The following is a 288,358-nucleotide window of genomic DNA, read 5'->3' as shown; positions in this document are numbered from 1 at the left end:
ACCTTGACCTCGGCGTCACCCTGATTCCAGAAATATCCATATTGATGGGTATTTGACGTATTTCCCTATTTTTCTAAAACTGGAAGTAGCCATATTTGATTTCAAAATGACGTCGGATATCAATTTCCTCTAGACATCACCCCGATTTAAAAAATACCCATTTTGATAGATATTTGACAGTATTTCCCTATTTTCTGAAACCGGAAGCGACCATCTTCGATTTCAAAATGGCTCAGGAACCTTTTTACGTCACCCCGATTCCAAAAATACCCATATTGTTGGTATTTGTCTATTTGGATGTGGCCAAAGTGGTTCTAGGAACTAAATTTGAGTTCCATTGAAACAGAAATTAAATTCTCATGTAATTTGATGTGTCGCATGATGGGTTTGACCTTAATCAGATGATGGCTTCTTCCACCGGGGCACCCGGAATGTGTCCGGATTAGGCCAAAGTGGTTCCTGGAACTAAATTTGAGTTCCTTTGAACTAGTCTATGAATTCTCATGTAATTTGATGTGTCGCATGATGGGTTTGACCCTAATCAGATGTTGGCCTCTTCCCCCGGGACACCCGGAATATGTCGGAATGTTGCCAAAGTGGTTCTTGGAACTAGATTTGAGTTCTATTAAACCAGAAATTGAATTCTCATGTATTTTGATGTGTCGCATGATGGGTTTGACCCTAATCAGATGTTGGCCTCTTCTCCCGGGACACCCGGAATATGTCCGGATGTGGCCAAAGTGGTTCTAGGAACTAAATTTGAGTTCCATTGAACTAGTCTTTGAATTCTCATGTAATTCGATGTGTCGCATGGTGGGTTTGACCCTAATCAGATGTTGGCCTCTTCCCCCGGGACACCCGGAATATGTCGGGATGTGGCCAAAGTGGTTCTTGGAACTGGATTTGAGTTCTATTAAACCAGAAATTGAATTCTTATGTATTTTTATGTGTCGCATGATGGGTTTGACCCTAATCAGATGTTGGCCTCTTCCCCCGGGACACCCGGAATATGTCCGGATGTGGCCAAAGTGGTTCTTGGAACTAGATTTGAGTTCCATTGAACCAGAAATTGAATTCTCATGTATTTTGATGTGTCGCATGATTTGTTTGACCCTAATCAGATGTTGGCCTCTACCCCCGGGACACCCGGAATGTATCCGGACGTGGCCAAAGTGGTTCTTGGAACTAGATTTGAGTTCCATTGAACTAGTCTTTGAATTCCTGTGTATTTTGATGTGTTATATGATGGGGTTAGTTTGTAAGATATTATTGTTAGGTTAAGATCTATTTCATAAAAAAAACATATGTTAGTTATAAGAATAAGATAAATAAAGATTATTGATGAAGTCATGTTCATGCTTCAACAGTTTTTATTTTTATTAATTTAAAATCCATTGAAAAAAAAAATGGTAGTGAACAACCGGAAGCGCGCTGGGGCGCCTGGGGGCGGACAAAATGGCCGAAACGATCAGTTTTTTGACAGGTATCGTTTCGCCTCAGGCGCCCAAATGTTGCAAATATGGTCGCCCCCGGCGCGCTCCCGATTGTTCACCACCATTTTCTTTTTCAATGGGTTTTAAATTAATAAAAATGAAAACAGTTGAAGCATAAACATGACTTCATCAATAAATTTTATTTTTCATTTTCTTATAACTAACATATGTTTTTTTATTAAATAGACCTTAACCTAACAATAATATCTTACAAGCTAAGTCAACCGCATCATGCGACACATCAAATTACATGAGAATTCAGTTTCTGGTTCAATGGAACTCATATCTAGTTCCAAGAACCACTTTGGCCACATCCGGACATATTCCGGGTGTCCCGGGGGATGCAGCCAGCATCTGATTAGGGTCAAACCCACCATGCGACACATCAAATTACATGAGAATTCAAAGACTAGTTCAATGGAACTCAAATCTAGTTCCAAGAACCACTTTGGCCACATCCGGACATATTCCGGGTGTCCCGGGGGAAGAGGCCAACATCTGATTAGGATCAAACCCATCATGCGACACATCAAAATACATGAGAATTCAATTTCTGGTTCAATGGAACTCAAATCTAGTTCCAAGAACCACTTTGGCCACATCCGGACACATTCCGGGTGTCCCGGGGGAAGAGGTAAACATCTGATTAGGGTCAAACAAATCATGCGACACATCAAAATACATGAGAATTCAATTTCTGGTTCAAAGGAACTCAAATCTAGTTCCAAGAACCACTTTGGCCACATCCGGACATATTCCGGGTGTCCCGGGGGATGAGGCCAACATCTGATTAGGGTCAAACAAATCATGCGACGCATCAAAATACATGAGAATTCAATTTCTGGTTCAAAGGAACTCATATCTAGTTCCAAGAACCACTTTGGCCACATCCGGACACATTCCAGGTGTCCCGGGGGAAGAGGCCAACATCTGATTAGGGTGAAGCCCATCATGCGACACATCAAAATCCATGAGAATTCAATTTCTGGTTCAATGAAACTCAAATCTAGTTCCAAGAACCACTTTGGCCACATCCGGACATATTCCGGGTGTCCCGGGGGATGAGGCCAACATCTGATTAGGGTCAAACAAATCATGCGACACATCAAAATACATGAGAATTCAATTTCTGGTTCAAAGAAACTCAAATCTATTCCAAGAACCACTTTGGCCACATCCGGACATATTCCGGGTGTCCCGGGGGATGAAGCCAACATCTGATTAGGGTCAAACAAATCATGCGACACATCAAAATACATGAGAATTCAATTTCTGGTTCAATGGAACTAAAATTTAGTTCCTAGAACCACTTTGGCCACATCTGGACATATTCCGGGTGTCCCGGGGGAAGAGGCCAACATCTGATTAGGGCCAAACCCATCATGCGACACATCAAATTACATGAGAATTCAACGACTGGTTTAATGGAACTCAAATCTAGTTCCTAGAATCACTTTGGCCACATCCGGACACATTCCGGGTGTCCCGGGGGAAGAGGCCAACATCTGATTATGGCCAAACCCATCATGCGACTCATCAAAATACATCAGAATTCAATTTCTGGTTCAATGGAACTCAAACCACTACAAGAACCAGAACAAGAACCACTTTGGCCACATCCGGACATATTCCGGGTGTCCCGGGGGAACCCGAATAAAAATTTACGTTTGCCTAACGTTTGATGTCTACATCAGCATCGAAATAAAATATATTCCTGGCATCAAACATTAGAAAACATTGCTATTTAGATGTAACGTGAAATAAAATTTTGCTATTCAAATGTTGTTCTGACGTCGAGAATTTTAATCGAATTTTTATTTTTTAGATGATTTTAGACGTACAAAACGTTAAAATTTAACGTTCTTCGGGTGTTTTCAAATGTAGATGCTCCCTGATGTTGTCAAATGTACAAGACATTAAAACAAAATGATTTTCGGGTGTTTTCAATTGTACTAAGAACTTATTGTTTTCGGATGTTTTCAAATGTGCAAAACATTAAAATCTAACCTTTTCAAATGCTTTCAACCATACAACACATTAGAATTACAAACATGATTTTGTAAACAGTACACACCATTGTTGTTAGATAACGTTATAGAAATGCATACATAATAGTCATAGCTAAAGCTCCCGTTCCCCACCAGTCAGTTAACTGACCTTAGATAACCTAATATCATTGTAGCAACTCTCTATGCGGCATTGGAACCATGCCATCAGCGCGCTAAGAGTTATTAGACTACTGACATAGGCGCCAATTCGTGGATGACGAGGCACTAGGTGACGTTACAGCGAACTTGACGATTGTTGTATCATTTTTTAACGTACTACCAGACAATGATGCGTAGTGTTTACATGATCAAGTTTCCAACTCTACTACAATCTACAATCTACAATCAACTGGAAATCGATATCCGACGCCATTTTTAAATCAAATATGGGATATATTGTAATATACCGTTGATACCATTGACATCGATATGGGTATTTTTGGAATCGGGGTGACGTGTAGATATAGGAAATCGATATCCGACGCTACTTTGAAATCCAAGGTGGAGGATTCCTGTTGCAGAAAAAGTGCCAAATATCCATAAATATGGGTATTTTTAGAATCGGGGTAATGACTGAAGGCCGCTAATCAATATCCGATAAGATTTTGAAATTAAAGATGGCGGCTTCTGGTTTAAGAAAAATTGGGAATGCTGTCAATTATCTATAAAATGGGTATTTTTGGGATCGGGTGACGTCTATAGATTGGAAATAGGCATACGACGCCATTTTGAATTCCGAGATCCAAGAAGAGATTGGGAATTACTATCCAATATCAATCAATATGGGATTTTTTTTAAGGTTTTTGGAGGTTGTCGTCTAGAGAAAATCGATATCCAATGCCATTTTGAAATCAAATGTGGCGGCTTCCAGTTTCATGAAAAGTGAAAAATAATTTCAAAAGTCCATAAATATGGGTATTTTTGGAATTTGGTTCACGAATAGAGGCCAAAAATCAATTTTAACATAACTTTAACCTAACATTTACTTCCCAACAAACAATTGCCTATTGAAGAAACGACTTCTTGACGATTTTATATCACTTCATGCTTAATAATACTTGTACTATTTTAAATATTAACTTCTGTTCAGGCTTTGTTCACACAAATATGGAGAATTTATTCAACTACAACATCGAAGTATTTGGTGTTGAATAAGGTATGTCGAGAAGCTTTTCTTCGACTTACAAAAATTGTAACAGAGCTTATTCGATCAAATTTTTGATTATTCAGCGTTAATTAGACATCATTACTTCCTTAAACAGCGATGATATAAAGGTGTATATAGACGCTTGATTATTATGTGAAATAATGTTTCATTAGACACTATTCTACATTTATTAAACGATTATTAAATTACGGGATAATTTAACTTAAACTTAACTTAAACTTAAGTTAAACTTAACTTAACTTCAACTAAATTTTAACTTAACTTTAAATAAACTTTAACATAACCTTTACTTAATTTTAACATAACTTAAATTTTAACATAACTTTAACCTAACTTTAACTTAACTTTAACTTAACTTTAAATTTTAACTTAAATTAAACATAACTTTAACATTAACATAACTTTAACTTAAACCGAACATTAACTTAACATATCTTTAACTTAATGTAATTAAATTAACATAACTATCCTAAAATTAACTGAACTTTAACTTAACTTAAGCATTAACTTTAACTTTAACATAACTTTAACTTTAACATAACGTTAACTTAAATTAAACTTAACTTTAACTTAACTTTAACTTAACTTTAACTTAAATTTTAACATAATTTTAACTTTATTTAACTCAACTTTAACTCAACTTTAACTTAACTTTAACTTAACTTTAACTTAACTTTAACATAACTTTAACTTAACTTTAACTTAATTTTAACTTATTTTAACTCAACTTTAACTCAACTTTAACTTAACTTTAATTTAACTATAACTTAATTTTAACTTAACTTTAACTTAACTTTAACTTAACTTTAACTTAACTTAAATTTAACTTAACTTTAACTTAACTTTAACTTAACTTTAACTTAACTTTAACTTAATTTTAACTTAATTTAACTCAACTTTAACTCAACTTTAACTTAACTTTAACTTAACTTTAACATAACTTTAACTTAACTTTAACTTAATTTTAACTTAATTTAACTCAACTTTAACTTAACTTTAACTTAAATTTTAACTTAATTTTAACTTAATTTAACTCAACTTTAACTAAACTTTAACTTAACTTTAACTTAACTTTAACTTAACTTTAACTTAACTTTAACTTAATTTTAACTTAATTTAACTCAACTTTAACTTAATTTAAACTTAACCTTAACTTAACTTTAACTTAACTTTAACTTAAATTTAACTTACCTTTAACTTAACTTTAACTTAATTTTAACTTAACTTATACTTAACTTTAACTTAACTTTAACTAAACTTTAACTTAACTTTAACTTAACTTTAACTTAAATTTTAACTTAATTTTAACTTAATTTAACTCAACTTTAACTCAACTTTAACTTAATTTAACTCAACTTTAACTCAACTTTAACTTAACCTTAACTTAACTTTAACTTAACTTTAACTTAACTTTAACTTAAATTTTAACTTAAATTTTAACTTAATTTTAACTTAATTTAACTCAACTTTAACTCAACTTTAACTTAACTTTAACTAAACTTTAACTTAACTTTAACTTAACTTTAACTTAATTTTAACTTAATTTAACTCAACTTTAACTCAACTTTAACTTAACTTTAATTTAACTTTAACTTAATTTAAACTTAACTTTAACTTAACTTTAACTTAACTTTAACTTAATTTTAACTTAACTTTAACTTAACTTTAACTTAACTTTAACTTAACTTTAACTGAACTTTAACTGAACTTTAACTTAACTTTAACTTAACTTTAACTTAATTTTAACTTAACTTTAACTTAACTCTAACTTAACTTAACTTTAACCTAACTTTTACTTAACTTTAACTTAACTTTAACTTATCTTTAACTTAACTTTAACTTAACTTTAACTTAACTTTAACTTAACTTTAACTTAACTTTAACTTAATTTTAACTTAATTTAACTCAACTTTAACTCAACTTTAACTTAACTTTAACTTAACTTTAACTTAACTTTAACTTAATTTTAACTTAATTTAACTCAACTTTAACTCAACTTTAACATAACTTTAATTTAATTTTAACTTAATTTAACTCAACTTTAACTCAACTTTAACTTAACTTTAACTTAACTTTAACTTAACTTTAACTTAACTTTAACTTAACTTTAACTTAATTTTAACTTAATTTAACTCAACTTTAACTTAATTTAAACTTAACTTTAACTTAACTTTAACTTAACTTTAACTTAAATTTAACTTACCTTTAACTTAACTTTAACTTAATTTTAACTTAACTTATACTTAACTTTAACTTAACTTTAACTAAACTTTAACTTAACTTTAACTTAACTTTAACTTAACTTTAACTTAAATTTTAACTTAATTTTAACTTAATTTAACTCAACTTTAACTCAACTTTAACTTAATTTAACTCAACTTTAACTCAACTTTAACTTAACCTTAACTTAACTTTAACTTAACTTTAACTTAACTTTAACTTAAATTTTAACTTAAATTTAACTTAACTTTAACTTAACTTTAACTTAACTTTAACTTATCTTTAACTTAACTTTAACCTAACTTTAACTTAACTTTAACTTATCTTTAACTTAAATTTAACTTAACTTTAACTGAACTTTAACTTAACTTTAACTTAACTTTAACTTAACTTTAACTGAACTTTAACTTAACTTTAACTTAACTTTAACTTAATTTTAACTTAACTTTAACTTAACTTTAACTTAACTTAACTTTAACCTAACTTTTACTTAACTTTAACTTAACTTTAACTTATCTTTAACTTAACTTTAACTTAACTTTAACTTAACTTTAACTTAACTTTAACTTAACTTTAACTTAATTTTAACTTAATTTAACTCAACTTTAACTCAACTTTAACTTAACTTTAATTTAACTTTAACTTAAATTTAACTTAACTTTAACTTAACTTTAACTTAACTTTAACTTAAATTTAACTTAACTTTAACTTAACTTTAACTTAACTTTAACTTAACTTTAACTTAACTTTAACTTAACTTTAACCTAACTTTAACTTAACTTTAACTTATCTTTAACTTAACTTTAACTTAACTTTAACTGAACTTTAACTTAACTTTAACTTAACTTTAACTTAATTTTAACTTAACTTTAACTTAACTTTAACTTAACTTAACTTTAACCTAACTTTTACTTAACTTTAACTTAACTTTAACTTATCTTTAACTTAACTTTAACTTAACTTTAACTTAACTTTAACTTAACTTTAACTTAACTTTAACTTAACTTAACTTTAGCTTAACTTAACTTAAACTTAACTTTAACTTAACTTTAACTTAATTTTAACTTAACTTTAACTTAACTTTAACCTAACTTTAACTTAAATTTAACTTCACTTTAACTTAACTTTAACTTAAATTTTAACTTAATTTTAACTTAATTTAACTCAACTTTAACTCAACTTTAACTTAACTTTAACTTAACTTTAACTTAACTTTAACTTTAACTTAACTTTAACTTAACTTTAACTTAATTTTAACTTAACTTTAACTCAACTTCAACTTAACTTTAACTTAATTTTAACTTAACTTTAACTTAACATATAATTAACTTTAACTGAACTTTAACTTAACTTTAACTTAAATTTAACTTAACTTAACTTTAACCTAACTTTAACTTAACTTTAACTTAACTTTAACTTAACTTTAACTTAACTTTAACTTAACTTTAACTTAACTTTAACTTAACTTTAACTTAACTTAACTTTAACTTTACTTAACTTTAACTAAACTTTAACTTAACTTTAACATTAACATAATTTTAACTTAACTTTAGTTTTTACATACTTAATTTTAACGTAACTTAAAAATAACCTTAACTTTAACATTTACTTAATTTTAATAAAACTTTTCCTTAACTTTGTAACACAAACTTTACCTTAACCTTTAACATAAACATCGGGATCCGGCATGCGTTGCATCAGTAAGGATGCTTAACTCAGCCGGGTTCCTCCAGCGGATCAATTTTGGAAAATAATTACATCAAAATTGATCCGCTGGAGGAATCCGGATGAGTTGATGCGTTGCAGTTGAGTTAACTTTAATATAATTTTAACATAGCTGTATTATAAGTTTAATTTACCTACACATAACTTTAACTTAATTTTACATTAACTTTAACTTACTTCTCAATCGGGTTCCGGCATCGGATTCTTATCGGAATCCGGCATCGCATTCTCTATTCGAATCCAGCATCTGATGTCCTAATGTTGTAATCCAGCAGGATGTCCTTGAAAAGAAAACAAAATAAAAATTATTGTACATACTGTGCATCACTTACGAAAATCACAAACAGTTCATTTACCACCAAAGGAATTCCTTCGGATGCCGTATTGGGATCCCGCTTCGGATTCCCAATGTCCACGTATGTCCGGATGTCCTGAAAAACAAAATTTTTGAAACATTATTTCACTGTGAATCACAAACACATTACAGTTCACATTTCCATCATTTAAAAAAAATCACATTTTCAACGCGTATCAGGAATGCTGGAATCCAGATTTCTATGAAAATTTATCTTACCTCTTGACACGATTGACGTCTATCCAGCAAAATGTTCAGCTGCACCAACCGATTCTCACTCCCGGAACTGGCCATCGGAGGCAAAATAAAATGTTTCCCGACACGACCCGACCGAACTGACGTGCGAGATTTGTAAAATGGCTGTCAGCGTAATCAGCCGACGCAAAACAAAAACGCAAAAAAATTGCTAAGTTCCATCCGCCATTTGGTCGCCCGGCGGATGAAATTACTCTAACGGGGCGAGTCGCCCTTCGTCTGCATCCCGGAGCGCCATTTGGTCGCCCGGCGGATGAAATTACTCTAGCAGGGCGAGTCGCCCTTCGTCCGCATCCCGGAGCGCCATTTGGTCGCCCGGCGGATGAAATTACTCTAGCGGGGCGAGTCGCCCTTCGTCCGCATCCCGGACAAAGGGCGAACGATCAGTCTTCAAGTCGCTCAATGTCAAATGACGTCACTTTTTCGCCGGCAATTCGTGTGGGCAGGTCAATCCATCGGTTGTGTAATATAACGTTGTACGATGTACATCCATTGGGGCTTCCCTTAGCTCAGTCGGTAAAGGCGCAGCCTCGGGTGCAGCTACAAAGCAAGACCATGTTGGAGGCGGCTGGGTTCGATTCCCGGTCCGGTCTAGGAATTGTTCGGTTTGGAAAATTTCTCGACTTCCCTGGGCATAGAAGTATGATTGGAATTGCCACACAATCATATCAATGCAAAAATGGTACAGGCATCGAAAGCTCTCAATTAATAACTGTGGAAGTGCATCTAGAGCACTAAGTTTGAGAGCACGCCATAAGCTAATATGCGATATGCAATAAGATTAAAATGCGAAGAAGAAGAAGAAGATGATGTAATATTGTCGGTGTATAATAAGCATAATAAGTCACGCCAAGAGTGAAGCCAAGTCTACCTATTGAACTGTCAAACCGGCTACCTATCGTGCAAAGTAAACAAACATTACGGTGCTATGAAAGGTCGACGAAAGGTATTGCAATAAAATATAAAATATAATTGAAGAAATAATCATAAACACGCAGTGAACATTAAATTGTCATGGCATACGTTTGATAATGATCAGTAATGAAAATTTCTACTATTTTTTGATAATATAATTTGACAAAATCACTGATATAATGATTCACTACATCCGCTATTTCTCGCTAGAAGTCATTTGAAGTTGATGTAGAAGTTCTCTGTTGCCAAGCGAAAAGAAAGGGAATCTTTCGAAGACCGTGATGCGAGTTCATCTGTTTTTCTCTTGGCGTGACTCATTACACCGACTCTAGATTTTCCTATGTTTCGAGGGGTGAATCGATTAGCTTGGGACCGAAGATAGTACCAGAGCTGAGCCAAAAAGTTGAGCACGTTTCTTCGGGACATACTAGTCTTAGAGTTACCTCTATGGAACTACACTTGCGGAGTCCGTAAATACGGCTATCGGCTTGTTTGAGGGAGTGGTAGCAGCAATAAAAGCGGAGACCGCTTCTACCGAGGATATAGTGTACTTGTCTGGAAGTCGATGAAGTACGGACAATTGGGGGCCCGTGATACCGATGCCAACCCCGTCACGGGAAACAGATCCATGGGAGTAACGGATAGTGTGGTTCTCTGGAGTTCCGCGACGGATCTCATAAGTGCCGTAGAGTTAGATCCTGCCTTGAACTTCTTCTTTATCGCCAAGTCGATAATGCACCCGGACAGGTTCCAATCTCTGGCTCCACACCAATGTATGCTAGATACCGGGGGAGTGGAGCGGCTAGAAAACTTTGGTGACGAACCTACTATCGCAATTTTTCAGGGTACCTACTACATGCTAATACTAACGGTAGCAGAGAAGTCTATTATTAATTGATTGTTTCCTATCGTAGTGTAACAATTAAATCAATAGTATTTTTAAAATATTTTTATTCGGGCGGTCGATTAATCGAATCTTGCAAAATAAAATATTCAAATGAATAGATTATAAAATATCTTACCGATTAAGCCTAGTATACAGATCGAAGCGAAACGAAAATTGAAGCACGCGAAAAATCATTAAATTTCGCTAGCGAAAAAGGTTGTGAAAAAATGTGTGTGGATCATTTTCCAGTTTCCTTTTTTCGCAGTTTACAGTTCATGTGAAACGAAATCGATCAGTTTACACCTCCGGTGAAGTGAAAATCTGACAGATACGCTCTCCCGAAACGTCAACTTTTCGCTTAGCTGCTGCTCTTCGCGAGCGCTGCATGCGCGAAAAAAAACTAAACGTAAGCGAAAAAGATGCGATCCACAACATTAGATTTCGCTGGATCGTATCTGTTTACAGTTCAAAGCGAAGCGAAATATTTGCCAATTGCATTTTTCGCGCAGGTGAAAAATGTACACGCTATTTCAAAACTACCCAAATTTGGGTAGAATCCACCCAGATCCGTCAAAACTGAACCTACCCAAAAATGGGTAAACTGTGTTGGGAGTGACAAGTTGACAAATGGACAACGTCGATCGGATTGATGTCAATGTTGTTCATTTGTCAACTTGTCACTCCCAACACAGTTTGCCCATTTTTGGGTAGGTTCAGTTTTGACGGATCTGGGTGGATTCTACCCAAATTTGGGTAGTTTTGAAATAGCGTGTATAGTATTTTGTATATGAGATTTTCGCTTCGCTTCGATCTCTATACAGGCCTTTAATCGTTTATTGATTACAATAAAATTTTACGACATCCCTAGGTGTCGGTTTGTCGCCGAAGCGGCGAAAATTTTAGTTCATCAAACCTTTGCATTTGAAAAACCTTGCTCACCCGGGAAACAGGCGGAGCAAAACAAAATCGAAAACAATTACAAAAAATTTAAAATTGACACCATCAACAATCCGAAAAATTGTGAATAATTTTTTGTTGTACAGGTTGCAATCAATCTCACCCTGCGTAAAAGGCAAAGGTGAAAATGCTGCAGCAAGAACAGCTACTGAAAGTGGACCGGCCTTGTCCGGATCCGGATCCGAAGGTGGCGACCGAAGCGACACCGCCACCGCCCAACACGTACCAAATACGGCCGACCTTGGAGCAAACGTTCATGTCGGAAAAAATCAAGCAGATTATCAATACGGTCCTCAGCGATACGCTCACTGGTAAGATAAATTATTGAGCTAAATTAGTTAAATACAATCTGAAGCTTTCGACGAAATCGTATATTATAGGACAATCCTATACCGCCGTGGATGCTGCTCGCTGGACCAAAACGCTGGCAGATGAAATCAGCCTGAAGGTGAAGGATCTAGAAATGAAACGATACAAGCACGTGGTCCAGGTTGTGCTCGGTCAGCAACTCGGTGCCGGCTGCAAGTACATCGCCCGATGTCGGTGGGATGCCGAATGTGATAATCAAATGTCTGGAGAGTTCAAGAATGCCACCATATTCTGTATTGTTACCGTTTTCGGACTGTATCTGTATTGAGCTCAATTGAATCAATGAAGTGCGTTTAATGTGTGTGATCTTATCTTTAAATAAGTAGCTTTTCTAAGCTTGCATGTAGAATAAGTTAGCTTTTGAGAACCGAAATCGATTGTATTAGTGTAGGCACCAGCTTCGAATAAAGCACCAATTAAGAAGCACTGGAATTCAATAAGTCATTAACCGATCATGAACATTTCGGGTACATTGGTTGGCGACGGGCATCCAGTCTTTATCATAGCAGAGATCGGACAAAACCATCAAGGATCATTGGAAATCGCCAAGCAGATGATCCTGAAGGCAAAGGTACCATCAATATACCTACTTCCACTTTTATGCTTCCTAAATGTGAAAACATCTTTACCATCAGGAGCTGGGCGTTGATTGTGTCAAGTTTCAGAAATCTTGCCTCCAAGCCAAGTTTACTGTAAAAGCCTTGGAAAGGCAATACACTGGGCCCCATTCCTGGGGAACAACCTACGGCGAACACAAATCGTATCTGGAATTCTCGATCGACGACTACCGTTCTTTGCAGCAATTTTGCTCTGAAATCGGAATCCTCTTCACTGCCTCGGCCATGGATCCGATATCTTTTCAACAACTCATCCAATTGAAAGTACCGTTCGTGAAAATCGGTTCCGGCGATGCCGACAATCTGCCCATGCTGAGACAAGCCGCCCTTGCCGACAACATTCCGCTAATCGTTTCAACCGGGATGCAATCGTGGAACCAAGTGCAACAGATTCATCAAATCCTCCGTGAAAATTCGACTGCTCTGCTCCATTGTATTTCCGCTTATCCAACGCCACCGGAAGAAGCATGTCTGAATCTGATTCCGCTGTACAAAGAACATTTTCCGGAACTCCTTATCGGCTACTCTGGGCACGAGTTGGGTCTGCAAATCACGGTGGCTTCCATACTGCTGGGAGCACGAATAGTCGAACGTCATTTCACGCTGGATAAAGGCTGGAAGGGAACGGATCACAAAGCGTCCCTCAATCCAGCAGAATTCGGTAGATTGGTTAAGTACATTCGTATGGTTGAGAATGTCAAATGTGCTCGTGCCGACGTGCCAAAAATGCTGTCCGAAGTGTTGCAAGACGATGATTTTAACCGGGAAGAACTCGCACGTGCCTTGAAACCCGTTACCGTGGATGATCGGAAGCTGATGACATCGGAGATTGCTTGTCATAGCAAGTTGGGGAAATCACTCGTTTTCGGTAGCAACGTAGAAGCGGGACATGCACTGGAATGGACTGACGTGGCCGTGAAGGTCAGTGAACCACGCGGTCTATCGCCGACCTGGTTCGATAGGATTGTGGGAAGGACGGTTGTCCATCCCCATAGGATGGATGAGCCGATTGTGGCGGAAGATCTGGTTCCTGTATAGTGGAACGTTGTAGTGTTTTCAACCGCAAATTTAATTAAATAAATTAGAGCAATGCGCATACTCAACATTCAACGGAACCATAAATGTGTGGTGAGACTCTTAGACTACCCGCCCAATTCGTTAGTTTTGGGACAATAACTATTCTAACATATAAAAATATAAGAATCAACTTCTTCTTTTAAGAGTCAGTACTAAGCGAATATGCCGATAATTCGAATGCCATGGTTCACCTTCTTTTGTTTGTAGCATAACTGACTGAATAGAATATTGGAGGTTTGCAATGTTCTGCAGAGTTATTCATCCTAAAAATGCTTCATAAAGATAAACAAGCATATTCAGACAATCGGTTTTCAAGGGGAAATTCACATGAAATCCAAAAATGAAAATATCTTGTGAAACCTTTCATTTTCTCCATTAACGGGTGGAAACATAATTTATTGATAATAACAGTCACAGGGACACAGTGAGAGCAATCCCTAATCTATCTTCATTTCTAAACTAGTTTAAATGCATCTGTTCAAGAAATGCTGCTATTATCCTGTGAGGAATCGTTCGGATACTCAACATAACACGAGAAGGCTAGCTGCGGCTGATATTTGCTGTTTGTCTATTGAAACAAAGTACAATAAAATTAGGTCCTTAATCTTTGTAACACTTGTTTGACAGAAACAGTAAAACTAACCTGAGGGTTAGCAGGACAAAAAAAAACTTGCTTTCTACTATTATAGTTACGATGCCTTGTCCACTCTACAGCCACTCAAAAAAGTGTAGGTACCTCAAATATAGAATAAATGTGTGTTCTTCTCCGTTCCAATCAACTGTGGCTCGAAATGCATTCTTTTTTGTTTCTTAGCGATCTGCTAGAAATGTTTCTCGCTCACACGCTCATACAAATCAGAATCATTAACGGGAAACAAGACCTTCGAAAAACAAAAACGAAGGGCCAGCACGCACACGCACACGGACAAAAATACTTACTCGTTTCTCTATCTCTCACAACTAACTTATCACATTGCGGCATAGTCGAGCTGGATATTGATTTGCCGTACACCGATCGCCTCGAAGATCATGCGCGTGTGCTGTACCACATAGCGAGGGTCGACGTTCTTGGAGACCTCCAGTTTGATAACTCCTACATAGACATCACTACACAGAGTCCAAAAGTGAGGTTCCTGAACGCTGTAGACGCCTGCCAGTCCCGTAACCTTCTGGTAGCATTGTGACAGTAAGCGATCCAAGCCCACCGGCTGGCGCTGCATCAGAACCATTACCGATTCTTTGATCAAGGAAAGGGTACTCAGGCCAATCATCAGTGCAATGAAGATACTACAGATTGGATCCGCCCGCATCCAACCAAACAGCTGCATCAGAACTGCCGAAATGATAACACCAACCGAACCCAGCGTATCGGCCAAAATGTGCAGGAAGACTCCACGCATAATTTGCGAATTGTTTGATGCGATCTGTTGCTCCATGTTGATCGATGCAGTGCCATGACTGTGTCCATGGTTGTCCTCGCCGTGGCTGTGTCCATGATTATTATGATTTGCCAACAGATGATTTGTATCGCTGTGACCACCATGCGAATGCCCATGTCCACCTCCGCCGTGACTGTGACCTCCATGACTGTGACCATGCCCTCCATGCTGGAATGCATAAATACCGACCAGATTGACTAACAATCCCAGTACTGACACCACAAACAAACGCTCATGTTTGACCTCTGGCGGTTCAATCGCACGTTCCACTGCCTCGGACATGATGAAAAATGCAATGAACAACAGGAACAAACTGTTGACGAAACCGGCCAGCACTTCCGCTCGGACATAACCGTACGAGTATTTGTCGTTGGCTTTCCATTTGGTAATGATCGATGCGGCCAACCCGGCTAGTAATCCGGTACAATCAAAGAACATATGGAATGAGTCGGAAATCAGACCTGAAAACAAAAGGAGCACGATAAAACTTGAATCAACCGGTTTCCTTCGCATTCCACCCACCTAAACTGTTGGTCCATATTCCATACATCAACTCAACGAAAGCGAAGCTCAAGTTGAGCAGCAAAAACAGCAACAGATTCCTCGAGTTCCGATCGGAAAAGATCAATCTCGTTAGGCTGTTCAGCTTCTCCCGCACCTTGTACGTGAAGCCACGGGAGTCTTTGTGTGTCAGCGGAAGCATCTTCAATTAGCTTATTTAAAGTCGTCTCTTGTGTCTAACTCGAACCTAAAATCTTTTTCAATCTCGCTTTCCAATCCTTTATTTGCGGGAAAGAAGAAAACTCGGTTCAATCACACGTTTCTCGTTCCGGACCTGTAACGATAAGACACATCCATCATCATCGCGTTATCAACCAACTATAAATTCAATGCGGAACTCTGGCGAAAGATAAACAAATTAAACATGTTTTTAGGTCGTCGCCGATTCTTGCATACGTGTTCCATCAGACGAAGATCTATACCGCATCAAGAGAATCTACGTTTTGCGGAAAAAAAAAACTGAAAATCAGTGTTCTAAATTACCTGAAAGTCGCACAGTGCGTAGTAGCGCAAACTTTAACAACTATTTGGACTCCATTTAACCGGTATTTTTTTAGTTAAACCAAAAACAGCTCCATTATTCGCAAAGGAAAATGGAAATTTCCAAAAACTTTTCGGCAGTCTGATGTTGATGATTCGTTCGTCGTCACCTTTTCGCGAACGCCGCGATGACAGATGATTCTGGCAGATGTGCTGTCAAAAGTTGCGTTTTTTAATTTTTTTTTTCCTCTGCACGGACTCGAATGCGTTTTTAGACTGCCCTGTGGTTTTGCACCACAGTGAGATCCCACACTGAAACAAAAGGTCGTATATGAATAAAAGCGTTTACTTTACTTTTCCCGTAAGAAAAGCGCGGGAGAGTAAAGTCAACCCGCATAAACAATAACCATAAGGTGCGCCTACCCTAATAAACGGATACCATACACTAACGATATCATGGATGGTGCGACCATACCACATAAAGTTGGGATGATAACCCGAATTGGTGGTTAGGCGCTTCTTATGGTTATTGTTTATGCGGGTAACCACCAATTCGGGATATAATTCTAACTTTATGTGGTACGGTCGTACCATCTATGGTATCGTTAGTGTATGGTACACGTTTATTAGGGAACTCTTTTTATTCATACGGCCCAAGGACCATAGTTATGAATACTATTTTGTAGAAAACACTTATATTCAATATAATCGTGATACAACCCAACTCTTCAAACATTTGACAGAGCTCTTAAGCAGGGGCAGTTAATAATGCCCCGGACAGACTATGGCTTATATCATGTAATATAGGCTGGCTTGCAATGAGCACTCATACATAGGATTTCCAGTGAAAACTAGATGTATGAGTGCTCATTGCAAGACAGCCTATATTACATGATATAAGCCATACACGGATAGAAATCTCCTTATACCTTTTGGCAAATTTCTATTGCTGATTATTCATAAAATGTATAAGTCAACTAATAAGCAGACGCCTTGCAAAAAGTTAATGAAGCTCATGTGTCAAATGAAATGTATAAGCGGTTACACATACCTTTTATGCATTCTTGTAGGACCTATGTGGTTTTTCTTATAGAATGTATAAGGCTGATGCTTTGGCAAAAATGTATAAGTGAAACACATGAATAAAATAATTGATTTTCGTTTCGTGTAGTCTGTACGGGGTATAAGATTATAGTTAAATCAAGTGTTAAATGGAATCTGTACTTCATCCGAGTGTGCACAAGTTGTCATTGCCTCTCGTGAAATGGTGAAATATACCCAGCTTATCCGTTATATACGAATGTCCTAGGGGCATCCCACTCTAAACTTTGTATTTCCCGAGGTATTTCCCTCATATACAAATAAAGTTCTTAGTGATATCTAAGATACTTGAAAATACCTAAAAATACTTAAGAAATATCTAGCGTTAGTTTATTTGTTTGGTTGCTATACCGATTTAATTTGTTTATTTATCCAAGTCAGAAGGCTTGTGTGGATATTGGTGAATTTGTTATGGAATTAGCATTAATTTTATTGAGAGAGTGAGCAGAGCAGCTGTATGTCACGAACCGTTTCCGGTGTAATCTGTTCGATCGGAACCAGAAAGAATTCATTCTGATCTGAAAGACATGAGAACCTTTTGTTGGTTACTCGTTCGGTTTGATTTCTATCATTTGTATTCCTTATCTCCATGTAAGTATTGTGTTATAATCGGGAATATATTTTTACTTTTCATCCGCTAGGCTTTTGCCCGTCAAACGATAACTACGGGTATATAGCCTAAGCAAAATCGGAAGTGGTAAAACCTTTCACACCATACTATGATGCGGACCCGGATCTCGTAGCTTCTCACCTTCTAAATGTAGAATATGTTAATTACAGAAGATAAAAAATCATCAAGGCTGTTTACCTGGATACCATCGAAGCAAGATATCTTCTTTGAACCAAAGGTGGAGCGTGTTTGAAACTAATTTTAATCATTTTTAGTTTTCAGCACAGCTCTCTTTATAACTTTCCAGGAGGATATGGTTTATATCCTATATCGATTTTGAGCTCCATACTCTCGTTGCATGATCTGGTGATTAACTAATTAAAGAGCCATTCAAAGCAATAGTTGGAGTATAATGGTCCAACGATAAAATTAAACAATTATGGGACTGATTAAAATAGTCGTATTTAACTTTTAGGATTTCCTACGTAGAATAGAAACAAGCAATACAATGTATAAATGTAATAGATATTAGAATTTTAATAGAAAATTTTCGTTAATTGAGAAACTCGATAGATTGATAAACTTTATTTTTGCTTTCGATCAGACGTTTTGACCCTCCTGACCCAATCCTCCAGTACCCATTCGCTTGGTCATCTTGGTTTCCTTAGGAATATTCTGTGACACGATTTTCTCGGCATCTTGAGCTTACTTTTAGTTCCTCATCTGTACTGAGAAAAAAACTACTTAGTCAGATGATTCGCTGCTAGGAAGGTAGGGGTAGTATCGATTTGTGGAAATATATATTCATCAGTAGGATCTTTGTCCATCGAAGGGGTTTATGTGAGCCAATGAACAATCTGTATTCTCTCGATCATTAGACACATCATAATTTACACTCGGGTGCATCTCATGCCAACAATAGCAAAACATCGTTTTTTGTAGCTAAGTCGATCTTGACCTTTGCATTTGAATGGCTTAAAAAAATGAGTTTTCATATGAATTTGAATAAAATGTAATACACGGCGAACGACTCGATATAAAAAAAGACAACAACAAACCTCTACACTAGCAATACGTCATAAAAACAAGTGTTACTTCGATGAAAATATAATCTTAGTTAAAAATACTTAAAAATACTTACGATACTTACGAGGAATTTAAAAATATTTAATTGATATTAGGTCTAAAGTTTGATGTGAGATGCCCCTAGCGAATGTCCAACGTTGCCAAAGGACCACGAGCCTATAATGTACCCGGATGCAACCATTGCAGTAAGCGAGGCAGTAAGTGTTAATACCTCCAAATCGAAATGAAAGTAAAAAACGCAGCACCAACCATACAAATATGCTGTCTGCTTCTAGGTCTGCACCGTGAGGATGACGATGCGAAGATGAGGAAACCCAAAGGATGAGCTCAGTTTTCACATCACCCGAGAATAGACGAGTGCACGGGTGAACTTTTGTTCATCTACTGAAAAAAAATTGACACAACAGCGGGGCCCTGTTTACTAAAAATGAACACATGAATAATGCTCCAGTAACTTTTGAAAAGGGCCTATCAACTTTTGTAAACAACTTCCTAGGTCCTTTTCACGAGAACCGAAGTACGCCCATACAAACCAAGAGCACTATTGGGAAGGGGGGAATTTCCCCTACCCGCACACTAATCAAGCATTTAGTTGCTCGGTATTTTTTTGTACTGGGCTTGCACGGTAAAACCACAGACAAACAGACATAACACTCGCAAGTTGTTGATCGAACAAGCATTTAACCACAGACAAACAGACGTAACTCTTCATTGTGTATCTTCGTTCATGCATTTAACGGTTGATTTGAATATTATCAGTTCCGCGAACTACTCGCCGCAGCGCTGGCATCGGATCACTTTGACGTTTCTATACATTCTATAAAACTTTTATGCAATATTGTTTACGAGCTAGCGAGCAAGCTTGTTTTCCGCGAGAAGCCAGATAGATGTCGTTACTGAGGTTATTTGTTTTGAGATACTATGTTTTCAAGAACAAGTTTTTCAAAGAGTTACGTCTGTTTGTCTGTGATTTAACGAACAATTTAAAAGTATTGTAGTTGGTAGTACCGCCACCTGTGGCGCGCATACTCAATTCCCTTGCGTTTGATGTTTACACACTACCGTTATCTGTTCAGCGTAGTGCCCACCACAATGTACTCTACAGATGGCGGTAATGTTTTAGCGACGATGTTTTACAGTGAGAAATATTCAATGCGTTATGTCTGTTTGTCTGTGGTAAAACGAAAGATTTGCTGAAAATTCAGTTTAAATCTGGTGAATAACCGACGTTCTGTAAAACACAAACTGAACTTCGGTATCGTTTGATGCAAAATACTGTACACAGAATATATATTTACTGAGAAAGTCGTTAATTCCCAAATTTTTGAGATTTCACGAAAAGTCAGTAAAAATAATGACTGTGCACAAAGAAGTCTTATTTTTTTACCGACTGGTCAGAAAAATAGCCACTGTTTTACTGACCACGAATTGTAAAACTCTAACCTGTCAATTTTATTCCCACCGCCATTTAGCTTCAGTAAAATCCGGGAGCAAGTGTTTTATCGCGCAGTTTTGTGAAAATTTGCAATTAAACATGAACGACGGAAAGTATTGATGGGGGTTGGAAATAAATGCAATAAATGGTTTTCCTCCCGGGTATCTTATTATTATTAAAATTAAATAGTTTTTTTTCTCCTGACAAAACTTTTAATATAACTGGGTAACACGGTACAAGAATGAACAAAATAACTGCCTTGTCAGTTAAATTGCAGCAAAATAAACGAAAAAAAATACTGGGTTTTTCAGTATACGCAGCTCGAACCAATTACTGAATGAACAGTTACTTTTGACAGATTGACTTTACGGACAGTTCGGTGATGCAAATTTTTGCTGTGATGATTACTGGGCGATCCGCAATTCAAAAACCCAGTAAAATTTTACTGACTCCAGTAATCTAAAGTTAGTGTGCGATGGTGTTGTTAGTTTGCGTGAGCGTATTCGGTTCGCACGAAAAGGGCTTAACAAGTTTTGTGTACAAAAGTTGATAGGCCCGTTTCAAATGTTACGCGAGTATTATTCATGTGTTCATTTTTAGTAAACAGGGCCCCGCTGTTGTGTCACTTTTTGTCGAGTGAGTGAACTCAAATCCATCCGTGCACTCGTCTATGCTAATGAACATATACCGTTTCCATACACACAGCAAAACAAAACTACCCACCGCTTGGGTTTTTTAAACTCAAATTTGAGTTATTTGACCTCTGCCCGTTTCATTTCCTCTCGCTATTGTTGTCAAAAATAGAACGAAAGATTCGACTCAACCGTCTAGTTCCGTACGAGAAGCCAAAATTGAGTAATATGCGATATACCCAAATATGAGTTAATTGAACTTAATTTTGGGTAGAAAAAATTGAAAATAACTTAGCGATGGGTAATTTTTTTTGCCGTGCTTAAATGCAAACTACTTTGAGCCGGTTTACCCAAATTTGGCTTATCGTACGGAACATGGGAGATGAGTGAAAAGAACTTAATTTTGGGTTGTTTTGAATTTCTGTGCACTGATAAAATTTCAAAGATTATTTTTATGTGTCCCACACATGAATTTTTGCAATGTGATCAACAAATGATATCTGTGTTGGACACATAAATACTTAATATGTGTATACATAAAAGCCATGTGTAACACATACTATTCATTTAACTCATAAATTTCATGTGTGCCTCTGGGTGGATTCTGTTTATGTGTGGTCACATGAAAATCATGTGGAATTTCACATGGAAATTCTTCAATAAAAATGTGTGGAATTTTATTAGTTTAGTTTATTCCTAGTTGATGTCAAGGAACACAGCAAAAAAAAAATGTAATATCGATCAATGTAATTCAAGCTGATGTATGAAATAATGATGTTATAGCAAAAAGCAGATACAATATTACATCAATGGATGTAATTTTGTTCGCAAAATCGATGTACATCGTACAACGTTATATTACACAACCGATGGATTGACCTGGTTGCAGCAGTTTGGATGTAATATTCAACAACTTTTTTTTTCTGTGTAGGTTTCTGTACTAAAATACTAAATTCACTATAATTATTCACTACCAGGTACGACGAATATCAGTCTGGGGGCAAGACAACTTTTGATTGTGAGTAATATTTGAGTTAATTTTGAGCAACTCTGAGTAACTCGAGTTGCTCAACATGCGATGCATGGTAGCACAGCAACCTTTTTGTGTTTATTACCGAACTGTCAAACAAAGGCGTTCAACGGTGATAAATATTTCTAAATTCTGCTGCTTCGCATTATCGAATGGTGAATCCTGATAAATGTGGGCGTCTTACACAGCAAAAAAAGTTGTTGAATATTACATCGAAACTGCTGCAACCAGGTCAATCCATCGGTTGTGTAATATCACATTGTACGATGTACATCGATTTTGCGAACAAAATTACATCCATTGATGTAATATTGTATCTGCTTTTTGCTATTACATCATTATTTCATACATCAGCTTGAATTACGTTGATCGATATTACATTTTTTTTTGCTGTGTAGTGGAATACCTGTATAAATAAAGAGATCAAAAGGTGGTTTACACTGGTAAGCCGTTTTCATCCGAATCTAGTGCAGCCTGTTATCGGTCGACGTTGTCCATAGCATTTGCAGATTCAAAAAATGAGCAATTTACTGAAGTACATTTTTGGTTAAATTGACTGCAGTTTGAATCTTTGAGAGGTATCAAAGTTACGACTACTGCTTTGTAATAGTATTCTCTAACTTTTGTCTGAATGTCCATTCTGGAACAATAATCCTTGTATTAATTTGGTTGATGGTTGCCATTCAGAAAAATTAACTATAAGCAATTCTATTTGCCACTAAGTTCGAGCCGAGATTAATAGAAAAGCAAAACATTGTCATCGTATAGTCATATTTAAATTGTATGTTTCGATCACACCAAATTTAGCTCCCATCCATCTTGAATTATCAACTGACTCATGTTTATTTGAAATGCTGAAATTTGTAATGTGTAGACATGCAGAACCTCTGCTTTTTCAAGCACATAAAGCCTCTTGCCGGGTGATACAGATAAATTTTTCACGTTAGGCCATCTTCGGATATGGCATGTTTTACCTTGTTTGCCTTTACATAAAGCAAAGTTCTTAGATTCCGCTTATCAGTGTGATTCATGCTGTTAATTAAATAACGATTTATAACAAGAATGTAATAAAATAATTCTGATTCTCCTCCTCCTTTGACACATAAGGGGCTGTTCATAAACTACGTAGACAGTTTAGGGGGGGGGGGGGGGTTTGAGAATTATCCAAGGCCCATACAAATTTTAAATTTTTTGTATGGACAATTGTCTACGCAGGGGGAGGGGGGGGTCAAGAATCCCAAAAAAACTGTCCACGTAGTTTATGAACAGACCCTAATGTTGATTTACACTGTAGTTTGTATTTGTTGATGGATATAAGGCAAGACTACTTTGATCATTTTTGAGTAATTATGAGTTACTCAAATTTACTCTGAGCAAAAATATTAACTTTGAGTACAGCTGGCTTGCCCCTAGATATCAGTATATTCCAAAAAATAATATCATCGCACTGGCACTACGTATACGCTTGGAATATTCTAGTTTGAAGGTGCATGTCGTGACCGGACCGAGGTTTCCAGCCTCGGTCACGGCTACACGAATCTCGGTTGCTACGCCTTCACTGCTGCTGCCGCTGCTACTACTGCTGCTGCTACTGCTGCTTTTGCTGCTGCTGCTGCTTGTCCGTCACCTTCAACGTTCGTCACAAGAATACCTTCTGCAAGCTTAGGTAGCCCATATTTATACCGAAGGAATATCGCATATTTTACCGATTTTACCTCGTCTTTTACACAGCGCTGCTAGCTGTTTTGGGATTTATCCTCACAAAGCAACGATAGTGAGATTTTGTTCACATGAACGATAAATTGGTTTTCCTCAATTTAAGCGTTTCGTTACATGACTCAACTTATATGTTTTAATCATTATCATCCTTACCAACTCTATCTTCCACATTCTTCCCCTTCTCTACTCGTTTGAGTACAGATGCTATTGAATTATTTTCTTATTAGCATTTTTTTTATTTTGCTAGTCTACATAACTAAGCAGTTTCATTCAAGCACATTTTTTCAATATTGCTGTATTCATTTATTAACTTTGTCAAAACCTTCACAAACCCTACCATCTATCGACGCATCAACTATGCCTCAGCAAAAACTTCACCATGAAAATTAACTTGAAATAAAGTTCAAAATTAAATTCACTTCAAGCTTGCAACAAGTTTAAATGTAATTATTATCTTCAACATTACCTGTAAGCCCAACCATTTTCTTACCATCAACTTTAGTATTACAATCAGTTTAAGCAATAACTTAGCTTTTCATTAACTTTAACAACCATGCTGACACCTGCAACATTAGCATCATGCTAAATTCATCGATGGACTTCAACATTAACGTTATTAAAAACTTTAATTTTACTAAAACACATCAGAATCTTGAAATACACATCATTATTTAAATCCAGATCATAATTTACATCAGCTTCATCATTGTTCTGTCCATTAACTACAACATAATTATTAACTATCATTATTTGATTTCCAAATTACTTGAAACTTCATCAACTAGCTTCTACAACCAATCATCATCAACAGTGACCGACAATAGTTTGACTTTTGTGATTATGATATCCTCATAAAAAAAATCTACGCATTTCACCTCATCATCGAATTTAAGAACCGTACCGACAACTGAATCCTCATGCAATTTTGGCTTCATCCGGGACTTTACTTTTACCACCGCTGATCTAATCATCATTAATAACTGCTTTAAGATAGTTATCAACTATTTCCAAAATACTACATCAGCTGTTAATTTTCAGAACTATTGGCATCAATTCCAATATTATCAAACTTCAACATTACTATCACTTTCAACAATAGGACCATCTTGAACATTACCATTAATTCCATAACTATTTATCAACGTCGTCAAAACATCAACATTAGCACCATTTTTGATAAATCTATCTACTTCAACATGAACCTCAATTTACACGTCCTCATCAACTTCAAATAAAAATCAGCTTACATAACGCCACCAATTTTAACGTAAAATTTAAATCATTCTAATCATCTTCATATATACATTTTTTAAATAGCTGGAATCTTTTTTTTCTCTTTTCTATAAGGACTATTAATAGCTTCAACAAATTAAATCTCTTAAATTTTTAAATAACTTCAACTTTGCCGTCAACATCATAATTTCCGTCACACTTGAGACTCATTAATAAAGCTGTTGCCTCAACACCACCATGCACTTTGACATTGTCATATACTTCTTCATCACTCTCATTTTCAATATTACTGACAAATCCATCATAATCATTAACTTTGATATTGTACTAATTTTCAACATTACTACCAAGTTAACGTAACAATCAATTTCGATAATATCATATACGTCATCAGTCATCTATTTTATTGTTGCTGTGAACTAATAGCATTTTAATTAATATCAGTTCCATATTTGCATCAACTTCAACTCAGTAAATAATTCAACGTTATCTTCAACATCAATATAACCATACACTTTAACATCATCATCAACTTCAAATGAACCATTATCTTCCACATCATCATCAACGCTAATACGCCTTTTTAATGCACCACCAATGTAGAGTGCGCCACGCGAGTTCGAGAAGAAACGTCAACCAAACCGTTTGTTTAGATCAGAATAAGTATTTTCTCCAACGCAAATAACAGCATTTTCCATTCAAAATCTTGCCAATTTCCATCGGTAATTGTCTTATTGTACGATTTTTTCAACAAATCTGAACTGATTTGCACCTTAATTATTCACACACAAGAAATCCGGAAGATCATAACCACTAAGGCACTTTTCTAATTTTCCATTTTTTTTCAACTAAAATATTCCTGAACACCAGCAGGATCTTTTCAAAAACGTTACAGAATTAAATTTTTCAACTGCAGATTAAGTTTTGCAGCATCTCAGATGAATCAATTTATCAGGAAAAGTAAAAAAGTGTTCCGCTTCTATGTCTCAAGGCAAAAATTTACGTTCACAACACTCTTTTTGACGTTCTCCTATTCACCACCAGAGGTTGAATCGATCGTTTAGTTTCTATTAAAAAGGCCTATATTGAAATTGACGTTGACTTCGTCGATTCATTACAAGCGACCACAATAATGTCAACAATTTCAACACAAAATCATCAATCCAAGCATCAACCTTACCGCTGACATCGCCAAAACATCGCCAGTAAATTCAACAAAACCATCATCCTTAATGAGACAACATCAACAATATCAAACTCTAACATTCAGAATAATTGACGCAAAAATATTATGTTAGTCTCAAATTCAATTCTACCATAAATATCATCATAACCCAAAAAAAAACCATTCTGCAGAAGTTATCAACATCATCATAAATTTAAATATTAACATCGATTTCAATAATACCATGAACTTCACCCTTTGCATAAACTTTAACATTACGCCATCAACTTTACATCACTGTTAACTTGAACATTGCCGTTGAATCACATCCAATATTGCCGTCAGAAATATCATCTTTTAATGTCCATTGCAATCATTACTTTCAAAAAAATCAACAATTCTCGTCTACCAGCCTATTTTCTTCAAGCCTACCGGTGTCACGTTTTCTATACCTCCCGGCTTCCCATTGTTCTTCCAGCTAGGGAGCCCACGGGGAAATTTTCCGTTCTCCAGAGACATGTTCTCCTTCATGTTTCATATAAATAAAGAGCTACTCTTTTCCAGCCCTCGGCCTACTCCACTGCCCTTCCGTCAGGGAGCCTACCGAGGACATGTTCGTATTTTTCATTCTTTTGTTTTAGTCTACCGGCCTACCCCACTGCCCATGCCGTCAGGGAGCCTACCGGAGACATTTAATCTTTTATTTTTTTTTTTCTCTAATCCACCGCCCTTCCGTCGGGAATTGTTGTTGTTTTTTTTTTTTTGCATCCCGTCCAACCAGGGATCATTTTTAACAACTCCGCCCTTCCGACAGAGAGTTTTTTTTTCACTATACTTACTTTCACACATGATAATCTACCGTCTGCGCCATTATCATCCTTACCAACTCTATCTTCCACAGTGCAGATTGCTCCCTTTTGTACAACGTTGCGCCCGGGCATCGTCATGTCGACCACCTGCTAGGATTTCCTCGGCGGAAACCCATTCCATTTGCAAAAATAATCCGCCGACGTTGACTCTCTGACTCTTACTAGCAGACAACTCTGGAGTAGCATCATAGCATAGCTACGATATAAAATTTAAAATAACAACTATTGATGTTAATAAACATGTTTATGGACCTTTCAAACTGTTGTTAAAAACTTTCAAGTAATATAAAGTAAGTAATATAGGCATATAAAATCGAGTTTAATATGAAAATGGAAGCTTTAATATTAAACATACTTGTTTTTAAATTAAAATCGTTCAAGTATCACCTCGACAGTCCTACATTTTTAGTTTGACATTTCTACAATTGGGTTCTTTAATTTTGAAAAATATGTCGGTCATACATCATCTGAAAAGGCGTCGTAATCTGAACACAACGATATTTTTTTCGATCCCATTTATTTCCATCTCAATTTTTAAATCAAGATTTAAGGCAAAATAATCACTTCACTGTTTGACACAAAACTAACAAACTGACAGCTCGTTCCCATACGAAGTACGTACCATCGAGGGGTGCTAAGATGGTGATTTTAGCTTATGTAATCACACTTATTTAAAATAGTTCCAGTGCTCCAAAATTGATGAAATTTTGGATTTTGATTCCATTTGTAATGCAGATATCGAATATGCAATTACCTCAATACTTTTTAAAATATGAATAAGTGACGTTTTTGATTTAATAACGTGGAAGCTTTTACTTTGAAATGTTTCCGCTTTCTACCAAAAAGAACCAATGCAAACTTTAAATTTCGCCAATGACTTTTTTAATTTAGCTAATGAATTTTCTTTGTGTGTACGATTACATCTCGGATTAAATCAGGCATAACATTTGATAACGGCACAAAAGCATTTGTAAACAAACTTTCTAAGGCCCTTTACACGCGAACCAAAGTACGCCCACGCAAACCAACAACATCATCGGATAGAGGCAACTATCACCTTTCCAAAAGTGGTATTGATTTGCGTGAGCATACACAGAAAAAAAAGTTGTTGAATATTACATCCAAACTGCTGCAACCAGGTCAATCCATCGGTTGTGTAATATAACGTTGTACGATGTACATCGATTTTGCGAACAAAATTACATCCGTTGATATAATATTGTATCTGCTTTTTGCTATTACATCATTATTTCATACATCAGCTTGAATTACATTGATCGATATTACATTTTTTTTTGCTGTGTACTTTCCCTAATAAAAAATAACCATAAACGAACGATAACCCAAATCATTGAACTATTCCACAAATGGTTTGGATGATACCCAGAACACGTTGTTAAGCAAATTAACCATACAATTTTTATTAGGGTTGGTTTGCGTGTAAAGGGCCTTAGAAAGTTTGTTTACATATCCTTTTGTGCCGTTATCAAATGTTATGCCTGAAATTACATCTATGAGATCAAAAAAATATCGTTGTGCTCAGAAAACGAAACTCTTTCAGATAGATTCAGATGATGTATTGTACGGCTTATATTTTTTATATTGAAGATCCCAATTGTAAACAAACAATGAGAAAGTCACGAACGAGTTCGCTTTATTGCTAAAGACACCAATTTGTGAGCGGTGTTGAGAGGATGTAAACAAAGTAAATAATGTAATATTTTTCAAGCACCGCACCATTCTGGTTTCGACAAATTTATCTTTTTTTACCAAAGCAGATACGTCCTTTTGATAATTCATTCTTGGATTGGTATTTGCTTTGAATTTTATCACATTTTCCGGCAGCACTGCCTTCTAACATCCGCATCGACCGAAACGCACAGCTGTCAAAGTTTGCGTTTCGGTACTTCCTTCTATCATCGACTGTCGTCGGGCGGACGTTCTTTCCGAGTACATTTGCCAATATGGTAGGTTGTGTTCAGTGATATTTTGGTGAAATTTAGCTACTTTTAAGGTGTAAATGCGATAAATTTTGGTAGTAAATGGTTAAATGAATGATTTCCTGTTGGGGAAATGTTTGATTCTTAAGTGGTGTGTCGGAAAAACCTAGAAATTATAAAAATAACTTCACAGGAGCAAAGTGACGACCTGGATCTGTTTCCTCTGCTAAATTTGTTTATGGATTGTAGTTTGTGCATGTGGTAAAGAAATATACCAGAATTGTTAGTTTAGAAGTGAATCCCAGTTCTAGTTCGAATTAATAGTGTACAAAACGGAAATCTACGGTTTAATTGGTGGATTATCACAGTCGCATTTACACCACTCATCTGTGCCGATGATACGAAGAATGGTACTGACTGACGTTTCACTTTCCTTTTGTTTTAGCCTCCGAAGAAGGATACCAAGGGTTCGGCAAAACAGCCGCAGAAGACCCAGAAGAAGAAGGAGGGGTCCGGTGGCGGTAAGGCCAAGAAGAAGAAGTGGTCCAAGGGAAAGGTTCGCGATAAGCTGAACAACCAGGTCCTCTTCGATAAGGCCACATATGAGAAGCTCTACAAGGAAGTACCCGCCTACAAGCTGATCACCCCGTCGGTAGTGTCCGAACGTCTGAAGATCCGTGGTTCTCTGGCCAAGCGCGGTCTACGGGAGCTGTGCACTAAGGGTGAGTTGAAATGTTTGATAATCTTGCATCTTAGACCCGGTTCAGAGGCAGTTCACTTCGAGCAGCTTTGGAGTGTTTTAGATAATGTCATTAAGTACATTTATTTAAAGAATAAGCTATTGGTGTATAAATTGTAAATTATTAATCAACATTATTGCAAAAATTAATATTGATCAGAAGTTCAATCAAAGCAATATGTGCCTTAAAATACGAGGAAAGTAATCAGTTACTTTGCAATGTGGTCAATTTACATTCTATAACATTTTAACGACTTTAAGGACAGCTTATTTGTTTAATTAGAGTCATAAACTTCGAAAAAAAAAATGATTTAATCGCAAACATAAACTTAAACATACAAATCAACATTATCAATAATAATTGATAGGAGATTGTCTCCTCTATCCGATGGTGATGTTACTTTGCGTGGTTATAATTTAATGGTAGTGAAAAAATAAACAGTTACGACATATCGAGGAGTACATAGCTGTATTCAAATAAACGCATAATTTTGGGGCTAGGACTTCCAGCAACTATCAATAGGAGTGGTGATTGTGAATACACAAATAAAAAATGCCACCATTCTATTTCTAGGTCTGATCCGGATGGTTGTTCACCACCACGCTCAGGTCATCTACACCCGCACCACCAAGGGAGACGATCCAGTTGCGTAAATGCTGCTAGGTCAAGTATTGTTAACCGAGATCCTATGTTAGGTGGAGAAGTGCTGCGTGTGTACGAAAAACTGGCTCGATCGCCCATGTTTTGCGGTACTTTCTGACGGAAGGGGAAAAACTTTTTTGGGATTCGCCAGCAGGATGTAAAGAAGGTGAAAATGCGAAAGAGGAGATAATATACTTATTTCTAAGTACAAAAATATGGTGTGCGTTCGTTGTGTTGTGTAATTCGATGACATTCTTCTATTATATTTGAACTGAAATGCTGTAGTACTGTACATGTAATTATGATGTTAAGTATCAAGGTAGAATGGGCGTACAGTATAATATACATTATCTGATTAGGTATAATAATTATCTGAAGTGATTGCCCATGCAAAATATCATAATATATTTTGCATGGGCAATCATTTCAGGTTAATTGCTAGGCCTCGTATTTAGAATGCTGATTTACGCTTATGTTACAACGAATCTCGATGGTTATCTCAGAATAGGTTGGTTTCGATAATCAGAATCAGAGGGGATTTCACATGTTGCGATGCAGTCATTTAAAAGTTGCCATTTTCATTTTTGGCAAATCAAAGTGATAAAATTTTCATATTTTTTTTTATTTCGGCCCTTTTACAGTCTTTAATACATTTTTAAAATATATCACTTTTTGTTCTTATTATTGAGGATTTTCGTCATCAACTGATGCATTCACCTGTCGTTAATATAGTCGATATATTCATATAGTCCGGCGGATAGAATCTCGGGAATCAATTGAGCTGTCAAATAGCAGAACCAATCGAGCAAATCACGACCAACAACAGAAAAGAGCACATCAGCTATTGCGAACGAAACTTCGGAAACCCTTATCTCGTGACTCCAGGCTCGCCTACGCAAACTAACGCCATCTTTGGGTTGAAAGTTTCCCCTATCCGATGATGCCGGTAATTTGCGTTCGATTGGCGACGGAAGAATAATCAAAGTTTTGTTTATAAAAGTAGATAGTACCTTTTAAATTATTGGTCTAAAATATATTGAATTGGTTCCGCTTTTTGATAGATCAAAATTCTATCCGCCAGATTATGAATATAAACAACCCAATTGTGATGTAACGAACCAAAAGTTTGTTGGAATTTAACTAATAGCCCAAAAATAAAATAATTGTTTAGTTTAAAATTATGATTTTAACTATGAATTGAGTTAACTGTTCCCTGTCCAAGGATGAGGGGCTTGATGATGATTTGTTAAGTGTCGCTATGATTTTTTTTAATTTATTAAAATTCTAGTTTTTCTTCAGTTCATTGATTTGAACGGTTCAAGCGAGTTAATTTCACGGAGCCGTAAATTGTATTTTTATAATAATTTTAATATTAGCATAAAATAAAATAGTAATTTTAAATTCGCTTTTGTAATGCTAAGGTAAATAGTTTGCTTTGAGTGTAAAGTTAATTTATAAGAAAGTTCTAACAGTTTTTTTTGCACTTCGAAACTTGACGGGTCATACCTCTAACATAGTAGCAGTGACAGTGTCGCATGTCCTAACAACAACTGCCTGCGACTAGTGTTCAAGGGGCCGACAGGGCTGAATAAGGGTCAATACTAACAAAACTAGAACACTAACATGACCCCGAAACTAACGTTCATCCATTGCACTAATAGTTATAACACAGACAAACAGACATAACACTCGCAAGTTGTTCATCGAACAAGCATTTAACGGTCAATTTAAAAGTATCGTAGTTGGTAGTACCGCCACCTGTGGCGCGCATAGTCAATTCCCTTGCGTTTGACGTTTACACACTACCGCCATCTGTTCAGCGTACTACCCACCACAGTGTACTCAACAGATGGCGGTAATGTTTTTGCGACGATGTTTTACAGTGAGAAATATTCAATGTGTTATGTCTGTTTGTCTGTGGTTATAATGTAGTTGTACTTTCCTAATAACCCATCTATCACAGATAAACAGACATAACACTCGCAGGTTGTTCATCGAATACGCATTTGACGGTCAATTTTAGTGTTTTTGGTTGGCGGTGCCGCCACCTGTGGCGCGTACGGTCGGTTCCCTTGCGTTTGACGTCTGCACACTAGCGCCATCTGTTAAGCGTACTATCCATCTCGTGATACTCGACAGATGGCGGTAGTGTTTTGTGACTATGTTTTGTGAAGAGAAATATTGAATGTGTTATTTCTGTTTGTCTGTGCATCTATGTTTCTTTTTCGTTGTGTGTGTGTGTGTGTGTGGGGGGGGGGGGGGTTAATGTAACCAATACTAATACCTTTCTCTCTGTTCTTTTATTCGTTTTCTATATCCCTTCACCATCACCCCATATCCCATCATCTTGACGAGAGATGAGTTACTTGCATGATGCATGCCCAAGTCGTACTACAGGATAATATGCTGAGCGTGGTTCTATCACAATAACCACGCAGGAACGCAAATCGATACAGCTGAAGATTAATGAGGTAAATTCTACACAGTCAAAGTGTTTTTTATGTTACTTCATACGCGAAGTTAACGATTTTCAGAGTTGGTTGGAAATGCTAACATGAAGCTTTAGTGTAATGATTTATTAGCTAGAGAATGATCTTTAGAAGAGGGTAGGTGGATAGTTCCGTTAGAGTACGGCAGTATGAAAATTGAATAGAAGTTGAAAATGAGCGAAGGGCCATTAAAGCGACAGTTTTCAAGCAACACAATAGTTGGGTAAAGAAGAACTGCATTATAACACACCATCGACTGGAAATGCTCTCGCAACGTGGGGCTTTAGGTAGTGATGAAAACGTCGCTAGAACTATTCCACAGCCGCAGTCAGTTTATGAGCAACAAGAGGGACGCACATTTTTGCCTGTGGACTTGGAGACATACTTCAAGTCCCCGCGTACATCGTACGGGCTAGGCAAAAATGTGCGTCTATCTTGAAAACTGTCGCTTTAATGGCCCTTCGCTCATTTTCAACTTCTATTCAATTTTCATACTGCCGTACTCTAACGGAACTATCCACCTACCCTCTTCTAAAGATCATTCTCTAGCTAATAAATCATCACACTAAAGCTTCATGTTAGCATTTCCAACCAACTCTACACAGTATTTTAAAGGAGCCAACTCTAAGCAGGTAATAATAGCAATTAATAATCAAACAACCATAAAAAGGTAAGAATGAATTTATTTATTTTAAATACAGTAATGACGCGATTTTGTCAGCCCCTCCGCGCTTCAGACTTTTTTCTTTCAATAATTTCACATACCCATAAATCCAATTTTTTCTCATTCATCGTCAAGAGGGATATTTTTTAAAGTATACTTTGGTGTAATAGGTTCAAAAAGATTACTGAAAAAGGGCATGGGTTTTGTAGAACATTGGAATACATTTTCAAAAAAGGAGGCTGACAAAATCGGGACATTACTGTATTCCATTTACATTTACATGATTTATCACATATTTCCGGAGATCTTCGAGGTTGGAGCGTAGTTGCTTTTGTAGATGGGCTCGTCATTTGCCGGTTTCTCGCGAATTGGGGGCTCAGTTTGGAAAAACTAATAACACAAACAGGTAGAGGAATATTTCCTCTATGATTTGGTATAGTTTGTTTGCAGGATTGTTCTTTTGTTCGCGGGAGACCGGTGATTGGCCTGTTTGTTTGCAGGGGCGATTGCGCCCGGATCTCGGGGTTCTCCGGATTTATGGTCGTAATCTAATACACACAGTTGATCACAATACGAGCCTAAAAGCTGCTGTGACCTAGTGAGCACCATAGCTCGAGTCGTCTGAAAGTATTGTGTATCGCATGGAGAGCCCAACCGAGATGCTAGCCTATTAAGACTGCAGTTGGTCAACTCTCGAAAAAAAAGTTTTTTTTTTTTTTTTCCTTTGGTTTGTTTTTTCCGTCGATCTTGTTTTCCGTGCTGAGCACCAATGCTACCGACGTGCCAGGAAGGCAGCTCCCACACCTGGACCCTACCTATCGACCCATCAACTCATGAACCGGGGACCAACGGCTTTACTTCCCATCCGAAGGAAGGCGTGATCAGAGATGTTATGCCTCAGAACATCCCGGCGGCGCCGACTGGGATTGAACCCAGGCCTGCTGGGGTGAGAGGTAATCACGCTTACCACTACACCACCGGCGCCGTTTGAAAAAAAAAAAGTTGGAAGGGTTGTATACTAGATACGACCGCAGGGTTGGCGTTGGATAACGTCTGTTAGGTGTTGTACTTAATTGTGTATATTATATTTAAGGAATATTCCTTAATAACTCTTTTGCGAAAGTTTGGTGGCCCTAAAATGGGCCGTTTTGTTTGGCTGATGTTGTTGACAATGATGGAACGGGCGACCTTGTTGGACGCTTATATAGTAGAACAGATAATAAATATCAGAGGTGTCAGATACTCGCATACGTACGTTAAACTCTTTCTTGATAATGTTGTGGCCCTGAAAAGGGCCATTTTCCAACGCGCTCGGCGTAGTTGCCCTTGCGGAGCAGACGATGAATACGACCGACTGAGAACTGCAGCAGCTGGGCATTCCATGACGGCGGCCCAGTATACCGGAGCACTGGCACCAACGCACTCGGCGTAGTTGCCCTTTCGCCCCCAGGCTCTGCTGCCGCTGCTCTGCTGCCGCTGCTCTGCTGCCGCTGCTCTGCTGCCGCTGCTCTGCTGCCGTTGCTCTGCTTCCGCTGCTCTGGTACTGCTGCACTGCTGCTCTGCTGCTGGGTCGACGATCGGATAGACAATGATGGAACGGGCGACCTTGTTGGACGCTTATATAGTAGAACAGAAAATATCAGAGGTGTCAGATACTCGCATCTGATGTCTCGGTTGGAGAAAGTATAAGAATATTAAAAAAATCAATCGATTTTCACCATCTTTAGACAATGGTTTACTTTTAACCATTTTTCAATAGTTTACAGAATGAAATCAATAGTTTTGAAACATTCAGCAAATTGCTAGAAATATTTCCAATCGATTGATGCCATTATCTCGTCAATCTATCGAGAGACGGTTGAGTTATTATCGTTCAAAATCTTTTAATTTTTCGTAACGCATCCAAAATGACTGTTTTCAATTTTGTACCCCTGTATGTTGCCGAAAGACGTTATCCAACGCAAAAAAAAAAAAAAAAACTATGAATTGAGTTAACTGTTAGAAGGAAAGGGGTGTAAGTGATTTTGATCGATTCTCTTCATCGACTTTCTCTTTCGTTAATAATTCAGCTGCAATTCTTGCGTCACTTTTCAAATAGACCAATGTAACAAATGTAAACAAATCGAATTAAGCGATACAAACTATTGCTCTTCTATCATTGTATGTGATACAAAAACATCCATCCAAATTCGCTTTCATTTATTTAAAATAATCATTGATCAAAAATTGTCCAATGTACAGTTTGAAATGATGGGTATAGGATTGTTACTTCGGTCATTCGGAGGACTGCCTAACATGATTGGTGCTCATTTTCCAAAGGCGGGGCCAATCTAAAGTTAGGTATTCTACTCTGAAATCTGTGTAAGGGAATCTAGTATCATGTAGACAAAACATCCAATGTAACACTAATTGATTATGTCATTGAGAAAAATCGTCCAATGTAACATGTCCGATGTACAGCTCGACTAGTCTTATGTGGTTTTTCTATGTTGTAGCATGAAATTCAAAGTAAAATTGTTATTTTACCGTTTCTTCTGAATTTTCAACGTTATTATACACTGACTACATTAAAAATAGTATTGCAAAATGTATTGTTTTTAAACAGTTAAAATAATAATCTGTCGAACTTCATCTTCGATTTTCTCAAAATGGTGGATAATGTTACATTGGTCTATTTGAAAAGTGACGCGAGAATTCTTGATTCGTGTGTCATTCTGCATGCTAGATGAGAACCTCCTTTATATCAAACTATGGGGCAGGGCGATATGGCAACCTGGCAAGGTTGCAACACCTTGCATATGGGGGGTATTCATTGGATGAAAGGGATCGTGAAAGAGTACACTACAATAGAAAGTTTTTTCTTTCGAATGTTTGCCGATGGGTTTGGTCAGAATGTTTATATTTTTTTTATTATTATTATAGTCACTTTAACACTCTTGGGTCATTCGCGACTTGTCCGGGGGTGAGATTTGAACTCGTAACATTGGCGTGAGAGGTATGGATGTTAACCACTACGCCGGGGTCGCCCCCTAGAATGTTTATATGAAAAGAATAGAAATTTTTGCAGAAAATTTAGCCTTCATTAAATACGTTTGTCAATGTTTTTAGTTAACAAAAATGTAAAAAAATGGTGAAAAATCTAACAATTTACTTATATGTTTTCTGTTCATAATCATTTCAATCCACAACTGATTGAAACTTGCAGACGTCTCCATAATAAGCCTCGACTTGTAACTCTAAAGGGCCACCCACATTAGATCCGTTTGCGTTGCGTTGACGTAAATTCGACAGTTAGACAATAGATTTAGTTGTCACTTTGCCGCAACGCGTCCGACCCGGATATAATGTGCGTGGGCCTTAAGACCAGAAGGTCCCAAAAAACTCATGCTCACCCGCATAAGCGCGAACCATAAATTGACCTTACCTAAAATGGTTAAAATTGTTTATAATCCTTGCTAAACTTCAACTGAAATGGTTATGGAACTTTACATGAACGTTTAATGATAAAGTTTTAACCTTAAGTATTATAGTTTTTTGGAAGTGGACCTTACAAATAATGGGTTGTTAAGAACCATTACCATTCAAAATTCTTGTTTTCTCCATACATTTTCGGAAAGAAAACTATACTAAAACCTTTTAACTTATGGTTTGAGAACATTAATGGTAATGGTTATGGTAACCAGTAAGGTCCATAAATGGTTTTGTAACATCGATCAACTTTATGTGGAATATATCGCGAATTGGTTGCCTGTAAATTACTGATTACCAATTCACGATATATTTCACGTAAAGTTGAGCGATAATACAAAACCATTAATGGACCTTACTGACTACCATAACCATAACCATTAATGTTCTCAAACCATAAGTAAAAACGTTCTAATATAGTTCTCTTTCCGAAAATGTATGGAGAAAACAAGAATTTGGAATGGTAATGGTTCTTAACAACCCATTATTTGTAAGGTCCGCTTCCAAAAAACCATAATACATAAGGTTAAAACTTTATCACACAAACGTTCATGTAAAGTTCCATAACCATTTCAGTTGAAGTTTAGCAGGGATTATAAACAATTTATAACCATTATCGGTAAGGTCATGTGATGGTTCGCGTTTATGCGGGCAGCTCTGGTACTCTCTTCGGTCCCAAGCTTATCGATGCACCCCTCGAAACATAGGAAAATCCACGAACCCCTCATTTTATCTGTCAACTTTCATATAGCGAATCAAAACAAACATAGTGTAGTACTAGAATTTCGACTAGAATGGGGTGCGCTTATAGACGTACTTATGACCAATATGTAGTCAAGTAGTGAGCCAATTTTAAATCGTTAGGTTCCACCGGTTGGTATTACATTCATTTGTCTCATATCAATAACCTGCGTTTTTGTTATGTCGTTTTCGTTTTTGTGGTGTAGCTACACCGGTGCTACACTGCCGAACACCGAAAAAAATTAGGGTGTAGCTATCGGTTGCACCTTTGTTTACAAAGAAGTGATGATGAACTGTCAATGACTCGCACTTATTGCTGCTTACACTACACCGGTGTAGTGTAGTAAAAACGAAAACGACATTAATTTGAGTGAAAACCGATTCAATTTTGAGTGATCTCATCGACCGTGTTCTAAAAAAAGCGTTATTGCGTACCAAGTCTCTTCCAAGTCAAGCCATCGTTCTCTATCACTGAAAAAACTTTATTTTGACAACCTGAAAATTCTTTGTTTTCCATTCTACTTTTTCCTCTTCTTCTTAAGTGCACTCTTCAGCAATCGTGCACATGGCTCTGTTGTGAATCAGTCGCATTATTTATTCACTGAAATAATATTTTGGATTAGGTATCTTCCAAAATGCCGAAAGTACGAGCGGAAAAGAAATCCCGTGTCCATACGGATGTGGCCAAACAAGGTAAGCTGTTCTTAAATGTTCCGCCATTGGAAGCACTAATCAATGGTATCCACTCAGGCATCGTTTTCAACAAGGACTTCGGTCAGCACATCCTCAAGAATCCGCTCATTGTCACATCGATGCTGGATAAAGCCGGCTTACGTCCTACGGATGTGGTGCTGGAAATCGGTCCTGGTACCGGTAACATGACGGTAAAGCTGCTGGAAAAGGTCAAGAAAGTGGTTGCTTGCGAAATCGATCCTAGGTTGGTAGCGGAACTCCAGAAACGTGTACAGGGTACACCGATGCAATCGAAGCTTCAGATCTTGATCGGTGACGTGCTGAAAGCGGATTTACCTTTTTTCGATTGTTGCGTTGCTAACATGCCGTACCAGATCAGCTCGCCGTTTGTGTTCAAACTGTTGCTGCATCGGCCTTTCTTCCGGTGTGCGGTGTTGATGTTCCAGCTGGAATTTGCTCAGCGATTGGTTGCCAAACCCGGAGATAAGCTTTATTGTAGATTGAGCGTCAACACACAGCTGCTAGCCCGCGTGGACATGTTGATGAAGGTGGGGAAGAACAACTTCCGACCGCCGCCGAAAGTGGAGAGCAGCGTGGTAAGAATTGAACCGCGAAATCCTCCGCCTCCGATCAACTACACCGAATGGGATGGCCTAACGAGGATAGCTTTTTTGAGGAAGAATAAGACCCTGGCTGCGGCATTCAAGCACACCTCGGTTATGACAAATTTGGAGCAAAATTACAAGATGCAATGCTCGCTGAAGAATCAGGACGTTCCAGAAGGGTTCAACATTAAGGAGATGGTGGAAGGGATATTGCAGAAGATTGATGCCAGCAGCAAGCGAGCAAGAACGATGGACAGTGATGACTTTATGACGGTTCTACATGCATTCAATACGGAAGGAATTCACTTTAGTTAAAGTGGGTTGGTTTTGGTAGTATTTTGCTAAAGGAATAGTTTAATAGGTACATCTCATCGAAAATGTTATACACATACAAGAATAATAAACATTGTTTCATGTAAATAACCGATAAAACACCTTGATTGGATTTTTAAGAATAGAAACACTCGTAACTCTGATACTTCAAAGATTGACTATGCAGCGCCTATTTGTAAAATCGGGATGAATAACTGGAAAGCGTTCTGAACGTATGAAGTACTATTGGATCCCTGTAAGTTGAAAAATGTGGTTAGATAAATCCGGTGTGATGAATAATGGGGCATTGTGTTTACCTCTAAGAAAATATTCGTTATCAGCGCATTATCACTGTCTTCGCCAGTAGACCGGCGCATTTGGTTATCACCCTTCAGTTTGCTTAGCTCGCCGGAAAATCGTGCAGCCACTCCGCTCAGATGCCAGCAGAAAACCGTAGTCAACTGAACCAAGGCATCGGCTTCGTTCGCTGTACTGTGATGATCGAGTATCAGCAGAATTTCGGCTAGTTTGTGCATTCGTAGCACGCAGAGAGCCGTTGTCTGAGCGAGTGCATGCATGGCTTTTTCGAAAATTGTCTGCGATGTTCGCGGGGACGACTCATCTTCAACCCAGTCGAGATTATCTTGCCAACATTTGAGCAGATCTTCGAAATTTACCTTCACTTCGTCCAGATCTGTCACGGCTTCTTTGAGTTTTTGCTCTAATTCTATGACACTGTGCGTGCCATCCGGATCGTCGTTCTCCGAATCGGGCAGTTCGCATAGTTCCTTCACCTCATTCATGGTTTCCTGTAGGTCTTCCAGTGCTTTGCCGGTTAATGGAGTCAGTAAGGAGTCCAATTTTAAGGATGCCTGCTTTGAAAGCATCTCTAGCGCTTCCAAGTGAACCAATCCATGGTAATCATCGAAGAGGGTTTCGAAGTGTAACTTCTTCTTGTAGAGATGCTTTTGGACTTGCTTCAAATTCTTTTCCCTTTCCTCAGTTTTCTCCTTCGCTTCACGAAGAACCTGACTCAGTATGACTCCATCGTTCATTCGCTTGCTCAACAGACCGGGATCGTTCTCTTGTAGAATTGTCATCGTCTTTTTGCCAATTCCTTCAAGCGTATCTAATCCTCCGGTGATTACTTTGCTACTGATTTGCGTTACGCCCGAAACAATCTGGTCGAATCCAAAACGGTCCGTTGTAGCACTCGGTGCCACCCGTGGATGTTGGTCCTCTTCCGGAACGTAACCATCCTCTTTGAGTTTGGCTTTCTCCTCCGCTTGACGCTTGGCAAGCTCTTCCGGATTAGGGACACCGATTCCGGATTCAATCGCCTGCAAATATATATATGAATATGTATATGAAGTATATTTAAAATCTAAACCATACCTGAGAAATGTTGGTTGTAATCGAGGCGACACTTTTCGACGCTGATGACAGGAACGACACGGCAGCCCCTCCCCAGCTTGGTTTCCATCCACCCCATGATTGACCGGTCGCCGATTTATCCGCATCCTGATTGGACAATCGATCCAGCACTGAACTCACCGGCGGATCATCTTGACCTTTCATAAAATCCTTCAGCTTGTTCTCCACCTCATCAATGTCCACATCCTTGTAGCTGGTTTTCATTTGAGGCTTGTCATGGACAACCTCCTTCGGTTTTTCAACTCCCGAACCGGCTTCCACACTAAAATCGCCCCAATCGTTATCAAAATCCTCCCAACCATCACCAGATGTAGCTTCAGCTTTAACACTAGCTTCCTGTTTAGTTTGCTTCTTTTCCTCCACATTCCCTATCACCAGCTTTGTCTCCTTCAGCCTTTCTTTATCGGGTTTGATGATTTTCTTTACTCCACTCTTTTTCGGCTCATCTTTTGATTTACCCAGCGAGTCAACGCCACTGCCATCATCTTCAGTCAGCTTCCCGCTGGAGCTGTTGCTGATAGGTTCCACGTCAGACTTCGGCGCAGGAGGAAGGGCGTCAGCTTTCCTGCCGATCTGCTGTGGTTTCTTCGTATCTTCGAAATCTTCATCTGCACTCTCGAACTCCTCGTTATCGGAATCACACATTTTCGCTTAAATTGATGAAAATTCGTGCAAATAATTAACGCAAATTGCCGTATAAGAAAACTGAAAATCTGAAACTACGACTGTTCGCGAAGATTTTTTCGATTATTTCATCAGACAACAATTAACTGTCATGCGATACGATGTTGATATATTTGCGTCGTCAGAGACAGAGATCTGCACGCTATTTCAAAAGAAACCAAATTTGGGGAAAAAAAAAATCACCCAGATCGCTTAAAACTGCACATTTGTAAAAATGGGTAAACTATGTTGGGAGTGACAAGTTGACAAATGAACTCTCGCGTCACTTTTCAAATATACCAATGTAACATATCCACCATTTTGAGAAAATCGAAGTTGAAGTTCGACAGATTATTATTTCAACTGTTTAAAAACAATACATTTTGCAATACTATTTTTAATGTAGTCAGTGTATAATAACGTTGAAAATTCAGAAGAAACGGTAAAATCACAATTTTACTTTGAATTTCATGCTACAACATAGAAAAAACCACATAGGACGTTTTGACAAGTCGAGTTGTACATCGGACATGTTACATTGGACGATTTTTCTCAATGACATAATCAATGAGTGTTACATTGGACGTTTTGTCTACTTGATATTAGATTCCCTTTCACAGATTTCAGAGTATAGTACCTAACTTTAGATTGGCCCCGCCTTTGGAAAATGAGCACCAATCATGTTAGGCAGTCCGAATGACCGAAGTAACAATCATATACTCATCATTTCAAACTGTACATTGGACAATTTTTGATCGATGATTTTCTTAAATAAATGAAAGTAAATTTGGATGGGTGTTTTTGTATCACATACAATGATAGAAGAGCAATAGCTTGTATCGCTTAACTCGATTTGTTTACATTTGTTACATTGGTCTATTTGAAAAGTGACTGCGAGAACTGCATCGACCTGAATCCGAACGATGTTGTTCAGTTGTCAACCCGTCTCTCTCCAACTTGACTTACCCATTTTTAAGAATTAGTTTTGACCGAGCTGGATGGATTCTACTCAAATTTGGGAAGTTTTGATGCGATGCGTGACACATAAAATCGATTTTCGCATCAGCTTCAACCGGGAACGTGCTAACGCTACTCTTGAAATAATGACATTTCACTGTTGTTTTTGATGAATGGCGCAGCGCGGCATGTGTTTTTATTTACATGTGCTGCACATTATCCACCTAAAATTTCCCTAGCATATTTAAATTTGACTTTAATCATTATCAAACAATAGTAAAAACCAAAATGAAGCGTAAATCGGAAACCGGAAACAAGCCAGCGTTCGTGAAGCGAAAAGTTGAAATTGTGTTCGATCCAACCAAGCGACAGTGAGTATCGAAAGTTAATTCATTATCAAAATCCCTTCTTATAATGCACCTCGTTCCGCAGAGAATTTCTAACCGGATTCCACAAGCGCAAAGTGCACCGGAAGAAGATAGCCAACAGCCAAATCGAACGCAAGCTAAAAGAGGAAATACGCCGAATCCGCCATGCCGCCAAGGATAACGTTAAAAAACTGTACCATTCGTACAAACCGATTCCGGAGTTGACTGCCGAAGACCATGAGGAAGAGCAGGAGTATGATACCGAAAACGTAACGGTGAAGGTGGTGGAATTATCCACCACGGATCTGGCAAAGCAGAACAATTGGATCGGTGAGAACCGGGCAGTCGTGCGCGGCGAAGTTGACGAGGAAGAGGAAGAAGACGAATCGTCCAGCGAAGATGAAGAGACGGTCCTGGATACGGTTCCCGGTATGCAGCTTGCTGGCGAGAAGCCGAAAAAGAGAAAATTTTCCAGAAAAAACGACAGCGAAGAGGACGAACGTCAGGATCAGGAGGAAGAACCGACCTCTAGCACCGGAAAGCCGAAACCGCGCGGTCCGGTTTTGAACCTGGAAGGTATCAGTTCGAAGAAGGAACTGAACAAAAAGCTCAAACGGCATGCCCAAAAGTCGATGTTGAAGAGCAAGGCCTTCCAGCGGTCGGTCCGGGTGCAGCAGCAGAAGCAGTTGAAAAAATCTCGCCGAGTGCGACATTTCAAAACCAAACATCTGGAGCGGAAAGGAAAATTGACCGACGGTGAAAAGCAAGGAAAGGGGAAAAAGCGCGGTAAGGGAAGGGATTAGTTGGAAGGTTTGGTTGATGATAAAATAAAGTAATGTTAGTAATTTATGTTCATTGAATTTACTTTCAAAAAGTTACGAAATGACTTTGATTTCCAATTTATGTGTGTGTGTGTGTGTGTGTGTACAATCTAACCCCCACTGTCCGGCAGTGTTATTATGGAAGAAAACTGCTTTTTATTACCCTTAAATTAAAGCAGGTTTAGTCCGGGAGTTAGAAGGTGTTAGCTCTATTGCAGCTCCAGTGACCCATTTCAGAATGCCTGGTAATTCACGACCACTCCGAGGTCACTTTTACTTACAATAAGCCCCGCATGTTCACTCTACCTTTATCAAATGGATAATGGTATCATAAACACACTTCCAGATTCAAAAAATATTATTTCCAAATCTGGCACGTATATAGTTTTGAAATTTGTTCAACTGTATTAAATCGATTTGAATGGACATTTCTTACCAATTTTGTTTCGAATACCTCTTGATTCATCTGCTGGCAGCACTTACTGGCCCTTACCGGCGACCAACCCTTACTCAAATGCTTCAACTTCCCGGATGGCGGCCCGCTTGATTCACTCCATCTTGATGACCTTCTGTTTGCCTATCAGCCTCTTCCACTTTTCGTCCTTCAGATACAAATCCGGAATAAGATCTTTTTTTTTACACCATCAATTTTAGAGTTTTTTTTAATCGTTCAAATTGATAAAAACCATAAAAACACAGACTTTTTTTTAGCAAAATCAAAACACGTCATTTCCCGGCCTTCGTGTTCTTTTTATAGACTATAATTATTTTTAGGTTGCAACTCACGGTGAACTCGGACGGGGAAAATAAAAACTTGAAACGCCCGGACTTATTGACTGTTTACAGAGTACTCAATGACTTTGATTTCCAATTTATGGTTGAAAAATGCGTTTCGTACGTAAATGATGCCATGGGTGAGTTCGCAAGTCATAGGGACCTAATTGGAAGATTGCCGCAAAAGCTCAACGCAGATGTCGCCACTGCATGATGATGATAATGTTGACAGACTGCTTATAAAATTCGTGAAAATTAGCATTAAATTATAATTTTCATCAAGCCTACGTGAAATCCTTCCAATATAACATTCGAATTGAAGAAGAAAACGTTTTTACGATCAGACTGATGTGCATCTTTGACTTTTTCAGGTGAACTTTCAAAAGATATATTCATTTCATTTCACAGCTCCATCAATGCTGCATCGTAAATATGATGGTAAACAGAAGTAAATTGCTCAATTACTCAAAATAAAGATGATTTGTCATCCTGTTATCACTTTGAAGACCATCTAGCATCATTTTATAGCATGGTGCGTGTTAAGTAAATCAAGTTCCGGTTCGTTTTCCGTCGAAAATTGTGAGTATCAATATGTTTGCTTAAAAAAGGCCAAAATGAACATTTATTGAATATTGGCGTCCTATACAACCAATTCTCTATTACCACCAGCATGATACAACCTTTCCTAAGTAAATTCACTTAATTTCCACTTTCATCTTAGTGAAAATCGCACATATTTACCATTTTCTGAAAAATGCAGCTGCGCAGGAGGTAACCTCTCCCTGTGGGTGCAAACTTGTTATGCATAATTTTCCATGAAAACATCTCCGATCCATACCGAAATAATAACAAATAGTTTTCAAACACGTTTTCTTACACGATTCAAGCAAAAGTTTCCACGGGAAATTATTAGTTTTTCTTTATGGACCGATTTGCCCCAAAAAGCGTCTGTTTTACTTGGGAAATTTGGAAACTATCCTCCTTCTAGTAGTTCTCACTTCGAAATGTAGGTGGCGAAAGCTTGGAAAAGTTTCGCTGCAAGACGCCAATTGGGTATTACTCTTCTACCAAAATATACCAGTGACGCTTTTCTCGACATACATAATAGAGAGATTTTGACGATACACGGTCTACACTGATTGACGACAAATAAACAAATTGCTAAACAGATTTGGGGTCATCCCTAAAACGGTCTACGTAGTTTATTAACAGCCCCTACAGGAATTAAAAAAAATGCAAATTTCCAAGATTCTTAGCGAAATTTGTTATTTATAAAAACTTCATATTAGTCTTTTTAAATATAGGATTCAGAAAAATACAAATAATGTGGAATTTTGGAAAATTTATAAAATCCACCACTGGACTCGGCGTGTCAGCACCTTCAGCACTAGCTGATCATTGACGACCAAAATCGCTGATACGAAACATCAGCAGACAATATGCCGCCAGCACCGCAGCAACATGTTGGTGGTCCGAAACAAAGTGCAGCCAGTCATAGCAACACAAAACTTAAAGGAAACAGCACAATGTGGTCTTCCGGAGGCAACGAAATCATCGAGAATAATCTCTCTTCTCACGATATCGCGTCGTACTCCATCGACAGTGCGATTATCGTCTTGGTGTTGCTCTGCGTCTTGGCGTGGAAATGGCACAGCAATGCAATGCATCACAGCTGGAATCTAGAGGCAATGTGGGCGGAAGAGGAACGGAAATGGAAAGTTTGACAGTTGTCACAAATGACAATAAGATGCCTAACCTAAAGAGGCTGAATTCAGTCTCTTTAGCCAAACCGAAATCGATTTGGTTCTAACTAGTTTTCAATCCGACTAGTAGCCTTACTGAGATAGGGGCTTTTCATTACATTTTCATTACGTCGAAAGTAACAAAGGTAAACAAAGTCGAGCTATCAGTGTCAATCGATGCTCCTGCTATTACCTAAGAGGAAGAGGTGACAATTGGCTTCTTCCTCTTTTATTTCTATCTCTATCTCTATATTTATCTATCTCTATCTCTATCTTACGCACATGAAATCGGCCAATCAGGAGCTGGTTCACGTTTGACAGAAAAGCGGTTAATTTTCGCCCCCGTATTGTCACCTCTTCTCTTAGGCTATTACACCACCGACAAACCGACATGAATGACCATAGCAAAAAACAATAAAATTTCTGACCAAAGCACACTACTGACATCTGGCTGAGCTCCGTGTTCGCGGGAAATATTTAGCTAAGCCATGAAATCCCATGCAAAAGTTATGAATTGGTTCGTGTCTGATCTATTCTGGACAAATTATTTTTATCTAGATCAAATTTTTTTTATGGTTTTGACAGTTCGGATCACTGCACATTTAAATCAGCAGGTTAACGATTTTCGGGCATAAGTCAAAATTAAGTGTCATGTCGGTTTGTCGGTGCTCCAATCCCAAACGCTCCCTTCAAAATGATTCTATAACATTCCCCAGAAAACCATTCCCCAGAATGCACCATTCCCCAGAAAAGCATTCCCCAGAAAAGATGATGACATTAGTAATTTTCACTTTTATTTTTGTTTACTATTGATTATACACTACGTTTACTTGTATGGAACTATGTATTTATCAATTCCAAACCATTTTATAACTATTTAGGCCGTTCGCAATGCTGTTGTATTTTATAAGGACCGTTTCAATTTGAAACTAGAACAGAAACGCACCTCTCGCAATGCTGAGTTGCAGTTTCATTATTCGAGCACTATTTTGCACCAGATTTGCAACTGCTCGACTATTCTGTTTTATTTCTGAGCGATTTTGAAACACGAATGGAACTCTGTTTCAAATTTCTTTGGATGTGTTGAAGATGTTTCGAAGAGCTCCACAAATAAAAAACGGAGAACTTCATAGAGAACAGTAAAGTTTATGGAACTTGATGATAACAAACATGTTTTAGAACTGTGCGTTGCGCTGATCGTGTTGCAGTTTTATTTTTGACAGTTTCAAATTATAGAATTGACGAGTAGTTTAAAACAATTTTGAAACTCAGTGTGGTGTTTAGCTTTAGCGTGCACCTTCTATGCGTACGCACACATGTCAAACATCGGTCATCTTCGTGCGATGTTTTCCGTGAACATTGCTAACCAGCGATCAGAGAAATAAACGATCGAACAGTTTACGTTCAAACGCCCAACCTACTAGTTCAACATTTCTCCTAGTCCGAAAGTATATCTTTTAGTTAAGTCTGTTAACAGTAGGATACAAGAACATAAAAGTGGCGACGACGGTGAAAATCGCGAATAGTGATAAAGTGCGAATGTTTAGTGGTCGGTAAATTTATTCCCCGACGGACAAATTCTCCTGTCAGCCATCAGTTTCGACGCGCTTCACTGGTCGAGGTACAGCAGCACATCAAACAGAAGAGGATTTTCGCTTTCTGGTCGTTATTTTTTACATTAACATTACCAGCTGACCGAAGACAGTGGTGATAAATAATATTATAGTGTTTTTATCACTGGTTCACATTTTTGGAGTTCTCGAAGGTACTTCTGCAGGCTGTAAAGTCCCGGTAGTACCGGTCGAGAAGCAGTAAAAGCTGCTGGAGCGTTCCGCAAGAAATCAACCCAGGATCGGTTTTTGGATCGTTTCCGATATCTGCTGAAACCAAGGGCGACTGAAGGTCGGTACAGAGACAAATTAGCTAGGTGAGTTTTTGTTTCACTATTTTCTTTGTGTGAAAATATTCATAAAGCGATAATTGAATTTCCTTTTGTTAATTGGATTTTATTGTATTTTGGTCTTCTTTGTTTAAATACCGGTTGTTTTATTGAATTTAAATTGTGGTGTGTGCTGCTGCCATTTTGATTAGTTTTTTTGCCATTTTGCTCTGGATTATAAAATTTAACTTTCATTTACTAAGGATTGCCTTCTTGTCTTCTAATTAAAATCATTTGTTGGTGTCCATTTTCCTTGGAAATAGGATTTTAATATGAGCGCCAATATGGCTTTTTCTATGGAACCATACCGGAGAGGCAATTCATTTAATGATTGGTTCACCCGTCTAAAATATTTTTTCCGGGTGAATGGTGTGAAGGACGACGATAAAATGGCGTACTTCATAACCCTCAGTGGGCCAACAATTTTTGAAGAGATCAAATTGTTGTACCCTGCAGGGAATTTTGAAGAAGTTCCTTTTCAGGATTTGATTGCTAAGTTGAAAAATCGCTTAGATAAAACTGAACCAGACTTAGTTCAGCGATACAAATTCAGTACTAGGGTGCAGCAGCCGGATGAAACCACTGAGGACTTCATTCTATCATTAAAGTTACAAGCAGAATTCTGTGGTTTTGAGAATTTTAAGGAAGTCGCAGTGCTCGATCGTTTAATTGCGGGCCTGCGAGATAAACATTTGAGGCAAAGGCTACTTAGCGAAGAAAAATTGAAATTGACGACGGCTGAAAAAATTATTGCTACTTGGGAGGTCGCTAAGGCAAATGCTGACACTGCTGAGAACCCTAAAAGGGATTCTCCAAACATGATTGCTGCAGTAGGGAATCAGCCTAGAGCCGAATATGGTTCTGCTTTAGGGAAACTGAACAAGGTTTATAGTTTGGCGAACAGATATCAGGCGGATAACTATAATGAAGGTGCTGGAAACAGCAGAGCTCCGGTGAAGAGCCGTTTAGGGTTCAAACCATACGAAAAAACGTGGCAGGTAACCAGAGGTGGGCACCAACATCCCGGACCGAGGAAGAGCAACCCATACCAAGGAGGAAGACGAGAGGATACTTATGGACAAAGACAACGACCTGATTATTCGCAAATGGTTTGCAATTTTTGTGGTGTTAAAGGCCATATAAAAAAAAAAATGTTTTAAGCTAAAAAACTTACACCGTGATTCAATAAATTTGGTAGAATCGTATAGGCCTGGTCCATCATCAGACAGACATATCCACGAACTTCTCAGCAGGATGCGAACAACGGACTCGGATGATGAGGACAGTGACACAGGTGATTTGGAATGTATGTTGGTGTCGTCCATCAATAAGATTAGTAATCCTTGTATGATACAAGTTAACATTGAAGGCAAAGGCCTCGAAATGGAGGTGGATTGTGGTTCTTCCGTTTCTATTATAAGTAAAAAGCAATATTTATCTAAATTTGACAATCGTTTGAAGGTTTATAGCAAGCAACTTATTGTTGTTAATGGAGCTAAGTTAAAAATTGAAGGAGAGGCAACAGTCTCAGTGAAATTTAATGGCAAAACGGAAATGATGCAGCTTTTGGTGCTTGATTGCGAAAATGAGTTCTATCCTTTATTGGGCCGAACTTGGCTAGACGTTTTTTACCCAAATTGGAGGGAATTTTTCACAAATTCTCTGATGATTAATAATTTACAAAATGAGCCCAGTGATAATGCTGTTGATGAGTTGAAAAAGAGGTACAATAATGTTTTTAAAAAGGATTTCTCTGTGCCTATTAGTGGATTTAAAGCTGAATTGGTTATGAAAGACGAGACCCCTATTTTTAAGAAAACGTATGATGTCCCATACAGGTTAAGAGATAAAGTAGCTGATTATTTGGACAAGTTGGAAAATGAAAAAGTTATTACACCAATTGACACAAGTGAATGGGCATCGCCAATTATTATAGTAATGAAAAAAAATAATGATATTCGTTTAGTAATTGACTGTAAAGTGTCAATTAACAAATCATTAGTTCCCAATACTTATCCATTACCTACCGCACAAGACATTTTTGCAAATTTAGCGGACTGTAAGGTTTTCTGCGCCCTTGATTTGGAAGGTGCTTACACTCAGTTAGAACTGACAGAAAGGTCCAAGGAATTCGTGGTTATTAATACCATGAAAGGGTTGTACACTTACAACAGACTTCCGCAAGGAGCTTCCTCAAGTGCTGCTATTTTTCAGCAGGTAATGGACAAGGTATTGGAGGGAATCGCTAATGTTTCATGCTATTTAGATGACGTTTTAATTGCCGGAAAAACCCTCGAAGAGTGCAAAAATAAAATTTTATTGGTATTAGAGCGGTTAGCTAATGCTAACATAAAAGTTAATTTCGACAAATGCAAGTTTTTTGTAACAGAGCTGACTTATTTGGGGCACATAATTAGCGAAAAGGGGCTGATGCCTTGCCCAGATAAAATTTCAACCATTGAAAGAGCAAGTGCCCCGAAAAACGAGTCGGAATTGAAATCCTTTTTGGGGTTGATAAATTACTATCATAAATTTATACCGCGGCTATCCTCAAGTTTGTTTCAATTGTATAATTTGCTCAAGAACAATGTGAAGTATGTCTGGGACGAAAATTGCCAAAAGGCGTTTGAAGAGAGCAAAAGATTGCTAATCAACACAAATTTTTTAGAATTTTATGATCCCAAGAAGCCGATAGTTGTTATTTCGGACGCTTCAAGCTATGGCCTTGGCGGATTAATAGCACATGTGATAGATAATGTGGAGAAACCGATTAGCTTTACATCATTTTCATTAAATCCGGCACAGAGAAAGTATCCAATTCTGCATTTGGAAGCTCTAGCACTAGTGTGTACGATTAAAAAATTTCATAAATATCTTTATGGACAGCCATTCACAGTATATACAGATCACAAACCTTTAGTAGGAATTTTTGGAAAGGCGGGTAAGAACTCAATTTATGTTACGAGGCTTCAGCGATTCATTCTCGATCTGGCGATTTATGACTTTGAAATAATATACAGACCATCAAATAAATTGGGCAATGCGGATTTTTGCTCGAGATTTCCATTACAGCAGGAAGTTCCTGTAGAACTAGATACGGAGGTTATACAAAGCATACATTTTAGTAAAAATATTCCCCTTGACTCAATAATGATTGCGGAAGGAACTAAAGACGATGAATTTTAAAAAAAAATCATAGGGTTTTTGCACAACGGTTGGCCTGAAAGAGTGGACAGACGTTTTGTTGATGTTTTTGCGAACCAACAAGATTTAGAGCTGGTAGATGATTGTCTGCTCTATAAGGATAGAGTAATTATACCAAAAATACACCAAAAACAGGTGCTTAAAATTTTACATAACAACCACTTTGGTATCGTAAAGATGAAGCGTTTGGCAAGACGAATGGTTTATTGGTTTGGAATTAATACAGACATAGAAAAACACGTTGCAGATTGTGATGCTTGCAACAGTATGGCTACTTCCCTAAAATCTAAAGAGACATCCAATTGGATACCAACCGCAAAACCTTTTAGTAGAATTCATATAGACTTTTTCTTTTACGAACATCGAACTTACCTATTGATCGTTGATAGCTTCTCCAAATGGATTGAAGTCGAATGGATGAAACAAGGAACTAATTGTAACCTAGTGTTAAAAAAATTGGTGGCATTTTTTGCTCGGTTTGGGTTGCCAGACGTTTTAGTTTCGGACAATGGTCCTCCTTTTAACTCCAATGGTTTTGTAACTTTTCTTGAACGACAAGGTATCAAGGTGAAGAAAAGTCCACCTTACAATCCCTCAAGCAATGGACAAGCAGAAAGATTGGTCAGAACAGTTAAAGAGGTCTTGAAGAGGTTTCTATTAGAACCAGAAGTTGCGGAGTTAGATCTGGAAGACCAGATTAACCTGTTTCTATTTAATTTTAGAAACAACAATTTGACAATTGATGGCCATTTTCCGTCTGAAAGGATATTTTCCTATATGCCAAAGACAATTTTAGATTTAGTAAATCCGAAGAAACATTACAAAAAGCAACTATCTGTACCACAGCCAGAAGATGAAATAGTCCAACTAAAGCTGGGCGGGACAATCCCGAAGCATTCTAAGGATGCTATAGATAACCTGATGGCTGGTGAAGAAATATGGTACAAGAATAATAACCCACACCATTATGCAAGATGGATTAAGGCAACCTTCATTAAAAGGTATTCTCACAATATTTTCCAGATACGTGCTGGAAGCGTGAGCGTAATGGCGCATCGCAGCCAAATGAAGGTTAGCAAGGAGGCTTCAGGATGGCAACGGCCCAACATAGTAGTACAACAACGGAATACGAACCACGACTACGAACCAGATAGCACTACCACTATTAATGGAGCCGGGACGGACGAAGGTCATGAAACCGAAGGAGATACAGTGCCAAAACGAGTTTCCGAAGGGAGAAAAAGAAAACTAAGTAGCTCGGCGATCGAACAACCACGAAGGTCAAAACGAAGAAGAAAAATGAAGATAGATGAAGATTTTTGTTATAAATTCTGATGAATTACATTTTCGAATTCACTATGATGTAAATTTTTGGTTTTAAAGTTGAATGTTATTGCCCTTTCGAAATAATGTGAATATTATAGTTGGCGAAGGTCAAGCTCTGAAGTATTAGGATAAGTTCTCTAAAAGGGGAAGAATTGTGGTGTTTAGCTTTAGCGTGCACCTTCTATGCGTACGCACACATGTCAAACATCGGTCATCTTCGTGCGATGTTTTCCGTGAACATTGCTAACCAGCGATCAGAGAAATAAACGATCGAACAGTTTACGTTCAAACGCCCAACCTACTAGTTCAACATTTCTCCTAGTCCGAAAGTATATCTTTTAGTTAAGTCTGTTAACAGTAGGATACAAGAACATAAAACTCAGCATTGCGAACGGCCTTAGAAAATGACAACCTTCAAGTTTTCGAGCACTTCGTGCATCATTTAAAAAGTCAAAGGGTCTATTATGCAATCCAATTCAACCAGTCAGAAACTGTTAAACCTTATTGAAGAATTGTTCGACCTGAGTTGAAGAATTTCTCGTGATGGATTAAAAAATCGGTGCATGGAACGTTGAACTACCGATTACAAATTTATAACATTATTCCACACGTTATTATCCCGAATGGGCATTACCCCGAATCCCTTGCGAAAAACTATTGATTATATAATTTCCTTTTATATTAAAATAAGGGAATATTCCCTTCTTTATCATACATCCAAAGAATTAGTTATCTTCTCTTTTATATATATTCAAAGAAAGGAATATTCCCTTCTTTATCGTTTATCCAAAGAATTAATTATTTCCTTTTCTTATATTTTCAAAGAAGGGAAAACCCATTGATCCTAAAACCCCTTGACCCATTATGAAGTTTTCTTCTACTTTTTATATACACGAAAGAAGATTCCAGGAGTGACTATAATAAACAAAAATAGTAAGTCTAATACATGTCATACTTTTCTGAGGAATGGTACATTCTTGGGAATGGTTCATTCTGGGGAATGCTTTTCTGGGGAATGGTTTTCTGGGGAATGAGATTCTGGGGAATGGTTTTCTGGGGAATGTTATAGAACCCTTCAAAATAGCTCACATCGATATACTATTCCATGAAAATAACCATTTCCTAACCTACACAGAAATAAAAGTTGTTGAATATTACATACATCAAACACTTAAAAATTTGGCACCTTCTAGAAGATACAAACGTTGGAATAGTCTTGGAACCGGTTGGAAATTCATAGCAGGGAGTCCTGATGCAAATGACATGAAAATTATAAACTCCTCGATCAACGATCTCTCGACGACGTTTCGAAAGTAATTTTCTATGTTCGAAAATCCCCGTGCTGTCGATCGACCGGTTTTCGAGCCACGGTTGCCAAAATTTAACTTCTTGTCGATCAGAAATACCCATCCTCGGATAGCAGGGTTAATCGATAACTTTCTATCTGTCAAATTTTAACCAAAAGTTAAAAATTCGCCAAGTGGTTCAGAGCTGAACCATTTGGTGGATTTGGTTAAAATTTGGCTGATGGAAAGTTATCGATTAACCCTGTCATCCGACCGTGGTTATTTCTGACAGACAAGAAGTTAAATTTTGACAACCGTGGTTGAGTTCTGCTCGACAAACCGATCAATCGATAACACAGGGATTTTCGAACATAAGAAAATAACTTTTGAAATGTCACTTTTAACCACGACCACAAGTTAATCGCCGGCGCCTGTGGTGTAGTGGCAAGCGTGACTGCTTTCTCACCTCAATGGGTCTGGATTCAATCCCAACAAACAATTAACCACTTCATTCGAGCAGTTTAAATGACGCTTACTACTACTCGAACTTTGAAATAAAACATTATTTTGAGATTGTTTTTCTAAAACTTCGAGAAAAGTAGCTAACACTTGTGCGTTTCATAAAAAAAAATAGAAATTAGTTGGTCCAGTTTTTGACTATCCAGTCGAGTATTAGTACAAGACACTGAAGAAGTCTGCACATTGTAGACGAAATACGCGTATCTGTCAAGGATAAGCAAATAAAGTAGTGGAATTAAATGGAAAATACTAATCCTTCTCTCTCTCATTATAGTGCTGATAGGTTTTCAGATTCAAGCTTTTATTACTTATTTAGCTGTTCATTTCATGTATTCTAGGATAGCTTAGATGGCAAGGCAAGCGGCTGGGGATCCGGAAGGTCATGGTTCGAATCCCATCTAATGACATGTGTGTATGTATATATGTAATAAATTTTCTAGGGTCTATGTTGCGTGATGGGGTGCGTGCTTTGACAGAAGTAATGACACAACAATCACTAACGAGAACAACCCTGCTCTGTCCCGTTCTTATTTTCGGATTAATTATTCCGTAGTTGAACAATCGTTTAATAAATGTATAATAGTGTCAAATTTAAACATTATTTCACATGAGAATTAAGCGTCTATGTACACCTTTATACCATCGCTGTTTATGGAAGTAATGATGAGCTTGAGCTTGATTGACCGCCCACGGTTGCTACTCTGTTATTGCCAGATCAGCTGTAATTACACAGAGAAACAATAGACGATGCTTGGGACTAGCAATCATTCTCAATGTGTAAAAACTGGTGATCTTAAATTAGGCAGCGCCGGCCGCGCCCGAACACAGGTCAAGAAAGGAATGGGAAGGATTGTGTTGACATGACACTCGCTTTGATGGAAGCCGAGAACACCTCTGCACTTCCACGAGGAATCATTGGGATGTTGGATAAGAGCATAGAGGTAACTCTAAGACCACTGGGTCCCGAAGAAAATCATTATTATTTTTGGCTCACTCAGTACCAGAACAACGGTCCCAAGCAATCCCAAGCTATTTCACTCACCCCTGCATGTTCTGCATGAATCCACACACCCCTGATGTTATCTGTCAAACTTTCATAGCGAATCAAAACAAACATAGTGTAGTAATAGAATTTCAACTAGAATAGGGTACGTTAATCGTTTGCTTGGGACCAATAGGCTACTAAAGTGGTGAGCCAATTTAAAATCGTTAGTTTCGTATTGATTGTTGATAAGAGGGTTGGGTTTGCAGCAGGGTTCGTTTTGGTAAACGATAAGCTGAATTGATGTCCTAACGATCATATAACGCGAAAGAGCTTGGGACTAAGCCCACGGTCTTCTGCTCAGTAAGCAAAAACGTTTGCCACTAGGCAGACGAGCACCTTTTTAATCACCGAGTTGCTGTTATTACCATGTAGTCATATTAACAAATAAAACGATTGACGAATCTTGAATGTGGATGGGCCTGAGATTAGACTCATGATGTTCTGCTCAGTAAGCAAAAACGGTTGCTCTAAGGCCACCGAGCCCCTCATATCACATAATACCGTTGCTCAAATGTTTGTATCCATTCAAACCCGGAACCAACGACAACAACGAGTTTCGCAAAATACACGATACACAAGCGATTTTACTATAAATCTCTTTGATATGTAAGGACCTGGGACCGCGTTTTTCTGCTCGGTAAGCAGGCCACTGTAACCGACGATCTTTAAAATCCGAAAACTGAAAACTACGAAAAAGTACTTAGGCCTTCATTAAGTTCCACTTTCACGCGACGTACAATGTTTCGATTTGCTCTTTACGTATTGTTCAGGCTAGGCCCTTTTCAAAAGTTACGCGAGAAATACGCACAATCGTCGCCTACCTCGCAAAACTGGTTCCAAACGACAACAAAGGCATAAGCAATGATGGATTGTTGAACTTTGCTGGCTCCGGTGGTGTAGTGCACAGCAAAAAAAAATGTAATATCGATCAACGTAATTCAAGCTGATGTATGAAATAATGATGTAATTGTAATTTTGTAATTTATCAGCACACACCCTGGTCGACCACTGTAAACCAATCTGCCGTTCAGCGTTATCGGTTTTTGTTTCTGGATCTTTAGTTGCCTCTGTGATATACTTACTTGCGGCATACTATTTTGGGAGTGTATATGAGCGTGTACCATGTACGGTAGCTCATCTCTCATCGTGATGGTGGGACATAGTAGACAAATTAAAGAGAAAAAAAGGAGGTATTAGTTATATGAAAACAAACAAAACAAAAGAAGAGAAGAGGAAAGAAGAGCAGAAAAATAAAAAGGGGATATAGTAGATAATAAAGAGAAGAAACGTAGGCAGATTATTAGAAAAGGCATAATCCGAGACCTCAATCAAATGTCACTCCCGCCGAGATCTCAGCGAAACCCTCCCCGCCGAGACCCGCACAGCCGAGCTCGGTAGAAAAAACTAAGTGTGTAGATAGATTAGTAGGAAAATAAACTACTACTTTATGACTCAAAGTGCAATGAATGAGCGTTAGTTTCGGGATCATTTCAGTGTTAGAGTTATGTTAGTTTTGATCCGTAATCAGCCCTGCCGACCCCTCCATCATTAGTTGCAGGCAGTGGTTGTTAGATAATGCGGCACTGTAACTACTACTATTTTAGAGGTATGATTCGCCAAGTTTATACAACTCAATGTTTCAATTGAGGCAAACTATCTATCTTACAATTACAAAAGCAAACCTAAACTTACAATTATATGCAAATGCAAAATGAAACTTGACAAATCATCGTCAATCCCCTTATTCCAGGGCAGGGCCTGACGATTTGAATCTAATTTTGATCAGTGAACGGGCACCATATGGTACATTTTCTCACCATGAACCTATCATTTCCAGCCTATCTGAACTATTTAATAAATGGAAGCCATAACATGGGTTACGCTCCCCCTAAGCGGGCCCTCCGCATCCTGTCTCTGTCTTATCTCAAATACAAAATGCCAATGGTATGAATGTATCTATATATAACTTGGAAATGACGTACAATCAAATAAACCCGTAACCCACTCACTTGGTCAGGCTTCAGAATCGTCCAGTGGGCAGTGCGCTCTACTCCAAGTTCCCTTTTTTCAAATTTACCGCAAATTTGATATTTTACCCATTGAATGTTGATTAGTTGAGGTTACTAGTGTATTAAATACTCTAGGTCCTATTTAGGATTATATCTGAAAAATCCAAATCTGGCCAACGCCCACCCTAAACCTAAACCTGTTCTAATCCACCTGAAATGACTAACGAATGGAAGACTTTGACTACCCAGCCATGCAATAGTCTCATTTCGTGCCTTATGGCAACTTGATGATTCTATTGCGCTCATCTTCTGGCACCACCCAGGGGAGACTTGGTCCTGTACCCAATGCTTAACTTAACTCCATTCCACTCAGCTACTCGCAATTTCTTGTGATATAGTGGGCGGAATATTATTATATGAGACAATACAATGCAGACGTCTTTCCAAATTTGGCAGATCGACAGGTAATCGGTGAGTTACCACGATAGTTGCTATTGCGTCCCATCGTCAACGCCTGCTATGTGAATTTCCCATTGCAGACGCCAACGAAATGACGTCATCGAGCTATCGATCAACTACCCTGGTTATCGCCTGGTACCTTATAGCACGATGCTAGGAGGCGAACCGGAAGAATCGATGAGCTACCTCCCCCCGCTGTTTATGGAAGTAATGATGTATTATAAACTAAACGCTGAATAATAAAAAATTTGATCGAAAAAGCTCTGTTTACAACTTTTGTAAGTCAAATGAAAGCTTCTCGACATACCTTATTTTCAACACCAAATATTTCGATGTTGTGGTTGAATAAATTCTCCAGATTTGTGTGAACAAAGCCTGAACAGAAGTTATTATTAAAAATAGTACAAGTATTATTAAGCATGAAGTGGAAAACCCTGCGCTTTGGTCAGAGAGCGTATAGGGCGTCGTTGTGCCAATTTGGTCGTGGCACATTTCGAGTATGAGGAGTGATTGCAGTTTGCTCAAAAGTGCCTGAGTAAAATGCAGGTACTTTCGATGATTACCCGTAGTTGTTACAGTGAAGATATACACCCATATCAACAATCAATACGAAACTAACGATTTTAAATTGGCTCACCACTTTAGTAGCCTATTGGTCCCAAGCAAACGATTAACGTACCCTATTCTAGTTGAAATTCTATTACTACACTATGTTTGTTTTGATTCGCTATGAAAGTTTGACAGATAACATCAGGGGTGTGTGGATTCATGCAGAACATGCAGGGGTGAGTGAAATAGCTTGGGACTGCTTGGGACCGTTGTTCTGGTACTGAGTGAGCCAAAAATAATAATGATTTTCTTCGGGACCCAGTAGTCTTAGAGTTACCTCTATGCCCATATTCTCGTTTATGTTTGGACGTGTTTGCCATACAGAAACATTTTTATTTGATTTTGTGTGGTGGATGAGTTTCGGGCGTGGACGGGCATATGGGTGATAATATTATGTTTACGTTAGGATAACGTTGAAAAATTGAGAAATGAATCGCTTCAGTTTGAGAAGCACTTCACTTCGCAACCGATGAACCATTCTGACGGCCCACATTACCGTGCAGGCGCCGTGTGTTGGCAGGGTCCAATATTGGACAGTTTAATGTTTATAAAGTACCATTAGTTAAAATTGTAATTTTGAGCTTTATCTCTATACATTCTTAGGTGTTTCTTAGAAGATTATCATGTTGGTGTACGCTGATTCAAAGAGTAAATGGTATTAACATTGAGCTGTCCATAGTTGGGCGTTGTTGAACTTGTGGTACTTGCACAACATTTCATGTGAGTACCAAAGTAACCATATAATCACAAAATAACTTTAAATGTAGGTTCAGAGTGAGACAATGTCACTGAGATATGGTTAGTTAGGTATTCAGATGAAACTTTTACTATAAAAAAACTAATCCTTGTTGTATCTCTTTTTCGTTTGCATGTAACACTATTTGATATTACTAACCACACCGAACGTTCATTCCGGGTGGTGAGCGAACCTGAAGAAGAAGAAGATGACTATACAGGATGAGTGGTACCATGCATGACCCCCTTCTCGGAACGAGTGTATTGTTAATGGACCTGGTCTACGATTCAAAGTTGGATTCTGTGATTGAGTATCACATATAAGGTAAAATAGGTAGCATCATCTTTATCGAAATGTAAGTATTATTGACAATAACCATAACTAGATGATATGCAAATCTATACGATAGGTACCTGGATCAACGTTTTTTAAACATGCGCATTCAATCGTGACGGCATCTAATTCTTTATTATTTTTTTTTGGTGGTAATCACAGTGGCAGCAACTTGCTTAAACTCTACACTGGACCCCTTTTATTGATAAATTTTGCTTCTATGAGCCTCTATTTTAAATCAACACACAGACGTTCCTAGGCTATGGTTTCCGTTTGGTCACTGTTGTTTTTGTGTTGATCCAAATAGTTTTGATAATATAATTGCGCATTCTTGTTTTTTTAAAAGGTTGATTTTTGTCCCAGTCTTGTTTTCTGTCGTCACTTATTTGTCATTTTGTCTTGTGTATTAACCCCCACTTGTCTTGTTTATTGTGTCAACTTGTGTCTATTGTCCTTCCCCATCTGTTTTTAAACTCGTTCTGTTACTCTGTCATGACTAATTTCATTGATATATAAAAATAGTAATATCAATTACAGGATAATATGGTTATTTCTCGATTACTTTTTCAAAGGGAAGCACCAGCTCCTGCAAACAATGCATCCGATCGTCGATCCGGCGCAACCGGCAGCTCGCCCACGCTTATCAACACCACCAGCAGGTAGAGGAAAATTTCCCCTATCTGATGATAGCTGGGGGGGGGGGGATGTGCTGTCAAATCAACCTACTGATCATCTCGTATGAAGCTTGTTCCAAACGTAAACAAACGCTGTAGGTTTCTTATGGCTTGTTTACGTTTGGAACCAGTTATGCGAGGTAGGCGACGATTGTTCGTATTTGACAGCCACCTCCCCCCCCTTGGATGATAGTGCCAGCACGCGCGGTCGAGCCACCAGTTACGCCAAATCGACGACCAAACGCACCGCCTACAAAAGCCGATACGCTCCCTTGAAAAAGTTATCGAGATTTCTACTAATTAATGAATTATTGACAATTACCTCTCATGCTCCACTATGATTTTAACTTACCACTTTTTGATTATTTATCAAATACCTCTCCGAGTATATAACGCCCCGATGCCTTGTTGGTTTCTGGTCTCATTTGGATTGGTCCTGAATTTGTTTGATATCCTGTTCGAAGTAATTCTTTGAGTTCCAGCTTGTACGTGTCTCACGTCATATGATTCGCCATTCATAAAGATAATGGGTTAAAAGGGAGTAAAACATACATAAAGGTAGATTAGTATTTGCTTTACTCAACGGCGCCGGTGGTGTAGTGGTAAGTGTGATTACCTCTCACCCCAGCAGGCCTGGGTTCAATCCCAGTCGACGCCGCCGGGATGTTCTGAGGCATAACATCTCTGATCACGCCTTCCTTCGGATGGGAAGTAAAGCCGTTGGTCCCCGGTTCATGAGTTGATGGGTCGATAGGTAGGGTCCAGGTGTGGGAGCTGCCTTCCTGGCACGTCGGTAGCATTGGTGCTCAACACGGAAAACAAGATCGACGGAAAAAACAAACCAAAGGAAAAAAAATTTGTTTTACTTGATCCAAACAATAGAAAGATCATTTTAGTGTTAGTAGTTATTTTTTTTTCCGTCGATCTTGTTTTCCGTGCTGAGCACCAATGCTACCGACGTGCCAGGAAGGCAGCTTCCACACCTGGACCCTACCTATCGACCCATCAACTCATGAACCGGGGACCAACGGCTTTACTTCCCATCCGAAGGAAGGCGTGATCAGAGATGTTATGCCTCAGAACATCCCGGCGGCGTCGACTGGGATTGAACCCAGGCCTGCTGGGGTGAGAGGTAATCACGCTTACCACTACACCACCGGCGCCGTTAGTGTTAGTAGTTATGTTAGTTTTGATCCGTATTCAGCCCTGCCGGCCCCTCAAGCACTATTTGCAGCAATTGTGATAAGATTATGCGACACTGCTACTACTACCAACAATCAATACGAAACTAACGATTTTAAATTGGCTCACCACTTTAGTAGCCTATTGGTCCCAAGCAAACGATTAACGTACCCTATTCTAGTTGAAATTCTATTACTACACTATGTTTGTTTTGATTCGCTATGAAAGTTTGACAGATAACATCAGGGGTGTGTGGATTCATGCAGAACATGCAGGGGTGAGTGAAATAGCTTGGGACTGCTTGGGACCGTTGTTCTGGTACTGAGTGAGCCAAAAATAATAATGATTTTCTTCGGGACCCAGTGGTCTTAGAGTTACCTCTATGCTACTACTATGTTAGATGTATGACTTGTCAATTTTCGCAACGCAATGTCTTTCAATAAATCACTCATCAATTCGATGTCTGAAAATTTGCTCAAAAGGATTTTCTTGACACATCATACCTTACCGAAAACTAAAGCACAACAATCCTAATTCTTATTTCAAACCTATCAACATATTTAACACATCTTTCCTAAAACTTTACTTGTTCGTAAGCGTCTGGTTGAAGATATGACTTTCGCTATTAACATTGCCTGTAATTAACAAATACACTAAATAGGAAGATTTAGTATACAACTTCAAAGGCTAGCCGCCTCCCTAAGCGAACCCCCCGCGTCCTATCTCTTATGTTAATTAACTTTCTGAATTTTGACGTAGGACTACGTCTTTGATTTCTATATAGGGGTACACTTTGTGAAAACCGAAAAAGGAACATGTAACAAATTAAGAAAGATTTTGAACGTTAATAACTCAGCTGCCCCTGGTCCAATTTCAATAATTATATCACCAATCGATCAGAAATATAACTACGCATCGATATGACCGTGATATAATGCTTCATTTTCAACAAGAAACTATTGAAAAACTGGTAAATGTCCAGCATTGTCCAAAAGCGTCGAATTAACTAACAAATCCACCAATTACCTACTTGCATATGTTGCTTCTCCAGCACAGTCGTCAAAGAGTAGTAAGTAGACGAAACAAGTCGAAGTGGCATTCGCCTCCGATCCTCGAGTGCGTGCGAATAGGGAGGATTGAATTGCGTTATATTTTGCACACTCATCGCCATATTCAGAACCAAACGCAAATTTTTCGAGATAACCACTATCCGTCGTTTGGCTCGCCGTGGCGGTGTCTGACGTATCTCCGGTCTAATTTACGAGGTGTGCTGAAGGTGTTCCTGAAAAATGAGATCCGTGATGCTGTCACCTACACTAAACACGCCAAGCGTAAGCGGCCATGGATGTCATCTACGTTTTGAAGTGACAGAGACGCACTCTGTTTGGTTTCGGAGGTTAAATCATCACCAACTTTGGCAACAAAACGGCTCTTTTCAGGGTCTACCAAGCTTATTACAGTAAAGAGTAGGAATAGAATAGGAACAGTAAAGAGTATGAAGAGCAGGAGTACAAATTACTTTGATCAACCTTGATTAACTTTGAATCGCCACGGCCGGATATTTTCGATGGAAGAAGCAACAATCTAGCATCTAATTCGACGAAGACGGCAGGAAACATTTGTGAAGCCGAGTTATTTACGAAACAGAGTGTCGATGAAGAGAATCGATCAGTGTAGATAGGACCTATTGAAAAGTGACGCGAGATTTGTTTTCCGTACTTAGCTCCAATGCTACCGACGCCAGGGAGGCAGCTCCCACACCTGGACCCTATCAATCGACCCATCAACTCAACCGGGGACCAACGGCTTTACTTCGGTGGCGGCGACTGAGATTGGACCCAGGCCTGCTGGGGTGAGAGGTAATCACGCTAACCACCAGCGCCGATATCTTTCAAGGTGATATCACGGCGAATGAGAACGACCCAAATTTGAGTTTAGTTATCTCAGAAATAAGAAATAAAGTGCAGGAACTCAGCGATGAGTAAATTTGCCTCATGTTTTCCCAGGTTTTTCCATGATTTTCCAGGGAAAAATTCCCCAATTTGAGAAAAGTAAAGATTGGGTTCACTCAGTCTATTGGTACTACTCCGAGACTGAATAAAATTTTCGTCAATTTCTTAATTTTCTGGCAGATTTTTTAGGTCTTCCACAGGAAACCATGAGACAAATTTACTCATCGCTGAGTTCCTACACTTTTGGCGATTATGAGTGAACTAAACTCAAATTTGGGTCGTTCTCATTCGCCGTGTACGCAAAAGGAAAAGAGCCAATGTCGCTACTCGATAGCAAACTACTCATAATGGGAGGAGTCTTTGTAGCTTTTATACCACTTGGTTGCACATCATTCTGCTTTAACCTAAAAAGATATGAAGCAGCGCTGCTGTCTGGTATCAGCTTATTTTCACTTCGGACGGCGTGGTCAACAATAGCAGCAGTAGGAAGGTGGTGACTAGTCCACTCTTCTATAACCCAACAAGCAACAATTGACTGGTCGTGGCAAAGGAGGTGCCAATCGTCATCGCAAATTCTTCGAGATAACCACCATCCGTCGTCTGGCTCGCCGTGGTGGTGTCAAACGTATCTTCGGTCTGATCTACGAGGTGTGCTGAAGGTGTTCCTGGAAAATGAGGTCCGTGATGCTGTCATCTACACTAAACAAGCCAAGCGTAAGTGGCCATGGATGTCCTCTTCAATAAAACGGCCCTTTTCTGGGCCATCGAGCTTACAGCAGTAAAGAGTTGGAATAGAATTTATCTGTGCTTGTTTGTCCATATTCAGAACCACAAGCCCCCAACGACCACACAAAATGCTCTCCAGAGTTGTAATCTTGTAACCAAACTTGGAAGCAGGGGTGCAAGTGATTTTGATTGATTCTCTTAATCAATTTTCTCTTTGAAAAAAATTACTACAAATTTGGCACGCCTACAATTCAAAAACGGAAAGAGTTGAGATAATAGATAATTGATCAGTCAAAAGAACTAAATGCTCTTTACATTTATTCCGTCCACTAGCGGTCCTACGTCAAGCTTCCGTTCGTGCCCCTAGGCACAGACCCTTCTACTTTTTAATAAATAACTGAAATCTCTAATCTACCTACACAATCATAACCCATGCTTTTAAACTTAAATTTAACGTGTTTCAAGTACTTCTGGCTTTGACATATATTAATTATATCTTTGTTCATCCCAGGTGACACCTTCAAGTGACTAAAATGCTTCACTTTGAAGTAAGTTTCCAAGCTAATTTTAATTTGTATATTGTATAGGGTAAATGTTCCAATTACGCTCTTACGTTTCCACTATGTCGCACCATAAAAATACATATGGGTATGTCACAATAGAAGCACACCACAGTGGAAATCCCGAGTCATAGTTCAAACACTTATCCCAAATCAAAATGAAGCACATATAAGATTAGTTACAATACCATGTACAAAAATGGTGTTTAACATTGTTCCCTGAGTAATACCTCAATGAAAACAACAATGAAAGCTTGTCACGCAAATAGAAGGAGCACCAATGGGCACTTTCTGAAATATTTCAATAGTATAATTCCCTTGCAAACCCAAATAAATCTATCTGCGTAAAAATAAATAAATTAAGAGTGATTTGCGGCAAAACCCGCCAGTATCACACCCAACGTCAGTGCCTACCCTAATAAAAATAACCATAAAAGAGAGCTTAACGACGTGTTCGGGGTATCATCCAAACCATTTGTGGGATAGTTTACCCATCCGGGATACAGTTCGTTTATGGTATTTGTTTATTAGGGTATACGTAAGCGTACTACGACGCGGCTCTCAATCGAAGGAGTAACAAGTGTGATACTATCTTAGTAATCCCCATTGCTTGCCCATGGCGCTATTCTATCGCGGCATGAGCCAGCAACGCCGACCATAAACCACCGTCTCCAACACTCCACTCTAAAGCATGAAATTAAGCCCGCCCACCAACAGCAAGGTGCAAAAACTAGCCGAGGGGAGGGAATCGTGACGGCATCTAATTCTGCATTTTAAACCTACCCAACCCTCTTCCTTTCTACAATCCCTCAGCAGCTGGTTCACCATAAGTATACCTCGCAGACAGTGTTGGAAAAGTTCGCGAGTTATAGTGAGTTTTCGCGAACTTTTCCATCACTGCTCGGAGAACTTTTTTAACCCCCATGGGTAAATATGCTGTGTTGCTCACTCCTTTCCCCTTCCCTGGTGTATTATGGATGGTGTGAATATTCACATCGGTGACATGGCCCCTGACCCCCTTGTACATCATAAAATGAAAATGAAGATGAAAATGAAAGTATTATTAAGCATGAAGTGGAATAAAATCGTCAAGAAGTCGTTTCTTCAATAGGCAATTGTTTGTTGGGATCCCAGCCGAGGTCGGTGGGATTTTTCTGAGGCATAAAAATCTCTGGTCACGTCTTCCTTCGGAAGGGAAGTAAAGCCGTTGGTCCCGGCCCATGTGTGTTGTTGTGAATGGGTGCGATATCCTACGCAGGTGTGGAAGCTGCCTTCCTGCACATTCGATTGCCGTCAATGGATGGCAATCGATGTCCGTCGGTGATTGACACTAGATTGCGGAACAGAGACAGACGTTAAATAAAGGAATGCAACCACGAGTTAAATTTAACTCGGCAAATGGTTCACAGCTTAACTGGTCTATTGCATGTTGTGTGTTGTCCGTTGTCTATTGTTAAGTTATACCAGTTTTTGTAACCTCTGGTTGAAGACGGTGTCAATTGTCTTGTCAGTAGGGGAAAGTGGGGCAGTTCGGCCACCTTAAGAAAATCATTACTAAAATAAAATGGACAGTTCAAGTAGGCTTCAGGCATTAAGACTGCAACCACAGAACGGAAGGGGAAGTGCAAACAAATCGATGAATCAAAAAGTGGTTCGTTTTTCTGCTCAACCATCAATGTGTTGTGGTAGCGTTCCACACTACAGGACTACAACGCCTGTCATCTGCGAACAACTCGAGTGAAGCCAAATTTCTCTGGTGCTAATTTGACAGCTCCTCCTTTTCCTCTATGATTAAGCTTGATATATGTAACGCCGCGTCGCGGAAAATAAATAGAGTTTTCTAGATAACGTTATAGGAAAGCATGATTCACGCAAATTGTGCTCGTAACTAAACCATTTTTAAATTGTCAGAAAGTACGAATGGTGTTGAAGGCATTACATTTGTTGCCACCTTGCCGCATTTAATGTTACATAGTTGGAGCTTAAATATGTTATGGATCACCAGCGCTGCTGATGTTTTCGGCAGTTTCAAGAACTGGATTGCATTGCAGGGAGTTGTTCCACACGGGCTTTCTATGTGCAATCACACTATCATAGCATGCTGCCTATCATAACTGCAGGCAGAAGATGTCTTCCACCGCTAGGTGCGCTTGTGTTCGCAAATGACAAGTGGAGCCACTTTCTGATCCGAAGTTCCACTCCTGTGCTGCAACAGATTTTTTTGTAAAATATATTCAATAAGTAGATGCTTAAGCGGGTGGCCACGTTGCCCCACTATCCCATAGGTAGATATTTCAAGGAAAATTTCTTTCGCTATAAAACTCGCTGCGCCACCGATTCATGACTTCAAATACGTTTTATTATTTTATCGCATTAATTGTTCAATTCAACATAATACTTCAAATGAGAAAAAGAAACCTAAACTTAATAAACTGCAATTACATTCCTAAGTAGTAGTAGTAGTAGTATTTGTTGTTGTTGTTGTTGTAGTAGTAGTAATGTGTGGTAGTAATAATAGTATGCTTGATTGCAATTGGTTGATAAAGCCAAAATTTACACGATTTGAATGAACCGTCTCGATCGCCAACCATTTGTTCGGACGAGAGCGAGAGCCTTCTTTCTTACACACACGAATCACAAATATCGTTATAGACTCAGAGCTATAGAACCTTTTATATTCGGTTAAGTTTACGGTATTGAATTTCCTTTAAAAACTAGTTTGTATTTTGTGTTGTTGCTGTGTTGTTTGTGTCTAGTTTTGAAATAAGTGTGTTGTATGTGTATATGTGTGTGAGAGACAATTTATACTACGCATGCTAGTTTTACTATGTGTGTGTGTGTGTGTATTTATTATCATTTAGTAATATCCTTTTTTGTTTTGTATTTCGAAGATTTCTATTTTATCAGTTAAACGTTACTTTAGTAGCAATTAAGTTAAGATTTCAAATTACTTTTCCATTAGTATCACATTTGTTTTCACTTCACCATTTCTTTTTCGAATATAACGTAACCAAGAAGTGGTTACACATATTTAAAACTCATTCTACGCTTAGTTTTGATTCACTTCTGTTTTCCAATCCTATAATTAAGAGCGTTTGTGTGTGTGTACTTTAGCTACAAATTTACAAATATGACTACTGTATAGCACGAAAAACTGTTAGGCTGATCTATAATTTTATCATAAATAATGCTTAAAAGTACCGCAGCAGATCCCTCTGCTGTTGTTGCAGCAATGACTTAAATACAAACATTTAATGTTTTGCTCACGCGCGCAGACGACGTAGGACTATTATTTAAATAAAAACAAAAAAGGATAAAATGGCAAGATAACGTTCTGACGCTGATTAGTCAGTGTTCGCCAGGGAATTTACTTGCAGCAATTCCTGACCGTCTGAAATTCGAATTGAATTCTTACAACTAAACCTTACAATGTAAATAATAGCTTCGAACATGCCGCTAGGACCCGATTTCAAGTCCTATGCACAGGAAATTAAAGTAGGTAGGTAGAAGCGTTTGTAGAATTTAGGGTTGTGTTTTAAATAAAACTTAAGGTAAGTCGTTTATGTACAGCCTGCTGCCGCGTCGATAAATATTTCACATTTCTCATTACGATTTGACTGGCGAGATGGGGTAAAATGCTTATTTTTTTGAACAGTCAGTAATACTACAACCTTCTATTCACAATTACGGATATTTACGATTCGGTCATTACCTTTCTTGAAAGTCTTAAAATGTAGATATTCAAACCCTTTCTCTCGATTTGAGCGATATTACTGGTTTACACAGTTCTGATTTCTATAATGTAACACGATTTTGAAAGCGAAGTTTGCTATTAATGTAGTAAAATCAGTGTTGGATTTTTGTACATTTTCTCACTTCACAATTTACCGAACTTCTTGGAAAAGACAGCTAGTAAAACCTCTACAGATGTGTGTTTAAAATTCGAGTTAAACGATATTGTAAAATTTGCCTACACAAGAAGTTTAGTTTTGGAATCCGAGCTGAGACGCTGAGAGTGTCTGTTAGGTTTGATCTCTAGTGTTGCGGTGTAATTTCACTTATTAATTATTGTATACTGCTTTGTAGTAAGGTTCTTCACCGTGGACAGCTGATTCAAGAGCTCAGTTTTAAAAGTATCTGTTATTTAATGTCTAATGTATGTGTCGGTGCAACGTTAAAAGAGACGAACTGCATCCCAAATCGAACTGCGATTTACTTTGCCTAAATTGGTTAGTTTTGAAACAAACAAAATACATTTTGAACTTTTTGAATTCACGAAGAATTGATTTGAATACCTTTCTCAATGTTTGGTACCAGTTGAATGCATTTTTGAAAAAAAAATAGGTCTTTTCTGAAAAAAGAAAAACCGTTCCTACACAGATATTTTTTTTACTAGAAATCGTCTTAGGCCAGCGCTACCCAACATGCGGCCCGCGGGCCGGACATGTTCTCTAGATCTCAGCAATGAAATCATTCTAGTCCAATTTTATTCATCATTATGAATTTAAGCCCAGAATGAGTGAGAAATAAACAAAATGCAGCTGGAAACATCTACAGTCTTAGACCTTCAGGTTCTCAAAAGCGTGTTTTTTTAGGTTCTGCTGGAGATCTAGTTCCCTTCAGTAGGTACTTCATAAAACAAACTTTCAAAAATCATAATACCCTCTTGGAACATGACTCTTAGCGCGGACTGAAAAATCACTTTGTAAACATGACTTACAGTTTACTGATGCAAACAGTATTTTGAAATTTGTTAACGTTTTGACAGTTGGTGCACAGGTAGATTAAGGTTGTGTCGACACCAATGAGTCAACTTCCCTAGATGCATGTATTTAGTTTCATTTTCCAAACGCAGTCCAAAAAGTTTGAACGCAATTTTACCAAGCTCGGAAAATCGGTCTTCGATTTGGGATGGTCTCCGTCAAAATGTTCCTGCTAAAACGGTTTAACTTTATCACCACGTAGTAAAATGTGTGTATGTTTGTTTGTCTATTGCGAAATCTGCTACAGAGACAGAGAGGTTAAGCACACTCAGACATCTACCTATTTACAGTGCAAAGGATTCAATGTTTGACCTCGCGTACTGCAACCTACAATTACAAGCTTCATTTGCACAGCTAGCAGTTACTGGGCTGATACTCACTTAGCAATTATCTATAATACACATTCTGGAGATACTATATGATATTCCAATAAATCTACAAACACACAACAACTGTACGTTTCAGATTCGTTAAAAGGAAACATTTCACCTTGTATGGCCTTCTTTACGAACAACACAATCGACTGCGATTGCCCTTATGTGTGATGGATTCTAAATATCACGATGTCACGTCTATAATCCCATTTCTTAACAGCACCTTTGGTAGTTTCATGCAAAATTCCTTTTTATCTCCTGTATTGACGGTCACATATTGCTTTGATCGTGTCGTCACCCGATGTCCTTTTTTCTTCGACGCTCCCCCGCACATTTAGTTCAAATATTTGCGACACTTTTTCGATCCGCAAGAGCACGGGATTTTGACATCCTCGAAGGGAAACTTGTAGTCGTACGTTAACTCCTCCCCCTGGACGATGCGCCGGAGTGCAAAGATGATGATGTGCTTGTGGCCCAGTATGTCAACGACCTTCGAGTAGCAGTTCGGCTGTGGATGTATTAGATAAGAGATGTATAGAAAGAGAATAAAAAAAAACTTATTGAGAGTGCACAAGTTCAAGGTCGATTGTTCGTTGGCGTGGGATGGGACATCAAGGACGCGAGAGAGATGAGATGAAGGTCGTGTGTGGCATATCGGGAGTCAGTCTCAGTTCACTTACCTCGCACGAATGATTAATGAAACGTGCTGCATTGCCACGCATCGTCGCGTCTACGACGAAGTTTTCATCGATTTTGAACATGTAGCAACCGATGCCTCGGCCGTCGTAGTACCGTTCGCGTTTGTCTGTCAGAGTAGAACGGATCAACTCGCCGGCGTATTCGATTACCATTTCGCCTGAAATTTGCGTAAGTAGAAAACAAATTAGTAAAAGCACTCTGAGATTCGCATTAATTGGTTAGAAACGAGATGGATTTTACAACAACTCACCCGCTTCGATGTCACGGTTGCAGAACAATCCACGACCGTGAATATGCGACCGGTAGACTCCGACGGATTCCTTGGATGTTTCCTTTAGGGTTCTATAGCGCATTGCCATCGGGAGGTTGCTTCCACTGCCACGTCTGCAAAGATGAGGTTTGGATTAGATTGTATCACCGTTAGAAAATTTATAGAACAGTACTATTTATCACGTTAAGAAGATCACAGTTTTCTTAGTTACATAAACAGAAAACGAAAAGATCTGAATTTTAAAAGTACCAATCTGAAGGTTGACCCGTTGAAAAACATTACTTTATTTTTGTCCATAGCCGGTGCATATTGATTGTTGGATTACTCCAGAGCTGTACCAATGCACAATGGTCCCAAAGGCGTACTTAGGAAAACAAAAAAAACCGTTGATTTTAGGGATATGGTGTCTTCCGGAAAGTTTCTTCATATTTTTTGGCCAATTTTTTTATGTTAGTTAAATTAGGGTGGTCCATAAAATTGGTGAATTGAAAATGTGAACTTTTTTATTATGTGAGGTAGACCAGTGCAATATTCTAGAAAGTTGCAGAACAATCAATTTGCGGCACTTTTCCTGTAGCCACCAAACTTCCATCTTTTATGGTTCATGAGTTATGATGTTTTTAAACAAGCAAGTTAGGGTGGCCCCTGAAAAATTGGTTTTCTATGCATATCTTTTCATACGTTCATTTCTCGGAAAACAAATGTTCTAGACACTTCTGGAACTTTCAATTGTAAATATTTTTCAATTGTCAATATCTCTAAAAGAAGCAACCCGTTTTTCAAGTTTTTAATTTCATTTGAAAGATCATTATTTTGTTCATTTACGATGGGAAAACTGCGAGAGCGAATTTTGTTTAAAGCATTTAATTTAATTAAAAAAAAAATATATTTTTATGCGAAAAACTGCCATAATTCTTCAAACAAAAGAGATAGTATCTTAATTGCTTTGGCAAAATTGTGCACCATTAAAAGTTCTAAAAGTGTCTAGAACAAAGTTTTTGCGAGAAATCAGTGTATGAAAAGATAATTGTGAAAAAGTGATTTTTAGGTAAGGTTTTGACAGATTATTCCAAAGCATATCACAGTATATTTGAATCTTAGCGTCCACACAGACAAACAGACATAACACTCGCAAGTTGTTCATCGAACAAGCATTTAACGGTCAATTTAAAAGTATCGTAGTTGGTAGTACCGCCACCTGTGGCGCGCATAGTCAGTTCTCTTGCGTTTGACGTTTACACACTACCGCCATCTGTTCAGTGTACTACCCACCACAGTGTACTCAACAGATGGCGGTAATGTTTTAGCGAAGATGTTTTACAATGATGAATATTCAATGTGTTATGTCTGTTTGTCTGTGGCGTCCATATAAACCAGTGATAATAGCAAGCTATGGTATCTTTGAAACCGTCAAGCAAAGTTGATTCATTACACGTGCGCTACGCAACGGCAAAGCCTTCTTTGATTAGACACGTGCTCAAAACGAGTACTAGAAGGGAAACACAATACGCAGTCACTTTAGTTCGTCCTGCTGTATAAAAAGGGAAACATCGCACGTGTTTGTTACTTGAAAGAACGGGAACAAAAAAAATCCAAATTTTCTAAGTGATACTTGAAAGCACTATATGTGAATGAACCTTAGAAAGAAAATCACTATGGCTAGTGTTAAGTTACTGGAATTTCTTAATTACCTGTTATATTAAAAAAAAAAAAAACAAAAAAACAACAGGTTTGAAAATCTAATCGTGATCTGGCAGAACAGCTTACAAAGAATGGTTCCTCAGCAGCTCTATTCCAGTTTGTGGTTAGCAAGTTCCAAGACAGGAAAATCAATGCATCAGAATTAAAAAAGAAAATTCGCATGTTCACACTTAAATTTGCAAGATTGTGTACAAAGAGTTGTCGAAACAGAAAACGGTTCTTTGAGCATAACAAGGTTTGGCTGAGTAGGTTTGAAACTGTAAGCAAATTAGCAGAACCGAAAGCTGGAAAAGGATGACCAAACAAATCCTTCGAGACCTCAAGTACGAGATCAAAGCATAGAAAAGTGCACGATATCAGCATAGAAGGTCCTTATGCGGAGTTAATGTTTGTAGTGGCAACCAGGGCAACAAATTCTGGCCTACGAGACGCAGGAAAGATCATCAAAAATCTATCGGAGTTTCCGGAAAACGCAGATAGTGTAAAGAAGATCAGTGATGTGGAAGGTATGGTTAGTAAAACAGTCCCAGTAGGCCATGTTTGATATTTAATAATATTAGCTAGCGTAAACCATAGAATAAAGGTTATCTTTAATTATCTTTTCATACACTGATTTCTCGCAAAAACTTTGTTCTATACACTTTTAGAACTTTTAATGGTGCACAATTTTGCTGAAGCAATTAAGATACTATCTCCTTTGTTTAAAGAGTTATGGCAGTTTTTTGCATAAAAATATGATTTTTTTTAAATTAAATTAAATGCTTTAAACAAAAATCGCTCTCGCAGTTTTCCCATCGTAAATGAACAAAATAATGATCTTTCAAATGGATCGGTTTGCTCCTTTTAGAGATATTGACAATTGAAAAATGCCAGTTTTTCCAATCAAAAAAAGATAGCAACTTGGTTGCTTGAGCAAAAGTATTTGCCATTGAAAGTTCTAAAAGTGTCTATTTTCCGAGAAATGAACGTATGAAAAGATATTCATAGAAAACCAATTTTTCAGGGGCCACCCTAACTTGCTTGTTTAAAAAAATCATAACTCATGAGCCATAAGAAATGGAAGTTTGATGGCTTTAGCAAAGGTGCCGCTAATTGATTGTTCTGCAACTTTCTAGAACATTGCACTGATCTATCTCACATAATAAAAAAGTTCACATTTTCAATTCACCAATTTTATGGACCACCCTAATTTCACTAACATAAAAAAATTGGCCAAAAAATATGAAGAAACTTTCCGGAAGACAAAATCCAACGGTTAAAGCGCAAACATTTTTGTCTTCCTAAATACGGCTTTGGGACCATTGAGCAATGTGAGGGGGTGGTGAAAACGACCCCCGTGCAGGGCAACAAGCCAAAGGGGCGAATTCTAAGTTTCTACTTAGACATTTTTCCACAAAATTCATTCCATCGAATCCAATTAATCCATGACGGTATGCCTTCCCCCTAATTCATTAACATTCATTTTAGACTTTTTTTTTGTAAGATATAATAGTTCTGAGTCAGAACCAGAACAATTTGTGGTAGAAGTTTTAAGTTTGCATGGGAAAATATATTGGAAACGGAACGAAACTATTAATTTCCTTGTCAATAAAAATAAAATGCTCAATTTTTAATTTTACCAAGAGACTTTAGATTGAGAAACTATGTAGAACAACTTTGCCAAAAATTGCAAATTGATTCGACTTCTGAGCAAAAAGTTATCAACTCTTTACTTTTTAAGTTTCAAAATTTAAGTTAAAGTTGTGGTGGCACCCCTCATCATCCCTCTCCAACTGGGGAGTTTGGTAAAGAGAGATGATCAACCCGATTCGTACCTTCCTCAAAGTTGTCCTTGCTCGCTTTCTACTTTCTATATACAATTTCGTACTCTACTGGAACTATCAACTCTATACTTTCATCTCCTCATCTATCGTATAAAATGACCACTTTAAGTCTGTTATTTGACGCTTGGCATCTTCAACAGTTGAATAGTTACTATGGTGTTTTAGAAGCTTATTCTAGGCGCTCCGCTTCTCTGACCAGAGCGGCACAATAGCAGCTTCAATCGACAAAATCGATGCGACGAAGAGACTGCTAGCCACTGCTGAGATTTGTCCCTGACAGACTTTCGCGCTTTTTAGCAGGTAAACGGCTGGACAATGCACACCATTGATACTTCGCGTATCTGCAGGTATAAAATAGACCCCACTAACGGTCCTTAGCCTCTTGTCCAGTAACTCCTATCACTACCTCCCCGCAATGCCGGCTGGGGTACGAGTAACCATAGGAAAGATCGGGTAACCAACCCCGGTGGGACCTTGGTCGTATGCTGGCAGAGAAGGGGGGGACTTCTCCCTCCGGAGAGTGCAGTCTTCGAGCGTCTGTTCACCATAGAGGTGCGGCTCAAAACGGCGTCTGTTATCCATGTTAGGAGCGGCTGATCAACGTCCTGGTGCCAGTGTGGGACTCTAAACAGTGCTGTGCACGATGGTCCCCCGGCGAGACAATGGGGGTTGATGCAGACCCTACAAGCCAGCCGTAAAAAAAAAAACAAAAGTACAGGAAGCAAGCAATGTAAATACGGACCGGAACAATCGGCATAGACCCAAGCAACGGAAACGGACTAACAATTGGAAACTCGGAACATGGAACTCGGTTGTGGAGAGGGGGTCTTCCAACCCGTTCACTATGGCGAGTATCCTCTTGGTAATAGTAATGTTCGTTTGCTACCTTTTTTTCCTTGATTTGTTTTCCGTGCTGAGCACCAATGCTACCGACGCCAGCGAGGCAGCTCCCACACCTGGACCCTACCTATCGACCCATCAACTCATGAACCGGGGACCAACGGCTTTACTTCCCTTCCGAAGGAAGGCGTGATCAGAGATGTTATGCCTCAGAACATCCCGGCGGCGCCGACTGGGATTGAATCCAGGCCTGCCGGGGTGAGAGATAAACACGCTTACCACTACACCACCGGCGCCGCTCGTTTGCTACCTGTCGCCCCCGTGATTTCCAGGAACATCGCTCCGCGTAGCACGGATATACGCCGAAGAGAGGATATCACCATGTGCTACCAAAACATCGGTGTACCTGTTAGCTGTATCGGACCGTTGCTACGATGTAATAGTTTTAACCGAGACCTGGCTAGACTCTCGAACGCTTTCCAGCCAAGCGTTCGGATGTGAGTACGAGGTATTTCACTGCGATCGAAACCCGAACAATAGTCGAAAGTCCACTGGTGGCGGTGTCCTGATTGCTGTTCGGTCCGAGTTGAATGCTAGAGCCATAGAGCACGACATGTGGAACTGCGTTGAACAGGCATGGGTAGCTGTCAAGCTGAGCGATCACACACTGTACTTATGTGTGATATACATTGCAGCCGACCGAGTTCGCGACATTGAACTTATCGAAACTCATTGTCGATCCGTTTCCACCATATTAGATTGTGCGTCACCTATCGATGAGATTATGGTTCTGGGCGACTTTAATCTCGCTGGTGTTTCGTGGAAACCTTCCCACAGTGGCTTTCTCTTTCCGGAGCCCGCTGGTTCTGCTTTCAATCCTGGATCAGTTAGCCTTCTCGACAGCTATATCGAAGCGACGTTATCTCAAATCAATCCCGTGGTTAACGAGAACAATCGTAGCTTAGACCTCTGTTTCGTAAGCGCTCCGGATACGGCTTCATTCATCTCGTCGGCTCCTTCTCCACTCGTAAAGGATGCTCCTCATCATCCTCCTTTGGTTATTACTGTTGAAGACAATCACACTCAAGATCTCGAAGACATCTCCACTACGGTGTCTTACAATTTTCGGAAACCCGATCATCGTAGCATTGCCAATGTGCTGTCAAGCATTGATTATGTCATTAACAGACACGTACCTAAGAGCGTTCACCAGATTGCATCGTACCTCCCTTGGCAGACGAACGAATTGAAGAAGCTGAAATCGATCAAGATAGCCGCGTTGAGGAAATTCACTAAATATCGAACGATGTCACTGAAACGTCACTACGTTAAGCTCAATTATCAGTTCAAGCGAGTCAGCCGTCAATGCTACTTGCGTTATCTGCGAGGGATTCAAAGGAAATTCAAGTCGCACCCGAAGTCTTTCTGGAAGTACGTGAAGGAGCAGCGCAGAGAGTCCGGTCTACCATTATCCATGATATTGAACGGCGAAGTCGCTTCCACTCCACAGGAAGTCTGCCGCCTGTTCTCCAACAAGTTTGCAAGTGTCTTCTCTGACGAGAGCTTAACCAACGAATACGTGGCTCTAGCAGCTAGCAACGTTCCACTTGCCGGTCAAGCTCTGGGTGGAATTGTTGTCAACGCTGAAGTGATAACGACTGCCGCACTAAAACTAAAGCCTTCTATCAACACTGGACTGCATGGTGTCCCTTCAGACTTTCTGAAGAAGCATATCGCTAACTTACTGTCACCGCTAAAACATCTGTTCCGATTGTCCATATCGTGTGGCATTTTCGCATATGTTCCCTGTGTATAAAAAGGGTAGTAAACGGAACGTGGATAATTATCGTGGAATTACATCGTTGTGCGCAATTTCGAAGTTATTCGAGTTAATCATCATAGAGCCTCTGCTCTCCCATTGCAAGCAGTATCTAAGTGAAGATCAACATGGCTTCACCTCTGGTCGATCTACTACCACGAATCTACTGTGTCTGACATCGTACATCACGCAAAGTATGGTTGAAAGGTCACAAACAGACGTCATCTACACTGACTTGTCTGCTGCCTTCGATAAGATAAATCAGGCCATCGCGATCGCCAAATTTGATAGACTTGGGATTAGCGGAAATCTCTTGAGATGGTTTTGCTCATATCTCGCCGATCGTCAGTTGGTGGTAGCCCATGGTGACTGACAGTCCGACATTTTCGCAGCTACGTCAGGAATACCTCAAGGAAGTCATCTGGGACCGTTGATTTTCTTACTCTACTTCTATGGCGTGAATTTAGTTATCAAAGGTCCACGACTATCGTATGCAGACGATCTCAAAATCTACTTACGGATCTGCTCGATCGATGATTGTCGCGTTTGAAGCGTTTGCCAGCTGGTGCCATTTGAACCGAATGACAGTAAATCCTGCGAAGTGTTAAGTCATCACTTTTACCCGAAATAAAGAACCAGTTATTTTCCACTATGCTCTCCGGGACACCATTATTGAACGTGTGAGCCATGTAAAAGATCTAGGTGTCATCCTGGACTCTTAACTTACATATAAGCAACACATCTTGTACGTCGTCGACAAGTCGTCAAGGACATTGTGCTTCATCTTCAGAACAGCTAAGAATTTCTCCGACATCCATTGCCTCAAGTCACTGTATTGTTCCCTGGTACGTTCCATTCTAGAATATTGTTCTGTGGTTTGGAGTCCGAACTAAAACAATGGTACTGAGAGAGTCGAGTCCGTTCAACGCCGCTTTCTGCGATACGCGTTGAGAATGTTACCTTGGAGAGACCCGTTTCATTTGCCCAGCTATGAAAGTCGCTGCCAGCTGATCGACTTGGAGCCTCTTCGCACCAGAAGAGATACTTCAAAAGCCCTGCTTGTCGCGGACACGTTACATGGCAGAATTGATTGCATGGCAATCTTGGAGCAAGTAAACATTAACGTCCAACCCCGAATGCTTCGTAACAATGTTATGCTGAGAATGCCACTACGTAGGACAAACTAGGCGGACTGCAGCGAGTATTTAACCGAGTTTCATCAGTATTCGATTTTCACCTGCCACGACTAACACTTCGGACACGTTTCTCTTCATTCTTCTCCAGAAATGGAAACAGTCAATGATCATGTTTTAATGTTTTGTAGTTTTAACTTATGACTTTAATTTTAATTTTAAGTTAAACCATCATTGGGACCATATCGAGTCTGTTAATTCTGACAAAAAAATAAATAAAAGCTTGTTCACAAAGAGCACACAAGTGAAAAAAAAAATTCTTGGGAAGTACCCGCATTCTTTCCGATTTATTGAGGGTCCGCAAGTTTGACATCGTAGCGTTGCCGGAGGTTTGCTGGAAGGGATCGTCGGTACATACATATAGGGATGGTTATAACATCTACCAAAGCTGCGGAAATACACATGAGCTGGGTAGAGCTTTCATCGTGGTGGGCGAAATGCAGAAGCGCGTGATTGGGTGGTGGCCAATCGATAGCAGAATGTGCAAGTTGAGGATCAAAGGCCGTTTCTTCAATGTCAGCATAATCAACGTGCACAACCCTCACTTAGCAAGTGACGATGACGATAAAGACGCATTTTACGCGCAGCTGGAACGGGAATACGACAGCTGCCCAAGCCATGACGTCAAAATCGTCATCGGAGATCTTAACGCTCAGGTCGGCCAGGAGGAGGAATTCAGACCGGTTATAGGAAAGTTCAGCGCTCACCAGCTAACGAACGCCAACGACCTTAGACTCATCGATTTTGCCGCCTCTAAGAACATGGCCATACGTAGTACCTACTTCCAGCATAGCCTCCCATATCGGTACACCTGGAAATCACCGCAGCAGACAGAATCGCAAATCGACCACGTTTTGATCGACGGAAGGCACTTCTCGGACATTATCGACGTCAGGACCTATCGCGGCGCAAATATCGATTCGGACCACTACCTTCTAAAGGTCAAGGTGCGCCAAAAACTTTCCGTTGCCAACAAAATTCGGTACCGACGGTACAATCTGGAGCGACTGAAGCTGCCCAAAGTCGCAACTGAATACGTGCAATGCCTCGACGCAGCGTTGTCGGATGAGGGAGAGCTCACCGAAGCCCCTCCTGAGAACTGCTGGAGCAACGTGAAAGCAGCCATTAACAGCGCTGCTGAAGGCGCCGTTAGGTTCGTGGAGCGGAATCGACGGAACGGTTGGTTCGACGAAGAGTGTCAGACGGTTTTGGACGAGAAGAACGCAGCGCGGACGGTGATGCTGCAGCAAGGAACCCGTCATAATGTGGAGCGATATAAACAGAAGCGACGACAGCAAACCCATCTTTCCCGGGATAAAAAGCGCGAAGAAATGGAGCAGCTGTATCGTTCTCAAGGAACTCAACGCATCCCGCCAAGGCTTTGTGCTGTGAGCCGAAATGTGTCGGGATAAGGAAGGGGGTATTTTAACGGACGAACGTGAGGTGATTGAAAGGTGGAAGCAGCACTAAGATGAACATCTGAACGGCGCAGAGGCGGAGGACCAAGGCGGCAGGAGGAATGGCTTCGTCGGTACAGCGGATGAGGGGGACATGCCAGCTCCCACGATAGGTGAAGTTAAGGATGCTATCCGACAGCTTAAGAACAACAAAGCAGCTGGGAAAGATGGTATCGGAGCGGAACTTATCAAAATGGGCCCGGATAAGTTGACCCCTTGTCTGCACCGACTGATAGTCAGGATCTGGGATACAGAACAGATACCGGAGGAGTGGAAAGATGGAGTAATATGCCCAGTATATAAAAAAGGCGACAAACTAGAATGTGAGAACTATCGAGCGATCACTATTCTTAACGCGGCCTACAAAGTGCTTTCCCAGATCATCTTTCGCCGGTTATCGCCGCTAGCAAGCAGCGATGGGAAGTTATTAAGCCGATTTTGTGGACGGGCGATCGACAAGGGCCAAATCTTTACATTGCGGCGGATCCTCCAAAAGTGTCGTGAATATCAAGTCCCTACGCACCACCTATTCATCGATTTCAAGGCCGCTTATGATACTATTGACCGTGAAGAACTATGGAAGATTATTGACGAGAACGGTTTTCCCGGGAAGCTGACCAAACTGATCAGGGCTACGATGGATGGTGTACAGTGCTGCGTGAAGATATCGGGTGCGTTATCGGATTCGTTTGAAACTCGCAAAGGACTTCGACAAGGCGATGGTCTTTCCTGCCTCCTGTTCAACATTGCGCTAGAAGGTGTTATGAAACGTACGGGCTTTAACATGCGGGGCACGATCTTCAATAAGTCCAGCCAGTTCATCTGCTTCGCTGACGACGTAGACATTGTCGGAAGAACGTTTCAGACCTTGGCGGAGCAGTACACCAGGCTGAAATGTGAAGCAGAGAAGGTTGGATTAAAGGTGAATACGTCGAAGACAAAGTATCTGTTAGCTGGGGGAACCGTGCGGGATAGGGCTCGCATAGGCAGAAGCGTGACAATCGACGGAGATGAGTTCGAGGTGGTGGATGAATTTGTGTACCTCGGATCATTGGTGACGTCGGATAACAACGGCAGCAGAGAAATTCGTCGGCGTATTATTGCCGGAAGTCGTGCTTACTACGGACTCCACAAGACCCTGAGGTCGGGTAAACCTCCGTACTAAATCTACCATGTACAAGACGCTGATAAGACCGGTAGTTCTCTACGGGCACGAGACGTGGACGATGCTCGAGGAGGACCTGCAAGCATTGGGTGTTTTCGAACGACGAGTGCTTAGGGCCATCTTTGGCGGGGTATGTGAGAACGCTGTATGGAGGCAAAGGATGAACCACGACCTGGCGCAACTCTATGGTGAACACTGTATCCAGTAAGTTGCGAAAGCTGGACGGGGTACGATGGGCGGGACACGTTTTAAGAATGCCGGACAACAATCCCGCAAAAATGGTGTTTGCCTCGAATCCGGCCGGTACAAGACGAAGAGGAGCACAGCGAGCAAGGTGGTTAGACCAAGTGGAGCAGGATCTTAGAAGTGTGAGACGGTCAAGACATTGGAGACAAGCAGCCACGGACCGAGTGAATTGGCGTAACATTGTGATGCAGGTGCAATCCTGAGGGATGTCGGACCAGGATAAGTAAGTAAGTAGACTTTCGCGCTAAACTAACAAAATTGTTTTTCACATAGTCACTGTCTTGACGATGACTGCTAGTTCAAATAAGTCACCAAAGCAGGATTTTGGATATCGCCGTGTATTGTCGAGATTTTGCAGCACTGCTACTAGCTTTGATTTTCTGTGGAAGTTGAACAGCTTCGCAGCATTCTAGAACCTCAGTCGGCTTCTACAAACAAATTTTCAATCGCTTGTCTCTCTTTCTCATGTCGCTTCATTGGTCTTTCTTTCAAGCTTCGGTGAAGCGGAAGAGCGGTTGACTTTGATAGTGTCTTTTCCATGAAACACATCATGACGTATATGACGGAAAATGAAAATATACATTTAAAGCATTTTTCACATTTCTCAATATGTTTAATTTTGTTTAAAAAGTAACGAAAACGCATATTAAACAAATTGAAAGATCGGTGATAGAGAGTCGGTGAAAGGGATTGAAAGCTATAATGAGGCATCGCTTCAACTCGATAATCGACGTTACTTTCATTGAAAGTGACGAGCAAAGCAATGACGAGAAAATCCACAGCTTCGTGCGTGCTTTTTTTCATTTTCGATTCGTGCTGATGGTCTAGCTAGGCGTTATACAAATGATGCGTTGAACACATTGTATGAAAGAAACAAAACTCGAGTTCTTTTAGAGCTTCGAAATGTAGATCCCTGCCTCTGACTAAAAAAAACACACGACAGGACAGTAAATCTGAGTAGCTATGCATTTTCTCGATTCAACTACTAACATATCGGTCATGACATTCTGTCCTTCCCCTAGTGGGTAGCACAACAGCATAAGTAATCTACGCCTTTTTATATATTTTAGGCGAAAAAAAAACTAGAAAACCCAGACCAATATCTTAGCAACACTCTGGAGATATTGGTATTTAGTCTGTTACCCTTTAGGCGGAAGGGGTTAACGATTTTGGTGACAAGGTTGTCAATACTTACGGAACACTTACATTTATCCGTCTCGAATCCAGAAATAGATTTTTCCTTATCATAGGTTTTTGGTTTTTGAAATTTATAACAATACATTTTTTTTTGCATTCACTTCAGGCAAACTTCCATCGCTGTTTTTGAAATGCTCCGTTCTTTCGATTCAGGCAAATGAAGGTCTTTCAAAGTCGGACAAACGAAAAATATAGTAGGTATAGGCATCTTCTGTTCCCTTTTAACGCTAGCAGTCCCGATCCCAAATGAACTTACCTCGGAATCACCGTATCGTCGATGTTCTGGGCCACCACCGGCATCGGTTGCTTCCGATGTCGCGAAGCAAGCCAACTGAACATGTCATACTCCGACCGGGAACTGTACGGCTCGCACCGTGCCGCTCCAAACGGATTCTCCTTGATATCGTCAAAGTAATCCGCGTAGATCGACGCCACAGGCGCTCCTCCGTTCGGACATCCATCCGATGCTAGCTTCTTGTGATATTGTGGTTTGTATTGCGAGCACTTTTCAACACCCGGTAGCTGTTCCAGCAGGTACCGTATGGCGTTTGTTTTCAGACCCAACATCTGCACCCCGGCCATTTCCTCTAGTTGACCCTCCGGCAGGGGCTGCAAACCGTGCGCTTTCCGTGCAATCTGAACAGCTTCGAACAGCTTGTCCCAGATTTCAACGATCGATGTCGATTTGTAGGTGAAACCATCCTGCGATTGGATCTCGTACAATAGTTTCGGGCTGTTTGATTTGACTGGTTTTATCGAAAATGGTTGACAGGACTTTAGTTTGACTAGTTCTTCGGACTGGTATTCACTTCCGGTGAGAAGATTGCTACTGGAACTAGGAGAAGGACTTGCCACGTTCGAGATCGGATCCAGATTCTCTTTCTGCTCCGCTTCGTACCCCGAATCATCGTCCTTTTTGGGGTCGGTCTCGAAGATCGGAGGAATGATCAGCTCTGAAACGTGCGTAGAACCAGCCGGAGACGCGTGGGCACTGGCTTGTAATTCTTGGTTCAATTCGTCCACCAATTGCTGCTCTTCTTGGCTTTTCAATGGACTGGACGACGAACACAAACCGTTTTCTTCTTCAATCTTCAGTAACAGTTCCGAACTGTCCGACTCTTTACACTCACTGAACTCATCTTCTTCGTTTGTCTGCTGTTCAAGATTGTCCAGAATCTCCGAAATCTTGTTCTTGATCTCGGGCGATTCGGATTCGTCATTCAAACTGGGCGAGTCTACGCTGCCGACGTCCAACGGATCATCCTGCATGGTTTCGGCGAGCATTTCTTCCGTTTCCGTGAGCAATTGCTCGCTTTTTTCATCCATCTCCATCGGGGTGGATGGTGGTGGTAGTTCCGATTCGACGACGATTGGTTTGATTTCGATTTCGGCAATCGTTGGTGGCAGTGGTACCGAGTTGGTGGTCTCGATTGGGATTAGAGAACCGTGTTGATCGAGATTTAGGCTCAGTTGGAAAATAGGTTGATCTTGTGATAGCTGCTGTTGAACTGGTGGAGGTTCTTCGAGAACATGAAATCCATGATCTTCGATCGGCGGAAGAACTGGACTCATTTCGATTGGTTTGATTTCGATTTCCAGTCGGTTTTCTTTGAGGGGTTTGTCAGAACCGATTTTGAGACCCGGCGATTGATTCAACGTCGGTGGTTCCGGACTGAAGGTGTGACTGGGGATGATGGATATTTCTTCGATCTTGTCCGGCATGGAGTTTAGGAGTTTCAAGGGCGGTGGTGTTTGTGGGACTTCTGGCGACTTTGGAAGGATTGTTGAAGCTTGCATGGGAAGGACACGGTTCGTCGGACGGTTTTGAACGGTGCCGGATGTGGTGTTGTTGGCGTTGTTGTTGTTGTTATTGCTATTGTTGATGGATTGTTGAATCGGATTTACGACGTTGGTAGGAATGTTTGAGTAGAGTGGCATCGGATAGGGAGCCGTCGGGAGGGTGATGCTTGCGGTTTGCGTTGGTGTGATGGTGATCGAAGAGTTGCTCATCGATAGTGATCCCGGAATAGAGGGTACGGACGGAGAGCTGCTCGTTGCGATGGACATAGTTATTTGTGATGGTTTCTTTTTGTTGTCGATCAGCGGGAGCATAGACTTCGGCTGTTGACCTTGCTGGATGTCTTGATTGAAAGTGGCGTTAGGGATAGCGTTGATCTGGATGGATTGCTGCTGCTGCTGTTGTTGTTGTTGATGATGTAGCAGCTGTGATTGACTAGTTGAGAACGTGGTGTTGGAAATGTTACGCGAAAACGGTTTCATATCTGGCTTCTTCAATAGGGAAGATCCTTTAGCAGGTTGACTGGTTGGAATGAACTCCAAGGTATTTTTCATCTGGGTAGGATTGATCTTTGCTGCCGAGCTGTTGATTTGTTGGATCGGCATTTCGTTGTTAATACTTGGTTTGATTGGGATCAATTGCGGTTGAGAGCTAGTACTGACGGGTAGATTGAACTGAGCAACTTGCTGGATAGTTTGCTGTTGGTTCGATTGGGGTGACTGTGGAGAACTGTGCGGTGGTGAAAGCAACATGGTCTTTTGTTTTACCGGTTTCGCAACAATTTTAGGCTTATTATGGTTGATGGTTTTGGTGATAGGCTTCATAACGTTCGACATCTTGGTAGTAGTGGCCATAGTCGTTGTTGTAGTGTAAACTGCGGCAGATGCTGCAGAGTGTAGGCTGATTTTATGATGACCCATTGAGGTGTTTACCGAATCCGGCATAGATTTAATCATAGTATTAGGCATCACTTTGTTCACCAACTGTGGTTGAGCTTTCGGAATGATATTCTTGACCGTAGTAGTACCTTTGATAGGATTTATCACCGTGGCTTGGGATGGCTGTTGTTGTTGTTGTTGATGTTGTTGTACAACCGTGGTCTGTGGTTCGATTTTCCAAGTTTGAATCGGAGTGGATTGACTTGTAGTGACGGTAGCTTGTAGATGTTGGGTTTGAGGAGCTAACGTTGTCACCGGGGACGGCTGAATTTGCGCTTGCTGTATTATTCCATTCGACGTTTGCAGTTGCATCGGAGCCAAACTTTGCTGCGTAGTAGTACCGTCATTGTTCAGTACTACGTAGCCCGTAGGTACCTCAACGATCGGTTCAATTTTGCTCGCTTGGAACACCTGGGTCGTTGTAGCAGAAAAGCTCGAATTCTGGCTCAAGACTCCTTGCATTGCGGTGGAAACAAATTGCTGCGAAGACATGACCGTATTTTGAACTATTGTCTCTAATCCATAGTAAACAGATGGACTGGTCAAGTACATGCACCCGGAAGTTGGATCGGTAACCATTTCCAGGGTTGGTGTAGCGGCTGCCCCTAGTACCATTTGCTCCGTTGACATCATTCCGCACTGAATGGTGGTAGCTTGCGGTTGGATGATGGTACCGATGACCTGCGGTTGTGGAGCTGCCAACTGTAGAGCACTGGCAGGAATCATCGAGTATCCACCGGTACCGTTCGGAATGAGGATGTTGTTCGCCGATGCCGTTAGCGTTCCATCGCCGGCCGTGGCCATAGTGTAACCATTTTGCGTGAGGACGTTCGGAGCCAGATACTGAACTTGGTTTTGATCGGCTACATATGAGATCTGATTGCCACCGACCTGTTGAACGATGATCGGTTGATTCGATTGTTGGAAGATGATGGGATTGCCGGATGTCGTTGTAGCTTGCTGCGGGGTAGCTGCATTAGCTGGTCTTATCAACGGGTAGGAGGTGTTGATCAGCTGGATTTGCTGCTGTTGCTGTTGGCCGGAAACTGGTTGGCTAATTGTCTGGTAGGTTTGATGGTGGGGCGTCGGGGCTTGTTGAATCGCGATTGGCTCGTGCTTTTTTATCTGAATGGAGTTCTTTGAAGCGGTCGAAGTTTGGTTGTTGCGCTTGGCTTTGATAGGCGTTGGACCATGTGATACTTTGGACATAACCTGTTTCTTCGGTGAAACTGTAGGGAATATCAGTTGTTTCTTCTGGGTGTTCTGCATTAGGGAACCATGTTGCTGCTGATGCTGCGGAGTAGTAACCGTCACTATCTGCGGTTGGCCATTGGGGCCTATCGAGATGATTTGCTGTTGTTGTTGCTGTTGCTGGGGAATCATACTTATCCCGTTTCCCGTGTTTACCAAACTGTTCCCAAGAGAAATGGTTTGCTGAAGCTGATGATTCGAAGGAGCTGGTTGGATGTAGCGTTGTTTGTTTTGTACGTAGTTCTGCTGATTATCCATTGACTGCTGAAAGTTCATAGGTTGAGCAAAGATTTGTCCTTGATTGGAGATGATCATGTTTCCTCCCAGGTTCGAGAGAGTCCCTTGAAATGGGATGTGGTGTGTGCCTGCGGACGTTTGAATCGGGATGCCGGATTGGAGCTGGTTGATCGTGATCGGCATCGAAGATGGTATATTGGAGAGGATAGTTTGATTGTTTAGGTTGTTCAAGTTGATGGTCTGATTGTTGAGACCGGAAATCACAGAAATGGTGGGATTCGTTGATTGATTGTGATTAATTTGCCCATACATATCGGTTGTAATCGTTTGAGATGAAGACGTTTGCGGTAGAATAAACGTTCCAGCTCCAAATTGGTTAACCACCTGTGCTTGTTGCTGCTCGGGACTGAGCAACCTGGGCGATCGTGTCTCGGAATCGCTTTCACTGGTTGAAAGTACCTCACATGAGTTTAAATGCCTTTGGTAGGATTCTTGATTCCGATAGGTGGCGTGGCAGCGATCGCACTTGACCGGAGCTTCCATCATGTTTGAAGCATAGATTTTTATCTCTCCCGAGTCGCCACAAAAGTCATCCATACCGTCCAGTTGCGAGATCTTCAGTTTTTCAAAAACGTTCATTCCGTCGCTCAGGCTTTCACAGGAGCTTTTACTCTTACTGGCACTCCAGGTGAATTCCTCATTCGGTAGGGATTTCCTTCGTTCTAGAATACTCCCAGAGGAATCGTCCTTGATTCTACCGAGCGAAAGCACGTCAGCGAGTTTGCTCATTTTCCGTCGTTTCGCCATTACTGCCGCGGTTGATTCGAACTTGGAATTCCAGGAAAAACTTCCCGAGCGTTGACCTGCAACGCGTCCTCCTGCTACCGCTCGTGACAGAATATCCGACTTGCTGCGTTTCAGTTCTCGGCTGGACGACGGTTGCTTGATAGCACTCAACAACGCGTCTTCGATTCCCGGCTGCGATATACTTTTCATCCAACCGTCATTGCTTAACTCCCCGGTGCACTTCCTAATCGCTTCATTGATATCATCTTCATCGACGTCCATATCGTCGTCTTTGGATCCTCCGGTAGCATTGCTACTGTTGCTACTGCTACTGCTAACCCCTTCTACTTCCTTCAAGATCTCCACATTGAAGTTGTTTTCATTCTTTAGATCCATCGCGATCAGATCATCGTACGTCATCAGTTTGGGCAGTATATCTAACATACTGATGCCGTCTAGAATATCGTGCGGGATATCTTCAAAGATGGCATCTTTGATTTCCTGCGGCAACAGATCGTTGTTATTCTGCGGTTCCTCATCATTCGTATCGTCTCCAGGTCCACCAACCGCTTCCAGCAACTGCTTCATCGTTCTATCCTTCTGCATTCCAGAAGTGCTGGGCATCGGTTCCGGTTCTTGCTCATCACTATTCAGACTACTATGCCACTTGGAGATTTGTGTCAGACCCCAGTGAACCAAACTGCTGTTCAGTGAGTGATCTACCGTAAAATTTCTCCCAAAGTCAGTCCCGTAGCAGTAGTTGTTGTTCTGAATCGTTGTCTTAATCCTGTACTCGACAATCTTCCACGGTTCCTTCGAACTCCAGTATAGCCGAGTGCATTCAAAGTCCGTCGGTATGATCGCATCCGGATGATCACTGAACATCGGAACGAAGTGACCCAATTTTTTCACGCTCAACGATCCGATCATGAACTGCACCTTGGACGGCTCGACATACTTCTTTTTCCGTCGATCCAACTCCACGTAAACCGATCGGTTGATCTCGAAATTTTTCTCAGCGTGACACTTTTTCTTACCCGCTTCCGAGGAATGTTGCAGGCAGTAGACGGTTTTGTCCTGCATGAAAGTACAGTTTATCTGTCTTGCACATGGGAAGTGGTAGTGTTCGCCGCAGTTCTTCACGTTACATCCAACGGTAGCACCTTTCACACCGCAATGGCAGCATTTGATCAGCCGGCCTCTGGAGGCGGCAGAGTGGACGTTCTGCAGGGATCCGTCGATTTCTTCAAATACCTCTGCGGACCATAGGGCACAGTTTGTGTGGGCCCAGTTATTCTGACCGCAGTACAGCAGTCGAGACTCGTGTAGTGGAAGCCCTTCACCTGGCTGTTTGCAAAACATGCATGTTCGGTTATCTTTGACGTCGGATGACTCGTAGAAATAGTCATCGATTTCCTCCAACGGGATATCGATGCTAGGGACTCGTTGATCTGGTTCTACAACCAAACCCGCAGTATGATTGTATTCGCCCATTTCTTCTCCGCACATGGCTTCTTCCAAAGCGTCCGTACAGGCCTTGGTTTCGTTCTGAAACCAAGGAAATGTTTCGCTCAAGAATTCTTTATAAGCCGTCGACAGTTCCTCCGAGCCGATCGAGTTGATGAGAGTGTTCATGTCATAGTTAAAGTCCTGCAACGAGTAGTACTCATTGGCATTGATCTTCTGCTTTATCTCCACCAGGCTTATATCCGAAGGCTTCGCAGGCCTCACCGAACAGTAGCACTTGGTGGTCGGTGGAAAACTCGAATTGCTGCTACTGTTTTCGCTGTTGAAATCGTAAATCGAATCTTCGTCCAGTTTCGCTTTCTTAGCAGCGAAGCTCCCATCTTCTTTGCCAGAGCCGTATCCATAAAAGGATATACTTTTTCCAGTACTTATGGAACAGGTGCAGTTGTTGGTCTTCTTCCGAGGGCTTAGCTTCAGTAGAGCGCATGCTTGCCTACTTTTACTAAGCAACTTCACTACACTGAGCAGACCGGCCTTAAACTCCCCTGCCACCGCATCCCTCCAGACGTTAGCACATTCATTGTTCTTACCGCATTTCTTGCAGATGAACTCAATGTTCTCCGGCAGGGCACTCAACATGTTGTACTGTTCATCCGTTAGACCTTCACACTTGGCATGAACCCACCGCTTACAATCGCCACATTCCATCATCTTCAGATCGAAATCATTATCCTCATAGCACCTTTGACAAAGTGGACAAAAGTTACCCTTCTGTCTCAACCGGAAACACGGAGTACACATCGGTAGATTACCAATAAACTTTGTCACATTGGTCGTCGAACAACTTTTGCACTTCAAACAAGCGGCACAGATTAGCGGTCGATCCGCCCCTAGCAATCGCTTGCTCGTTCCCAAACATGTCGTATGGTAGTTCTTTCCACACTTTTGACACTTGACCTTACTCCCAGTCGCCATATTACACGTATAGCACACCGTACACCGTGGACACATCCAGTTGAACCGGTTCAGCGCTTGCTGCTGAGGAGAACTTCCCGCAATCAACGTAGTACTGGTTAGCTCCAGCAAGCTCACATTGGTATCATCCAGCGAAACCTGTCGAATGTTATACTCGTCTTTCACGCAATACTGATGGTACGGTTCACAACAACAGACACAAAACAGCATCTCGTCCAGCCCGGAACTGCCACACAGGAAGCACAGCGCTTTGATCGGGATTTCTTCCGAAAGAATCAAACCAAATCCCGTTCGACTGACTTCTGCCGGGTCGTAGTTTTCCCAGAAATCGATTGAAATCAGTGGCACGCTTGGAGCCTCCGGAGTGATTTGCTGTCCTCCAGCCGTTCGGATGTTCGTATTGAAACTCTTCGTGATAGCGTTAATGTTCTGCTTGAGCACCTGCGGCCGAATGGAGGACGTAGCTTTTCGAGTAGTTGGTCGCTCGATTTCTTCCATCTTCCTGACAGCGACTTCTTTCTCTCGGACTTCCACTTCAACCTTTACCACCGTTGGAGGTGGAGTTGGAGGCCTAACAATTTCCACTTCCTTGGTCGGAGTGCTGGAAATCGATTCCGGAAGTTGATCCTCATCAATGACCAGGTCCTTCTCGGTTGATCCACTGGTATCCATATCGGCTGGAGTGGCCGGTGGCGACAACGTCAACTCGTCCGGTTGCTTGCACTCCGCGCACGATGGTGGCGGTTGAGATTCCTCACTAGGTTGGGAGACTGCCGCATCGATTAGCGTCTCCAAGTTGGAAGCCAGATCGTCCACCACATCCGCTACGCATTCGCTGGGAGGCGTTTCAATATTCTCGAGTGCTGTTGCGTCATCCGGGAAGGTGGCCAACGGTTGACCCAGTACGATGGAAGCGCTTCGGCAGACGTGTTTCACGCGAGGACCTTTCAGATCTATTCGTTGTCGTTTGTCTGTGGGTGCCGTTGTAGATGCTGCTGGAATAGTACTGGTGCTGGTGGTGGTGGCGGTTGTGGAACTAATGCTGGTTGTTGCTGTTGCCGCAGTTGTAGGTACCACAGTCGCAGATGTTGCAACAGTCGTGGTTGCAGTGGCAACTGCCGAAACTGCAGAAGCACTGGTAACAGCCGCGGCTTCAGTCTTACTCCTTGTTCTGATGCTTTTGGCAGAAGCATCATCTACTTCAGATAGCTCCTTATCCTTCTTTTCGTTACTTGGCAGAGTAACCTCTTCTTTCGAGATTGAAGGACTTTTATTACCCTTAGGACTGGCCAGTGCACTCGGGGCCAAAATCGAAGATTTATCCGGTATATTAAGCTTGATCGGTGGTAGGCTACCGAAGGTGTTATTGTTTTGTGCTAATGGGTTCGCCAGCGACAAGAATGTATTCGTTTTGGCGGCAAATTCAGGTTTTTCCATACCCGACGTATTCCAGAGTATTCGAGAGCTCAGACCACTGACCAGACTGTTCGAAAAGATATTATTCTCTACCGGTTCCTTTTTAGTGGAATTAGTATTCGAGTTGCCATTGGCTGCTTCTACTTGTCGGAGGCTCACCGGAAGTGTCTGCGTTAACCGAATCTTTAGAACCGGCGGCAGTTGGAAACTACCCAAACACTTCCGCAGCCAGCATGCATGGCATCGTTCCTTGAATATGTGCCTCGTCTTGGCGTGATCCGTTCGGGTCAACATTGGGGGTCCAATCGAGCACTTTCCTTCGTTTTTACACTTCATCGATACGTGGCTGTTGGTAGGACTCGATGAGCTGGCCAGTTTTTTGATCATCTTGGAAATGAACTTTCTACAGACATCGCAACAACCGACGCCGAACTTTTTCGTAGCCTGTTGATAATACCGAGTGTTGGATGCTATTCCACAAATACTGCAATTAGGTACGGAAGATGAGGGCGTTGCCGGCGCAGAAGGAACCGCAGCAGCCGTTAGTGCACTGGAGAAGATTTTGGACGAGTCCAGTTTGGCACCGGGCTTGAGATGTAGAGAAAAGGGGCCTTCCGTTACAGCTGATGGCACGAGAGATGAAGACGGTGCAGACGGAGCCGCATTAGTGCTGCTTCCACTGCTGGCGGCTGTTCCGGACGATGCCAACGGATTTGAGTTTAGAAGCGAGGTGGTAAACTGAAGCCTGGGCTGCCGGAGAATACTTTTGCCGAAGATGGACGTCGCGGACGCAAGGCTGGACGCCGCTGCGTTGGACAGTAGACTAGATGAGGCGGTAGACGCGGAGAGAGCAGATGGTTTAACCAGCTTTGGGTTGTTGCCGTTGCCGGCGACCGCGGAAAGGCCACCGTCAAGGAGGCTGGTTTTCGCGAACGGATTGTTGATGCTGCTCGGTGGACGTGCAGGCTGCTCGCCGTCGTCCGTAGCTGGATCCGACGATTCTGGAAAAGGGAGAATGGATATCGATTGTATAGTTGGTTAGTGATACGAATGAGCTGAAAGATTATCAAGAATATATTTGCATAAACGGCTCTATAACATTTACCCGGGTTCCATTGGCCGGATGGCACGTCCCCTAAAAGAAACTTTTTTTTTTAACGCGCTTAAAAAGCAGATAACTTTTCTTAGATAACTATCTAACAAATTTTCGCGATAACTTCGGAGGATTTGAGTTTGAGAGCGGGTTTTCAGAAAATTTCTCCCAACATCTCTTGGATTTTTTTCTGGATTTCATCAGAAGTTTCATACAACTTTTATCCGGTAATTTCATACAACATTCCCAGAAATTCCGAATTTCTCCTGAAAATTTGTCGCAGTATTCCCTGGATGTTTCTAATTGCTTTAAAAAAAAAATTAATTCATCTTCACCGGAAGTTTCATCCATTTCTCAGCATATTTCTTCCAACTTCACCCAAGCAGTTTCTACCAACTTTTCCAGGAAGTTTTTCTTACTTCTCCAGGAAGTTTCTTCCGATTCCTTCAAGAAGCTTAAAAGAAAAGTAAAAACATTCATGCAACTTCATTGGGAAATTTTTCCAACATCTCCAGAAGATGTGTTCTGAATTTCCACAGAAGTATCCCCCGGACTACTCGGGTAGTTTGTTCCATTTTTAAGGATGTTTCGCCCGACTGCCCAAAAACTTGCGTCCAATGTCTTCCAGGAAGTTTCTCCCAACTTCCGTTAATTTTTTTTCCCAATTCTCGGGGACGATTTTTCATACTTTTCTGTAAGGTTTATTACAAATTCTCCAGAAAGTTTATTCGAACATTTTTATGAAGTTTGTTCCAAATTCTCCAGGACGTTTCTTCAGACTATCGCCGGTAGTGTATCCATATGGTGAATATGTGAATCCCGATTAGCAAAATCCCGGAATTTTTTAAATTTATCAATTTTCAATATTGTTTAGTAATTAAAAAGACAAATCTCGCGTAACATTTGAAAAGGGCCTATCCTCGTTGATCGATTCTCTTCATAGACTTTCTCTTTGCTTTACCACGGCAACAAACCTAAACGAATTTCTCGCTAAGCTCGCAGCACAGTTCGATAGAAGATAATATAAGCTTGCGCCTGAAACAACACACTGAATGGGAAATTCATTTGCAGTCGGGTTATTCGCGAAAGAGAAAATCGATTAAGAGAATCGATCAACAATGATAGACCCTTTTCTCGTGTTGCGCGAGAAATAGGGCTTAGATCTTCTAAGTATAACTCGCCCTTTGCCTCTATTTTTCGAGTGGATTTTTTTTTCACAAAATGGAATGTTTTCACTGCAGATGATTTCTAAATTTATTTACATTTCCGTACGTACCGTAAGGTTTGATAAAGAGAAACACATTGTTGAGATATTGTTAAAAATATAACACTGCTTGATATGATGATAGTGGTTTACCACCCATTGTAGCACGGAAACTAAGTCCGACAGCAGTGAGCTATCTACTCTGTTTGCCTTGATCAAGCTTAATAACCTCTGATTGTCCTCAACATGTCGCTGTATGATGGGCCAAAAACGGATTGGGTAGATCGACAGGCAAAGTCGCCTATACGCATCTACGGAACAATAACGAATCTCATTCCAGCAACTTGGTCAGCCCATTGGTTGAAAAGACAAGCCCCCAAACAGGAAGATGCCCCAATGAGTGGGGAGAAGAGCCCGCCCTTTATCCACGAAATGTTATCAACAGGGTACTAGCAGAAATTTTTGAGGTACAGGTTAAAAATCTAACACTGCTTCATGACCTTAAACTCGGCCTACGGATTCTAAATTAGGCCTATCGAAAAATGGATGTAAACATTCATATCACGCGTTCTCATTGACTTTGTTGGGTAGCTTTTGAACTAAAGTATCGTACCAAACGCATAATTGGTTGCTTGTCAACTCTGAAACAATGGATTTATTAGATGTTTTTTTTCTCGATAGGCCCAAAATGGGCGATTAGGCCGAAGTAGTGAGCTACCCAACCTGATGGCAATTATGCAGCGAAAGAACAAGCCTTTTTTTGGTAAAGATTTACTCTGTTTCACTAATTGATTCTGAAAAACTGACGTGAAAATTTGGCGGTATGTTATGGTTTTAAATTTAGTTTTTAGATATTTACCGGTCGAATGCCCGGTTTTCCCGGATTTTTTTTTAAATTACCGGTTATCCCGGTTCGCTGGCCACCCTGTTCTAAGTTTTCTCAAGAGGTTTCTTCCAACTTCTCCAGGAAGTTTTTATTGACTTTTTTTTCGACTTGTCATGTCCAATGTCATTAACCTGAACACTATTACTTCAATGATGTAAGTTTTGAGAAAGCATTCAAGGGTAATAAAAAACCCCACAGCTTTTGTGCAGTATGTTGGAAGTGCTCTTACTGGAGTTTTAAAACAAGTTTACTTGATTTTCGTGATAAAGGACTACAATGTGATTTCTGGGAATACTTTGGAAGTTCTCTTATCGTGTCGTTATCTAGACTTCGGCTCTAATTTAAGGACTGCCGGAATCCTGTAAACTTTACCGATGAATCCTTAAAAAATCCCAAGAATTTATTTAGGCTCACTTCTGAAAACATCCGAAATTCCAAGGAAAGTTCAGTATAAACATTTACCTGGAACTTCTGCGATCTTCATTAGAACATATTCGTACTTAGTTTACCCTTTTTTGATCTTCATATAGGAGTTCCTCAATGTAGGTATTATAAATGAACGAACGCAAAAACAAAGCTAAAACTAGTTTTAGACACCGAACCAAGATTAAGATTAAGATTCTTGGACAGTTTATATAAAAAAATATAGGGGAAATGGCTCTAATGTTGGCCTATGGATCTAATATTGTGCCCATCGCTAAAAATCTGATATTTATCAATTTTATCTAGATGAACGCGTTATTGGGACAGTACTAATGGATATTTTTGGTCGCTATTGAAAATTTAGTCGATTGCTGAATTTATGTATGGGCCCAAATTAGGGGCACTTAGGCCGACATTACATACATTTCCCCTATGCCCTCTTTTGTGAAGTACATACATTCCCGATAACTAATTGAACTTAGAAATCTTTTGATGTTATCTTCTTTCCTTTATTTAACGTCGGTCTCTGTTCCGCAATCTAGTGCCAATCAATGACCGACATCAATTGCCATCCATTGACGGCAATCGAATGTGCAGAAAAGCAGCTTCCACACCTGCGTAGGATATCGCACCTATTCAACACACATGGGCCGGGACCAACGGTTTTGCTTCCCTTCTGAAGGAAGACGTGACCAGAGATTTTTATGCCTCAAAAAAACCCCACCGACCTCGGCTGGGATTGAACCCAGACATATTGGGATGAGAAAGCAGTCACGCTTACCACTACACCACTGGCGCCGGCCCTTTTGAAGTTATGTAGGGGAAGGAGGGGCATAGTGAATAGGTGGGGTGTAGTGAGCATGCCACACTTTGGCTCTGGATCTCCAGCTGCAATGAAACAAATCAACTGGTAGTAAATAGGTTCAATATCATTATGATATTGATTCTACCATCAACCAATTTGTTTCGAACGGCCGGAAGTCCAAGCTGGTGCACGGGATGCTCACTATGCCCCACCTGTTCACTATGCCCCTCTTATCCTATACAGTTTTGTTGAATAAGCCACATTTTGCACGGAGATATGGAGATATTTGGAAAAGTGTCTTTCGAGTTGATGACATTCCCTCACGAAACGGCAATTCGGGTAAATGTTATAAAGCGCGTTTTCTTCCCATATCCCATACCTTTCTTGAGTCGATCAATGAATGAAAACTTAAATCTAAAACCTAAATACCAACATGACTTCATTTCTTACCTTTTCCATCCGCCTTCGGCGTCACTTTCCGACTCGCTTCCTCAGCATCCTTTTTAACCTTGTCCCGTTTCTTCTTCCCGTCGTCACTCTTCTCAGCGTTCCGTTCTTCTTCACCGGGTGTCACACTTTCTTCCGTCTCTCCCTTTAGATTCACATCATTCTTCGACACTTTATCACCACCGGAATTATCGTTGCCGGAAATCTTCCCTACACCACTTTTACCACTGTCGCCGGAAGCCGGTGCCACAGCGGCGGCAGCCGCAGCTGCCGCCTTGTTCTTCTTCTTAATTTCCAACTCGAATTCATCCAGGAACCGTTTGTTGGGCTTAATCACACGACTAGAATGAGCACTTCGTTTCGGTAGGATAAACCGCTTGTCACCAAACTGGGTACCACCGCTTTCGAGATTGCGAGCCTCTGTAGTTTCACTCCCCGTTTCCTGCGGGGATGCTGAAGATGGTGCTGTTGTTGCGGCTGCTGCAGCAGCTGCAGCGGATGCAGCGATTGCTTCACCCGAAGCTGCTAGGCTTCCACTGGATCCGGCCGAAAAGCTGCTGGACGTTTGTTCCGCCGAGGAGGTGCTAGACTTCTGCACTACTCCCGACAGAAGGGACGGCCGTAGGATGCATTCCGATTTTGAAGAAGCTGCTGCGGCTTGCATCGCCAACCGCTGCAATCGCTTCTTCATCTTCCGGTTGAAGCTTTTCTTCAGCCGAATGGGCCGTGCCAGGCATTCTTTCTTGATGATCGGTGTTAGAGGTACGGTGCTAGGATTGTACACTTTTTTGACGATATTTTCGTCCGTGGTTTCCAGCGTGGTATGGAACGTTACCGATTTCTTTTTCGGTTTCGGTGGCGGCGTTGCATCGGAGGAGGTAGGATCGGGTGCACTTGGAGCAGGATTTTCACTGGTCGCCGAGGAACTGGTCATGGCTGAAGAACTGCCTGGTGAAGACTGGGATGACTCTGAAACTTTGGCTGATGTTTTACCCAGCGAAGAGCCGATGGCTGAGAGCGAGGATGGTTTCATTTCGAAGCTATTTCCGGTTGACGATGATGGCGGCGGCGGCGGCGGAGACGATTTTTCGTTGTTGGTGGCTTTGGCTTCAACACCATTCAGAGGACATTCGTCATCATCACTTCGGACGGATGGCTGCTTGTCGCTCTTTTGCTCTTCGCTATCGTTCTTTTTGTTTTGATCGTCATCGTCACCGGCTCCTTCGTGATCGTCTTCATCTTCGTCGTCATCTTCATCATCGTCTTCGTCCTCGTCATCATCGTCATCGTCATCATCGTCATCGTCTTCATCCTCCTCATCATCTTCGCCGTTTTCCGAGCCGTCGGCAGCACGCTGAAAGATAGAAAACGAAACCTGTGATTAGCATAATTGATAACTATATCGTGTGCGGTTCTGATTCAATAATGACAGATTTGTATCGCGTAAAAAGTGTTTCTATAATTATGAGGCATCATAATCCTTGGAATCCGCGGGCAGAATCAGAAAATCAATTCATCGGACAACGGTGATTCAAATTAGTCTTGGAATGACTCAGGCGCGCCCATTCTTAATGCGAGTTCAAGCCCTGGGGCTTGCAGCTCTTTCATTCACTTTCGGGTTCAGTGCAAGGTAGGGAAATATAATGCAAAGTAAACACTCTTCTCCTGGATTCTCTTTCTTCGAACGCAGCTTCGAGTTAAAAAAAAAGGAGCCGTCGTCACCCTGCGTGCCAATTTTGCATTCTAGAGTGGCGTCGCTTGTTCTTTGTTTATAGTTCTCATACGCACACATACATTTTTGCAGCAGTGTCGAATGGCTCTCACGATCGAAGAAAGGCTGCTGGTAAGTGCCATTCTAGAAGCGGGGAGAAACACAAGGCGATATTTACATATATCGTGCGTGCATCAGAGCGCCTCGTCAAAAAAAGGCAACCAACAACCAACGCGACTGCAATCGTCGTCACGCAGAACCAGAATAAGGAAGGGCTTGGAAAGGTGCATGTATAGAAAACTGCAGTTCCCGGTCTTGGGCATGTCGTTTTGAGTTAGTGCTATATTTTTAATTGATATACAGCAGAAAATTACGACGACAGGCTGGAATACACGATGCGAAAAATACATAAAGCAACGCGCGTGGGGATGAGGAACAAAGGGAGGCACAGGCAATGAAAGAAAAATCATAATCTTAATTACCATCCTTTTGCTCATTTTTCATGATTTCATTGAAACCACGGGACGTAACGATGGTGTATGAAATTTATTGCATAATTATTTATGCGCAACGTCCCTACCCAAACCAGAATTGGCTAGTGAAAATCAATTATTGCAAACGAAAATGTACCTAGGTACTGGTAGGTTTATGTCAGACGCATTGCATATCGGGTTTTTGATCTTTATATTGAAATTTCCATTAAATGTGGTTGTCGAAACAGAACAAAACGCAGTTTGCACGGTCGTGTTGGATCAGTAACTAGTAATTAGTAAATTTGTAAATCTATGCTTACTTCGAAGGTAAAGTTACTTCATGGAATTGAAATAACTCTCGGAAAAAGCCCGTGAATTTCAATGACAAATGGGAAAAAATAAGATTCTGAACCTTTAAACAATTTAGGACCCCTAGGCTGGACAAAGATACAGTCACTTTGATGAACTAAATATTATGAGAATTTTGAAGAGATTGTAGAATTAATTCTGGAGATAACAGAGAAAAATACCATCAGAAGTTTTTTGAAGAACTCTAAGAGAGATTTGACTAGAATTCCAAGTCATTTGTGAGACTTCAGACGTTCAGAGTAGAATCTTTAGGTAGTTATTTTGGAAAAATAATTACAATTGTGAAGCGGATTCCAGCTCCATTGCTAATGAATATTCCAAATAAGTTCTTAGAAAAAATTTAAAAGAGTTGTGATGACAATTCGAAGGAAGTTCTTAGAAAATTTAAAGATAATTTCAAGTGAATTCTAAAGAAAGTTACAAGGATTTCACGGTAAATACCAGTGGGATCGGATTTCGACAGTGGCGTTCCCTTAACCTCAATCTACCTGTACACCAACTCTCAAAACATAAACAATTATCAAAATATTACTTGCAATGGATAGATATCGAGTAAACTGGAAGATTAAGTGTATTTTTCAACCGATTCGAGTATGAATATGGCATTAAATCTGGTTTTGAAAGTTGGTACAGAGGTAAAAATCTGTGGTAAAAAGTTAGGTTACGGGACTCCACTGGATTTTGAGCGAACAATTTCAAAGGAATTCTGTGCTGAGTTTTAAGAGAATTTCGAGAATATTTCCAAGAGCATCTCGAGAAGAATTTCAAGACGAGTTTTCAGTAGAACTTAGAGGAGAGCTCCAAGATAATTATGAGCACAATTGTATGACAATTCTGAGGAGAATTGCATGGAAAATATTCAGGCTTATTTTAAATGGAACTAAGCAAGGAAGCATTAGTGAATTCTTTCAAAGCGAATCTTAGGATGGATTCCTGGATTTTTTGGAGTATTCTTAAATGTTGTATAGACATTGCCAATGATCTCTCGAGAATAAATTGATTTTAGAGCAGCAAAAAAGGTTATCTTCCATTTAATTCCACTTAATTAATTTTGGTATCCATGACAGATACGTATTTCGACTACAATGTGCAGTCTTCATCAGTGTCATTCCCACTAAAGAACTTATCAAAATCTAACCCCCTTAAATACTCATCCCCTCTCCATTAGCTTACTTAAATCTTTGGTTTTTATTAGTTAGGTAGGTTCCGATTCAACACATTGTAGTTTCATTTTTATACCTAGGGGATGAGAACTCAAGGGGGTTAGATTTTGATAAGTTCTTTAGAGGGAATGACACTGATGAAGACTGCACATTGTAGTCAAAATACGTATCTGTCATGGATACCAAAATTAATTAAGTGGAATTAAATGGAAGATAACCTTTTTTGCTGTTTTATTTAGCATTCCGCAAACAATCCAATTTCATTATTACACATTTCATAAAAATCCTGTAATGAGTTTTGAGCGAACTTTTTCAAGATAGTTAAAACCAAACAATCTTGTTGACTTCTTGTATGTATGTAAGTAGCCACCATCCTAGCTTGGGTCTTGCCCTGCATGCGGCTCCACTCAACAGCAAGATCAAATTCCGTCATCATTCTGAATTCAACATACTGCTGTATGAAGGGCCAAAAAGGGTTGGACGGGCCCATAAGCAGAGGCACTTACGCGAAACCCGCGGGAATAAGAGAATCTCCTTCCAACAATATGATCCAACAAAATGAATAACGAAATTCGCAATACATGTTAAGCTTTCCACGGGATGGTTTGTTTAAGAAGAGCGCGTCAAATTCATTGCAACTGTTGGAGTGAAATGTAACTATCTAAAATGACAGTACACATTCCCTCCTAGACTCCGGTTGGCACTCCACTCCATTGTCCAGTTACAACTTCAATGATGCCCTGATGCTCCCTCCCCTCCCAGTATTTATTGTAATTTACATTATGAATTTATATATAATCATGTGATATATAATGTATATAAAATATGTAGTAGAATGAAAAATATAATAAAAATAAAGATGTTTTACAAAATACAAATAACCTAGATTATTGGGTCCTATACACACACTTTTTGTTTTATGTGCCATGAAATGACATAATGCATAATTGTATGTTTTGAAAATATAATACTGAAGTATTGAATCAATAGACCGAAAATCGAGATTATTTGGACATGAGATATTATATTTAAAAGGATACTACCAAACCGACCATCAAACGCACTGCCCACAAAAGCAGACACGTCCCCTCGAAAATGCAATCGAGGAATGTACAAGAACAATCCTCAACTGGAACGTACTCACCAAATCAATATATCCGGGAGCGCATTCCCGATGTCGTCAAACGGCAAAAAAAGGGAACTCGGTGAAAAAATTTGTTATACAGAATTTTCACTGAAAACAACCGCAAATTTCACCATCTAACTGCGAAACACGTTCAGAAGCACTTTTGGTACACTTTAGATATAAATTTCTTTCGAAAAAACTTAATTATTTTTTTTTTGCAAAAATAGTTACAAGTGAACCAACATCAACACCGATCGTGCCAAGCTCTTTCACGCACCTTGCAGCGCGTACATAAACTAAACAATCTTGTTGACTTCTTGATGAGAAACAAACGATTTTTTTTCCAAAAATTTTGGTAATTTCCCGGTTATGAGATAAACATTGAAATTAAGCATATAACCAGATGCGATTGAGCCGAAGAGATCACTCGGTTTGTTCCTCTGTTCGGGAACTATCACTACTGCGATCTATTGTAGTATATCCCGTGTCCTTAGTTTAGTGCATGTCGTATTACTCCATCACTATTGAGAAATAATGGAAGTATTCGTTTTTTTGCAGTTCTCATTCTTGCATTTATCGCAAGGATCCGACTCTAATTGAAAGGTCACCCTCCAAAGGAGCGCCCCTTTGTCAGTCAAAATTGGATTCCTTAGCAACAAAATTAAGGAATGACACCGATAATGACCATGCATCAGAACCCTTGTTCTTACCACTTCAACCTAGGGAACAACGAATAGTAGATTAGGAATCACATATATGAAGACTAACTCAATTTTTTTTGGGTTTAAAGTTTTTTTTTTTTTTTTTTAGCTCTTTATTTGTTCCAAATTCAAAATAAATTACATTTTATTTTAACCTAGGTGCTCCAGTTACTGCAGTAACGTACCAGCCTTAATTGTTATGATATATATCTAAGTGTTTTTACATTGTTCATGTCTTGGCAATTCAGTATTTTAAACAGGTTTTTTAAACCTGCATGTCAGTATAACAATTGATATCTTAAAACTAAAAACTAAAACTAAATCTTATCTAAGTATAAAGGGAATTAATCGTTGCAATTGAGGATTGCATCGATTTTTGCCTGAAATTATTAATTATTTTGTTGGACATTTGTTCTAAAGTCTCAACATTCGAAATTCTATGTACCTCGGTAGTACTGTACCAGGGAGGCAACTTTAAAATCATCTTCAGAACTTTGTTCTGAATCCTTTGAAGTGCTTTTTTCCTGGTAGTGCAACAACAAGACCATATTGGCACAGCGTAAAGCATGGCCGGTCTAAAAACTTGTTTACATATTAGAAGTTTATTCGTCAGGCAAAGTTTGAATTTCCTGTTTATATGAGGATACAAACATTTTATATATTTGTTACATTTGGCTTGAATGCCCTCAATGTGATCTTTAAAAGTTAATTTTTGGTCAAGTATTAATCCAAGATATTTCACTTGGTTTAACCAGGAAATTGGAACTCCGTTCATAGTGACTATGTGACTACTACTAGGTTTCAAAAAAGAAGCTCTACGCTTATGTGGAAATATTATAAGTTGAATTTTGGAAGCGTTGGGAGAAATCTTCCATTTTTGTAAATAAGAAGAGAAAATATCTAAACTTTTCTGCAGTCTGCTGCAAATAACACGAAGACTTCTTCCTTTAGCGGAAATGCCTATGTCATCAGCGAACAAAGATTTGTGGCAACCCTGAGGCAAATCAGGGAGGTCCGAAGTGAAAATGTTATACAATATAGGCCCAAGAATGCTACCCTGAGGAACTCCTGCTCTAACAGGTAGTCGATTAGATTTGGAATTTTGATAATTTACCTGCAGAGTTCTGTCAGTTAAATAATTTTGAACTAATTTCATAATATAAAGTGGAAAATTAAACTTTTTCAATTTAGCAATCAAACCTTCATGCCAAACACTGTCGAATGCTTTTTCTATGTCTAGAAGAGCAACTCCAGTTGAGTGGCCTTCCGATTTGTTTGAACGAATTAAATTGGTAACTCTTAAGAGTTGATGAGTAGTTGAATGCCCATGGCGAAATCCAAACTGCTCATCTGCAAAAATTGAGTTCGTATTGATGTGAAGCATCATTCTATTCAAAATTATCTTTTCAAAAAGTTTACTTATTGAAGAAAGCAAACTTATTGGGCGGTAGCTAGAAGCTTCAGCTGGATTTTTATCCGGCTTCAAAATTGGAACAACTTTTGCATTTTTCCATTTATCAGGAAAGTATGCCAAATGGAAACATCTGTTAAATAATTTTACCAAGAAAGACAAGGTACTCTCTGGGAGTTTTTTGATGAGGATATAGAAAATTCCATCATCACCTGGAGCTTTCATATTTTGAAACTTTTTAGTTATAGACCTTACTTCGTCCAAATCAGTCCCCCAGGAATCATCAAAAATATTTTCCCGAGAGAAAATATTCAGAAAATCCCGAGCAACCTGATTCTCAATAGGACTAGTAAGACCCAAACTGAAATTATGAGAACTCTCGAATTGCTTATCAAGTTTTTGAGCTTTTTCTAAATTTGTGATCAAAAAGGTTTTTTCAAAATTTTTGTGAGTTTCCAAAAGGGTTTGGAACTCGGGTCTAATTTAGAAACATTATTTTCAAAAGTTTTGTTCCTCAGGGCAGAGAATCGCTTTTTAAGTTGCTTTTGCAAATCCCGCCAGATAACCTTCATGGCAGGATCGCGTGTTCTAAGATATTGTCTCCTACGGACATTTTTAAGACGGATCAAGAGCTGAAGATCGTCGTCTATTATAATTGAATCGAATTTAACCTCGCATTTTGGTACTGAGGCAGCTCTTGCTGCAACTATAGAAGTAGTCAGAGATTCAAGAGCATAATTAATTTCATCTTTGGTTTGCAAAGGAATGTTTGGATCGAAGTTATATTCCATAAATGTTCGATACTGCTCCCAATCAGCTCTATGATAATTGAAAGTAGAGCTGTTGAGATTACAAATTATTTCTTGGGATATTTCAAAAGTTACTGGAAGGTGATCAGAACCGAAGTCAGCATGGGTAACCAATTGGCTACAAAGTTGACATGAATCAGTTAAGACCAAATCAATAGTGGAGGGATTTCTTGCAGAAGAAAAGCATGTTGGGCTGTTTGTTGGGTTTGAAGTTCATCCTCGGTGGACAAAGCCGAGTCTAATCACTATCAACAAGGCATAAAAAGTAACAAGGACTAAGATGTGTTCCTTTGATTACTGAAGAATCCTGTTCCCCTAGTTTGAAGTAGTCAGGATTAGGAATCGTTGATAGATCTTAATCCCGTAACATACCACGAAAAGGTGATCTACCCACGTTACGGGGCGATTACTCGGTTAAATGAGTTATAATTTAGAAAGCAGACATTTTCCTGGATCAAAACTTCCGGGAAAATCACCAACATTCTGGGAAAAACTAGAAAATTAGACGTAATTGAACAACGAATTTAATATTGCATGACGTAATTCGAAAAATAACTTTACGTTTTACAAGACGCACCTCAAAGAAGCGGTCATATTATTGCAACTTTCCATCCTAAACCTCAAAATATTACTTATTGACAAATAATGTTACATGCGTGTACTCAAAAGTATGTGAGCACACTTTTTTTCGGTGTTGGAGGACTTAAAATTACACGAACGAATGCTGGCCCAACGCAAGCAAAACTTCAACGTCGTCGGTCGTGAGTGGTTCGATATTTTTTAAATTTGTTGATCGACTAATACAAACATCTTCAACGTTCTAAAACTATAGCAAATTTTCTAAATAAATCTTAGACACTCTTGATGCCATTCTTATTCTGTGTATGCGTATTTGAATATGAAATCAGAAGTTTCAAAACTACTGTTTGTATTTCGTTTATTTTAGGACTACTGAATTGAACCGTAACATGTGAAAAAATCAATCAGTCATATGTAAACAATAACAATGAACGTCGATTTTTCATGCATTAAAACTCACTCAGGTAAACCGACATTAGCATCCGGTAAACGAAATTTACTTTACCAGATTCTACTGTTGTTCTGCCTTAGAATTTTAATCAATGAATCATCGACGCCATGGTTCACACTTGGTTCATTAGATTTTTTCACATGTTGTGCCAGAATTTGCCTAGACGAAATTTCGGATTTGGTTAACGTGGTTCCTTGTAGAGTCCACAAATGGCCGCCACGTAGGCTATAAATGCACTTCCACTTCGAACTCTCAATTACACAAATCTCGGAGATTAGAGTTCCATTTCACCTGAAATTGCTACTGCATGTATGCTGCAGCGCAGCAAACATGGAGTAAAAGTTTCATTTTAGTACGTGTCGTGGAAGCTGATATTTGTGCACTTAAAGTTTAGAAATGATCTCACAGCGAACCACCTTAAATCTGTAATGCAAATCCTTTTTCCTTTAGCTGTTAGAAGGAACATTCAGTAGGAAGCTGAAAAATACGTCTCATTATAATTTTACATGTCAACAACGAGTAAAATTAAAATTTTGCTTACGTCAATTTTACGTCATGTAAAAATACTAACGGACGCCATTGTATGTCATTTGAGTCGCTTAGACCAAGGTTGCAAAGACTCATTTCAGCTAAAACAATGTTTTTCTAAATTATGAAATAATTAGATGCCATGATCAAATTTTGAATTGGTAGGATACAAGAAGAGGTTGCAAAGAATGTGTTTGACATATTAAACCTGTTTATTTCACTTCATGAGAGTCACAATCAGCGATTTTTGACAAACTCACTCACTCACTCACTCACTCACTCAGCGATCAGCAAATCGCTGATTGTGACTCATAGAAAGCAAAATTTACAAGTTTTATGTTTCCAACGCATACTTTGTAACCTCTTCTTGTAAGTTACAAGTAAAACATGCCATCATACCATCTTTTGGTTTTATTATTCCGAAAAACATTATTTTAGCTGAAATGAGTCTTTGCAACCTTGGCTTAGACATAAAATTACATGAAGTTTTCGAAGTGTGCAAATTGGGATTTGCTGATCACCATGATTATGGCTGATGCAAATTTCAGTTTTGTCTTATACCACCCAAAAAATACAAAATTGAACCCTTTTTAAAATCACCTTTCGCTCTACGCTTTATTCTAAAGCTAAAAAAAATTTATTAATTTGTCATTAAATAAGTTGTTTATACGTTAATTTTTTATTCGCCTCTTGTTATTGCCCCTCCTCGATGTGATGAGTGATGTTGGACATGAAATGAATATATTGTTAGCATCAGCTTTATTTTAGGTAATCAAATAATTTTATTAATTCAATAAGGAAGCGCATTGTCCATTTCCTCACTCTACTATTTTTTCTGACTCGATTTATGACAACACACAATCTACTAAGATGATTTCAGATTCAGATCACATATTGGTGATTAGAACGAAACATTGAGGTACAGAGAAAAATGTTCAAAGTCTGGGATTTAGACAAATGTCGACAATGTTTAGACAAATAATTTTAACTCTGGAACCTACACAACTTTTCTAGATAGCAGTCCAAGAAAAAGTCTAATTATTCTGGAACGAGGAAGATTTTCCATGATGGAAAGATTGTGGACATACACTTCAAATAAATCTGACTCATATTTGTTGAAGCACGTTCACTTTAATTCGCAAAAACGTAGGTCACAAAAATGAGTAAATTTTAACTCAAATATGCGTAAATGTCACTCAAATATGAGTGATTTGTAAACATTTAATCAAATGCGAATTTGAGTGAACGGGACTCACATATGAGATAAATTTATTTGCCGTGTAGAAAATTTTGCATGCGACTTAAAATCTGGATCTCGAAAAAAATTGTAATAGGGAAAATGGCTCTAACGTTGGCCTATGGATCTAAGATTGGGCCCATCGCTAAAAATCTATTTATCAATTTTCAATTTATCAATTTTATCTAGATGTATGCGTCATTGGGACGGTATTTTTGTTCGCTATTGAAAATTTAGTCGATTTCTGAATTTATGTATGGACCCAAATTTGGGGCATTTAGGTCGACATTACATCCATTTCCGTTTAATTACCGAAATTTACACCTATATTTAAATCTGTTAGAATAACAAAATACTTATGAACTTTTTCATCAACTCTATTCTTCCAACCATTGGCCTATGTTAGCAGCAGAGCATCGCAAAAAAAATGCAAGCCAATTCTCATCACACCTAAACGCTGGTGAACACACTAAAACCTGGAACCTAGGCCGCATGATGGTATGCATAGAAACCCTTTCCCTTGACGCACTCCTCTCAGGTTGGTTGGATAGGAGGTACCCCTGAGTACGCAGCGCTGTGAATAAACACGCCGTCAACAAACCTAACAGTTTACACTGAGTTGGTTATACTGCATTGTCCCGCTTTTGGGTTCTTTTGGTGGCATTGAAAAGGGACCGCCGCGTCGCTGTCGTCGACGTCGTCTCCGAAAGAGGTGCATGCAAAGTGTTGTCCCTTGAGCAAGCGTTGAAAGTTACGGTCTCTTCTTTGTGTCGCATGGGGTAGTTCCTTCCTTTTTCCTTGGTATCCAGAACTTCGAACAAGAGGCTCCCTAGACTGCCCTAGTCAATACGCTCCGTCATCACCCTTCAGGAAAGTGATCACCTTCGCTCGAAGGAGTCAGTGGACGCAAGAAGCAGCAGGACAGGGCAGGGTACTTGCCGGTGGATTTTATGTGCAAGGTGGTGCAGTTTTTCCGACTTGACCACCCCAACAGTACCCGTTTCGTCTCCCGTGACCGTATCAATTTTATGATCGTATTTTTTGCTCTGCACCTTCCTGCAAGCGCGCGGGCTCTGTTTCTATGGCCGGTGAGAAGCCCAAGCCTACCTATCCATACACACACATTCACATGCATCAGCAGCATAAAACTTGCAACTGCATCCCATTCTTGAAGCGTCGTGTATGCCGCAAAAGCCAAGAGTACTCAATTTGGGCTTCACTCGTTTTAGTATCGACGACGACGGCCAAGACGCACGGAATATTATCCAGTGCACACAAATAGGTGCCGAGCGGTTCGAACGATTCCCACCAATAGGGCGGCTTTGCATCCAGCCAGTCCCGAGTGTGCCAAAGCCAACGGCAGCAGCGAGCAACACGAGAAAGAAGGGCCCTTCTTGCAACGATTTATACACGTCCTCTATAGAGGTGTATCGTCGGTCGCCGGTGGTGAACACGATATCCCAAGGTGCTTGGAAAAGAAGGCTCCCTCGCGCCCCTTCTTCTGTTCTGGCCCTGGGACGCGACTACTGCAACTGCGGCCAGTACATTTATATTGATGCGTGTCGTTGATATTGTTGTTTGCATGTGCACATTATTATCCTATGCACTTCGGGAAGACGCGGAGAGCTGGAATGGGAGAAAGAATGAGTACCCACCGATGTACAACCGTATGCACACGTATCCTTTTCCATTGTATGGGTGTGCAGCAATTGGGATTCTTAAAGAATGCGGTACTTGACCATAAATGGTTATCACGTGATTGCTTTATTTCAGGTTTTTATTATTTTGCCAAATCGACCAAGAGTGTGGACTCGTGGAAGGTGTAGTAGAGGTGCATATCGGGAGACTGCCGCTCCGATTCCGTGTGCAGAACACAGCAGCGTGCATCGCATACGTGTGGTTGGTATTTGCGTTGGGGTCCGTTTTATTCCTGCCCGTTTTGACCGAAAGGGGTTTGGTCATATAATGACATTTATGATGAATTGTGTAGTCGGTAATTTGTGGCTCCAGAAGTTATTCAGGATAATTACTATGGAAATCGGGTGAATTGCATGTAGGCTTTTGTTGGAGCTTGCCAGGGTGTATAACTAGAATTAAACACTTTCGAGTTCCGACAATTGAGAGGGTGCGGAAATAAGGTGATGAAGTAAAAACTGGTTCCTGGAAGCAGGGGTCAGATGCGTGCAATTTTTGAATGCTGATAAAAGTATTTGGTCGGGTGATATGGTCGGATTTTTGTTTTGAGAAGGGTGGGGCCCCTAGTTTCATTGATTTTAGCTGTTGTTTTATTGATTGTACTGTAGGTAGGGTAAGAAGGGCATCTCTCGAGTAAATAGTCAAATCAACGTAAGTACTCAGACAGCACCGGTGGTTGAGTGGAAAGCGTGACTACTTTCTCACCCTAGTGTGTATGATGGGTTCAATCCCAGCCTGAGAAGAAAAGAAGTAAGAGGTTGTATCCAAGACACGATCGTAGATTTGACGTAGGATTACGTGCTCGGTATCAATATTCGGCGACTGTGTTAGGGAACCCACTTTTTCTTGATGAAAAAAATACGCATTTTCGTACACTCCACGCACGGAATTTTTGGTTTATTCAATAGATGAAAAAAGCGAAAATCGATTGTAGGAATTTCTTCGCGAGATATTATCAAGTCGAAATCAATCATATAACTTCAAGATTTTGTTGCTTTTTTTTCTAGTGACTGGAGAAACCCTTACCTTAATTCGAAGTGTTTCTGGTTAATTGACAAGTTCACGTGGTATTCGGTCATCACGAGAATGTGTATGTACCACTTCAATACTGTTACGCAGCATTTCTAATAATGTATACATATATCTATATCTTTTCCGGTACCATGAAGTTGACAAAGTAAAAGTAAAAGGAGAGCAGCAAAATGAAGCACATGCGATAAGACAATGGAGTGATGTCCGTTAAGAAATTACCCGAAGATTGTCCATCGCCAGGGCTAAAAGTCAAGTACTGCCGGCCAGTGGGAAATGGATTGTAGACGCACACACCACTTCAATAAACGTTTGGTTGCTGGGTACAGGGCCGGTAGTAGATAAGTGGTATAATAGTAGTGATTTTAATGACTAGAATAACGAACACAGTGAGCAAATAGTGACTTTAAAATAATAAAAATGTGACAAATAAATTAAATTTATTGATCGGAAAAAATAAAGTTTTAATCTGCTGTCGATTACGATTTCCATTTCGAGAAATTGTATAAAGTCACAAACCCATCATGCGCATATTTCATGCTTCTTGAAAATAAAACAAATCGTTAAAGGATCTCATAAATTTGATCGAAACATAATTATGCATTGAATAAACAAGGGCACGGTTCAATTCTAACCTCCATTTCCAAGCTCTGCACTCTTTTGTCACCTCGATTTTTAATTTTTTTTTTAATATTAGATGCAGATCGTGAATTTATGATTTGGTCGCAAAATTGAGGCGCAGAGAAACATGTTCAGTCCCGGATTTAGACAATTTTAGTTAATTTTAAAGATCTAGGATATAGATGAAGCGATTCGTTAAGCAACGAAGAGCTACAATCTAGAATCAAATGTAGATCTAAGCTAGCCATGAGTATTTGAATAAAATTAATGTTCTCTTCTTGGTAGTAGCTATGGTCGTGTTTTTACTTTGCTCTATTTCTCCCAAGAATAGAATCATCTGTATCACCTCCAACACAGAAAAAAAAAACACTGATACCTATACAACTTTTCTAGATTGCAGCCTAAGAGCCTCATTATTCTGGAGAGAGGAAAATTTTCCAAGATAGAAGTTCACGGACATAAAACAAAATTTTAATGCGTCTAGGACTTAAAATTATGATCGTGAAAAATAAAGGGATTTAGAGATTAATTTTAGAATTTTGGACCAATTTTTTTTATTGCTGGGAATTTGAGTTCTCTTAAACAAACAAATTGAGAAAATTGTGTGGCCTTGAGTAATTTTCTATATTTTGAACATGTAGGGTAGAGCGCCACTTCAGCCTAATCGCCCATTTTGGGCCTATCGAGCAGAAAACTTCAAATAAATCCTTGATTTCAGAGTCAACAAGACAATTATGCGTTTGGTACGATACTTTAGTTAATAAGCTACGGAACGAAGTCAATGAGAACGCGTGATATGAAGGTTTACACCCATTATTCCCAAAAACAAAAGAAGCGCTCCGACCGAATCAATTTTTATCTTCATCCGATAGCCGAAGTGAATTCATTGGCGTTTCAATGCGTTAGGCCGAGTTTAGAATCCGTAGGCCGAGTTTGGCGTCAAGTAGCAGTGTTAGACTTTTAACAATATCTCAACGATTGGTTCCTCTTTATCAAATCTTACGGTACATACGGAAAGGTAAATACATTTGGAAGCCATCAGTAATAATAAAATTCCGTTTGGTGCTAAACTGCGCTAGATTAAGAAAGACTAAGTGCGGGTTGTGCTTAATAGGCCGGAAATGGGGTATTTAACCCTAGAATGTAAGATCACAGTCATTGACCAATTTAAATGCTCCTGAAACATAGAAAATATTTTATGATCTTGGACATTACATTTAAAAAAAACATTGTCGTGGACATTCCTGATCCCGGATTACCGGATTATAGGTCCAGAAAAAAAACAATACATTTTAATTGACTTAAAAAAAAGCTCAAGATTCATGTGCGCAATCCGCGGGATCAGAAGAATCTCTTTCCAATGATAAAATCCTACAACCCGATGTAGAACGTACGGGGACGTAACAATAAGTGGGGAGAAGAGCCCGCACTCAATTCACGAAATGTTAATGTCAAGGAGATGGCAATTCCACTCTCCCCATCCGAATCGCATCGTTTTTTTTTATACAAAACTAACAATTAGACAGCTTTCTTCTGTACAAAGTACCACCGACGGCCGCTAAGATGGTGATTTTTTTATTTTCGAAGTGTCAAATTTAAGAGAAAATGAACACGGATTTTCAATTAATCTTTCTAATACAAATTTGTTAACAAATTAAGCTGTAATTTCATGTGAGTTTTTTAAGTCGAATTCTTTGCTCTCAACATTGGTCGTAAAAAAGTGACTTTAGTGACTTTTTGATGGAAAGAGTAACTTTTTAGTGGCTTACTTGAAAATAGTCACCTAGCCACTAAAAAGTGACCTGCTACCAGCGCTGTTGGTACATCAAAGAGCTTTGGGGGTGATGTGACTGACATCAAGGTGAGCGAACTTACTTACTTACTTAAGGGTCCTGTGCACCACCAGCGGTGCAAAGGGCCAACGTGAAAGACTTCCATCCTGGGCGGCTGCTCGCTTTTGCCTTGACCTGGGCCCAGGTCAGATTCCTATCGACTTGCTTAATTTCCTTATTGAGGCTCCGCCGCCATGAGCCCCTGGGTCTGCCTCTGCTGCGATGTCCTGCCGGATTTCAATCCAGCGCTTGCTTGCAGATTTCGTTTCCGCCCCGTCGAAGTGTGTGGCCGACCCACCTCCACTTTCGCTCTCGAATTTCTGTTGCTATCGGCTTCTGATGACATCGACGATGGAGCTCGGCATTCGAGATCCAGTTGTGGGGCCACCAGGAACGAATTATATACCGCAGGCATCGGTTGATGAAGACCTGCAGCTTTTGAGTGTTCTCCGCTGATACACACCACGTCTCGCTGGCGTATAACAACACAGATTTCACGTTCGAGTTGAAAATTCGGATTTTGGTGCGTTGACTTATCTGGTTGGATCTCCATACGTTTCGTAAACTCGCAAAGGCAGCCCTAGCCTTCTTGATTCGTGCACCTATGTCGCTCTTGGTCCCGCCGTCCGACGCTATTTGGCTGCCAAGATATTGGAAACTTTCGACCTTCTCCACTGCTTGCCCCGCTACCGTAAAGTTGGAAGGGTTGCCCGTGTTGATATCCAACGATTTGGTCTTGTTGACGTTGATGGTGAGACCCGCCGCAGAGGAGCGTTCGGCTAGGTCATTGAGCTTACTCTGCATATCAGAGCGCCGTTGTGCTAGTAGAGCAACATCATCAGCCAAATCGAAGTCGTTGAGATGCTCCATGGTGATAGGCTGCCAAAGCAGCCCACGGTTCGGTACACGGTCAATTGCACCTACCATGATCTCGTCGATTACGATGAGAAACAGTAGCGGTGATAGTATACATCCTTGTCTCACACCAGCGACTACCCGGATAGGGTCGGACAAGGCTCCGTTATGCAGAACTCTGCACGTGAAAGCCTCATACTGCGCTTCGATGAGGTTGACGATTTTATCCGGGACCCCCTTGCGTCTCAGGGCGCCCCACAGATTCTCGTGATTGAGACGGTCGAAAGCTTTTTCGTAGTCAATGAATACCAAATAAAGGGACTCTTGGAATTCATTGACACAAGATCTTCCGGCACGGAATCCTGCCTGCTGCCATCGGAGGGTCGCGTCGATCTTCTCCTGTATCCGATTCAGGAGCGAACGTTCAATGAAAATTAACTCTTAAAAAACAATAATTTATGTTGGTCCTGAAAAGGACTGTTTTGCCGTGATGGTTGAGTAATGCTGAGCTATTAGGGTGTTTAACACAGATGAGGCTGGCGAGCTGTATGTTTTTTTTGAACGAGGGTTACCACAGCAACTCACGAAGAGTTATTGAATCCGATCAGTAGCGGTGCGGCTTCTTCCTCCTTCTTTGGTGAATGGACGCTCACGTGGGCTGCAGCGCGCTGCTTGCGGGCAGCCTTTCGATGTGTACCGGACACCATCACATACGGTGATTGAATAAGCACCGTTCGGCGAGACCGGATGGAATTCGATTTTGAAATCTGTGTTAGGGAAAGCGCTTTTTGCAGGCAATCGGTGATAATTTAGATCAATAGTTGGACATTTGTGTAATTTTCAATAACGACCTATTTAAACTTGATAGAGTGTTTATTTTAGCAGATTCGTAGAACAATTTCCTATCGATTGGTGTATTAAGAATTAAAATCCAGTCGCTATTGACAGAGTTATAAGCGGTCAAAACTTGGCCACTTTTCGTAGCGCGGTCGATTTTGGTTTTTTTTTAAATTGCACAAATTGCATATGTTGCCGAAAGACGTTAAAAAGCACGGGGGGGGGGGGATAGTGATGGCACTCGGTTGCGGAACAGAAACCCATGTTAAATAAAGGTGAAAAAAGTATAATCTGCAGCCAATGTTTACAACAGTACTTACGTCGATTTAACTATGTACTCGAAATCTGTTGGAATCGGTTGATTTCTATGTCTTATTTGTATTAAAGCCACTTAAACATATTTTTAGGTCATTCGTGACTAGTCCGGGGATGAGATTTGAACTCGTGACCGTTAGCGTGATAAATTGGCTGATTTTTATGTATCCATGCGTAACTATTAATGACCAGCAAATTTGAACCAACTTTCATCTGATTCCACCCGTCGTTTTTAGTTATAAAAATATTTCTTCCAGAATATCTTTAATTTAATTTTCGAAAATTCAAACCCAGTTTTTCGACGCGTTATTTCAGATTGCAAAAAATCCCGTTCATGAAGGATTGTTGTTACTGGAGACCAAATATATTCCTGCATCTCCACGGCTTTCGCTAGTGCCAAGGGTAAATTAGATTTGAGTTCACTGTCTTTTAAAATTTGATATGCAAATAATGCGACCCTAGAAAATCAGCAATGTAAAGGGGCCTGGGACTGAAGCCACAATCTTCTGTTCAGTATGTAAACAATAGATTGCCATTAGGCCACCGAGCCCTATACATCATAGGAAATCACTGCAATTTACGATCGTTTAAGTCCGGCGATATAAATCTATTAAGTGTATTCCTAGGCAGGATCTTCTTCTTCTTCTTCTTCGTTGGCTTTATTACGTCTCTACTGCGACGTTGCACTATTTTTGCATTTCAGGGTGATGAGTGCATTTTTTTTTAAATGTCATTTTTTCCGGTTCAAATTTCAAAAATTTCCTGGTTTATAATATTTAGCGAAAACCGAAGAAATTCAATAATTCGTTTTTTCAAACGTTAACAAGTGCAAATTTTTAAGTTTTGTGGGAGAAAATATTTTCAATAGTAAAACTACAGGGAACAAATTTAAAGTTGAAAGTATAATTCAGCCAAATTCGCTTGGTATGGTCAATAATAAACCATTGATCTTTACGATGTTTTGGATCCATTATATCAGCCATTCCATAGCAAAACGATATAGTGGTTCTCAGAATTTCATAAAAATTCGATGTTTTATCCTTATCGCAAAACATTAGACCCGTATTTTTTTTTTGACGTTAGGATGACCATTTCCATGTTAAGGTGGTCCAAAACATCAAGCAGGAGCGAATATCTCGATACCTTAAATTGGTATGGATTAGCCTGACATAAGAGGTAAAATACTTGAAAAAATATTCTCACAATACCATTCCAATACCAAATTAAAACCAAACAGATATTCTTTTAGTATCAAAATATATTTTTTTGTTATTTACAAAGTATTTTGCATGTAATTTTTTGGTATTATTCTTTGGGGCTGTTCATTAACTACGTACACAGTTTTTGAGATTCTTGCCCCCCCCCCTCCCCCTGCATATACAATTGACCATACTATTTTATTTAATGTGTATGGGCCGTGGATAATTGCCAACCCCCGCCCTAAACTGTGTACGTAGTTAATGAACAGCCCCTTTGGTATTTTACATTTTGTGCCCGGCTGATCAACACCAAATTTTGGAATTATTAGAAACAGACAATATTTTTACTGCAATTTGGTTGTTTGAAACTGGAATATAACAATAATATTTTCGAATTCTAGGAATGGGTTTTACTTTCTTAAAAATCGGGTCGAATTCTTTGTTGATTGTTAACGTAGGATTACCTCTTACCTTAAAAAAAAACAAAATCAAACGCGTTACCTAAAGTGGTCAGGTTTTGACCACTCATAACTTTGTCAATAGCGGATGAATTTTAATTCATAACAAGCCAATCGATTGGAAAATTTTCTACGAATCAGCTGAAATGAACACATTATCAATTTACAATAGGTCACTATTGAAAATTACACAAATATCCAACTGTTGCAATGGTGATCAAAATTATCATCATTTTGCCTGCAAACACCGCTTTCCCTCACACAGATTTCAGGACCACCATAAATTTGTTAAAGAATATTTTCTGGACACTTGTCAAGGTCATCAATACATACCATGTATTTTTAAGGCAACATTGGAGATGCAATTTCAAAAACCAAAATCAGTCGTGGCATGAAAGCGGTCTGATTTTGATCCAAATATGATGGATTTTAATTCTTAAAACGCCAATTGATAGGAAAGTTTTTAATAAATCTGTCAAAATTAAGACTTTATAAATTTTCAAAACGTCACTATTGAAAATTAAGCGAATGGGCAACTCTTGCTATAATGATTCATTCAATGTTAGTTTTTTATTATTTATTGAATACCAACCAAAAATTCCGTGTATTTTGTGCACGAAAATACGTAGTTTTGTCATCACAAAACGAGGCGTTTCCGTGATGGGAAAAAGTGGTTTCCCTAACACATTCGCCGAATATTGATACCGAGCACGTAATCTTACGTTAAATCTACACACTTAGAAAAAATGATGTAAATTTATGTGCTCTGAGAGTGACATACGAGCGTCAATTTTGACATAAAATTGAGTCATAATAGACGCGAAATTCAGCTCAATTAAACGTACTTTCGAACTTTTCAGTCCCGGAGAACTTAATTTTACATGACATGTTTGTTTACGTCTCATCCTTTATGTCAAAGATGGATTCCGTCACGTGTAGGATTAGGTATTTCTAAGTGTGTACGGTCGTGTCTTGGATACAAACTCTTACTTTTGTGTATTCTTCCGTAGAAACAGATGTCATTTTGATCAGATCAATCATTTTCATGTTATGATTTTTAGAAAAAATATAATTCATTTTTTGAAAACACCGTTTTCAAAAGTTACTCTTGAAAAAATACAAATTTAGATGAAAAATGCAACTATTGGTAGCAGCGAACATGTCGGCAATTTTTCATTAAATTGGAAGCGGTTTCATTCAAATGGGAGACAAAACTTAATTTTTGTTTGCGTTTTGGGCTGGAAATGCTCAACATTAAAAAACAATGGTTAAATTTATTTAATACCTTATTAATATTTAGCTATGGGGCTGTTCATAAACCACGCATACACTTTAGGGGTTGGCTAGTGTCTGGGGTCTATGAAAATTTAAAAAAATATGTGTATGTACTATTGAAACTGAAACCTCTCAAAATGGATCTACGTTTATAAGCGTTCATTATTTCATAGTGAAAGTTACGTTTTTATGACTAACTATCAGAAATTAAACATATCATTTTGAAAATCCCGGTTTTCCCAGTTCAAATCTTAAAAATTCCCGGTTGTTAATATGCAAAAAAAAAAAAATGAAATTTACTGAATGGATAAAAAAATGTGATTTAAGAAGATTCCTAAGATTCTGGAGCTTTGAAATTTGTGTAGAGTCTGAAACTAGAACTTTCCTTCAAAATTTGTGATTAATAGCATGCTTCGTGATGCAAGATTTGGAGAAACAATAATTAAAATGTGAAATTTTGAATTTTTTTCAAGATCACAGATTTGAAGAAAAAAAACATCATACTTATGAGTCGTGGAGTCATAATTGTCACGCTCTGAGACTTGGAAGCATTTCAAAGGTTATAACAAATTACATCAAAAATCTGTAGAAACTAGCGGACAAACCCTATAATTTTTAGTAAAATTTAAAATAATTCAAAGTGTTGATTACAAACAAGTATTGAGAAGGATTCCCACACAGTTTTCGAAGGAGAAGAGCAGATTTCCAGAATTATTCTGACATGAAATCCTTAGAAATTGTTAGATGAATTTGGAAGGATTTCGGATTTAGATTTAAAAAGGAGTTGTGAAAAACAAAACTTTGCAGAAAATTCCTACGTGATTCTGATGAGATTTGTATGGGGATCGTGAGAAAAATGACAGATGAATTTTAAGAAGAATTCCAAGAAAATTATTATCAGAATTCAACAAGAAACAGAGTTTTTAGAAATTTCTGGCAATAATTTCAACCCTAGTGCGAAAGATTTATCACATAACTCAAACAAAATTGATTGCAAAAAATTTGCTGATAATTAGAAAGAAATTCTTTAAAATACTCCAAGGGGTTTCTAAATAAATTTTTGAAAGATTTCTGCTGCATGGAAGAAATGTTTGAAAAGATTTTCAAAGGAATCAAAGTCTCCGGATAGGCTCAAGGGAATAATATGAAGGATTCCAATTAAATTCTTCGAAGAGATTGGAAGAAAATTCCTAAAAGAATTCAACGGTAGTTATTACGCGGAGTGTTTTCTGGTTTATTTCAGAACAATTTCAAGATAATTCAGAGCAGAATTCCAAGTTATTTCTGGAATTCATATCATGAGAATTTTGAACAATAAAAAATTAAAACCCCGGAAAAGAATAATTCAGTTTCGGTTTTTACAAATATTTGTTTCGAAACTCCAGCATCTTCAATATTTTCTTTTAAGGACCATGCACTTTACATCTAAAATTGAAACGACAAAAATCAATTTGCAATATTGCTGAGTGATTAAATTCTAAAAATAATAAGACGGTAAACTGAAAAAATTATGCAGCAATTAGAGTAAGACATTCATTTGCTAAAGGATCACTCTGCTTTAATGGTTTATTCTGAAATTCTGATGTACAAATTTGTTTCTATGATATGGTTAATTTTTTTCCCGGTTCTCTTGCAGAATTCCCGGGTTTTTCCCGGTTACTTTTCAAATTCCCGGATATTTCCCGGTATTCCCGGTTTTCCCGGTTTTCCCGGTTTTCCCGGTTTTCCCGGTTTAAAAATATTAACAATCGGATATTGAACCTCCTTTTCTTTTGGCTTAATCAGCGCACGATATTTTACTCAGCAGCAAAAACGTTCGCCACTGGACCACCGAAATCCAACCAACCACTACGAACGACGATCGTTCAAACCCGGCTAGAAGCTATTGAAATAGTGCCAACTTTTAAATTAGCAATTGCCACTGATAATTTTGCCTGAGAACATTAGAGATTTGCTTAATTTGAGTAAGGAATTAATAGTAAGAAATTTTGATCCCGCTGAGTTCTCAGGAATTTTAAAACTTCGTCTTGGAATTGCATAAAACTCGTACGGAAATTCGCGCTTGAGCTGCTATTATTTTCACCATGGCCCAAATTCAACACCACCGACGAATGCTCCCTCCTTCCAGCCGGTTGATGCATGCTCTTTGGCACCCATTGATGTTCGCTCACCGCCTACCACGCTGCTGCTGCTACTGCTGCTGCAAAATGCACTCCCTATTCATGCAATTTATGAATGTGTGTGATGTAGGCAGCGGTAACCGACGACGATTAGAGGGTGAACTATTTTCCTTTAAACGAGTCTTTTACTACCTTGGTTAAGTACGCTTTCAACCCCTCTTCTTTTCAATTTATGGGGGCACGGTAACTTTTGCATTTTATTTGTGCTTCCAACAACTACTTTACCGTTCCACGCTATCCTTTCGGGCACATGTGAAACGTCATCATGCAGTCATGTTAGAACCGTGGCAAAGTTCTAAATTTTACTTTTCAATCAGTTTCAATATGAAATTTCAATTCACGTGATAAAACTTTCTTTGAATTCTGCATGCCGAAGACGACCACATGAGGCAGTTTAAGTAAAGAAAAATGCAATTGAATGCAACCGTTTTCCCGCGTTCGCAAAACTGGTCCTGAGGATAACCCAGACACGGTTGACGAAAACGGTGCGTGGTATGCGGAGAACCTGCTATGGTCAGAGCTTTTCTTCGCCATAAAAGTGAGGTCCTGGTGTGGTTGCAGTCTCACGAACTGACTACATCGTGATAGTTGTGTGTTGTGGACTCATTTGGCATGGGAGCTTGTGGTGGTCTCTCGTTAAATCATTACACAGTCAGTCAACAGATTTGCGATTTTTTTCTACTTTCAGGCTGCCTTCAGTACCTTCATGACGACGGGGTTGGTTTTGCAATGGGCTAAGGAGGTCCATGGAAAGGGACGCCAACTGAAATGACGTAATCTTTTTTTTTTGCTCTCTGTAGACGCCGTCCGTCGACATTTCTCCACCTTTGAGAGCTGTGCAACGAGCGAGTAGGCATTTAAGCGACAACGAGCGACGACGCCAACGACACCGACTACGTTTGGGTGGGTAGAGGTGGGTGCTTTCTCCATCATCATCGCATGGCGGGCGCTGTGTTTTAGTGCTTACCGTTTTGGAGCAGAGCAAGCCACCGCAGCACCGCCTTTAGGCTTGTTTGTTGATCGGTGGGGTGGCAAAGGTGCCTTGATGGTGGAATAATATGTAAACAAGCAATTTTGCGCATATTCAACATCTTAAAAGTGAAAAAAAAAAGAACTGGGTGGGTGGACTGTTGAAAACAAAATGGGAGGAATATGTTAAAAAAATCATTTGCTATTAAGACAAGGACCGAGAGAAAAGCTCGCCGTGTAACGTGTTGTTTTCATGGGGCCTTCAATACAGACTGTGTGGACAGGGGACCGTTTCCGTCGTATGAAAGTAGGTGGAAAATTGGAGAGGATTTGCATATTTAGGGGAGAACCGTCTGAAAGCGTGGTCCGGAGTGGTTGACTCATAAAATGGCAGCGAAAGTGCTAATTTTGAAGCAATTAGGTGCCACCAAGTGGCTGGAAAACGGTTAGATACCTGAATTTTATCGTAATTTTGTATATACAGTTAGAATGCTGTATATCCCTGGCAATCAAGGTTGCAAAGACTCATTTCAGCTAAAACAATGTTTTTCTAAATTATGAAATAATTAGATGCCATGATCAAATTTTGAATTGGTAGGATACAAGAAGAGGTTGCAAAGAATGTGTTTGACATATTAAACCTGTTTATTTCACTTCATGAGAGTCACAATCAGCGATTTTTGACAAACTCACTCACTCACTCACTCACTCACTCAGCGATCAGCAAATCGCTGATTGTGACTCATAGAAAGCAAAATTTACAAGTTTTATGTTTCCAACGCATACTTTGTAACCTCTTCTTGTAAGTTACAAGTAAAACATGCCATCATACCATCTTTTGGTTTTATTATTCCGAAAAACATTATTTTAGCTAAAATGAGTCTTTGCAACCTTGCTGGCAATCCTACCGGGAAAAGCAGCCAAATTGGGAAATTAGTTGAGATTATTTACAAATTTATTCAGTTTTGTGATTAGCATCTTCCACGTCTAGATAGACAACATTCGAGTATGAATATGGCATTAAATCTGGCTTTGAAGTTAGTGCACAGGTAAAAAGTGAGGTTACGAGACGCCACTGTCTTACTGTTTTGTTACAAGTTCTCAACATCAGTTAGGTTAACTTTGACATAAAGTTATCAGGGTGTCTATTCACATTCCATTTTTCAATTCCCGGTTTTTTCCCGGTTAAAAAAAACTCTACCTTAAACAAAAAAGGCCCCTATAGAGATAATGATAAAATTTTGTCAGCAGAATTCCTCTACAATATGCAGGGCTGATAGTGGGTATTTTATACAATAGTATTGACTACAACAACGAAAAAAGGTGACCAAAAAGTGACCAATAGTGACATTTATTGATCTTATATCTTAAAGATATGGATCTAATATGTCGTTGAATCCGCTTTGACAAATATTATAAATTCAAAACCAACATGAACATTTACAAGCTTTTTTAAAATAAAACAAATGGTTGAAGCATCTTATAAATTTGTAAAATCAGTAATAATTGGATAATCAATAGTTTAATTTGAAACCTCCATTTCCTCACACAGTACTCATTTTTCTGCCACGATTTTTTGGAAACCAACCGTTGAATAAGTGAAATTTAGAGTCAGATCGCGAATTGGTTGAATTTCGGGATGTAAAAGATTGAACATAGAAATTTATTAGGAAATCTTGAAATTGAAAAAAAAATGAGGCGTGGAGAAAAATGTTTAACGTCTTGAACAAATTTGCCAATTTTAAGACAAGCAATTTTAAAGATCTCGAATATAGAAACTTCTGTAAAACTTCAAGCATAGACAAATTTTCATATCTCTAGAACCTAGACAAGTGTTCTGGATTGTATCAATAATTATCATTATTCTGGAACGACGAAAATTTTCTCGAAAAATCTCGACCTTCTCGACGAAAAATCTCGAAAAATCTCGACCAAAAAGTTGTAAGACTCTTGTATACACTTTAGAGATATTGGATTTTGTTTTGTTTAATGCTGGTACTTAGTAATTCGTGAGCGTAGAATAATTTACGATATGTTAGAATGTAAGTTCACAGTCCGAATTTTTTTTAATGTTTCTAAAATATAGAAAAGATTTCAAATTCAATTCATTCAACATAGAATTTATCTAAAATCTGGGATTGGAAATTTGATGATTCCGGACTTGCAGAAAATACAATTTGATGGGCTTGGAAAAGAACTTCTGAAAAAAAGAAGATTCTACTATATCATTTTTCGATGTTTGCCGATACTAAAGCTTCCGGCCTTCAGATTTATCGAAATTCAGGTCTTTGAAAAAATCTCTAGCGCTTGGGAAGTTTCCTAGACCATTTTTCAACATATTAGGCTTGGAAAACTTCCAAGATGACGAAGAGATATCGGAACCAGAGTTTATTTTTTTTCAAAATCTCAAAAAAAATTGTGATATTTCGAGATTATAGACAATGGAAAAAATTCCAAAACCTGTTTTTTTTCGTTTTTTTTTCATTTTTCTAAAAATACCTCAAGTACCATCACCAGTTTTATCGCATGATAAAACCCAAATCCTTACTTGAAGCATATTTTATTATTTCGCTTAACTGTTGACCCTAAAGAATACAGTATGTAATATGTAGTAAGGTCAAAATATGTTATTCTCAATTGGGGAATGGAATTGAGAAGAGAAATGCAAGGAAATTCCAATGATGATTTTTGAAATAATCTTTACAGGATTCCAAGAAGATGATTTGAGAAAGCTTAGCAAAATTTCAAGGAAAGTATTTTTTATTTATAGTAGTTTTAACACTCTCGGATCATTCGTGCTTTATCCGGGTGATATTTGAACTCATGATTTTGGAGTGAGAGGTATGGATTCAGATCTTTATGTTTTACAGACTAACCTCGGTATTCAAAGATGTCCTAATATTGGTATCTGGTTAGCACAAAGTGCAGTTTAATTTGAACTCGTGACTTTGGCGTGAGAGATATGGATGCTAACCACTACCCCGGGGTCGCCCCCCTGTAATAGTAAAAATATTTCTAAATTGAGAGTATTTCTAAGTCGTGTTGGAAACGCGTGTATTTGTGAAATAATAAAAACTATTCAAGTGTGTGTGTATGTGTAAGCTAATTGAAGGAAACTATGTGAATGTTTCAGCCTATTTGATGGAGGTTTCTGATATATATGGATATTTTTTAAGATAGATGGAACTATTTTAGAAATCACCCACCTTTGCCATTGCTAAATAAAATATTTTTCAAATCAAAAGGTTCCTCAATTTTCACATGTTGTTTCACAAGTATTTGAGGATATTCTGCAAAAATTTCAGCCTATTTGATGAAGGTATTCTGCTATATCTTGGTATTTTTAAAGATAATTAGATACATTGAACTATATCTTCAAATATTTTTAAGACCAATTTGGTCATCAAATCAAATCTTATTAAGTTGTATCACAAGTATTTGAGTATATTTTGTAAAAATTTCAGCCTTTTTGATGAAGGTATTCTGATATATCTTGGTTTTTTTTTAAAGATAATTAGATATTTCCACGAACTTCGGCAGAACTTCCCTGAACTTCGGGAGAACTTCTCTGAACTTTGGCAGGACTTAGCTGAACTTCAGCAGGAGTTCTCTGAACATTGGTAGGACTTTCCTATAGTTCGGAAAAACTTCCCTGAACATCGGTAGAACTTTAACGGCGCCGGTGGTGTAGTGGTAAGCGTGATTACCTCTCACCCCAGCAGGCCTGGGTTCAATCCCAGTCGGCGCCGCCGGGATGTTCTGAGGCATAACATCTCTGATCACGCCTTCCTTCGGATGGGAAGTAAAGCCGTTGGTCTCCGGTTCATGAGTTGATGGGTCGATATGTAGGGTCCAGGTGTGGGAGCTGCCTTCCTGGCACGTCGGTAGCATTGACGCTCAGCACGGAAAACAAGATCGACGGAAAAAACAAACCAAAGGATCGGTAGAACTTTCCTGAACTTCAGCAAGACTTCCCTGAACTTCGGCAAGGGCTTCCCTGAACTTTATCAGGACTTCGCTGAAGTTCGGCAGGCCTTCCCTGAACTACGGCAAGGCTTCCCTGAGCATTAGTAGGACTATCCTGAACTTGGAATCTTGGAATTGAAGTTGTCATTTCAGTAGTAAAATTATTATAATTATAGAATAATATTGTGTTTACGAATATGTTCAAAATTTAAATACTCCCATTTTTCTAATTTGCAATGCTTGTTGGTATTGGAGCATTTTGAATTTGGGTGTGGTTTGAACGTGTGTGGATTCAGTATCAACGGAAAAGCATTAACTTTCACCTTAATGATGGAAAACTGGATGAATTCTCAAAAAACTTTAAGATTTTAAACTATAACTGTTTAGCTGGATGCGTCAAAAAAAAAAAAAAAAAAAAGAAGAATCCAATGGAATGTTAGTACACTATAAAAAGAAAATCGTGATATTTTTCCTAAAAATTACCATGCACAGCTAAAAAAGTAGTGTAAATTTACGTCACTATGATGCACATAAATGGAGCGTCATATATCATTCAGGTTTACATTATAGATCGTGACATGTCATGCGATATTCCATATATTGTATGCAACTGTCGACCTTTGTTTGTAACATTTCTTGCAAGCTGCTAGTTTACATAACCAATAAAATTCAGAATTTTACAGTAAAAGTATGGACGACAAAAGTTGTTCCAATCGAACCATCAAAATGCACCGATTTGCTCGATTGGAATAGCTTTTTTCAGTTTTGTGGTGACAGTCGTCCATATTTTAACTAGAGGGCTTTCACGCCAACTAGCAACTTGCAAGAAATGTTGCATGTATCTTATAACATAAGTGGATATTTTAGGTTTGTTAAAGAAAGCTTGTCAAATCATGCTGTTCTTCGAAATCTATGTATGGACTCAATATAAGGGACACTTAGTCCGACATTAGGGACATCAACTCTTTATCTTCTGTGCAAAAATAATCTATGCTTATTTGGAAGATGATAAAAAATAAGTATTCTTCACGATAAAGTCACGAATGACACAAGAGGCTTATAGTGACAATAAAGCTGGAGCAAATTTCATTATCATTTTATGACCGGCACCACTTAAATAGATTGAAGGAGGTGGAACAAAAAACAAGGTACAAAAAAAATTATAATAATAATAATTGTATTGATAATTAATAAATTAATATTTTTTTTCCTTGTATTTGTTTTCCGTAGATTTGCTTTCCGTGCTGAGCACCAATGCTACCGACGCTAGGAAGGCAGCTCCCTCACCTGGACCCTACCTATCGACCCATCAACTCATGAACCGGTGGGACCAACGGCTTTACTTCCCTTCCGAAGGAAGGCGTGCTCAAAGATGTTATGCCTCAGAACATCCCGGCGGCATCGACTGGGATTGAACTCAGGCCTGCTGGGGTGAGAGGTAATCACGCTTACCACTACACCACCGGCGCCGCTAATATTTTTTTTAAATAAATTAATAATAAAAACAATAATTTGAGTAGTTTTTGGAAAAAGCACAGAGTGAATAATAATTTTGAATAGGACTGATATTTTTCTGTCTCTTCAATAGTTTAGAATTTTTGACATAAAATAAAAATTAAGTTTGCATCAGTCAAATAAGAAAAAATATCTTCACTCACTCTCCGGATTAAGTCTAGATCCAGAGGACGTCCTTGGGAAAATTCAGAGGACTTTCTTGGGAAAATTCAGAGCACTTTCTGGAGAAGTTATTTGGCCATAATGAGAGAGAGAAGGATTAGTAATTTCCATTTAATTCCACTACCTTATTTGCTTATCCTTGACAGATACGCGTATTTCGTCTACAATCTGCAGAATTCTTCAGAGTCTTGTACTAGGGGAAATGTCTCTAATTGTTGGCCTATGTATCTAATATTGGGCTCATCGCTAAAAATCTGCTATTTATCAATTGTATCTAGATGAACGCTTTATTGGGACGTTACTAATGGATATTTTTGGTTGCTATTGAAAATTTAGTCGATTGCTGAATTTATGTATGGGCCCAAATTAGGGACACTTAGGCCGAACATTACCTGCATTTCCCCTAATACTCGACTGGTTAATACAAGAAATTGAAAAAGTCTGCACATTGTAGACGAAATACGCGTATCTGTCGAGGATAAGCAAATAAAGTAGTGGAATTAAATGGAAATTACTAATCCTTCTATCTCTCATTATACAGGTATTCCACTAAGACACCCACATTCATCAGGATATTTGGCTATTCTAAGGTAAGTTCAGAGGACTTCCTGGAAAAGTCCTGAAGACTTCCCAGGTAAGTCTAGAGATAGCTTCCAAGCTAAGCCCTGAGGAAATCTACACAGAAAAAAATTCTGAATTATAACTATCGCGTAAAATCTCCCCTCGTTTTATTTTTAGCTATACTTGGCATCAGTGTTGGAAAAGTTCGCGATATTTAACGAAGTTCACCATGGGAAAAGTTCGCGAGTCATAGTGAGTTATCGCGAACTTTTCCATCACTGCTTGGCATAAACAGCGAAATCGTTTACAAGCTTGCATGTAATATTGCTAATTTATGCGATATTGCGCTTAAATTTACACGAAATATCGCGTAAATTTATGCCAAATCTAGCGTTAATTTTATGTGCGCTATATCTCGCAGAAATTTACATGAATTTTTCGAACGGTGTAGGGTAAGGATTCCGAGGTAAGTCCAGATAACTTCTTAGGCAAGTTCAGAGGAAATGGCCAGAAGACTTCTAATTTAAGTTTTGAGGACGTCGAGGCAAGTATAGAAGGCTTCCTGGATAAGTCCAGAGAACTATCAGTGTTACATTAGTGGATTTCCATAGTTAGTCCAGACAGCTTTCGGGGTAAGCCCAGAAAACATCCTGCTCAATTCCAAAAGACTTTCAAAGTAGCTTCTGTGGTATGTTCAGAGGACTTTCTGAAAAGAAAACCTGGTAGTTTTTTTTGGTAAATTCAAAGGACTTCCAAAATTAGTCCAGCAGACATCCGAATAAAGTCCACAAAACTTCCTAAGTTAATCCAGAAGACTGCCAAAGAATTTCCAGAGAACGTCCGAGCTAAGTCAGAGGGTTTCATTCGTAAGTCCATAGTACTATCGGAGTATGTCTAGAGCACTTCCATAAACTTTCGAGGCAAGCCCGGAAGACTAGCGGAATAAGTTCATTGGACTTCCGAGGTTGGTCTAGAGGACTTCCGAAGTTAGTCCAGAAGGCTTTCCAGTTCAGAGAACTTCTTTCCCGAAGTAAGCCTGGAAGACTTTCTGGATAAGTCTAGATGATTTCTGAGGAATGTCCAGTGGACTTCCTGGAGGAAAAAAAATGAGAACTTCCTGGGTAAATTCAAAGGATTTCTTAAACCAGTCCAGAAAAATTTCGGAGTCAGGCCTCAAGATATCCGTAGTTGGTCTACAAGAAATCTTTCGAGGTATGTCCAGAAGGCTTTATGAGAAAGTTCATAGCAGATTTTGGGTATGTCTAGAGGGCTGCCGAACGTATTTCAGAAGATTCCAGAGGCAAGCCTAGAGGACTTCCTGCACGGCGAATGAGAACGACCCAAATTTCAGTTTAGTTAACTCATAAATCACATAAAGTGCAGGAACTCAGCGATGAGCAGGTTTACCAGGAACAACTTCCCGAATATAAGAAAAGTGAAGATTGGATTCACTGGCGATTATAAGTGAACTAAACTCTAATCTCATTCATCGTGTGGGTAAGTTCAGATCTTCTTTAGAAATTAATCTTCCTAAACATCAAGAAATTAGACTGCCTAAATTAGAAGACTTTATAAGCTAGGTTACAAGAATAGCGGAATAGATAGTCAAAAAGACTTCTAAGGTATGTCCAAAAAAACGCCAAAACTATGTTCAGAGGCCCTCTTGGGTAAGTCCATAGTACTTTCTGAATATGTGCAGAGGACTTCTGAAATAAGTCCAGAATACTTCCAAGGTAATCTCGAAGAACCTGCTGAATCAGCCCTGAGGACTTCCGAGGTAATCTGAAATAAATACAGAACATTTTTTCGGGTTATTCCACTTCCATGAAAAGACCAGATGACTTCCAAAGTTAGTTCAAAAGAGGTTAGTCTGGAGAATATCCGAGCTAAGTTTGGATTGCTTCCAAGATAAGTCTAGAGCATTTCTGAGGTAAGTCCAGAAGACAGAGAAAAAAAAAACGAAAGAATTCGTTAGAAAATTCAAACGACTTCCAAAATAAGTTTAGCAAATATACGAAGCTAGTTAACAAGACATCTTTAGTTAGTTCAGAGCACGTCCGAGAATATACCAGAGGACTTTCTAGATAAGACCAGATGACTCCCCCGGTAAGTCCAGACGACTCCTGGGGCAAGTAAAGAAGACTACCGGGGTAAGTCCAGACGACTCCCGTGGTAAGTCTAAAAGATTGCTGGGGTAAGTCCAGTGTACTTCCCAGGTAACTTTCAGGGTAAGTCCAGAGAACTTCCGGGCTAAGTTCAGAGGACTTCCGGGGTAAATCCAGAGAACTTCAGGGGTAAGTCCAAAAGTATTCCGGAGTAAGTCCAGAGTACTTCAGGGGTAAGCCCAGAGGTCTTCCAAGGTAAGTTCAGAAGTCTTACGGGGTAAGTTCAGAGGACTTCCGGGGTAAATCCAGAGAACTTCCGGGGTTAGTCCAGGCGACTCCCGTGGTAAGTCTAGAAGATTCCTGGGGTAACTCCAGTGTACTTCCCGGGTAACTTCCAGGGTAAGTTCAGAGGACTTCCAGAGTAAGTCCAGAAAAAAATGCCGTTTTCATACAATATTTTAAATCTATATATAGGGTATACGTCCCTAACCTCGGTCTAATATGCAGCCATAGATTACGTTTTTAATCATAACTCATCAATTAATTTACCTGCAAACGATATTCTACTGCTAAATGGTATGCTTAGATATGCTTATCATGTCGTTTGCTATCAGGAACCGCAAAAAGTTGAAAAACTTACTTTTTTTAAGACAAAAACTCACCAGGGAAATGTATGTAATATCGGTCTATTGTCCCCAAATTGGGTCTATTTATGGATGCAACTTCGTCCTATCCTGTTTGATTCTCAAAAAAAACGCTCTTGGTAACGTTTTCTTATGTATTTTTTTTATCACTATCACTGTTAACTTAATACTCTTCATTCCTCAAAACATTTCTTAGAGAAAATTTTACGAAAACTACATTAAATCACTCAAGTTAAAAATTAAAAATTAAAAATTTCGCTTATCGTCTTTCGACCGCAGAATATCTAAATCAAAACATTGTGATGTTCATTATACAGATTTGGCAGAAAAAATCTCCCTTCCTGTTCGTTCCTTATCATCCAAATGCAAACCACATTGTTGACGTTACTCTTATTGCTATATGCTGTCAAATGAATTTCATGGGCCAAAGTTAGGAACATAGAAAAGAAATGTGTCCCTAAAGTTGGGTCCATGATTTACTTGTGAAAACGTTGTTAAACAATTAAAATAAACATAAAATATTCAAACAGTAACTGTGAGTTTTACGTCTAGTGTGTATTATCAGGTAATTCCATTCAATAAATGCCATAATCAGGCCATTTGATGATCGTCAGTGCAACCTTCCCATCTTAACCTTAGAAGTCATGGCGGCTAAAAACTCCGAACAGAGTGATATTCTCAACCAGTTTTATTACTTACGAGAGCTGAAAATGTATTGAAATGTTGTGATATAAATTGATTTGTGTGTGGTACACATTTGTCAATCATCAGTGATCAATATTTTCCTTATTTTTTGTGTAATATTCCTTAATTAATTATTTATTTGCGTGATAGGCCGAATGAAAGGACTAGACCCACATTACATACCGTAACCCTATATAAAAATGAATTTCTGTATGTCTGTCTGATTCTTGTAGACTCTGAAACTAATGAACCGATCGGCGTGAAAATTTGTATGCAGAGTTTTTTGGGGCAGGGAAAGGTTCTTATAATGGTTTGAGACCCCATACAAATGAGAACTAATCAAGCAAATGGAACCAAATTTGGCATGTGGAGGTCATAGGGGGTAGCCCCTTAGATAAGAGGGGGGGGGGGGGAAACGTACAATATAGCATGTTTTTTTTTATTGGCGCATAACTTAAGCTAATATTGAATCGCGAGCAAGACCGGGCACACTCAGCTAGTAAGCAATAAGAATAGAACATTAAATTTGCGATGGCTATATCGTAAATTCATTTCATAAGTGACTGTTTGAGTGCTTTCTCAAACAGGCAAAAAACAAGACAATTGTTTTTTTAATATGTTTGTAAAATATGTAACACATACTATATACGATATCAATTGCAATACCGTAAGCTACAATTTGAAACCAATGTTTCCAATTCGGAAAAAGCGCAGAGAGTAAATTTAATCATTATATTCTACTATCAAAGTTACCCACATTATCAAAGATACCCCGTTTTACAGTACAAACATTTAGTTTTTTTTCGTTATTTTCATTCACACTAAATTTCATCCAAAGTGGACTAATCTTAAATAACAAATTAATGTATAAAACTTGAAAGGCTAATTTTAAATTTGGACAAGTTTTTGAAATTCTCGACTTAAATACTTAAAGAAGTTTTCAAGAATATGGAGTCAAATTCCAGTTTTAAGGGCTCATGGCATTTAATTATAATTATGTAAGGACCTCATTCCAAGGGAGTTCTGGGAAAAACGTCAAGTGCATTCTGCTTTCAAGGCAGTTCTGAGTTTAAGAAACTAGCCTAATGCTCACAATACTCCTCCTCGAATGTTTAAACTTCCCTGACCTTTTCCGGACTTGATAAAGATTCGTCAATTTTCCTAACGCAATTCGCTAAAGTTCTCGAAACTTCTTAAAATTTTGTAATTTATTTAATGATGACGGAACTGTTCTGAGGTTCTCTGTTCTTTCCTTAAGTTTTCGAAACTTCTCTAAAGTTTTTGAAGTTCTCATAAAGCTTGTTGTACTGCCCTGATTTTAATTGATCTGTCCTAAACATGTTTGAACATCCGCAAATGCGAACTTATGTGAAGATCTCAGCAATCTTTCTATGAAAATCTGGAAACTTCTTAATATCCCGCTTATTTTCTGAAACTAATGGAACTGAACTCCCCTAGAAATGCCCCATTTTTTGGAGCTTACTAAGCTTTTTTTGAAATGCTCTCGCATTTTGCTAACCTTCATGATAGTTCTCGGATCTTCCCTTACGTCATAGACTACTATGAAGTTCTCTAAATGTTTCTGAAGATCTCTGCGCTTCTGTGAAGTTTTCGAAGTTTTTTTGAATTTCTTTCTTTAACTCCCGTTACAATTGACTCCCGTAATTTTCGTGGAATGAAACGGGATAAATAATATAGTTCTATGATGTTCACTGAAGTTCTCAACATTTTTCTCGTAGAACTCCCTTTATCGACACTAATTAATAACTTCATCAATAGTCTAGACATTCTTGATGTTATTAAAACTGCAAAAAAAAAAATCTGAATTGCTTTAAGTTTTCTATGTTGCCTTGAATTACTCAGTATTTTTTTAAACGAACTCACAATTAAACCGAAATTCATTAAATTGCCTTGTAGTTTCAACAATTTTCCTTAAGTTTTATAAACTTAAATAAACGCTCACGAAACTTAAATCACCAATTTTCCTTGAACTTATCTGGACATCCCTGAAGCTTTATATGCTTACCTGAAGTTCTCTAAATTTGTTAAATGTTCCAGTAAATTTTGTGATATATATATATTTATAACTCCGTGATACTTCTGAAGTTTTCGGATCAATCATAGAATCCTAGAAATATAATTCCATGGAACTCCTTGTAAGTCGCTGCAAATTTCCTAAAATTCATGGGATTGTTCTGAAGTTATCTGAAGTGCTCGGAACTTCGCTAAATATCATTAAACTATCTAAAACAATCTAAATTTCTTAGAAGTTCTCTGGGATTTCTTGAATCGGTGCTTGCTAAAACTGTTCTCTAACTAAAGCCAATTTTTTCGAAACTTTTGGAAGTACTTGAAATATCGATGATACACTTTCCGGATACTTATATAATTTTTATTGCGTTCCAGAAATTCTCTCGGAGATTCCCTGAGTTTCGCGAAACTTCTTTAAGGATTCTGAAATTTTCATGAAATTATATGAACTGCCCTTTGATTCTCTGATCTGTCTTGCAGTTGTCGTAGCTTCCCTGAAGCTCTCAACTCTATTGAAAATCTCGGTTCTGCTCTGAAATAAATGGAATTCTCCTAAACACGTTTGAACTTCCTTGAAGCTTCTGGACTTTTCTGAAGTTTTCAGAAATTCTCTCAAGGTCTTCGTACTTTCTCGGAATATCTTAAGGGTTCACGATTTTTTTGTAGCACATCATAAAACTATCCTGAATTTGGCTAAACTCACTCTTATAGAGTGACCTGCGCCAAAAGTCTAGTTACAGGAACTGCCCTTAAGATCTCTGTAATTTCCCAAATATCTCTAGATCCAGCTTTTCTGAGGTACTTAAAATTTTCAACAACTTTCCTCAAGTTCTCTTGATTTCTGAAGTAATCTTGGCACCGGTCAAGTTCTCTGAAATTCTAGGCACTTCTTGAAAGTTCCTCCAGTTTCTCGGAAGCTAACAGAAGTGGTTCATAAAGCTTCCAGTAAGTTCCCCAAATTTACTAACTTCACGTTTCCCCGTTTCATTTCACAGAACTTTTATAAAGTTTCTACAATTATTTAAAGTCAAAGGGACTGAAGATCTCTAGCCGTTCATAAAGTTAATTACAAACTTCAAATAAATATTTTGTTTTTCTTAATTCTGGTACTTGAAAATTTGTAATACCTATCTTAAACTTTTTCATGGAAAACTAATCTTTAGAACATTCTGAGGTCTTAGAATTACTCAAATTAAATAATGTTAGACTCCAACAATGTTGTTGTACAAAAAAAGAACATATTTTTAACGCATCGAAAAAATAGCTTTCTTATTATAAATCTGGAAATTACCCGTTCTGTGCTGAAGTTCTGAAAAAAATCTGGGAATTCTATTTAGCTAAATGAGTACTATGTAAATAAAGAAAGACGATAAAACATAAAGCAACGCATTTTCGAATTATTCGAAAATAAGAACAATATCGCATCGATTGGACTATCTGATTTTACAGAAGAATGATCAATTTTGTATTGAATTCACGCTACAAAAGTTGAAAATAGTGACTTAAAAAACTACAAGGGACAGCCATATGGGGTTGTACACAATGGTGATGTAGGACTACGTGGTCTTTTATAACAAATCTTATTTGTTAACTGCAGCAAGAGCTTGTGGAATATGAATTTGAGCGGGGTTCTCTCTTTAGTATGACGCGCTTGATATAGATGGTCCACAGCGACTCACGAAGAGCTACTGATTCCGATCAATAGCGGTGCGGCTTCTTCCTCCTTCTATGGATGCTCATGTGGGCTGCAGCTCGCTGCTTGCAAGCAGCCTTTCGTTGTGTACAGGAGAACACCACCACTCTCCACGCGATGATTGAATAAACACCGTTTGGTGAGACCGGGTGGAATTCAAATTTGAAATCTGTGTTGAGGAAAGGAAATCGCTTTTTGCAGGCAATCAGTGATAATTTTAATCACCATAGCAACAGTTACACATTCGTGCAATTTTCAATAGTGACATTTTGAAAAATGATTAAATCTTATACATATGCGTAGAAATATTTCCGATCGATTGGTGATAAAATTATTGACATTGGTCCAAGGGCAGCTGAGTTATTAGCGTTCAAAATCTTTCATAGTTTTGTTACATGTTTCATTTTCGGTTTTCACAAAGTGTAAATCACAGACGTAGACGTAGAACAGCTTTGTAAGACAAGGTTATTCTTTTGACCTTTCAAACGATTGACCTAGAAAACATGTTCTTAATACGCAATTCCGAAAACCGACTCCCTTTGTCCATCGATGATGAAGCATCAATTAAAGACCATACAGTCTTAACCGAGGCGACCCCTTCCCTTCCAAAGTTTGACCGCCAGATGACAAATCACCTCTAATTTGAATGTTATTCTCAACCGATCGTATCATTATCGCTGGCGTTCTACCGCACGTTGTTGGTCGCAGGCACACATTATATACACAATAATATCAACCCCAACACAGTCAGTGTGTCACTAGGGTGGGACTTATTTTTCAAAATCGATCGGGGACATTTTTTCCCATGTGGGACTGATAAAGTAACACATGGAAAATGGAGCTTTTTTCTTTAACATTTAAAGGTGACGTTCAAATTATCGAACGGTGAACTTTTTCAAATAAAACATATGCATCTATAAGTAAACATTTTACCACATTTACAAATAAAATCAACTCTTCTTTTCTATATCTCGGTGGAAATCCAGGCTACTTCGACAACATGTCCCAAAAACAAAAACAAAATTTACTACCATAGATCGATTCACTCCCTAACTTAACTTTGTGGACCCTTAAATATCGATTTGCAGAGAGTGAACTGTAATAAAATTTACCTTTCTTCTCCTCTCTCATTTTTACTCTTTCTTTATCTCTCATTCTGAAATTTCAAATTTTTTACCAAAAGTCCTTGTTTTACGAATTTTGCCAATTTTCAAATGTCTATGGTTTTATGTATACCAAAAACTATAATTTTGCATGGGCTTTTTTTTTAATTATAAAAATCTAAGCTACACTTTTTGAGATATAGTCAACTTTCGGTCGTTGGGCTAAACCCATAGCCCACTTAGTGAAAGGCTTTCATAGTTAATTGGGTTGAGCTATCGTAGTTGAAAATTCCTTCAGGATACCGTGATTGTCTATTATTATCAAAATCATTTAGCAACTATCCAAATTGTTCATCCATAAGCCCCTCGAAAAGGAATCAGAAATGTCAGAAATGACGTTTGACTTCGATTTAGAAGGTCGTGTTTTTCCGATTTGTCATTTGGCGTTGAACTGCTCAAAAGCTCAATTTTTATATGTGACATAATTAGTCCTACCCTAGTGTGTCACCCATAGATCGTAACCTCCACGGCTTCCCCTCTCGGCGAACGTCTCGTATTCATGTATCCGATCTCTACCGTTCAAAACGGTCGGCAAAATGTCAAACAATCACTCATCAAACCTATAGCCGGGGCCATAAAGTACCATATAGACCAGCGGTTCTCAAACAGTTGTCGACTGCGACCCACTTTGAGAATTTGTATAAGCACGTGATGTACCAATATTGAATACAGATGTTGAAATGACCTTCCCATTTTAAATGACTTTAAAATGGCATTATGGTCTTGAAATAACCAAAATTTATGGTCTTGAAATTAATGAAAAACCAAAAACAAGATAAAAATTAAAAAACGCCTAAATAATTAATTAATCACAAAAATTTAACTGAAATTCCTAAATGATTTCAAATTCAAATTGTTTCAACTAGGCAGCAAAAAAACATCTTGTCTAAGTTGTCTGCATTTTCGCGACCCACCTGAGGGCACCCCAAGGATTGAGAAACGCTGATAGACGCGTCCACTTAGCCTGACGATGACGACGTCGACGATTCCGATTGTTTCTCCGCGGCACTAATGCATGAATATATCATCGCTAGTAGATCTCCGCCCCTTCTCATATGCCATGGAGTTAACCCTCCATCGACGGTTCTGTTCGATCTAATGTGGTCAAAAATGAGTAGAAATTAACCACCTGAGGGTTAAAAGTTCTAAGTAGCAACGACGCCTTATTGCGCCTCTATTTAGCACTTCCAAAAGGAGTTGCCTTTCTAAACGCTTAATTTGAAATTTATTCCCACTTTGGTTCTCGTCATCCGTCATCCACCGTGGTCGTCGTCGTCGTCGCGGTCGTCACATTATTAGCTTAATTGTAAGCGTGCTACAAAGAAGAGTGAGTTCTGTTCTGTTTTGCTGTGTTTGGGAAGTGCGAAGAACAACAATACTGGAATATCTGTTCTCGAATCTGGCAGCAAACCCGGGGCGGATGAACCGGTGTATGACTGAGGCTGATGGGACTAGAACGGGTGAAGGGGTGGCGTCGTCGTCGTTGCCGGTCGTGTCCGGCAGCCGGCTTCGTTGCTTATTGAATATAAGCCGCGTTTAGTGTAGTGATTAACCTTGAGATGAAACGATTATTATTAATTCAAAATGGCGACCGTGCGCATATATAAGTAATTATTTATACAAAGCGTCGTCGTCGTCGTCACAGTCGGTTTTGACTCTGCATGAGCTTTGCACTATGATGGCTGCTGGAATGGGATCAAACAGGTGGTGGAGATGAAAAGGTGGGAAGTATGTATACGCTGTGGAAGATTACACCGCCCGAACACCACACGCAACCGAGAGTTGGAGCCGGTTTATTTTGGAAGGGCGAGGGGTTGCTGAGGGTGGATGAGGGATTTGTGAGAGGTGGAACACGGTGGGTCAAAGACGCAGTGTGCGCACATACTGTTTATGTGTGCATTTACATTTTTCGACTTGTTGACTTGCTCGCGGTGGTGGTTGAATGCTAGATGCCTCGGTGAGGGCAGGGCTGATTTTGAGCTGTTTTGGGATAATTAGGTTTAGACGGGGAAGTAGGGATGAACAATTAATTGTCGCGTATAATATTCCTCGTTTTATAGAGGCAACAACATTGTTAATAAGCCTTGCTTACCAGTTGTATAAATTATTAAAAAAAAATAACCATTACATTTCGCGTAAATTTGACATCCTAGGAAATGTACCCAAAATCACGATTACCGATTCTCAGGAACCGAATTGATTATGTAAAATGTTTATGATTAATCATTCATCATTAATCATTGATCAATCTTGAACGCTCTGTAAAATTAATCTCAAGGAAGTTTGGAGTAAGTTCCGGAAACAGTCAAAGAAACCCAGAATCTCGTCTGGAAGAATTCGGAAGACAGTTTCAGGAGAAGTCTGAAATTTTACTTCCGAGAGAAGTCGGTTACAACTTTCCGGGAAATCGAAAAAATGCTAGGGGAACCTCTACAGCAACTTAATTGGAAAAGAAAAATTGGGGGCAAATATGGAGAAACTACCACATGAAGTAAAAAAAAAAAACTTTTGGGATAACTCAAACGAATCTTCCAATGAAAAAAGGTCCTGGAGAAGACGGAAGCTGACGGAAACCTCATGACCTTAGTTCGTAGGGAACTTCTAGGAAAAACCGGAAGAATCCGAACCGAAAGGAAGTCAGAAGACTCCCAGGCGATGTCAGAACACATTTTGGAGAATGCCGGAAAAAGTTTCGGAAAGGATTCGGAAGAATTTTCCAGGGATAGTTTGAAAAAAAAAATTAAGATCAGGGTGGCCACTCGTGAGTCTTTTTAAAATTCCCGGGTTTTCCCTGCATATACAAGATGTTTTTCCAGTAAAATTTTTTTGCACAGGGGCTATTCAATTTTTTGTTGTATATGCAGGGCTGTTACAAGATTTTCTAAATTTGATCCGCGAAATCCGCGATTTCTCAAAAGGAATCCACGACTTCAAATATTAATCAGCGACAAAAAAAAAAAACTGTTTTCATTGCCTGAAAATAGCATTTGTATACTACTTCATGGCATTTCAGGCTTATTGCTTATAGCATATTGGATTTTTGTTTGCTCTCAACTTAGTGTACTTTCGCATTTTTAATTGAGAGCTTTCTATGCCTGTACCATCCTATGCCCAAGAAAGTAGAGACATTTTCCAACTCGAAAAATTAATAGAACGGAAGGGAATCGAACTCAGTCGCCTCCAGCATGGACTTGCTTTGTAGCTACGCCTTTGCCGACTGACCTAAAGGAGTATCGTTTGTTATCTTTGATTTTTTTTTTAAATAACATTGTATCATCTTCAGTTATGTATGTATAGTATAAATTCGGAGTAATTAGTGAACATAATAAAACAACCTTACATTATGAGATTATATTGAATACCGGCATAGATTTGTGAAACATTATTTTAAAAAAAATAATGCAGTTGCATTTGAAATGCAAATTTTTTTGAAAATTAACCTTTGCGTCTCTGACGTATTTTTCTGTCCTAAACTTTGTAGTTAATTTGGTTCTAGCTTTCTCAATTGTTGACCGATTCAAACCAAACCAGAGTTTCATAAGTCACACTTGTTGGTCACGTCGCGGTTGTGTATTTACACGGATATTCCTTGGGTTCAAATCATAACCACTTATTACTATGTGTACCGAAAAATAATTGGTTTTCCAAATCGTCCAGGACATCAGTTGATTTGTTCTACTAGATCAACCAAGACTGCAATAATGTCTGTAGTATCGGAAATGTCCAATCAGATTCAAAGTGTCCATATGGATAATGTTTAATTATTTCCACGTATACCAGATGATCTAGGTTCTCCAAATTGTCCTGCAGTTCAGATGATTTGTTTTACTAGATCAACAAAGACTAGAATAATATCTGTAGTATCGAAATATCGATTTGGAAATCCTAGAACATATGGCATACACGGAAATAGGTTGGCATAATCCACATAGACACTGCAAATTTATTTGGGCATATTTCGATACTACAGATATTGAATTAGTCTTGGGTGATCTAGTAGAAAAATAATCTAATCTCCAGAATGATTTCAGAACCTGTAACATCTTGTATACGTAGCAATAGGTCGGGTACAATCCACATAGACACTTTGAATCTGTTTGGACATATTTCGATACTACAGACATTATTGGAGTCTTGGTTGATATAGTAGAACAAATCAACTGAACTCCAGGACGATTTGGAGAACCTAGAATATCCGGAATATACGATTCGTTTATGATTTGACAACGAAAAATGCTATTTTCATATTGGAAAAAAGGAAAATTTCTCACATTGGACAGACCTCAGGGTTTTCCCGTGTAAATCCGGTGTGACTTAGGGAATTGAGATCATTTATGGATTACTTGGTTTGAACCTGTAGAAAATTGAGAGCCAAATGAACAACAAAATTGATGACAGCACATTAGTCCCTTCGCGATTTTCGCGACATCATTTAATGTTTCCGCGATTTTCGCGACTAAAAGTTCAAATCCGGAACATATCCGCGAAAATCGCGAAATCCGCGCCTGTTGCAACATCCCCGTATATGTTCATAAAATGACTTGATTAACTGACATAATCCCAATTAGGCAATTAGGTTACCAAATTTTAAGATTGAGCCACTATTTGAATGGTATGACTATTTACTTTCGAGATAAACAGATAGGGATCAGATTGGACCTGTACGGGGAAACCCGTGAGAGGTCTCTGCGAAAATGCGGATTCACCCGGAAAATGGTCAATTTATGAAAGTAGACCTAGAGATCCGCGATTGTCTCTATATTACATACAATCATAAGCATAGACGAAATATTGCCATCACCACATCAATTCTGATACCGGGTGGACAGAAAACGGTCGTATGGATATCCTGAGAATTACCGGCAAAATGGTCAATTCCTAAAAGTAGACCTGGAGATCCACGATTTTTTTTCTAAAATGCATACAAACAGGTGCATAGAGGAAATATGTCATAACCATATCGATTTTGCTACCATATGACCATAAAAGGGTCCTCTGGGTATCCGGAATCACCGGGAAAATTGTCAATTCCTGAAAATAGACCTAGAGATCCTTGATTTCTTCTAAATTGCATACAATCATGAGCATAGTAGAAAAATGCCATCACCATATCGATTCTGCTACATGGTGGCCACCAAACGGTCATTTATTTCTAAATTGCATACAATTAGTATACAAAATATTCCATATCGATTCGTTTGTCGGGTGCCAAGAAATGGTCCTCTGGATATCCGGAATCACCGGCAAAATGGTCAATTCCTGAAAGTAGACCTGAAGATCCACGATTTTTTTCTAAAATGCATACAAACAGGTGCATAGAGGAAATATGTCATCACCATATCGATTCTGCTACCATATGACCATAAAAGGGTCCTCTGGGTATCCGAAACCACCGGGAAAATGGTCAATTCCTGAAAGTAGACCTAGAGATCCGTGATTTCTTCTAAATTGCATATAATCATGAGCATAGTAGAAAAATACCATCACCATATCGATTCTGCTACATGGTGGCCACCAAACGGTCCTGTCGATATCCGGAATCATTGGCAAAATGGACAATTCCTCAAAGTACTCCTAGAGATCCATGATTTTTTTTTCAAAATTGCATACAATCATGAGCATAGAGGAAATATGCCACCACTATATAAATTCAGCTACCGGGTAGCCAGGAAACGGTCCTATATCGATTCTGCTACCAGATGGCCAGAAAAAGGTCCTGTGAATAACCGGAATGACCGGAAAATCTTCACTTTCTGAAAGTAGAGCTAGAGATCTTCGATTTAAAAAAAAAATAGATTCAATGATGAGCATAGTAGAAATATGCCATCACCATATCGATTCTGTTACCGAGTGCCTATAAAACTGTCCTCTGGATATCTGTAATCACCGGTAAAATAGTCAATTCCTGAAAGTAGACCTAGAGACCCACGATTTTTTTTCTAAATTGCATACAATCATGAGTATATTGAAAATATGCCATCTACATATCGATTCATTTGCCGGGTAGTATCCATACATTTATGAGAAGTATGAATATGATATAAATAGGTTCATTCAAAATCAATTTCCCTAGTTACAATTTTTTGCTAACTGTTTCTACTACTGGGTAAATTAATTCACCCAAGCTAGCAGCATGGTTGAAAGCTAAACGATAGGTGTTAATTCTACCAAGCAGATGACTGCACATATACCCAGTCAATTGACAGCACTATCACGAATCAGGTGAGAAACTGAAAGTATATGAAACACGTTCTCACCGAATGCAAACTCGAAAATTATAGATTAAAGACTGAACGATTTCGATATAAAATCATCGAGAAATCAATTTTGGCTTCGATTCTCTCCATTAGGATTAATTTTATCTGCTAAAACATAGCTAAAATAGTTTAAAGCTGCTAGGAAGCAAACGATTGATTCGCTCTACTTAGCGACCGCTTAGTTGTTACAAATAAATGTATTTGAAAACGACTCAGCAATTAGCCACGGTATGCTCAGCTGTCGATTTTCACACGATTTTGCGATCAACGAAACAACGCGGAATCAAACATCTAATTGATTCGAGAAAAAATATGAAAATAGCGATTAAAACACAATACACGTTTGATTAATTTCAAAACTTATTTAAATCATAGAATCAAGATTATTTTCCTGGAAGATTTTTAAAATATCTATCTTTTCCCGGTTTTGACGTAGGAATACAGCTGTGATTTCTATATGGGGGTACACTTTGTGAAAACCGAAAATGGAACATGTAACAAATTCATGAAAGATTTTGAACGTTAATAACTCAGCTGCCCCTGGACCAATTTCAATAATTTTATCACCAATCGATCAGAAATGTTTCTACGCATCTGTTGAATTTAAGACTTTATCATATTTAAAAATGTCATTATTAAAAGTTGCACAAATGTGCAACTGTTGCTATGATAGTAAAATTATCACCGTTTGCCTGCGAAAAACGATTTCCCTAACAGATTTCAAAGTTTAATTCCATCCGATCTCACCAAACGGTGTTTATTCATTCACCGCGTGGTAAGTGGTGGTGTTCTCCAGTACACAACAAAAGGCTCTCCGCAAACAGCGAACGATCAAGGCTGGCCTCAACCGCTGATCGGATTCAGTTCCAACCACCGTGTGTGGTGGTGTCCAGCAGCAGCACGTTGAACATTGTTCTCCAGTACACAACGAAAGGCTGCCTGCAAGCAGCGAGCTGCAGCCCACATGAGCATCCATAGAAGGAAGAAGAAGCCGCACCTCTATTGATCGGAATCAGTAGCTCTTCGTAAGTCGCTGTGGGCCATCTATGTCAAGCGCGCCATTCTAAAGAGTATAAACAGGGAGAACCCCGCTCAAATTCCTATTGCTAAACAAAACGCAAGCTCCTGCTGCAGTTAACAAATAAGATTTATTATATAACACCACGTAGTCCTACGACCCCATAGGGCTGTCCCTTGTAGCTTTTTTTTCTGGTAAAATTAAAATCCCGACATTTTCTCAGATTCAAAGGTTTTCCTGGTTCACTTGCCACCCTGCCATTCTGTGCATTTTGGGACAGATTTAGATTTAAAATTAGGTTCTCAAAGTTGGTTAATAACCGAGGTTACGCGACACCACTAACTAAGATTCGATTCGTGAAAACCGAGGCAAAGGAAAAGCGTGGACCTCCTGTAGGTGCTAGATTTGTTTCCCTATATTTTAAAGGATTTCAGCTTTCTTCAGGAGAGGGCTTGAAGTACAGGTCAGTAAGCAAGTGCAAAGATAGTATGAGAGATCGATACAGGATCATCATCGTCGTTGTCAGCGTTCGTAGCGAGATGATGAATAGTTTAACGTACTAGGTTTGACGAACCAGCCAAGGGCTAAAAGTGTCTATAATAAAGACAAAAATAAATAGATTTTCGAAGAGAACATACTTAAAGGACTAGTTGATGATGCAGAAACCTAAAACGACCAAAATCCGCATGAAATATCAACAGTAAAAGCCATTTAATTTGAGTATGCGTGTAGCTTCAAAACCCTCCGTTAAACTATTTAAATTGAATGACTTACTTTACTGCTAAGGACATTGCTAATCGATTTATTCCTTTTTACGATCAACTGTTGACAAATGGAAGTACATACCTGAAAGAGAATAAAAAAAAAAAACGGAAATCATTAGTACGGATAAAAATGCAACACATTTTGGAATGACAATGCAAAAGAACCTAAAAATCGTGCCACATAAATATTTATTGTGTTAGACCTTTCGACAACCAAAACAGGTAATTCCTTAACAAGCTCACTACCATTCATCACCGTTCGAAAGAACGGAACGATGGCGTATCACCATAAAACCACTTTCCGGGGTTCGCCGTTTATGACATTCTGAACATTCCTAACAGCAGCAAGCGATCATCGTTTAGGCAGTTCCTTCTCTTTCCTCCGCTATTGTCGATGTTCATTCTTTACCACGAACGATCGTTACAGTTTATATACCACATTTTATTATATTTATAATTTTGACACCATGCTCCATCTCCGCTACCGGACCAGCATTGCTAGAGAATCCGAGCAATGCTCGGGCCCTCTTTTTTATTGCAGTCGGTCGTCGTCGTCGTCGTTCGTGGATGTTGCGCGGTGTCAGTGATACCTATTATTATAATTGATAGCCCGTTCACGATCACTCCACGGTGCACACAGTTTCTAAATAGTGTGTTGGTGGTTCGTTTGTTTATTTGTTAATATTATAGTATTAGGGTACTGACTGGTTGTTGGTGGTTGTTGCTGCCGCTGGTAGTTTGCGTTGTAGCTGTCAACGTGTTCTCGCGTAGCCGCGGTTTCTCCTCGGCATCATCTGTGCTGTTGTACGGTATGCATGAATGTGTTGTATTTGTATCTACAGCACAACAATTTAGAAAGAGCCTCCGGCCGAAGTAACTTGATTCGGCATTTCTTGCTTCTGCTGCGCGCGGTCGGTCGGTGGCGGTGGACCACCGTGGATCAGCATAGTAGCCAACACATCAGGTAGTTATGCGATCACCACTGCTCAGAGCAACCTGCTCGTCGTATGGGCAAGCAAAAGACACGGTGTGTGTTGGTGTAGTATGGTGAGATTGTTTTACAACTGTTTGGTACATAGCGGTCGGACGAATGTGAGATGGTCGGAGGCTGCGTGGTGTTTGTGCTGGTTTCTTTTCCTATTCGCGATCGATAACGATCAACCTCGATTAGCAGTGCTCTATCCAACATTGGTTAGTCGGATTTTTGAACGTGAAGTTCACGGTACATCCTGGCGACATATTATTTATCATGTTTCACCTCGAGTTTGTTGAAAATATCACCTTACGAACGAGCATCAATTTTGATATCAAGCTGCGGCGCTCATCCCTCTCATCAACACAACACGCGAGAGCTCTCCACATGATTTTGTATTACACGTTTTGCACGCTTTGATGGTCGTTGAGGAGATGAGATGCCTCCTCCAGCAGCAGCGTTGATGTTGAATGGTGTCGGGTCGGAGGCGGTGGTGGAGGCGGCCGTGCTGGCGTCGGTGATGATGATGATGTTTACAAATGGTAAATTTCAGGTTTTGGGAGCGAACGAATGGATTTAATGAGATCTAATTGATTTAGCTCATAGGTACTACTCAGCGCCGGAGATGCCTCGTGTAAATAGGAAAAAAGCGATTTGTTCGCACGGTTTCTCGCCCATTTTACAGCGTGTTGGAAATTATTAGGCATCGTAGACGGTCACGGTGGGAAGGGCAGCGCGCGGGGCATCGGAACCTCCGGCTGCCGACACGGTTTTATATTGATGAGTTTGAACGATTTGCGGTGGTGGTGAAATAGATGGATTATTGCGATTGTGTGAATTGAGGGAAAAAATTGGAAGGGGATTAAATTCGGAATCGAAAATGGATTATTTCTGGCGGGAGGTCGTCGCGATGCTGTTTGTTTAGCGAATTGCGTGATGGGTTTTACGTGAAATTCGGAAATAGAAATCCCAAAGTGAGCCAACAGTGATATCGAGAAATTTGAAGCAGGGTTATGGATTAAATACGATTGAGGTATCGTGTGGATAATCGTGTGTATGTATATATTTGGAGGATTATTTTCCATGGCATCGAAAACCATCTTAATGTCCATAGATCTCATTCATCTGTCTAATGTAACGTAAAATCAAGTTTTCAGTTATTGCAACGAATAATTCTCTTTATGTTTAGATAAGATTTAGTGTTAGTTTTAAGATAATTGTTATACTGACAAGCAGGTATAGAAAACCTGTTTAAAATACTGAATTGCCAAAGTAGAAACAATGTAAACATACTTAGATATATCATAATAATTAAGGTTGGTAAGTTACTGTAGTAGCACCTAGATTAAAATGAAATGTAATATAATATGAATTTCACATCTCACTGCGTCCTAGCAAGAAGTACGGTCGACTTGTTTCGCGCTCCGTTGTTTTGGAAGTTTTCTCGGTATTCGCTTGATATATATTATCAGTTTTTTTCTCACTAAGTGACTCCTGGCATAGTTCCCGGTAAATTGATCGAAAAGTGAGTTTTTTTTTTAGTAGAAAGTGTCATTTTCGGAAAGATTAATCCGTGCTATTGGAAATTCGCAAACAAATTTGGGCATCATCGTTGCGTGGTCACGCATACGCGCTTACGCATACCCGCTCACGTATCATCATCATCGAGTGTGAGCACCCGTTTCTACATCTACATCGTTCATCAATCATCGTGCGCCTGTGTGCGCTGAGTGCCGCGCCTCGATCAAGTGCACCACAACGAAGGTCATCCACGCAGCGCGTCTCTTCCAGCCATCTGTGTAAACGCCTACACATATAACGCTCGGTGGTAGTAGTATAGAATTATCAGATAAGTTTTTGTTTTTTTTTTGTTTCTTTTCCTCCCCCATTAGTTAAATTTTCATTTTGTATTTCTGTGTTTGTAGTGTTTTCTGTGTATTGTGTCTGTGCGTTCAGTGGGAGAGCGTTTTGCGCTTCCACTAGTTGAACAAAATGGATGTTTTGTCAGAAGACGACATGGATGACCATTCATCTCAGAATAATGATGATGTCATCCCTGGTTCGTCGTCTCAGTCTGTCAATGAGCAGGATGAGAAAAGCACCAGATTGCGGGCCTACCCGAATGACTCGACTGGCCCATGGGTTGTCTATTTTCAGCCCAAAAACAAACCCTTGAATGTTGTTCGAATATCTGACGATCTGACAAAGCGATTCTCTGCCGTGACCGAAATAACGAAGGTTAGGCACAACAAACTTCGTGTGACCGTCGCTAACCTGAAACAGGCCAATGAAATTGCTGTTTCCCAGTTTTTCACACTGGAATATAGGGTGTACATTCCAGCCTCTGATGTGGAGATCGAAGGCGTGGTCACTGAGGCGAGCCTGAACCCTGAGATACTGGAGAAGCAAGCGGTTGGCCGATTCAAGAACCCCTTGCTTCCTCCGGTAAAGATACTGGCCGTTCATAGAATGAAGTCAGTATCGCTCAGCGAGGGTAAAAAGAGTTTTACCCCCACAGACTCGTTTCGGGTGACCTTTTCTGGATCTGCCCTTCCTCAATACATCGAGCTGGGAAAACTTCGTCTTCCTGTGCGGTTGTTTGTACCTCGGATCATGAACTGCCAAAATTGTAAGCGGTTGGGACATACGGCCTCCCACTGCGGCAACAAGGCACGCTGCTCCACATGCGGGGAGAAGCATGAGGATGGCGCCTGCGCAGCTACTGCACCAAAATGCGTGTACTGCAACGGAACTCCTCCTCATGCTCTCTCGTCGTGCCCGGCGTACAAACAGCTCGGGGACAAAATGAAACGCTCCCTTAAGGAACGTTCCAGGCGGTCTTTTGCAGAAATGCTTAAGACAGCCACGCCATCGACCAATGACAAAAATCCCTTTTCTCTTTTGTCAGATGACGAGACTGACTCTGACTTGGCTGAGGAGGGAACATCTTTCAGTTTTCCGGAAGGTTCTGCACGGAAACGAAAGCGCATCCGTTCGCGGATTGTTGCAAATAAAGAACCCCAAATCAGCTTGCCCAAATCAAGGAGTGGTGGAAAAAAGGAGACTTCTACTCCTCCTGGATTCCACAGAACTGACTATACCCAGGATTTTCCACCTCTTCCGGGGACATCCAAAACCCCTGATGCCCCAATTTTAAGAACAGAAACCACTACTTCATCTGGGCTGTTCTCATTTGATGACATTGTGGACGGTATTCTCAAATACCTCAACATTTCTGATCCTCTGAAAAGCATTGTCCTCACATTGCTTCCCACTGTGAAATCCTTCTTGAAGCAATTGACTTCAAAATGGCCCCTTCTTGCAGCTATCATCTCCTTCGATGGATAATTTTCCAAACGAGGTCGGGGATTTGATCACTGTTCTACAGTGGAATTGTCGAAGTCTTATTCCGAAATTAGATTCGTTCAAGTATTTAGTCCATAACAATAATTGCGATGCATTTGCCCTCTGTGAAACATGGCTCTCTTCAGAAATTGATCTCCCTTTTTATGATTTTAACATTATTCGATTGGATCGTGAGGATTCACGTGGAGGAGGGGTACTTTTGGGGATCAAAAAGTGCCATTCCTTCTATAGAGTGAATCTTCCCGAATTCCCCGGTATTGAAGTTGTCGCATGTCAGGCTACCATTAAAGGTAAGAGCCTTTGTATTGCTTCTGTATATATTGCTCCTAGAGTCTCTGTTAATCGCAAACAACTTTTCGACATATGTGCGGTACTTCCCGCTCCATGGTTGATCATGGGAGATTTTAACTCCCACGGTACAGGCTGGGGGGAGCTGTACGATGATAACCGTTCTACTTTGATTTATGATCTCTGCGACAACTTCAACATGACAATACTTAACAATGGAGAAGTAACACGTTTGGCTGGTCCATCCTCGAATGGTAGCAGATTAGACCTCACTTTTTGCTCCAATTCACTATCGTTGGATTGCACTTGGCATGTAATCCAGGATCCGCACGGTAGTGATCATTTGCCGATCAAGATTTCGATTGCCAGTGGGTTCAACTCGTCAGAATCCGTTAACGTCGCGTATGATCTAACCCGTAACATCGATTGGACTAAGTTCCAATCCGCGATAGACGATACAGTATCGTCAGTGGAAGAGCTTCCGCCGTTGGAGGAATATAATTTCCTCTCTAATCTCATCGTCGACAGCGCACTTCAAGCTCAAACACGACCGGTGCCGCGATCGTCAATCCGTAAGAAAACACCATCGCTCTGGTGGGATCAACAATGCACGGAGGTTTACCGTAAAAAGTCCGACGCGTTTAAACTTTTTCGGAAACGCGGAACACGCGAGCATTTCGACGCATACACATCTCTTGAACGCGAACTCAAGAGCCTCATCAAGGCCAAAAAACGGGGTTACTGGCGGCAGTTTGTAGACGGATTGTCGCGCGAAACGTCTATGAATACGCTTTGGAGTACAGCGCGAAGAATGCGTAACCGATCTACTAACAACGAAAGCGAGGAATGCTCGGATCAATGGATTCTTAAATTCGCGCGAAAAGTGTGTCCGGATTCCGTGCCGTCGCAGTTGATTCCTCGCGAAACCGCGAATTCGGTATACGAAATCAGTCAGCCTTTTTCAATGGTGGAGCTTTCACTCGCTCTCCTTTCGTGTGGCAATTCTGCCCCGGGATCTGATAGAATCAAGTTCAACTTGCTGAAAAACCTCCCAGACGTCGCTAAGAGGCGCATGTTGAACTTGTACAATCAGTTCTTGGAGCTCAATATTGTTCCCGACGATTGGAGACGAGTAAGGGTGATAGCCATTAAAAAGCCTGATAAACCCGCGTCGGATCACAATTCGTATCGGCCCATCGCGATGCTGTCGTGTATTCGGAAATTGATGGAGAAAATGATCCTTTTTCGCCTCGACAAATGGGTTGAGACGAACCACCTTCTTTCAGATACTCAATTTGGTTTCCGTAGGGGTAAGGGAACGAACGACTGTCTCGCGTTGCTTTCCTCGGAAATTCAGTTAGCTTTTGCTAAGAAAGAGCAAATGGCTTCTGTGTTCTTGGATATCAAGGGGGCTTTTGATTCAGTATCCGTTGAAGTTCTTTCAGAGAAACTCCACGCTTGTGGATTGTCTCCATTAATTAATAATTTTTTGTACAATTTGCTGTCAGAAAAACATATGATCTTTTCTCATGGAAACTCTACAGCTTTTCGATTTAGCTACATGGGTCTCCCCCAAGGCTCATGTTTAAGCCCCCTTTTGTACAATTTCTACGTTAGAGAAATTGACAATTGTCTTAGTGACAATTGCACGTTGAGACAACTTGCAGATGATGGCGTAGTGTCTATCACAGGGCCAAAAGAGGTTGACCTGCAAGGACCCTTACAGGATACCTTGGACAATTTGTCTACTTGGGCTATTCAGCTAGGTATCGAATTCTCCACGGAGAAAACTGAGTTGGTCGTTTTTTCTAGGAAGCATAGCCCAGCACAACCGAAGCTTCAACTTTTGGGTAAACCGATCACTCATTCCATGTCTTTTAAATATCTCGGGGTCTGGTTCGATTCCAAATGCACCTGGAGATCCCACATTGAGTATCTGAGACGAAAATGCCAACTAAGGATCAATTTCCTTCGATCAATTACCGGAACGTGGTGGGGAGCCCATCCACAAGATCTTCTGACGTTGTACCGGACAACGATTTTATCGGTTTTAGAGTATGGTAGTTTTTGCTTCCAGTCGGCAGCTAAAACGCACATCATCAAGCTGGAACGGATCCAGTATCGTTGTCTTCGTATCGCGTTAGGATGCATGCACTCGACTCATACTATGAGTCTCGAAGTGCTGGCGGGCATGTTGCCACTATCCGTCCGTTTTTCAGAGTTATCTCTGAGGCTCCTCACCCGTTGCGAAGTAATGAACCCACTGGTGATCGAAAATTTTGAGAAGCTTCTGGAGCTAAATCCTCAAACATGTTTTATGACTTTGTACTACCTATATTTAACACAGGATGTCAACCCTTCAAGAAATATTCCCAATCGTGTAGTCTTCTCCGATTTCGGCAATTCAGTGAATTTTGATTTATCTATGACGCAGGAAATCCACGGAATTCCAGAGCATCATCGTCCTATGATTGCTCCGTCATTATACGCTGCAAAGTTTGGCCATGTTGATTCTGCAAGAACGTTTTTCACAGATGGATCTCTAATAGAGGAGTCCGCTGGTTTTGGTGTATTTAATGAATTTCATAGCGCCTCTCGAAAACTTGAAGCTCCTTGTTCTGTGTATGTGGCTGAACTGGCAGCAATTCACTACACTTTGGAAACTATTGCTTCACTTCTTCCACACCACTACTTTATTTTTACGGATAGTCTCAGTTCTGTCGAGGCTATCCGTTCCATTAGGCCGGTAAAGCACTTCTCGTATTTTCTCTTGAAAATACGAGAACTGCTTAGTGCTTTATCCGTGCGCTCTTTCATCATCACCTTCGCGTGGGTCCCTTCGCATTGCTCAATTTTGGGCAATGAGAAGGCGGATTCACTTGCGAAGGTGGGCGCTATGGAAGGCGACATTTATGATCGACAGATCGCCTATAGTGAATTTTTCTCTATTTATCGTCAGCAGTCGCTCGTTAGCTGGCAACATCAATGGAGTGAAGGGAGCTTGGGACGATGGCTACATTCAATTATCCCTAAGGTGTCGAAGTTTGCATGGTTCAAAGGGTTGGACTTGGGTCGAGACTTCATACGCGTGATGTCTCGTCTCATGTCCAATCACTATTGTCTAAACGCTCACTTGTTCCGTGTGGGGTTGGGAGACAGCAATCTCTGTGAATGTGGACAAGGTTACCAGGACGCTGATCACATCCTTTGGTCTTGTGCGGAGTATCGTGGAGTCAGATCACATTTTTATGATTCCCTTCGGGCTCGAGGTAGACAACCTAATGTTCCAGTTCGGGATATTTTGGCTAGACGCGATCTGGAGTTTATGAAGCTCATATATGTTTACTTTAAGGATATTAACCTTAGATTGTAAGTTTGATTAACCTTGTGTTTAGTTTGTATTTTGTAAATGTGGGGTTTTTTTTCAATGTTTGTTTTCAAGATGAATAGAAATAATTTCATGCTTTAGGATAATTTAAATAGTTGTATCGTAAACCACATTTCAAACCTCCTTCTTCCCTTTTCCCATCCAAAAAATTGTAAATCTCCACTAACCTCGAGACAACCGCGAGTACTCGGTCCAGTTCCTTTAACTTTAAATTTAAGACAGTAATAATGTATAACGCAAAGGATAACTCGGCTCTGTAAAGTTTATTCGATTGAGCCTGTACAAATAAAGTAATTATATAAAAAAAAAAAATAATATGAATTTGGAACAAATAAAGAGTTAACAAATAAAGTTATCAGTGTAGTTATGGTACCAATTATGGCGTTCTCATTCCCAATTAGAAATGACATTATCATCAATTATTCAAATCAAGGTGGTCAGCAAGTTCCAACATTTTCCCGGTTTTTAATATTTAACAAAAACCGAAAGGGTTCATATGATCGTACATATGACAGTGTATCTCAAAATTGATTGAGGACAATTTTTTGAATAGATTTTTTTTTAATTTCAAGAAGTTATCTTCATTTTATTTCAAGAAAATAAGGTTTTTCTTAAATTGCTCTAACTGCTCTGACTAAATATGCTCAATACTGAGCCAATAATTGATAGATGTATGCTGAGTTAGTTGCCAAAAATTCAAAGACGTATCTTTTTAACTTGTGCTTTAAGAGCCGTTTTTTTTTTAAATTTAAGAGCTGTACGATCAATTTTAAGAAACACTGTATATTTGAGGATGAGCAAATAATAATAATGAATCAGTCAGTTCAGGAGAGAGGGGGGGGGGGGTGTGTTATGAGACAGAATTATAAACAGTGAGATTTTCAATTAAAAACTTGAACCTGATACAAATGAGATCTAGTAAAATGTTTTGGAGATGTCGGAGCGAGAAAATATTTCAACACTCCGTAGTCTGTTCTCACAGAAAATTCTAAAAAACTATGAATTGAAAAAATAAATAATGTTTTCAATACTTCCAAAGTTATGATATTTAATTTGAGTCTTAGACTGATTTTTGTTCGAGCCAAAAACTTATCAAAATCTTCACGATGTTAGAACTAGAAAAACAAAAACAGAATTGGAATTTTTTCATCAATATGGAATTGACAAAAATACGCAAATTCTAATATTCTGAATTTAACCCTGAAAAGTTATCAAGGGAAGAATTTTCATTGTTTTTAAACAATTTTTAGTGATTTTTTTTTTGGATAAATTTAAAAGGAATTGAAGTGTTCATTCTAAAAATATACTGAGGAGGATTCGTAATTAAAATTTGAGGATTTTATCAAGGATAGGTCTGAACAGGTCTCACTTTAAAGAAATTCTTAGATTTCTGGGAACAAGAAAGGAAGTTCTGAATTAAATTCCGATGTGGTTGTGAGAAGAATTGCAAAGGAGTGAGGAGAACAGCAGATGAAATTATAGAAGAATTCGTATAGAGTAGGGTAATCTGGAGGATAATTTCAAAGGAATACCGAAGAAAGTACACACTTAGAAAAAACCATATAAATTTAGGTGCTCTGCGACTGACATATACGAACGTCAATTTTGACATAGAATTGAGTCATAACAGACGCGAAATTCAACTCAATCAAACGTACTTTTCGTCGAGTAACGAGCTTTTCAGTCTCGGAGCATATAATTTTACATGAAATATTTGTTTACGTCTGATCCTTTATGTCAAAGATGGATTCCGTCACGTCTAAAATGATTTATTTCTAAGTGTGTAGAGAAAATAACTTCAAGGGTATTCCGAGAAGAATATCAAAAACTATCATATTCTGAGAGAAGAAAAACAAGAATAAATTCTTAGGAAACTTTCAAAATAAGAATTCCATGGAAGAAGAGAGAAGTAGAAGAGAATTCCATGGAGTTGCTGAGGTAGACTCATATTTTCCCAAATGATCGTAGTGCTAGCTTCCGTGGGTGAGCTAAGAGTTTCGATAAATTGACTTTTGAATAATTGTTTACAAAAGCAGATACGTATATTGTCGAATTCATTCTTGAATCCCAAAGGATTTATGAGATTTGTGGGCTCAAATCCCAACGATTGCCGTTTTTCCCTTATTTTCTCACACTCACAAAGCAATCTAGTTTCAAAATAATCGCAAAGTAATTTTTAGAAGGATTACAAAGAAATTCGTATTAGCGTATCAAGGAGAGTGTTTAGGCAGGATTCCAAAGAAATTCTTAGGAGAGTGTCAAGGGAATTCCAACGAGAATTTAATGGTAATTACGAGGAGAGTTCCAAAGGAATTTTCTGGTATGTTAAAGGAGAAAACCATTATGAAAATATGATTACATTTATGCCATGTTTAGGCTAGAGAGCTGTAGTGTTAAATGGTGTATTTGATGAAAATGGCACACATATTTACTCACCGAAATTAAACCGATTATCGGATTTTCTTGAAAATTTTAGGGAATGAAAAACTACTAATGAGTTATGATTTACAAAATTTGTTTTATTCAATTTCATCTCCCATCCCGAATGCTTGCACCTTCCTTTTCGATCCACCCATCCAATTTTGAACAACCAAGTTTCCCAGTGTTTTTGTTATTTTTACCCAAATTTTCTTCAACTCCAGCTCTGTTTTAATCGTTTTGGGATTTTTCGGATGCTCCGTTTTCATAATTGCCCAGAATTTTTCAATTGGGCGAAATTATAGTGAATTTGGTGGGTTCATATCTTTTGGCACAAAATAGACTCCGTTGGCTCGGTACCACTCCAACACGCTTCGAGCGTAGTGGTAGGATGCTAGATCAGGTCAAAACAGAGTTGATCCGTTGTGCTTCCTTATGAATGTCAAGTGACGCTTATTAAGGCACTTTTCCGTGTAAATCCACAAATCACCTGCCAGATCAGGAACTTCTTTGCCAATTTTTATAATTTCTTCTTTCGAACATCCTCCGGAACATCGAACTTAGACTTGGCAAGGAAATATTCTTGCCCAGGAGGTTGACGGAAGTCGGCCTTGACGTAAGTTTCGTCTTCAGGGACTCAATTTTTACAGTTTTCTTGTCTAGTGTGGTTCTAGACGAGAAAACTGTAAAAATTGAGTCCCTGAAGAAGGTCCCAAACGGACCGAAACGTTAGACAAAAATTAAATAGCAGTATTTTGATTTTGTCGAGACTGAACAGCCATTCACATTCACATCAATTCCCAGTCGAACCGTTCCATATAGAGGAGTAGACAGCGAGCTAGAACAACTTTTAGGAAGGTACAAATCGGTTTTATCATCTCTCTTTACCAAACTCCCCCTTTGGAGAGGGATGGTGAGGGGTGCCCCCCTCCCCGCCACCACTGGCAAAAAGAGATGATCGCCGACCGCTCAAATACCAACGATGTGTTTGAAACAGTTCTACCGACTTTTACCGCACTCCAGTTGTTATTTGAAGGAAGGCATCCAGTCGTAGGTTTGGAAATTGCAGCTATTGTTACCCCTACAACGGTATTGAACTGTTGCACCACTTTTTTGGCAATTTTACTGTCCATTGAACTACTTTTACGACCACTCCCTTCCTTCCTTCGGGCACTCAGACGCTCCTTGAAGGATGTATTTGCAATTCCAAGCTTTTTAGCGATCCATCGGTAGGACGCCTCTGGATTTTGATTGTAAGTGCACAACATTTTTTCACGCAAAAATTTATTGTTTCGACGACATGACTAGAACTACTGTAATAATAACTGTGAAACTTTACAGATGTAAACAATACACTATTAATAAGATTTATTCAAATTTTCAGGTTTTTTACTCATACAGTTCAAACGTTACAGAAGATGTTCGGAGTGCCATTACACCCTTTACAGGAACCCATATTTAAAAATAAAAATCATTATTTTGATCTGAGACATTTTCAAGGCTCTGCAGCTCGGAAGAATGTTCAGGGATCCAGCAATTTAGAAATAAATTTTATAGAATTCTGATTAGAACAACTGTCGAATTTTGAAGGAGAATTTAAATGGAATAAAAGTTTTAATTTAAGAGAAATGCTGAGAAGAATAATTACAAAATTCTGGTAAGGGAACATGCATAAATGGCGTAGCATTTGAGGGGAAGGGGTTTCAACAGTTGTGACCAACCATATATTAGGTATAGCCAGGCATGGAAAATCATTTGCAGTCATTTCGTGCATTCATTTGCCCCTAACTTTTTTCATCAACAGAACTCCGCAAAATCCATGTATAGAACTTTTGTTGGTTTTGTTATTAGCTACAACTTTTGCCCATAACTCAAATTTGTATCTCTTATGCATGACGAACCAGAGCGAACAGAAGCCACTACTGTTTTTCAATGAATGTATTTTACATTCACTGAAAAACAGTAACAAGTTCTGCCCGCTCTAATTCGTGATGCATAAGAGATACAAATTTGAGTTATGGGCAAAAGTTGTAGCTAATAACAAAACCTACTAAAAGTCTATACATCATTATTCGGAATGCTGTTGATGAAAAAAGTTAGAGGTAAATGAATGCATGAAATGAATGTAAATGATTTTCCATGCCGGGGTACAGCCAAATACGCCACGAGGGGGTCCAAAATTGCTCCAACATATGCTTTGTCATTTATGGATGGTCCCTAAGCAAACCTAAGGGAAATTTGAGCAGGTTTCCAAGATAATTCAGGAAATGTCCTAAGGATTTATCGATTGAATTCCAAAGAATTTCTGGGAAAAAAAATGCATGAATATTATTGGGAGGGAAAAATTATGCTAGTAAAATTTTCGAACAAAGTTTGTTATTCCCAATGCACTGGGACTAGAAAATCATCTTGTGAAGGTTTTATACGAAAATATTCAATCTCGAAAAACTTGCTTGTACGCTACAGGGTGTCGACTCAATGAAGCAAACTAAATTCCCTGATTTCCAGTCATTTTTTAGAAAAATTCCAGGTATATAAAACCATTAATCATTTTTTGTCTAAATTCACTGGTTCAAGACATGTTATGATCCAGGTAATCAGTTAAGGCAGTAACCGACTAGTTACTTTGATTGATAACAATGTGTGAATGAAACTGCAATCATGTTTATGTCAATCAGCATGCCACCGTTTAATCTACACGAACTTAAAGCTAAAGTTATCATAAAACGATCACAACAACATGCATTTTCATCACTAGCTTGTTTGACAGAAAGTTTTCAACAAGTTCTTGATCCTTTTCCTTCCACAATTTACTGCATTTCCTCTTCTTGACATTACAATTTCCTCCCTCTTATTAGTTGTTTTTTATGACTGTTTCTGGACTTTCTGCTAGGGATATTTCCGCATATGAAACACTTGTCTTTAATCCCATTATAAAGCATATTCCTTGTGAACAACTGCCGTTAATTTTTTTCTGGACAACACGTTTAACCAAACGCTAGATCGCAGCAGTATACCAGCAGATCGGCAATTGATCACAAGCACATATTGAACAACGCAGGTAACCAATTAGCCCGCTAATTTGGATTTTTTTTTGCTATATACGAGTAGTATAGTGCTTTGAAACATTATTAGCCACGTTATTATTAAGGCTGGCAGGTTACTAGGGAATTGGGATTGCCCCCCCCTTTCTTTCCATCAACCGAAAATTTGATTTGCAGACATTTGTTTCCACAAAATTAGAAATCTTGGTCCATGTGACCCTGAGTTCAATATTTATTTATTTTTCTTTGGTTTGTTTTTCGTCGATCTTGTTTTCCGTGCTGAGCACCAATGATACCGACGCCAGGGAGGCAGCTCCCACACCTGGACCCTTCTTATCGACTCATCAACTCATGAATCGAGGACCAAAGGTTTTACTTCCCTTCCGAAGGAAGGCGTGATCAAAGATGCTATGCCTCAGAACATCCCAGAGGCGCTGACTGGGATTGAACCCAGGCCTGCTGGGGTGGGAGGTAATCACGCTTACCACTACACCACCGGTGCCGCTCAATATTTACTAAAACTACAAGCAGGGTTGTCATACTAATTACAAATTGCTCTTTTGTTAATAACTTTTCACTATTTTTCAACCGATTCGAGTATGAATATGGCATTCAATCGGGTTTTGAAAGTTGGTGCACTGGTAAAAAGTGAGGCTATGGGACGCCACTGCATTTACACAAAGACATAATCACCGACATGAATGACTATAAAATTTCTGCTCAAAGCGCACTATTGACATATGTCTTCGTATTCGGGGAAAACCTTTATCTAAGCCACGAACACGAGCGCAAAATTTATGGAGCATACATTTTGTCAAAACTTACTACTACTAAATAGCTCTGCTCAAAGATGTAAATGAATTGTCACCGACCCTCTGGATCCCACTCCAACTCAGGGACGTGCCATTTTCATTGATCATCTAGGAAAAACATCATCAAAATTAAGTTCTCCAAGCAGAATCTCATGAACACTAGCGTGTAAATTCATATGATTTTGATAATTCTAACAGTAATACATCTGTAATTTTTATACAATATAGATGCAGCTGTAGAAGAATATGCTCTTATTCTTTATCTAAGTAATTATCTGCTCAACTTTCACAAATGCCACATCAAGCAATTGAAATAATTCCTTTGAGCACCCACAAGCTCACAATTCTATTGAAGATTTGGTTAATTTACAAACATCCTCAAACTATACCGAGCAATTAAATTGCATGAGACTAGTGAAATCAATAATATTTTTCAGAGATGATTAAGAAATATTTCCATGATTTTTAAAGAAATTCCCTGCGATTCCCTGACTTTCCGGGACTAAAATTGAATTCCCTGAAATTCCCTGACTTTCCGGGACTAAAATTGAATTCCCTGATTTTCCAGGTTTTTGCAGGTCACCTGGTATGAACTGCCATAACATTTCTCGTAAGAAACATACATAGAGGATTTAAGTAATCCAAACTTACATTTCATGTACATGCCATTTGTTTTGCGTGTGGCCTAATAGCTTTTAAAAGCGTCCGGATTACGGTGCCCAGGGCTGGTAGTGGGTATGTGATGTAATAGTAGTGACTTTAGTGACTAAAATTACAAAAATAGTGACCAAATAGTGACTTTTAAACAAAAATAAAGTAACCAATAGAGACTATTGATCGGAAAGATATGGTTCCAATCATCCGTTATTCCAGTATTTTTCATGCTTTTTAAAAATAAAACAAATGATTTAAGGATCACATAAATTTGTTATCGAAACATAAGTATGAATTGAATAAGCAAGAGCACGTTCCAATTCTAACCTCCATTTCCTCACTCTGCTGATCACGAATTTATTATTAGATCGCGAAATAGAGACACAGAGAAAAATGTTCAAAGTACCGATTTTAGCAATTTTTGAAGATATAGGATATATATGAAGCCATGCATTTAGCAACATGAAGAACTGCAGTCTAGAATTAAATGTACTTAGATCTAAGTTAGCAATGAGTATATTAATAAAAGATCCTTCTCTTCTTTGTAGTCGCTATAACGAACTGGTCGTCTTTTCACTTTGCTCCATTCCTCCTAAGAATATAATCTTCTGTAACACCTCAAACATAGAAAAGAATCATAACTCTGCGACAGCTTTTCTAGATCGCAGTTTAAGAAAAAATCTCATTATTATGGCATGAGAAAATTTTTCCCAGATGGAATGATCAATAAAATATCGATCGTGAAATATTAGAGATTTAGGAATACATTTTAGAGTTTAAAAAAAATCTAATACCTGGACTTGGAATTTTTAGTTTTGTATTACCGGAACATTAGTATGGAAAAAGTACAATACAATTTAATGGACTTAAAAGGGAACTCAAAGATCTGTGACATGATTTTTTTCTCGATGTTTGGACGGATACTAAAGCTACCGAGGGTCAAAGATTATTCAAATTTCTGGCCTTTGAACAAAAGTTGCGAGCTTGAAAATTTTCCTAGACCATTTTTTGACATTATACATTGAATCAACAACGAGAAAGGTTGTTTTTACCTGAAAATTCAGGTAACCTCTTCAAAATAGGACTTCAATGGCATGGTAATGAATTCCAATGGATTCACTGGTCCGTCCACATGTCTTGCTGGTGAAGGTTAAGTGAAATTCACTTAAGGTTTTCGTAATTTCATGGTATGAAAATTTTCGCGTCGTATTTAAAAAAATGGCGATGGAAGAAAGTTCGTTGTTGGACGAGTTGGAATTCCCAGGCTTCTTCATGTTTTCAAGCATAAGTTTTATGATTTTTTTTTTATAAATTAACACTCAATTATAAATTAAAAATAAAATTGCAGAATATGAGTAAATTTCAATTTTTCTAGAATGCAATCATTTAATAACTCAAATAAATCGAAATATATATCTATAGTCTATCACCATATTCACTTTATCATTACTACAAAATCCAGTAACATCCACTTGCTAATTCCCGTAACTTTTAAGTGATGCCAATTTGAATCACTCAAATGTAATCTCTCCCCCAAAAACACGAAATATTGATGAAGTATGATGGAAAATATGTACGTGCCTATCAGGTGAATTTTACGTAACTTTTTGTTGCAGTGTAGGCTTGGATAACTTTCAAGATCTCAATGTAAAACAACCAGAATATTGGGTCTAGAGCTTTTTTTTTAAATCTCTGAAAATTTATGATAATTTCAAGTTAAAAATAAATAAAATATTAGATTTCGTGAACATTAAACGTTTCCATATCTTCGCAACTCTTCTTGTCAGACTTTACTCTGAGTTTTTAAAGTCAAATTATTTACTCTCAACATTGGTCGTAAAAAAGTGACTTTAGTGACCGACTTGAAAATAGTGACCAAGTCACTAAAAAGTGACCTGCTACGAGCCCTGACGGTGCCTGACGATAACTTGATAATACGGTCTACTGAATGTTTTGGATAATGATTTTTTATACAAGGCTTCTTACTGTCATCCAGAATAACACTTCCAAATCACTATTCATAATTGCCAAATACCAGCAACCCACTATCCAATTCGTCGGCGTCCGAACCATCCAGAACCTTCATTCCCAACTTCTCCTGCAACGATCTTCCGATTGTTCTGAAAACCTCATCATCAGAGGTTATGAAAACTGTCACTGGTTGTTGCACACATTTTATTGATAAATAACCTTCCCTGTCGCTGAGCGCTTTACGCTCAATTATGAAATAATTTTACAAAGCAGCTCCCGCCTATTGCAAGCAAATACGTGGTAATCAATCACGCAATCAAACACACCCATATGGAAAGTACAATCCATCAAAGGCGACGCATATTCACCTAATTAACCATAGCATCATTGAAACAAACATTCAGATTGTGATTTCAATTTCCGAGCACACAATCAATCCCAATAACGACAGCACAGACAGCGAGGTCCACGGTGACGGCGATAACCTTTGGATTCATAATGACAATTTTTAAACCGCCATAAAATCCCCAAACGCCAAACTCACTATCAGCTGCTTTGGCTGCCACAGAATACCATCCATCAGCAGCTCGCTCCGAATGATTCGCGGAGGGCATGTTTACAGCTGCTCGCTCTATGGGTAATGAGCTGGAAACAAACGACTGAATTGTTGTCATCAAGGCTTGTAACCGCACCGCTACTGATGACGGAATTCAATTATATGCCAATTATATAGAGAGGTGGAAGACAAATTCCACATTACGCGCAGTGACCGGCGTATCGCAATCGTTGATATTCATACAAATTGCATTAGGTCATGCTAATTATGCAAAACAAACTGCTGCTGCTAAGCACCACGTTCTCAGTTGCACAGCACCGCTAGTCTGGGTGTAAATAGAATACCGTAGATCGACCGACATCCGTTCCACACGTTATATGTATAATCCAATCTATGCTTCTATAACTGCTCTAGAATAGATCTCGCCGATCGCCAACAAGAGCAGAACCGTTCCTCATTAGGGGAAGTCTTGAAGTCGCCCGGTGCACAAACGAGAAGCTATTAAACACGACTTGGCCAGCTTTGTAGCAGCAGCAGCAGCCGCTCCAGTAGACCAACAACAGAGACATTGGCTACGGTCAATGACACCTAATGTATATTCTCTTGCCATCATGTAGGAGCGGCATAAGCCGGCCTGTGGATATAGTTACGTCGTCGGCTGGCTGCTGCGTGGAATCTATGTCTCTCGGATTCAAGTATGTATCGATTGCCGGACGCGAGCTCTTAGCTTTTGCTGCGATTAGCGCGCTACACGATCGTCGAGAATGCTACACTGTAAAAAATGCACTGGGGAAACCAGCTGGATCTTGACGTGGCTAGAATTGGCATCAACTTCTTTCGACAGTGCCCGCTCTGCAGGGCTGTATAAGATCAACAACCCATAAGTATAAACTACGACTTAGCGCTGGTTCGTTTTAATCGGATAGTCATCTACGACGGTGCAGTGGCACACGGAGACATTCTCCAAGCGCGTTAATCGAATGATTGGCATGGTTCCACAAAGTAACTGCGATCATAACAGATCAAACAGATTACTTCACGAAGCTGTCGGCTCAGACGGTAGTGACATAATTCACTGGAATCAATAAAATATTCGCCATCGCCAGCACGCTAACGACATCATCGATCCTGGCAAAAATATTACGAGATCGTCGCACAGGTTTGAGAAGGGAAACAGGTTTTCGCTATCACAAACAAATTGTGACAACGAAAAAAAAAAAAGATTCAAACTTATCACCATAATCCTAGCCTCAGCTAGAGGGAGAGAGAGAGAGATGCTGTGGGGGCTCGGGGGAATCGAACCGGTTTTTCTGCTCCGCTTGTGATGCAACCCCTTCGCTGTGACGAGCAGCCGCTCGTATGGCGCAGAACGGTGCAACTCTAAATTGAGTGTTGAGTGGCAAATTGGGTGCACATTAAGCGTTAATTTACAGCTTTGATTAATTTAAATGAAACCTGGAGGTTAGTTTTTTCGTCGATCGGCGGTGGATAGGTGTGAAAGACGGTGAGTGTATGGGAATAATTACGAAAGTGGCCAAACAGCTCCCGAAATGGACTTGTTGTTGGCGTTATGTTGATAGGCTATAGCGCATGGGCTGGGCAATGGTGAGTGATCTGAAATCGATGCTTTAATTAATCGGGCTGGTAATTAAATCGAAATTTTTCATAGAAAGAATTGTTTGGAAAATTTAAAGCGTTTCTGAAGGATCTTTAAACCCGTGCTTAAATGCCTCGGTAGTGTATGGACATTAAAGAAATAACCAGTATTGCTGATTTTATTTCTCGAATGCTAATGACACCAGTGAGACAAGACAAAGTGCAATCACGATGAATCCCCACAGTTTATACAAAAACCAACAACTCAACACCGCAATTCATCATACGCAGTAAAATTCCTAAATGACCCGTCAATAACACTATCTCCCCTGTGATATCTTTACTACCAAAACTACACGGCCAGAGACAAGCGGCAGCCACTCTATTTTCCAACTCATCCATTTTATGACCACAATTCGCACCTTTTTCACAGCCGCGGCCGCGCTCAACAACGACTGTATCCTATTTCACAGCCCACTACCGACCTGCCACGACGGCGCTTTGCTCTCCTGGTTTATTAGTCCCAACCAAGTTCCCATGGACGGTTGTCTTGTTCTTCTCGGCCGCCGTCAGGTTCGGGTCCGTAACCTTTCGCGGGTTCTAACATCATCAATCATCTGCATCATCTTGCCTGGCTTTCAATGTTCTTCTTTTTCATGCCTGGCTTGAGCATAGGTTGCCCATTAGAAAACCGGCATGCGTCACTGCGGCCGGCCCGAATTGTAGGTCAACAGAGAAATGAGAATACCCTCCGCCCGTGGTCGTCGTCGTCGTTGCTTTTGTATAATAAAACATATGGTACAACTAGGCGACCCCTAAAATCGAGAAAAACCTTCCCGAAATGTTTACCGCTCATGACAGGATGCAGACATGTAGACACAGTATCGGTTTCGTTACGTTTGGAATGCGAGGGGAAAGGTATTGCGATGTGAATGACGAAATGACAAAGGCACTGTTTCTGATATCCTTTTGTTAGAATACGAAACAAGAGTTCAACCGGTATGACCTGAGTTCCAGCCTGTGGATTTGAGGACATACCTAAAATCCCCTCATCCATCGATGTATGAGCTAGCTAAAGGAGTGTGCGTTTGATTAGTATTGTCGCATTAATGGCCCTTCGCTCAATTTCAACTTCTGTTCAATTACCACACTGTCGTACTCTAGTGGAACTATCAATCTGTACTCTTGAAAACTTTATCTAGCTAATACATTATCGCACAAAAACTTCATGTTGATATGTATAGTATTTCCTCTCAACTCTGAACATCGTAAACTTCGCGAACTGATTAACAATACACTTTGGTTTGACTGAATGCAATTTTCTTCGTTATTTCATTTCACTCATTGAACTTAAGGTGAATCGCTGTGACATCCATATTCTTGGAACCACATCGACACTTTAAGTGCACATATATCAGCATCTACGACACGTGCAACATTTAAACTGTTACTCCACGTTTACTGCACTGCAGCATACATGAAGTAGCAGTTTCAGGTGAAATGGGGCACCGATTTCCGATATTTGTGTAATTCGAGAAGTGTAAGTGCATGTATAGGCTACGTGGCGGCCATTTTTGGCCATTAAGGAATCATCTTAATAAATCCGGACCAGATTTATGTTCAGTATCTAATTATTTTAAAATTCAGAGATTTAGAGAAAGAGAGAATAATTATACATTTTCAAGAATCATAAACGATGATATTGGTCATTGAACATTTACCAACATCACAGATTTGAAAAAAATAAAATAAAATCAACCAACCAAGCAAAATTTTCGAATTTCTAAGGAACTCATTACAAGGCAGCTCTGAGAAGAACGTGAGAAAAGCAAAAATTAAAAAGTGAAATCTGCTTTTTACGTAGTTCTCAGGAACTCCTTGTTGAACCTAAGGAGAATACCAAGATAGTTGTGAGTAGAGTTCCACGGAAGTTAAAAATAGTATTCAAATGAAAATTCGTAAGAATTACAGAGGGAAAATTGAGAAAATTCTGAGGATTATTTCACGATAGTTCTGAGGAGAACTTCAAGGTAGTTCAAAGAAAAAATCCATGGAAATTCAGAGGATTATTACAAGCAGTTCCTAGGAGAAAAATCAGGGTGTCCATTCAAATCCTATTTTTCAATTCCCGGTTATTAAAAAAACAAAACCCAAACATCACCCCTACCTTAAACAAAAAAAGGCGTTCAGAAATAACCGTTTATAGATAATCATATTTTTCAGCATAATTCTTCTACAGTAAGTCCACTTTGTAGAAACAATATGAGATAATAGGGGAAAAGGCTCTAATGTTGGCCTATGGATCTAAGATTGGGCCCATCGCTAAAAATCTGCGATTTATCCATTTTATCTAGATGAACGCGTCATTGGGACAGTATCAATGGATATTTTTGGTCGCTATTGAAAATTTAGTCGATTGCTGAATTTATGTATGGGTACAAATTAGGGGCATTTAGGCTGACATTACATCCATTTCCCCATTTGCATGTGGATCTATCTATAAATCTAGATCTCTAGATCAAAGAGTCTGCAGACAATGTTGTTTTGGGATGTCGGAAAAAGCATCTATCAATATACCTGAGCAGTATTCAAAGTTCTTCAACTCTTCCTGGAGATTAGATCTTGAAGTTCTATAAGCCAAACAACATTTGGTGCGATACAAAGATATGTTACCAAAATGTTTATCCTTCTACAAATTGTCCTGGAGATGTTCTACAGGTTAATCGAAATCTTGTTCGATTTCCACTCTGAATTTTTGAGCATTGTGTGCTTCACGGAGACATCTTTAAAATTATAAAATTTTTGGATTATCCAAATCATCTAAATCATCGAGTGAAAGAAATAATAGTATGGAAGTTGTAAATAAATGTGTAAACAAGCGAATATAATTATGTATATAATTTAACAATTGATTCATTCCAAGTAACATTGCATTTTATAAAAGTTTAAAGGATTCTTCAAGACCAAATTGTGACCCACAAAACTATGATAAAACTAATATATGAATTTTCGGAGAATACTTTGGGGGTATGCTCAGTATGGCCAGTAAATTTTCATTTTAAAATTCCCGGTTTTTTTCCGGTTCAAATCTCAAAATACAGTCAACTCTCACTAACTCGATATTCTATAGCTCGATATTTTCTATACCTCGATGGATTCTGCGGTCCCTTCATTTTACCATGTATCCTACTCTTCATAAGTCGATATTTGTACGAATCGATGACTCCTTTGGTCAATGATCTTGATGGTAGGGTTATTTTGATTTTTTTTTTCCATGATTTGTTTTCCGTCGATCTTGTTTTCCGTGCTGAGCACCAATGCTACCGACGCCAAGGAGGCAGCTCCCACACCTGGACCCTACCTATCGACCCATCAACTCATGAGCCGGGGACCAACGGCTTTACTTCCCTTCCGAAGGAAGGCGTGATCAAAGATGTTATGCCTCAGAACATCCCGGCGGCGCCGACTGGGATTGAACCCAGGCCTGCTGGGGTGAGAGGTAATCACGCTTACCACTACACCACCGGCACCGCTTATTATTTTGATTTTATAACTCCAGGGCTGGTAGCGATCAATGCTGTCAAAAATAGTGATTTAAGTGACCGTGTTGAAGAAATAAGTGACCAAATAGTGACTTTTAGTTGTAAAAAAGTGATTAAAAAGTGACCACTTAAATATGTACGATAGGAAACTTCAACCTAAATCTCCAAGTGTCAGCTACCTGAAAAATCAGGACTTCATTGAATTTTATTTTTCCGAAATACCTGGAAGTCCCAGGAAATCTTATCATTACTCAGGAAATTTAATAGTTTTCTTACTAAGGATATTTGAAAGAAAATAATGCATTTAAAAAAAAAAAAAAACATTTCCTAGTTATTTTCATTCACACATTGAACTTTACCCGAGCAGGAACGAATATCTCGATACCTTAAATTGGTATGAATGAGCCTGACATAAGAGGTAAAATACCAAAAAAATGTTCCCACAATACCATTCCAATACCAAATTATGATCATGCAATACCAAAACAATACCACAACAAAACAATGGTATCCAAATATATTTTTTGTTATTTACAAAGTATTTTTCATGCAATTTTTTGGTTTAATTCTTTGGTATTTTACCTCTTATGTCATGTTGAGCCGTTTTACATTTTAAAAATTCAAAGGCTTCGAATGATTTTTTTTAGTTCTAGAATATGCATAATTCCTACAAATTTTATGAATTCTGAACTGAACAGTTATAATACTTCAAAAAATTTTCAAGAATCTGGAGTCAAATTCCTTGCACAGTTTTAAGGTTCATGGAATTTTATTATAATTTGCAAGGACCTCCTTCCATGGGAGTTCTGGGAAAAAATCTATGAAAAATGAAGATTTCACGAGAAGCCTGAGATAGTTTTGAATAGAATTTAAAGAAAACCCGGAAACTAAATTCTAAGTAAATTTTAATGAAAACTCATAGGAATTTCTCCTCCTGTGAACTTCAGAAGAAAAGGGCATTCTGAGGATAATTACATACAGTTTTTTGAAAGACAACGAAATCGGAGCATAAGTCCTCGTCATTTTTTGGTGAATATTAAGGGGTGAAGGGGATGCTAAAGGAGGATTACAATTAAATCTGAGAATAACTCCAGGAGATCTTAAAAAAAAAGGAAAATAATTCCAGGGGAGATTGCCGAACTAATTAAGGGCAGAAATCGAAGGAATTTATGAGAAAAAATTAAACTGAATTCTTAAGAGACTTGGACTTATGACAATGTGAGTAGACTGCCAAGGGAAGGAGAGAGAATTGAAAGGAAATCTGAAATGAATTCAATGAAAGTTTCTTTCCATAGGATTTCTTGCTTAGAAGATATTCAAGGCAATCCCTAGGAAAATTGAAAGAAAATTTAATTCGAAGGATAGTTCAAACGACATTTTGAGGAATATTTCAATGGAATTGCGAGAAGTATTCTACAGTGACTTTTCATTTTGAAATTCCCGGTTTAAATCTTAAAAATTTCCCGGTTGTTGATATTCAACAAAAAACGAAATTGTACGTATTTTTTAACGTGGCCAACTGTAAATTATCAGTGGTTATTTGTGGAAAAAATTCAACTCTATGAGTCACTTAATGTATTCAAAACAATTTATTGATCTTTCGAGATACTTTGATAAATCTGATTCTACCACTTTTTATGATCGATACATCTTATGATTTCAAAGCCCTAGAATTTATTGAGTTACAGAGATTAAGGTTACTGGGTCAAATACTATCTGGATGAATAGGTTATTTTTTTTCCTTTGGTTTGTTTTTTCCGTCGATCTTGTTTTCCGTGCTGAGCACCAATGCTACCGACGTGCCAGGAAGGCAGCTCCCACACCTGGACCCTACCTATCGACCCATCAATTCATGAACCGGGGACCAACGGCTTTAATTCCCATCCGAAGGAAGGCGTGATCAGAGATGTTAATGAACTTGGTACAAATGAGAATTAGAGCAAATTAATATTGATATCGGATAAAGAAGATGTGTATTCACTGTAAGATTATTTACTAAAACGATAGATTCCCAAGAATCTGGGGCTTTGAAATTTGTGTGGGTCTGAAAATAGAACTTTTCTTCAAAATTTCGGATTAATAACAATCTTCGTGAAGCAAGATTTGGAGAAAAAAATAGTTGAGAGTTTAAAAAATTTTCCAAGATCACAGTTTTGAAAAAAATATAATATTTATTAAATAGTCGTGCAGTCATAATTGTCAAGGCTCTGAGACTTGGAAGTATTTTAAGAGTTAAAACAAATAAAAGAACAATCGATAGAATCTTGCGGACAAACCCTGGAATTTTCAGTAAAATTTAAAAGTATTAAAAGTGTTGATTTCAAAAACTATTGTGGAGTATCCCACATGACATTGTGACATGAAGTCCTTAGAAATTGTTAAAAGAATTTGTAGGGATTTCTGGGGAGAAGTTTGCAAGTTCTAAATTAAATTATCAAGCAATTTTTGTAGAATTCCAAGAGAATTATGATGAGAATTCAACAAGAAACAGAGTTCTAAGAGTGTTCTGGCGATAATTTCAACCCTAGTGTGAATGATCCATCAAAGAGCTCCAAGAAATTCTTTAAAATACTCCAAGGGGTTTTTAAATAATTCCAAATTTCGAAAGATTTTTGCTAGAGTTAAAAGAAAATTTTGAAAAAGATTTCAATGAAATCAAAGTCTCACACAGATAAAAATTCTGAATTTAAATTGTGATGTAAACATTCATTCAAGTAGACTTGTATTTCATTTCACGCAACCGAGCAACTTGCAAACAATGTTGTTTACAAAGATGGGCTTTTGTATACAATATTTGCTACATTGCATGAAATGTGTCAGAACTTTACATGATATATAATGTAAACGTATATGATATGTGACGCTCCATTTATTGAACACTACTTTTTCGAACTGTGCAGAATAGGTTTCAAGGGAATTTTAAGACAATATTTTGTTTTACTTATGCACTTTACATCTGAAATTGAATCGCAAAAATCAATTTGAAATATTGCTGAGTGATTAAAAACAATAAGGCGGGAATCTGAAGAAAATTATGCAGCAAATAGAGAAAGACATTCATTCGGTAAAAAAATCACTCTGGTTTAATGGTTTATTCTGAAATTCTGGTGTGAAAATTAATTCCTATGGTCTAATCAATTAATTTTTCCCGGTTCTCTCATTGAATTCCCGGGTTTTCCCGGTTACTTTTCAAATTCCCGGATATTTCCCGGTATTCCTGGTTCGCTGGCCACCCTGATTCTAACTATATTCTTGTGATATTTTTTAGAGAATTCAGTGAAGCGATCCACGTGAATTTCTGATATAATTTCATGAGAGTTTCGGGAGAATACGAGCGAATGATGAGGAGAAATCCAAGCGTATTTTAATGAGAAATCTCCGTTGAATATGGAATGATGGTCATCAGAACTACTTAAAAGTTTCCAAAAAATTCCTGAATATAATGAAACTGCCTTGAAGTTCTTCTGTAGTTTGAGGAACTAGCCTGATAGTCACAATACTTCTCATACATTTTTTGAACTCCTCTAAACTTTTTTGGACTTTCACAATTTTTCTATCGGTCATGAATCTTCTCTAAAGTTTTAACTATTCAGTGAATTTCTCGAAACTTTTTTAAAATAATATGCAATTTCCCTGCTCTGAAATATCTCTGCTCTGAAACTTTATTAGCGAATCAATATCTTTCTTGAAGTTCTTAAAACTTGTTTAAAGTGTTTGCAGTTCTCATAAAGCTTGTGGTACTACCCTGAATTTAATTGAACTGTTTTAAAAATGTTAAAGCTTCCGTGAACTTATGGACTTATGTGAAAACCTTGATAATTTACTTAACATCGCTTTAGTTCTCTGGAAATTTAGGAAAATCTTGAAGTTGCCCGCTAATTTAGTGAACTCTTCTGAAATTCACCTTGATTTTGGAGCTTTACTAAACTTAGTTGAAATGCTCCCGAAATTTCCATAAAAGTTCCTGAAGTTCTTGGACTTTCCCTTAAGTTTCATAGACTTTGATGCCTCTGCTCTGGTATTTCTTGAAATTATTGGTGCTTGATAAAAGTTCTCGCATTTTTTTTAATTAATGGATCTTCGTTGACTTCTAATCAACTTGATGATATAACACCCTTGAAATACTCTCACATTTTCCTGATGAACATATAATTTTTATTGTTTTCCAGAAATTTTCTCTGAGCAAACCGAAGTTTCCGGAAATTACCGGAAATTTTCTTGAAACTTTTTTAAGGTTTCTGCAATTTGCTTGAGATTTTGTTAACTGCCATTTAATTCTATGATCTGTATTGATGTTCTCGGAGCTTCCCTTCAAGCTCTCAATTCTAATGAAGATCTCGGGTCTGCTTTAAAATAAATGGAATGCATCTCGTCAACACCTTTGAACTTCCCTGGAATTCTCTGGATTTCTGTGAAGTTCCTGAAATATTTCAGAAGTTTTCATAAATTTTCTGAAAGTCTCTGTACTGAATCTCTCGGAACATCTTAAGGGTTCTCGATTTTATTTCAGCACATCATGGAACTATCCTGAACTTGTCTAAACTCAAGCTTAACGATTTTAAACCAATCCAATAGTCTAAGCTAAAGTTTCGGGGGCTTCCTCTTAAGATCTCTGGAAATCTCCAAAGATCTCTAGATATAGCTTTTCTGAGATAAAAGTTAAAAGTTTTCAAAATTTCGCTAGTACGAAACTTCACGACATTAAAAATGTTGTGATCTTAGACTTACTAAAATGAAGTAAGTGTTTACCTTAAAAATTTAATGGATTTTAGCTAAAGCTGTTTCTTTAAAACTAATTGTCATGTCTAAAAACGTTTGCGTTAATAGCTGTTGTTGTTTGTTTTTCAAACAAAAGCATATTTTTAACGCATTTCATAAATAGCTTTCTTATTATAACCCTGGAAATTATCCACCAAAGTTATGGAAAAACTTGGAAAACTCAGAGAACTGTATTTAGCCAAATGAGTAGACACCCTGTAGATAGAGAAATACGATTAAACGTTAAAAAAAACTCTATGCAAAGTCGTCAACTTTGAATTGTTAAAAAATTAGAACAAAATGTAGGCCTATCCCACACACTGGTTTGAAAAAAGTTACCAAGTCATTAAATAGTTACTCGCTACCAGCCTTGTAACTCGATATGCCATAGACAGAGCTTCTGAATTATGTGATGTTTATGTTAAAATCACAGGAACTTTAAAACCATAATAACTAGTGATTATATTGAGTACCTAGGGACCTACCGACCACATCAGAACACGTTCCTGGTGTATCGGGGAACAGTCCATACCTTTAATTTATACCTTTCATGAGATATATCAAGCAGGTTATATTGAATGCTCAGGGCGGATGCTAGGTCATAAGGCCGAATGGTCACTAGGCCAAATTTCGGAAAATCATTTATTAACACTTGCGAAGACAATTTTCGGGTTTGAAAAAGAGAATAACCAGCATCTGGGTAATTCCAGCTCAAGTGGTTACACCACCTGTGGTCGATGTCACCGATTTGAGCCAAACTTGGCCAAAACGCTTATTTTGGCATTCTGAACAAACGCCTTTTTTTTATTTTGCTCTAAAGTGCCTAGATCCTTCTGGGCTACAAACCTGTATTTCCGAGATATTAAAAAATTTCAAATTTCATAAGAGATTACTCCACATCCGAATAAGCTATTCGTGATCTTAGAACGTCAATTTGGAGGTTTTTTAATGATTATTCTTATAGGTGTACCCACATTTTGTTTCTTTTAGTAACTACACTAAACAGGCTGATTAAAGCTGCAGGTATTAAAATTGTCAAAAAATGACGCAATAAGCTAATATGCGATAAGTAATAAGCTTCAAATGCGTAGAAGAAGAACATGACAGTTACGTTCATGAATGGAAAGTGTGTTTTCCAAAAATTAAAAATAAAGGTTCAACGTTTATTTTTCTTTATAACTATAATTAAAAAAAAAAGAATTTTTGCTTGTGAGATTGTATCCAAATAAATAAATTAATTACCGTAAAACGGGGTATCTTTGATAATGCGGGTAACTTTGGTGATAGAATAAAATGATTTTATTTGCTATCTGCCTTTTTTCCGAATTAGAAACATTGGTTCCATATTTTAGCTTAAGGCATTTCCCTTGATATCGCATATAATTTTTAAATAGTTTGTGTTACATGCTTAAAAACAATTTTCTTGCTTTTTGCCTGTTTGAAAAAGCACTCAAACCATCACTTATGAAATGTATTTCTGATATAGCCATCAATGTTGTCTTATTATTGCTTATGATGTTTCAGATTATAAACTCATTCAAAGTTTCATATTTCTTGAACTAAATTGTTTGAGATTCACACATGCTTTTCTACATTCATCGTGCATTATCAAAGTAACCCCAAATCAAAATACTGATGTTCGGTCACAAGACTAAGAAAATGCAAATTCAATAATTTTCGTTAAACATATTGCTAACGAATTGACTCTAGGATCCTCAGAACTTGTTTTAAAAAAGTAAAATTTGATAAACATTGGTTGATGTAAAAAATAATTAGAATATACTTCCAAAAACTATCAGTGTCACCCCATTTTACGGTACTCAAATAAGGGTTTAATTCAAGTAGCAGCTTTCATCCACAACTGAAATTTTATATACCTGCTGGTTTCATCGTACTTCACGTTTTGGCTGTATCCCATAGGAACGTATTTTTCACTTTAAGGACCACAATTAAATCATGGGCAGAAGGTAATAAATGAGGTAGATATGATTTCATATATTGAGAATCTTGCCGACAACATGTGAAAAATAATATAAAAATATTATTGTGCCATCGGAGTAAAGGAATTCAAAAAAAAAAAAAAGAGTTTTGATTGAAAACCTGGTGAAAATTTGAGCCAAAAATATTAAGAAATAAAAAATCCCGCCCATGGTGAAAATAGGCCATTTTTGACTGTTTGGATAACTGCCGGTAATCAGTCTGTTTACTGTAGTTACTATAACAAAAACAATATGAGTGTACATTTATAAGAATTTACATTTAAAAAAAAACCTTCAAATTGACGTTCTAAAATCACGAATAGCTTATTTGGTTGTGGAGTAATCTCTTCTGAAAGTTGACATTTAAAAAAATCTCGAAAATACAGGGTTGTAGCCCAGAAGGATTCTAGGTACTTTAGAGCAAAATCGAAAAAGGCGTTTGTTCAGAATGCCAAAATAAGCGTTTTGACCAAGTTTGGCTCAAATCGGTTACATCGACCACAACTTTTTTTAATTCTGTACCCACTTGAGCTGGAATGACTTATATAATAGAAGGATAGTTATTCCACATTGGACTCAAATTGCCAAAAAATATTTATACATATTTCTGTACAAAATATTAAAAGGTACTTAAAATCTAGTTCTTGCAAACCAAGTTTGAGGTTTTAAATATAAAGCATTTTGCATCAAAGTAGACCATTGCACCATATTAAATTCTCCAGATTTCCCTCGCTCAGGCTAATATTAGAAATTCAGAAACTATTGAAATCATTGAAACAAGATTGATTTCCTGGTGGTTAATTAAAATTGCTGACTTTTTCCTGCACACTTAGAAATAACTAATTTCACACGTGACGGAATTCATCTTTGACATAAAGGCTCAGACGTAAACAAATATTTCATATTAAGTGCTCCGAGACTGAAAAGTTCGTTACTCGACGAAAAGTACGTTTGATTGAGTTGAATTTTGCGTTTTTCTATGTCAAAATTGCCGCTCGTATATGTCAGTCTCAGAGCACCTAAATTTACATGATTTTTTCTAAGTGTGTGGTGAAAATATAAACCCGATTTTTGCCCAGTTTTCCCGGTTGATTTGCCACCCTGCAATTTATAATATACACTGGAGTCGCTTTTTACGCGGTTTTTTTTACACGGTTTTTTTACGCGGTTTTTTTTACGCGGATTTCGGAATTTACGCGGTTTTTTTTACGCGGATTCCGGAATTTACGTGGTTTTTTTTACGCGGATTTTGGTTTTTTTTTTACGCGGATTTCAGAATTGACGCGGTATATCGCTTTTTACGCGGTTTTTTCTTACACGGTCTTTTTTTACGCGGTTTTTTTTTACGCGGATTTCGGAATTTACGCGGTTTTTTTTACGCGGATTCCGGAATTTACGCGGTTTTTTTTTACTCGGGACGTATCACCCGCGTAAAAAGCGACTCCAGTGTATAACAATTATATTATAACGCCTGTCTTCAATATTGATGGTTCATCATTTAATGGAATTTATAAGAGGGGTGGGTCACTATTATCGAACGTCTGAGAACTGCTGCTCTAAACAATTCTTCAACTTGCCAGAATCCTGACAAAATGTCGATTTTTTCGGCACAATATCGGATCTAAGCTTTGGACACATCGGCGCCAATTTATGTCTATCGTTGGAAAACCTTTATGACGAAAATAACCAACAAACTTCAACCACACCGCTAGCTGGATTAGTGTAGGCATTCCTGTTGTTCCATGATGATCGGAGCGCGGTGGCTATTAGATACATATTTACGTGCAGGTCGCCTTGGTTTCAAACTACCAGAATAGAAAGGAATTCAGGGAAAAACCCCTCTGTTGTGTCTGAGCTGCATTGGAAGGGGGAAAGCTGTTGTTATTGTTGTTGTTGTTGTCATCGTTGCCATCTATTCCCACCAGCCAGCAGAAAGAGAATGGGAATGGATGGCAGCGAGCGGCAACTGCCGCATTTGTAAACACACCCCCCGGTAACCATTTATCTTCGTCAATAAAAATGTACCTCTCTCGTTCGGCGCTGTCAGTAGACACTTCTCCCGGGTTCTTGTTTTTCCTTTTTTATTTTTTTTTACTCCAAGATGTTGGCCTCCGGGTGCGCGTCGAGAGTTGGTCAGAAACAATGAAAAGCAGCGAAGGGAGAATGCCTTGAAGAAGCAAATAATTGAAGGGCGACTTCTCCGGAGGGAGAACTGCGATGGAGATTAACTCGAGAGTTGGCGTCGAATAAGGAGCAAAGGAGAACTACATGAAGCTATATTCAGACTAAATGAAATTTGAATTCTCGGATATTAAAAAAAAAATCCAATATCCGCGTATGAGCGTGCGATACTCAGCTAGCAGGAAGGTGGCAAATTATTCTGCGTGTCTAGGCTGACGAAACACGGCCCGGCGGCTCTGGGAGCCTTGATCGGAAGGCTAAAGGTGCAAAAAATCGACGAAGCATAAGGAGAGCAAAATACAAACGAAATAGCACCGTATTGGGAATTATAAAATCGAAATAAAACTGAACGTGGTGCACGCTATGCCTACTAGACTCGACTAACATCGCCTCACAATGGGTAAGTGGTATAATTGTCGGAAGAAGACAACAACCAAAACTATGTCGGAAAGGAACATGGCGAAAATAAAAACAAAAATAACAAGAAGGGGTGAGCGAGAAAATTCAACATTCAAGCAACGTTCTATCGTTGGAGAACCGCCAGAATCATGAATGCTCGCGTAACATTTGAAAAGGGCCAATCGTATTTTGTAAACAAAACGTATAAGGTCTTTCTCGTACGAACCGAAGTACGCCCACGCAAACCAACAACACAAAAGATGATAGGCCCTTTTCAAATGTTACCGGAAAATACACACGATATTGAAGCCTCAGCAGCAGCCAGCAGATATGGGGAAGCAAATACACGATTGAAAGACGAATGGCTCGGAAAATTCGACTTTTCGAGGGTAATGAATGTGACGTGATCAGCGGCGACGACCGACGACGACGACACGGTCGCACATCTGGATCTAGTTTGCACCGTTCCGATACGGTGGTTTGGAGTTGTTAGAAATTCTCTTTGTCCAATCCAATAAACGACCGAAAAACAAAAATGTGAAACCGGGAGTGTTTTGCAGATGGTGTGTGCTTCTCCGGTATAGTCGGGGTAGGATGTTTTAAATAATAATAATGTATCGTTTGGTTGAATCTTGACTGGGAGAGCATTTTCAGCATTTCGTTCTTCGTCGTCGTCGTCATTTGTCGCCTAATTGACTTAAAATTGTGGCGTGAGCATTTGGCCGTAAAATGTCATCATTTGTTGGGGTCGTAAAATATTTACTTCGAAGTAGCGGTAGGATGGTTGGGCAATCGATCAAAGCTGGATGTATGATTAGACTGGCTCAACTATATAATAGAGCTGGGACTTCAACTATCCGGACACTCCAGTTTTTTTTTCAATAAAATTACTTTCAGTTTCAACAGATAAATGAAATATCGTTGAATTGATATTCAGTACACAGAATTTCATGGTTTCTAGTGCCTAATATTGAAATAGAATAAATTGAGAAAACGTTGAGTTGGTTATCAGGCGGATAGTAACTATCCGGATATCCGGATAGTGAAATTTTAAATGTATTCTTCCTTTAACCGTTTTCTTTTTTACTGTACTAAATATTTGTCAAAATGGCAATATGAACGTTAAATATTTGTCAGAATGGCAGATCTGTTAATTGCTAAAATTTAATAAAATTGAAAAATAAAAATATCCGGATAATCCGAGTCCTAGCACTACTTTATATGGGAGGATTTTTTTAAAGACATTTTCAACGGGGCACCCCCCAGAATTTTACCTTTAGGTGAGAAAATCACTTTCTGAAAGTTTCTGCTCATTTGGTTGTAACATGAGCTGGCACAGTGCCAGCTCGTTTTATAGTTAGTTTATGTAGGATGTTAGTTTATATAGGGTTTTTCTTCAAAATGTATGAGAAAATAACACCCTTTCACTGTTTCGATCACAGAATTGATTCATTGTCCTCCATTAAGTAGTATTCAGCAAAGTTGTTTCTTATTGTTTAAGCTACAAGCCGTGCAATTCTGAGGTAAATCGAGTATAATCAGGGCTGGTAGTACTGATGCGATATAATAGTAGTGACTTTAGTGACTAAATTTACGGAAATAGTGACCTTTAAATAATAAATATATAACCAATAGTTACATTTAAATGGTTACTGGGAAGTTCAAATACGGTTTGATATGTATTAAACTCATTTTTTGTTGTCATGGAACCTAAAATTAAATTACATAAATTCCTCCAATTATATCGAATCTCTCAACGGAATCTTTTACGAAGAGCTTTTGAATTGATTATAATATTTTTTTTTTTGATTACGGTATACATGATGACCAGAAAATAGTCATTTGAAATTTTCTGGATTTTCCCGGAGTTTTGAAAATATTACTGGTTGTGCAACAGAATTTTGTTTTCGTAGATTTTAAATTTAATTCTGCGTTTGAAATCTTAAAAATTGTGTATGAATCGAAATAAGTTAAACTTGATTATTCACTAAGAAATTTTTACAGAATTGCTTCAGAATGTTCTCAAGAACTTTTTGAGGATTGCCTCTAAAATAAGCTTAACAAAAATAATATTGCATTCTTGTGCAGAACAATCCACAAAATTGGAAGTAGATTATGTTATCTTCCAGGAATTCTCTGAAGGTCCATTCCATAAATCCACTTACATTTTCTTAAACTCTTTAAACCTCTGAAATGTCTTAAATTTCTGCTCAGAATTATCCTGGACTTTCCCTCTGAATTGGTTTTTTTTTGGTGTTATCATAGTATGGTATCGTGGCAGAAATTCACTCAGTTCTCCTACATCTTGCATATGAAACACTTGTCTTTAATCTCATTATAATTTTCTTTTTTTTTTTGAGCATGAGACCCATCTTCACCAGGAAATTATTTCGGACTATGCACTTAGCCAAACGCTAATTCGTGACCAGATTTCTTCGGTGGAAAATCGTAAATGCAGCGCTTTCTCCTCTACAATTCTGTAAGTAAATTCCGTATCAACAGCAATAGCAACAACATCACTATATTAAAACTTGCGTTGCATTTTAGGGTGACTTCCCTAACGACTGTTGCTGAGATGTGCTTTAATTATAGGTTGTATAGCCTATGAAACGAGTTTGGTAAGTTCAGTTAATGTTAATTCGGAATATTTAAAATCTTTGGTACCTACTAGATCAGTAGCTGTTCAGTATATCTTCCAAAATATAGGTAATTCATAACGTATCAGACCTTGCTCAGTTCTATCGTTGATGTTGACCTTTCTATACATATTTATTAAACTCATCCTGTTCCTTGGGGGTAGCCTAAAGTGTAGCTCTGTTCTAAAAAAATCGACAAGATTTTGGGTGAAACATCTATTAAAAGACACAACTCTAATTAAAAATTTGACATGAAAAACCATCCTCAAACTACACCGATTAATAGAGGTTGTTTGAAACTAGCGAGGTCAGTCATACTTATTAATAAGTTTCTGTGATTAAGAAATATTTCAGGTCCAAAAATCAAATCCCTGATATTCCCCGATTTTCAGGGAGTCGACACTCTGTCTCAAAAGTTGCGCCATAATTCCTTTAGAACTATCCGCAGAGTTAGAAGACCTTTGGTTTTCACGGGATTTCCTTGGAATTCTCATCAGAGATCTCCTAAAAAAGTATCAGAGCTACTTTTAAATACTTATTATGATATAGACCAAGAAATCTCATCCAATCATCATAAAATTCCTTTCAAAACTCTCGTTAAAATGCACCTGAATTTCGTCTCTCAATTATCTTGGAATTCTTCCAAAACTTGTTTTGGAGAATTTTGCCTTTTTAATTATTTAATAACAAAAGTGACGCTCGTATGTGTCAGTTTCTGGGTCGATGTTTTCCCCCTCCACTTAAGCTTTAATCCAGTTTAGTTTGATATTATGGTCTGAAATATCTTGGTGTCATCCTTAGAATTCATTTAAAATTCTTTTCACATTTCCATTAAAGGTGCTAGATACAGAATTTTGAAAATCTAGCACAGACCAATATCCTCGAAAAGTTTCCAAGGTTCAGAATTTATTTTCGTGAAAAGAAGGCATATTTTCCCCGATTTGTCATAGAAATTCATGGCTTTTCCCGGTTTTCCCCCGGTGTTTTAAAATTCGTTTAATTTATTTTTTGACAGATATGCATGTTTCGTCACAACTACTGTAGACTTATTTAAACATTTTTATAATATTTGGTTGGGAAAAAGTGACTTTAGTGATTATTTTTAGGGCAATAGTAATTTTGGTGACTTTTTGGTGTAAAAAGTGACATCGTGTGTCATCAAAAACGGGAAGGATCTGTATAAACTTTGAACCAAAAGCGCCAGCTCGAGTTACAATGAAGTGAACTGAAACTTTCAGAGAGGAGTTTTGTCACGTAAAGCAAAAATTGAGAGGGGAAAATTTGAAATTTGTTTTTGGGCCAGTCTAATGTATGATGTATGGTTGAAATAATTTGGTTAATTTATTAAGTGCTAGAGGAATATTTGGAGAGTGAATTGAGCCATTGAGAATGACTCAGCGTAATTGGTTTCTGTTATAGATGGTCGCGGTAGTTATATTTTCTGAAAACACTGAAGTTTAAAAATATTGTGCATTGAGTGTACTAAGATAGTGCTCTAGTCTTTTACTTTGACAGTAGTCACTTAACGTATTTCCAAGCAATTTAATTATATATTTGGAAAATCACATATGTAGAGGATAATCAACTTGGAATGGATATATTGAAAATTAGTATGTAGTTGGACTTTGACTATTTTAATATTTTTCACTTGAAATAGAAATCATGGTCAGCATACACACATTTCAACAATAACAATTAACTCTTGATTGATTGGTACCAGGCCTATTGAAGGCCGTTCAGAACTGACGAAATGAGAATATAAAAGTTTTGGCGAATAACCCTGCACACCCCAAAGCGCAGAAACTCAGCTATGAGTAAATTTGCCTCATGTTTTCCTGGGAAAAACCTCAAAAATCTGCCGGAAAATGAAGAAAATTGTCGAAAATTATACTCAGTCTAGGAATAGTAGTACCAATAGAGTGAGTGAATCCAATCTTTACTTTTCTTATTTTCGGGATTTTTTTTTTCCAGGAAAAACATGGAATATGCATGGACTGAGAATATGTTTCAGAGTTTTGGGGCTCAAACATTGAGACCCCAGGCATTATTTTTTTTTAATTTTAGAACTTTTTTAACAATTTTATTTAAAGAAATATGTAACAATCATGGCCTTTTAAGATCCCGGAATAAAAATAATTGTAATTAATCAACAAATTTATAAATAGAATGCCTCCTCCTTCGGTCGATGAAACCATGAAATGTAGCGTTTTTTCCCTTGATTTGTTTTCCGTGCTGAGCGCCAATGCTACCGAGGCCAGGGAGGCAGCTTCCACACCTGAACCCTACCTATCGACCCATCAACTCATGAACCGGGGACCAACGGCTTTACTTCCCTTCCGAAGGAAGGCGTGATCAGAGATGTTATGCCTCAGAACATCCCGGCGGCACCGACTGGGATTGAACCCAAGCCTGCTGGGGTGAGAGGTAATTACGCTTACCACTACACCACCGGTGCCACTATTTATGTAGTGTTATTTTGATTCTGTAACTCGATGTGTCAAAAGTGGTGAGTACCCCGGACCCATCGACCACATCAGAACATGTTCCTGGTCTTTCGGGGAAATGGTCCTTACCTTTACCAGAACCTATCATGAGATGTATCAAAGGGGTTATATTGAATACTCAGGGGGGATGCTGGGTTATTGGGTCAGGTCGAAGCTCAGTAGGCCGAATGGTCATTAGACCATTCGATTCATTGAAAATTCTAAAAATAATTCCAAAGGATTTCTTACTGACGAGCATTTTAAAGTAATTCCTAGGGAAATTCCGTGGGAATTGTATTCCGAGGATGATTCCAAAGAAGTTTCAAGGAACATTTCAACCATATTCCGGTGATAATTTTCAGATAATTCAAAGGTAAGTTCACAGGGAATTGTGAGGAGCATTTCAAATAATTGATGGGAGTCCTGAGCAAAACTTAAAGGAATTCCTAGAAAAGTTCTATAGGAATTTATGAATATGAAATATTGCATACATTCTTAATAATTTGAAGAACATTGCAGATTGAATTTAAAGAGTGTTCTGAGTGTTGTCAAGAGTATTATGGAGAAAATTATAATAAAATACCAGAAATAGGTCTAATATGAACTCTGAGCGTATTCTGAGATGGTCCAAGAAAATTCTTCAGAAAATACTGAAGAAATCCTGTAAATATTTCCAAGGGTATCAGGATGATTTCAACATAGATTTTTTTTTAAAGATATTCGACAAAAAGAAAGAATCAAGATCCAGAATTTGAAAAAAAAAAAAAAATTCATAAATTTTGAGATTTTATGTTTTGAAAATTTTATGATCCTCTGGGACGCAAGACGCAGTTATTTTATTTTAAAATATTCCGGGCATGGATAAATTACCAAGATTCATGAAAATCCAAATTGTCAGAGCAAATATCGAAGTGTTTGAAATCTTAAAAAAATAACTATTGTGTAAGGAAGCTCTTCAAAATTTATTTAACTCTGACCATTCGGCCTAATGGCCGGACACCCGCAGGGCAATAGTACCACATCCAGAAATGACCAAAAGTTTTGATATCTTGTCAAATTAAATTGCTTGAGCTGGCAGCCTTAATGCGTGTTTGGTGTATATTGGCTTTATATTATAAATTAACTACTCAGAACTTTCATAAATGGATCCTTGAACCATTTTTCGAATTTATATGACGCCATATATTCCAGTAAATGGAGTACTTCGGTATTATTCTTGAAATTACAGACGACGAAAAAATTTGTTTATTCTATAAGTCGATAATTCTATAACTCGATGGTCCCTTCAATGTAGAGTTATGGAGAGTTGACTGTATTTAAAAATGTCATTGTCTAATTTTTGCAAACTTCTGCAATGTTGGAAATTATGGTCACAAGTTCTTGTTCTACGATTATTGTCAGTTTTCAAGTGTGGTTTGAACATTCGAAAAAATAGGCATTTTTCATAATCTTGGAGTTATCCTTTGAATTCAACTGGAATTTCCCTTAAAATTATCTAGAAATAATTGTCGACATGACATGGCCTTGAAATTTTCCTCGGAATTTCATTAAAACTCCTCGAATTCGAATTCCTTTGGAATTGTACAAAACTTTGAATTCACACAATTGACTCTAGTCAACACTCTCTTAGAGTTCATCCCAAAGCTTTCTATGACATTTTCTCTGAAATACATTGGTGTTATCTTTAGTTATCTTGTTATCTTTTCCATCTAAAATCTGCTTAAAATTGTTTTGGAAAACAATTCTAAAACTCTCTTCATAATTGTTCAAAGTGAATGTATTCTGAAAATCTATTCCAGTCGTGAGTCTTGATGTTTTTTATGCTGGTTTAAAATCAGATGTTTTCAAAGAGAGGACAAAGTATATCATTGCACGATTTGTTTAGTTTTCCTGGTTCACTGGTCACCCTGGGGTTTAATTTCAGGAAACTTCATAGAAGTTCTGCAACCTTGTTTTCACTTCAGAACACTTTGAAATAGTCCAATAAATTCTGTAGAAGTCCATAACATTTTGTAGAATTTCAGAGAACTTCGCAGAAAATCAACACAATTCTTAAAAGTTCAAGGAACTTTGTAAATGTCCAGCGAACTTCAATGAAGTTTAACGTATTACGTAAAAATTCGACGAACTTCGTTCAACTTTAAAGAAGCACAGGGATTTTTTTTTTCAAAACTTCAGCAAGCTTTGTAGAAGCTAAGCGAACTACGAATGAGTTCAGGGAATTTCCAAGAAGAACAGGGAATACCATAGAAGTTCAGTCAACTTCTTAGAACTTCCGGGCTGATCAGTTTAGCGATCTTCGTAGCTTTTTCTTCTTCGCATGTCAAGCTTATTGCTTATCGCATGTTAGCTTATTACGTGCTCTCAACTTAGTGTTCTAGATGTACTTCCACAGTTATTTATTTAGAGCAAGTAAAATCATACTCGATGTGCGCAGGGAAGTCGAGAAATTTTCCAACCTGAAAAAATTCCTAGACTGGACTGGCTTTGCTTGATTTGTAGCTGCGCCTTTCAGGCATGGAAAATCATTTGCATTCATTTCGTGCATTCATTTACATTCATTTGCCTCTAACTTTTTTCTTGAACAGCATTCCGCAAGTTGATGTATAAAGCTTTTGTAGGTTTTGTTATTAGCATGTTAACAAGTCAAATTCGTATCTCTTATGCACGACGAACCAGAGCGAACAGAAGCCACTACTGTTTTTCAGTGAATGTATTTTACATTCACTGAAAAACAGTATCAACTTCTGCCCGCTCTAGTTCGTGATGCATAAGAGATACAGATTTTAATTATAAGCAAAAGTTGTAAGTAATAACAAAACCTACAAAAGCTCTATACATTATTTTGCGGAATGCTGATGATGAAAAAAGTTAGAGGCAAATGAATGTAAATTAATGTATGAAATGAATGCAAATGATTTTCCATGTCTGGCGCCTTTATCGATTGAGCTGAGGGATCTTCGTAGCAGTTTGTCAGAGAACTTATATTAAAACAAGCTAAATGAACTTCCAGGATGTTTTGGGAGCTTCGGTTTACCCAGAATTTCAAAAAAAAAAAAATAGAAAAGGTTCAGGTTTATCCCGGAAGTTGAGGTATGCAGAAGATCGTGGATGCTCTGGGATCTTGGTCGAATTATGAGAGCATAGAAAAAAAAAATGGAACAAGAAAAAGTCAAATGAACCTTCGTTGAAACTGAAGGTTTTTTTTCTTCTAGAAGTTAAGGGAAATTCGTAGACGTTCAGAAATACGTAAATGTCTGCAATCTTTGTGGAAATTCCAGTGGCGTCCCATAGCCTCACTTTTTATCGGTGCACCAAATTTAATTGTTTATGTTTTGAGAGTTGGTGCACAGGTAGCTTGAGGTTAAGGAAACGCCACTGGGAAATTCAGTTGTAGTTTGTATAAGCTATGGATAATTTTCTGAAGCTCAGCGATGACAGAACTTCCCAGGAGTTCGCGAAACTTTTCCAAGGAGTTTCGTTGGAGTTCATAGAACAGAGTATTAATTCAAGAAACTTTGTTGGAAGTACAGGAACATTCGTAGAAATTCAGGTAGAATTTTAGAATTGATAAGAACGGTTTTTTTTTCAGCTAAATATGGTAAAAATGGAATACCGGCATGATTGATTTCAATAACTGATGCAATACAGCCATTCAAACCCCTCCCTCTTCTATTAAGAAGCAACATAATCTACGGAATACCATTTAAATTCTTGGTTTAAGATTTTTTTGAAGATTGCATGGAAAATTTTAAATATTTCGAGTAAGGTCAGTATTTTATATGTTTGAGATTTTTGACTTGCAATATGGTCTATTTTTAATATTACAGAATTTCTCGACTCTTGGACTAGGACAAAATTATAGGATTCCTAAACTTCAAAGCATTGGCTAGAGAATTAAGATGAGAATGCCAAATGAGTAGAGGAGAAATGTAGAGGAGCTCTAGGGATAATTATAAAGGATTTCTGGGGAGATTTTCAGTGGAATGTGACTAGAAATACCAAGTAATATTGCGAAGTATTTAAAGAAAATTGTAAGGTGAACTACAGGTTGTTTCAAAGGTATTTCTGAAGAGACTATTATGTGGATGATGAGTAGAATTCTAGGGAGTTGTAACGCAAATCGGAAGGAATTTCAAGGAGCATGCTAAGGGAATTCGAAATTAATTAATCGTAAAGCAAACGTCACTGTCATAATATCGAACTTGCCCGGTTGTCCCGTTGTTGAAAAGCTAGTTTGTTGTTTTTTCGCTTTTGAAAAACATTTCAAGGAAATTCTGAGGAAAATGTTTATAGAATTCTGAAGTGAACTCCAAGGAAATTTTGGGATAATACTTTTCTAAATGGCATACCAACAGATTTTAAGGCTGATTGAACCAGCGACCGAAACGGATGTGTTTTGTTTCTTCTGTGCTTTTTTTTTGCTGCTGAAAACCTTTTCGCATGCGTTTTGTTCTCGAGTGACTGGAGGTGAACTGGTGATCGCATTTAAAAGTTTTGAATACCGTGCGTGATTTTTTTTTTTGATCTCTTGTTGCTTATGCAATGGTGCTTGGTGTGGTCTTGCGTTCTTCTGATATATTTTCTGTTGCTGCGATGAGCAACTTCTTTGTGTGGTGTTAAAAAAGACAGTCCGAAAATACATGACCTTGATTATGCGTGGAGAACGTTCTTTTGTACGTACGAGCTAGAAGAGCGTTATCAGTGATTGCGGTGGTTCAAGGAAAATTAAATAAAGCATTTCTGAAAACATGACGCTGCAAAGTCTCTAGGCCAATCGGGTGAGATCTTTCCATTTTATCTATTTATATTTTATTTTTTATCACTGATTTATCAAATGCTCTATATTGACGAATAGAGTTGCCAAATCATTCACCCTCCCACTAACACAACTCTTTCCTTCCTGTGACACCTATGAAGGTAGTATGGGTTCCCTGCACCTTCTTAAGTAGATGTTGGATTAACTTTCCCTCCCTTCCCCTGCGATTGTAATGATGTGGCCAGGTGTATAATGCGATGCTTGTATTGTAGATTTTATTTTCGTGTGGGGAAAATCACTAATCCCAAGTGATATTTTCTGCGTCAACACTCGATATTTTCTGCAAAACGTATTAGTTGACCATTATATAGCCACCCACGATTTGTACAATCGCATATGCTATGCTATACTATGGCATACCAACAGATTTCAAGGAATACTGCAAGTGAATTGTAAAGAGTATACTGAAGAGAAATTTAGCACATTCTCGCGAGATTTTTTAAGAATACTAAGTGAACATCAAGATTTTTTTCTGGAGGGAATTCTCAAAGTGTTTTATATAGAATTCAGAGAATTTTATCGGGAATAGGCGAGAGTAAAAGTAATTCAGATAATATTTTGAAGTTATCCGAAGAAAATCCTTGAGAAATTAACAAATATTTCCTGAGATAAGTTCCAATGAAATAATTCAGTTGAGTTTTAGATTCCGTGAACAGAAATTCAAGATCCAGGTTAAACATTAATTGTAAATATTCAGAGGTTTCGGTTGAGAATAGATTTCAAGATTCTGATATAAAAAAAACTGTTCAATTTTATGGTGATTGAATTGAGATTATAAGTAAAATTGAACTTTGAAGATTTATTTAAAAAATCAAATTCCCGCTTATTTTCCGGTTCTTCCGATTGAGCGGCCACCCTGCAACAAGGTTTCAATGAAGTCTTCTGGATATGTTTTCAAGACTTCAAAATGTCTTCACAGAATTTAAAATGACTTCAAATCTGGTGTCAAAATACGATACGTTAAAATCACGAGTCAGCTAGAACTAAAAATAGCGAGGTATTTCTTTCTATTCAGAATCAGTACAAGCAACTCGGAGCAGCTTCGATCGGCTGAATGAACGTCAAAAACGAGCTGACAAGTTGTTGCGATCTGCTTCGAACTCTCATTGAACAAAGCTAATACATCCGGAATTATTCGTGATTAGGGCGGACATGCTTTTGTAAAAAAAAAAACAGAACACTCTAGAGAGGTCTCACAACAGCCTTTTCGAATGCTGAGCTCCATCATCGATGTCAAGTCATCAGTAACCGATTAGAATTTCGAGAATTGCACCCGAAAAATAAGCCTCCCGGTTATATTGATTACTAATGCCTGCTAGTATCATTATCGATACAAACAACAGCCTGTATGTATCATAATTATTAATTGAAAATGATTTGATAACGCAGTGCACTCACGCTGCGCTGAATCAATTCCCCCTGGTTCCTAATACATAAATGACAGACTGCCCGATTCCCTGTCGAATTGAAACGTTATCTCCCGGCACTCTAAATCAATTCCCAACCTGTCTGTTGCTGCTGCTGCTCGCACATTGGCTCCTATATTTATTCAGGCACGGAAATTATACACCATCATCATCGTCGACGCGCGGTAGCACGCGATCGCCTCTTTTGCACTGCCTGCCGTCTTCATCGTCGCTGTTTTATGGGTGGTAGATATCTAGATAGAGCTAGAATAAGGGCCTGACAGCTTTGGTAAACAATGACTTCTCTTGATGATTTCTAGAAACTCAAGACACGCCCACAGTCTAGAAAGTCATTGTTTACAAAGGCTGTTAGGCCCTTATTCTAGCTCAATCTAGATATGATCGTCATTCGTCAGTTAGTACACTCAGACGTGTTGCTGCTCGTTCGCGAATAGAATAGAATATTGAACTCATTATTAGCGCACGGTTTTGGTTTTCATCCACCAAAATGCTATACAGGCATCGCACTTGTTACTATAGGTGTATTTGTTTTTATTATGACGCTCCACTCCAATCTATGCTTGACTGCGTTCCTCTTTTCCAAAGAAGTGGCAACCGATAGGCTAATCGTAGCCGTAGGCTACAGTGGTATTCAAGGCAGCGGAACTGTGGTCAAATTTTCTATCGCAACGATGAGTAGGTATACGTTTATTTATCGATTAATCAAGCGAGTGGTGTCAATTTAACTAAGCATATTTCGAAAAGTCAACCCAATTCTAACTATGTTATGATAATAGCATCGAACCAGGCCCTCAATGTGACATTGATGGACACGAGACGCAGGGAGGAAACCAATACGAACGTGAAACGTCGTTTTTAACACGCTTATAAACTGCTCAATAAATTCGAAAAACTCGCCAAACCTCTTCGATGCGAAAATTATCTGGTCGTCGTCGTGCGAGCATTGCGTTTCTTCTTTCGTTTGGTGTTTCGTTCTTTTCCAACTTGCGTTGGTTTGCGTTTCTTGGTCTTTTTTTTTACCTTCAGTTTCAGTTTCTTATGGCGACTGTGTTGTTTATATGAGCTCGTACATGTGTATTTATTTCATTATTATATTTTTACGCGAACACGTTTCGAGTAATGGAGCGAGAAGAAATAGAGGAGCGAATGAAAATTAAATACATAATACCTTTGGGTCGGACGGATTTCTCATGTTCTGTGACTGTGCGTGTACCAAGCAACAACACCGTGTATAAAGGTGCCAATCAATGACGACGAGGACGACTAAGCAGGGATACACAAGGGCCTTCAGCAACACCGGTCACAAGAACAGCATAAGAAATCCGAAGGATTGGTGGTGCCAAAATGTGCCATTAAACTACAATGAGGAACCTGTTGTGCTGATGAGCGTATGTCTCCTCTTTGGTTGGTGTGTGGAATGTTCTGCCGAGAAGAATGAAGCTGATCTCGCTTTCTGAATGTTTTGTTCTCAATGGGGATCCTAATGAAGTTTCGATCTTGTTTGTTTGTAGGAAAATAAACGGTGGAATTTGATAGGCTATAAATAGCTATTTTTTTTCGCGGGAGGATTAATATATCAAATTGCTTTATGTAAGCAATTGTGTATTCGAGGAATGAAATGAAGAATGAGTGTGGAATTGTGTGCTTGAGAAATTTATATATCACAGCCATGTGAGAAATGCAAGATTCTTTAACATTGTTATACAAAATGATAAGCGAGATTTGTAATGCGGCTGGTAGCGATCACTGCTGTCAAAAATAGTGATTTTAGTGACTATGTTGAAGAAATAAGTGACGAAATAGTGACTAAAAAGTGAAAGATTCTAGAGTAAGTTTTTGGTCAGGGTGTCTACTAGCTGCAAAAACTTGGAAAACCGGGAATCCTCAAGAAATTTTATTTTTCCTCAAGATTACTGGAAGCATAGCTGATATACAGCATACGGCCGTCGTGTGACAATGAAAAAACAGGTTCTAACACTATCACGAGACGCAACTTTTCCATTTTGCAATGATCAAGCACTCAAGAGAATAATTTTATTCGGTTTGCTCATCAACATTTCTAATTGATTTAGATGAATTTAAGAAGCAACCGTATATTATCGGTAGAGTGAATATATCATTAAGATTTCCGCGGTGCAAGTAACGTTCTGTCGTGACAAATTTTTTTAAGAAAATCTCTATCAAAGTTGTATAATCCGATAATAATAACAGAAGTATGTCTCTAAATATCGCGTAAGATCTTTAATGGAACATTACATTTGCCAGCCCTGCCTGGAAGTCTTGGAGAATTACTTACTTTGCTTACTAAAGATATTTTAAAGAAAATAATGAATTTTAAAATGCAAGCATTAAATTTTTCTCGTTATTTTCATTCACACAGACTTGAATTTATTTATTTTTTGGTTTTAGAACATGCATATTTTCAGGAAATTTTAAATTTGAACCAGTTCTGGACTCAACATTTCATAATTTATAATTTAATAAAGTTTGAGGAAGAAAATGAATCCGGAGCATAAGTCTTTTGATTTTTTTTTTAATACTTGAAGGAGGACTACAATTAAATCTGATAATAGCTCCAGGACATCTTGAAAGGAATTTGAAAAATAAAATCAGGAAAGTTTGCCAAACAAATTATGAAAAAAAAATCTAAGGAATTTGTGAGGAGGAATGCAATTGAATTCTTAGGAGACTTTCAATGTGAGTAGAATTCCAAGGGAAGGAGTGAGATTCAAGGTAAGAAAATTGAATTTGGAGGATAGCTTCATCGAAATTTTGATCTCCGTTGAATATGGAATGGACTATTCTGAGGTCTTCAGAACTACTTGAAAGTTCCCATTTTTCCTGAAGTTAATGAAACTGCTTTGAAGTTTTTTTGTAGTTTGAGAAACTAGCCTAATGCTCGCAATGCTTCTCATCAAATTTTTAAACTTCCTTGAACTGCATAGGACTTCCTAAAGTTTCGTCAATTTTTCTAACGATCATGAATCAGGTTCCACAATTCGCTGAAGTACTCTAAACTTCTTTAAAAAATATCTGGCTTCTCTAATGTTAACGAAACTGCTCTGAAGCTCTCTGTTCTTTTCGGAAATTCTCAAAACTTCTCTTAAGTTTTTGCTAAGTTTTTTCTCATGAAGTATTTTGTTATGCGATGAATTTAATTAAATCGTCCTAAACATGCTTCAGTGAACTTGTGAACTTATACGAAGACCTCGATTAACTTTTTAACGTCCCTGAACTTATCTGAAAATCAGGGAACTGTTTTAAATTTCCCACTAATTTTCTGAAACTAATGGTACTGACCTCTCTCTGAAATTTCACCAATTTTAGGAGCTACTTCTAAACTAAACTTCTTTCAAATGCTCCCGCATTTTGCTTATGATCATAAAAATTCCTGAAGACCACTGTCCTTCTGTGAAGTTTTTGAAGTTTTTCTAAATTTCTGGAACTTTGTGCTCCCGCAATTTTCATGAAATTAGAACGAAATAATTAATATAGTTCTATGATTTTCACTGAAGTTCTCAAGATTTTTGTGAAGTTCATGAAACTTCCCTTAAATTACCGACACTAATTTAATATTCTTCTATGGTTTAGACTTTCCTGGTGATATTAAAACTGCCTAAACGATTACTGAATTTCTTTAAAGTTCTTTAGGTTGCCCAGAAATAATCAGTATTTTTTAAGAACCCGCCACTTTACTTAAGTATTACAACCATTATAAATGCTCACTTATACTTATATATGCATATCTGAAGTTCTCTAAATTTGATTAATAATCCGGCAAATTTTCTGGTATAGGAGAAATGGCCTGAATGCCCCTAATTTGGGCCCATAAATAAATTCAGCAATGGACTAAATTTTCAATAGCGACCAAAAATATTCATTGGTACCGTCCCAATGAGGCGTTCATCTAAATAAAATTGATAAATAGCAAATTTTTAGCGATGGGCCCAATCTTAGATCCATAGGCCAACATTAGAGCCATTTCCCATACATTCATAATTAATCATAGAATCCCATACAATCAATCATAGAATTCTTGGAATACCCCATAATTCCACGGAACTCCTTGTAAGTCGCTGCAAATTTGCTTAAGTTAATGGGATTATTCTGAAGCTATCTGATCGTCCTCGAAGTACTCGGAACTTCGCTGAATATGTTCTCTAATCAACTTAGCTACATTTTCGCATTTTTAAGATCTTGAAATCTCCATGAGCTTAGACGAACCAGCCAAGGGCTGAAAGTCTCTTTAATAAAGATATAAAAAAAATCTCCATGATATAACATCCTTAAAATACTCTCACGTTTTCCGGATGTTCATGTTTCAGAAATGCTCTCGGAGCTTTGCTGAAGTTTCCAGAAATTCACTGAGTTTCTCGAAACTTTTTTTAAGGTTTCTACAATTTCCTTGAAATTATTTGAACTGCCCTTTGATTCTCTGATCTGTCTTGTTTTCGAAGCTTCCCTAAAGCTCTCAATTCTATTGAGGATCTCGGTTCTGCTCGGAAATAAATAGAATTCCCAGAAACACATTTAAATTTCCCTGAAATTCTCTGGACTTCTGTGAAGTTCCTAAAATATTTCTGAATTTTCATAAATTCTCTGAAGTTCTATGTACTTTCCTGAAATTCTCGGAAATTGCTCCAAAAGTCTGGACTAAAATTAGGGGCACTTCTCTTATGATCTGAAATTCCCCAAAGATCTCCAGACCTAGCTTTTCTGAGGTGCTTAGAACTTCTTAAAAATTTGCACAATACCCCCCTCAAGTAAAACAGCAAAAAAGGTTATCTTCCATTTAATTCCACTTAATTCAACTTATCAAAATTTAACCCCCTTAAGTACTCATCCCCTAGGTAAAAATGTCAAGCTCACCGGTATAAAAATGAAACTACAACGTGTAGAATCGGATCCTACCTAACTAATAAAAACCACAGATTTAAGTAAGCTAAAGGAGAAAAATCTATACAACTCTCTAATACAGAAAATTCACAAAGACTTGGTAGGCATCATAATGAAGATAACCTTTTTTGCTATTTTTTCTATATTTCTGAAGTTCGCTTGACACCTGTGAAGTTCTCTGAAATTCTAGGAACTTTATAAAAGTTATGGTAAAAGAATCGCTTTGAAGTTCTTAAAGCTTCCGGTAAGTTCCCCGTATTTCCAGCGTGTCAACTTCGCTTACGTTCCCGCAGCTTGTTTATGTAGCTTCACTGAAATTCTCAGCATTTCCTTTCATTCCTCAGAACTTCTACAAAGTTGCAACTTGAAATGAATCATTTATTTATTTTTCCTTAATTCAGGAACTTTGAAAATTTTCAATATCGTAAACTTGTACATGGAATACGAAACTTCAAGCTATTGAATATTTTTGGATCTTAGACTTTCTCAAATTAAGTAAGTTTTATTTTATTAAAGTGAGAAATTAACTAAGTGTTAAACTTCAACATTTAATGTATTTGATTGCTAAGCTGTTTCTTTAAAACTGTTCAGAACGTTTGGGTTAGTTTCTGTTGTTTTTGAAGTACCAAAAAAGCATATTTTTAACTCATTTAAAAAATAGCTTTCTTATTATAAGCCTGGAATTCAAGTTCTGGAAAAACCTGGAAAACTCAGGTTATTTTATTTAGAAAAATTAGTTGACAGGGTCATACAGAAAGACGATTAAACGTCGAAAAGCAATATTGAAATAAATTCACACTAAAAAAGTTGAAAATAGTGACTGATTACAAGAAAAATGACGTTAATGACTTGGCTTTAAAAAAGGAGACTTTCTAGCGACTGGCTTGAAAAAAGAGACCAAGTCACTAAAAAGACACTCGCTACCAGCCCTGAGATTATTAGTTTGGGTAACTTTGGTCCATAGATACAAAAATGTCAATGGAACATTATTGAGGGGAATTCAGCGAAAACCAAACCTGAAGACATCTTGGGAAGATTCTAATGAAATTCTCTAAAAAATTCCAAAGATATTCAATGAAAAGTTATCTTCTAGCAATGTAGAAATGATCTGTAAAGGTAATTCTGACATTGATAATTCGCTCAGGATCCGTTCAATAAATTCAATATTCAGGATGGGAATGCCTGAGTCACCCGACACGAGTTGAACCCTATTATAAGTCCAGTGGCGTCGCGTCCACATGTGCAACCTGTGCACGACACATGTGTAAATAATTAAAAAAAATGCGTTTAGATTTTTATAGATTTAATGTTCACATTATAGCTGTACTTCTTTACTCCATACCAATTAAATCTTCGACCTTGGTTTGCTTCAAAAAGGATTCAATTCAGTTCGGATGGTCTGCCTAATCCCTAATGCATTGATTTCTAAACATGTCGATATCACTACCTTAACAAAACTCGTTAAATAGTGCACCTAAAAGTGAGCTTTTTTGGGTGGCGGGTGACAAGTTTGTGAATGTTCAAATGCCCTATGTAAGCCAAACAGACCTTCTATCACCTCTTGAAACATACTACAAATTTTCCACAATAAATGGCAGATTGCACCACTAGTTGTAATTGAAACTTTCGGCAGTCACGCGTCAAACGGGAGCAACACGGAAACAGCAGTCTGGTACGCTTTGGACGTGTATCATACTTGCAGACCGGTTTGAATGTGTGAGTTTAAATTAGAAGAACATTTGTGATGTATGGGTGCTTAAAGCGTGCATTTCTCGCTGTGCACTTGGATATCTGATTGCAGACAAAGAGAGTAAAGCTGGGTTTAGACAGGGCAAGTCAAATGATCAAGTCAGTTCAATTCAACTGACATGAACGCGAATTGAACGTGTAAACCATGCCATTCAACTGACTTGATCAACTCACTTGAATTGAAAAAAGTTGAACCAGGCTAAACTTTTCAAGCCAATTGAATTCAACTGAGTTGATCATTTCTGGATCAACAATAGAATAGGGCCCATCAGCATTTGTAAACAAACCGTTCCAAAGCCCTTTACTCACAAAGCGAAGGCCACCCACACAAACCAACACCATCATCGTGTAGGTAGAAGTTTCCTCTATCTGATGATGGTGTTGGTTTGCGTGGGTGGCCTTCGCTTTGTGAGTAAAGGGCTTTGGAACGGTTTGTTTACAAATGCTGATGGGCCCTTTTCTATTGTTGATTTTGACTTGCCTAGTCTAAACCCAGCTTAATGGAGAAAGAGAGCGTAAAAGCTCGCTCTCACTCTGTTGTCAGTTGTAAATCTCTCAATTACCGATGGTTGCGCCGGAGCGCCTACCAAAACTTATGAGCTTCCCCTGGTTCATTCTGATAGTGTTGTTAAGTTTTGCAATTCCTCCTACTTCGGTTAGCGCGAAAAGAGCCATACAAGTTTTGTTTACACAAGATGATCGGCCCTTTAAATGTAACGTTAGGTAGTGATTAATATAGTAATTGAGAATATGTCCCTCGAATTTATGGAGCATTGAAAAATAAAACAAAAACTAATATGTGGTGGAAAACTATAACGAGCAAAGTTTGGTGCACAGGTAAACAAATGAGGCACGCGGCGCCTCTGTAAGTCTGATCGGTAAAATACCTTAAAATATGAGAAGTACTTGATGCTAAGGACATTTTTAGGATTCGCTATTCCCGACTAAGGAAAACTAAATCGATTAGTTATTTAGATTGCATAGATAGGTAGTACAAATAGTTAACAATCAAGCGTTTTGACATGATTTTTTTAAAAGCAAATTCATGACTCTCAGCATTGGTTACTTTGATGACTAAATTTTAAGAAAGCGACTTTTTAGTGGCTGACTTGAAAATATTGACCTAGTCACTAAAACGTGACCTGCTACCAGCCCTGCACTATGCGTTAGACATCTTTGGGAGCATCCATTAATTGCGTCACACAAAACTCAGGAAAACATAACCTCCCGTTCCCTTTTATCTCGGTCGTATACGTATTTCCTGTCACAGATTTCTAAACTTCCCGCCCAACTTGAGAGTGACGTACTTAATGAATCGTAATTTATAATGTCATTTATTTTAATAGACTACAAAATTTGTTTTCCCAAATCATTTCGAAAGGCTCGACCACAGGAGCTTCACGGAGCCATGATATTATAATTTTTTAAGGCTTTACAAAAAAATAAATAAGTTTGCTCTATAACAAGTGCACCCAAATACTAGAGGTTGTAGGGATTACATTTTTGCGGGTGACCAGGATCAGAGGAGGAGTTTTGCAAAGGAGGTTCTTAATCTGATCCAGGAGCTGCCACCTGCACTTTAGCAAAAGTGCCGTGTAGCCAGGTTTGGTTTTTTCCACAACATTGGACTTTCCGACGTCTAACTGTTATGTGCGTCGCTGGGTAACATTTGAATAACATGGTGTAGAAACAAGCAAACAATTCCTAACGCGCATAAGGGTTAAATAAAAGGCTTTTATTTATAACTCAAAGGATTGTTATACGCTGCTGCACGTTCACCCTTGTTTATGCATCTTTGGCCATCATTCAACAGTGGAAACGGGATTAAAAAAATGCAAACAAAAATTAAATCAATACACTCATCACACCAGCAATAAGCGAATCACACAAAAGGTGAAACAGTCAACCCAACGTCACTGGGCTTTTGTTGTTGTTGTTGCAGGTATATGCGGCATTCGACCGTTCGTCGTTTTAAAAGGAGAGAGCGATTTTTAACCGTTTTTTCGGCTTTCGACTTTGCTGCAGCAGCCTTCGCTCGATTCGCCCACCGGGAGAACGAGGATGCGCGCAAGGACGCACGCAATTTACCCGTGCATATCGTGCTATAGGTAGGGAGGCGTTCGAGAAGTACGTCGAATGTTCTACCAGGACGAGAACAAAAACACGGCACCAACAATTACCCAGAACAGAACCGGGCGTGTCGCGTCAGGGCAATGCCAACATGACCGAAAAAATAAATTCCTTCCTGAAATCATGATGAACGCTAAATTGACGTGCTTTTTAATAAAATATCAAATAATGGCTTTTGATAAGGTGGTGAAAAGTGCATTTAGGACTCGAGTTATGGTTAAAAGTTTGATAAGCGAACTTGTAATATGATGTTGCGTTTCATAAATAAGAGCCATATTCAATGGAGGAAGCGGTTTTAATCACCGCCATTCGATATGGATACCGGTTTTCGCATCGGTCAACGAAAGCAAGAAAAAAGTGCAGAACCTGTTTTGACTGTACAACAAACCGTCGCGGTAATTGATATGCGAAAGGTTAATGTTGTCACAAAATCAAAATTAAGCTCGATTTGTGATAACTTCAATTCGTATTTCAAGCTGACTGCCTAAACGATCGATCGCAATCAATCAGTTTAATTCGTTTCAACTAAAGACGGGGCACCGGAAAGATACGTTTCAACATCAATTGAGAGGCAATCGAGCGGGGAGAAAAGGTGACCGCATAATCTTCCCTGACATTCGGTATTTTCTTTGCGTGCAAAGTACCTTTTTCCTTTGTGCCGATGACAGAGTGTACTTAGCATTCCAAACGGGCTGGGGTCGGGAAACGATCGCCTCTCAGCATCCACCGTCGCTTGATGGTTGCATACACACAAATACAGCTACATTTGAGCTGCTCGAGCCACATCAACGAACTGCCATTTGGTTTATCTTACTCTCTCCCCCTCTGCCTCCGCTCCGTCCGCCTTCGTTATTTCCAAAGCAGAATTATTGCGGTTTTGTATTATTAATTTCGCGTTCGCTCGTATTAATATTGTTATTATTGCTTACTTATCGGATCGGTTTGTACACATCGTCGTCATCGTCGTCGGTAGTTGATCGTCGGATGATTGCAATTTTTATTTCGCACCGAACTGATGTCGTTATACATACACTCGTGTACTCGTATCCGGCGAATGGAAGAAGTTTATCGGCTTAATTAGGTGCGATCTCTCTGATCGTTTGGTTCACGTGTGATTTTTACGACTCGGAAAATGTTTCTCTCTTTGGAATGGATGTCATATTAAAGTTGACTTTAGTCGATTGTAGATTGAGGGATTTTGCGAAAATGTCTCAAATTTAAAGGTTAGATCACATTTGAGAGTCTTTTCGAAAACAACTTTTCTAACTGGTAAGCTACGATTCAAGCTATGGTATTGCATTCTTTTGCAGATAATGATTGAAAGCGCTAATGCTGATTCCCTCAAAACAGTTGCTGTCCTGTTTAAGATATGTTTAAACGAATTATAATAAACGCAGTTACTTCTGATTATGATCATATCATGTAACTGAAAGCTAACAAATTACATAATTGTAAATTGTACTAAACTTCTTATGCTTAGAAGATTTTATATTTTACTTGGAAAATGTTTCAAAAGGAATTGGAGGACTGGATTGAGGAATTTAAATTCCCGGTTTAATGGAAACAGCTAAATTCAGGGTGTCAGAATTGCTCTACAATACGTCAACTTTGTAGCAAAATATATGAGATGAGATTTACAAAATCTCATGGAATCATGAGTTCGCATAAAATCGAAGGGTCTCACTGCAAAAATGAGCCTAAATGTTGTTTTGGTATGTCAGAAAAAGTATATAGGGGAAATGGCTCTAATGTTGACCTATGGATCTAAGATTGGGCCTAAAAATCTGCTATTTATCAATTTTATCTAGATGAACGCGTCATTTTGACGGTACTAATGGATATTTTTGGTCGCTATTGAAAATTTAGACGATTGCTGAATTTATGTATGGGCCCAAATTAGGGGCATTTAGACCGAAATTACATCCATTTCCCCTATCAATAAAAGAGACCTGAACAGGAGAAACTAAGTATTAAAAGTTCTTCAAATCTTCCTTGAGTTTAGATCTTGAAGTTCTATAAGTCATGTTACCAAAATATTTATCATTCTCCAAATTGTCCTGAAGATATTTTACAGGTTAATCGAAATCTTCTCCGATGTCCACTCAGAATTTTTGAACATTTTGTAATCCAAGGAGACTCATACGATCATTTATGAATTTTAATTAATTTTAAAAACTCCCTTTTTTGGATTATCCAAATCATCCCGGATATCAGATCTTGAAGTTCTGCAGACTGAACAAGGTATACGATGATTCGACTTAATGATAGAATGGCTAAATCTTCATGAAACCCCATAATACCATTGGTTTGGATAATAAGGTTTTCCAAAATGCCTGAAGTTCAGATCTTCATTCATTTTTATTATTTAGTCACTTCAAGACTTTTGGATCATTTGTGTCTTAACCGGCTGAAATTTGAACTCATAACTTTGGCGTGAGAGTTATGGATTCAGATTTTTATGTTTTACACAATAGCGATGTTCTAATCGTGTGAACCTGGTTAGCACAAAGTGCAGACATTATTTTTTAAATTAAAACTGAACAGATCATCTCATGAATTTTAAAGTTCGTTGATTGTGTCCGGTGTCGAACATGTCCGGTGTGCGTTCCAAGCATGATTGGGCATGCAAGGAGTTTGAGATGGCATGAATCAGCTTCTCTATCTTCAAGTAGCTTTGTAACAGGATATCTTACGCTCAGCCTTTATACTAGAACTACGTCACTCGGAAATATGTAGCAAAAGAATTCAAACACTTTTCTTCCAATGACATTAAAAGAAATTCTGAAAAATACCTTGTAAGCTATCGTCGTAGGAACAACGACAAAATTTCCGTTTGCCCGGGCGCGAACGGTTGCGAATGAGGGAAATAGAGTTTTTTTTAACTTTAAGTAACACTTTACCACATAATATGATAGTTGTAAACAGATGTGTAAACAAGAAAATATAATGACATCACATACTAAAGTTGATTGATTCCAAGTAACATTGCAAGTTAAAAGGTTTAAAAGGATTCTTCTAGACCAAATTATGGCCTACAAGACTATGATAGAACCAAAGCTGTTACTTGGGATGAGTACTTATATATGATCTATGGTGCAATTTGGGTTTTCCCGGCAAATCCAAATTCCCCGTTTTTTCCCGGATTTCCCGGTTGGATGGACACCCTGTAAATATGGTGCAATACTCCAATAAAATTATAAGATTTATCGATTTTTTAAAGACCATTGCCTACAACAGTGTGATCAAATCAAAATTATAATTTCATACATAGATTATTATTTCGGGTAGCTTTTGCCCCATAGGAGTCTTTAGTTGTGAGATTAAAATACGTAGTTTTCAATGGATGTCAGAAGAGAATTACAAGAAGATTTAAAAAAGAATTTATGGCGAATTTGGAGAAGAATCTAAACGTTAATTTTAGAAGAAATCCAAATAAATTATGAGGAGCATTTAAAGGGAATCCCGAGAGGATGTTTTGAGCTTTATTTCAAGGGAGTTTTCTGGAAAAACTAAGAATTCCTAAATAGTTCTTTTTAGATTTCTTCCATGGAAATTCTCAGGAATATTTCAAAGATTCATTTACAAATTTGTACAGAGAACTTTGGATAGCATTTTAAAGGCATTATCGAGATAATTATTGAGAATACGAGGATAATTTTAATGTAAATTCTATGAATTTCATAAACTACAGTTTTTGAGAGGTATTAAAGTCTGGAACGCGCAAAAATTAGTCAACTTCAAATTGGTGTATTTCTGTTAAAATCCATAAAAAAAACCTGAAATGCTCCATTTGGAAGTTGAGCGTATATACAATGGTTGCTATGATGAGTTTTCACCGTTTGCTCTCCAGTTTTCAAAAGGACGTCCGAGCAAGAGGAGCAGCTCAAAATTTTGCTCGCGTAAGAGAATCCGACGTTCTCACACGCCAAGTTGGCAAAATTGCTGGATGTGGCCAAACCGGGACAGGAGTTTTATATCGCATCAGGAAAAGGGATTAAACTATCGAAGTTCCCGAAAAATATCTCATCTGGCAGGCCATATGCGTGTGTGGTCTAAAAAGCGGCATTTTCATTACTACGGGAACCATTAATCAAGAGATCTACGTCCAGGAGTGCCTGGAAAAGCGGCTGCTACCATTCCTAAAGCAACATAATAGACCTGTACTGTTCTGGCCGGACTTGGCGAGCTGCCAGTATGGGAAAAAGGCAATCGAGTGGTACGATGCGAACAACGTGGTTGTGGTACCCAAAAACCAAAGGCCTTGTTCCAACGGAATCTAAAAAAAAAAACTAATAAGTCCATGGAAAACGAACAGCAGTTTAAATCTAACTGACGTTCGGCGGCGAATAAGGTCGATAAGACCACTGTGAAAAATTTAATGGAAGGGGTTAAGCGGAAGGCACGGCAGTCCGGATTGGGCAAACCAAAAGAATAAACGAACATTTTTTCCTTTAAATATATGAATTGAACTACCAGAAGAAAAATAAGAAGATTTTTGTGATATGAATTTTGACTGAAAGAAACGGTTTTTTTTGTCGATCAATTTTCGCGCGTTCCAGTCTTAACAAGATCCAGGATTAACGAAAATTCCGCGATTTCTCAAAAGAAATCCGCGACTTCAAATACTAATCCGCGACAGCAAAAAACTGTTTTCTTTTCCTAAAAATAGAATTTTTATACTAGGGGGAAATGGCTCTAATGCTGGCCTATGAATCTAAGATTGGGCCCATCGCTAAAAGTCTGCTATTTATCAATTTTATATAGATGAACGCGTCATTGGGACGGTACTAAAAGGATATTTTGGGTGCTATTGAAAATTTAGTCGATAGCTGAATTTAAGTATGGACCCAAATTAGGGGCATTTCAAGCTTATTGCTTATATAGTAGCATATTAGATTTTTGCCTGCTCTGAACATAGTGTTATTTGAAGTACTTTCACATTTTAATTGAGAGCTTTCTATGCCTGTACCTAGGCCCAAGGAAGTAGAGCAATTTTCCAAGACCGGACGGGAATTGAACTCAGTCACCTCCAGCATGGATTTGATTTGTAGCTGCGTATCATTTGTAAACTTTGATTTTTTAATAACATTGTATCATCTTCACATAAATATATAGTATTCTGAGTAATTAATGAACATAATAAAATACCATTACATTATGAGATTCTATTGAATAATACTGGCCTAGATTTGATGAAACATAATTAAAAAAGAAAATGCATTTTCATTTGAAATGCAAATTTTCTTGAAAATTAACCTTTGCGTCTCTGACGTATTTTGCTGTCCTAAAGTTGTAGTTAATTTGACTCTAGTTTTCTCAATTTTTACCGATTCAAACCAAACACCCTGCACATAATCGAGAAATTACCAGAGTTTCATAAGTCACGTCGCGGTTGTGTATTTACACGGATATTCCTTGGGGTCTGTCCAATGGTGAGACATTTTCATGATATTTTTTTTTTTATTTCTAATATGAACCTAGCACTTTTCGTTGTCAAACCATAACCGAATCGTATATATGTGATTACTATGTAGGTATACCGGAAATTATATGTTTTCCAAATCGTCCAGGACATCAGTTGATTTGTTCTAATAGATCAACTAAGACTGCAATAATGTCTGTAGTATCGAAAAATTTCCAATCAGATTCAAAGTGTCTATGTGGATCATGCATGATCTATTTCCGAGTAATCCAGATGTTCAAGGTTTTTCAAATCGTCCTGGACAATTTGGATCAGATAATGTGATCAACCGTATCATTGTGCTTGCCACACAATATACGAATTCATGCATTGGTATTGGCATCGAAAGCTCTAAATTAATAACTGTGGAAGTGCATTTAGAACACTAAGTTGAGAGCACGCAATAAGCTAATATGCACTAAGCAATAAGCTTTAAATGTGAATAAGAAGAAGAAGAAATCGTTCTGGAGTTCAGATGATTTATTCTGCTAGATTAACCATGACTGGAATAAAGTCTGTAGTATCGAAATATGTCCAAACAGATTCATAGTGTCTATATGGATAATGTTTAATTATTTCCACGTATACCAGATGATCTAGGTTCTCCAAATAGTCCTGCAGTTCAGCTGATTTGTTTTACTAGATCAATAAAGACTCGGATAATATCTGTAGTATTGAAATATCGATTTGGAAATCCTAGAACATTTGGCATACACGGAAATAGGTTGACATGATCCATATAGATACTGCAAATTTGTTTGGGCATATTTCGATACTACAGATATTGAATTAGTCTTGAGTGAACTAATAGAAAAATAATCTGATCTGCATAATGATTTCAGAACCTATACGGGTACAATTCACATAGACATTTTGAATCTGTTTGGACATATTTCGATACTGCAGATTATTGCAGTCTTAGTTGATATAGTAGAACAAATCAACTGAACTCAAGGACGATTTGAAGAACCTAGAATATCCGGTACACCTGGCAATTGCTCGCATAGTATATACGATTTGTTTATGATTTGACAACGAAAAATGCTATGTTCGTATTGGAAAAAAAGGAAAATGTTTCACATTGGACAGACCTCAGAGAATTTCCGTGTAAATCCGGTGTGACTTATGGAATTGAGATCATTTCTCGATTATTTGCAGGATGTTTGGTTTGAACTGGTAAAAAATTGAGAGCCAAATGAACAACAAAATTGATGACAGCAAAATAATCCGGGACGATAAGGTTACAATGAATTCCACAATTTTAGTGACAGCACATCAGTCCCTTCGCGATCTTTGCGACATCATTTAATGTTTCCGCGATTTTCGCGACTGAAATTTCAAATCCGCAACCAATCCGCGAAAATCGCGAGATCCGCGAAATTCGCGAAATCCGCGCCTGTTGTAACAGCCCTGGAAATTGAGACCTTTTCTAGATGCTGTTACGTGAAAAGTTGCCAAAGTTCTACAAATTAAAAAAAATCAAAATGCCAGACTCTGGGAAATGGATTTTTTTTTAGATATCAGACTTAATTTTTGGTATCCTGTACTATGGATAGGTAAACAAATCTGGGCTTGAAGAGATATTCAAGATTCGCTTGTTTTCGATTCCCAGTTCTCCCAGTTTTCCCGGTTCAATGGCCACCCTGATTATACCTATACGATGTTCAGTCATCCCACAATTAAGAGTCAACTAATAATTATGAATCAGTCCAATGTGATGAACTTTCGAGGTAGGGTAAATGTCGGCTTCGGCACCCATTGACTGTTTTTGGTAAACAAAATTTAAACGTTAACGACTTAGCAATCCTGTTATGCCAGATTTTTCATTAAATGCGGCTGATTTCGAGTTGCCGATGATAGAACAAATGGAAAGTTTGCCTAGGAAAAGGAGGTTGCCGAAAATAGTCACTCTAACCTGAGTATTCTATCGATTGTAGTGGCGTCCCGTAACCTCACTTTTTACCTGTGCACAAAAACAGATTTAATGCCATATTGATACTCGAATCGGTTGAAAAATACTAAGTGTATTCTAGTTTACTCGATATCCATAATTGTTTATATTTTGAGAGTTGGTGCACAGGTAGATTGAGGTTAAGGGAACGCCATTGGTCGATTGTAATGAATAGAATGATGATAAACAAACGCGTCATATGGGTGCGTGGCGTTGAGAATTTGGTATTAATCCTACGTGGCAAATTTTTGGTGAAAATTTTGGGATTTAAAATTTATTTTCTAGATTGTGAGGCTTTGACATTTGTTTGGAATCCTAGACTTCGAGTTGTGTAAATAATAAAAATCTTCGTGAAAAAAAAACAGAAATGGCCATGTTTTCATCAATCTGGATCTGAGAAAAAACAAAATCAAAATGTGAGATTTTTAACAAATTCCAAGGTTCCAGATTTTGCCCTGAAAAAAATACAAGACTTTGGGACTCAGAAGAATTTTGCGGGTTCTAAATTTTTAAGATTTTTATACAACTCTGCCGAGAATAATCATGGAATTGTGGGGAAACATTTAAAATAAATTATTAAAGAAATGCGTAGGATAAAAAAAAAACAAATTCAATGCTAATACCAATGCATGAATTTGTATATTAGTAATTTGTAATGGTACTCTATGCCCAGGGAAGTCGAGAAATTTTCCAGCCCTAAATATTTCCTCGACCTAATCGTGAATCAAACCCGCCACTTCCGGCTTGGTAATACCGTGCCTTTACTGACTAGACTATGACACCCCTAATTTTGTGATAAAGTGCTAACTGAGATGAATCCCAATGGATTTCTATGGAGAAAAAAGGAAGTTCTGACTTGAATTCCTAGGTGATTTTGAGAAAAATTAAATGGGAATCGTTAGGAGAATTTTAAGTAAAGTGAAATTCAAAGTGAATTTAGATTAGAAAAATGATTAAAAGGGTCTTCTGATGATAACTGAGGAACAGCGGTTCCCAAACTTTTGTCGATTGCGACCCACTTTGAAATATTCCATAAGCTCGCGACCCACCAATATTGAACACAGAAGATGTCGTAAAATCAAAATAAAATCAAAATTAATTTTAAAACACCAAAGAAACTGCACGATTGCCTGAATCCCAAAGTCAGAATGGAATTGAAATGACTTCACAATTTCAAAACAGCCCCAGAAAAGATCAATTGTGTAACAATGATCAGAAAACACTCATGGTAATCGAAACGCCTTAAGAATAAAAGAAATGGCCCAAAATCGCATAAGAATCTCGTCAAAATAGTTCTAAAACCACCGCAAATGGCTCAAAAAAGTCCAAGACCTTCCAAAATAGCATAAATTGCCTGAGAATACCATCTGTAATTGTAATACGAGGTGTCTGAATTTCTGCGACCCACCTAAGGACGGTTCGCGACCTACGGGTGGGTGACGATCCATAGATTGAGAAACACTGCTGAGGAAGGTTCAAGGGAATTCCGAACAAAAAATCAAAGGAATCGTATTTGAGGTAAATTCTAAAATCAAATTGGAGGAGAATCGGGCATGACAATGATACTGTTTGTTTACTTTCCTTTTTTTTAACGTCGGTCTCTGATTCGCAATGTAGTGCCAATCACCGACGGACATCGATTGCCATCCATTGACGGCAATCGAATGTGAAGGAAGGCAGCTTCCACACCTGCGTAGGATATCGCACCCATTCACAACAACACACATGGGCCGGGACCAACGGCTTTACTTCCCTTCCGTAGGAAGACATGACCAGAGATTTTTATTCCTCAGAAAAATACCTCTGACCTCGGCTGGGATTGAACCCAGACCCATTGGGGTGAGAAAGCAGTCACGCTTACCACTACACCACCGGCGCCGGCTCTGTTTGTTTACGCAGGATAGCAGTTTGATTCAGCCAGCATAGGCATTTAGCAAGACAAAAGTGCTAGTGCTAACTACTTACTAGAACTAATTATCGACAAAAAATTCCAAATGCAGTCAGTCTAGGCGCCGTTATAGAACTCAACAATCTATTAACAAAACTAAACTACATACCTACAATCAATTTCCATTAAAATGCCCGTCATTACAAATCGTACACAATCAATTTACACACTCGGTAGCATTCGTTCAAACAACAGTAGCCGCCGCTACACCAAATAGAAAACTCATAACAACAAAGTAAGTGAGTGGGTACTCCACATGTTGTTGTTGGTGATTCTGTTTACATTTCACCCTTCGAACCAAAACAAATTCCCCAAAGCCACAGTCATAGAACGAACAGACCATCTCATAACCAAGCCAAGCGCTGCTGCAGCCATTCAGTCGACTGATGCAGAAGACCCAAGACTCAAGAGTGTTTGATTACACATGATGTTGTTGTTTTTATTGTTTTCTGTTGGTAATACATCACTGTTGTTGATGTTGTTGCTGCATGCGTTCTGTGTTGTCATCGACTGCCGAAACTAAATTTTGCCATTCCCAGCTATGTACATTGCTCTCTGCTGCCCATCATGTAGATATATGTCGATCGGAGCAAAGCTTCATGCATGCACATACTGGTATTGGTAGCATCCGAGGCGAACCAGCGGATTACATCTACAGCTGCAATCGCTCGCGGCTGGTGTAGACGGGAAAGAAGATGGAAATTGCTGCTACTGGTCCGGACGACTGGCACCTAGTTGGATGACTACCAACACCATTGATGTAGCTGGGCTGGTAGTGGAGCAATGGTAGCAGTTCAACTACTTTGCTTTGTTGGTGGGAGAAAAGCCGGCATGGATGCCAAATTAATATTCAATAATGCCGTTCGGAATTAGCATTACAATGCGAGAAATGTGCACTAATTGAAGATGTTTATTAGGTTGAACAGTTTTGTCTTTGTTTGTTTGTTGCACTGTCATGAATCGGGGTTGCCGGTTGTTGTTATTATTATTGACATATCACGTACATGGGTGAGTGGGTGGTGTGCAGCTGTTTGTAGGGAATGTTTGGGAATCTCGAGCTGGAAGGTGCGTTTGCGAAATGTAGTGCAGAGTTTTGGGTCTTTTGCAGTGTGTTTTTGGAAACATTGTGGATCGCAAGTTTTGACTCCGTTAAAAGTTTTGACTCCGTTATCTATCTACAGAAAGTGTGTGAGGTTTTATGATACCCAACTACGATTGTCAGTACAGGACCCTTTTTACGAGTACCGGTATTTCGGTACTGAGAGGTTCAATAACGGTAAATTACCGGTACTAAGGGATTTTATGAAAATCAATTAGTATCGATATAAAAAAATATTTAAAAAAAATTAAAGGATTCCGTCATGGTGTAGTGCTTTGCATCTATTCCTCTGACGGTTAAGGTCACTTCTTTAAATATTTTTCCCATACAAGTCACGAACAACCCAAAAGAGTTAAATCGACTGTAAAAAGAAATTATTTATTTATTAAATCTCATCTCTATCCTAATATCCTTATGATTCCTAATCAAAATAAACGAAGTAAATTCAACGTATCTTCACTCATATGGGAACGAATTTTAGCCACGAAATTTTCATACACAGAAAACGTACACGTTTTTTAAGGTTCATAATTCAACTTTGCCTTCATTTATTTTCGGAAGATTTCAATCGACTCGCATATTTTTGTAGACGTTATGCTTCTGATTATCTGATTATTGTATAACATATTACTATATGCATAAAAAATCGGGATGAGAAGAAACCATCAGAGCACCCAATTGAAGCGATTTGTCAATTGAAGATGTCAACTCCTTGTTGCTAACATTTCGTGGATAAATGGAGGGCTCTTCTCCCCATTCATTAGGCATCTTCCAGTTAGATGGCTCGTTTTCTGACCAGTTGGCTGATCAAGTTGTTGGACGGAAATTCTAAACTGTCTCAAGGAAATGAATAGGCGAATTGCCTATCAATCCATCCATTCGTTTTATGCCCTTCATACAGCGATTTGCTGATGACAATCAGAGGTTATTAAGCTTGATCAAGTTCAACAGTGAGGAGATCCCATAACTATTGGACTAGTTTCCGTGCTACAATGAGTGGTAGACCACTTTACCATCAAACTTATCAAGTCCGGAGAAACTACCTTTCGACTGCTAAGACCTTCGAAAACATCGCCATCTCCTTCATCCATGCGTGATGATGATTTATTTACCACGTCCTCGTCCTCGTTTCTAGTATTCAATTGCTCGAGTATTTTATCAGCTCACAGCTCACAGCATAGAAAATGATCTTCATATCCAGAAAGTGAGGCTAAGTGTAGAAATAGCGCGATTACCTGCAGTCTTCAGTTTTTAAGACAAACAGTTGATCTGAGTGCTTATGGAAAGCATTAACTTTTTCTTTCGCCGAATCTTTTGCACTTTCACTTCTGTTCTGATCAGCTTGTTGGTTCACAACGTTGTATAAATCATATCAAGCTTGGTAATTCGACAAGTTTTATAACATACATACATTTATTTGTACAACATCACATTTAAGATAAGACATAATCAACAATAGTTCGCCACAATACTCGGTTTGCGGCTGCCGCTCTCCATCCTCGGTCATGCCCAATGCTCGCTAGATCACGCTCTACCTGGTCCGCCCATCGTGCTCTCTGCGCTCCACGCCTTCTTGTGCCAACCGGATCAGTAGCGAACACCAACTGTTGTAAGAATGCCGGACAACAACCCTGCAATGTTGTCCGGCATTCTTACAACATGCCCGGCCCACCGCATCCTTCCGGCTTTGGCCACCTTCTGGATGCTGGGTTCGCCGTAGAGTGCAGCGAGCTCGTGGTTCATTCTTCGCCGCCACTCACCGTTCTCCTGCACACCGCCGAAGATCGTCCTTAGCACACGTCGCTCGAAAACTCCGAGTGCTTGCAGGTCCTCCTCGAGCATAGTCCATGTTTCGTGTCCATAGAGGACCACCGGTCTTATTAGCGTTCTGTACATGGTACGTTTGGTGCGGGGGTGAATCTTTTTTGATCGTAGTTTCTTCTGGAGCCCGTAGTAGGCACGACTTCCACTGATGATGCGCCTTCGTATTTCACGACTCACATTGTTGTCAGCCGTCAGTAAGGATCCAAGGTAAACGAATTCCTCCACTACCTCGAAAGTATCCCCGTCTATCGTGACATTACTTCCTAGACGAATCCTGTCATGTTCGGTTCCGCCTACTAGCATGTACTTTTTTTGACGCACTCACCACCAGTCCGACCTTTGCTGCTTCGTGTTTCAGGCCGGTGTATAGTTCTGCCACCGTTCCAAATGTTCTTGCGATAATGTCCATGTCGTCCGCAAAGCACACAAATTGACCGGATTTCGTAAAAATTGTACCCCGGCTGTTGAGCCCGGCTCGTCGCATTACACCTTCTAGAGCGATGTTGAAGAGTAGGCATGAGAGTCCGTCACCTTGTCGCAGTCCCCGGCGAGATTCGAATGAACTGGATAGTTCACCCGAAACCCTTACGCAGTTTTGCACACCGTCCATCGTTGCTTTGGTCAGTCTTATCAGCTTCCCAGGAAAGCCGTTCTCGTCCATGATTTTCCATAGCTCTGTGCGGTCGATACTGTCGTATGCCGCCTTAAAGTCGATGAACAAATGATGCGTTGGGACCTGGTATTCACGGCATTTCTGGAGGATTTGCCGTACGGTGAAGATCTGGTCCGTTGTCGATCGGCCGTCGATGAAGCCGGCTTGATAACTTCCCACGAACTCGGTCATTTTAGGTGATAGGCGACGGAAGATGATCTGGGATAGCACTTTGTAGGCGGCATTCAAAATGGTGATCGCTCTAAAGTTCTCACATTCCAAATAGTCGCCTTTCTTGTGAATGGGGCAGATTACCCCCTCCTTCCACTCCTCCGGTAGCTGTTCTGTTTCCCAGATCCTAACTATCATCCGGTGCAGGCAGGTGGCCAACTTTTCTGGGCCCATCTTGATGAGTTCGGCTGCGATCCCATCCTTACCAGCTGCTTTGTTGTTTTTAAGCTGCTGAATGGCATCCTTAACTTCCCTCAGCGTGGGAGTTGGGTCAGTTTTGTCCTCTGCTGCACTGACGTTGTCGTTTCCTCCATTGCGCTGGTCTCCCGTGCCTACGTTCTCCTCGCCATTCAGTTTTATGAAGTATTCATTAAATTAGCATTTTTAAAATGACTAGCACCGAAAATTCCGGTATTTTCAAATGCCAGTACTGGTTTGTACGAAGTACAACATTTGGCGACGAGGAAATTACGAATCACACGTTTCAAGAAAAAACCACCCGTTATTTCAAGAAATGGCAACCGTAAGAAATGAAGCAGTTTTTCCGGCAGAACCTGCAGATGGCGGAGCAAAACACACCTCTTCTAGTTTCACAGGTTTGTATTCATTGGAGCCAATATTGTTTTATTTGTCTACGTTTTGAGAGTTATTGAGCAGGTAGATTGAGGTTAGGGCAACTCTTCTTGTTATGATTTTGTCACGTACGCGGGAACAGTTTACAAGCTTGGTTGGAAATGCTAACATGAAGCTTTAGTGTGATGATTTATTAGCTAGAGAATGATCTTTAGAAGAGGGTAGGTGGATAGTTCCGTTAGAGTACGGCAGTATGAAAATTGAATAGAAGTTGAAAATGAGCGAAGGGCCATTAAAGCGACAGTTTTCAAGATGACGCACATTTTTAGCATTTCCAACCAACTCTGAAAATCGTTAACTTCGCGTATGAAGTAACATAAAAAACACTTTGAATGTAACAACTCAAGGCGGGAGTAGCCGTCAACAATGCTGATGATGGTACAGCACGCAACAACCACCCTACTGCTTCCTCTCTGAGATGATCACGTTGGTCATGACGAGAGGAGCAACACAATAGTTGGGTAAAGAAGAACTGCATTATAACACACCATCGACTGGAAATGCTCTCGCGACGTGGGGCTTTAGGTAGTGATGAAAACGTCGCTAGAACTATTCCACAGCCGCTGTCAGTTTATGAGCAACAAGAGGGACGCACATTTTTGCCTGTGGACTTGGAGACATACTTCAAGTCCCCGCGTACATCGTACGGGCTAGGCAAAAATGTGCGTCATCTTGAAAACTGTCGCTTTAATGGCCCTTCGCTCATTTTCAACTTCTATTCAATTTTCATACTGCCGTACTCTAACGGAACTATCCACCTACCCTCTTCTAAAGATCATTCTCTAGCTAATAAATCATCACACTAAAGCTTCATGTTAGCATTTCCAACCAACTCTGAAAATCGTTAACTTCGCGTATGAAGTAACATAAAAAACACTTTGAAAGTTTACAAGCGCTGCGAAGATTTCGAGTTGAACAAGATGACAACAGATCAGTTCAAGAGTCTGATTTTTATCTGCGGCAATCAAATGACGCGGACATACGAACGAGACTACTCTCAAAACTCAATGCGTATGCTGAAGAAGCATCAAGCATGATACAGCTCTAATGGAACAGAAGCCACAGTCGATGAGCTCAGTCTGTGCAGTCAAGCAGAACAACTCCGAATTGAAACCATCTGGACCAAAACCTAGCACCCCGAAGAAACCATGTTGGCAATGTGGCGGGATGCATTTCGTTCGCCACTTCTTGTATTCGGATCACGTTTGCAATGACTGCAGTCTGACCGGTCACGGCGAAACCATCAAGCAAGAAGACATGGAAGATCAACGGTGTATTCGCTATCAATCAAGTAGAAAGCAAATCCAGCCGGAAGTTTCTGACCGCGAAGATCAACGGCAACGAAGTAGCTCTGCAGTTCGATACAGCTTCGGACATCACGATCATTTCTCAAGAACAGTTGAGCAAAACGCTTGGTTCGCCTCCACTACTACCTACCACGAGGTCAGCTAAAACAGCATCTGGTAAGCCAATTCATACTTGGAGAGGCCATCGAAACAGCTACATACTATGTGGTCAGCAACAATCTCAATTCGTTCGGCCTGGAGTGGATTGAATTGTACAAGTTGTGGGACAACCCATCGTCAACGATATGCAATCATGTTCCTACGGACCAATCAAGTGAAATTGAACGATACAAAGCAGCATTTCCCGCCGATTTCCGTCAAGCAATTGGACACTGCAAGAAACCGAAAGCGAAGCCAGGGGCTAGACCAGCTTACAGACCAAAGCGGCCCGTGCCATTCACATCAGTGGAGAAGATCGACGCTGAACTGAACAATTTTTGGATTCAATACTTCAACCGTGAATTTCCGGCGAAGTTCTGCCATGGATTCCTCACAGCGCACATATTTTCAAAACATTAGCTAAACATCGGCCAAAAGTCAACGCGGTATGCTTGCGGGATGAGCGAGGTCATCAAAGCGATGACCGTTGCCAAATAGAATTGTAATCTGGGGGTGATACTGGAATCCTTCCGGATGGTGCTGGAGTCGCCTATGGAAGACTTCGAGATCGGAGAACCTAAACTTAAGCTGATTGAACTGTTCAAGGATCTGGTGCGGAAGGCTTTGGAGTTTCAGAACAGTTTGTACGAAGTTCACCTCCGATATGCCGGCTCTCCCTGATGGTGGATCGTTGTCTGTTCGCAGATGACACATCCATCGTCTACAAGGGTAGGGTCATCGGAGCTCTGACTGCCACACTTCAGAGAGGCCTGGACGTCCTGTCTGAATATTTCAACAACTGGAAGATCCGTATCAACGCGGCAAAGGCCCAGGTCATCATATTTCCACACTCAAAATCTCCCAGACATGTTCCGCCTGAGAATAATAAGATCTGCTTAAACGGCTCAATGGTGGAATGGTCCAAAGAGGTCGTGTACCTCGGGCTAACACTAGACAGCAAGCAGCACGTTGACAAAACCAAAACCAAGTGCAAAATCTTGATAAGATCGTTGTATCCACTCATCAACAGGAGGTCTACCCTGTCCCTGAAAAATAAGCTCGCTGTCTACAAACAAATCATCCTTCCCGTAATAGAATACGGGATGCCAATCTGGGAGAGTTGCATCAAATGCCATCACCTCAAACTCCAAAATATCCAAAACAAGATCCTTAGGATGATCCTTAACAGTCCCCCGCGGACTAGAAATTCTGAGGTCCACCGCCTGGCTGGTCTTCAGACACTGGAGTTACGGAGAGCTAACTCCATCGCAAGGTTCAATCAAGATCCGATCAACAGATCGTCAGGGATCTGGCACGTTAGGTTAAGTTAGGTTAGGTAGGTAGAATAACAAATTAAAACATTCAAACAACATACTTCACAAAAAGAAAATTGAAAAACATTACACAGTAAAACACAACATGTACAACACAAAATCAAAAAGTTCACCAAAGATGAAGAGCCCTTCTGGCTAACCACTTGCCCTGTATTAGCAATTGTAAACCACATAACAGATCAAAATAAAGAAGAATTTTAGTACTACTACAGTAATTGAGAAAATATCCCTTGAATTCATGGAGCATTGAAAAATAAAACAAAAGCTAAGATGTGGTGGTAAATTGAAACGAAACAAAGTTTGGTGCACAGGAGAAAAATTGAGGCACGCGACGCCTCTAGTTCAGATTAAAAATGGCCGAATTACCGAGGTCCATGGTAATATAAAATGTCTTGATAAAGTTCCTCGGCGTATTGGCAATATATTCTATTCGAATTTTGAAGTATTCTCGCATCACTTTTCAAATAGACCAATGTAACATATCCATCATTTTGAGAAAATCGAAGTTGAAATTCGACAGATTATTATTTTTACTGTTTAAAAACAATACATTTTGCAATACTATTTCTAATGTAGTCAGTCAATAATAACGTTGAAAATTCAGTACAAACGGTAAAATCGCAATTTTACTTTGAATGTCATGCTACAATATAGAAAAAAAAACCACATAAAACGTTTTGACAAGTCAAATTGTACATCGGACATGTTACATTGGACGATTTTTCTCAATGACATAATCAATGAGTGTTACATTGGACGTTTTGCCAATATGATACTAGATTCCCTTTCACAGATTTCAGGGTAGAATACCTAAATTTAGATTGGCCCGCCTTTAGAAAATGAGCACCAATCACGTTAGGCAGCCCGAATAACCGAAGTAACAATCATGTAGTCATCATTTCACACTGTACATTGGACAATTTTGGACCTTTATTATCTTAAATAAATGAAAGTATATTTGGATGGGTGTTTTTGTATCACATACATAGATAGAAGAGCAATAGTTTGCATCACTTAACTCGATTTGTTTACATTTGTTACTTAGGACCTTTTAAAAAGTTACGCGAGCATTGTTCGATGCTTTATACTAGATTTTTTTAATTTCCTGAGAATTCCAGGTCTTTTCCATTAAAAATAGAATTCCCTGAAGATTCCTGTCTGTACAAATTCGTTATATATTTTCAAAGTTTTCACTGAATTATAAACTTATACCGAACAGTTCCATGGTTCTGAAATTACCGAACAGCGGAGGCCTGGAATAGTGTGTACATGTGCAAAATATAATAACATTTTATTTACTTTGACTATATGTTTAGTATTACTTCTGCGTGAAGTCAACGATTTACATTGTTGAAGATGCTAATTTCAGACTAAAGTGATAATTTTTATACTATAGATGAGGAGATGAAAGTATAGAATTGATAGTTCCGTTAGAGTACGGTAGTGTGAAAATTGCATATAGAGAGAAGTAGAAAGGTACAAATCGGTTTGATCATCTCTCTTTACCAAACTCCCCCGTTGGAGTGGAATGGTGAGGGGTATTCCACCCCGCCACCACTGGCAAAAAGAGATGATCGCCGATTCGCTCATGTACCGACGATGTGTTTGAAACAGTTCTATCGATTTTTACCGCACTTAAGTTGTTATCTGAAGGAAAACATCCAGTCGTAGGTTTGAAAATTGCAGCTATTGTTACCTCTACCACGGTATGTGCTCCTGTCATCGTCGACTTGACGATCTCGAGGGACACGGGTAGGGTAGGTGCTGCTACTGTACCTTTCGACCAATGACAGTAATTGATGGTATGCTCCCATCCAGAGTTATGTACTTTGACTATATGTTTAGTATTACTTCTGCGTGAAGTCAACGATTTACATAGTTGCTAATTTCATGCTAATTTCAAATAACATACTAAAGTGGTAATTTTTATACGATAGATGAGTAGATGAAATTTTATGATTTCAAAAATCAGAAAATCATTTATTTGTATTGCAAATAATGAATGGCAGCAACCTTGGTAATACCTCTATGGTAGATAAAGCGATCCATTTCAAGAACCAACACTCTTTGCTTCCCCAATAATATTTGTATGGTTATTTTGCTTAACGACGTGTTCAGGGTATCATTCAAACCATTTGTGGAATAGTTTTATCGTTTGGGTTATCGTTCTGGTGTGGTATTTTTCATTAGGATTGCTTGCTACATCGTTGTCTTGCCTGGCATTTATTCGAACTCTTCTAGACAAATGTTTTCCAGGTTTAATAATTCACCATGGAAATCTTGCTTTTGATTTTACATTCTGGCATCCCTGGAATCCTTACTTTGAAGTCCGCAACAATGTGTGGAAAAATCAAATCAAATGCTTATGTCATTTTCACGATGAAAATGTATGTTCAATTTTTGATCAAGATTGATGACCTTGTGCGGACGAAACGAAAATAATCAGCCTAGAAAATGGGCTTCCACATTCCATTCGAGCGAAATTCCATCTGCTCAAAAGTTCATCCACCACCAAAAGGGATCCGCCGTTGTGTTTGTTTAGCCGAACATGCCCTTTTTTGCTTTATCATTCCTAAACGTTGACCTTTGTTAAATCCCATTCTGCCCGATACTGGCGCTTCTGGCATAACTGGCGAGTGTATCATTTTTCAATACCTAAAAAAGGTTCCTCTCCACTCACACTCATCATAATATTATACAGGCACTCTTGAACGGTGTTGTGTTGATTGACCGATTGAGTCATCGCATCGTTGTTGCACTCCCGAAACCACAAAATTTGCGCACTATTTTTATTTATTTTTCCCAAATTTTGTGCTCGTCACACCAATACACTCGTGGCATCGAGCGACGACCATCGTCCGTCCAGCCTGGGCGGCTGATGCTGTTTCCTTGCCATCGCTGTCCGCTGCCGCGCGCGACGATGTTTTTTGTTTGCGTTTCATTCACGCGGGCTGTGCTCGTCACGCACACCAACAAGGAGCGTCGATTTTTCCTTCCTCTCTCGCACACGTCAAAAATCTGCGACTTTTGGCTGGCGAAAATTCCACAATAATTTTCTTTGGGGCAATGCAATAAATTCTATAAAGGGCCATCATTGGTTTCAGAAGCCTGTCAAAACACAGCCCTCCCCCTGAAACAGGAGCTTCCCATTTTAATAGAAACCGCCCAACCTTCAGGGGCCGTACCTTAGCGCAAACTGCCGTCGTTTTTATTTCCGAAATCAAATGCAAACTTTCGATATACTAACCTTACTAACATCATCATCGCCATCTTGATCAATTTCTTCATTGTCTAATAACGTTGATGCCTTCGCTGACGGCTGCTGATTCTGTTTTTGTTGTTGTTGGTGCTGCTGCGATTGTATTAGTGATTGATTCGACTTTTCCGTCGTCGAATTTTCCTGCTGCTGATGCTGATTATTATCCTCATCGCTGCTGCCACCGCTGGCAAGCGTATTCAAGCCAGCACCGGACAGGACCGAAACGCGCTTCTTGTTCACCAAACGCGACGGTTTACCGGGAAATTTTGACTTTCCCATCGTGGTGGAAAAGGTGGACGGACAGCAAATTTTTACACATCACTTGCTTTTGGCCAACCTTCGTGTTCTCCTCCCGAAAACTCTTCACACACTTCTGTTGCTCCCTCTTCTTCAAGCGCGCTCCTTGTATCCCTTTTTCTTCTCTTCTGTGTATCCCTTCTTGTTGTATTTTTATATTCCATTCGAAATAAAAACTCACAATATTCTTGCTCTTCACTACATCACAACATTTTGGATCTTTGAACGGGCACGGGCAGCACACACATACACGGAACACTCTTTTCCCTTGGGTGGGAAAGGGGGGTAAAATTCACATACACATTTGCAGTAAGGAATGGGGGACGCGCAACATGCACGGGGTTTTCATGCGGTTTCACACGCGAGAATACTTTGCAAAACACGACCGAACCGAGACACAGCACTTTCCGAACTGACACCCGAAGCCGAGAGGAAAATGGTTGACCGTTTTCGAGGCGACGGCGACAGTTGTTCGGGTTTTGCGTCAGTTGCGAGGTTGCGACGTTTGCAGGGGCGAATATCGGCCAGCTCTGGCTTTGTGAATTTCGGAACTGCTCGAAACAGATCGAAACTATTCGGTTTGAGCACTATAGGGATGCCACTCTGAAACAAAATCCATTGGCAAAAATACTATATTGCTGGTTTAAATTAAATACCCTCACCAATAGATTTTTGCAGAAAACAATTTCATTTAATTTTACTATTATTTCTATCAAAATTACTACGCATTTTGAGCAAGCATAGTAGTTTTGCTAGAATCATAGTAAATTTGTTAACATTCATGGTAAACTAAACTGAATTCATAGTAGATTTAACAGTAATAAGCGTGGTTATATTGATAATAAGTGTTTTCTGCAAAATAGTATTCCTAACTATGGACCTTGTTTCAGTGCAGGTATTTTTAGGAAAAGTATTAGCGGTTTTGTTTACGATTCAGCTCGGGTTCTCACGGATTGAAACTACACGATCAGTCCAAATCGGAACTCACTCTTCTCGTGCACCAAGTTCAAGCAAGGGTTGAAGCCTATTTCGTGACGATTCTGCCAGAATTCCTTGTTTACCGTGGTCACCGTCACCCTATATTCCGTAGTGGTGATGGTGGGTACACTGCAAGGGTTCATTTGCGATTCCGGCAGGACCATTTTCAATGCAAATGCCAAATTATCACCTATATAATCTTGATTGTTCTACTGGAATGAAATAACAGTTAGCTATGATATTTATTGTCGGAGTAAGATAAGCAAGCACATAGGGTTACGGTATGTAATGTGGGTCTAGTCCTTTCATTCGGCCTATCACGCAAATAAATAATTAATTAAGGAATATTACACAAAAAATAAGGAAAATATTGATCACTGATGATTGATAAATGTGTACCACACACAAATCAATTTATATCACAACATTTCAATACATTTTCAGCTCTCGTAAGTAATAAAACTGGTTGAGAATATCACTCTGTTCGGAGTTTTTAGCCGCCATGACTTCTAAGGTTAAGATGGGAAGGTTGCACTGACGATCATCAAATGGCCTGATTATGGCATTTATTGAATGGAATTACCTGATAATACACACTAGACGTAAAACTCACAGTTACTGTTTGAATATTTTATGTTTATTTTAATTGTTTAACAACGTTTTCACAAGTAAATCATGGACCCAACTTTAGGGACACATTTCTTTTCTATGTTCCTAACTTTGGCCCATGAAATTCATTTGACAGCATATAGCAATAAGAGTAACGTCAACAATGTGGTTTGCATTTGGATGATAAGGAACGAACAGGAAGGGAGATTTTTTCTGCCAAATCTGTATAATGAACATCACAATGTTTTGATTTAGATATTCTGCGGTCGAAAGACGATAAGCGAAATTTTTAATTTTTAATTTTTAACTTGAGTGATTTAATGTAGTTTTCGTAAAATTTTCTCTAAGAAATGTTTTGAGGAATGAAGAGTATTAAGTTAACAGTGATAGTGATAAAAAAAAATACATAAGAAAACGTTACCAAGAGCGTTTTTTTTGAGAATCAAACAGGATAGGACGAAGTTGCATCCATAAATAGACCCAATTTGGGGACAATAGACCGATATTACATACATTTCCCTGGTGAGTTTTTGTCTTAAAAAAAGTAAGTTTTTCAACTTTTTGCGGTTCCTGATAGCAAACGACATGATAAGCATATCTAAGCATACCATTTAGCAGTAGAATATCGTTTGCAGGTAAATTAATTGATGAGTTATGATTAAAAACGTAATCTATGGCTGCATATTAGACCGAGGTTAGGGACGTATACCCTACCGTTGAACAGATTAACTTCACTAGTGCCATGTAAGCATAGAGGTAACTCTAAGACTAGAAGGTCCCGAAATAACGTGCTCAACTTTTTGGCTCAGCTCTGGTACTCTCTTTGGTCCCAAGCTAATCGATTCACCCCTCGAAACATAGGAAAATCCAATAACCCCTCATTTTGTCTGTCAAACTTTCATAGCGAATCAAAACAAACATAGTGTAGTACTAGAATTTCGACTAGAATGGGATACGTTAATCGTTTGCTTGGGACCAATAGGCTAGTCAAGTAGTGAGCCAATTTTAAATCGTTAGTTTCGTATTGATTGTTGATATTAGTAAGATCCAGGCCAACAGACCTATTGGTGTTAGTGAAATGTGCAAATGTTTAGTGGTGTTTGTATTTCATTGCAATGTTTATTTTTTTTACACGTAACAGCTGTTTGAAGTGACTTAAATCTCACTGTTCGCAGTATGGAATGTTATGGTACACTGAGGAAATTCTTCATATTTCGTTTATGTGTCACACACATAGATTTTTGCAATTTGATTACACAAATGACATTTATGTGTGGGACACATATAAAGCTTCCATTTTGCCTGCAATAAATTTTATGTGTGGTCACATATAGCCATTATGGATAGTGTCAGATGAATTTCATTTGTAGATTTATATGTATTATTATTTATATTATTTTGAAATATTCAGGCTGGTATTCTATTTTATACAAATAAAACTAAAAATCCAATGTACCATGATATATTTATTCTCGGTCACTACATACGGAACAGAAACGTTTCAAAGTGCTGTAAACGTTAGTGAAATGGGCGTAAAAAAAAAGCGTTCGATGGCAACTGAAAATAGAATTGAATTCAAGATTAGCAACTCTAACCATAAAAATCATCCCATCTAACCAAATGAGCCGCCGTGCTCAACCAACGAAAGCGCTGGGATGTAGAACATATCCACAGACCGGTAAACCAGGATATCCATTCACTTCCAGCCCCATCTAGCCTTCTGCTGGCTTGGTCTTGCTCGTATAGTGCGATGAAAAAGAAATCGCATATTCAGCATGTAATCCCACAAGCTGTTGGTCAATTGGGATCAAAACTGAAACAAAATATTCAATTACTCATATTTTTCCAGGGAAATTTAATCATATTTACCATCAAATTATGATAACAGCTTCAGATAAAACAATATTTTCTAGTAGTAGTATTTCTAAAAAGAGCTTATGATCACCACTTTGAAGTTTGCTTCCCGTGGCCCAGCAGCCGGTGTATTTTTTTGCATGTGTGTCCACTAGACTGATGCAAAATTTGACTTTTTCGCTCCACAGTGCTTAAATGGTTTCAAATCGGGCCCTGATTAGCCTCCCAAAATTACAACTCATTTGGTTAGAAACAGACTTCGCACAAGCCATTTGAAGTTTACATGTAAATTACTATGGGAAATCTCAACTTTTTGTTCATTGCCTTGTAGTCTTTTTCCATATTGAGCTGCAAAACAGTTCGAAAGCCATTCTTATAAAAAAATTTCAGCTACAACTTTGCTGAAGATTGTTTCTATGTAAAACGAGACAGGAAAAAGTTATTAATTATTTAAGAGATTGGTAAACTTATGACGTGATCAAGCAGCTGCTCTGTAGGCAACACTGTATTTTGCAGTAAGACATAGTAGCCAAGACTTTTGTGTCCTATTCAACGCCCCAGAAACACCAATGTTGCCTGCTGAGCAGTTGATATAGCATGATCATAAGACATTAGCGCATTGAACCATTGATAACTTTCGATACTTGCATTTAATCAAAAAGTGATCTCCAGCAATGTTGTAGCTGGGAAAATTTACTACAAGTACAGTTGAAAGCTTTTGAAGCAGACCGATTTGGTGAATTATTAGATAGACATGAACAAAAATCTTGGTTTTACCATAGTAATTCCCATACAAACTTCAAATGGTTTGTGCCATCTCAGTTTCTCACCAAATGGGTTCAAATTTTGAGAGGTTAGTCAGGATCCGATTTGGAATCGTTTAAGTATTGTGGAGCGAAAATTTCAAATTTTGCATCACTCTAGTGTCCACACATATTTTTTGCTATTTGCCACCACACATGATGTTCATTTGAAATACACATACTTGGTATATGTATTGCATATGAAGTTTATGTATTATAAAATGTATGTGTGGAGTGTTTTTTTTAAAAAGTATGTGTGAAATCATATAAATAAAATCTTTGCCGTTTTATCAGTGTAGAGTGACGTCGTCACTTGAGTGCTCAGCAATGTTTACAAAATTTTTGCTTCTAACACGCCTGTTCGCCCGGACCTTATATAATTGTCATTGCGGAGTGACCACCCCCTTGACTCTATCAAAGTTTGTTTACATATATGTTTCGCCAAAGTATGTTTTACTGCAATTGAAAACTCAGCAGAGTCATAAAAACCTGGGTATTGCGAACTCTGTCGGTTTAATTTTTCAAGTGAGCAAGAAAACATCTTGAAAATCTTTCGAAGCTTCAAATTGTTTTGCTGAAACAGCTCACGAAATCGTATATACATGCTGTCAAATGAACTCTTGGCTTCTCCTTCTCCGCTCCACAAATAACGTATATATGGTGTTGGAAGTGCACCTGGCCACAAAGCTCACATGACTCTTATAAAGTTTGATTAAATTCTTGTTTCAGCAATTCGTAACCCAGTTTTGGCCTCGGTTTTGGCATTATTATTAAAATCAAATAAAAACACTTATTCGAGCATCACGTTCGATAATTTACATTTTCGCCTACTAAGAGCAACCGTAACGGTCGTTGTCATTTGCGCGACTATTTTAACAGCGCACAGAGCTCTCATTTTAGTTTAAACGCTGTCCAGACTGGAGAGTTATAACATGTTATAACGGTTGTCAACTAATTCCAACACAGAAACCACCATCAAGATAGCGCTATAACATGTTATAACTCTGTAGTCTGAACGTAGTATTAGTCACTCTTCTCCACACCGGTCGCTGCTATCGCGGTTATCAATTTACTCGCCGTAGTCCGTACCGGTAGTGAGCATTTTGACATTTCTACGAATAGCAACCTTTCTCTCGCGCTGCTAAATTTGGTAACGCGTTTCTCACCTAGAAGCTGCTGCTATTTTAGTTACTCGTATGGCAACCCCCGATACGGTAGCTGCGTTATTATGAATACTTTAGTCGTATTTGCTGTTTCACACACAACTCCTGAACAAAACGCTCTCTTGTGTCTATGTGCTTGCTGCGTCTGCTTTTTCTCTCGAAACGCACGAATGCCAAACACGCTTGATTGTCCTTCATTACGAGGGTGGGTTGATTCTGGGTTTCACCGAAATCATTGAGGAGCTGTCTGAGCCATATCGCTTCTTGACATGTTTCACTGAGGGCTAGGTACTCAGCCTCCATCGACGAAAGAGTAACACTTGATTGGCGTCGGCTAGCCCATGTAACAACTCCGCCTCCAAACTTGAATACCATTCCGGACGTTGATCTTCTACTCTTGACGTCACCCGCCCAGTCGGCGTCCGAAAACCCGATTAGGTTCTGATCCTTCTCGCCTCCTAGCTGCAGCTGATGACATTTCGTTGCTTTCAGAAAACGAAGAACACGCTTCGCTGCGGTCCACGAGGTTCACTAAAGTTTCGTCCCAGAATCGCTGCGGTTGCTGCTATGTCTGGTCTTGCCACGACAGCCAGGTACAGAAGATCTCCAACGAGACTACGGTACTTCGTCGGATCCTCGAATGCTTCGCCAGTATCCACCATCTTCAAATATCCGGGATCCATCGGCGACTTTGCTGTCTTGCACTGCTCCATCCCAAACTCATTAATTAACTTGTCGATGTAATTCCGCAGACTTAGCTTGAACACTCCATCAACACGTTTGACTTCTACACCGAGAAAGCGCCTTACTTCCCCGAGACAGGTTAGCTCGAATTCCATTCGCAATCCTCGGCAAATCTTCTCTATTTTCGTTTCATCCGTTGATCCAACAAGAAGGTCATCTACGTACACCATCAGGAACACTTTTGCCTTACCGCCTTCCTTCACATACAAACACGGGTCGGCTGCAGCTGCTCTGAACCACGTGCGGTTTTCGACCCATCTGACGTAGTCCTTAATATTTTGTGCTGCCTCTGACTTGTTCCGTAGGAGGTACGTTACGGTAAAACGACTGTAATCATCCGTGATGGTCATCACGTATCGGTTTCCACTAGGAGTGATACAGTCCATCGGTCCACACAAGTCCGTATGAACGATGTCCAGTACTTGCGATGCTTTCCGATCAACAACCGGAGGAAATGGAAGCCTGGCCGACTTGCCTTCCATGCAGCACTCACACACCAATCGCAACCCGCAGTCACTCACCTTCATGCCCGTAGCTAACTCTTCTTTGACGATTCTCTCGGCAACGCGCAGGTAGTATAGCCCACCATGACGACCTCCCGTTGCGACAACGGTACCATCCGTATCAACAACATCGCACCCGTAAGTATCAAAAACCACTTTAAACCTCTTTTGGGTCAACTTACCGACCGAGATCAGGTTGGTAGAAAGACCGGGTACGAATTTCACGTCATTTACATCTATCTTGGTCACCTTACCTGCTCCGTCGATGCCGTACACGATGCCAGATCCTTCGCCTTGAATTTGTGTTCGCTTACCGTCTGCCAGTGTGATAAAACCACCAGCAAACTCGTTTAACGACTTGAAGAACGATTTGTCGTTTGTCATGTGGGCGCTCGCACCACTGTCGATCACCCAGCTGCTGTGGTTTTCTTCTGCAACCGTAAACGCAACACTCCTCGCATCGCTCTGCAGCTTTTGCCTTCACGTTACCTTCTGCCTTCAAGAAACTCCCATCCTTTTTCTTCTGCGACACCAAGAACTTCCGGCAGTTTCGCTTGAGGTGGCCAACATTCTTGCAGTAGTGGCAGGTACGAGTTTCGTTGCTCGATCTACCCTCCGCGGATCGCATCGCCTTCTTTACCTTGACTGGAACACCTTTCCTTTCGATATGCCGATTGAACTCATCAACCAGCTTTGATTTCACAACGTCCAGTGAAATGTCGTCATCCGATCGGCTGTCTAATGCTGTCACTAGACCATCGTACGAGGGAGGAAGGCTCCTAAGCAGCATGCATACCTTGGTGTCCTTGTCCAAGTTCATCCCAGCTGCATCCAGGCGATCGAAAAGATCATCGAAAACGCGCAAGTGCTTTTCGACATCGCAATTCTCCGCGAGATTCATGGAACACAGCCTCTTAAGCAATGACACACGAACAGAACGTGTCGTTTTCTGATGGTAATTCTTCAGCGCATTGTAGGTATCCCAAGCGAGAGCACAGTCCTTCACCAGCGACAGCTGGCTATCATCCAACAGCAGGATCAACGTCGCTTTCGCTTTTCTGTCGTCTGCTTGCCAAACAACCGTCTTGTTCGCTACTATCGGAGGATCATCACTAATCACGTGCCACAGGTTCTCACGGGACAGCAACATTTCGACCCGGATCCTCCAAGTTTGCCAATTCGTCCCATTAAGCAGGGGAATGGAAAACTTTGCATCAGCCATCGCACTGGTAAACACTTTTCCTCTTCTTTTTCGTGCTACTTTTCACGACGAGCACCGTCCAGTTTTTCGCGATTTCACTTCGCACCCGCGGCGAACGTAACCAAAAAACTATTCGGCTCTTCCTGACCGAATCTTTCCGCACCAGGGCTGGTAACTGGGCCCATAACCTGACGGCAAGTCCAGGTTCTATACAGTGGAATACCACACGGGAATTCGGAATTACGGAGAAATAACGCACACGCGAAATACTAGAAAAAACCAGTTTACTTTATTAAGCGATTAAAAGAATACACGCGGTTGCTACGCTTTTCTGTTGGAGATCGAGTTGGAGATGAACTTTACTCGCAGCTGTCACGTACCGAACCAAGGTTGCGCGTATGGTAGGTGAACTCCATGAGGTGAGGACGGGAATCAACGATGTGTACAGAAGAGGTATGCAATGTCCCGTTCAACAATTTTTTTTTTTCCTTTATTTAACGTCGGTCTCTGTTCCGCAATCTAGTGCCAATCACCGACGGACATCGATACACAGCAAAAAAAAATGTAATATCGATCAACGTAATTCAAGCTGATGTATGAAATAATGATGTAATAGCAAAAAGCAGATACAATATTACATCAATGGATGTAATTTTGTTCGCAAAATCGATGTACATCGTACAATGTGATATTGCACAACCGATAGATTGACCTGGTTGCAGCAGTTTCGATGTAATATTCAACAACTTTTTTTGCTGTGTAGCCATCCATTGACGACAATCGAATGTGCAGGAAGGCAGCTTCCACACCTGCGTAGGATATCGCACCCATTCACAACACACATGGGCCGGGACCAACGGCTTTACTTCCCTTCCGAAGGAAGACCCGAATAGAAATTTACATTAGCCCAACGTTTGATTTTGATGTCTACATCAGCATCGAAATCAAATGTATGCCTGATGTCAAACATTAGAAAACATTATGATTTAGTTGTATTTAAGCAACGTAACATGGTGTATACATCAGAAATTTCGGAACAAAATTTTGCCATTCTAATGTCGGTCTGACGTCAAAAATTTTAATCTATTGACATTAGAACCAAACGTTTTAAGGATGTTTTCAGATGTAAAAAACGTTAGAACTAAACGTTGTTCGGATGTTTTTAAATGTAAACGTTTTCTCATGTTTTCTAATGTAGATGTTTCCTGATGTTAGAACCAAACGTTTTTGGATGTTTTCGGATGTACATAACGTTAGAACTAAACGTTGTTCGGATGTTTTTATATGTAAATGTATTCTGATGTTTTCTAATGTAGATGTTTCCTGATGTTAGAATCAAACGTTTTTCGGTTGTTTTCGGATGTAAAAAACGTTAGAACTAAACGTTGTTCGGATGTTTTCAATTGTACTTCGTGTTTGTTGTTCTCTGATGTTTTCAGATGTACAAAACGTTTAAAGTAAACGTTGTTTGAATGTTTTCAAATGTAGATGTTTACTAATGTTTTTAGATATACAAAACACTAGAATCTTACTTTTCAAATGCTTTCAATTATATTTACAACACATTAGAATTAGAAACATGATCGTGTAAACACTACACACCATTGTTGTTAGATAACATCATAAAAATGCGTACATAATAGTCAATGCTGAAGCTCCCGTTTCCCACCAGTCAGTTAACTGACCTTAGCTAACCAAATATCATTGCGGCAACTCTCTATGCGGCAGAGGAACTATGCCATTAGCGCGCTAAGAGTTATTAGACCACTGACATAGGCGCCAATTTGTAGGTGACGAGGCACTTGGTGACATTACAGCGAGCTTGACGATTGTTGTAGCATTTTTTTAGCAAACTACCAGTTAAGGTGTGTAGTGTTTACAAGATCATGTTTCTAGCTCTAATGCTTTGTACAATTTAAAGCATTGGAAAAGTTAATTCTCATGTTTTGCATAACCGAAACCATCAGAAAACATAAAATAGTACAAAAAAAAAAATCATCCATTCTGGTAGACTATCTCTTAAATGCATACAGAATAGCCATTGCTTAAGCTCCCGTTTCCCACCAGTCAGTTAACTGACCTTAGCTAACCTAATATCATTGTGGCAACTCTCTATGCGGCAGGGGAACTATGCCATTAGCGCGCTAAGAGTTGTTAGACCACTGACATAGGCGCCTATTCATGGGTGACGAGGCACTTGGTGACATTACAGCGAGCTTAGCGATTGTTATAGCATTTTTGAGTGAACTACCAGACAATCATGACAATAAGATCGCTGCGCCTCCAGATCTCCCTTTAAATCGAACCGCTGTGCCAATTTGTCAATAATGCATGACACTTTGGACGTGGATCGGGATGATCCACAAATGCGGAAAGTTTTGGGCTACCAGTCTTCTACCTAATTGACGAACTGCAAATATATAATAAACAAAATTATTGTGCATGAAAAATATGACAATGTACAATGCTCGAGGAACACTGGGAGCACGACGCGTGCTTAGGAATGCCGGACAACAATCCCGCAAAAATGGTGTTTTCCTCAAATCCGGCCGGTACAAGACGCAGAAAAGTACAGCGTGCTAGGTGGTTAGACCAAGTGGAGCAAGATGTAGGAAGTGTGGGATGCTCGAGAAATTGGAGACAAGCAGTCAGGGACCGAGTTAGTTGGCGCAACTTCGTTATACAGGTCAAATCTTGAGGGACGTCGGACCAGCAAAAGTAAAGTAAGTATCTTATACGTTTGTCAACATTCCACGACAATATATGATTAGGTTTTCACTTGGCATGTAATGAACAACAGAGATACGCGATAATTCGTATAGTTTCTGCGATTGATGGTTAATTTTAAATGTACGTATAGTACTATATAACAGCATAACTGGATCGTCATGTTCACCATCTGTCATTGTCTGCAAAAATATTTAATTGCCATCCCTAATAAAAAATAACCATAAACGAACGATAACCCTAATCATTGAACTATTCCACAAATGGTTTGGATGATACCCAGAACACGTCGTTAAGCAAATTAACCATACAATTTTTATTAGCGATGGTCATCTGGGATCCCAACAAACTATTTGTGCTTATTAAGGGCTGAATAAGCTATTTTTTAACTGAAGAAGCATATTTTTGCCTGAATAAGCTCTTAGTCCGCTTCCAATGTTTGTTGGGATGAGGCTGGTCTACTGATCATTCGGAATGAGCTCTCCACACATCATTGAATCAATGTAGGATCAATGTAGATATGTAGATATCAATGTACATAGATGGTGTCATATGCAAAGTGCGAAAAGAGAATAAAAGAAATACGAAAAAGATTAGCTTCAAGAAGTAACAGTTTCATCGGATTAGTCACCAAGTCCCCCACCACTGCTATCTGCAGCCCTATCACTCCCATCCCCACGATTGCGGAAGAGAATAATAAAATTCTTGATGATTTAAATTTAAAGAAATTAATATTTAGAAGATTTGAGTTATCGGGATCCGTACTCGGTTTCCCCATCGGGATTCGTATTCGGTTTCCCCATCGGGATCCGTCTACGGAATCCCTATTGGGATGCGTATTCAGTTTCCCCATCGGGATCCGTATTCGGTTTCCCCATCGGGATCCGTATTCGGTTTCCCCATCGGGATCCGTCTACGGAATCCCTATTGGGATGCGTATTCGGTTTCCCCATCGGGATCCGTATTCGGTTTCCCCATCGGGATCCGTATTCGGTTTCCCCATCGGGATTCGTATTCGGTTTCCCCATCGGGATCCGTCTACGGAATCCCTATTGGGATGCGTATTCGGTTTCCCCATCGGGATGCGTATTCGGTTTCCCCATCGGGATTCGTATTCGGTTTCCCCATCGGGATCCGTATTCGGTTTCCCCATCGGGATCCGTATTTGGTTTCCCCATTGGGACCCGTACTCGGTTTCCCCATCGGGATCCGTCTACGGAATCCCCATTGGGATGCGTATTCGGTTTCCCCATTGGTACCCTATTCGGTTTCCCCATCGGGATCCGTATTCGGTTTCCCCATCGGGATTCGTATTCGGTTTCCCCATCGGAATCCGTCTACGAAATCCCCATCGGGATCCGTCTACGGAATCCCCATCGGGATGCGTATTCGGTTTCCCCATCGGGATCCGTATTCTGTTTCCCCATCGGGATCTGTTGATGGAACCCGTCATCGGGATCCGTCTACGGAACCCGTCATCGGGATCCGCCTACGGAACCCGTCATCTTCCACTTTATTTAAGCTTTTAGTAGGGGTAAGAGGGGCATAGTGAACAGGTGGGGCATAGTGAGCATCCAGCTTGAACTTCCGGCTGTTCGGAAAAAAAAAATGGTTGGTGGTAGGATCAATATCATAATGATATTGAACCTACTACCAGTTGATTTGTTTCATGCAGCTGGAGATCCAAAGCCAAACTGCGGGATGCTCACTATGCCCCTCCTCCCCCTATTTATTTATTTATTCGTCAATCAAATAAACAAAAAAACAATAAACACATTCACTAACCTGCAAAGAGATCCGGCTTCAAATTCCCCGCCGGGATCCAGCTTCGGACTCCCTACCGGGATCCGGCTTCGCACTGGTGCACTTTCCTAAAAAAAAAACATAATTACAGTACATTAATTTACATTTTTTACATTTACTAACCTGAAAAACAGCCTTCTTTTTCCAAAGGGCGATCGCGGGACTCGCAATCTTCGAAACTGGCGGGGGTCCAGGTGTGGGAGCTGCCTTCCTGGCACGTCGGTAGCATTGGTGCTCAGCACGGAAAACAAGATCGACGGAAAAAAACAAACCAAAGGATTTGCCGCAACGTCGGACACCGAATCGCCACCAAAACTCGCGACGGACACCGCGAAAAAAAAACTGTACACGGCCAATGTGATCAACCCAAATTTGAATACAGTGTACTCAAAATCGCAAAAAATGCAGGAACGATGCGATGAGTAAATTTGCCTCGAGATTTGCCTCATGTTTTCCGGTGGAAAACTTCAAAATTCCGGAAAATTAGGATTGACGAAAATCCACAGAATCCAATCTTTACTTTTCTTATATTCGGAAAAATTTTACTGGAAAAACCTGGAAAACCTGGAAAAACAGAGGGAAATTAACTCAAAACTGAGTTCCTGTACTTTTTGCGATTTATGAGTGAACTAAACTCAAATTTGGGTGTTCTTATTCGCCGTGTAGTGCTGACTCAGGACAAAACAAACTTTGCATGCGGCGAGGGACCGAAGGACAACAATTTAAATCGTGATGAAGTTTGATTCTAATGTAACGTTAGGTTATGTTGTCATTGGATGTATTCTGATGTTTTATGCGTGCAACAAATTACATCGTGATGAAGTTTGATTCTAATGTAACGTTAGGTTCTGTTGTCATTGGATGTATTCTGATGTTTTATGCGTGCAACAAATTACATCGTGATGAAGTTTGATTCTTATGTAACGTTTGGTTCTGTTGTCATTGGATGTATTCTGATGTCAAATTTTACATCGTCAAGACGTTTGATTCTGATGTAACGTTTGAGGCTAATGTATTTTTATGTACTTGGATGCCACACTGAAGTCTGAATACATTAAGGGTACAGCAATACACATTAAAATTTAATGTATTGAAGATGTCTGCTGATGTTTCCTACATTACAATTTCTATTCGGGGACGTGACCAGAGATTTTTATGCCTCAGAAAAATCCCACCGACCTCGGCTGGGATTGAACCCAGACCCATTGGGGTGTTAGAAAGCAGTCACGCTTACCACTACACCACCGGTGCCGGCTCCGTTCAACAATTAGTAGGTAAAAAATAACACATTAATGTGTTCAGCCACCCTAATAAACAGGTACCATACACAAACGCTACTATAGGTGGTTAGGCTCTTCGTAAAGTGGACCCTACACGATTGCTTCTATTGACAATAATCGTATTGTCAATAATTCAATATTGACGTCAATACATCAGTATTAACAATATTTCCACCAACAAACCGACATGAATGACCATGGCCAAAACAATAAAATTTCTGACCAAAGCACACTACTGACATCTGGCTCCGTGTTTGCGGGAAATATTTAGGTAAGCCATGAATCCGCATGCAAATGTAATGAATTGGTTCGTGTCTGATCTATTCTGGATAAAATATTTTTATCTAGATAAAAAAATCCTATAGTTTTGACAGTTCGGATCACTGCACATTTAAATGGACCGTTTACGATTTTCGGGCATAAGTCAGAATTAAGTGTCATGTAGGTTTGTTGGTGATATTTCTGCATTCACATCATCAATGTTATTGACAATAATTCCCCTTCGCGTCAATATATTGATAGCTCGATTGATAGGTGTGGGGTTCACTTAAGCTTATTGTTTACCCGTAAAAAATCCAATCAAAATACAATGATTTTCATTGTCATTGTAACCATGATAGTTACTGTCAAAACATAGGAAATTTTTGCCCATTACCATAAAATCACAACGAAATTCATGGTTCACAACAATGAAAATCATGGTATTTGAGAAATTTGCAGTAAAAAATGGGGGTTGTTAAGCATCTTAACAATAAAAAAAGTGATTTTTCTCGAACAAATTTGATCTCATCACACCAATTGACCACTTTGTCAAGCAGTTTTGGTGTGACTTTCTACCAGCGATTTCACAAAACTGGACAAACTAATTTATATTTTTTTTATGAAACGCACAAATGTTGGCTACTTTTCTCGTGGTTCTAGAAGAAAAAATTTCAAAATAATGTTTTATTTCAAAGTTCGAGTGGTAGTAAACGTCATTTTAACTGCTCGAATGAAGTACAATAATTTAACAATAAATTTTTATTTACACGAAATTCAACAATAAAAATCATTGTAATATAGTTGTTTTATTAGGCCGTTCGCAATGCTGTTGTATTTTATAAGGACTGTTTCAATTTGAAACTAGAACAGAAATGCACCTCTCGCAATGCTGAGTTGCAGTTTCATTGTTCGAGCACTATTTTGCACCAGATTTGCAACTGCTCGACTAATCTGTTTTATTTCTGAGCTAGTTTGAAACACGAATGGAAATCTGTTTCAATTTTCTTTGGATGTATTTAAAGATGTTTCGAAGAAAAAAAAACGGAGAACTTCATAGAGAATAGTAAAGTTTATGCAACATGATGATTACAAACATTTTTTAGAACTGTGCGTTGCGCTGATCGTGTTGCAGTTTTATTTTTGACAGTTTCAAATTATAGAATTGTCAAGAAGTTTAAAACAATTTTGAAACTCAGCATTGCGAACGGATTTATAATTATTTTTTTTTTGGTTATGCGGTTCACTTTTCTTCAAAATGGGTTTTGTTTTACCTTGTTTTACTTATTAATGGGTTCTTTCAAGTTAGCGTGTAAGCAATCGTTCAAGCAGATTCAGCCGCGTGAACATTTGACAGTCAAATGAAAATCTGTCGAAAAATATTGCAGAAGTAAACAAAAGTTTCTGAAAATCGGAATAAAATTTCTAAACTGTTTGCAAACTGGTTGTAATTATTCGAAAATTATTCTAATTTATAATAAGAAATTTCAAACACTGTTTAGCAAGTGCATTTAACTCGTTTTTAAACCAAACAAAGCTGTTTTCGCAAGGTATTTGTACATTGAATGTTCAATCCCCTACCCCTCCCAGAATGATGTCATGATATGGACTTTACTAACGGGTTCCAATGTATATTTTAGAATGGAATCGCTTGATATAATCGCGAACCGTATCGAAAACCTTAACCAGTTACTTGGCCCCGTCCCGTCAGCAGACGCCCAAGGGGAAAATCTAACAGATGCTGTGCTATCGGCGGTTTCGTTTCTCCCATCGGCCAGCACCGGCCATCTGGCCGACGGTAGTAATCGGGATAAAATTTTGGAAACCTTCCAGCGAAAGGATGAGCTAGAATCCTATCTGGATCCATCGTACCTGGACGAGAAGCAGGATATCAAGGCGAAGGAAATCTATATCAACACGATTGCGAACGATCTGGCGGGGACGTTCGAAACGCTGCAAAAGATAAAGACGCTGGAACCGACGCTGGGAGCGGAATATTTTCGCAATTTGCCGGACGTTAGCGATCAGTTGAAAACGATGACGACGGCAACGGCCGAGCAGAAGCAGGCCAACGATTTGCTGGAGGAAAGCTTGGTCATTGCGATGCAACGCTACAGCGAGATTCAGGCTGGCATCAAGGACTCGTTGAAAGCGATGACCGACCGGTTAGACAAGATAGAGAATCGGCTGCTGGAGCGGAAGAAGGAGGATAAGGATATTTGAGGAGCAGGTCTCGCGCGCGTTCAGCGGTAAGGTGCATTATTTATTTATATGAAGCGTATAATGAAAGCAAGTAGGTATATATTCTTCATTTAGTTCCACGTGAGATTATTTGGCGAAGCTAGCTTAAAAATGATTAATAAACTGTGAAAGTGCTTCTCAGAGTTGAAGACTATTGGTGATCTATGTTAGATGACATTCTTCCTTAACAATAAGATCGTTTCTTGGCAATTATCTTACACAACTTCTATTTATCTCTATGAATCACAATTCGCCATTTAATAGCATTTGGATTGTAATGAAGAAATGTTATTTAATATCAACCCAAATGCATTGCTTGTGTTGTCGCACATTTGTAAACCCTCACCTCTCCCCCTTAGAGCGTTAAGAACTAAATAGATACTCCCATATCAACCATCAACCCATATGTGGGTGTAGCTTGTTCAGGATTTTTTTTTGTCTTCCTGAAATTTTGTACTTGTTAATGGTCTATAAGTTTTTGAAAATTAATTAGTGGAAGTGATAAAATAGTAGTAGATCATCAATCAATTTAGATTTTGAAATTGGTTCTTCTAAGTAAATAAGAAAATAAGAAATCGCACAAAACAACAAGGTTCTAGAAGTGGGTCTTAACGAAGACTACACATCAATAAGACTGGCAACTCTGCCATTTTCTCAAACGACCGGTAAAAGACAGGCACAATCGCGTCATCTGCCGCTCAAAGGTAAATGCTCCGAACGGATTGGATAGCAAAGGTTCCATCCTCAAAAGAAAGGTTTGTGCGCTACGCTACTGTATCTGTCGCTCGAATTCAGGCAAAGTTGCCAGTCTTCTTGATATGTTGTCTTTGGTCTAAAGCAACCGGTCTTGACTTGTCGGCATATTATAGAAGAAAAATCTGTATACAATGATTGTATTTAGTCCGGGAGTTAGAAGGTCCCTAAGTCATTTGAAAAGTGCTACATCCGTCAACAGATAGTGCACTACTCGATTGTGTTATGCGCGAGTAACACCCCTGCAGTCCAACTGCTCTCACCCAGGTATGTAATCTCTTTCTCCTTTGTCTCTTTCTCCCACCAAAGATAAGAGACACGCTGAGAGCAGCACAAGTATATTTTGCACCACTCCGAGTTTATAGCCCATACCTGTACAAAACTCCCTTAAGTTTTTTTTTTTAAATTCTCAACTTCTACGAAGTTCTCTGAATTCATTCCAAATTCCACATTTTTTTTCCATCTCGCTTAATTCTAATAGGATCTCTGAACATCTTTGAACTTCTGGAAATACCCCAGCATCTACAAATGTTCAATACTGCAATAATGCAGATGTTCAAGCAAAGTTCACCCAGGCCTTGGTGGGCCTATTAGCTACGCCTATGATCATGCCTGCCAAGGGCGTAGCCAGGTTTCGAGCTAGGGAGTGGCGAAAAAAAAAATTAGTATGGAAAATTTGGCCGCATGCGATTTCACCGAAAGCCTTTGTGTTGCTGGGTTTTTAGCTGGGGGGGGGGGGGCGTGGGGGGGGGGGAGCAGTTGGATTACCTGACTTGGTCACTCCTGTTATTTTTCGCTGTTATTCCAATTCAAGAGCTCGATGTGAGCAATTCAAGTTTGCTTTAATAAAACATTATTTTGTTCGTTAAGTCTCGGCCTGTTCATTATTGCCCCGTCCTGTCCACGTAGATCCTTCAGGTTATGGGCTCGTCTACGAAGGAAGACTCCGGAATTCCGCAGTTGAATGGAACGAACTTCGAGAATTGGCGGTTTCGAGTTCAACTGTACCTGGATGCGCCAGACATTTTGGACGTATAAACCAAGCCAGTTCCCGGTGAAACGGACCAGGGAAGGGCGAAGGTTTTGCAAACAGATCTGAAAGCGAAGTCCTTGCTCGTTCGATTCCTTTCTGATGAATGTCTAGGCATAGTACGGGACAAGGATATTGGGCCGTGATATATTCAGTGGAAATAAGTATCCGAGGAACTACTGTAGTTTATTAAACACTTTATTAATTAAGGATTAGCAACAACAATGCTCTCACTTGAATGGTGCTTTTACGAATGTAGAAAAACAAGGTAGGCGGTGCTGTCGGTGTTGGTAGAAAGTTTCATTCTTGACAGCACAGCTCTGATGGTAAGAGCATCTCGATCGTTGCTCCTACCAATACTCCTCCTCAACGATCTCCGCCGGTCAATCCCAGCATAGCAGAGAACTTCCGAAGCTTCACCTGTCCAAGCGCCTTGGTAAGTATATCCGCAGCCATTTCTTCGGTTGAGCAATACAACAGTTCTAGTACCTTTGCATCGCACAACTCCTTGACGAAACACTGCCGAGTCTCAATGTGTCTCGATCGTTTGGTCGTCCGTTCCGAAACAATGAACTTAATGCAGCTCTGGTTGTCTTCCCACAGCGTCACTGGCTTGAAGGACGGTTCACCGAAGTCGTCGAACAAATTCAGAAGCCAAACAGCCTCTTGGCTCGCCTCACTCAACGCCACGTATTCCGATTCCATCGAAGACAATGTGACGAAATTCTGCAGACGGCTTGTCCACGAAATGGCTCCTCCTGCTAACATGAAAACGATGCCGGTCGTCGACTTTCGAGTTTTCAAGTCACCCGCCCAGTCCACATCTGAGTATCCAATAAACTTGCCGTCAGGATCTCCGTACTTCAAATGCCACTTCTTTGTACTTTTCAGGTAGCAAACTACCCGTTTAGCCGCTATCCAATCGGCTTCCGTCGGGGCACACACGCATCTCCCCAAAATGGACACACTAGCAGCGATGTCCGGTCTCGCGCAGACTGCGATGTACAACAGTGTCCCGACTAGACTCCGATATTGCGTGTTTGTTTCGAGTGGAGGATTGTCCTCCCTGGTTTTGACGAATCCATCCTCCATCGGGATTCCAGCGAAATGCCGTACTTACCATCTTCCTTCTTGATTTCCATCCCCATGAAATAGTTCACATCTCCTAGGTTGGTCATCTCGAACTCCTTACTCAGGGCCGCATAGATCTTTTCGATCTCCGTCTCGCTTTCGCAGCCGATCAAAATATCATCAACGTAGACAAGCAAGTATACGCGCTTTCCGTTTGCAACCTTCGTGTAAAGACACGGATCAGCCTGGCTTTGCTTGAAATTCAGGACTTCGAGAACGGCGTGCAGACGGTGATTCCAGCAACGAGCCGACTGTTTCAGCCCGTAAATACTCCTTTTCAACTTGCACACTTGCTTCTCCTTACCTTTAATCTCAAAACCCGTTGATTGCCGCATGTATATCTACTCTTCCAGCCTTCCGTATAGATACGCAGTCTTCACATCAAAATGCTTAAGTACCAAGCTCCGTTTGGTCCCGATCGCCAGAAGCGTCCGCAAAGTGGTCTGTTTTATAACAGGTGCGAAGACCTCATCATAGTCTTGACCATACTTTTGACAAAAACCTTGGGCGACCAAACGAGCCTTATACTTAATAGCTTCTCAAGCAGCATTTCGTTTTATCTTGTAAACCCACTTGCACCCTACTGGCTTTCGCCCAGCAGGGGGGTTTACCAACTCCCACGTTTCGTTGTCTTCGTGAGATCGCAGCTCGTCGGTCATGGCTTTTCTCCACTCAGCACTCTTCCCACAGCTCAAAGCTTCCTGAAGCGTTCTCGGCTCCATCTCCTCCTCTGGGGGAAGCGTGCCTGCCACGAAAATCTCTTCTATCAGGCGACGTGGTGCTACGCCCTTCGATGACCTCAAAGACCGCCTAGCGATTTCATCCAACGGGAAACCATGGAACGATGAATCACTTTTAGACGCGATCGTATACTGCGAACTGTCCAACTCTTCTGGATCCGCTTCCTCTTCACTATCACTACTTTCAACAGCTTCGGGTATAGTAACCTCTTCGATCTTCTTCCCCTCAAGCGATATAATAACCTCTTCACTCACTTTTTCAGGAAACAGAAACGGTTCTTCTTAGGGAACTTCCTGCCGGCACCCGTGGGGCACCTCTTCATCACGCACTTCCACAAACTTCGCATCACGGCTGATCAGAATCGTATCGTTCTCGAGATTCAAGAAACGGTATGCCTTGCGACCCTCTGCGTATCCAACGAAGACCAACTTCACTGCTTTCGGATCCAGCTTTCTTCGCTTCTCCTTTGGCACATGCACGTATGCCTCCGAACCAAAAATACGCAAATGAACGTACGACGGCTTCTTGCCGTGCCACAGTTCATACGGTGTCTTCTCAATGACAGACGACGGAAGACGATTCTGCAGGTAGTTCGCCGTGTTCAACGCTTCACCCCAGTACTTCTTCTCCAATCCTGCCTCCAGAAGCAAACACCGGACCATTTCGACCTCATACCGGTTCTTCCTCTCCGCTTTGCCGTTCTGCTGCGGCGAATAGGGTGCCGTTTGCTGCAGAATGATGCCTTTCTCAGCAAGAAACTTCTTGAACGACGTGCTTGAATATTCTCCTCCTCCATCCGTGCGGATCACCCGAGGAAAACGTCCGAACTGGTTCTTCATCATACTGCAATATTCGCGCACTTTCGAATCCACTTCTGACTTCGCCTTCAACAGGTACACTACAGTGTAACCGCTGAAATCATCCACCATAGTAACGTAGAATCGGTTGCCGCTGGGTGTGGCAACTTCCATCGGACCACCAACGTCCGAGTGCACCAGATCTCCAACCGCTGATGACTTGCTCTGGGACTGCTTCGGAAACGAAATCCGACACATCTTCCCTTTCAAGCAAACTCCACATACGCAATCTACAGTACACTTCTGCAATTTCAGGCCGAAACCCAAATCGTGTCGCACTATCTTCGTAATAGCCTCCGGATCACGATGACCCAGCCTACGATGCCACAAATGCTCACACAATTCAGGATGCTTCACAGTGGTCGCCAATGCTTGCTCTGGAAACTGCTCCTCCGATATAACCCTCCATTCCTCTCGCCTACCAGTACTGCTTCCTTGTTATGTAGGACTCGACAACCAGACTTCTCGAATACGACACTGTATCCAAGATCGCAAATTTTCAAATGTTTCTCACCCTTCCCAATAGCTACGACTCCCTTGTAACGGCTCTAGAGAATATCAACGAGAACGACCCCACATTGGAGACTGTGAAACAGCGGTTACTGGCTGAAGAATCCAAGCGGTCTGATAGGATGGAAGATTCGAGCGAAGACAATGCAGCAGCGTTTGTTGGAGGCAGAAATAAGAAGCAACGAAAGTTCAACGGAAAGTGTCATCGATGTGGCAAAACTGGGCTCATGATGAAAGATTGTCGTGTCAATAAGACCGATGGTAACGTCAACGCAGCGGTTGGAAGCAAAGCAGTTTCGTTCATGGTGAACCAAAAGTAACCGAAGGTTCAGAACAAGCGAACCATCTCCTACGTGGACTCCGGATGTAGCGACCATCTGGTTAACAGTTTAGATTGCATGCAGTCGGTCCGGAAGCTCAAACAACCTTTCGTTATTGATGTGTCCAAAGATGGTGTGTCGATTGTTGGGAAATATTAAGGCGAAGTCAAGGGGATTTCCAAAGCAGGTATTCCGTTCCAGATGAAAAATGTAATTTTCGTACCAGAGCTGCGAGGCAACCTGCTTTCTGTCAAGAAGATGACATAAGACGGAATTGACGTGTTGTTCACAAGTCGCGGCGGAAAGCATCAGGCGCTGATGAAGCAAGGTGATGCGGCGATCGGTGTGGCACAGTTGCGAGGAAATCTCTACGAGTTGGAGTCAGATCTGGACGTGGTAGGACCTACAGCAAATCTCTGCGCAGCGGAGGTCAGCAATCTCTGGCATCGTCGTTTGGGTCACGCCAGTCAAACCACGATGAATACGTTAGTTCGACACAATATGGTTGTTGATTCAATTGGATTCTGTGACACATGTGTGCTTGGAAAGCAGTGCAGAGAACCCTTCAACGGAACTCGTGAGCGAGCCAGTCGATTGCTAGAGCGGATACATTCGGATGTGTGCAGGCCAATCGATCCGCCGGCTCCTTAATAGATGACTACAGCCATTTTACGTGCATCTACTTGATAAAGAGAAAGTCCGAAGTCTTCGTACATTTTCAAGAGTATGAAGCCATAGTAACCCAGTTTAAAAAACGAATTTGCTAACTGTCGACCAGGGATGTGAGTATTGCTCCCGAGAACAGAAAGCGTACTATAAACGAAAGGGAATTCAAATTCAGCCAACCGTTGCATACTCGCCTCAACCAAACGGCGTGGCTGAACGGTTCAACCGAACCCTAGTAGAAAAGGTGAGAACCATGCTTATCGACTCAAATATGCCAAAGTTCATATGGTCGGAGGCAGCACTTACTGGAACGTACTTGCTGAACCGGTGTCCTACTGCTGCTCTGTCAGATAATCGTACACCTGCTGAGCACTGGATCTCTCCAAGCTGCGTATCTTTGGATGTAAAGCGTTTTCGTGGGTTCCAAGCCAGCTGAGGAAGAAGTTGGACAACAAGAGTCGGGAGGCGGTCATGATTGGCTATGCTCCAAATGGCTACCGCTTATGGGACAGAAAAAGCAGGAAAAGTATTCATCTGTCCTGACATCAAGTTCGATTAAGCTTCTTTGCCATACGCAAATGAAGAAGATGAAGGCTCGAAGGTTCCCTTAGTGATTGCCATGCTGTATCCGCCAGAGGGGGACAATTCGTCGTACGTACAAGAAGCAGTAGATGTTATCGAATGCGAAACCGAAGATGAAGTCGATTCGGATACGCAAAGCACCGTTGATCTGGATGAAGAACCAACTGAAAAAGCTCCATCCGAAAACCCTGGGACTCTCCCTTCACAACATAGAGGAAATCGTTGTATGGTCTGAAGCAGTGTCCTCGTTGTTGGAACGAAAAATTCAATCAAGCGCTGCTGAAGCTAGGTTTCACACGTTCCAAGCACGACTATTGCCTATACACCCGTATCGACAAGAAGAGGAAAGACGTTGTTTTCATCGTGCTGTATGTCAATGATCTCCTGATAGCAGGTATGCAGCTGACCACCATAATGAAGCTGAAACGCGAACTGTCGGCGATGTTTGAAATGACCGATTGTGGAGAGTTGACTCACTTTCTAGGGATGAAGATACGGTACGATCAACAAAATGGTAGAATGATGGTGTCTCAAGAAACCAGCCTGGAAAAGATCTTGCAGAAGTTCGGCATGGCGAAGTGCAATGCAACAAGGATGCCAATGGACGTCAAGTGGTCGAAGGTGTTCAAGAACCGTACCGTGAATTATTGGGAAGCCTGATGTACGTGATGATGTCCACAAGGCCGGACATTTGCTTTTCTATCGGATATCTGGGGAGATTCCAACTTCAACCTGGACAACAACATTGGACAGCTCTGAAACGGGTTGTACGATACTTAAAAGGATCGATGGAGTGTTGCTTGCCGTTTACTCGAGACAATCAAGCGGCGCCACTCATCGGGTTTGCTGATTCAGACTGGGCCACCGATACTGACGACCGGAAATCTGAAAGCAGATTTGGTTTCCGTGTTTTCGGATGTACTGTTGCGTGGTTAAGCAAGAAGCAAACAACAGTTGCAACTTCTTCAAGCGAAGCTGAATATATAGCGTTGAGTGCTGCAGCATCGGAAGCAATATGGCTAGGCGGTGTTCTAGGCGATCTCGGTGAGCTGAACATTGAACCAATCACCATATACGAGGACAACCGTGGATGCATTGGTATGACCAAGAACTTGGAGAGTAAGAGAGCCAAACACATCGACATTAAACGCTTTAATCATCATTTTCTTCGTGATCATGTTGCTGCTGGTAACAGCGTTGCCAGATTGTCTTAAAGCTTATCGGTATCAAGGGTATTAAAAATCGGTATTTATCGGTAATTAATATATAATTAATTTTATATTTTTGCCGTTTTTGAAAGTGAAAATTTTAACGCTGGTGACGACTGGGACTTGAGGTGAATTGCATTGTTTGTCCTCAAGTGGTGATCAAAATTGTGAGAAAGTAGTTTTTTTTTCAAATAAATATCTTTAAATCAAACCAACAACGACTAAACTATTGGCAATAACGATAAACAATATTTTCACTTGAAAAGGCCACAACCCATGGCCGAAATGTCGAGCAGATTACATCGTAGTCGTTGCAGTGTTTTAAGACTGATAAAGCCGTTAATCAAAGCAAATTTTAGCTTTTGTACAATGATCGGAAAATTCCGGAAGAAAACTTCGGGGAATGTTTGAATTAGTTTCTGAGCGAAGCCGAAAAAACATCCAGAGAAAGACAAAAGAAGCACTCCTGGATGAAGTTCGAGGAAAATTCTAAGAAAAGTTGGAAAAACATCCGGCACGAATTGAGAAACTTGTGGCGAAAATTTAAATAAACTATCATCAAAAATCGGATGTCACATCTAAAAGAAGGCAATAAAGGTTTCGGAAACCGGAAGTAAATTTTCAGAAGTAGCCATTTCCAGGGAAAGCCAGAAGAAGCTCGGAAAAACCTTCCAATAGAAGTCGAACAAAAAAAAAAAACCTTTGGCTTATGGTCAAACTTCCAGAAGAAGACAGAAGGAATTTCTGGGAGAATTAATTGAACTTCCTGATATTCACAAAATATTCCTGAAGACTCCGCAATTTCCCTGAAGTTTTTGGAACATTCCTGAAATGCACTTCCATAATTACGCCACCACTGGCGGGGGGGGGGGGGACACCCCTCATCATCCCTCTCCAAAGGGGGAGTTTGGTAAAGAGAGATGAAAAAACCGATTTGTACCTTCCTTAAAAGTTGTTCTAGCTCGCTATTCTAATATCTATATGCAATCTTCACACTGCCGTACTCTAACGGAACTATCAACTCTATGCTTTCATCTACTCCATCTATCGTATAAAAATTACCACTACAGTCTGTTATTTGAAATTAGCATCTTCAACTATGTAAATCGTTGAATTCACGTAGAAGTAATACTAAAACATATAGTAAAAGTATTTAAAATATATTTCTCGATTCCCTAGGAATTACCGGAAAGAGCCATCGACTATTTCCAATCGACTAAAAACGGTGAGGAACTGCAAAAAATATTGGAAAGAGTATCAAGCATAAGGCATCTTTAGAGATGATTGTTAAGAATTTTGAAGACTCAAAAAATATGAGGTATTCAAAAAGATTCAAGTCTCTTACAAAAAATTGCTCCGAAATTCTAGCGTGGGCAGGCAATAATAATTTTGATTATTTAAAAAACGGTATAAATCGGTATAAAATCTTAAAAATCGGTATTCTGAAGAACCTTATCTGTATATCGGTATCTACACGGTAAGAAAAAAGTACCCAACGGCCAGTTCACTTTTGACTTTTGACTAGTTTGTCTCCTTTTCTCCTACTAATGTTGTCAAAAACGGAGGAGCAAAACCACCCAACAGGGGTAGTAAAGTGTGGGAACCCAACGTTGAGTATAATCCTATTTAACTACTGTTGGGTACAACTAACTTACTTTTGGTTAAAAAGCCAGTGGAAAATTCCATACGAACTGCACACAAGTAAATGAAAATTACTTTGGCCCGCTTTACCTACTTTTGGGTTCCTGCACTATAGTGCCGAGATGAGTGAAAAGAACTTAATTTTGGGCAGGCTTGCTTCCACTCACTTGTATGTATGTACACTGGAGTCGCTTTTTACGCGGTTTTTTTTTACACGGTTTTTTTTTACGCGGTTTTTTTTTACGCGGATTTCGGAATTTACGCGGTTTTTTTTTACGCGGATTCCGGAATTTACGCGGTTTTTTTTTACGCGGATTTTGGTTTTTTTTTACGCGGATTTCAGAATTTACGCGGTATATCGCTTTTTACGCGGTTTTTTCTTCCACGGTTTTTTTTTTACTCGGTTTTTTTTTACGCGGATTTCGGAATTTACGCGGTTTTTTTTTACGCGGATTCCGGAATTTACGCGGTTTTTTTTTACGCGGTTTTTTTTTACGCGGGACGTATCACCCGCGTAAAAAGCGACTCCAGTGTATGTATGTATGTAAGGTAGCCACCATCCTTTCAAGACTTGTCTTGTATGCAGCTCCACTTAATAGCAAGATCAATTTGAGCTACCGATCTGAATTCACAATATCGCTGTATGAAGGGCCAAAAACGGAAGGGCGGACCCGTAAGCAGAGACACTTACGCGAAATCCACGGGAATTTAAGAATCTCCTTCCAACGATACGCTCCAACAAATCGAATAACACAATTCGCAATACTTATTAAGCTTCCTACTGGATGGTTTGTTAAGAAGGGCGCGTCAATCTCCCTGAAACTGTTGGAGTAGAATTCACATCACCACAATCGAATCGGTAGGATAAAGAAAATGATAGTGTTTATTCTCTCCTAGACTCCAGCTGTCAATCATACCATCGTCCAGTTTCAGTTTGAATGATACCCTGATGCTCCCTCCCAACCCAGTATTTATTTATATAATGAAAATATATGCAATGGAGAAATAATATATCAGAACATCAAAATATGGCATAATGAAATACATTTATGTGGATAATATAGTTGCTATTGCAATGAAGAAGTATTTTACATATAATAAGATGCAGCTCTATACCTCCTCAGCTCACAATGGCGGGTGGATGGAACACTGAAATGTATAGGATATATAATGCAATTAAATCTATTTGCTCGAATGATACTAACAATAATGCTAAAAATTGTGATGATTAACTAACATGACGAGAAATAACCTGCTTAATAATTATATACATATAATATTATTTAATGTTGTTATTTCCTCTGCTTCATCAGCTTCATATTAATTTCAATGACTTGCTTGGGTTACTGAAATATTAAGGTAATAGTAATCATGCAATGTAAAAAAAAAAAAAAAAAAAAAAAAAATAGTTTTGTTATTTATAAATCATTGATCGTTGGTAGCATCTAGTCTAAAAAGGGGACCTGTATAATAATTATATGCATATAATGTTGTATTATTGTTGTCATCTGCTTAATTTTGAAGTATATGAGTAATACAATACAATAAAATACATCAAGTGAACAATAAAATGGTGCCTTCCTTTTCTCATCCTGTAAATGCATTGTTATCAAGCAACGTTTAGATAAATCAACGCCTAGCGCTGGAACAATAAGACAACACGATGGCTTCCCACATGCGTAAGGTACAAGAAAAGATCCCAAAGCCCGCGTCCGACACACAAAACCTGCAATTTCAGCTTTGACAGAGCTACAATGAGCGATTTTCTGATCGCCTCTTCGCGAATAGTGAAGAGCAAAGAGTAAGTGAGATAATGACAAAATCGCTCATTGTGACTCTTATGCAGCAACATTGGCTGGCATTATGAGCATGCATGAGCATGATTGACCGCCCACGGTTGCTACTCTGTTATTGCCAGATCAGCTGTAATTACACAGAGAACCAATAGACGATGCTTGGGACTAGCAATCATCCTCAATGTGTAAAAACTGGTGATCTCAAATTAGGCAATACCAGCGCAAGCCGCGCCTGAACACAGGTCAAGAAAGGAATGGGTAGGAATGTATTGACGTGACACTCGCTTTGATGAAAGCCGAGAAATCCTCTGCACTTCTACGAGGAGTCACTGGGATGTTGGGTAAGAGGGTAGGGTTTGCAGCAAGGTTCGTTTTGGTAAACGATAAGCTGAATTGATGTTTAAACGATAGGGAGGGGTTACTGTATAAATAAATAAAAAGGAATGATCTCAGCCAAATAACCAAGTGGAGCTGCACCAAAAGGAACCGGCCAAATTCATATAATATTATAATAAAATAAAAAGTAAATAACAATGATAAGCTATTTGATACACCTTCTGGTCCTTCAGGATCTATAGGACAACTTTTTCTAGAAATGAAAATTATAGTTATATAATGATAGTTATATAGTGATATAATGAGATTTTAAAAATGTGAAATAAAACTAATTTACTAGTCATGCAATATATAAAATAAGGTTAAATAAACAAGTATTACAAAATACAAATAAGCTCGACTTCAGTTAACCTCAATACATTCAACTGATTTCAACTTCTGATATTTTATTGTAATTGAAACAAACACCCTATTATGCACCATGGAATTTCTTAACGCAATATGGAATGCTTTTTTAAAATACTGGTAAACTTTCATAATGCATCAATAGTCAGAAAAATCGAGGTTATTTGGACAGTTAACAGTTTTTATGCAATTGTTATCATGCATTCCAATGTTTTTTTTTGTATTTTCCTGAACGAAGGCTGAAAATAGTGAATCATTATAATATTAATCTAAAAATGTCGAAGAGCTGAAAATAAACTTAAAGATTTAAATCAATGCGTCCAGCCTAAACGGAGGGCTCGCGAACACAATAAGCTTCCTCATCACTCATATTCAGAATTTGATTAAATAAGTATTTACAATTATACAAATAAATATATCAATAAGTTATGTAACTTTCTCTCCTGGAAAGGAAAAATTAAATGGTTAATTTCACTGTCATATAAACGTTAAACATACATTAGAGAAAATTAAATGATGTTACGTTGCTTCTTCCAGTTGTGTTTTGACCCTGTTATAAATATTTATCAATGAATATTTAATAATAATATAATAGGACCTAGGATGTATTCAAACTCAAACTATATCAAGATGGAAATAAAATCATAGTGAATTATTCGTATACACCTAACCGTAAAAAGCCGAGGAACATGCATCATGCGACCGTGGTCATCACTCTGACAAATGAAACGATGAACGATGAACATACATAAATCTCGAATACTCCCCAGAAGGAACGCATCCACTTCCGCAAACAATGCATCCCATCGTCAATCCGGCGCAACCAGCATCCCGCCCACGCATGCCAACACCACCATCAGATAGGAGAAATTTTCCCCTACCTGATGGCGGCGCCACAGCGCGCGGGCGAGCCACCAACCACACCAAACCGACAACCAAACGCACTGCCCACAAAAGCAGACACGTCCCCTCGAAAATGCAATCGAGAAATGTGTAAGAACAATCTTCAACTGGAACATACTCACCAAATCAATACATCCGGGAGCGCATTCGTGCAGGCTTGCTTCCACTCACTTGCTATAAAAACATGATTTTCTGAATTTTGAAATCATTTGCTGCTATAATCATATTCTGTACTTGTTAGATACAAGTAGAGGTTGAAAGGCAAGTGTTTGACACATGAAACCTGTCAAATTCGCTTTCAGATAGTCACAATCAGCGATTTTCTGACTCGCGAGCGCTCACTCTGAGTGAACGCTCACGAATCATAAGATCGCTGATTGTAACACTCTGGTAGCGAAATTGACAGGCTTTATGAGTCAAACACTTGCCTTTCAACCTCTTCTTGTATCTAACAAGTACAAAATTTCATTATAACATCTAATGATTTCAAAATTCAGGAAATAATTTTTTTATAGCTAGTGAGTGGAAGCAACCCTGATTTTGGGTACTTTTTTTCAAACCGTGTAGTTTGGAAATCGGTATAAATACCGATAAATCGGTATACCTGGCAACGCTGGCTGGTAAGCTATTGGTGGAGCCGGTGGAGCCGATTGCCAGCTACAACCAGTTTGCTGACTTCTTCACTAAGGCTGTGAACCATTTGCCGAGTTAAATTTAACTCGTGGTTAAAAGTGACATTTCGAAAGTTATTTTCTATGTTCGAAAATCCCTGTGCTGTCGCTCGACCGGTTTTCGAGCCACGGTTGTCAAAATTTAACTTCTTGTCTGTCAGAAATAACCATGCTCGGATAGCAGGGTTAATCGATAACTTTCCATCTGTCAAATTTTAACCAAAAGTTAAAATAATCCACCAAATGGTTCAGAGCCTAAATCGTTGGACGTCGGACGACTTGAGGATCTTCGGACGATGCTGGGACTATCCAAGCGAGAGGAGGTGAAATCAAAGTAGTCGTTGGATTACCTTACTTGGTCACTCCTGTTATTTTTCGCTGTCATTCCAATTCAAGAGCTGGATGTGAGCAATTCAAGTTTGCTTTAATAAAACATTCTTTTGTTCGTTAAGTCTCGGCCTGTTCATTATTTCCCCGTCATGTCCACGTAGTTCCTTCAGTTTACAGGTCTACATTTTTCAAATAATCCTGCTAGAATAGCAAACTTGTTTCTGACAGACAACGATCAACAACAGAGGGATTTTCAAACGTTTTTTCAAAACTAAATAACCCAATTGCGCATAGTCAGTTGATAACAGTACCTGCCTTGATAGCCGTTTGCGTTCTCCAAAGCTTGGCCAACGGACTTCGCTCAGTTCCAGGATTTCTGTTGACATCGGCTTCTGATGACATCGACGATGCAGCTCAGCATAGGAGATCCTGCTGTGAGGGCATCAAGCACGAATTATATACCGCAGACATCGATAGATAACCTGTGGTTTTGCTAGACAACCTTAAAGCCTTATTCTTCAATCAGAGATTTCGGATGCGTTTAGATTTCAATTAAGGGATAGATTTGTTATTTTAAATAATTCGATGTTTTCCTTTTTATTAAATCTTGATAGGTGAGATTCATAACAAGTATGGTAAACAGTTAACAACGGATGATGTAATGGATTGATAATTTAAGCAAAGTCTTCACTATGGAAAATGGGAACCGTCGGATGGATTCTCCGGCGTTTCTGCTTCTTAATGTTCTTCTGCACGGGATGATGGGATGGCGCACATGTTACATCAACAAAATAACAGAACTTATTAAATAAAAATTGACTATATCACATGTATACATTTCGCGTGTGCGTGCATGTGTGTGTGTGTTTTGGTCAACTTTGTTTTTCTTCTTTCTAGCCGACCGACACTGCACGACGGCTTCGCGTCCAGACTTAGTTCTCGTCCTGCTCCTCCAGCTGGCCGTAGTGGTGGTGTTCGTACTCCTGGTGGCCGCCGTACTCCTGGGCAGCAACGTGCTCGGAACCGGCATGGCCCAGATCGTATCCGTGGCCACCGTGCAGCTTGTGGTCGAACTCGCTGTGGTTCTCCAGGGTCAGTCCGTGGCCGTGGTTATGCTCGGTCTCGGGGTGGACAATCTGCACGGGATGGAAGGGAAGAAGTGTGATTGAAATATTTATTTCTAGCATTTACAATAATAAGGGCCTAACTGTGATGATCGATTTTCTTCATCGATTTTCTCGCCACATTACCACAGTTAAGTGAACAAATTTTCCGAAATTATTACAATACAGTAAAGTGAAAGGATGTATTAGCTAGCAAAAGCAACATCAAACGTATCGAGAAATGCTAATCTAGCCGAGTTATTAACGAAAGAGAAAATCGATGATGCGGGTTCACAACCTTATTAACCAGCTAACACAACTAATGTCCCACCACACGAAGCTCTACGGATTTGTATAATAACTCAGAGCATCGTACAAGACTTTGTAGAACATCCAATTCGAAACTCCATATTAATTCGGAGATTCATTGGAGGAAAGGGACCGTGAAAGAGGACACTAAAATAGAAAGTTTTTTCTTCGGACTGTTTTATCTTAGTACAGTCAACTTTCACTCGTTGGGCTAAACCCATAGCCCACTTAGTGAAAGGCTTTCGTTAGTTGGACTGAGCTGTCAAGCTGACAATTGGATGAGGGATGCACCGATTCATTATTATCATCACAATCCTTGAGCAACTTTATCCAAATTGTTCATCCATGAGTCCCTCGAAAAGGAATCAGCACTGTCAGAAATGACGTTTGCCCTCGATCTAGGTGGGCTACAACCCAACTAACGGAAGCCCAAATAAAACGTAGCCCACTTAAAGATAGCCTAACGAGCGAAATTCGACTGTATTCTTCTTTGGTTGAGCCTGTAGAACATCATGATCTAAGCTTCAGAATGGTTTGAAGAATCCAAAATATCGTGTTAACACAACTGTTCATCTCACATGATGTGATGAGGTTTCACAAAGTGCTAAAGGTTCATCAGTCAATACGTTGAACAAGATTTCGTTGAGCTTGTAGAATATTGAGATCTGTAATCCAGGTTGATTTGGAGAATCATAGATATTTCGGCTAAACGATAATACCACCGGTTGGAAACTGACGATTTAAAATTGGCTCACTGCTTGACTAGCCTATTGGTCCCAAGCATATCTATAAGCGTTCCCCATTCTAGTTGAAATTCTAGCACTGCACTATGTTTGTTTTGATTCGCTATGAAAGTTTGACAGATAAAATGAGGGGTTCGTGGATTTTCCTATGTTTCGAGGGGTGCATCGATTAGCTTGGCACCGAAGAGAGTATAAGAGCTAAGCCAAAAAGTTGAGCACGTTATTTCGGGACCTTCTAGTCTTAGAGTTCTTCTTCTTCTTCTTCGCATTTCAAGCATATTGCATATTGTATATTAGCTTATTGCGTGCTCTCAACTTAGTGTTCTAGATGCACTTCCACAGTTATTAATTGAGAGCTTTCGATGCCTGTACCATTTTTGCATTGGTATAACTGTGTGGCAAGTCCAATCATACTTCTATGCCCAGGGAAGTAGAGAAATTTTCCAACCCGAAAAATTCCTAGACCTGACCGGGAATTGAACCCAGCCACCTCCAGCATGGTCTTGCTTTGTAGCTGCGCCTTTACCGACTGAGCTTAGAGTTACCTCAATGATACTACTGTCGCTATTCGTACAACACTTCTTCTTCTTCGCATTTCAAGCGTATTGCTTACCGCATATTAGCTTATTGCGTGCTCTCAACTTTGTGTTCTAGGTGCACTTCCACAGTTATTAATTGAGAGCTATCGATGCCATTCTTGCATTAGTATAATTGTGTGGCAAGTATAATCTACTCTATGCCTAGGGAAGCCGAGAAATTTTCTAAACTAAAAATTCCTAGACCGAACCGGGAATCGAACCCAGCCACTTCCAGCATGGTCTTGCTTTGTAGATACGCTTTTATCAACTGAGCTAAGGGAGACACATAGGAGATGGGACTGTTATGCCAATAGTGGCAGTATATGTGTCACACGATGTTATAATGCTCCATGAAGCGATCGCTTGTAGAATCTCCAGATTTCAACTTCAGGATGATTTGTCCTACATGATGTGATGAGGTCCAACGAAGCTCTACGGATTTCTACGATTATCTTACGGATAATTTGTTCAGCCCATAGCATATCAAGGTTTCAGGATACTTTGGAGAACCGGAAATACTATGATATTTCAGATATATCCGGAGAACTTCGATATTAGGGCGTAATTACTTTTGTAAACAAATCCGTTAATCACCGATTTCTCGCGAATTAAAGGTCAATCTCGCCAACAAACTATACCAAATGACATACGAATCATTCCTCTAACTGTTTGTGTGGATAGTTTTTTTTTAAAATTAAGCTTTAATTCGCGAGAAATCGGCGATCAACGTGTTTGTTTACAAAAGCAATTACGCCCTAATCTAGCAGTTCTCCGGATATTTCTCTCATATCAGGCTTCACCAAGCCTTAAGAGCTCAACAATTTAGTTAAATACCTCGTTGAATCTGTAAAACTTCATGATCAGAACTCCAAGATGATTTGAAGAATCAAAGATATTTTGATATCACAACGTCACAACTATCTCTCACATGATGTTATGAGGTTCCAAAATCTCTGTCTGAGCATGGATTAAGATTTCGTTGAGCCTGTAGAATATCAATATCTGAACTCCATGACGATTTGTAGACTCATAGATATTTACGCTTCATATGATTTTTTTTTATGGATAGTAAACGTATTGTAGAAGAATCTTGCTCAATGAATATCTTTAAATGGAGGTTTTTTACAGGTGATTTTGTATCTTGGGGCAATATACAACCCCGTGGGATGCAATCGGTTAAAAGCTAGTGAGCATTACCAATGCTGAGTGGAAACTGATTCAAAGTTTTTGACAAATGCTTATGATTACTTGCGGAACCACTAACTTCAGTCTCCACTATTTCGGTTTGTGTGATTCCGTACGCTACGTTTCGATATTTCTAACGAAATTTTCAATCAGGATGCAAGCTCCGATGAAGTTGTTTGAGATACCCACATTTATGATATCTTCATCATCATCACATGCACTGAAGATCTTCTCATTTAGTATCTGTTAGATTCACCACTTCAGCTAACCAGAAACGGAACCACTTGACCCACCTTCAGGTTATGCTTGATTCCGGACACCTCAACCGGGTGCTTCAGAAACTGCTGGTCCTCCTTCTTGACGTACACCGGAACGGCGTGGAAGTGGTGGATCTTGAAGCTCTGATGCGACGTCGCATGCTTGTGCTCGATATTGTGATGGTGCTCGGTTTCGGACACCTCGTCGTCGTCCTGTCGGTGGTGGATGTACCCGGCAAAGCACACGGCGAACAGTGTCACAAAAATCTGCAACAACAACAACAACCAATTTAAGTACATACAACAGTATAGTGTAACAATCACTGAATCGGTCACAGAATTTCAAACGAGAGTCCTTTTCCTGTGCACATTCGGTGGTACATTTCACACTCACAAGCGATCGAAACATGATGTCGGTTGGTTGACTAAGAACTTCACACTAATCACTCTAAGTAGAAGGAATCAGGAGTAACTTCTGGTAGCAGCACGGGAATCACTACACTGCAAAACTCTTCACTGTACACCGGTCGGTTGATGGTATGATTGAAAAGTTGCCACTGTTTAGTGCTTTATAGTAGTGGCCCCCTCCGGTTGCGAGCATGTGCAGAAGCGAACACGGCGTGCGCGAAGTTTTTCCGATTTGGCGCCCCAGCATAGAGGCATACCTTCGAAGATATGAATAGCAGCAGCAGCAGCAGCAGCAGCAGCAGCAGCAACAACAACATCTTTTGGAGGAAAGGAAGAGAGAGGCTTTCGCCAATCGTTTACGTTCGGATTGTAGCTGGTGGTGGGTGGTGGGCTTCAGTTGTGGAGCATTCAGAGGTCTTTGAGGGGAGAAGTATGGTTGGAACATCAACAGCAATTTCACCATAGGTACCGATTACAGCTATTCAATTTGAAGATCGATCCTACCGCCGAACGAATGATTCTCAGTCTTAACGTTGAATTGAACTTTACCGCTCAAAGTACGTTGGTACAGGCATCATGATACCTGAAATAACAAGACTTGATGATACTGTTTCGGGTAAACTAACCTTATCATCAGGTAGTGCAAAATTTATCTAACTTTGAGTTTGCGTAGACTGACTGCAAATATCAATAGTTGCTACTTCATGATTGCACACCTCAATCTGTGCCGAATTGTTTAAGCCCTCTTTTGTACAATTTCTATGTAAGAGAAATTGACAATTGTCTAAGTGACAACTGCACGTTGAGACAACTTGCAGATGATGGCGTAGTGTCTATGACAATGCCCAAAGGGGTCAACCTGCAAGGACCCTTACAGGATACCTTAGACAATTTGTCTACTTGGGCTATCGAGCTAGGTATCGAATTCTCCTCGGAGAAAACTGAGTTGGTCGTTTTTTCTAGGAAGCATAGCCCAGCACAACCGAAGCTCCAACTTTTGGGTAAGCCGATCACTCATTCTATGTCTTTCAAATATCTTGGGGTCTGGTTCGATTCCAAATGCACCTGGAGATCCCACATTGAGTATCTGAGACGAAAATGCCAACAAAGGATCAATTTTCTTCGTACAATTACCGGAACGTGGTGGGGAGCCAATCCGCAAGATTTTCTAACGTTGTACCGGACAACGATTTTATCGGTTTTAGAGTACGGTAGTTTTTGCTTCCAGTCGGCGGCTAAAACGTACATCAACGGATCCAGTATCGCTGTCTTCGTATCGCGTTAGGATGCATGCACTCGACTCATACGATGAGTCTCGAAGTGTTAGCGGGCATGTTGCCTCTCTCTGATCGGTATTCGGAATTATCCCTCAGGCTCCTCACCCGTTGTGAAGTTATGAACCCACTGGTAATCGAAAACTTTGAGAAGCTTCTTAAGCTCAACCCTCAAACTCGTTTTATGACATTGTACTACGTGTACATAACACAGGATGTCAGCCCTTCACAGCATAATCCTCATCGTGTATGCTTCTCCGACTTCGGCAATTCAGTCAGTTTTGATTTATATATGACGCAAGAGATTCGCGGAATCCCAGAACATCATCGTTCCATGATTGTTCCGTCATTATACACTGCAAAGTTTGGCCAAGTTGATTCCGCAAGATCGTTCTTCACAGATGGATCACTAATAGAGGCGTCCGCTGGATTTGGTATTTATAACGAATTTCATAGCGCCTCTCGAATGCTTCAAGCTCCCTGTTCCGTATATGTTGCTGAGCTGGCGGCAATATATTATACGCTAGAAACTATCACCTCACTTGCACCAGATCATTATTTTATTTTTACGGATAGTCTCAGTTCTGTCGAGGCTATTCGCTCCATGAGGCCGGTAAAGCACTCCTCGTATTTTCTCATGAAAATACGAGAGCTTTTAAGTGCTTTATCTTTAAGATCTTTTGTCATCACCTTTGCATGGGTCCCATCTCATTGCTCGATTCCGGGAAATGAGATGGCGGACTCACTTGCTAAGGTGGGCGCTATAGAAGGCGATATTTACGATCGACAAATCGCCTACGATGAATTTTTCTTCATTTACCGTCAACAGTCACTCGTCAGCTGGCAGAATAAGTGGAGTGAAGGGAGTTTGGGACGATGACTATATTCGATCATCCCTAAGGTGTCGAAGAGTCCTTGGTTCAAGGGGTTGGATGTGGGTCGAGACTTCATTCGTATGATGTCTCGCCTCATGTCCAATCACTATTCGTTAAACGCTCACTTGTTCCGTGTTGGGCTGGAGGACAGCAATCTCTGTGAATGTGGACAAGGTTACCAGGACGCCGATCATATTATTTGGTCATGTGCTGAGCATCGTGGAGTCAGATCTGAGCTGTACGATTCCCTTCGGGCTCGAGGTAGACAACCTAATGTTCCAGTTCGGGATATTTTGGCTAGACGTGATCTGGAGTTTATGAAACTCATATATGTTTACTTTAAGAATATTAACATTAGATTGTAAGTTTGATTAACCTTGTGTTTAGTTTGTATTTTGTACGTGTGGGTTTTTTTATGTTTGTTTTCAAGATGAATAGAAATAAGTTCATGTTTTAGGATTAAAGGGTGATACGGTCAAAATTTGGTCAATATCAACTTGACGTATTTCTTTCAATTTTGCATTTAAAAAACCTGAACACCCCTCATTTTGAAGGTGTGTGTGTGTAGAATGTTGCTCCTATTTTGATTTTGGAATTCACTCTTCAGTTGTCAAAATGCCGTCCAAGCAAGAAGAGCAGCGTATCAAAATTTTGCTCGCGCATCGCGAAAATCCGAGCTACTCGCACGCAAAGTTGGCAAAATCGCTAAAAGTTGCCAAATCAACCGTTACAAATGTAATTAAAGTGTTTGGGGAACGTTTGTCGACAGCCAGGAAGTCTGGATCGGGGGGAAATCGAAAACCGGAAGCCGCTGAGACGACAAAGAGAGTTGCCGGTAGTTTCAAGCGAAACCCTAACCTCTCTCTCCGAGATGCCGCAAATAAGCTGGGTGTATCGTCTACAACCGTGCATCGAGCCAAAAAACGAGCCGGACTATCGACTTACAAGAAGGTAGTGACTCCAAATCGCGATGATAAACAAAATACGACGGCCAAAGCGCGATCCCGGAGGCTGTACACGACGATGCTGACGAAGTTTGACTGCGTGGTAATGGACGACGAAACCTACGTCAAAGCCGACTACAAGCAGCTTCCGGGACAGGAGTTTTATACGGCAAAAGGAAGGGGAAAGGTAGCAGATGTTTTCAAGCACATGAAACTGTCAAAGTTTGCAAAGAAATATCTGGTTTGGCAAGCCATCTGTACCTGTGGCTTGAAAAGCAGCATTTTCATAGCTTCCGGGACTGTCAACCAAGAAATTTACGTGAAAGAGTGTTTGAATAAACGTCTGCTGCCTTTCCTGAAGAAACACGGTTGTTCCGTACTGTTTTGGCCGGATTTGGCATCTTGCCATTACGGTAAAAAGGCCATGGAGTGGTACGCCGCCAACAACGTGCAGGTGGTTCCCAAGGACAAGAACCCTCCCAACACGCCAGAGCTCCGCCCAATTGAGAAATACTGGGCTATTGTCAAGCGGAACCTAAAGAAGACCAAAAAAACTGCTAAGGGCGAGCAGCAGTTCAAGGCAAACTGGCTTTCTGCGGCGAAGAAGGTGGACAAGGTGGCTGTACAAAATCTGATGGCAGGGGTCAAGCGTAAGGCCCGGCAATTCGGATTTGGAAAAGCGGAAGCCTAACTGAATATTTTTCCTGAATTTTATACTAATTGAACTTGAAAAAGAAATTTAATTTGATTTTTTAAATAAACTATTTCACCGATTTACACGCGTTTTCCCTTGACCAAATTTTGACCGTATCACCCTTTAATTAAACATTTGTATCGTAAACCACATTTCAAACCTCCTTCTCCCTTTTCCCATCCAAAAAATTGTAAATCTCCACTAACTTCGAGACAACCGCGAGTATCCGGTCCAGCTCCTTTAACTTTAAATATAAGACATCAATAATGTATAACGAAAATGATAACTCGGCTCTGTAAAGTTTATTCGATTGAGCCTGTACAAATAAAGTAATTAATAAAAAAAAATCTGTGCCGAATGTTTTAGCGGTACCGAAAGCTGTGCCAAACGCTGTGCCGTAGCGTACCAATCAAGTATCCCATGAGTTGGCAACCCTGAAGTTTTAAAGACCTTTAGGATTGTTTGTTTGTTATTCTGCAAGAAAAATAGCGTGATGAATTGAAGTGTTCAGCCTAAAATCACTGCTGCATCACGGAAACTCCACCCGGCTAAGCAAACTGAAGAAAATAAACCAAATCTGTTCCAAGCCGGTTCCGAAGCTCAACTCCATCGGATCCTCATAAAACCGGAATTGCGCGTCAACCACGAGTACATTCTGACATAGCTCGAGTTCGCTATTCGCGTTTCTGGAGGAGTCCGGCAAGCTGGACGTGGTTTTACGTCCGTGCCATTGATTGTGAAGCAGTACGACCAACAATCAATACGAAACTAACGATTTTAAATTGGCTCACTACTTGACTAGCCTATTGGTCCCAAGGCAAGAGCTGTAGAAAATATACCTATGGTTTTAGAGATCTTGTAAGACCGTAAGACCGTCTCATGTCGAGTACGAGGTGTACAAAATGTACAAAAGCACAAGAGGTCCAGCCCAAACCCCACAAGGGGGGGGGGGGGGGGGGGTTGTATTATATATTCACTACACTTCACGATACCGGTCTACACGGACGCCTGATTACTGATGCCAATTAGATGGTTGTTTCTTTTAGAACATGGCCACTCGCATGCCTTTTGCCGATCATTCTCCATTTTTAGCTTAAGACTACGATTGTCCTCCCTTTAGTATCGTTCGAGTGTTTTTGCAGCGGTACTAACCCTCTCGCTGCTGTGTGTTGCCTTCTGTCGTTGATATTAAAATACGTGAATGTTCCAAACAACAACAACTCATACAAACGAAAATCCACGGATTGTAACCAACTGGTTACAATGTATGGACTAGACCATATTCGGATGCCTCAGAGCCAGTTCTGGTAGGGCCCGAAAGGGGACACTATCAGTTGCTCACCTGACTGTGCCTTCCGACCTAACAAATGCAATGCAATGGATGGACTAGACCACACCCAGATATCTTGGTTGTTCAAAGTGTCCATACACTTCTGTATGAAAAATCATGACGTTTGATAGACAGCACTGGAAGTGTCCCCATTGGGGCCCTACCGGAACAGGTTCGAAGGTATCCGGGTGTAGTCTGGTCCATCCATCGTACCTTGGATTGATTTCCAAACACTTTTTATTGCATCCCCATTAAACTGATCGACACTTTGTGCCTATTACCGGGATTCATTCTTAATTTGGACTTCTAAATGGTGGAACGGTCAAAAATTTGTCAAATATAATTAAGTGCACACTGATTATGTTACTATATAATTGATCAAACTATAGTGTTTTTTGAAGTTCAACGGCTACAAAATACAGAAATATATTGTATTAGGCTTCCGACTTTCTAAATGCGAAATGCCGGGCTTTACGTTTCACACCATCCATCAGATTTTGTACCGCTGTTGTATCAACCTTATTAGATACTGAGCACCAATTTGCTTTGAACTGTTTCTCATTTTCAACTTTTTTCTGATATTCCGCAAAAACGATTGCCCAATATTTTTCGATTGGGTGCAGATCCAGCGAGTTTGGAGGGTTTTTGTCCTTGGGTATACAGTTCTCCCGTAGTTACAGGAAGCGAGGTCTGGCCAAAACAGCACAGAATAACTGTTTTTTCCTTGATTTTGGGTTCCATCGATCTTGTTTTCCGTTCTGAGCACCAATGCTACCGACGCCAGGGTGGCAGCTCCCACACCTGGACCCTACCTATCGACCCATCAACTCATGAACCGGGGACCAACGGCTTTATTTCCCTTTTGAAGAAAGGCGTGATCAGAATTTTATGCCTCAGAAAATCCCGGCGGTGCCGACTGGGATTGAACCCAGGCCTGCTTGGGTGAGAGGTAACCACGTTTACCACTACACTACCGGCACCGCTCACGGAATAACTGTGTTTCTTCAAAAAAGGCAACATGCGTTTTTGCAAACGTTCCTTTACATAAATATCTTGGTTAACAGTGCCAGTTGTCACGACAATTCCGCTGTTCAGCCCACATATGCAAGTCGCCCGCCAAACCAACCGGAACTTTGTTACCAATACACTGGTTACATTTCCTTGCAGTCACATGCTACATCCAGGTGGACATAGTCAACTCAATAAAATAAAATAATTATATTAGATTAGTTATTAATAAATTAAACTAGTGGCACATTAGATTAGGAGTTAAAATTAAAGTAAAAAGAAAAGGAAACAAAAATAGGTACAAACACCCCATACAGACGGCTTACATCTCTGCCTACACATCAGCAGACGAAATTGACCTGTCAGTTTATTTTGGCATATAAATATCCGGACAAGAGAGAGAGAGAGAAGGAAGAAGAGTAGATCGAGGGAGAGAGAGGGTGAAACACAAAAAGGGAGACGAGAGCTAGTTGCTGAAAAAACGAGGAGACAGTTTCCAACCACCACAGAAGACGGATCACAAGGAAAACGATTAAGAAAAAACGACTGAAGCAGAAGGAAGAGAAGTGACTGGAAGTACGGTTTCTTCGAAAAGTGGTTCCCCCGCGAGTGATTGGTCAGCCCGGGGTCTCAGTTCGAGACGTGTGATACGAGACGTGTGTTACGGACATCATCGAACCATACCTGTTGAGTGGATCCCCGGTGTAGTGATTGTCGACGATTGTTTGGCGAGCCCAGTGCTGGTGGCTGACGAGCGTTGTGCCATTGCCGCACCACACGCTACGGGTGAGTGGTAACAGACGTTCTGGAGGTGAGGGTTTGGCCAGGTCCGTGTGGGTTCGCCCCCGCTGGTCGGACTCAATATCCGATACGTTACCACCCCGTTAGCGAGCACTAGGGACGTCGGACCGAAGGTACGGAAACCACGTGGAGTTGAACCAGCCCCTAACCACGAAGTCGATCCGCTGTGGAGACAAGGGAGGAACGAGAAATCGGCGAGTCCCGTGCTGGTGGTGGACGAGCGTCGTGCCATTGCCGTACCACACGCGTCGGGTGAGTGGTAGCCGAAGCCTTGGAGGTGAGGGTCTAGCGAGGTCAGGTGGGTTCGCCCCGCTTGCTAGTGCCCAATATCCGATGAGCTACCGCCCCGGCAGCGAGCACGAGGAACGTCGACAGCAGTGGAAGCATCGGATCAGTTCCCCGTCCCAAAGTCCTGAAGCCCAACAGTATCTAAGGTAACCACGAACCACACACACTCTCTCTCTCTCTCAGCATGCATGCCATGGCCGCAACGAACCCCCTTTCACAAAATGTAACTTTGAAGAAAAAAAAAAAATGTAATTGAATTCATTTGTTGTGTTTGTGCCACTATCCCTCAATAGGAAGTCCCTGCATGTAGACCGACTGTGTTGTTGTTGTCCCCTTCGATTATTAAGTGGGTTGTGAGTCCACTGAACAGGAAGCCGGCCTTGAGATAGAGGTAAGAGTACCCGGTTCGAGCTAGCCGCTACTTACACCTTGTACAATTTTTTCTGCCTAAACTTATCTTGAACCTGTCCTTTTCCGGTTGCCATGTAAAACTCTTGACCTGGGGCTGCTTGCAATCCGCCTTCACGTATGTTTCATCGTGCATTATGACGCAATCAAACTTGATCAACAATGCCGTGTACAACTTACGTGCTCTTGCTTTGGCCGTAGTGTTTTGCTTGTCATCTCGATTGATTGTCACTGTTACCTTGTATGTTGACAGTCCGGCTCGTTTCTTGGCTCTTTGCGCTATTGCGTTCGATATTCCCAGCTTCTTTCTGACATCTCTGATGGAAAGGTTAGAATTACGCCTTAAAACGCAGGCCACTCTTATATCGGTCACTGCGGCACCCTGGTTTCGATTTACTCCTGATCCTGGTTTTCTATCAGTCGTCAGACGTTCCCCAAACACATTAATAACGTTTGTCGCAGTCGAATTGGCCACTTTCAGCGATTTTGCCAAGTCTGCATAGGAAAAATTGGGATTTTGCTTATGCGCGATCCTCTTGCTTCGACGCCATTTTGACAACTGATCAGTAAATGGTAATAACAAAATAGAGGCAACATTCCGTACGCACACACCTACAAAATGGGTGTTCAAGTTTTTCAAGTGCACGATTAAAAAAATACTACAAATTTTAGCCGACCAATTTTCCACCCTTTAGTAACCCTATGACCATCAGAAAGGCGAGTTTCTGGTAGCCTTATTTGATGTTTTCAAAGCTGTTTTGTTCCATGTGCTAAATGACGCTTGAGCAATTTTTAGTTTGTACGGTGTGCAGATTAGCGGGGTTCAAAATAAACAGTGTTCAGATTAAAAACGGTCAGATTACCGGGGGTTCACGGTAATACCAAATTGTTACCAAACGACGATATTTCACTAAACCATCACAGGGTGTATGATTTCCAGTTAGAATTCGACGCATGAGTTGCAAGACAGCCTATATTACGTGATATCAGCTATTGCCTGAACGTAGTATTAGTTGAACATGAAGTCTAGATACGGCTGAGCCAACATGATTTTCAAAGAGATAAGCAAGGTAGTTTCTGATTAAACCTGCTGCATTGTTGTTTGAAACAATTTGTTAATTTTTTCTACTTTCTACGTGAAATCCATCAAGCTTCCAAACCTGACTCTGTACAGACTCTGCGTCGGATCATAGCATATTGGTGGTGCCAGCAAGTTCCCCACATAATTCGCTCTGCACCTCTCTTTCTCCTCATCACGTGCATCATGCAGTTTGATGGTTTGTCGTTCGTTGTTGTTTGGTTGATTCGGTTTTGGGGAAGACCTCACACAATGCAACATGCAGTGGGAATAAATGCGGTTCGACGGTTTGTGAACACGCAAACGGGTGCGAAACTGTTTGGAACTGAAATTCTTCGGGCGTTATTTTTCTTACGCTATCACCAATTATTGTTTTAAACACCAATTTGTTGTTGCGTCATTTTCACTCAGTTTATTTCCGAATTGTACATTTAATGAATTTTCCTTTGTTAAAGTCCCTGCTAATTAGGGATGTTATCATCGCGAATGCACAACCGATGGAAATGTGTCTTGGAGCAGGAAGTAGGTAAGTGAGCCAGCCGAATGCGTGGAGCAGGTTGGTTGGTTGAAAACTGGAAAAATAGGATCCATTTTACACATTGATTGCCGCCGTCTAGCGTCCGACAGGTAATGTAAACATGTGTTTTCAACAAGCTCGATTGAAGCCACTAAGTCAGCGGCAGTCAGCGATAGTGGCAGTAGTTCAACAGGATCAATAAGATCGGTGGTAAAGTGGTAAAGTGTCGAATAATTAAGTACTGGGTCGGGTGCCGGTTTCGTTCACTATCTGCATTGCGCAATAACGAACATTGAACTTTGAAAAGCGAGCATGATACCTGGCCTGGCTTACCTACTTATGTGCTATGGTTCGATTTTCACAGATTAATGAGGAGAACTGCTTCGGGTTGAGAAACTCTGCATTGGATAATAAACCACCTCCTTTCGTTTTATGAGAAAGGTTTTTTGTTTTCATTTTTGGCACGGCTCAGTTGTGCCAATTTTCATATAATTTTAATAGAGCTCTAAAACCATAAAAGCAGGTATTAGTGGCTCACGCTCTTTTGATGCCAGTAACAAGCTGTTTCCCAATGTTCCTCCGATTGGTTTTATACCCGAGCGGCAGCCGTGTGCAGTTGGAGTTGATTAGTTTGTAAGGTAGCGGTATTTGGTTCGAAATATGGTTTTTGACACGTATACGTTCTTCTTCCCTTCTTAATGCGTCTCTACGGGAACATTGGCATGTTCTAAACTTGTTGAATTTGAACACTTTGACAGTTTTTTTTATTGAAAGTTTTTTGTGTCTACTATATAGACATTATGAGGCAAGCTTTCCGTTTAATGTCTTGATAAGCTTTCGGTTTGAAGTCTTGATTAGAAAGACCGACCGTAAATTTGGTTATAAGGCAAAGTGCGTTACACTGGAGACGGCCCATAAAGGAGTCTTAGACTCAAAAAGTTGGCCAAAACTGTAAATCAAATAGGTTGTTTTTAAATTGGTTCAATGTTTACTAATAATATGTTTTTAGTTACATTGAATGATACCAAATAAACAAAAAATACAGTGCAATACGCAATTTTCTATATTTTTTAAATTATTTATCTAATTCATTTTTTTCATCAGGGTGTTTTCTGACACTTCTAGTTCATCATCAAGTATTAATTTAATTTAATTTATGAGCAGTTTCAAGTTAACCACTTAAACGCTGTACAGACTGGAGAGTTATAACATGTTATAACGGTTGTCAAATAATTGCAACACAGAAACCACCATCAAGATAGCGCTATAACATGTTATAACCATAGAGGTAACTCTAAGACTAGAAGGTCCCGAAGAAACGTGTTCAACTTTTTGGCTCAGCTCTGGTACTATCTTCGGTCCCAAGCTAATCGATTCACCCCTCGAAACATAGGAAAATCCACTAACCCCTCATTTTATCTGTCAAACTTTCATAGCTAATCAAAACAAACATTGCGTAGTACTAGAATTTCGACTAGAATGGGGTACGTTAATCGTTTGCTTGGGACCAATAGGCTAGTCAAGTAGTGAGCCAATTTCAAATCGTTAGTTTCGTATTGATTGTTGTTATAACTCTGTAGTCTGAACGTACTATTACACGGGACGATACTTCAGGATTATCTAATTTTTACCCAAATCGCTCAAAAAATTTCCAACGTGCACAAAATTTTAATCCATCATATCTTTTCATTCTATAGACCTTTTTGACGTTTAATCGTCTTTCTCTATCTAGCACACATGGATGAATGAACGGTTTGTTTTCCCACTAATCTGTTTCCCTCTTGCTCGCACTCATTCGATTTAAATTGTGCAGTAGTGTGCGCCTATTAAACGTCAAAAAGCTCTATTCCCAACTTATCCCTTGTGCATGCACACAAATTGTCAAGCAAGAAGTGCAGTTTCTGGTAGTTTTCAGGTCGACCGAGAAGCACTGCCATACTCACTGTCAGTAAATAAATAAAATGAGAATGAGAAGAGCAACCAGGCCTCGGTGTGTGATATCATGGAAGGTGCCGAACGGGCACGATGCCACTGTTTGATTTCGGTCGAACTGCTGATCCCCGGGAAAAGCCTCACTGGACATCGAAAATCCTTATGTCAAGCAGGTGGAAAAGGAATTCAACGTGCAGGACAATTTTTTTCTACTCTGCCCAAATTCTACTCGTCGCTGGTGCTGGTCAAGGATTTGGAGATGGAATAGCTAATGATGAAGGAATCTACTAACCGGCTGATACACTTTCTGTGCGAGAATATTAAGAATCTAATTCCCGTCCAAATACAGCTCGGAATATTAAGCAAAACCTAGTCATTCATCACCACCACCCATTCTTCCTACGGTGCAGTTTCGACCTTTTCGGTACGGAACACTTGAACAGATTCAAATTTTTGGCCACATCCCTGACCGAAGCATTGGGATTCCGCTTAAACGCTTTCACGACACGCTTGTGATCCTGATCACTAATAGAACATCCATTCTGACCGCATTTCTTCTTCCGTTCGATGCTCAGAGTTTCGTAGTAACGTTTAATCACACGACTCATCGTTGACTGCACGATTCCGAGTTGTTTTCCGATGTCCCGATGAGAGGGTTGAGGATTTTCCAGGTGCTTGCGCAAAATCAATTCGCGACGTTGCTTTTCGGGTGACGCCATTTGTTCCAAGTTTCGAAAATCTGACAGCAATAAAAATACAGTGTAAACAATACACTCTAAACTACTTTTACCCAAATTTTCAAGACAAAAAACACCCTATGGGTAATTTTCTACAGCGTTTTTTTTTCCATGATGCAATTTGATGTGAAACGCCCTTTAAATACAGAATAAACATTATCATAATGTTTTTTTTTTTAATATTCTTAATATTCATCTGAGTAAACGTTACCCAGTTTTCTCCATAGGCAAAAGTTTACTCAAATTTGAGTAAAAGCATGTTTACCCATTTTTGGGTAACTTCCCTTTTGGCTGGACTGAGTGATTTTCGACTCAAAAATGAGTAGCCTCTAAATAGCGTGTGGAGAGCAAGTAGGTGGATTTAGATGCAAGAGATGATTTTTCGTAGATTGATTCGGTATCGTGAGATTTTTTGACGATCTTAAATTGAGATTTAGATGCACCCCATGACGCTAACTGACGATTCGAATTAAGTTTTCCCTCTCCGAATTCGATGAAACTTTGCATAATTATTCACTAGCTAAGCGGCGCCGGTCAACGGCGCCGGTGGTGTAGTGGTAAGCGTGATTACCTCTCACCCCAGTAGGCCTGGGTTCAATACCAGTCGGCGCCGCCGGGATGTTCTGAGGCATAACATCTCTGATCACGCCTTCCTTCGGATGGGAAGTAAAGCCGTTGGTCCCCGGTTCATGAGTTGATGGGTCGATAGGTAGGGTCCAGGTGTGGGAGCTGCCTTCCTGGCACGTCGGTAGCATTGGTGCTCAGCACGGAAAACAAGATCGACGGAAAAAACAAACCAAAGGAAAAAAAAGCGGCGCCGGTGGTGTAGTGGTAAGCGTGATTGTCTCTCACCCCAAAAGGTCTGGGTTCAATCCCAGTCGGCGCCACCGGGATTTTCTGAGGCATAAAATCTCTGATCACGCCTTCCTTCCGAAGGGAAGTAAAGCCGTTGGTCCCGGTCCATCAGTTGATGGGTCGATAGGTAGGGTCCGGGTCTGGGGGCAAGACAGCTTTTGATTGTGAGTAATATTTGAGTTAATTTTGAGCAACTCTGAGTAACTCGAGTTGCTCAACATGCGATGCATGGTAGCACAGCAACCTTTTTGTGTTTATTACCGAACTGTCAAACAAAGGCGTTCAACGGTGATAAATATTTCTTAATTCTGCTGCTTCGCATTATCGAATGGTGAATCCTGATAAATGTGGGCGTCTTAGTGGAATACCTGTATAAATAAAGAGATCAAAAGGTGGTTTACACTGGATAACCATGCATAGATCCCATGACCTTCCTATTTCTTCGTGCCAATCCTTTGTAAGCCGTTTTCATCCGAATCTAGTGCAGCCTGTTATCGGTCGACGTTGTCCATAGCATTTGCAGATTCAAAATATGAGCAATTTACTGAAGTACATTTTTGGTTAAATTGACTGCAGTTTGAATCTTTGAGAGGTATCAAAGTTACGACTACTGCTTTGTAATAGTATTCTCTGACTTTTATCTGAATGTCCAAGCATTAGGGCAGAACTTTGAGGCAGCAGTCTATTCTAGAACAATAATCCTTGTATTAATTTGGTTGATGGTTGCCATTCAGAAAAATTAACTATAAGCAATTCTATTTGCCACTAAGTTCGAGCCGAGATTAATAGAAAAGCAAAATATTGTCATCGTATAGTCATATTTAAATTGTATGTTTCGATCACACCAAATTTAGCTCCCATCCATCTTGAATTATCAACTGATTCATGTTTATTTGAAATGCTGAAATTTGTAATGTGTAGACATGCAGAACCTCTGCTTTTTCAAGCACATGAAGCCTCTTGCCGGGTGATACGGATAAATTTTTCACGTTAGGCCATCTTCGGATATGGCATGTTTTACCTTGTTTGCCTTTACATAAAGCAAAGTTCTTAGATTCCGCTTATCAGTGTGATTCATGCTGTTAATTAAATAACGATTTATAACCAGAATATAATAAAATAATTCTGATTCTCCTCCTCCTTTGACACATAATGTTGATTTACACTGTAGTTTGTTTTTGTTGATGGATATAAGGCAAGACTACTTTGATCATTTTTGAGTAATTATGAGTTACTCAAATTTACTCTGAGCAAAAATATTAACTTTGAGTACAGCTGGCTTGCCCCTAGGTCCGGGTGTGTGGAAGCTGCCTCCCTGGCGTCGGTAGCATTCACTAATAAATTGAACTATTCCCATTTTGTTTGAAATTTAATCAATTTGACATTAAACTAAGTTTAATCATATCGAATGATTAAAAATTAATCCTCTCTTTCTAAAAAATAAGCATCTTATATTAATCGTAGTTTAATCATAGAGGTAACTCTAAGACTAGTAGGTCCCGAAGAAACGTGCTCAACTTTTTGGCTCAGCTCTGGTACTATCTTCGGTCCCAAGCTAATCGATTCACCCCTCGAAACCTAGGAAAATCCACTCACCCCTCATTTTATCTGTCAAACTTTCAAAGCGAATCAAAACAAACATAGTGTAGTACTAGAATTTTGATTAGAATGGGGTACGTAATCGATTTGCTTGGGACCAATAGGCTAGTCAAGTAGTGAGCCAATTTAAAATCGTTAGTTTCGTATTGATTGTTGGTTGAATCATGATTGATTAGATTGTAGATTATCTTTTTTTGAATAAATTTTAGTCATTTTTGATTCTATTTTAATAATTTTTGATTGAATTTTAATATTTTTTGATTATAGGTACACACTTAGAAATACCTAATTTTACACGAGATGGAATCCATCTTTGACATAAAGGATGAGACGTAAACAAACATGTCGTGTAAAATTAAGTGCTCCGAGACTGAAAAGTTCGTTACTCGACGAAAAGTACGTTTGATTGAGCTGAATTTCACGTCTATTATGACATAATGTTATGTCAAAATTGACGCTCGTATATGTCAGTCTCAGAGCACCTAAGTTTACATGTTTTTTTCTAAGTGTGTATATCAGCATTGAAAAAAATAAAATTTAATACTGGAAAGATTATTTCGATTTTAATCATGCATAACTACTGCTGAAGTAATCATGGCTCGGACCGAGGGGGGCGACACATCTAAATCTCAATTCTAGATGCTCAAAAAATCTCACACTAGCGAATCAATCTTCAAAAAATCATCTTTCATTTCTCGTATCTACTTACATCGTGCTTCATCTTTTTGCAGGAAATCTTCAAAATCGACATAAATCTTCCTTCTATCTACTCAGCGCGCGTGCAGCTAGCCACAGCAAAACACAATCTTTTCTGCATCGTAGATAGAGTCGTCCCCCTCGGCTCGGACTCAATAAGGTGAAGCGGGAATCTGCATACTTTTTAATTTTTTTATTTATTTATTTTTTTTTTATTTTATTATAGTCACTTTAACACTCTTGGGTCATTCGTGACTTGTCCGGGGTGAGATTTGAACTCGTGACTTTGGCGTGAGAGGTATGGATGCTAACCACTACGCCGGGGTCGCCCCTTACTTTTTAACCTTTTTTGATGTAATTTATCTTTGAGTGTTGGTACTCAATGCGGAAAACAAGATCGACGGAAAACAAATCAAGGAAAAAAATTGTTCACTAGGGGCAGTGGACCAAGTTGGTGTTGGAATTAAACCATTTTGACACTTGCCTAGCTTTTCAAAATAGCATATTCGATTCGGGAACTTTAAAGAAGCCCAGGAAACATCAGGAATGTTTAACAACTTTTTAGGAGTTTATGTCTATCTTACTGAAAATTTAAACCTTCGTCATTTTTAAAGATCCGCAAGTCCGCTTTATGCCCAATCTGGGTAATCTCTTTGAATCGTCTGAGTAAAATGATGTTAGCGTGTATCGAGAGAGGTGGAAGTTAAGGTTTGTTAAGCTCTGATGACACGAATAACTCACGTCATTGTTGGTCTGGTCAATAAATCAGTGCCAACATTTCAAAGGGGCGTAATTGCATTTGTAAACAATGGCTTTAGCCATCGATTTCTCGCGAATAAAAGCTCACTCATGAAAATAATGACACCATTAGGTAGAGGAATGTTTCCTCTACCAGCTAGCATTGTTATTTTGAAGAGGTAAGATTTCATTCGCGAGAAATTGATGGCTAAAGTCATTGTTTACAAAAGCAATTACGCCCCTTTGAAATGTTGGCACTGAAATCTGTATGAATGAGAGAGACGGCATGAATGATTGAATATGTTGCGGGTTAAAAGTGCGCAGTCGTGTAGTAGTCGTTTTCGTTGACAAGTTGGCAAGCAGCGTCTGAAACATTGATTTTGAACCAATTCCGTGCGAACAATATTACAAAATGGATTTTGAAGAAAAGGTGAAGCCAGGAGTGCCAGAATATTCTGCCTGGAACTATTTCTTAAGAGGAAAACAGAACAGAGGAATTGCAAAGTGTGTCAAGTGCAATAAAGTTATCAAGTGTGAAGGTTCTAGCACAAGTGGATTAATTGCGCATTTCCGAACACAACATGAAATAATATTGGCCAAACGAAATGCATCTGCCCCGTGTGAAACATCTAAGCAAATTGCATCAACGTTGACGAGTGGACATCCAACAGGAATCGACGTTACATGAATGTAAATGCTCATGCTGCCAACAAAACATGGAACCTAGGCCTGCAAAGAGTAGATGGATCCATGAACGCGGAGCGGTGTGTTGACCTACTTTCATCGAAAACGGAACAGTACACAGCAAAAAAAGTTGTTGAATATTACATCGAAACTGCTGCAACCAGGTCAATCCATCGGTTGTGTAATATCACATTGTACGATGTACATCGATTTTGCGAACAAAATTACATCCATTGATGTAATATTGCATCTGCTTTTTGCTATTACAGCATTATTTCATACATCAGCTTGAATTACGTTGATCGATATTACATTTTTTTTTGCTGTGTATGGAATATCACTGGAGAAGGACGTGATGGCTATCACAACAGATGGAGCGTCGGTGATGGAAAAAGTTGGCAACGAGGTCCCCGCTACGCATCAAGTATGTTTAGCACATAGAATACACCTAGCAGTAATCGACGTTTTGTACACGAAAGCATCTAAGTCGGCCGCCTACATGGAATTCGGAGAGAGCACAGGTAATTTAGCTTAAAATTTTAGTAAAACTATAATCCTCATTATTCAACTTATAGGTTCAGACTGTGATACTGACACAGATACGGATGATGACGATGATGGAAACCCGATTTTTTCTCCAGTGAAAAATAAAAATCTACAGTGAAAAATCACAAAGTACTCCAGAAAAATGTCAAAGCAGACCACGGAAAAGAAATAAGTATGCTTGCTGACTGCAGAACAAGATGGAATAGCCTGCTGGCAATGTTGCGCCGATTCTACAACCTCCGGACTGTGGTTCAAAAATCCCTGCTCGATCTGAAAACCAAGAACAAGATTAGTTTTTGCGAAGAAGAGCTGATAACAATCAAAGAAATTGTTGAAGCGCTGGAACCAGTTCTGGCTTCCGTTGAACTGCTGTGCCGTAAGGATTGTACGATCTATGAAGCCGATGTGGGCTTACACTTTATGCTAGAGCAGCTCTCGGAACAAACTTCAAATATCGCGAAACAGCTCCTCGAGTCTCTTGTTGGAAGAATTTCAGAAAGACGGTTCGTCTACGCAGATTTGTTTGCATTTAAGAGCAACCGCTCTGTCCGCGATACAACGAGAAATGACTTCGGAATATTCTTCAAGACCTCGCGGACTGCTTTGATAAAACAGTCGATTGAAATACTTCATCGTTTGATTGATTTGGAAGGGAACGGAATGAATGCAGAGATCGAGCGAAGAGAGGAATTCAATCGACTAGATGATGCAGCTGATGCAGAGAACGATTGTTTGACCGTGGAGGAAAAATTTGAAAGACGGTTGCAGCTTCTAGTTCTGGCTCAACGTCAACGTCAATCGAACAGTTTGACAACAGCAAACAGTTTGACAAAAGTTGTTCGACAAGAGTTCGCCTACTACGATGCAGAGAGTTTGAAAGGCAAATACATGAAGATCATTTACGATGCCCTTTGAACTGTACGTCCTACATCAGTGGAGTCTGAACGAGCATTTTCGGCATCCGGAAACTTTGTCAGTAAGCTCCGTTCTCGTTTGGGAGATAATACGATAAACGCTCTTTGTGTTCTCAAAGGTTATTTTGACGAACAGGCCAAGCTTTGAATAGTGCATTTTTTTATTCAATCGTTGACCAATAAATGCTTTTTATACAAATTATGCAGCTTTTTATTTCTTTTAGAACTTCGTCCAAATACCGGTTTTACCGGTATTAGAATTTTCAATACCGTAAAACCGGTTTTAGGAAAAATGTGCCGGTATTACCAACCCTATCATAGTATAATGAGAGAGAGAAGGATTAGTATTTTCCATTTAATTCCACTACACTCATAAAATAAATCACATAACCAGTGGAAAATATCCATGTGAATTTCACATAACTTTCATGTGATCCCATAATTGGAAATTGCACCACTAAATCACATGAACGTTATGTTTCCAATGAAATCTATATGATTTCTCATATAGAATTTATAATGCTAGGTGATATTCAGGTAAAAATCATTGTTTTTGTTATTGGAAAAATACTATGTGCGTTCCTAATAGAAACTAAGTGAAAACTTTTTTCAGTGTACTTTATTTGCTTTTCCTTGACAGATACGCGTATTTCGTCTAAAATGTGCAGACTTCTTCAGTGTCTTGTACTAATACTCGATACCAGTCGAGTGTTATTACAAGACACTGAAGAAGTCTGCACATTATAGACGAAATACGCGTATCTGTCAAGGAAAAGAAATAAAGTAGTGGAATTAAATGGAAAATACTAATCCTTCACTCTCTCTCTCATTATACAGGTATTCCACTAAGACACCCACATTCATCAGGATCCTATCATAATAGTTAATTGATTCAACATCACACTTTGTACACTTTGGTTACATACGACCTATTCAAAAGTGATTCCAGAGCTCAAACCTCCAGGTACACGGTAAGAAAAAAGAACCCAAAGTGACTCATTTTCACAAATCTCAGAATTATATTGCAGGAAGCCAAAAGTAGGTAATGCGGGTCAATGAGTTTTCATTTACTTGTGTTCAATTAGTATGGAATTGACAATTCACTTTTATCTAAAAATAAGTTAGTTGTACCCAAAAGTAGGTAAATATGATTATACTCAAAGTCAAAAGGAGGCCAGCATATGAACTGGCTGATGGATACTTTTTTTCTTATCGTGTATGTTTTTGTTATTGAATCATCCTTTTGCCGCCTTTTGCATATCAGCGATATCAGCTGATGGCTTCGAGCAGTGCAACCAGGACGACACATATGTTTTCTACACACATAGAATTTTTTACAGAAATCTGTAAAATTTTACCGAAATCTCAACAGCTGAACGTTCGGTGAACAGTTTCACAGATTTCCTGTACTTTTTCACAAATATCTGTGATTTTCTCACAGATATCTGTAAAAAAATTACAGGAAAACTGTAAAACTGTTTACCGAACGTTCTGCTGTTGAGATTTCGGTAAAATTTTACAGAAATCTGTGAAATAATCTAAGTGTGTATAGAAGATTTCTAGGTTCATTTACTACTTTAATTTTTTGTCTTGAGAAACAAAATAAGAATTTTTTTAAACATTTATTAGTGATGGTTTCTAAATTGAACACAGTTTAAGCACCTTCAAAACCAATAAAAGCAATCTTTTTATTGCACACTTTGTTTCAATTAAATCGACAATACCTTGGGGTAAGACAGCATTTGATCATGAGTAAAATCGGAGTTAATTTTGAGTAACTCTGAGTAACTCGCGTTGCTCAACATAAATACACATACCAACCGATACTGTCAAGCAAAGCAAAGCAACAACATTTTAAACTGTGCGCTTGCAATGCTTTACTGGGAAGATCTTTCAGCAATGAAAGAGCAATTGCACGTGCATGAAAGCAACTACAAGCTGTCCGCTCAAAATCGATGGAAGATTTTTATGGTGACCTTACGGAACAGTCAGAGCTGTCTTGCTTTACTGCCATGCCAATGACGTTCTATTATAGGGGGATTTTGTACAATCTCTAGGAGGGTTCCAGTCAATCGCAAAGGGGATTTATGACAGTCTCAGTAGAGATTCCGAACAAGCCTAGGGGGAATTTCTGACAATCCCAGTTCGGTTTCCCAACAATATCAAAGGTAACTTCGGAAAATCCAAAGAAGGAATATGAACTATCCCAGGGAGGATTCCGGACAATCACAGGAAGAATTTCACTCAAAATTGAGGGGGATTCATGACTGTCCAGGGGGGATTCCATATAATCCAGGTAATCCAAAGATAGATTCTGGACAACCCCAGTATTAAAAAATGGTACGTGATGGTTCCTACATCCTTTCGACGATCGCTCATTGACAAACTTCATATAAGTTTCAGAATAGAATCAACTATGAAGTTGGCCAGAACTAACCTATTTGCACCTGGGATGAACAATTATATAAAAGACTGCATTCAACAATGCTCCTTTTGTGTTAAATATCGATCAACACAATAACACCAGACGATGCAAATTCAACCTGTTCCTGTTCAACCTTTTTCAACTCGTGTCTATTGATGTCTTTTTACAGGAGTATCAGGGAAAACAACGAACGCTTCTGGAGATAGTTGACTCTAACTCTGACATTTTCCAGCTAAATATTCTCAGAGATTTAAACCCCTCTTCCTTAATGAATGCTGGTAAATAAAATGTTGCTTATCACGAAAGAGTTTCCTCATTTCAGGCATGTAGTGCAACAACATATGAAACCTCTGACCGATTTTGTGAGATTGAGTATTAATTTTCATGAGCTAAATTAATCTCCTGAAAACATTTGGCCAAATTCTTACTTCCTTAGTCTTGAAATCACACCATCTAGTGTTTCCTTCCCGGACAATTTACCAGAATTATCACTTCACGATTCCCAGAAAACTAGTTTGACTTCCCGCAGTTTATTCCATGCAGTTTAACATATGTTATATTAAAAATGACCACACAACTTTTGGGGAAAACTGATAGAAATTTCCAGAGAAAGTTTGACGAATCTTTAGTGCGAAGTCAGGAAAGCTTCCTGGCGAAGAATCTTTCAAATGAAACCGGTAGACGCTTCTGACACAATCTGTAGGAAACTCCCGGACGAAGTAAGAAGAGACTTCCATGCAAATTTAGGCAGCCGGATGAAACTTTCAGAATAATTCAGAAAAGTTTTCCGTGAGAAGTCCGGATGAAATGGGAAATAGTTTCCACTTCCAGCGGAAGGACTTCTGATTGTAATCTAGGACTTCTGATTGTAATCTGATACTGTTGGAATGAAAAGATGATGAAACTTCCGTTGAACAATGGACGAAATTTGCGGGAGAAGGTGGAAGATTCTTCCAGGGAAAGTTTAAAAAAACTTCCAGGAGATGTTGGAAGAAACTTTCGTGCAAAGTCAGACGAAACCTCCCAGAGAAATTATAAGAATCCTTCCGAAGGAGCTGGTGGAAATCTTCAAGGGGAAGTTGGAAGAAACTTCCAGAAAGTGTCGGAAAAATCTTCCGGGAGAAATCCTGACGAAGTTCATGTTTTAATAAATAACTACCGAAAATATTTCCCGATTTCCGGGAAGAGTCTTCAGCTATTTTAAGATTCCCGGGTAATTATAAATTGCTGGGATATGGAAACACTAACACTTTAGCAATCCATCCTAGAAAGCAAACGAGACCTAAACATCCCTTGGCTTGGACAAGAGCCATCTAACTTGGATCTTTTAATGAATGAAAACTAAATCTTGAAATCAAAACATTCTGTCAGACGAGGATTGTTTGAACATTATTAGATGAAAAATATTAGACTACTTTGTTTGTTTTTGAGTAAATATGAGTAACTCAAATTTACTCACTGCAAATATATTAACTCTGAGTACAGTTGTCTTACCCCTAGGACAATACTGGATACGATGATTGATGATATGCAAATGATATGATTTAAGTACATATCGTCTTTAAACGTGAATTAACTTGAAAGAGCTTGTAGAAGCACGTGTCGTAATTGTTTTTAGTGTAGTTCTGGTGTGTGGTGTGGAAACTAGTGAAAATAGTTATTAAAATTTCATACCCTGAGCAGAACAAAATCGACTGATCGTACTTTTTAATGCAAATATTACCAATGCGAGAATGAATTGGCAATATTTTGGTGGAAAAGTGTTAAAATATGTGTCCAGATCTTATTCATACAATTAAAGCCAATTTTTGAAGGTATGTAATTAGTAATTTACTATTTTGTAGGAAGATGTCTTTTGTAGGCATACCAAAAAACGTTTATTTAATGATTGTGGGGCAGCCATTGTTGCATGACGTGCCGTATCACCTTAACATTCATTCCATTAATATATAACACATTATATGCTGGGTATGGGACGGTCCAACCAGGGCACCCGATTGAAGCGATTTGGATGGGGAGAATGGAATTGCCAAATTCCTGTCGTTAACATATCGGGTGGGCTCTTCTCATTGGGACATCCGATGTGCGATGACTTGTACATTACCGGGTTGTAGGATTTTATTGTTGGAAGGAGATTCTCTTTGATCCCGCGGACTAAGCATAAGTGTCTCTGCTTACAGGTTCGTCCTCCGTTTTTGGCCCTTCATACAATGGTAAATTGAATACAATCGAGGTGGACAGTCCAGTGTCTAATGGTTGTGCCTGCAACAATGAGTGATTTCCTTTACATACAATAAAAGAACTATACATATACCCAGCATATTTTTATTTTCTTAAATTGGCGCAATCGATAAAAAAAAAAACAAATGAAATTTCTTTTGATTCAGTTAATTTTTATAAAATGCAGTTTTACTGAAAAAAACAGTACAATATTACTGGTTTTGAAGTAAGGAGCTATCAAATGAACTTAACGATGTTTTGCAGGTCGTGCAGCAATAATATTTTGCTGGATTTCCAGCTCGGCAAAATCCAGCAAAATTTTGCTGGTTTACGGCAATAAAAAAATTGGTGTGTAGTCTTTAAATATAAAAAATTTCCCTGTTTCGATTTGATTTTGTTAAATCTTGATGCCAACAACCCTGTCATAACCACTCCAGCCAACTATTAAAGTAATTAATTATATTTACCGGCGAATTGATGGCACAGTGAGAGAAGGGAAAACGCCTCAAGCTCGAAGAAAAAGGTAGATCTTTCACTCGATTGATTGTGTTGTTTTTTTTCGTGGCTCATCAAACGCGATCAATATCGCATCCAATGATCTAAAATTGGACCCTGATACTAATTTGCTGTGAAAAATTGTATCATAAAAGCGGATAAATTATCGTTGTGGTGACCTTTGCATTGGTAGGTTACGTCTTTCCATTTCGAATTGCCTCCTATGATGTGTGTGCTGTATGGTTTCCATTATTTACTAGTTTTCAGTTCGATGGAAAGTGAATCAGTGCATGGGCTTCGTTTAGGGTTAACCTAGTTGAGAGAGATTTATTTGGATGTTCAATTTTCGTCTCTCTCTCTCTCTATCGCTGACTTTTGCGTTGATTATGACATCGCAAGCGTGCTGTTGTTGAATCTCACAGTGTGTAGAGTTTGAGGCGATCGAACGTGATCTGCAAAATGATTTTTTTTTTGACAAACGAAATCTAGTATCAATTGACTGATGGAGTTGTGTGTTGATTTAATACCCGGCAAACAACATTAATTGTATTACTTTTCTAATTCCGTATCATTTGATAGAGTGATCCACTAGTTCGAAGCACTTCGTGTCGCTCAGGGTAATCTATATGCGATAATGGTGCGATATAAATCTTGTTTGCGTGGATTAAAAGCTGAATACAAATTTTCGCCTTGCACGGCAAAACTCGTCTGAGAGCTACGACTAATAAAATTAGCAACGGAACAGGGAAAGTCGTTCCAGCGATACAGTTGCACTTCTCTCAGTATGGTCTTGGCAGGTTCAGGATGCATTCAACCACAAGATAGTTACATAGTAACTATCGATCTTCGTCGGTGAAGCTGAAAGTAGATAGCATCAGTGATTCATGTAACCGGTAAAATATTGACATTCGCTTCTAACGTTACGTTAGACATACTCGTAAGAGAAAAGTCAGACATCAATGCAGCTGCCATTCTTCGCGTCCAACAAACCTAATGAGTCATAATTAGCAGTATATAAATAATTGTTAGTGGAAAACTGAGCATAAAGGTTTCAATTCCCGCCGCCATCAGTCGCTTCAATATGAGCATGTATAGAAATGGGACTTACCACCACAATAGAGTCCTTACATAATCCGTAAGACAATTCCACGGTCAGAGTGAGCTCTGTGCGCGTTTTGAACACCAATGAAAGAAATAATCTACCGCAACGCCGAAGCTTAGACGCTTTGACAAGATCATAAAAATCAACACCGAAAGAAGTGCAAGCGCTCTAATAAAAACGCAACCTTTTATGTGCAAACAACAACAGCAGCGAACAAAACCGAACAGAGATAAACGGTGCTTAGCCTGAGCATTAGTCTAATTCGATGCCCCATTATAATTGGCTGTGTACGGCCTACTGCCTCGAAGTCCTCACCGGCGACAACGACGACGACGACGACGACGACTCTAATGCTGATTACATAAAGTAATAAGCATAGCAGCCCCAGTCTTGCTTCCACATGCAACTCCTACGACGGCGAGGAGAAGTTCCTTGCCGGTGACACATGTTCGTTTAACTCAAAAGGAATTCATCTCCTAGAAAATGAAGCTCGGAATCGGAGAAGTCAGTGGACTTGCTCGTTGGTATAACGAAACAATTAATCTAATTTTCTGGACGAAATTTAAATCGCACACGCGCCAGTGCGGTTTCTCGCCTGTTTGCTCGTTCAGCTCACTTTAGCTTAGTACATATTATAGGTTGTATTGTGGGAGTTGCGGTTGCGGTGTGTTTGGTTATGCTTGGTGGATCTGAAGCGATTTATTTTACGAAATTAGTTTGTTTTTGATTTTTTTTTCGGCCTGGTCACTTACCTATTTCGTAGCCTGGCGGTAAGGTTTAATTTATAGGCGTTGAAAATTATTTTGATTGAACATTGCTTTTAATTTTTTTCTTCCAACGTTTGCATCAGTCTTCTAAGCAAAACACACAATGTATGTTCGTTGATGCAGCTATATTGGAAGGAGTTTGATGCTAGCCTTTCTGCTGTATGAGGCAATCAAAGTTTTTTGAGGTGTGTAATACGAATCCAGGGTACCGAAAAGGATTATGAGATTTATCAGAAAAGATTTGATCGTTCCTGAATGAATCTGTCAAGAAAGAATTACAAAGAATTCTGCAAGCTGCACCCCCCCCCCCCCCATAAATAGCTAATTTTACATGTGACGGAATCCGTATTTGAAATAAAAAATGAGACGTAAACAAACATGTAATGTAATATTAAGTGCTCCGAGACTGAAAAGCTCGTTTCGTGAGGAAAAGTACGTTCGATTGAGCTATACTTCGCGTCTGTTATGACTCAAATTTATGTCAAAATTGACGCTCGTATATGTCACTCTTAGAGCACCTAAATTTACATGATTTTTTCTAAGTGTGTAGTGTTCCCAGGATTCTGGCAGAAACTTCTATGTAATTAATTTGAGGTTAGAATACCTAGTAGTAGAACTAAGGTCGTAAAATATTTTAAATATTGCATGAAAACGTTCATCTTGCTAACAACTTGTAACCATTTTTTTTCTCTCAAATGCCTATTTTGTGTTTAATTCATGTATGCACAGTAGACTGAAGCAAAATTTGAAATCGGTTGCAAATCGAGTCCTGATTAGCCTCCCAAAATTTGAACTTATTTGGTAAGAAACTAATATGGCACAAACCATTTGAAGTCTATAAGGAAATTACTATGGGAAAACCAAACGTTTTTTTTGTTTAACACCAAATGTTTGGACTGCAAACACTAACAAATCGCCGAGTCTTTCTCCACAGGATGTTCATATTTGACATGATTAGTAATCATATTGACTGCAGTTGTTTGCTCGGGAACATCAATTTCCACACTCGCCGTCCCCGCAACTATTACTTTCTGTGGACTCCCGGACATCGTACTGCTTACGGTTATAACAATCCTCTCGATAGATGTTTCAGACTGTTTAATAATGTGTGTGATGTTTTTGATTTTAATTAAGTAGACCAGTTTTTAAGAATAGGATTAAGTTACTTGAAACAGTCTGTATGGCTAAAATGTTATAGATGGTGGTTAAATAAAAAATGTTTTGTTCATATCCATCTAACAATTCACCATATCGCTTTGCTTTAAACAATGATAATTGAGCTCATACACGCAAACCAAAAATTTATTACAATGAATGTTAGTTCCATTTCCTATCATCCTCTGTTCATGAACATCGCAGCGAATGTTAGAAGTTGACCTTGCAGGCGATGTAATGGTTTTTTGCATTTTTATTTCGTGTTCTGTCTGTGCTTTCACCTACACAAGCAAGCATTTGCCTTGATTTTTATGTATAACATGGTAGAACGACGCACACACTGGCCTCGAATCTCTCCAGCAGAAAAAGCATACGAAGTCAAGTGTGAGAGGAAATGAGCGCTTCTTGTTTGCTTTTAGGCTACCCATATTCAGAAGCATGGAGAGAGCAGTGGAGAAAGCACAGGTCTGATAATCGCAACGTTTATTGTTCGAGTCCAGTCGGCAACCTTCTTCCTATTTTTTTTCGACATAATTAATTTCACTCACTAATACACTCCACATTTTTCGGTCTCCAATTTTCTTGCATTGGACCACAGCTAGGTATATTGCATCCTCGGTTCATGCGGTCTCCACTTACATCCTCTGATGATGAATCCCACATAATTGTAAGCGAATCTTACATCCACCGGTTGGGTGTAAGTGTGCATATAAACTTCAAATGATTTGTGCCCAGTCAGCTTCTTATCAAATGAGTTCAAATTTCGGGAAGCTAATCAGGACCCGATTTGGGACCGTTTGGGCACTGTGGAGCGAAAATATCAAATTTTGCATCAGCCTAATGCCCAGCGTCCTGTAAATAGGACAGCACTTCTACCAACAATCAATACGAAACTAACGATTTTAAATTGGCTCACTACTTGACTAGCCAATTGGTCTCAAGCAAACGATTACCGTACCCCATTCTAGTCGAAATTCTAGTACTACACAATGTTTGTTTTGATTCGCTATGAAAGTTTGACAGATAAAATGAGGGGTTAGTGGATTTTCCTATGTTTCGAGGGGTGAATCGATTAGCTTGGGACCGAAGATAGTACCAGAGCTGAGCCAAAAAGTTGAGCACGTTATTTCGGAACCGGCCAAATGTGATAAGTCTTACCAAAACTCCCTAAAAAAGGATAGTCTTTGGTTGGCTGTCAGCAATGAGACAAAAATTTCAAGTAAGTTTTGATGCCATCATTCTGGTTAATTATTTACAGTTTTCATCGAGGGTTAATAAAAATGATTTCTATTGCCCGGCATATATTTTTTTCTAGTTACAGTTGAAGAAGCTAAAAAAAAAGTGGAAAAACCTAAGAGACCGCTATTTGAAGGAACTGCGGAGAGTGGAGCAGACGGTGACATCCGGTGCGGGTCGCTCGCAGGTTTATGTCCCAAAATGGTTGCTACGACAATTCAACAAGAGAACTCAAACCGCCATAAGGAATTTTGTAATTATCTTGGTCAACGTGTTGCCCATGAAAGTGGCCCGAGATTTGGAGGTGGAATTTGCAGCTAGAGTAAATGAGATGCTTGATATTCATACTGATGAATAAACGATAAACGAACAATTTGTATATCCTTCGAATAAAATGTTAACCAGATTAATCAGATTGAGCATGTCTTCAGATATGTAACATGGGAAAATTACAGTTTTGGGCCGATTTCATAACCTATTTATGCGTACACTGGATATTCTAGGTCCTCCAAATCATCCTTAATTCAAGCCAGATGATCAACCAGATCAACCTGTTTTCCAAAATGCTTATAATTTTTCTGGAGTTTGCTGATCTTTTTAATTGATGTCAGAATTAACCTGAAGTTTTCTTATATTCTTTGAAGATTTTAAAACGTTCCTGTAATTTGCTGATATTCCCTGGAAATTGATGAATTTTTAAGATATTAACTGACATTCTCGTAAGTTCTCAAAACTTTTCTGAAATTCGCTGCTTTTCTAAAATTTTCTATGTTAGCCAAGAGTTCCTAACACTTCAAGAAGTTTGCTGATCTTCACTGAAGTTTGTAGAACTTCTCTTATGTTTGCTGATATTTTCTGATGTTTTTAGAGTTTTCAAAAGTTTGCTGATTCCCGTTTGCAGATATTTTCTTAAGTACTCAAAATGTTCCTGAAGTTTCTCTGTGATCTGCTGATATTCTCAGAAATTTTCAAATTTTTTTGAAGTTAAGGTCTCAGATCTCAGAGAACATCAGGTATTCAGCAACTTACAGCGCAGACCGATAACTTCTGGAATATTCGTAGATCATTGAAAAGAACTTTTGAAAGCCTTTCTAGAACTTCACAAAATGGCAACACATTTCAGGAAAATTCTGAGGCCTGGTATTATAATATATACCTATATTAGAAGAAAAAAATCATGTTTTATTTGAAAATTTAATAGTTTCGCTGCTATTTTGATAAATTGTAATAAAGTTCATTAAATTTTTAATATTTAGTTTCCCTGAAACAGAAACCACATTGCTATATGTTATTTTGGTTTGTTTTTATTGCATTAGCAGAATATCAAATTGAATGCTCGTTTTGTCACTATATTTAATCAAGTTTTCAATTTGATTTCACTGGTGGCAGGAATTGTTTTCCATTCGATATCATGGGAAGAATTTTATGCTGTAGATTTGATATTTTAACTGTTAAAACTACCGAAATGACAGCAATCTAAGTAATCATTATATTAGCAGCATTACAACATCAAATTTAGTTTTCAAATTGATCTCAGACTTTGCTCAGAAGACTTATTATACGACACATCATATAACAACTATATGTTTCTGTTCTAGTGAAAAATGGACTTCCCTCAGGGTTTCCGGAACCTGATTCGTAGCTACCAGTTAGTTTATGAAACAGATCCTAGAACATAGATTTTTCTTCTTAAATACGTATGGGTGTTTTGTATAAATAAAATTTCGGTTGTGTATTGTCGGTTGTGAACCTTGAGAAATAAGAATGGTACTCATAAATATTCAGAATGGTTTTATTGTCCTCTTGCTGTTTTACAAAATAATTTTGATCAATCAATGTGCTCGTAACGAGAATTCTCCGATACATACTGCGCTAAAATATTGCGGACTTCAAATGCAGTCCGAGGAGCATTATGTCCTCGACTAATTGAATCAGCGGAAACACTTAGATCAACATATAAGCGCCATTCTCCATCAACCACATTTCCTACATTGTCGATTATATCCGTGAATCCTGGTGGAGCGTACTGATGGTTACTGTGATTTTTCAAAAAATTATGCAACACCACTACAGCCTTAACAATGTTTTCTGCCGACTCTGGTGACATGAACAACGGTGACTTCAAAATCCTCCACTGTGCGACAGTGATCCCGAAACTGTTTTTAATTGTGCGGCGAGCAATAGAAAGCCTTTTATTGAAATTTTCTTGAATTTGTGGTAGATTCCTCCCTGGGAAGGCCAAAGTGCGGCCCGTTGTCCGTACGTGGTGCTTGGATCTCTATGATGCAATATCCTCAGCTTGATTTTCTTTTTGCACTTCGAATGTATGGCCGAAATGATTATTAAATACGCAAAACTCAACTTTAAATATGATCATCGAACAAAGATACATCTATTGAAAAAATAGGCATGAGCACCACAGACTTACATCAACGTTAAAAACAGTCGACACTCCGGGTTTATTGGTTTCCTAATCGAATGCTTTTCCAAGTGCGCTTTCAGAATCAGCAGAAGTTTCTCGAACGTTTCTGAATTCATCCGAACTGACCTGACGAAGTACTCGGGGTCCTTTTCCTTCATCAGGGTGAAAGCTGTTTCATAGTATCCTTTTAAAAAACCATAATTTAGCGAAAAGAAATAAATTATGATGTAAATTACCTTCACTTTCCCGCACTTGATTGCACGGTCTCACCCACCACCGACGATGTTACGAGGAAATATCCTGCAGATACCTCAGTTCCCGCACAGCCTGCACAATTTTCACAATATTTGCAATGCGTTCCATTTTTAACATGAACACAGGACACTAGAAACACAGGAAAACTCGAGAAAACTAGTTCAAAAAACACTTTTCACAGACCGAGAAGCTCTTTGTTTATGAACGATGACAAGTGGAATAAAAATCGGAAGGTTTACTTGCGCATGCCTTGTGGGTTGAAATGCGACAAAGCGGCAGTGGCACAGCGGTAAAAGCGGTTTAGTACAATGCGCGTTTGCCGCTTTGCCGCAATGCCGCTGTCATTGTGTTCAGCCCTTAAGTGTTGCGTCCAAGATTGGTGTAGTTTTCGTATATTTAGTTATTGAATTCCAAGAAAAAGTTTAAACGTTCGTAAAAGGTAAAACGTTCCAGAATCCCCACGAACGCACTTCCCTATAAACTGTAGAACAATGCCACTAGCCACCACCAGAGCACGCTGTGTGCAGTCATGAATAGACGTCCATAGGGTTGGCGTAATGGGGGCCATTGCGTGGAGAATTCGTGGCACGTACGACGGTTCAACGGTCATGGTTCGGGGTCATCGTTCACCAAGAGGCACAGTGATAAGCCTGGTGATCATTAAAGACTACGGACACAGCGAAAGTCAGAGCTAAAAAACTATAATTTGATTGTGAAAACTAAAGTGAGCTAAATTTAAAGTTTAAAGGAATTATAGAGGAAGTTGTCACGTACAATTGGACAGCCAGGACCTCGCGGTTTTACCGTAACGTTTACTTATTTAACGTATTTTTCCGGAGTCGACCACGCCAATCACCGGTAGTGTGTCCGAATCGTAGATCGTTAACCTGATCCCACAGCTACAGTGTGCGCCGCCAATCCAGGCAAGCCAACTTACCCTTGTGGTTTGTTGAAGCCTCGAGTCCGTCACCATACTCGAGGGGCGTACGGGACAGGTAGGGACGTCAATCCTTGGCCCAAGAAGGTGACGCGGTATCAGAGGAAGGAGAGGAACGACGACGACGGCAGTGGCAGGTGAAGGGGCCCCGAAGAAAAAAAAACGAAGAGTAGTGCTAGCTCAAGGTAGGAGTAACCGATTAAGGAAGTGGGAGACGTCAGAATCTAGACCGTCCGTGAAGTAAGAAGGAAGTGATTGTTAATAAATGCGATTAAAGTGGGAGTTTGTCTTGAGTGTTTTCTTGGTTCGCGGAATTGTCACGAGCGTGTGCCGACCCTGAGGCTTGGAGACGGGGGTCTCATCAGTGCTGGGAGTAACACCGCACTGGCACGTTACAAAATGGATGTAATTTCGGCCCAAATGCCCCTAATTTGGACCCATACATAAATTTAGCAATCGACTAAATTTTCAATAGCGACCAAAAATATCCATTAGTACCGTTCATCTAGATAAAATTGATAAATAGTAGATTTTTGATGGGCCAAATCTTAGATCCATAGGCCAACATTAGAGCCATTTCCCCTATAACTATATATCGAAAAATTGTAATGGGGAGGGGCCATCAGTGCACCCTATTCAAGCGATTTGGATGGGGAGAGTAAATATGTCAACCCCCTATTGCTAACATTTCGTGGATAAAGCGCGGGCTCTTCATCATTGAGGCATCTTCCAGTTGGATGGCTCGTTTTCTGACCAATTGACTGATCAAGTTGTAGGAAGGAGATTCTTAACTGCCCCAAGGAAATGAATAGGCGAATTGCCTATCAATCCATCCATTCGTGTTTGGCTCTTCATACAGCTTGATCAAGTTCAACAGTGAGGAGAGCCCACAGCTATTGGACTAGTTTCCGTGCTACAATGAGTGGTAGACTACTATCATCATCATCATGGTGGTTCAAAAAATCAATTTTGCTCCACCCAGTCACTTTAACACTCACTTTTGAGTCATTCGTGGCTTAATTTGAGCTTATTTGGTTACGATCTCATACTGCATTACACAGTGGGCCAGATATATAATCTAGCTGAATAAAATTATTAATCCTCGAGGTTTCATCGTAGCAATTTGATGTCTTTGGCAAAGTTGCTCAGCTGTCCAAGGCCTACACATTTTGAACCAGTTCTGTGGATTCATGTCTAAGCAGTTCTCTTTTGTATATTTTGAACAAAGCATTTTAGAGCCTTAGTTTCCTCGACCAACTTGGCCTTGAAATTACGTTGAATAAACTTGATGAAGACTTTGAAACCATCAGAGCCATTTAATATCAAGTTGATTTGGTAAAACTGCAGCAAACATAAAGTATTATCCATTTTTTCCCTCCGCAACATATTTTTAAATACGTTTTCCTGGAAACATATAACGGTTCTATAAATCTGATCCTAGTGTTCCTGACCATGGCGTCACAATATCAGCTTCAATTGACGTTACTTTCATTGAAAGGGGTGAGCAAAGCAGGCCTTTATTTTGCTTAACTATTTATATGTTTCAAATTCAAAATAAATTACATTTCATTTTCACCTAGATGCTTACCATCCTTAACTGTTATGATATCTATCTGAGTGTGTCTGCATTGTTCCTGCATTGGAAATTCAGTATTTTAAACAGATTTTCTATACCTGCATGTCAGTATAACAACTGACGTCTTAAAATTAAAAACTAAAACTAAATTTTATATTAGTATAAAGGGAATTAATCGTTGCAATTGAGGAGCTAAGTTTTGGAAGCGTTGGGAGAAATCTTCAATTTTTGTAAATAAGAAGAGAAAATATCTAAACTTTTCTGCAGTCTGCTACAAATAACACGAAGACTTCTTCCTTTAGCGGAAATGCCCTGAGGCAAATCAGGAAGGTCCGAAGTGAAAATGTTATACAATATAGTCCCAATGCTACCATGAGGAACTCCTGCTCTAACAGGTAGTCGTTCAGATTTGGAATTTAAATAATTTACCTGCAGAGTTCTGTCAGTTAAATAATGTTGAATAATATATAGAGGAAAATTAAACTTTTTCAATTTAGCAATCAAACCTTCATGCCAAACACTGTCGAATGCTTTTTCTGTGTCTAGAAGAGCAACTCCAGTTGAGCAGCCTTCAGATTTGTTTGAACGAATTAAATTGATAACTCTTATCAAGAGCTGAAGATCGTCGGCTATTATAATTGAATCGAATTTAACCTCGCATTTTGGTACTGAGGCAGCTCTTGCTTCATCTATAGAAGTAGTCAGAGATTCAAGAGCATAATTAATTTCATCTTTGGTTTGCAATCGAATGTTTGGATCAAAGTTATGTTCCATAAATGTTCGATATTGCTCCCAATCAGCTCTATGGTAATTGAAAGTAGAGCTGTTGGGATTACAAATTATTTCTTGGGATATTTCAAAAGTTACTGGAAGGTGATCAGAACCGAAGTCAGCATGGGTAACCAATTGGCTACAAAGTTGACATGAATCAGTAAAGACCAAATCAATAGTTGAGGGATTTCTTGCTGAAGAAAAGCATTCCATGAGCGGTGTTTTGCATTAAAATCACCAATAATGAAGAATTTATGACCTATGACGGGTAAGTTTCTGAAGGACACCCTTGAGAAAATTCTTTTTGTGGCCTACGCATTGGAATGGCAAATAGGCAGCTATAAACGTAAGTTGTCCAAATTTTGTTTCAACAGAAACTCCCAAAGTTTCAAAAACTTTGGTTTCAAATGAAGAAAGAATTTTATGTTTGATTCGTCTATGAACAATGATGGCAACGCCACCACAGGCTCCATCAAGGCGATCATTTCTATAAATGAAATAATTTGCGTCCTTCTGGTCAGGTTCAAGGAACGTTTCAGTTGTAACGGCAATATGATGAACTCTCAAAAAGTTAAATACCTCGTCTTCATTATCTTTAAGAGATCGAGCATTCCAATTTAAAATATTTAATGATTTAAAATCCATTGCTGAATTTCAAAGCCATGGCAATATTGTTCGCAAATTTTACTCCAGTTTGAATAGCATCAAACATGGAGTTAGATTTAAGCATATCAGAAATCATGTCAATTAATGATTTCTGTAAAAATTCCATTTTAGGAGCAGTAATGTTTCCTAAGTCAAAATTTTTAAAATTTGATTTAGAAAAACGTTGGTTAGTATTTTGATGCAATAGCAGCATAGGTAGCATAGTCCATTCACTCGCTGAACATTGTTAGCAGCGAGGGGAGTAGGTATAGATGAAAAATTTGAAGCAGGGTTGATATTTGTACCTACGGGTACGAATGTAGAATTTGTTCCTCGCTGGCCGTTGTTAACAGCAGAGGAATTTGTTCCTGGTCGGAAACATGGAGCGTTTCCTACCTGTCGGTTAGAACGAGATTTTACGATTGCTTTGCGAGTTTTTCATTCCCAAAAATTGGATTTGTGGTTTTCACCACAATTTGAACATTTAAATTTCTTAGGATCTTCATTCACAGGACAGTCGTCCTTTGCGTGAGAGGAATCACCACAATTCATGCATTTAGCTGGCATGTATCAATTTTTAGTTCCGTGACCCCATCCCTGGCACCTACGGCACTGAGTGAGGTTTTGGAAATTTCCTCCAGTCTTCCTGAAGTGTTCCTACTTCACTCGGACATGGAGCAAAGGCTAGCTTTTGCTAAGGCTTTACGGTTGTTTAGTTCACTAGACTTGAAGTGAACTAAATAAAAATCATTAGAAATCCCGTTGCGCGAATCGCCAGGACGGGATTTCATTTTCATTTTGATTACTTGGAGTGGCACAACTCCAAGTAATTTTGTCAGTTCATCTTTGATCTGATCCAGGGATTCACCACTGGGCAGCCCTTTCATGACAACCTTGAACACACGTTCAGTTTTGGTGCCGTAAGTATAAGATTTGTGCTGCTTCTCAGTAAGATGCTTGAGAAGACGTTTAAATCCTCGGGTAGGGTCCAAACAAGGATCGAAGAGGAATAAGAGTTGAACAAGGTAGAAATTTTACAGGTTGAGCACTGAAAAGTGCTGTTTCAATTTGTTGTAGCTTTAGGTAGTAGTACAACGGCAAGAGAGCACGTAGCGGACTGTTAGTAGGTTAATAAATTTCTGTTCTAAATGTCGACCTCTTCCTATCTCGATGGTTCCTTCAATATCGAGGCATGGACAGTTGACTGTAGTAATGGGCTTGATTGATTTAGTCTGAGTATAGTCTCAGATTGACAACATTGCCCAGGCTGCGTTACCCAGCTGTGTCCATGTTTCAGCTGGTAGTCTTTTGTAAGGGACTTGTGAGGACTAGAGCTAGGTATCACGCACCTATTAGGTTGTCGAATGGATCGTTCATCATCGATTAGTTCCTAATCTGATTCTGTGTAATGCCCGCCAAAGTATTTATGATATAAACTTTTCAAATTACAAGCACCTTCTGGTGTGTTTGTAGAATGGATTAAACCTGTTCAAATCATTACATCATCTCGTCATCGTTCCCTCTTCCATTGCATCATCAGTACTCTATAAAATGTTTCATTCAAGATCAAGCATCCATTTCTCCAACCACAGTTCCACCCCTTCATCCGAATGCAAACGTACGATCCCCTGCCCGAAATGCAACAATTATGCGCTTATTTTCCACATGCATAAACTGCACATGCAAAGTACATTGCACCACCATCATATGCAGTTCGATACGCTAGCCGTTGATAGGCTCTGTGTACGAGGAAGCGTTGCGCGGGTTTTTCATAAAGCGGTAATTGCTCTGTTCAGACCATACCCCGCGATCGACTCCCGATCTTGGCCCATTCAGATTTCTGCAAAGGTGAGCTCTGCAGAAATTGACCGAAATACAAAAACGAAAGTGCAGGAAAAAGACATAAACATCGGTCCGTTACGCAATAGATCTTCACCTATAAAATCTCCCACTGCTCAAGCTGTGTAGCTGTGTGAACTAGCTACCGGTGTGACTGCTTGCATTAGATAGGCCTATGGTGGCAGTTGATATGCATGTGAATTGTCTCGACTTGGAGGAAGTCTCGTTGTAGCACTGCACTAGCAGAATTTCAAATTAGGCTTTGCCTGGCAAGCGAGGGGACTCGGAAGACATGTTTAGCCATAAATTAAAAGGCTCACCACGCGCGTGATTCGAACCGATTATCGTGGTATCACGCATCGATGCTGATTCGATTAGATCGTTGGTTGGACTCGGCAATTACAGCTCAGGGTACTTCTGCAATCGTATGATCTACTATGCTACTTATTTAGTATCCATAAACTAGACAGTCGATTATACAAAGTAAACAAACTCCCCCCCAAATGTCTACGTAGTTTATGAAGAGTCACTAATTGTGTTGAACGAAATCCTCTAAATCGTCGCAGTTCCGAAGCACCCTGATACTCAATCAAATGTCATGCGACTTTCTTCGATCGCCACCGCGAAAACGAGGAAAAAGGAAATTGAGTTAGCACCCAAACGAAGAGACGCTCCACGGTAGTGACTACTGGTCAAACTGGACTGCAATTAAAGTGCGTGCATGGTATAGGTATAGGTATTCGCCATTTTTTTTATGGTTGATCGATACTCGATAGGCACGTGCACGGATGGAGCAAAAGCATAGGTAGGTACTGGGTGTTGGGCAAACGTAAAACGCTAACCATTCGCACGCTGACCATAATGTCAAGTTCAATGCGATGCGTTCTGGGTGGCGTTATGAGATAGTTATGTGAGGAAAGATAAGAGGAAGAAGGAAAGCGTTTTGCTTAATTGATGTTTGTTGTGACAAAAACAGTTCATTTGAGTTGAAGGAAGCCAATAGGACTTGCAAAATAGCTGTATAGAATATGGGAAATAATTACTACAATACAAGAACTGTAAGATCTTAGCATACTAATTTAAATTAAGTTATAACTAGTGAAATTTATGTGAATTCGTGTTGGACTTCCAGCGCTTGGCACTTTTTTTTTTGTACGGGTTGGATCTACGTTTTCTCCGTTCGGCAATCATCAACGCCTGATCGGAGGTACCTTTCGTCCGTTGGAGATGGACCTTTGACTCGTGTATACTGCGAAAGCCCGCCTTTCCAGAGATAGCTAAACGGAGGGATGTGAAGTTCGCCATCTTCAAAGCAAAATAAACCCCGTCGGTTGTCAACTATCCGTCGGTAAGGTCCTTCTAAGACATAACCCCCGAGTACCATTTTCGTCCGAGAGCTCCATGCTGGACCATGCGAGTGCGTCGCCTGGATACCATTCAACGAGAAGGAGGGTTACATTTCATCTCGGGCGGTCATAGCGGAAGCAAACACGAAGCCGTCCGACGGTACGTTGGCACCCCTCTTCTCTGCGGAGCGAATCTCCCGGAACAGCACGACTTACCGTCGACGCTTAGCTCTCGTGCCCAAATCGGAGGCCCTCCGTCCAGCCGCCACTACTTCCGCACCTTTAACTACGGCCATAACGCACACGAGTCACCTTCCATCGCAGCGCTCCAAATTGTAGCATCTGAGTGGCGCCATCACGTTTCGTCGCCATTGCCACAGACATCACTAATTCATCTGGAAGGTCATCGTCTGCCGCCATCGTCAAGACATCGAGCCCTCGTCCGTCAGCAGTTCATCGATAAAAACCTGCGCAGGTATGTTGGAGTTTTCGTGTCATGGCCGTGTATACTTTTTCCCGTAAACCCCGTGCCGGAAGATCATGTGTGGACCATATTGTCACGCTCCGCATCATCCTGGAGCAGGTCAATGAATTCCAAGAGTCCCTTTATTTGGTATTCATTGACTACGAAAAAGCTTTCGACTGTCTCAATCACGAGAATCTGTGGGGCGCCCTGAGACGCAAGGGAGTCCCGGATAAAATAGTCAACCTCATCGAAGCGCAGTATGAGGCTTTCACGTGCAGAGTTCTGCATAACAGAGCCTTGTCCGACCCTATCCGGGTAGTCGCTGGTGTGAGACAAGGATGTATACTATCACCGCTACTGTTTCTCATCGTAATCGACGAGATCATGGTAGGTGCAATTGACCGTGTACCGAACCGTGGGCTGCTTTGGCAGCCTATCACCATGGAGCATCTCAACGACTTCGATTTGGCTGATGATGTTGCTCTACTAGCACAACGGCGCTCTGATATGCAGAGTAAGCTCAATGACCTAGCCGAACGCTCCTCTGCGGCGGGTCTCACCATCAACGTCAACAAGACCAAATCGTTGGATATCAACACGGGCAACCCTTCCAACTTTACGGTAGCGGGGCAAGCAGTGGAGAAGGTCGAAAGTTTCCAATATCTTGGCAGCCAAATAGCGTCGGACGGCGGGACCAAGATCGACATAGGTGCACGAATCAAGAAGGCTAGGGTTGCCTTTGCGAGTTTACGAAACGTATGGAGATCCAACCAGATAAGTCAACGCACCAAAATCCGAATTTTCAACTCGAACGTGAAATCTGTGTTGTTATACGCCAGCGAGACGTGGTGTGTATCAGCGGAGAACACTCAAAAGCTGCAGGTCTTCATCAACCGATGCCTGCGGTATATAATTCGTGCCTGGTGGCCTCACAACTGGATCTCGAATGCCGAGCTCCATCGTCGATGTCATCAGAAGCCGATAGCAACAGAAATTCGAGAGCGAAAGTGGAGGTGGGTCGGCCACACACTTCGACGGGGTGGAAACGAAATCTGCAAGCAAGCGCTGGATTGGAATCCAGCAGGACATCGCAGCAGAGGCAGACCCAGGGGCTCATGGCGGCGGAGCCTCAATAAGGAAATTGAGCAAGTCGATAGAAATCTGACCTGGGTCCAGGTCAAGGCAAAAGCGAGCAGCCGCCCAGGATGGAAGTCTTTCACGTTGGCCCTTTGCACCGCTG

At 39.4% G+C, this 288,358-nt stretch overlaps 10 protein-coding genes across 10 annotated transcripts; 6 read left to right on the top strand and 4 right to left on the bottom strand.

Moving 5' to 3' along the window:
* The first annotated feature begins 12,088 nt into the window (after positions 1-12,088).
* LOC135697280 (dynein light chain Tctex-type protein 2B-like) lies at positions 12,089-12,823 on the top strand. Its single transcript, XM_065216907.1, has 2 exons — positions 12,089-12,333; positions 12,403-12,823. Exons 1-2 carry the CDS (start codon positions 12,150-12,152, stop codon positions 12,657-12,659), a joined length of 441 nt encoding a protein of 146 aa, XP_065072979.1. The 5' UTR covers positions 12,089-12,149; the 3' UTR covers positions 12,660-12,823.
* A 7-nt stretch (positions 12,824-12,830) lies between these two features.
* Positions 12,831-14,116, top strand: NANS (N-acetylneuraminic acid synthase). The gene is made up of 2 exons (XM_065216895.1): positions 12,831-12,962; positions 13,027-14,116. The coding sequence occupies exons 1-2, from the start codon at positions 12,846-12,848 to the stop codon at positions 14,044-14,046; spliced, it is 1,137 nt and encodes a 378-aa protein (XP_065072967.1). The 5' UTR covers positions 12,831-12,845; the 3' UTR covers positions 14,047-14,116.
* Positions 14,117-14,630: 514 nt separating this feature from the next.
* Positions 14,631-16,718, bottom strand: ZnT86D (zinc transporter 86D). Its single transcript, XM_065216885.1, has 3 exons — positions 16,569-16,718; positions 16,047-16,359; positions 14,631-15,985 (listed from the first exon to the last, which is right to left on the bottom strand). Exons 2-3 carry the CDS (start codon positions 16,225-16,227, stop codon positions 15,054-15,056), a joined length of 1,113 nt encoding a protein of 370 aa, XP_065072957.1. The 5' UTR covers positions 16,228-16,359; positions 16,569-16,718; the 3' UTR covers positions 14,631-15,053.
* Positions 16,719-29,312: 12,594 nt separating this feature from the next.
* RpS25 (ribosomal protein S25) lies at positions 29,313-30,981 on the top strand. Its single transcript, XM_065217150.1, has 3 exons — positions 29,313-29,412; positions 29,831-30,107; positions 30,699-30,981. The coding sequence occupies exons 1-3, from the start codon at positions 29,410-29,412 to the stop codon at positions 30,776-30,778; spliced, it is 360 nt and encodes a 119-aa protein (XP_065073222.1). The 5' UTR covers positions 29,313-29,409; the 3' UTR covers positions 30,779-30,981.
* Positions 30,982-38,694: 7,713 nt separating this feature from the next.
* LOC135697826 (probable dimethyladenosine transferase) lies at positions 38,695-39,764 on the top strand. Its single transcript, XM_065217643.1, has 2 exons — positions 38,695-38,822; positions 38,880-39,764. The coding sequence occupies exons 1-2, from the start codon at positions 38,765-38,767 to the stop codon at positions 39,740-39,742; spliced, it is 921 nt and encodes a 306-aa protein (XP_065073715.1). The 5' UTR covers positions 38,695-38,764; the 3' UTR covers positions 39,743-39,764.
* On the bottom strand, positions 39,762-41,878 carry LOC135697632 (protein FAM114A2). The gene is made up of 3 exons (XM_065217419.1): positions 41,135-41,878; positions 40,057-41,079; positions 39,762-39,993 (listed from the first exon to the last, which is right to left on the bottom strand). The coding sequence occupies exons 1-3, from the start codon at positions 41,816-41,818 to the stop codon at positions 39,919-39,921; spliced, it is 1,782 nt and encodes a 593-aa protein (XP_065073491.1). The 5' UTR covers positions 41,819-41,878; the 3' UTR covers positions 39,762-39,918.
* Positions 41,879-42,985: 1,107 nt separating this feature from the next.
* vito (nucleolar protein viriato) lies at positions 42,986-43,972 on the top strand. The gene is made up of 2 exons (XM_065216874.1): positions 42,986-43,164; positions 43,226-43,972. The coding sequence occupies exons 1-2, from the start codon at positions 43,082-43,084 to the stop codon at positions 43,962-43,964; spliced, it is 822 nt and encodes a 273-aa protein (XP_065072946.1). The 5' UTR covers positions 42,986-43,081; the 3' UTR covers positions 43,965-43,972.
* Positions 43,973-69,865: 25,893 nt separating this feature from the next.
* On the bottom strand, positions 69,866-215,312 carry trx (trithorax). The gene is made up of 6 exons (XM_065217224.1): positions 214,608-215,312; positions 96,335-97,685; positions 82,862-92,474; positions 71,144-71,277; positions 70,875-71,050; positions 69,866-70,702 (listed from the first exon to the last, which is right to left on the bottom strand). The coding sequence occupies exons 1-6, from the start codon at positions 214,896-214,898 to the stop codon at positions 70,529-70,531; spliced, it is 11,739 nt and encodes a 3,912-aa protein (XP_065073296.1). The 5' UTR covers positions 214,899-215,312; the 3' UTR covers positions 69,866-70,528.
* Positions 215,313-230,295: 14,983 nt separating this feature from the next.
* On the top strand, positions 230,296-231,154 carry DCTN3-p24 (Dynactin 3, p24 subunit). The gene is made up of 2 exons (XM_065216865.1): positions 230,296-230,389; positions 230,480-231,154. Exon 2 carries the CDS (start codon positions 230,481-230,483, stop codon positions 231,060-231,062), a length of 582 nt encoding a protein of 193 aa, XP_065072937.1. The 5' UTR covers positions 230,296-230,389; position 230,480; the 3' UTR covers positions 231,063-231,154.
* Positions 231,155-245,865: 14,711 nt separating this feature from the next.
* On the bottom strand, positions 245,866-249,612 carry LOC135697829 (uncharacterized protein DDB_G0272718). Its single transcript, XM_065217659.1, has 3 exons — positions 249,530-249,612; positions 249,172-249,402; positions 245,866-246,096 (listed from the first exon to the last, which is right to left on the bottom strand). The coding sequence occupies exons 1-3, from the start codon at positions 249,542-249,544 to the stop codon at positions 245,893-245,895; spliced, it is 450 nt and encodes a 149-aa protein (XP_065073731.1). The 5' UTR covers positions 249,545-249,612; the 3' UTR covers positions 245,866-245,892.
* Positions 249,613-288,358: the final 38,746 nt, after the last annotated feature.

This window comes from Ochlerotatus camptorhynchus, unplaced genomic scaffold (assembly GCF_037179485.1).
Source record: "Ochlerotatus camptorhynchus isolate MF236.1 unplaced genomic scaffold, CSIRO-AGI_Acam_v1.1 ptg000007l, whole genome shotgun sequence".
NCBI classification, from domain to species: Eukaryota; Metazoa; Arthropoda; class Insecta; order Diptera; family Culicidae; genus Ochlerotatus; species Ochlerotatus camptorhynchus.
This window is presented reverse-complemented; position numbering and strand designations above follow the sequence as displayed.

Coding starts and splice junctions, on each gene's coding strand:
- LOC135697280 (XM_065216907.1), top strand. CDS start 12,150: ATGCTGCAGCAAGAACAGCTACTGAAAGTGGACCGGCCTTGTCCGGAT. Junction 12,334..12,402: donor CCTCAGCGATACGCTCACTG/GTAAGATAAATT, acceptor CGTATATTATAG/GACAATCCTATACCGCCGTG.
- NANS (XM_065216895.1), top strand. CDS start 12,846: ATGAACATTTCGGGTACATTGGTTGGCGACGGGCATCCAGTCTTTATC. Junction 12,963..13,026: donor AGATGATCCTGAAGGCAAAG/GTACCATCAATA, acceptor CTTTACCATCAG/GAGCTGGGCGTTGATTGTGT.
- ZnT86D (XM_065216885.1), bottom strand. CDS start 16,227: ATGCTTCCGCTGACACACAAAGACTCCCGTGGCTTCACGTACAAGGTG. Junction 15,986..16,046: donor AATATGGACCAACAGTTTAG/GTGGGTGGAATG, acceptor TTTTGTTTTCAG/GTCTGATTTCCGACTCATTC.
- RpS25 (XM_065217150.1), top strand. Junction 30,108..30,698: donor ACGGGAGCTGTGCACTAAGG/GTGAGTTGAAAT, acceptor TTCTATTTCTAG/GTCTGATCCGGATGGTTGTT.
- LOC135697826 (XM_065217643.1), top strand. CDS start 38,765: ATGCCGAAAGTACGAGCGGAAAAGAAATCCCGTGTCCATACGGATGTG. Junction 38,823..38,879: donor TACGGATGTGGCCAAACAAG/GTAAGCTGTTCT, acceptor GTATCCACTCAG/GCATCGTTTTCAACAAGGAC.
- LOC135697632 (XM_065217419.1), bottom strand. CDS start 41,818: ATGTGTGATTCCGATAACGAGGAGTTCGAGAGTGCAGATGAAGATTTC. Junction 41,080..41,134: donor TTACAACCAACATTTCTCAG/GTATGGTTTAGA, acceptor ATATATTTGCAG/GCGATTGAATCCGGAATCGG. Junction 39,994..40,056: donor TAACGAATATTTTCTTAGAG/GTAAACACAATG, acceptor TTCAACTTACAG/GGATCCAATAGTACTTCATA.
- vito (XM_065216874.1), top strand. CDS start 43,082: ATGAAGCGTAAATCGGAAACCGGAAACAAGCCAGCGTTCGTGAAGCGA. Junction 43,165..43,225: donor TTCGATCCAACCAAGCGACA/GTGAGTATCGAA, acceptor CTCGTTCCGCAG/AGAATTTCTAACCGGATTCC.
- trx (XM_065217224.1), bottom strand. CDS start 214,898: ATGGGAAAGTCAAAATTTCCCGGTAAACCGTCGCGTTTGGTGAACAAG. Junction 97,686..214,607: donor GCGATGATGATGTTAGTAAG/GTTAGTATATCG, acceptor TCTATCTTTCAG/CGTGCTGCCGACGGCTCGGA. Junction 70,703..70,874: donor TCATTAATCATTCGTGCGAG/GTAAGTGAACTG, acceptor ATACATCCACAG/CCGAACTGCTACTCGAAGGT.
- DCTN3-p24 (XM_065216865.1), top strand. CDS start 230,481: ATGGAATCGCTTGATATAATCGCGAACCGTATCGAAAACCTTAACCAG.
- LOC135697829 (XM_065217659.1), bottom strand. Junction 246,097..249,171: donor GAATCAAGCATAACCTGAAG/GTGGGTCAAGTG, acceptor CATCCCGTGCAG/ATTGTCCACCCCGAGACCGA.